This window comes from Staurois parvus, unplaced genomic scaffold, assembly GCF_062004578.1.
Source record: "Staurois parvus isolate SC_StPar_1 unplaced genomic scaffold, SC_StPar_1.0 ptg000066l, whole genome shotgun sequence".
Lineage (NCBI taxonomy): Eukaryota > Metazoa > Chordata > Amphibia > Anura > Ranidae > Staurois > Staurois parvus.
In genome coordinates this window covers 3,145,199-3,359,424 of record NW_028317862.1, presented here as the reverse complement: position 1 = coordinate 3,359,424, position 214,226 = coordinate 3,145,199, and the positions used below count along the sequence as shown (strand labels likewise).

The window sequence follows — 214,226 nt, the reverse complement described above, 5'->3', positions numbered from 1 at the left end:
TTTTTTAGAAATATCTTAAAGATTGACAACTTTGTGTTAAAAACAAAAATTTTATTTTCTTTCCACATTTTCAGAACACTCGTGGAAAAAAATAAAATGTTCAAAAGACTCATTATGCCTGTCACGGATCGCAAGATTGCCGCCACCAACATGCAACAATCTCACAATCGCGACGTCCAATATGTCGCGATCGCGGCGTCAGACCCCAGACCTTCTCAGCAAACTCGTGACCGAAGGACTAGCCAATCTAACTCCGCGATGTGACGTGCGTAACAATGCCACACCCAGCTGCACCCTGCACCACGATTTTCCAGCTAATGGACAACCGATCGATGTGCCGTCAGCCTGAGCGATTGTTACTGGGTCGGGTTAATTACGCAACTAACCCATTTACACTGCCACCACCTCCTTTTTGCACAGAGAAAGAGGAAACTCACGTTATCAGTTATACCACTATAAGGATTGAAATAATCGTCTGTATAAAACGGTCATAACACAGGTATTTTATACAGAGGGTTAAACAAACAGTAGCGTCTCTTTAAAGGCAGGGATTCGTAAATTGCAATTAAAAGCTATAGAAACAGTTCAACACTTTTAGAAAGGAAGATTTATTACTAAAAGGTCAAACAAGGTGCAATAAAAATATTTACAGAAAGAAGATGTAACTAAGATATATATATATATATATATATATATATATATATATATATAGTGGCAGTGTGGCGATCTGTCACCCTGGATTCTCAACTAGGCAGGTTGAGGGGCTCCAGGGTAAGTGTTTGATATGGAGGAAAGTGGCTTTTCACCTTCCTCCTTTGTTTGTAAGGTCTGTTTTGGGATCTGGAGCCTGGAGATTTCAAAGAGATCTGGGAGGGATGAAATCTCCAATCCTGGGACCAGGTTTTGGGATAGGCCAGGAGACTGATTGCACAGGTGTGTGCAGGCCTTTAGAGAGAGTCAGGCCCAGGGTTCTGGGCTCCACCCCGGCAGATAGGAGTCAGGAGGGCTCCACCCTGGCAATTAGGAGTCAGGAGGGCTCCACCCCGGCAGATAGGAGTCAGGAGGGCTCCACCCCGGCAGATAGGAGTCAGGAGGGCTCCACCCCGGCAGATAGGAGTCAGGAGGGCTCCACCCCGGCAGATAGGAGTCAGGAGGGCTCCACCCCGGCAGATAGGAGTCAGGAGGGCTCCACCCCGGCAGATAGGAGTCAGGAGGGCTCCACCCTGGCAGATAGGAGTCAGGTGGGCTTCGCCTAGGAGAGGTGGAAGCCAAAAGCAGCAAGGAGCTGCTAGAGACTAGCTGTGTGCTAGTGGCCAGCTGTGAGCAAGAGCCATAATTCTTGAAGAAGTCTGCAGGAGGCAGACATCAAGCTGAGTGTAAGCCAGGAGGCTGAATCATTGTTTTGTTTGATGGTGGATACCCCTGTGCGGGAAACCTTTATGTTATGGGACATTCTTTAAATAAAAGTGGGCTAAAAAGGCCCTGAAAAAGAAAGCGAGTAGCTGCGTGCATTTAAAAGCTCTACCACGTTGAAGCGAGTTCCCACATATGGTGGCGGATGCAGTGGGCAGAATTGGAGATCCCAGCGATTGAAGTAAGTTCATCAGTTATATGAACTGTTTGGTGTATAAGTCTGCACTATCTGTGTGTGCAGGTGAGGAGAACCTGCTAGTGAGAAGGACTTTGCCTTAAAGAGACAGTGTTCCATGGTGTTGCTGAACTGTGTAACACACTGCTGTGTGCCTGACTGCAAAGATGGGGCGGTCAAAACAGAAAAAGGAGGCAATGTTTGCTGAGATGAGAGAGAGAGCCCTGTGGCTAGGGGGTTATATACCGCATGCCCCAGCCAAGCCGGGAAATGTAGATGTGGGTGAGTCTGCTGTGGACTGGTGCAAGCGGCACCTGGCAGCATTGAACCAACCTCCAGAGGAAAGCAAGCCAACCTTCAGTGCAAGGAGAGAGCTGCAGGATGTCCGTACCTGGGAGAGGGGTGTTGTTGCCCCTGGCAACGCTGCTGCAGTTAAACCAGTAGCTGTTGTAAAAAATGTGAATGTGTCACGGCTTGAGAGTTGGTCCAGCAGAGAGAAGCCTATGCTATGTGCAAGGAGAGGGGCTGACCAGAGGCCAGGACCAAGAGTGAAGGCCCATAGCAACACAGAGGAGGCCAGTTGGGCTGTCTGTGTACGGGGGGCCATGTCATACAAGGATCATGGCAAGTGGTATCAAGAGGAGCCAATACAGCGTGTTGGAAAGAGCCAGCAAAGTTCTGCTTGGAGAGTGCAATCTCCCATGGCGACCAGAGAAAAAGTAGTGCCTGGAAGGAGGAGCTGCATTGAAGATGTGGCACAGTGTCCCAACAAAGATAAGAGTGGAAATGTACCCTGCCTGGAATGTGGTCAGTGGGGGCATGGGATTTTTTACTGTCCCAGACTCTGGAATACCGCTGATACTACGCAAATGTCTACAACTGCAAGTTCAGAGTCTTGTTTTAAAATGTCAGCAACCACCTCTGGCAACAGGGAGGAAGTTCCTGTTGGGCCTGCAGGGGGTGCCAGAGAGTCCATGGAGCCTATGGGGGCATCTGTTACTTCACCTTGGGGCAAGGGAAAAGTTGCCAAGGAAAGTGCAGTTGAGGATGTGTTTATGAGACGACACACTCAAATGAAGATGGTGACACCTAGTACTGTGGTGGGTAAGACTGTGTGTGATAAAACCGTGGCTGGGACTGTCATGTTGAGAAGGACTGGTTATGAGACTGTCCATTCTGATGTAGGAGTGACCCCAGTTAGTTGGGCCACTGAATGTGCTTTTGAGAGTGACTTTTCCCTGTGCAGTGCCTTGTACAGTGGGGAGTTAGGGGTTAAAGTAAAACCTGTGCATGGTTCTCAAAAAGCAAGTGATGTCACTAATGTGTGCCAGTCACAGGTTGGTAGTGGGCTAGTACAGCCCACAAGAGCTACAAATGCTAATGTTGATGTGAAATGTTCTGCTGTTGGGAAAACCCTGCGCTCTTGCAGTGCAAAAGCGGTAATTAAAGATGGGTCGTTTCCCATAGCAACTGGTGGTAAGACAGCACAGGTGTCCTTAGACATTTCCAGGGGTCTCCGTGTATTGGAGCCAGAGGTTGCCCTGGACAACTGTGATGTCACTCTGGTGGAGCAGAGTGGAACTGCACCTTGTCATAGTGTGTTGGTGCAGCCTAATAATACGGAAAGTGTTCAGGTGAACAGCGGGTTAATGCAGCCTAGCAAAAATGCAAATGTGTGGGTAATTCAGGAAGCACCACCAGAGCAAAGTGGTGGATGTGAGGTATTGCAACCTGCAGTTGGAAAACAGGTGTTACCCAAGTCTGATGTGATCCAGAGTGATTTGTGCAATGGATCTGCACCTAAGCCCGTCTATTCTTATGTGTCTCCTTGGGCGGATGGATCGGTGCTGAGGAGCACTGGCGAATTGAGCACATATACAATGGACTGGGATAGTTGGGGTAAGAGGCTAATCTCGTTGATAGATGAGGTTTTTATGCAAAAAAATAAGGTGGACACTGTTTCTGCTGTGCCAGCAGGAGGATCTATAGAACGGCCTATAGATAAGGGTGTGTATACAGCAGAGACTTTGTCAGTGACCCACAAAAGTGATGTTGGCAGGGAGTGTCAAAATGATGTTGTCACTGGGAATGATCAGGGGCAGCTTGTGGATGCTGAGTCTGAGACTTTGAGAGTGAGCCCAGCACATGGCAGCACTCTGGTGGAGTACCAGGCTGTGGTTATCTCCAGCTTGGAGGAGGTCCCTTTAAAAATTTCAACTTCTCAAGTCTCAGCGGGTGAGTCTCTCAGCGTTCCCAGTGTCCTAAATATCGTCAGGAAGGTCTTAGGTTTAGAGTCAAGTGGTTGGGTTGTAACCAAAGTATTAAAGGAGATGCTTGAACTTTGGAATGTACAACCAATGTATACTGGGGTGTCTCCTCCACAGTCAGATGGTCTGGTACTGCGGAGTACCACTAGGTGGAGCACCGAATGGCTGGCTGTACATATCAAACGGGAACAAGAAAGTAGTTTATTTCTGAATTTGTTGATGGTGTTAAAAGTTGTATCAGGGTATGCCGCTGGATTACCTGTAAATGTGATATATGAGAAATGTTTTGGAGAAATGGAAAATGAGTCAAAAAAGGTTTCACCTCCTAACAGCCAGGTGGGAAGCATTTCTGCTGCTATGGTCCAGGATGGTGCTGGTCAGTTGTCAGTGAAGGGTGTGTTGACTGCACCATTGGACAAACCACATGAGATGGAAGGGCTGAGCATGTACCAGAGAACAGCAGAGATCCTGACCAGGGCTCAAATGGATGTGCATCAAGAAATCAGGGTCATTGGGCCAAAAAGAGATTTATGTAGCAGGTCTGATAAGACACCTGAAATACAGGGACAAATGGTATGTGAAAACTGGCAAAATAGGTCAGAAGAGAGCTCATCTGTTCAGGATTTGGATACAGATCCAAGTGGTGTAGAAAAAGTTAAAATGGTGGGACAGCCACCTGCAGAGTGCATGACACCAGGTGAAGTGGCATTTTGTGAGGTTCCCGTGGGTGATGGCTGCCCTATGGTGTGTGTGCCCTCTGCAGACACTGTCCTAACTAATGCTGTAAAATGTATTGAAAGGTGTAATATTGACTGGAATATAACTGTTCATGGTAAACTGAATGCTGTGGTAATGAGTCATGCAGGTTTGATGGCTAGAGGTACAAGAAATCAGGGGGGTGGTCCAGGTACAAATACAGTAGAAATAGTTCCCCTACAGCCTTGGGACATTAATACTGAGAGCGGTATTAGGAAACCTTGGAACCTGAAGCAAAGGGGCAGAAAGGTCAATAGAAAGGTAAGGGGGACCCTGTTAAGATCTCAGGAGAGAAAGTGGTTATGGAAATGCACTCGGAAAAAGAATAGGGAAGGTCTGAGTAGAGCCCATAGCAGAGTGACAATGGGGCTTGGGGAGAGACACCAAAGGAGTCATTGGGTAGAGTTCCCCTTTAGGAAAGGTATGGTCAGACCAGATTGGACCCCTGTAAGTGAGAGCTGGCACAGAGGTGCCAGAAGATATAAGTTGTGTGTTCTGCCCCCTACGGGATCAAAACAAAGGGGGGGGATATGTGACAGTGTGGCGATCTGTCACCCTGGATTCTCAACTAGGCAGGTTGAGGGGCTCCAGGGTAAATGTTTGATATGGAGGAAAGTGGCTTTTCACCTTCCTCCTTTGTTTGTAAGGTCTGTTTTGGGATCTGGAGCCTGGAGATTTCAAAGAGATCTGGGAGGGATGAAATCTCCAATCCTGGGACCAGGTTTTGGGATAGGCCAGGAGACTGATTGCACAGGTGTGTGCAGGCCTTTAGAGAGAGTCAGGACCAGGGTTCTGGGCTCCACCCCGGCAATTAGGAGTCAGGAGGGCTCCACCCCGGCAGATAGGAGTCAGGTGGGCTTCGCCTAGGAGAGGTGGAAGCCAAAAGCAGCAAGGGGCTGCTAGAGACTAGCTGTGTGCTAGTGGCCAGCTGTGAGCAAGAGCCATAATTCTTGAAGAAGTCTGCAGGAGGCAGACATCAAGCTGAGTGTAAGCCAGGAGGCTGAATCATTGTTTTGTTTGATGGTGGATACCCCTGTGCGGGAAACCTTTATGTTATGGGACATTCTTTAAATAAAAGTGGGCTAAAAAGGCCCTGAAAAAGAAAGCGAGTAGCTGCGTGCATTTAAAAGCTCTACCACGTTGAAGCGAGTTCCCACAATATACACACACAAAGAACCATAGCACAGCAAAGAGATAACAGGGAGAAGTTAAAGGGTTAAGTTACTTGCCATTTAAGCCTTTGATGTAAGCAGATCCAAGTTTTTTAGAGCAGAATGGTGCTTTGATCTCCCGCTGTTACGATGGAAAGATAGGAGATGTCTCCAACTTACTCTTTAGGCCTGCTAGCCTGTGTTTTAAAGTCCCCCAGCAGGGGGGTGGCTCTGAGTAACTGACCAATACTCTGTTTAGGGAGGGATTGGCAGGCGGAACCCAAAATTAGAACCAGCATCTTTCATAATTCATATTCTGGCCTATAACTTCCCAGCTGCACGAGCGATAGTCTACTCGTATATTATTATTACACAGACAAGTCTGAGGATTAATTAGATATGAATTATGAAATTATGTGTTGCACAGTTCACGTGTTCTATGTTTCGGCTTCCCTGATCGCCTGAGATAAATGAGTGACCCATCAAACTGTCTGTCTGCTCACTGGCCATCTGGTTTTTGTGTAAGTCTTCCATATTCCAAGATATGAGACATAGGGGAAAAATTGATTTAAGAAGTGTTCATCTAATTCTGTCACCTATGCTGCCCTAGGTTAATCAGGTCAGCATTTCTTTCAACTTCTGGAAAGGCTCCTTATCTGTTTTATGATGTGTGAAACTACACAGGTTCTTGGGCAGAGAGGCTCTGTCACTCTTGGGGGCTTTGTAGCTCTGGGCCCCCTGCTGCTCTAGCCTGCCAGTGACCCACAACCAGATGTCGCTGTGGTTGAACAGAGAGGAAAGGGGGGAGGACACAGGAAAATATATTTCAGGATGGTTAGTCCCTTCACCAAGATGGAGGTTGAAACCAAAATGGTTGAACCGTGTCCATCTCTGATGCGCGCTTTTGCGACAATGCCTCTTAGAAAATAAGTTGTGGTGTTTTCTTTCCCAAATGGGGTCATTTTGTGGGTGTTTCCACTGTCTTTTTGCTCCAGGGGCTTACAAAATGTCAGGAAATAAGATGTATAATTTTTTGCCCCTAGAATGCCTAAAGGTACTTCTTGGATGTTGGGCCTCTCTGTGTGGCCAGGCTGTGGAAAAGTCTCAAACGTGGTATCGCCATAATCAGGAGAGGTAGCAGAATGCATTTTGGGGTGTCATTTTTGGTATGTACATGCTATGTGTGATAAATATTTTATAAATGGACAACTTTGTGCTAAATAATACATTTTCATTTTCTTTCCACAATTTCTTAAAACTTGTGGGGAAAAAAAACATGTTCAGAAGACTCATAAGCCTCACAAAAAATATGTTTGAGTGTTTGCTTTCCAAAATGGGGTCATTTTGTGGGCGTTTTCACTTTTCTGGTGCTCCAGGGCATTCAAAAACATGACAGGTTGTCAAGAAATTAGATGTGTAATTTTTGCCCTAGAAGGCCTAAAAGTGCTACTTGGATGTTAGGGATCTCTATGTGGCCAGGCTGTGGAAAAGTCTCACACATGTGGTATCCCCATACTCGGGAGGAGTAGCAGAATGTATTTTGGGGTGTCATTTTTGGCATGTACATGCTATGTGTTGGAAATATCTTATAAACGGACAAGATTGTGTTAAAAAAAAATGTTTTCCTTTTCTTTCCACATTCTCCGAAAATGTGGAAAAAAACAGCACGTTGAAAAGACTCATTGGCCCTGATTCACTATTGGGCGTGGGCGCATATTTATGGGCTTAAGCCCAATTTTCATGGGCGTCCGTCATTTTTTACCCTGCAACCTAATTCACTATTGAGCAGAGCCCATAAGCAGATGCCCAATCTAATTCACAAAAAGACACACGCCCGAAATCAGACTCACAAAACAGACTTGCTAAGAAGCACGTCTAAAACCATGAAAAATCACTGCAGAGACATGTTCACTTAGAAATTTGCTTTGCCAAATATCAGGACTTCACTTTAAACAATATCTGCTATTTCCAAAAAAATTAAGAATGTGTTAAAAATCGTTTTTTTCAAGGAAATCGACACAGTAAAAATCTAGAAGCCCGTGCAGTGTCTTTGGCAGATAGAACTGAGCATGTGCAGAACACATTTTAGACCTCTGCCATGGGCGTTTGCTTTTTAGCCACTGACTAATAGTGAATCTTACTGTGGATTCCTCTGACAGCCGGCACTCGCTCGCGTCTATTGTGTTTAATAAACAGCACTCGGCATATCTTCATGTAATCTAACTAGATTTCCTTAGTTCTAGTGATTCTATTTTTGTTTCTTATCCTTTATAATTATTTCTGTAATGATTTTACTTATTTCAAAGGTCTAGATAATATTTATTTTGACAGCTGAATGTAATAAAGGTCCGCAATAAAAAAAAAAAAAAAAAAAAAAAAAAAAACAGCGTGGGTCCCCCCTCTCATCCTTACCAAGCCCTTCAGGTCTGGTATGGATATTAAGGGGGAACTCCACACTGAAATTAAAAAAAAAAAAACAGCGTGGGTCCCCCTCAATATCCATACCAGACCCTTATCCGAGCATGCAGCCCGGCAGGTCAGGAAAGGGGAAAGAAAAAAAAAAAAAAAGGTTCCGCTCCAGTCCCAGGCTTCCAGCCTTGTGAAGAAGAGGCTAGCTGACAGTTCTTATATAGGTATGGGGCGGGGCCAGCCGGGGACATCATCCGAGTGACCCGCCCCATGTCACATGCTTGCTGTTCCCGGCTGGCCCCGCCCCATAGCTATATAAGAAATGTCAGACTGTCTCCTGCATTCAGCTAGTTAGCCTCAGTGGAGAGACAGGGTGACATTTCTCAAATAGGTAAGGGGCGGGGATGATGTGCCGGGCTGGCCCCGCCCCTAACCTATTTAAGAAATGTCAGCTAGCCTCTTCTTCACAAGGCTGGAAGCCTCCGACGGGAGCGGAACTTTTTTTTTTTTTTTTTTTTTTTTTTTTCGGGTCCCTGCTGCCGCCGCTGCAGTGATTGACGTTGGATCTACTTCGGGGGACATTGTTTTAATAAAGGACTTGTCAAAGACCCTGTATGTTTTTTTTTTTTTTTTTCACACCACACTTAGTTTTTTTGTGAATAAGTCTGCAGGACCATGTACCGCAGACTCGTTCACGTAGGGGGGGGCCGGGATCTGGGGGCTTCCAGATTCTGATAAGCCCCCCGCCTGCAGACCCCCACAACCACCGGCCAGGGTTGTGGGGAAGAGGCCCTTGTCCTCATCAACATGGGGACAAGGTGCTTTGGGGGGGGAGCCCCCCCTGCCCCAAAGCACCCCCCCCATGTTGAGGGCATGTGGCCTGGTATGGTTCAGGAGGGGGGGGGGCGCTCGCTCGTCCCCCCCCCCCTTTCCTGACCTGCCGGGCTGCATGCTCAGATAAGGGTCTGGTATGGATATTGAGGGGGACCCACGCTGTTTTTTTTTTTTTTTTTAAATTTCAGTGTGGAGTTCCCCCTTAATATCCATACCAGACCTGAAGGGCTTGGTAAGGATGAGAGGGGGGGACCCACGCTGTTTTTTTTTATTATTTATTTAATTCACGGAAATAATTTGAAATTCAGCTGTCAGTGGGAAACCCCGATGACAGCTGAAACATTCCTTCTGTCCCTGCAGAGAGCTCCGCTATTATATTTGACATTAAAAAGTATAGAGACTGCAACATTGTATCTATTTGTATCCATTCCGGATATAGATGTTTTTATTCGGATACAAATAGATACAATGTTGCAACCTTTATACTTTTTAATGTCAAATATAATAGCGCAGCTCTCTGCAGGGACAGAAGTAATTACTTTGCTATTATATTTGCAGGCCGTAGATGGGGCGAAAATCGAACAATTTTTTTACCATTGGTGGTAACGTCGGCCCATTGAACAACCGATTTTTATTTTTTTTTTTTTTAAAACGGTCAGTTTTCGCCCCATCTATGGCCTGCATTTTTCTTTTTCTTATTCTTTTTTTTTTTTATTCTTCTTTTTCTTGCAGGTCATGGCTCATGTGCAGATTTTTTATCTGTTAAAAGATCAGCCAATTTGCCGATCATTGCAGCTAAAATCGGCCGATCTGCAAAATCGGCCAATTTTTATCCAAATTTACCAATTAAAAAAGTTGCAAAATCCCCAAAAATGGCTGACCAATTAACCCATTAACGGGCCGAAAATCAGCCGATTTTTTTTTTTTTTTTGCGGACGATTTTAGACCCATGTAAAGCAGGCCATAGATGGGTCTAAAATCGGCCGATTTTTCTGCCGAAAAAAAAATCGAACGATTTTCGGGCCGTTAGTGGGTTAATTGGTCAGCTGTTTTTCGGGATTTTGGCACATTTTTTTTTATCAGTAAATTTGGAACAAAAAATTTTCAACTTTACTGGTAAACAAAATATGCTAAAATCCCAAAAAATGGCTGACCAATTATCCCAATAACGGAAGAGGCCCTTGTCCCCATTAACATGGGGACAAGGTGCTTTGGGGGGGAGCCCCCCTTCCCCAAAGCACCCCCCCATGTTGAGGGCATGTGGCCTGGTATAGTTCAGGAGGGGGGGCGCTCGCTCGTCCCCCCTCCCCTTTCCTGACCTGCCGGGCTGCATGCTCGGATAAGGGTCTGGTATGGATTTTGGGGGGATCCCCAAGCTGTTTTTTTTTTTATTTCAGCGTGGAGTTCCCCCTTAATATCCATACCAGATCCGAAGGGCTTGGTACGGATGTGAGGGGGGACCCCACGCTTTTTTTTGTACATTCAGCTGTCAGTGGGGAACCCCGCTGACAGTTGAAACATTAACACATGGCTGTCGCTCCTACAATCCCGCATGAGTTATGTTATCAACTCATGCAGCATTTTAGTAGCGAAAACCAATGCAGCGCTCATGTTTCAGCTGTCGGCGGAGTTCCCCACTGACAGTTGATGTAAAAGTATTGCAGGGAATTATAAACAATTTGTAAAAAACCCGGCGTGGGGTCCCCCCTCTCATCCATAATAAGCCCTTCGGGTCTCGTATGGATGTTAAGGGGTAACTCCACGCTGAAATTAAATAAAAAACAGCATGGGATACCCCCCAAAATCCATAACAGATACTTATCTGAGCATGCAGCCCAGCAGGTCAGGAAAGGGGGGGGGACAAGCGAGCGCCTCCCCCCCTCCTGAACCATACCAGGCCACATGCCCATACCAAATTATTCAAACATTTGTAAACAGACCAATTAACTGAAATGGTTTGGCATTTGTACCCCAAATATGACGTTCCCTGAGGCATTGGTAAACCGAGGTACGCCTGTATTAGTATTGCAATCCTTTGTATTGGGATACATAGAACCAACATACATCTGAATTGGCAACATAGCACAACATTTGTGTCACATTGGAGATATCTGGTAGTTACACTAACCTTGCCCAGGGACCTAAGATTGATTCACAGCACAGAAATACAGGCTGGATTAGCAATGTAGCTCCGTGGATTAGTGGTTAGCACTACTGCCTCACAACTCTAGGGTTGTCGGTTTGAATCCCAACCCCGGTGAGGAAGTAGCATGATCTCCGTGTGTGGCTGTCTTCAAATAGATGTTCTGGCAACATCTTTGCTTTCTGTCTAAATGATCCCTAAAATGTGAATTAGAATGAGGCCTTGTCTGTTGAAACACCTTCAAAGCTGCACCTTATGTGAATGTCATACAATGGGATAAGAGCCTGGAGCACTAATAGATTTGATAATGATGGTTTACACTCCATCCACTTTTGTGAAGGATTTGGCAAGCAAAGAGCTGACAGAGAGAGAGAGTCTGCAAAGTCGCACCCTATTGTATGCTATTAGAGCGACCACATGGGTGTGTTTCAAACATTGATTTCTATAGTACATATAGTATATGTATATAGTAGTACATGTACTACTTTAGTGGCAATTTGCATAGAGATCTGTGTCAGATGTCTTGAAAATTGCATTGAAATGGTCAATTTTACTGTAAGTCGCAGGATTTGTAAATCAGCTTTGCCCAGAGTGTAATGTTTGGTGAAGTTTGATTTCTGGAGTGTTTTGCCAATTGATGGGAAATTCACCATACTAGTCAAATCGATTTGTCATTTTCAGTATTGCATACAAGATGTGGTCATGTGACTGTCTTAACTCATGTGAGAATCTGGAGGGAATTGTGACCATAGTAGCAATAAAGGTTCCAATTGGGGTTCCCTTTCACATCCCTGCTCAATGTTCTGTTGTATGCTGCACACGTACATTTCACTGTATATATCTTTCTGATTTGTGGGGCCTGTATACCAAGGGTTAATGCAGGTAGGAAGCGGATTCATCAGGTGAAAACACTTTCACTGACCAAATTAAGGTCAGTGGTGGGTGTGGCTTCATTGGGGGTGGGGCCTTGTTTGGCGCGCTCCAAATACAACCTAGCTTATATAAAGATGTGCAGTAGGGAGTGATTTGGCCTGTTACTAGGCCGTGTGGTTTGTGACTAAGTCCTTGCATGGTGTGGTTTGGGGGAAGAAGAGATTTTGTGCTGAATTGCCCCAGACACCACTCAGGCTGTGTTTGGAAGTGGGCTGGAAATGTTTGCATATTTTTGGCCTTGTAAAGTGTTTGTGTGTTATTGCACAATGATTGTGTTTTTTCTCTTTGCATTGAAAGCTTCACACATGTCAATCGTTTTGTTTAAAATCTGCTCTTGTTTTAATTTTGTTTGCTTATTTAGACTCCAATGCATTTTTCTGACAAACCTGCTGACAAATGTGTGTAGGGAGTTTGTAGAGGTGGGAGGGGATTTGTAGAGGTGGGAGGGGTTTTTTCCACATGCTTTGTTTTCTTGATATTTTGATCTGTAGACTTTTTTTTTGTGAATGGATCTTCATACTAAGTGATTGTGTAAGTAAATCCTATGTGCACGAAAATGTTACTTGATTCATCTTCCCCTTTGTTTCCTGCTATAACCTGAGCACACACAGTTCACTAGAAGTATCTTTAGATTGTAAGCTCTTATGAGCAGGAGTGTTTTATTTTTGCCACGTGAATCCTATTTTTGTGACTCGCCAAGATATTGACTGTACCTACTTGTTCCTGCTGACCAAATGAAGATATATTTGATCAATAAATGTTTGACCGATGTTTTTGTGTTTATTTTATGTTCAATATATGAACAACCTTAATAGTTACTTTTGTATACTTATATAATCTGCTCAAATGTAGCTTGTAAGAGCGTGAATATGCAAGTGTGTGCAAACTGGCTTTTTCAAAACCAAAAAAAAAAAAAAAACCCACTTGCACCACAATATTGTTATGTACTAATGAATGTCACATTCACTGTGCAGCCAGCTACAGGTTTTCTACAATTCGATTTACAGTAATAAAATAGTCCACACTTTGTTGATTTTTGGCCTTTGGCAACAAATATTAGCCAAGGTTAAAAAAAACAAATCAATAAGAAACACACATTTGCGAAAGCTATCATAGCCGTGCATAGAAATGCGCGATTGCAAACAAATAAGCACCAAACAGTTGTCCGCATGGCGCATGAACGGCTATCCTGGAAGTCCGTCATCACGTGTGCGCGCACCCGGAAGTGGTTGTGGGGAGTGTAAGTGGATGACAAGTGGTTGGAGGTTTTGTGTTGGTTGAAAATTTTGATAACTTTATTGGCATTTGGACATGGCGAGAGCACAGTTCTCAAGTGAGGAGATGATCCTTATATGTAAAGTAACTGTGGCCATTGCAAATATGTTTATAACATGTGAGGGACAGGTAATTGCAATTTTGTGGGTGGGGCCTAGCAGAATCTCACTTGGTGCACATGCTACTTATCTGTACATTAGCTCCTGGGTATTGATGGGTCAATGATATTAACCACTTGCCTACTGGGTACTCATACCCCCTTCCTGTCCTGGCCAATTTTCATCTTTCTGCACTGTTACCCTTTGAATGACAATTGTGCGGTCATGCCACATTGTACCCATCTTAAATTTGTATCAGTTTTTTCAGACAAATAGAGCTTTCTTTGGGTGGTATTGACTTGCTGCTGTGAGTTTTACTTTTTGCTCGATAAACCACAAAATAGCTCATAATGAATAAAAGTCTGTTTATATTATAACATTTGGTAAACTGGTAATTTAGCAACACTGATGTGCGTTGATGAGGCAGCACTGGTGGGTGGCACTGCTGGCCACAGGTGGGCGGAACTGTTGGGTGGCACTGGTGGGCACTGATCATCGGGGCCGACCCCTGCTTTGATAACTGCTGGTTCTCGGCAGTACTTTCCACACATTCTGACAGCGTGATGAAAGTGCAGCCAAGACCTGGCAAATGCATTTCCCGGTGATCAGCGTGTCATTGGACATGGCTGATCACATGGTAAAAAGCCGCTGTGATTGGCCTTTACCACATCACGTGATCAGCTGTGTCCTTAGGACACAGCAATCACGGAGAGCGCGTTCTGCCAGGATGTCATATGACACCCTCCCAGAGCTGCCTGGATGCAGTGTAGCGTTATTCGGCTATCTGCGGTCGCCAAATAGGTAACCAGCTAGGCCTTCATGGCTAATCTTTGAATATCTGGACATGTATACTGCGTATAATGCATTACATTCTACAATGTGTTGGTGTACATGGTATTACAGTGTGCAATGCGTTGCTGGATTCTGCATGACAGTGGACAGCGTATCACAGTGTGCAATGCGTAGCTCCAGCCTGCATGACAGTGTACAGTGCATTACAGTCAACAATGTGTGGGTGTACACGGTATCACAGTGTGCAATGCGTTGCTCCATCCTGCATGACAGTGTACAGTGCATTACAGTCTACAATGTGTGGGTGTACACGGTATTACATTGTACAGTGTATTACAGTGTGCAATGCGTTGTACACTGCAGTGTGCACTAAAGCATTTTACACTCATGCACTGTACACTCTAACGCATTTGACATTTCTAGTGTGCAATGCGTTAGTGTGCAATGCCTTGGACAGTACAATGCATTTGCAGTATTGGTGTATGTTTATTAAGCACAGATAATTAATCTGATTTTAGTTATCAAGGAGAAGTCTTCTCTGTCCCCCTGTTTATGAGGTGGAGGACAATTGTTTTCCGAAGAAGAGAGGAGACATTTTTTCAAGGAGATCTGTATAGATTTCCAGAGATATGTGTAGATGGTTGAGGGGCTGCATGTGATCTCCGGAGATAATTGTGATTAACGATCACCTGAGTTAAACCAGTGAATGAAAAGTGTAAAAAAACATGGATTGAAAATAATCTGCACTGACCACTGTGCTTTGTCAAGCCACATATTGGCACATTCTGGTTTCACACAGATGCGATGTGAAATTTGCAGTGTTTTCTGTGCAAGCGCTGCACCGCATCACAACCGCAACCCCTTCATGCCACCTGCTGCGGCTTTCTAGGTGAAGTTACCAACACACCAATATTGGTACACAAAGTGTATTGCGATTTGCCAAATTGGATGGCATGCCTATTCACACCCATGTGCATACCCTGAAAAAGGGTCCTGCACATTTTTGGCCCGGATGCGGTGCAATTTAAGGTGTGCAAAATGTTTGTCTCTAATTGCAACGCACACAAATTGCATGTGATTTGCCCAGGAGTGCGGTGTTAGACCACAATGCATGTATGTGAAGCCAGAATAAAAGGATGTGGATTATGTCTATTTTTACTTGCGCATGTTAACATTATGGAAGTGCATTTTTCTTCTGTTTAACATGCTATAGAAATGCAACATGCATTTGGATGTAGTGTTTTTGTATGTGCATTTTGGAAGTATTCTAAACACACATTGACCCTAGGGCCACACCATATCTTATGCAGGCCATAGATGGGGTGAAAATCGGCCGATTTTTCGGCCGAAAATAAAATCGTCCGATTTTCGGATCGTTAGTGGGCTATTTGTTCGGCCGTTTTTCGGTATTTTGGCAGATTTTTTTTTCGGTAAAGTTGGAAAAAAAACGTCCGAATTTGCCGATCGGCCGATTTTTGCGGCAATGATGGGCAAATCGGCCGATTTTTTACTGATAAAAAATCTGCACATGAGCAGTGACCTGCAAGAGGAAGACAAAAAGAAGCAGAGGATGATGAAGAAGAGGATGATGATGATGAAGAAGAGGAGGATGAAGAAGAGGAGGATGATGAAGAAGAAGAAGAGGAGGATGATGAAGAAGAAGAAGAGGAGGATGATGATGAAGAAGGATGAAAAATGAGAGGAATTCCAGTATGGCAAAAAGTGTCCCTGCAGAGAGCTCCGCTATTTCTTTGACAGTTCCTTGACATTTACAGCGGTTGCAACATTGTATCTATTTGTTTCCGAATAAAAACATCTGTATCCGAAATGGATACAAATACATTGTTGCAACCGCTATAAATGTCAAAGAACTGTCAAAGAAATAGCGGAGCTCTCTGCAGGGACACTTTTTGCCGGCTGTAGACTGGATGAAAATCAGCCGTGTTTTTGTTTTTTTTTTTTTCTTGTTTTTTTTAACCATTGCTAGTAACATCGGCTGCTTGAACAACCGATTTTTCATTTTTTTTAAAAGAAAAATCGGCTGTTTTTCTCCCCGTCTATGGCCTGCATAAGCATTAGTGTGCCTGGGGGAGGGGGGGGCCTTTGGCCTTTCCAAACACAGTAGATGCTCCAAGAATGTTTCCTTGAAATGGTTAAAAAGGAAAGACACTCTAGATAGCCTGCACTGAGAATTGACTGTCATGATGACGTGTCAATGATTATTTGCTCTCATTTTTCAGGAGTGGTACTGCTTGCGGTTGAAGCTGGTAGAAATCCACCTTCACGTCCTCCACTCACCTTCACTTGTGGCCAGTGGATATTTTGTGGCCGCAGGCAAGAACTGGCATCGAGGACCTGCATAATGACCCTGGCATGCCTGAGGTGGTTTGGAAGCAGCACAGCAATTTGACCATCCCTTTCCTCTATGTTGGTTTTAGGGGTGCAGAATTGCTTCTCGTTCGTGAACGGACTGTCGCCGGATATCAGAGTCCCCATATTTTCAAGATATGTTTTAGCCATGTTGGCTTATTTTTATGTTATTTTCCAAGTGTGTCGCACCTAACCGCACAGTAGTGTGGTGCCATGCGTATTTGTGGCTGTGAATGGGGCTGTTTTTAATAGACGTGTGTAGGTGCAACAACGTTTTCATCATGGTACCTGCGCACATCTACATAGGGCATTGCATTTCTTTGCTGTGCTGGAAAATGTGTGTTCTTGCATGCGTTTCTGCACCACCAATGGTGTGAACAAGTCCTAAGGGCTGGTTCACACTATAGAAACAGTCTAGATGTGTTCCTGATGGGTTTTTTTCATGCCCTTTTGGCATGCATGTTTAGTGTGTTCCAGTACATTTTGGATGCGTTTTGGACATGTTTACATTGCATTTTTGTATCCCTTCCACTTATTTTTTTCTATTTTCTTTGTATTCAATGTAGTTAGGGACATGTGCGTTTTAGTACATTCAAGGACGTTTCAATGTGTTCCAGTACAGTTCTGTGCAGAAACAATGCAGCGTGGTCAACTTTGTTTACAGCACCTGCAATGCATTGAAAATGCAAGCGCTGATGTGAACTATGACATTGACAACCATATAACCTTCTTTCTGTGCGTTTGTGATGCTGAAAAAGCAACTGAAACACATGTAGTGTGAACTGGCCCTAAAGGTTATTAGAGGTCAGGGAACAGGACTGACCAGGAATTGTGAATTCAATCAGACTAGTGGTGAGATACAATCAGCAATTGTATAATAATGTGAGATCTGAGCTGTAGCTGATAGAAAATGAGACACATTCACTTGATCAGTAAATAGATAGTTAAAGAGTGGGGCGGTGATCCATAGATTTGCATATGGGACAGGTGATGATGGGGTGGGGGAGGGGGTCAAGTTGTATAAGGAGACAGATTTAAAAGAGAAAAAAGTTACAATGAAATATACACGGCATGAAACTTGCACATTTCCTAATTGGCAGAAGAACAGTACGCAAGTAACATTCATCCACTTTCTAGTCATTAGGCAAAATCATAATTGATTGATCAATATTCCTGCCACAACCCAGAAAATTGATCTCCATTTTTTTGGGATGTTGCCAAGACTGGGATTAGAACCCATGACCCAAGTGCTGTACGTTCTGAGCTCTAACCACTAAACCACTGTGGGAGACACAGTTTGAGCTATAATGTAGAATAGTTACATTGTTTAAAAATGATAAAGCGAGCGCTGGTCAAATGATATAGACTAGTAAAATGGTATTACACAAGATAAATATAACCACGAACAGTAGTGCATGAACTCATGAAAGGTCATCCACCCCTGTGACAGTGTACTACACTATTGAGCACCTTTCTGGCTCCTGTGGCTGAGCTAATTCCTCCCCAGGACCATTTGGGCACCCACCCTGATGGATGGATGGAGCTGGATGACTAACCCATAACTGCCAGCATACCGCTGCACCCCCAGATGTGTGATGTGTATAACCCATACACATTAATACTTTTGTTCTGGTGAGTGTAGACCAGTCCCAAGGGTGGTTTACCTTTCACAAGTTCATGCACTACTGTCCGTCACGGAGAGACCACACGTGCCATTCATAGGCACTCTCTGAGTTGGTACTCTTACACGAAGGACATTCCATTATTCAGGAATGATTCTATGAACTTATTTTAGCACCATTTACAATATTACATCATTGTTGCAATTCTTTGCACTTTTTGGTTTTTACATGCATTCATTATTGATCACATGCATTTATAGCGCTGCACTTGTCTTTACCATAGAATAGTTACGTGATTAAAGAGAATGAAGATATATAATTATATTGAGAAATTAGAAGTATATAAATTATTTGAGATATAAGTGTGAAAATGTTTAACATTTGAGTACAGAATGTATGACATTCATTAGTAAATGCATTAGTTTCCTGATCATTTTGGAGACACAGCAAGAAAAGAAATAGAAGAAAATAGAAAATTCTAATTATTACATTCTAAGAATTCTCTTTTGCCATCATAAGAACGCCAATGTTAATAAAGCCCGCGCTTGTGCGCCATCTAGCGAACATATCCGGTATTGCACCTAAAAATGTGCCAGACGGGATACCACATTTAGTGATAGCAAATTAGTCAGTAGACGCTCGTCAATGAGCTTGCTAGACGCTGGTCAGACGACTGATTGATTGACCGGAGTCTGCCTGAATGGTCAGTCTCTGCTAGTACACTCACATCTTAGTAAATCAAGGCCATTATGCCTCACCAAAAATACGTTGGAGTGTTTGCTTTCCAAAATGGGGTCATTGTGGGTAAATTCCATTGTCCTGGTGCTCCAGGGCCTTCAAACGTGTAATAGGTGGTCAGGAAATGAAATGTGTAATTTGTACCCCTAGGTCACCTGATGGTGCTCCTTGCATGTTGGGCCTCTCTATGTGGCTAGGCTGTGAAAAAGTCTCACACATGTGGTATCCCCATACTCAGGAGGAGTAGCAGAATGTGTTTTTGGGGTGTAGTTGCAAGTATGCATATGCCGGGAGAAATAACCTTTTAATATGACAATTTTGTAGAACAAAAAAAAAATTAATTTTCAATAGAATTGTGGGAAAAAAATTAAAAGTCATTATGCCTCCGACTAAATACCTTGGACTATCTACTTTCCAAAAAGGGGTCATTTGGGGGGTATTTGTACTGTCCTGGCTTGTTAGTGTCTCAAGAAATAAGATAGAATATTGGTACATCTGGTGTGATCAATTTTCAATGATTGGTACCATAGCTTGTAGACTCTATAACTTTCACAAAGACCAAATAATATAGACAGATTTGAGTTATTTTTACCAAATAAATGTAGCAGTATACATTTTGGCCAAAATCTATGAAGACAAATTACTTATTTGCAAAATTTTACAACAGAAAAAAGAAGAATCTGGGGGTTTTTTTTCCAAATTTTTGGTAGTTTTTTTCATTTATAGCGCAAAAAATAAAAAACCCAGTGCTGATTAAATACCACCAAAAGAAAGCTCTATTTGTGTGAAAAAAAGGACACAAATTTCATATTAGTGCAATGTTGCATGACTGAGTAATTGTCATTCAAAGTGCGACAGCGCTGAAAGCTGAAAATTGGCCTGGGCAGGAAGGGGGTATAAGTGCCCTGTAGGCAAGGGGTTAAGATCATGGCAGCATTATACACTATTGGCGATAAATGTTGCCATTTATGGCTGCAGAGATAAGCTACCAGAGTCATGTGTAGCAATCAGCTTATCTGTTTTCTTTAGCAGGCCATACATGGGTCGAATTCTGAACATTGTTCATTCTGTAATACGATGGTGCCACCAATGATTTTGAAAATCTGTTGTTTTTTATGAATTTTCCAGCATTCTCGATAAACGAAATGGGGAGGAACCACGAAAATTGACCAATGCCATTGCCCTACTAACAGAGCAAAAATCTGCCGATTATTCTTAGGTCCGAATTTCGAACGAAAAATTGTTCGAAAATGGACCCATGTATGGCCAACTTTAGTTTAGGTTAGAAAAGTGAAGACCAGCATATGATTACTATATAATTAGCAGGTAGTGGAGCAGGTCTGAATCCCCACCTTGGATAAACATCATCAGTTTTTATGGTACTGGAAGGCCGTAGGAACCCTAGCAACAAATAGTGTCGTGAGTCCTGTTCCACCCCCTGCACCATGAAAATGGTTGATATGGTGTGGCGGAGCGAGACTTTGCACTGACCTTTGTCCCCTACACTTCCTGATATAAACATTACTGGTCCTGAGAGGGCACAACTAATATCTAGGGAGGGGGGCACAGCCCACCATCACAGCACCCCCCCCCCCCCCAGATCTGGCCTTGATGGCAGTCCACAATAGAATATAGGTGCTGGGTATATTGCTGGCAGATTATTAGGCATTTAATTTACTTTCATGGTCTTTAAAAGGGCAAAACGGGTGGGGGGAGTGCACATATATTGCAGAGGCGCACTGAATATGTTGTGTTTTTTTTTTTTTTTTTTTTTATTGACATACACTTCACCGTTACAGAAATGATTCTCCTGCCCCTCACATGATGGTGATTATTTTTACTGTCAAATTCCTCTCCACAGTACGTTGACTGTGTTTAGGGTTGCCAACCGTCCGTAAATGTCTGTTAGGGGCAGCGGCTGCCCAAAAAAAATATGGCTGCTGGCTATATATCATGCGGACCACATTGCATGTGCAGTTCCAAAGCCAACCAGGCTCTGTCAAATAGTACATGCGCAGCCATTTTCGGAGGGGTGGGTGCATACGCAATGAGTCATTGACATAATTTTTGAATGTACAGCAGTTGGCAGCACGCCTCCCAGATACCATCTCCTCTATCCTATCCACAGCCTCTAACCATCTCCTGTATCATGTTCACAGTCTCTGACCATCTTCTGTATCATGTTCCCAGTCTCTGAACATGTCTTGTATCATGTCCGCAACCTCTAACTATCTCCTGTATCATGTCTGAAGCCTCTAACTATCTCCTGTATTCTGTCTGCAGCCTCTAACCATCTCCTGTACCAGGTCTGCATTCTCTAACCATCTCCTGTATCATGTCTGCAGCCTCTAACCATCTCCTGTATCCTGTCTGCAGCCTTTAACCATCTCTTGTATCATGTCTGCAATCTTTGACTATCTCCTTGTATCATGTCCGCAGCCTATAACCATCTTCTGTATCATGTCCACAATCTCTGACCATCTCTTGTCTTGTATCATGTCTGCAATCTCTGAGGGGGAGCCTGGAGAAGAGTCAAGACCGGGAGCGCCACCAGGACAGGGGTCACGGGAGAAGTCAGACGTGTGTGAACTGTAGAGAGGAGGATATAGGATGAAACCAGAGCCTCCACTATCAAGCCTCTAACGATCTCCTGTATTCTGTCCACAGCCTCTAATCATCTCCTGTACCATGTCTGCAGCCTCTAACCATCTCCTGTATCACATCCACAGCCTTTAACTACCGTATTTTTCGCCGTATAAGATGCACTTTTTCTTCCCCAAAACTGGGGGGGAAATGTCAGTGCGTCTTATAAGGCGAATATGGAGCGGCCGGTCCGGTATTTCCACCGCGGCCGTGTCAGAATACCGGGCCGGCCGCTCAGCTCTGCAGCGGGACCTTACCTGTTCCTCTATCCAGCGGCGTGCTGTCTTCCCGGCTTCTGTAGTGTGGGCACTGGGCATGACAGCCGGGTGCCCAGTGCGCATGCGCGAGAAGCGGTGCGCTTTGTGAATGGTAAGGCAGTACCTGGGGCACATGACAGATCCCAGAAGCCGCCGGACCAATCACAAAGCGCAAGTGCTTCTCGCTCATGCGCACTGGGCACCCGGCTGTCATTACAGAAGCCGGGAAGACAGCGCGCGGCTGGATCGAGGAACAGGTAAGATCAAACAAAAACTCTGCGGAAGTAAGAGCTGGTACCTGTCAAATTCAGGTACCCGCTCCCCACCTCCCCACCTCCCCAAAGGTCAGCAGTCATCTGTGCTGTCCGCAGTCTCTGGTCATCTCCTGTGCTGTCCGCAGTCTCTGGTCATCTCCTGTGCTGTCCGCAGTCTCTGGTCATCTCCTGTGCTGTCCGCAGTCTCTGGTCATCTCCTGTGCTGTCCGCAGTCTCTGGTCATCTCCTGTGCTGTCCGCAGTCTCTGGTCATCCCTGTGCTGTGTCTGCAGTCCATTAGTTCAGAATTTTTTTTTCCTGTTTTCTGCCTTTAAAACCTAGGTGCGTCTTATGGTCAGGTGCGTCTTATACGGCGAAAAATACGGTATCTCTTGTATCCTGACATCTCTTAACATCTTAACATCACGGGAGACGGTGGTCTGTGGTCACCAGAGTCCCCTCCACATCAGAGTTCCCAGCATTCCCCTTTATATCACAGTCTGTAGGATTCCCGCCTCCAGTACAAGGGGGAACTCTGTGGACCCTGATGTAAGTGGGAACTCTGATGTAAAGGGGAATGCAATAGACTCTGATATAAGGTGGTCTCTGGTCACCAGAGCCCCCCTTAGATCAGAGTTCCACTTTACACCAAAGTCTGCAGCATTCCCCCTTACAACATAATCTGCAGCTTTCACGTTTACATCAGAGTTCCCCTTGCACTGTAAGCGCAGTAGACTCTGATGTAAGGGGGACCTCTGTGCTGGCTGGGTTATATTAATATGACCTTCATGTAAATGGAGAAATATGGTTTTTGACTTTTGTTATAACTTAAACACTTTGCTAATAACACTTACTGCACATTTCTAGTGTAAATATTGATATTTGCACTGTTTTGCATTTAAAACGGACATTTCATATACTTTTTTTTTTGAAGTGTTAGTAAAAAATGTGACTGTCAGTAAATGTCATGATTTTCGTCAGTAAAAAACTGGTGCTGTCAATAAATTTCACTTTGGGGGGGTTGGCAACAATATGCACCTTGCAGAGTCACTTATACCTCCTGTATGAGTATTATTTTCAATATCAAGGCAGATAAACACTGTAACGGTCGCATCATTAGAGGGTCCATAAATTAGCACATACTTTCAGCTTAAACATACAGCACCTCATGGGGTGGTCAATATTTAATTGAGGGTGCTTTCATTTTGTGTTTTGCCAGTGCTGCAACAACAACTGGTCATTATAAGAACGTTCCTGTTGCGCACCAGTTTGAATATTAGATATTTACATGAGGTACCCTGACAGCATTGCACACAATAATCAATGGTACAAAATATCATTATTTTATTACTTTAAAAATCTAAATTTTGATCCTTACTCCTTATTTTGCAATATATTTAGTTTACTGAAAATACATAATACATTACTTTTGGCAGTTCCTTCTTAAAAAAAAAATCAATCCATGCTGTTTAATGTTTATAATACATTTGTGATAAAGAGTACTCCTAGTAGAATCAGTAACACTGTGGCACCTGTGTGTGATATATCATTAGCTGAACTGGATCTTGGATCTGGAGGTATGAACAACAATGCCTTCGCCAAGTTAGAAGGTTCTGACATTTGATTGACTTTGTCTATAGCAACCAAGACAAAATAAAGTGTAGTTCCATTTTCAATAGTAATATTCTGTGGAGTAAAACTGAATTGCTCCATAGTGCCTGCTGATAGTGGTATGAGATCTGTGGTATCGACGACTGTGCTATTTTCAAAGTTGTACAATAATTTCTCTCTGTTGTGACTCATTCGCAAGTCATATCTGGAAGCTGAAAATAAAATCACACTGTAATTACAAGTCTACTATCATAAGTTAAAAATGTTAAAAGAGAAGTGCAGGATTTGAAAAAAATAAACAAACATACTTATCTATGTAGATGCAGCATTGATCCAATGCTGCATCTGTCCCCTTCTGCTTCTACACCAAGAAATGAGCGATTAAACTCCGCTGAATGCTCAGCTCTCGGTCTTCAGTGAGCAAAGAGCAGGTGACTGTCTGCAGCTCTCTGCTCTACCCCTCCAGAGCTCGCTGGAGTGCCGAAGCGTGTAGGGAATGGGAGCAGCTGGCTCAGGCTCTCAGCTCTAATGCCAGGCAGGCATCTGAGAAGATTTTGACATTATTGTTGGGATCCCTGCAGAGCTTGGTCCAGCTCTGTGAAGTGAATTTTGGTTGCAGGAGTTCATAACTACGCGCACTCCTGTTACTTACAGGAGACGTATGGCCACAAGAGCTTTAGTCATACTTCTCCTTTAATTAATTAGGAAAGATCATGCAGAATTCTAATTGGGAGGCAAAGTGTACCATTCCTCCTAACAATGTGTATCTGAGACATTAAAAAATGCACTCCTCGACTAGCTGATTGCCTCAGTTTTGAAGAAGGTAGACAGAGTGATTGCACATTAGGGCCCTTTTACACTGTTGTTTTAATGCAAGCATTGCAATGCACTGAAATGCATGTGTCCAACTTTCTCATAATAAAAATTGTGTCTGTTTCCATCTTAGTGCTGCAGTGTAATGTGTTTCAATAAATATTTTTTTTGCATTGGGAATCCCGTTAACGTCAATGGCAGAGCATCAAAATACATATAAAAAATAGCAACAGCTATTAACAAGCCTTGGTCAATTTCAAAAAGATATATAGCGAGCGCTCATATAATAAGCCGCTAGAACACTCCAAGGAATCATTAAACCTGGTACCATAAATAACAAAATAGTGCAGCGCTAAGACATGAAAATGTGAAAATAGGAATAGGTGAGTATAAAGTTCATAAAATCCATAAATTCATCATGAATATTCCGCAAAAAACTTGAAAATAGGAATCCACTCTATATTAGGTAGGTGACTGGAATCGTATAGATAAATTGCGCACTCACCGACCGCACATTAAATATGCGCATATATATGACCATCTATCCAGGTAATCAGCCAGACATACGGACCATCTATCCAGATATTCAGCCAGACACACGGACCATCCCTCCCAGGTGGATCATCAGCCTTGGGTGTAGTGGTATACAGAGAAGCCAAAGGAGCACTCAGAGCCAGTGTATGAAGGTGGATGAGCTCCCTCTTCTGGGTACAGGGTACACTAGGGACCAACTGCTGTAGATCTGGAACCCTCAGAGAGAGGGTCAAAACAGAGAGGGAGTACCAATAGTGTAGTAGGTTCAGGCTGATTTATTGGTCATACGTAAAAGAACATCCAGGGGTACATGTAAATATACACACTGCCAGCATGAAGTGGACAGAGAGATAGAAGACATATGTACTGACCCGGCACATAAAAACCGCCGGACCTCCTCGTAGTCACGGCGGTGCAGAGAGTCACACGTGCTGCTGGCTCCTCCTCTCTGTCCACTTCATGCTGGCAGTGTGTATATTTACATGTACCCCTGGATGTTCTTTTACGTATGACCAATAAATCAGCCTGAACCTACTACACTATTGGTACTCCCTCTCTGTTTTGACCCTCTCTCTGAGGGTTCCAGATCTACAGCAGTTGGTCCCTAGTGTACCCTGTACCCAGAAGAGGGAGCTCATCCACCTTCATACACTGGCTCTGAGTGCTCCTTTGGCTTCTCTGTATACCACTACACCCAAGGCTGATGATCCACCTGGGAGGGATGGTCCGTGTGTCTGGCTGAATATCCGGATAGATGGTCCGTATGTCTGGCTGATTACCTGGATAGATGGTCATATATATGCGCATATTTAATGTGCGGTCGGTGAGTGCGCAATTTATCTATACGATTCCAGTCACCTACCTAATATAGAGTGGATTCCTATTTTCAAGTTTTTTGCGGAATATTCATGATGAATTTATGGATTTTATGAACTTTATACTCACCTATTCCTATTTTCACATTTTCATGTCTAAGCCTTGGTCAATGGCTGTTAACCTTATCCACTCCAAATATAAATTCAAAAGCACATTGAAAACACACATCAACGCACATCAAAATGCATTTCAATGCACAAAGGAAACATATTCTGATGCTACTATATGATAATACTATAAAAAAAACACACCTCTATGTACACATAGATATAAATGGTCCCTTAGTGTTTGACCTGTCTGGAGGCTAATCTATAAATTGTGAAATGTGAACCTACATAAAGAAAGCGCAATAATAATAAAAATGTAAAATACATACAGTCATGGCCGAAATTGTTGGCACCCTTGATATTTTTCCTGAAAATCAAGTATTTCACACAAAAAAGGTATTGCATTAACACATGTTTTGCTATACACATGTTTATTCCCTTTGTATGTATTGGAACAAATATAAAACAGAGGCAGAAAAGCAAATATGACATAATGTCACACAAAACCCCAAAAATGGGCTGGACAAAAGTATTGGCACCCTTAACTTAATATTTGGTTGCACACCCTTTGGAAAACATAACTGAAATCAGTCGCTTCCTATAACCATCAATAAGCTTCTGACACCTCTCACCCGGAATTTTGGACCACTCTTCCTTTGCAAACAGCTCCAGGTCTCTCTTATTGGAAGGACACCTTTTCCCAACAGCAATTTTAAGATCTCTCCACAGGTGTTCAATGGGATTTAGATCTGGGCTCATTGCTGGCCACTTCAGAACTCTCCAGCGCTTCTTTGCCATCCATTTCTGAGTGCTTTTTGACGTATGTTTGGGGTCATTGTCCTGCTGGAAGACCCAGGATCTTGGACGCAAACCCAGCTTTCTGACACTGGGCCCTACAGTGCGACCCAAAATCCTTTGGTAATCCTCAGATTTCATGATGCCTTGCACACAGTCAAGGCACCCAGTGCCAGAGGCAGCAAAACAACCCCAAAACATCATTGAACCTCCACCATATTTTACCGTAGGTACTGTGTTTTGTTCTTTGTAGGCCTCATTCCGTTTTCGGTAAACAGTAGAATGATGTGCTTTACCGAAAAGCTCTATCTTGGTCTCATCTGTCCACAAGACGTTTTCCCAGAAGGCTTTTGGCTTACTCAAGTACATTTTGGCAAACTGTAGTCTTGCTTTTTTATGTCTCTGTGTCAGCAGTGGGGTCCTCCTGGGTCTCCTGCCATAGCGTTTCATTTCATTTAAATGTCGACGGATAGTTCGCGCTGACACTGATGCTCCCTGAGCCTGCAGGACAGCTTGAATGTCTTTGGAACATGTTTGGGGCTGCTTATCCACCATCCGGACTATTCTGCGTTGCAATCTTTCATCAATTTTCCTCATCCGTCCACGACCAGGGAGATTAGCTACAGTGCCATGGGTTGCAAACTTCTTGATAATGTTGCGCACTGTGGACAAAGGCAAATCTAGTTCTCTGGAGATGGACTTGTAACCTTGAGATTGTTGATATTTTGCCACAATTTTGGTTCTCAGGTCCTCAGACAGTTCTCGTCTCCTCTTTCTGTTGTCCATGCTTAGTGTGGCACAGACAGACACACAATGCAAAGGTTAAGTGAACGTCTCTCCTTTTTATCTGCTTTCAGGTGTGATTTCTATATTGCCCACACCTGTTACTTGCCCCAGGTGAGTTTACAGGAGCATCACATGCTTGTAACATTCTTATTTATCCGCAGTTGTGAAAGGGTGCCAATACTTTTGTCCAGCCCATTTTTGGAGGTTTGTGTGACATTATGTCGAATTTGCTTTCTTTCCTCCCTTTTTTTGTTTTGTCCCAATACACACAAAGGGAATAAACATGTGTATAGCAAAACATGTGTTAATGCAATACGTTTCGTGAGAAATACATGATTTCCTGGAGAAATATCAAGGGTGCCAACAATTTCGGCCATGACTGTATGTGCTCACAATATATATATATATATATATATATATATATATATTTTATATGCTGTATTTGGCACAACTGCAAGCAAGGACATCTATACAGTGAGGACACAGGATTACAAAAAACTGGCAGAGGTTCAGCAGTGCAAACATCAGGAAATGCTTGGACCAAACTTGGTGGGATCAGGAGATGCAGATATATGACAGATTGTTTCTTGAGAAGCTAAGAAAGAGAAAGCCTGATGATACATTTCCAAGATGTATCTGCAAGGCAGGATGGGACCAATAATTTTTTTTAAATACTTATTTTTACTATGTACATTTTTTTTTCTGCATTATCTATTGCATATGACAATCTATTATTGTATATGTAGCACCCTCCTAGTTATGTGCTAGGATGTGTATAGTTAGGTTTAGCATAGCTGTGTTTCTCTGCTAACCAGAGAGACTGTCAGGTAAATTCAGTATGGTATTCTGCTTAACAGAGTGCTGTGATTGATGGGTTAGGTCTTCTCATTCTGCTCTGGTGCTGTTGGAGTCTGTCTGAGTTCTGTCGGCCTTCAGGGAGCAATGAGAGCCTTACAGAATATGGGTAGGGGCTAGGCAAAAGCACAGCATGAATATGGATACAGCCCTGGCCAATTGTAGGGGAGGATTTCTTTATTGAATGCTAGGAGTAGTATTTATATTTGGAGAGCACATGGGTTCAGTGTCCTTCCCGGGAGTGGATTGCACCAGCCTGGCTGAAGGCTTACTGCCTCGCCTGGCACTCTCTGCCATGTGCCATCAGGTGGGTTAACCTGAGTGCTTGAAGTTAGAGAGAATGACCCTCGTTGTTTAGGAAGCTGACTGAAGGGAGTTGTCCTCCAAAGCTCTGTCTAGTGTCACTGGAGGGTCTCGCTTGGACAATTGGAATGAGGCAACCATTCTGTCCGTGTGCCTTGTGAGTACTGACATTTGAGGAATTTGGGGACTACCCTGGTGTTCGATAGTCAGCGTGGGTCTGGAAAAGGGGAACACTGGCTAGTGTTCTGAAGCTCTTGTCCAAGTGTTGCTACTGCAAAGGACTTTGTTCAGCTACGTTACCTTTGAGCTCTCGCAGTCTGCCGAACTGGCTTATACCTGAGGAGCTCAGCCCTGTAACTAATACTACTGCAAAAAGGGACTTTGCTCACTCCTAAACTACTTGTTGCTACAAAGTAAAAGGGAAGTTTGCTATCTGCTTTAGCTAAGACTTCAAAAGTGCTCAACTAAGAGATCAGCTAGATGTCCTCAGTGTGAATACAGTAGTTCTAATTTTGGAGTATCCTACTACAATTCCCCATCCCTATCCCCAGTTTCTCTACAATATAATTTTAAAAACAAACATCCCCTAGACTGATTATTGGAGACAATGAGCGGAAGTGTGTGTGTGTGTATTTAGCTGAAGGAATACACTGTGCCTGGCTGCGAGGCAAAGTAAGGGGAAACCAGGACATCATACAAGTGGCCTTTGCGAGAGTAGCGCTACATATATGTGACCTTTGTGTAAGTATTATGCTTTTTCATGTCCTGCCATTGTCTTCAATAGGCCCTATAATGCACGTCAATCCATCAACAAATGGACACATGCAACACACTACACAAAAATGAACTAGTATCATTCAAAACAATGACTAATCTGTGTACATGCATTGACATGCCTGAAAATGCATGCGTTAAAGCTCTTAGATGTGAACAAGTCTTTAGACTTCAGGTGCTTTAAACTGATCATTTACATGGTGAAACATATTGTGCAGTTTCCAGGAGTCGTCTTCAATGATACTCTTTAATCTTCCGCTCTTTTTTTTTTTTTTTAATTTATTTGTTTTTTATCAGTCTATAACTTTAACGCTCAAGTGTATTTTATAATACTAGTTATAATTGGCTTTGTGTATTTTGCCTCTTTATATGTAAGGCCTCATGCACACTACTGCTCTGAAACTGAAGCCTTTGAGGCTTTTTGTCTGAGCCCCTGAATGCACCTCAGTAATGCCTATAGGGGGGATTTATTAAAACTAGTGCAGCTGTGCATAGTAATCAAGCAGCTTCCAATTTCAGCTTGTTCAATTAAGCTTTGATAATAAAACCTGGAAGCTGATTTCTATGCACAGCTGCACCAGATTCTGTGTGCACCAGTTTTAGTAAATACCCCTCTGTGTCCATGCACACATAGGAAAGAAAAGGCACCGCTCACCAACCCAGCAGATTAGTATTTACATGAATGTGGTCTCAGAGAGTGCTGCTCAAGCCACATCATCATAAGTGGTGCTTTTTCTTCTCTTTGATAATGCTCTTAGGCAACGTTCACACTAGCGTTGTGTACAGGTGGCAGAGAGGCGTTTGGGAAGCGTTTTTACCGCTTCCCAAATGCCTCGGACAATTCTGCACATTGCAGCACATGGTGCTGTTCTAACGGGAGCATTAGTGTCACGTCACGGCAAAACGGACGCCTGTGGTTGAGTCAGGAGGTGTTGAAGCCTCCTATTCTAGTCTATGGTGCCGCTCCGCAAACGCCCAGCTCGCTGCTATCAATCTGCTCATTGAGGAGGGAAACAGCGGCTAGAGCCACTGCTCTCATGCACATTGCTGGATCACATTGGGCTCAGGTAAGAATAAGCAGGGGGCTGGGGGGATCCTGCAGCACAAAAGGCTTTTACCTTAATGCATAGAATGCATGCATTAAGGTAAAAGAACCTTAAAGTGTTACTAAACCCACAAAACCACAAAACATGGAAGTGCAAATATTTTAGTAAATATAAACTGCTAAATATCTTTTCTCATCAGCAGTTACAGCAGTCTTGTGACTTCTATCAATGTCCAGCCCAGCACTAGCTAAAGCTTGTAGGAGGAGGTTTTTTTCTGCTCTAGGAGGATGGAAATCCCCTGAGCTCTGTCTGGACAGTGCTGACTGGCCCTGTGCTGATCACATGCACTCTGCCAAGAAAAAAAACCTCTCTAGCAATATACACCAAACTGAGCATGTGCATGCCTACGGATCAGTCTGGAGATTAGTGGTGGTCACTTGAAAGAGGGTAGGAAAAGAGAAGAAAGTATAAAACAGCCTTTTTACACAATGCAGAGGATTAACTCCTTAGGTTCCACAGTGAGTATAACAAGCATGCTTTACTGTATATACAGACTGATTTTACTGTTGTGGGTTTAGTAACACTTTAATACTTTAGGCTTTAGAACCACTTTAAGAGGAGTGACTGTTCACTGCTGCAGAATCGCCTCCATGGGTTAATGGTTCTCTCCTCCTTTCTCCTCCAAATATCCACAGGACATGTTAGAAAATAAAAAGTCCCAGTAGTGTGATACCATCAAGATACATTTTTGTTTTAAAGAAAATCACTCGCATATAAAAATGTTTCCAAAAGCTTCTCGTTAACTCTAGATGAGCCATTATACGGGATTGCATCCAGCCGCTTGTAGAGTATAGAGCCGGCTGATCTGCAAGCACTCATCTCTCACCACACACACTGGAATGCCAACATCACTAACCCTGCCTTGCCTAGTATTGTATTCTGATAGCGGTTGGTTCCGCTGTCAGAATCCAATGTCTTGGTGGAGGAAATCCCTCCATCCACCTTGTTGGTATGGATGGTGGAAGCTGTTAATTCTTTTTTTTTCAGCTTTCTGTCTCTACGAAAAATAAAACAAAAAAAAAACATGTATGGCCAGCTTAACTTCTAGGCCGGAGCTTTAAAGACTTTCCTGCCTTCATTGGGATTCTCAATTGTATCGTGGGAAGAAAGGAGAACAAGCACATGCTTCCACATACCTTTAAGGTACCATGTATAGCATCTCTATAGGTATTCTCAATCCATAATTTACATAATAGATAATCCAGTTATAATCCTTATGAACACCAAAGTTCAAGACTTGAAAGACAAGCAGAAAAAATGTTAAAACATAATATTTAATACATACCATTTCCCTGATCAAGATCATCTCCAGTAGCAGTCCAGGATAATAAAACTTGCTGGCCTCGAAAGATTGCATGCAAGTCTATAATCTTTCCAGGTTTAAACACATCAGGAAGTGGGCCTGATGGTACTTCAGTTACTCTGAAGGCACCTCCTGATGCTGTTCGGGTAAAATCCCCTATAGTTAGTTTAGCAGTCGGAACGTTTGGCTTTGGGGGATTACTGACTATAGTACCTATGCCACAAAAGAAATAAGCATATGAAAGGTATTAGTAGAAAACAAGGCTGAAATATGTAACAGTATATGTAACAGATGTAAATAAATTTGTATTGTTTGCTACAAGAATATGCAGTGTGTCTAGGGACTTCATGTCAAGGTCCTACCTTTTCCCAGAGATTGTGCTGCTTCATGTGCTGGCATCCATCTTGGGTTTCTGCAGAGCATGGTGGGAGTCTTTTATGCCTTCAGGCCTCTGAGGTCCATCCCCCAGAAGGGTGTGGCTAATTACATATAAGCTTGTGATCCGCACATGCCCTTTGCACTTGTTCTTGTGTCTTTGTGTTGCTACAGCTCTATTCATACTCTTGTGACTCTCCTGGAATCTGACTTGGCTTGTGACTAGACCATTTTCTGTGTTTTCCTTTGATCTGACCTTCCGTTGCTGAACCCGGCCCGTGACCTGTGATTCTTGTCCACTGTTCTGTACCGTTTTGTCCCGTTGTTGTCGACCCGGCCTGCCTGACTACGCTATTGTCATTCCTACCAGCTACACACCATTGGCGGCAGCCATTGCCGCAGCCGGGGTGTCTCGGGGGCCGCGACCTGGTTCCTGGCTGCGTCAAGTCCATCCCCACCATCAGGGGCTCTGGTGAAGGGCAGCCTAGGACTTAGACTCCGCGCCCTGAGGGACTTCGGTCTGTGGGTGGTGGTTGTCGTCAGCCAGTGCGTTACCCTGCCACTAGGCCTGCCTGTCCGTTCCACAGCCCCTGCCCTGACACTTCACCAGTTCTTGATAAAGATGAATAATAGGAGGCATTAGTTTCTTCTTCATGTGCAGTTACCATAAAGCTAGAGGCCTACTAACTTCAGGATGAAGCCTACAGCTGCCCCTTGGAACCCAGCTTTTAGCACTCATTCAGTGCATGGCTACAACTACTGAAATCAGTGAAAGCTGGTGACATTGGCCACATCAAGAAAGTTTAGGCCTGATGTTAGAGAGGATGGAGAATATTTGCCACGCACCTGAACCATCATAAAATACTTGCTAACTATAATAAGCAGATGATACTGCATGCCAATTCTGGGATCATCTGACCAAAACCTTGCATAATAGGTCATGTGGTCTACAATAGCTCTGCACTAAGCAAGATGACACCAGCAAAGTCTTCAATACCGTTGACTGACGATGCTGCTGATATCATTTAACTTAAATAAAGGAATGCGCTAAAACCACAAACTATTCCTAATTTAGTGTAGAAACATTAGTGCAAAAGATATATATATATCTATTCTCAATTAATATAAAAAAATATCAAAATTATGTGCAAAACAATTTTTTAGTGCATAAGTAATTTAAATAATTAAATCAGTGAATATAAAAATTGTCCAAATTTGAATTTCTTCAAATGTCCAAACAAATCCTTGCCAAAATCCACCAGTAAAAAGTAAAGTTAGGTAACTCACCAGAGCTCCATGCTGATCAATCTCTAGATCAGCAAAAAACGCTTTTTGCTGTGGGAGCAGGTGCAATAAATCAACTTCTCAGGTGTGATGATCGATAGCTACACAATCATCCATGAGGTAGGACCGCCCCTTGAAGATGTCATTCATGACGAAACTAGTAGGGCTTGGCTTGCTGGATACCGACGTCTGTGGAGAGGATTGAGTCACGAGCGTTGTAGTGAGTGTGCGGGGAACAGGAAACTGTTATACCATTTGCTGTTTTATGCTGTTATACTGGTGTCGGTGAAGACACCTTTTTGTGAGTGTAAATCTTTATTAAATTGTTGGATACTTTTATAAAAAAACTGGCTGCAGCATGATTTTTTCTTTCATTTCCAAACATGACCTCGGGGGAGAGATATAAAAAGAGAGAGTGATATAATGCTCCTGGAACCGTTATATTGAGTGGTGGATACCTACCTTATGGATGATTGTGTAGCTATTGATCATCACACCTGAGAAGTTGATTTATTGCATCTGCTCCCAGAGCAAAAAGCGTTTTTTGCTGATCTAGAGATTGATCAGCATGGAGCTCTGGTGAGTTACCCAACTTTACTTTGGTGGTAGATTTTGGCACAATTTCTTTGAGAGCACTTGAATTTGAAAAGGATTTGTTTGGACATTTGAAGAAATTCAAATTTGGACAATTTTTATATTCACTGATTTAATTATTTAAATTACTTATGCACTAAAAAATAGTTTTGCACATAATTTTGATATTTTTTTATATTAATTGAGAATAGATATATATATCTTTTGCACTAATGTTTCTACACTAAATTAGGAATAGTTTGTGGTTTTAGCGCATTCCTTTATTTAAGTTATAGCACTAAGAAATTTATTTGGTTTCTTTGAGGTGGAATTGCTGCTTTAAAGTATTAAGGGTGTGGCGTTTTATTGCACTTGTGATGTTACTGCTATCATGGCTGGACGTCATCTGACTCAGAAACCCCTACTTACTTTCCCTAAGGTTATAGATATTTCTAAGTAATTAAACCAGAAATTTTGAATTTATTTTGACTTTTATGAGATTCTGTCAAGCAAAACACTGCAGGTAAAAGCATACAAAAACAAGTATTTGAACTACTTATTTGTAGCCTTTTTTTAATTGATTGCAATGTACCTCTGCATAGTCCCTTCCCTCCTTTCACATCATCATCCACACCTCTTCTGAGAATGTCTAATTAATGTCTAATTACTGTCTGCACTGGTCCAGCTCCTCTACCTCTCACCTCTCTGCACAACACTTAATGTAGCAGCTGAGGAAGGAACAAAGGGGAATGCTACAGAGCGTCATTTGAGTGACAGTTCTGAGCCTACTTGAGCTGCCGATATGACATCCAAGATGGCAGCAGTCAGCAGCAGTTTCTGGGCTTTTGGGTATCTAAATAAGAGAGGCTTTTGAGGGTAAAAAATATTCCTAGGATATGTTAAACACATTTTATATATATATATATATATATATATATATGTATAATCTTATGGGAAAATTGTTGTTGAAATGAATAATCTGGCAACTGGATCTCCTAAAGTTAATGAATGTTTATATAGTTTTTTTTTCAATATCTGCTAGTGCCCTGTGCCATTCTTACCATTTTCAACATAACCAGGTAGGTATAATGCCTGATTTTTTGGCAGTCCCAGGTCCGGAGATTTGTTTTTACTTTCAACTCGCACTTTCAAACCATATCTGCCATTTCCACTAAAGTCTGTAAAGTATTTGGAATAGATTCCATCATTCTTGATAATATCCGCTCCTTAGAAAGAAAATGAAAAACAGATTTGGATTAATTGTAAAGAAACAACATTTAGTGGATTGGCATAGAATTCAAAGGTGCAAAGCAAATATGTCAATTCGACTTAGAAACTCATTTGAGCTCATTACAAGCAACCATCAGATTTGTGTAAAACATGTCAAGTTTTATAAAAAAGACTTTAACGTACCAAAAATGCATGTGATTCTCTTTGATTGCCCTAGGTAGATTTTGACACGTGGGTTGATTTACTGAAATTGGAGAGTGTAAAATCTGGTGCAGCTGCATAGTAGCCAAACAGATTCCAGGTTTTATTGCCAAAGCTTAATTGAACAAGCTGAAGTTAGAAACTGATTGGCTAGCAAGCAGAGCTGCACCAGATTTTACACTCTCCATTTTTAGTAAATCAACCCATATGCTATTGGTGCAAGTGCACAAACTTGTCCACAGTACATGTAAAGATATTTACAATAGTACAATTATACACGATACATGATCAGAGGTTCCAAACGCCTCACTGCCTGTTTTAATCCTTAAAAGGCTGACCCAATGTGGTGAAACCATGCATTACATGCAGTGCGGTTGCGGCATGGCCCCATACACTTACAAGAGATATGGTCAGCGGTGTCATGCGGTTTTATCTTTTCAGCGGCTACAGGATGTGTACAGCTCTGGGCGGCAGCATTCCCTTCCTTAGGTGGGCGGCTGGGGGTCAATGAAACCAAGGTTCAACCACCTGCTTTTACCACCCCCAGCCAACCTTGTGATCGAGCACTAAGAAACGTAAATGCAGATATTATAACCAGGGGCGGACTGACAACTCATGGTGCCCCCGGGCAATAGGGGATCATAGGGCTCGTGTCCTTGCCCAAACTAAAAAAACCTATGAAAAAGGTACCAGGGCCATCTCATGGGGCCCCCTACTGAACCCGGGACCTCAGGCAGTGCCCGAGTTTCCAAATGGTCAGTCCGCCCCTGATTATAACATACAGCGAGATTATACCTAGCATACAAAGAAAAAGAAATATCATTGTTCAGCATCTATATATACAAAATTAGAATGGATACTTAACAGTAGGTCTGGCATACAGAAGTGGTGAAGTGATACTACAGTATGTCATGCTGACATAAAAATAACAAAATCAGAGAATTATATTCAGTGTATATAAAAAAATAAACATGCAGTGATCATATGTAAATGGTGTCAACCTATTAGAAACAGTAACCAAGGATGCAAGGGGCAGGGCAGCTATCAGAAATTATGGGGCCCCTTACACAGCTTGTGGCCTGACCATCAACATTCCCCAGGGTCCACTCACTGGCGGTTACACCGAATCTGCCCACTGGCCATTACACTGAGTCCTTCAGTGCACCCACTCTTATACCACACTCTTATAACTTATGAAAATTAAAAGTGTATTCCAAATCATCAGCGCTTTCAAGATTTAACAGTAAGGAATTATATTTTGGCCAAAAACTATGAAACCTGCCACCATGACAAGGTAGGCTCTTTTGAACAACACCTTATCAAAGATACATTCCCATCCAGCAAAGAGACATCACTATATATTCAGCAAAGAGATGTCCCCATATATTCAGCAGAAAGACAGCCCTGTATGTTGAGCAAAGAGATGGCCCAATCCTGCAAAGAGACATCCCCATATATTCAGCAAAGAGACATCCCCCATTTATTCAGCAAAGAGATGGGCCAATCTAGCAAAAGACACTCCCATATATTCAGCAAAGAGACATCCCCATATATTCAGCAAAGAGACATCCCTATCCCCCCAGCAGATATCCCCATATATTCAGCAAAAAAACTGCCCAATCTAGTAAAGAGACATCCCCATATATACAGCAAAGAGACATCCCAATCCAGCAAAGAGACAGCCCCATATATTCAGCAAAAAGACAGCCCAATCCAACAAGGCGCCATCCCCAGGTATTCAGCAAAGCTACATCCTCATATATTCAGCAGACATCTCAATACAGCTAAGAGACATCCCTATATATTCAGCAAAGAGACATCCCAATCCAGTAAAGAGACACCCCCATATTTTCAGCAAAGACTGCCTAATCTAGCAGAGACATCCCCATATAATCAGCAAAGAGACATCCCAATCCAACAAAGAGACATGCCCATATAGCAAAGAGACAGCCCAATCCAGCAAAGAGACATCCCCATATATTCAGCAAAGAGACATCCCTATATATTCAGCAAAGAGATAGGACAATCTAGCAAAGAGACATCCCCATATATTCAGCAAAGAGATACCCCCATATATTAGGCAAAGATATAGCCCAATCCAGCAAAGAGTCATCCCAATCCCGTAAACAGACATCTCCATATATTCAGTGAAGAGAGGGCCCAATCCAGCAAAGAGACATCCCCATATATCCAGCACAGAGACATCCCCATATATTCAGCAGAGGCAGCCTAATCCAGCATAGATATCCCCATATAATCAACAAAGAGACAGCCAAATCTAGCAAAGAGACATCCCCATATATTTAGCAAAGAGACAGCCCAAGCCAACAAAGAGATATCACCATATAGACAGCCCAATCCAACAAAGAGACAGCCCAATCCAGCAAAGAGACATCACTATATATTCAGCAAAGAGATGTCCCCATATATTCAGCAGAAAGACAGCCCTGTATATTGAGCAAAGAGATGGCCCAATCCTGCAAAGAGACATCCCCATATATTCAGCAAAGAGACATCCCCCATTTATTCAGCAAAGAGATGGGCCAATCTAGCAAAAGACACTCCCATATATTCAGCAAAGAGACATCCCCATATATTCAGCAAAGAGACATCCCTATCCCCCCAGCAGATATCCCTATATATTCAGCAAAAAAACTGCCCAATCTAGTAAAGAGACATCCCCATATATACAGCAAAGAGACATCCCAATCCAGCAAAGAGACAGCCCCATATATTCAGCAAAAAGACAGCCCAATCCAACAAGGCGCCATCCCCAGGTATTCAGCAAAGCTACATCCTCATATATTCAGCAGACATCTCAATACAGCTAAGAGACATCCCTATATATTCAGCAAAGAGACATCCCAATCCAGTAAAGAGACACCCCCATATTTTCAGCAAAGACTGCCTAATCTAGCAGAGACATCCCCATATAATCAGCAAAGAGACATCCCAATCCAACAAAGAGACATGCCCATATAGCAAAGAGACAGCCCAATCCAGCAAAGAGACATCCCCATATATTCAGCAAAGAGACATCCCTATATATTCAGCAAAGAGATAGGACAATCTAGCAAAGAGACATCCCCATATATTCAGCAAAGAGATACCCCCATATATTAGGCAAAGATATAGCCCAATCCAGCAAAGAGTCATCCCAATCCCGTAAACAGACATCTCCATATATTCAGTGAAGAGAGGGCCCAATCCAGCAAAGAGACATCCCCATATATCCAGCACAGAGACATCCCCATATATTCAGCAGAGGCAGCCTAATCCAGCATAGATATCCCCATATAATCAACAAAGAGACAGCCAAATCTAGCAAAGAGACATCCCCATATATTTAGCAAAGAGACAGCCCAAGCCAACAAAGAGATATCACCATATAGACAGCCCAATCCAACAAAGAGACAGCCCAATCCAACAAAGAGACAGTCAGAGCCCAACCCAGCAACGAGACAGTCAGAGCACATATGTAAGCCCCACTCTGCCCTCACAGCTGTTCCCACTTCAGCAGTGCATGCCTCTCCTCTTCTCCGGGCATTGGTCTTCCAAGGCCCCCGATCTCCTGCACTAGGTCAGGGCTCCCAGGGTCCGCCTCACCAGAGATCCATTTCCATTCTCAGAATGGCGTTATGTACAGAGTGGGATGCCTCCAGGTGGAAGCCGGGAGGAGCAGAACTAGCATGCGGTGAAGCAAAGAGGAGGAAATTACATCCTACTATGCCAGGGCCTGTGAATTAATGTGATTGGTTGCTAGAACGCCAGCTGGTCCTAGCAACTAATAATTTTGTCAGCGGCACGCTGGGACTCAGGAGCCAGTGGAGCGCGTGACACCAGTGGGACTCGGGACTAGTTGTTTATCAATGTAACACAAAAGGGAGATGTCAACTCGGGGCCTGGGCCCCTCAGGAAACCTACATTTGGATGGGCTGTACCCCCTCATCGCAGCCCTGGCAAGGGATAAAACTCAGGGGGACTCCCTTGATTTTAGGGCGATTTGACATAGCTGCATTATTATTTAAATGAAGTGTAGCTGAGCAGCCAGTAGTAGAATGAAGATAAGGGGCGGACTGACCATTCGTACACTCGGGCACTGCCCGAGGGCCCAGGGTCAGTAGGGGGCCCCATGAGATGCCCCTAGTACCTTTTATAGGCTTTTTTGGGTGTGGTTTGAGTGTGGGTGAGGACACAGGGGCCCCATGATCCCCTATTGCCCGGGGACCCCATGAGTTGTCAGTCCTTCCCTGATAAAGATGCAAACTAAGGGAAGAGATTGAATGTATGAAGAGTCAGACTAGGTTCACACTATAGCTGTGTGGGAAATCATATGGGATTCGGACAGGAATCGCATCGCATTCCTGTTCAGAGCACATGTGATGCTTTGCAGTGTGATTTGAACCAATTAATTTTGTATGGGCTTAATTTGAACAGCACCCACACGGAAAGGTGGAGACATCTTTTTTTTTTTTTGCAGCACCTGAATCGGATTGCATGGGTGTTCACACCCATTACAATCTGATTCTTGTAATCACAATGAGTTTTGCAACCTGTTTGGAGTGTCATTCATTTATAATTGACACTGGTAACAGATTGCATGAACGCAGTGTGGTGCGGAAAATGCTCAGGATTGCAGCAGTTTCCCACACCGCATATATGTAAACTGGAGGTAAAGAGAAAGAAGTGCAGACAGTACATAACACATCATTTGGCATTGTATGTGCACAGAGGTGGAAACACATGGCTCTGCCAGCAAAAAGTACAGTGTTATAAAACAGAAACTCTCCATTTCCATGTGCAGCAGAGGAAAATGATCTGCGGTCATGTGGAGGCCAAACAGAGAGGCAGTAATAATGAATGTGAGTCTGTAATGTGTAGTTTCCAGAATTATTCAATTCATAAAACTGTCAGCATTGAGAAATAAAGCAGTTGTTGCTTTCAATGAAAACAAATCAGATTTCTTGTTGGTCTTACAGCCCATTCACACTTGTGTGTTAAGCAGGAAAAGGTAACTATGAAGTAGAAGGGGCTACTTAAAGTGATTGTAAACTCTCACCTTGTAAAACAACCCATTCAGTTTAAAATAGAAATGAAAGTCAAAACATTTGTGTATAGATATAAAAAACATATACCCCCCCCTTTTTTTTTTATAAGTGATCACATATTCTCTGTTCTCAGCTGCATAAAGAGCTGGGGGAGGAGAAACAGCATCACAATAATCTTCACAGTGAAAGACTGTACAGAGGGTGTGTGTCAGAAGAAGTCTGATCATTGGAGGAGGGCAGGCTGAGTTCCAGCACAGCTAGAGAACTGATCACGATGTGTTATCCTGCTTAGTGTGGTCAGTTTTTAATAGGAAAGCATAGGGACTGGCAGAAACACCAGGGATTTCACATAAAGCAAGCAATACAAAGAGAAAGGATACTTTTTCATACAAGTACATGGCACAGAAGGCACATAACAGGAATAGGAAATGTTGGGTTTCTATACTCTTTAAAGTGATTCTACAGGTTTATTTTTTTTAAGAAAAAATAACAAACACGTCTATACTTACCTGCTGTGTATAGTGGTTTTTCACAGAGTAGCCTGGATCCTCCTCTTCTCTGGTCCCCCACAGGCTCTCCTGGCAAGCAGTTTGCTATGGGGGCACCCGCTGCTCCATGTGCCCATTCACGGCTATGACTAGGCCCTGCCCCCTCTCTCTTCTCATTGGCTCACTAGCTGTGCTTGACAGCAGTGGGAGCCAGTGGCTCCCGCTTCTCTTTCAGCCAATGAGAAGAGGTAGTCCCGGGATCGCCGAGATTCCATTGCACATCACTGGATCTAGAGGGGGCTTAGGTGAGTATTAGGGGGGCTGCGGCACTGCTGCACACAGAAGGTTTTGTACCTTCATGCATAGAATTCCTGAAGGTAAAAAATCTTGAGCATTTAGAACCACTTTAAGTGTTAGAGACTACTTTAGGGGTTATCCTTTGGGAGTGTTGGGAGAACGTTCACGTGGAACTAAAAGCTAACAATATGGGGTTGATTTACTAAAACTGGAGAGTGCAAAATCAGGTTCAGCTCTGCATAGGAACCCATCAGCTTCCAGGTTTTATTGTCAAAGCCTAATTGAACAAGCTGAAGTTAGATGCTGATTTGTTCCCATGCAGAGCTGCACCTGATTTTGCACTCTCCAGTTTTAGTAAATCAACCCCAATGTCATTAAAATATACACCTTTCCACAATATGAACACAATCTTCTATAGGCCGGGTGGGACACTCGCTGTTGTGACTGGTTGTTATATGACGTCCTGTCAAAACGAGCCACTCACGGGGCCGTGCAGCGGTGCGATCTGTCACCAGCTGTGTCCATGGGACACAGCCGATGACATATCACTACACCGGCCCCTGGCAAGTGTCATGTGACCACTGTGACCAATCACAGCAGATCACATGTCAATTGTATACAATGGATGGCTTCATGTCATGCCATCCATTGTATACAATTGCGTTGTTAGCTGTGACTGGTCAAGGCAGTCACATGATACAGACAGGGCCAATCATAACCCAACTGTATCATGTGATCTGCTTTGCCCAATCACAGCTAATCACAACAAAAGGCTGAATGAATCAGTTTCATTCAGTAACAATGATTGCAAATATCAATGAAATACATTTTTTATTAGCAATCATAATGTGTTAAAAAAATCCTGATCACTTGCCCAGAGTAGTTTAATGTTACAATGGTAACATTGTATTGCTTTGGTCACAGTGTGCTGAAAAATAAAATAGTAAAAAAAATAAAAAATTTAATAAAAAATAAAAATTTAATAGAAACATTTGAAAAAAAAAATACAAATTCAAATATTATTATTATTTTCACCAAAGAAATGTAGCAAAATACATTTTGACCTAAATTTATGAAGAAATGTTATTTATTTGCAAAATTGTATAACAGAAACGAAGAAAAGTGCATTTTTTTTTAAAGTTTCAGGTGTTATTTAGCAAAAAATTAAAAACTCAGTGGTGATTAAATACCACCAAAAGATATCTCTATTTGTGTAAAAAACATGATAAAAATTTCATATAGGTCCAGTGTTGCATGACCGCACAATTGTCATTCAAAGTGCGACAGCGCTGTAAACTGGCCTGGGCAGGAAGGGGGTATAAGTGCCCGGTATTGAAGTGGTTAATAAAATGAATGTTCGGGTAACCTGTTCCCTCCAACCATATGCATATATTCAGCCTCTCAGCGGGTGGGCTTTAACATCACGAGGCTGCAGATATATGTCTCAAATGTAAACGTTTCTGTGCTGTTAGCGTGTGCCCTACGTGCTCCCAGAACAGTTACCGGAAAGCTCCTGATGCCTACTTGTGATCAGGAGGTTTCCAGTCATTTGACCGCTGTGACTGCCAATCACAGCAATCACATGATCAGAATGCCCTCCTCTGCCTATTGCCATTTAGAACCTCTTAATAGGCTGGGAGGCGGTGATCAGTCTTTCCTGCTTTCCTCTGCCTGTTCTTTCAATGCCTCCTGAATTGTAGCTGCCATCCTTATTTTTCTATTGTCTTATCAGCCAGCATCTATTTCCTGTACTAGTTGCTTGCCCATGTGTAATATAGGCGGCCATATTCTGTGCGTCTACAGAGCTGCTGCTGGTTGGTTGGTTTAGTGAGGTTGGATCCCTGTTGTTGTGAGAACCTGATGTATAGATCAAAAAACCTAATATGTCACCCAGTGTCAAGACCCTGTTTCGGCATTTGAGATGCTGACACTGGAGAAAAGACTGCATATATGTTAATACAACTATGAATGGAAACAAAGCTAAATAATAAAGACTGGTTGAGAAATGAACTGTTTAATGCATCTTCTATATATGATTTTATATTTTGTGAACTTTTACATGTTTGTTCAAATTTATACTGTAGCCTCCCTAGCGGTCTGATTATGTCAGTATTTCTGTGCTCAAAGCGGTAAGTTTTTTTGCATGGAAATGTGTATTTTTTTTATTGTAGGCCTGTAATTTTTAGGAATAACTCACTGAAATCTGTCTGAACAAGAGTCTAGTAAACATCCCGGGTATGTTAAAATTTTAAACACAAAATCATAAATTATAATTTAATAAATAATCATAAAAAATAATAATAAATTTAATTCAATAATGTAATCAAACCAAAAACACTGAAATTTGAAATATAGCGCCAAGTTTGCACATCACTGAGCAGTCGCAAAATCGTTTTCAGTGTGATGACGAATTTCCCCACGAATCATTATCATTCAATTCTGCAAGTAGTTCTAATTTACTATCGCTGTTCTCTAGCTGGTCTAAAACCGCTTTTGACCTAAAGGGACGCTTTTTGGACGCCATGGACATTTCCCAGTTTCCAGGCAGAAAGAACAGTAAAAATGCAGGCAGGGCACAGGACAAAGCACTAGGGACAAAATGTATGTGAAATGGTTTGATACAGTAATGTTTTACTATGTGATTTTAGTGTATTTAGTGAATGTCACTTTTTCACATTTTTAAATTTCCCGCCGTTCCATCCCCGTACGTCCTGACGTCGCAGGGAACGGAACCCAGAAGACAGATGCCGGCATCGGAGGACACTGCAGGGGGGACATCGCGGGAGCGAAGGACAAAGTAAGTGAAGAAGAGATCCCAGAGCAACGCTGCAAGGTATTCCCGAGTGTAGCTCGGGGTTACCGCTTGTGGTGCTGAACCTTTACCCCGAGCTACACTCGGGAATACCTCCAGGGAGGTTAAAACGTATCTAAACCTAAAAACAAAAATAAAATATACAGTATTGCAGCTTGCGAGTCCTAAGTGGAGGCTTCTTTTCCTGTATTTTCTCCTGCCAGTAAATCATTACCTGTTTTAGAGTGGCTACAATCACTCCTCTGCTGTATCTATGGAGGAGCAGTGTAGACACCCTTCAACAGCAGCATTTTTAACTTTTAGACAGGGTATTGTTAGCGCCCCTATCAGTGCTAAATGGTTTGCCCCAACTTCTAACTGACACTTTTACTGCACTGCTTGGTCTGTTAATGAGAGTTGAAAAATAAAAGATTTACTGGCGAGATCAGCAAGTACAAATAAGAGGAAAAAGCCTAAAGCGGAACTCAGGGATAAGCAAATATTTTCTAAATGAAAGCTGTGTATTTCCAGTTGAATCTTGGTGTACTTTGTGTATTTCTTCTGGTGAAAAACTTTGCCTCTGTGCAGGAGCTTCCTGTAACTAAGACCAGTCATTGTTGCTCTCTCCTTGTGCAGAGTGACTGGTCTTGCATCTGCCCCCTCCTGTATTTTTCTGCAGGCAGCCTATAGTAGGTGGGCAATTTAGGACCCTCACACAGCCCTGCTTTCTGTACATTTGCTAGTTAAAAACTGGGTTTGTAAAGGCATTTGGTGCACACAAAGTGGATTTATATCCTTTGTGGCTCTTAGTTTTTGTTCCCAGGGTTCGGCTAAGGGTGTTGTTTCAGGTGTTAAAAAGTTAAGATTTTAGGCCAGGGGAAATGTAAAAGGTGCCTTAGAGTTGGGAAACTATGGAACTGTAAAATATTAACTTCTGCTCAGTTCTCAAATCACTGTACTAAAAATTACCAGTCCCAGGTACAGATGTGCACAGAATGGAAAAATTTGTTTCATTGGAATAATTTAGTTTCATCATATTCATTATGTTAGAATAATTCATTTTTGGAATTCATTTTCTATATTCGTTATTTTCAAATTGATTCGGAATTCAAATTTGGGAAGACAGCTATATTTGTTCTGTTTAATTCATTTCTCTAATCAATTCTATTCTTTTATTCTCCATTCTATTCTGTTTTATCCCATTCTATTAATTTATTTTCTATTCTATTTTATTACATTCTTTTCTATTCTGTTTTATTCTATTCTTTTCTGTTCTGTTTTATTTTATTCTATTACTTTATTTTCTATTCTACTCTCTTTTATTCTATTCTATTTTATTCTAGTCTGTTCTATCCTTTTATTTTATTTTCTGTTCTTTTCTTTTCTATTCTACTGTGTAAAGTAGCCTAAGTAGGAATCAGTATCTTATTTCCCTTTTATACATTATTGTATTTATTGCAATATATTTCCATTTCAAATTTGAATTCATTTTCAAATTCAGATAATTCATTTTGCTATCATTTATTCTGGATGCCTTCAAATTCGCTACTATTGTTATTCAGAAATTTGGATATATTCTAATATCTGAATAACGAAAATTTTATCTGAATTTCTATTCATAACAAAACGAATTGCACATATCTACTCCCAGGCTCTGGCACCTAAATTAACGTGCCATATTCATCAACATGTGGGTTGAAACAACAATGCCTTAAATTTCTGTAGCTCCTTTACATAAAAAGTAGAAATATAATTGTAGAAAAAGACAGTTACCTGCACCATTATCTAAAAGTTGCAAGGTTATTATTTTTCCATTCTCTGGTTCTATTATAGCAGTAACTTTAAGCCCCAAAACTGGGGAAAACCCTTGAGTTACTGCTGCATACACAATCACTGGATTGGGGAAACTGCTTGTATCTGCGCTCATATATGGCTCAACAACAATTGGTGGAACGTTTGGATCAGAAGCTTGAGAATTCACTGTTAAACCCAAGACCTGAGAAGCTACTTCACTGTTGCAGATGTTGTATTCCCACTGTCCTTTCTAAAAGAAAACAAATGCACAATGGATTATATCTGTAGAGTTAACAGGAAGCACAAAATTACTTTGGAAAGCAGAATTTACAAGATGAGTAAAGTGGAGAGGGTTTGAAAATATGGATACCAGACATCGTAATCAATGTACCGCATCCCTAATATTTGATCACCAAAACAAGAAAGTAAAGCTGGACATAGATGGATTGAAATTTGGCAAGGGAAGCAGGGGCCATGCTGCTTCCACTCCACTGAAGTTAATTGCTAAAATGACTTCTGTCAAATGGGAATGTTGGAAACCTTTCATTCGAGCTGCAGCTGCAGCACTGATCACTGTATTCTGATGGTAGGGAAGTCTCACTGCTGTCAGAATGCAATAGCACAATGGGTGCATCCATCTCACTTGTGGGAATGGGGGAAGTTGTTTATTTATTTTCAATAGGCCAACTGGCTGATTGGAAAAAAAAAAGGACCGTCTACGGGCAGCCTTAATAAGAGACTTTTAAGGTGCATACCATGTAAGCCAAATATCTTATTATTAAAAGTGCAAACACTTTCACCAGTAAGGTATTTGGTTTATATGGTCTGTACCTTAAAAGTATTATATTTACTTTCTTGTTTTGGTTAAGGTAGACAGAGGCCCCTAGGTACGGTACTTTAACTCTGGGGAACAACTGAGCTATACAAAAGACAGGGTGGCAAAAGGCATTTATCATCACATCACCACAACCTTTACAATGGCATAAAGCATGCTGCTTGACAGATCTATAAGTGGAACTTGGCCTATGAAAAATACAAATGTATGGGATATTTAGATGGATACTTTGCATCCTAGCCTATATGTTGGTGGTGTGCTGGTTCAGGATCCTAGTCGACATTTAGATCTTTTGATATTTTAGTTAAGAGGTTGATCTCTAAGATCTGATGGGTCCCAAGAATAGGTCCCAGATATGACAATAGAAAGTTTAGTAGAATGAATAGAGCGTTGGACACATGGTTGATAGTCCAGTTCCAATTGTATTCATTTTGAGAATAAAAACAATATCCAATGCATTGTGGAGGCTTTACCAATATCTTCCTTATCAGGGCTTGTGTAGCTGAGGGTTGGGAATAAGCTGGACTGAGAAGAGGAATCCTGGAGTAGATATCTTTAGAATTAATTATAGGTCTGCTCTGGTCGCTGGTCTAGCAGTGGCTAGATGCTTGAAATCCTAGCATTTCTGTAACATTTAGGGCTAGTTCACACTAGATGCAGTTCAGTGTGCTTTTTTTGTGCATCAAAAATGCATGCAGAGTGTATTCCATGTATTCCAATGGCCCTGGTTCACACTAGTGCAGTCCGTTCCAGTCAGCTTCTGGTGCAGAAAAAAAAGTAGAACATGCTGCATTTTGTCTGCACAGAACCTTACCATGGCAAACTGCATCATAACTGCACCAGAACTGCGTGTGGTGCACCAGAACTGCGTGTGGTGTGAACTGTAAGCAAAAACATATTCGGAATGCATCCGGAGTGCATTTTTGTAGTGTGAACTTGCCCGTAAAGCTAACCATTGTTGGAAAATTTGTAAACATAAATTTGCTTAATTTCCCTGGCGGTAGGATTATTTCAGATTTTTGGTGCTGAAAGCGGTACCATTAGTTTGTATGGAAATTTGGCGTTTTATATTGTAGGCCTGTAATTGTTAGGAATAACTCACTGAAATCTGCCCGAACAAAAGTCTAGTAAACATTCCGGGTAGGATAAAACTTGAAACACGAAATCATAAATTATAATTTAATACATAATCATAAAAAATAATAATATAATAATAAATTTAATTCAATAATATAATCAAACCAAAAACACTGAAATTTGAAACATAGCGCCAAGTTTGCACATCGCTAACCAAAGTCGCAGAATCGTTTTCAGTGTCTGATGACGAATTTCCCCACGAATCATTATCACTCAATTCTGCAAGTGGTTCTGATTTACTATCGCTGTTCTCTAGCTGGTCTAAAACCGCTTTTGACCTAAAGCAACGCTTTTTGGACGCCACGGACTTTTCTAAGTTTCCAGGCAGAAAGAACAGTCAAAATGTAGGCAGGGTACAGGACAAAGCAGTAGGGACAAAATGTATGTGAAATGCTTTGAAACAGTATTTTTTATCATATTCGTTTATTAGAAAATTACAGTTTCTAAAATTTTTAAATTTTCCGCCGGTTCCGGCCCCCGTACGTCCCGGTGCTCACAGGGACCGGAGCATGGAAGCCGGATGCCGGCATCGGTCAGAAGAGATCGCCGGGGACGCATTGTGGGAGCGAAGGACAAGGTAAGCGCTGCAGGGAATCCCTGAGCAACGCCGCATGGTAAGCCCGAGTGCAGCTCAGGGATACCGCTTTTGGTACTGAAATTTTACTCCGAGCTACACTCGGGAATACCGCCAGGGAGGTTAAGTCTACTTGAGGTCTCACACGTTTTTATATCTAAATGGACCTGTTCCTTACATGTTATGATTTGTTATTTATTTCAGGTACGTCTAATATAGCGCCGTCAATTTAAACAGCACTTTACATATATATATATATATAGTACATTCACATCAGTCCCTAAAGGGGTGTACAATCTAAGGCCCCTAGCTCACATTCATATACTAGGGCCAATTTAGACAGGATCCAATTAACCTACCAGCATTTCTTTGGAATGTGGGAGGATAACGGAGTACCCAAAGGAAACCCATGCAGGCACAAGGAGAACATGCAAATTCCAGGCAGGTGGTACCGTGGTTGGGATTCAAACCACCACCCTAGTACTGCCAGGGGGAAGTGCTAACCATTTAGCCACTGTGCTGCCTGTTATTTATTTTTACTCTGAAATGCCCCAAAATACTTTTTTTCCCTTCTTGCACACTCCAGTGCACTATTAGCACAGCTAACCATCAGACCACTCAGCACAAGCTTCTTCACACAAACTTTTATTGCGAAGGTGGGGAAGTGTCAAACCAGTTCTATTACTGTGTGCTGATTTCTGAGAGCTCAGGATCAAACTCTGGTGCCCATCGTCTTGCACAGTCCTATTCAAGTCTTTGTCAGTAGGCTTTTGTTTGCATCATAACTTCTTCTCTCCCCGTACAAGTCATGGGGAATGCAAAAGCAACTTAAAGCGGGTTAATACAGTTTAGAAGCAGGCTAAATGCATCTGTCAATGAACTAAGAACAATTTTAAATACAAGTAGAATGTGCCTGAAATCTGCCTATTGACACAAGCCCAAAGCCTGTCACCATGACTGCTTAAGCACAACTGCTATTGGAGGTAAGACTATGAAAATAGAGGCTGTTGGTATGTCTATATTATTGCATATTTATTTCTGTGACTTAAATTGGGTTTTTATCTTAAACTCAAACTTTCCACACGCCCAATTCTAATTTAAATTTCCCCTATAATTTAGATTAATTAAACCAGGTAGCGTGTACTGGAAGAAATATGAAGGCTACAATTGTTAACCACTTTTATAAAATCATGGTTGCCTGGCTATCTTGGGCCTCAATGCATTGTAAGTCAATCAGCCATAAAAAGCATTAAGCTAGTGAAGTAGGAGAAAAGTTAGAATCCCTCCCCTGCAAACTTGTCCTATGTTATTGACTACTTTCCAAAGGAGAGCCTGACAATGGCAGCCTATGTATTTGCTCAGGAAGGGTTCACTTTAAAGGATAACAATCTTCTTTTTAAATGTTCTTTTGATATACATGTAAACATGTACAAAAAGTTATCAATCTGTATTTAGTGTTTAAAAACCTTTTTTAGATACAACGTTGTGCATAGCATATAAATATCTGTATACATGGGGAAGATATACACCTGTCAGCCATAACATTATGACCACCAACCATGACCCATGGACTCATAGTAGACCTCAGAAGGTATGCTGTAGTACTTGGTACCAAGCCACCAATAGCAGATCCTTTAGGTCCTGTAGGTTGCGAGGTGGGGCCTCCACGGATCAGACTTATTTTTCCAGCACATCCCAAAGATGCTTGATTGGATTGAAATCTGGAGAATTTGGAAGCCAAGTTAACACCTAAAGTCAAAATGATGCCACTCCAGGTGAGTGACTGACTCTCACATGTTGTGAACTGGAACCCAGGGTGCTGTACAGCTCGTCCAGGATATTCAGTAATATGCACAAATCTGGAATATTGCTGCACTCTCTGGTCTCTTTATTGATGTATTAAAATCACATAACAGGTATGACAGCAACAGTAAAAAGGTGATGCATTTTGAGCTAAATTCAGCACCTACTCATGTATATATGAGGTTTGAGCTTTGAATTCAACGCAGACTGCGTCACCTTTTTAATGCTCCTGTCATACCTTTGATGTCATTTTAATGCGTCAATAAAGATACCAAGAAGTGCAGGGATATTCTGGATTTGTGCACATTAGCACTTAAAACTTGTGTTCCTCTAACCATTTTTTAATTCATCATACCAAGTCCCTTGCTTCCATTGCTCCATGGTCCAGTTCTGATGCTCACATGCCCATTGTAGGCACTTTTGGCTGTGGAAATGGGTTAGCATTGGCACCCTGACTGGTCTGCAGCTATGCATCCCCTTATGCAACAAACTGTAATGCACTGTGTGTTCTGACACTTTTATATCGGAATCAACATTACATTTTTCAGAAATCTGAGCTACAATAGTTCTTCTATTGAATCAGACTACACGGGTCAGTCTTTGCTCCCCAGGTGCATCAATGAGCCTTGGTTACCCATGGCCCTGTCACCGGTTTTCCTTCCTTGGACCATTTTTTGGTAGGTGCTGACCACTGCAGACCTGGAATGTCCCTGTCAGGGAACAAGAAGATAGCCGCAGCACATGAATCTGTGCATGTTCAGGATCCCGACAAGGCATACAGGCAGGCGGGCACTAGGACCTAGGCGCGCCTGTCACCAATGACGGCACTGTCAGGCACTAGGACCCAGGTGAGCCTGCCGGCACTGGGCGGGCTATTTAACCATTAGCCGCCCGGCCAATGGCCGTTTGGCGGCTTCAGATGTGTATCGGCATTCCGGGTGCACGCCATTTGGCGTGCTCCCGCACATGCGCCGTTTGCGCTAGTGCAGAGCGGCGCAGCAGTGCGATCTGTCATCGGCCGTGCACCTCGGACACGGCCGATGACAGATCCGAGTACCGGCTCCCGTTGCTGGTACCATGTGACCTGCTGTGACCAATCACAGCAGGTCACATGACAGTTGTATACAATGGATGGCTTCATTCATGATGCCATCCATTGTATACTAGTGCCTAGCTGTGAATGGTCACAGCTAATCACGTGCACATGTCATGTGATTAGCTGTGACCAAATCACAGCTAAGCACAAAAAAAAAAAAAGCTGAATGAATCGATTTCATTCAGGTAAATGCTTGCTTATAGCAAAGTAATTCTTTGCTATAAGCAAATTGTGTAAAAAAAAAAAAAAAAGAAAATACTGATCACTTCCCCAAAGTAGTACAATGTTACTATGGTAACATTGCACTATTTTGGTCATAGTAAAATATGAAAAAAAATCTTAAAAAAAATAAAAAAAAAATGTAATAAAAAATTAAATATAATAAAAAATAAAAAAAAAATAATAAAAAAAAAATATATTTTTTTTTTTCATACTGTCACCAGTCAGTGTCCCTGTTCACCACGATGCCAGTTATATGATGACGCTGTACTGCACTGGTGACAGTATGTGAAAAAAAAAATAGTGAAAATAATTTTTTTCATTTTTTCATTTTCCGAAAAATTATGACAAAAAAATACAACTTCAATAAACTCGCCATGCCTCTTATGAAGTACGTCGGACTGTCTACTCTGCAAAAAGGGGTCATTTGGGGATATCTGTACTATTCTGACATTCTTGGACCTCAAGAAATTAGATTGGCCGTCAGTACTTCAGGATTGATCAATTTTCAGATCTATACCATAGTTTGTGAACTCTATAACTTTCCTAAAAACTAAAAAATACATCCTAATTTGGGTTATTTTCACCAAAGACATGTAGCAGAATACATCTCGGCCTAAATTTATGAAGAACAATTATTTATTTGTAAACTTTTATAACAGAAACAAAGAAAAATGTGTTTTTTTTTCAAAATTTTTGGTCTTTATTTGTTAATTTAGCAAAAAATAAAAACCCCAGCGGTGATTAAATACCACCAAAAGAAAACTCTAGTTGTGTGAAGAAAATGATAAAATTTTAGTTTGGGTACAGTGTTGTATGACCGCGCAATTGTCATTCAAAGTGTGAGAGCGCTGAAACCTGAAAAATGGCCTGGGCAGGAAGGTGTAAAATTGCACGGTATTGAAACGGTTAAAGAGCACCTTGGTGCTCATTCAGTGCTGACTGGTCTTCAGCTCCCCCCGAGTCCTGCTTGTTTCCTGTGTGATTTCCTTTGGTTCTGACCCGACTCTGAGTACTCTCCTGCCCCCCCCCGGTTCCTGACTTCGGCTCTTTTCCTGACTCTGGCATTTCCTCCTGATCCTGTACCGCACTGCCCGACTGTTATGACCCTGGCTATCCTACGACTCCGTTCCAGTCCTGTGTCTTGGCTACATACCTGTCTCTGCTGTGCATCTGGCAATCCACTGTATCTGCCTGGTCTATCTCTACAGTACCCAGATCAGAGGATATCCTGCTTATCAAGGTCATCATCTGCAAGAGCCGCAAGCAAAACCCTGGTGCTCTTGTCCCCCTGGTCCTTATACGCCCTCTGTTCCAAATTCAGCGGGCTCAGGATTAGTGACACAAGTGAGGCCGACCTCGTCAATTCAGTCTCCCATCAGGTACGTGACAGTCCCACAAGAGATGCAGTTTTGGAGTTGCTCTGATCCAGTTGTCTAACTATTACAATTTGGCCCTTGTCAAAGTTACTCAAATTCTTACACTTGCCTATTTTGTCTCCTTTCAACACATTAACTTCAGGGACAAAATGTTCATTTGCTACCTAATATATCCCACCCACTTTCAGATGCCATTGCATCCACATGATCAATGTTATTCACTCTACCTGTCATTGGTCATAATGTTATAATAATTGAGCTGGTAATGTTGACTTAGGGTTAACGGTTCACCTTCAATCAGCCTGTCCATGAAAATGTAAGGTCCTATTTCTCACAGCACACCATTAAAAGCCATTAAAAAAGAAGCTTGTACAATAAAAAACTCCTCTCAGCTTCCACCATTTCCAGGATGAGTGGGTGATGTCAATTAATTCAATTTTACTTTATTTTATTTTATGCATTGTGATTGTATTTTCCCATGATGTATCTCTAAAAGTTAAGTAGGAAACTTACCTCTGCTGTACCTGGAACTGTGAGACGAGTAGACTTGGAGACACTGTCACTTACAAATTGTTCATTATCATAAACTTTTCCATTGGGATCTGTTAATGTGATTGTGGGAATCCCACTTTCCCAAGTCACTAAGAAGAAAGTTTCATTCCCCACAGTGTTGTCAATGGTCACTTTGCCTGTCAGACATTTGAATGCATCGATTGCCGTAGCTGTACTTTCAATCTATTAACAAAAAAAAAAGTGCATTTCACAAATTCCAGTGATATGTCCACCATTCATTTGTGTGAGTTATAATTGGCCACTGTATGGTTCCTGTTTGTACACTTCTTTTTGAATTTAGAGGGAAGGGTAAGAACCTCTGTCATATTTTCAGTGTTTTCTGAGTCTCCATGGTGGACAAGGGTGTAACTACAGCCATAGCAACTTGGGCATACTAGATAAACGGTATATTATTAAATTATACCTGAATGGATTTCTCCGTGAAATCACCACTGCTGGTTGTGATCTTGCTGAAGGCATCTATGAAACCATTTGCATCAATGTAATCCGACACAAAATAGTTTAAACCACCTGAAAGTAATTAGATGTTGGTCACAAAGATGTTGATGTTATATATAATACATTTTATATTACTGTACTGTACATGGATGAACTGTTACATTTTGATATACTGTATATCACAGTTACCATTTGCAGTGGCAAAGCTGGACCCAGAGCAAAGACTCAATTTGGTGCCCACCCAGCAACCCCCTTCCTGAGTATGACAGTGTCAGTAGGGTAGATGCTGCTGTCAGTAGGGCAGTGGATGGTGTCAGTAATATTTTAATGGTATTATTTCTTATAATTTTTTACAATATTATTTTTGGTTAATTTTAGGAGGCAAATTGGGGGAGCTTTGGTGATATGTCAGGGGTCTAAACAGACCCCTGATGTCTCACTTTTGAGACAGAGAAAGGGACTGAGGACAGATTCCCCAGTCCCTTTCTCTGCAGCCTCAGGGGCATTAGTTGGTTATAGTATAGTATATACATAGTTACTTTGGTTTGAGCTGGAACAATGTAAATTTGTATAATATAGACATGCCTGGAATTATGATTTAAATTGCCTGGATTCATCTGCACTACACTGTGCTCCTGACAGCAGCCACCTTAGCTCTTACTTCTATGCAGGCAGCTTGTTCCCCTCTGTCTCTGGCAGGGAAAGATGGCTCAGCCCTCTCCCCAGCAGCTATGCCCTCCATGCAGAGCTCTCATTGCAGGCACGGAGATGAAGAGGGATGAAGGGGGAAGAGGCTGGTAGCTGTAAAAGCCTGTGCATTAAGTAAGCGAGGCTCACTACTTTAATACATCCAGGGACGAGCAACTAACAAGCGGGACTATTGGCAACAATTCCACGTCCAGGCCCTCCTCTTCCCTCCTAGTGCTGAGCTGACAGGAGTAATGCTGCTGTCACTACTCCTGTCAGCTCTGGCACCCATCTCAATGCGGCACCCAGGGCCACATTAGCCCCCCGCCTTCCCCTAGTTTTGGCCCTGACCATTTGACACATCTAATCTAAAACTATTACAGTCTGTATTAGAACAGAAAATGTATTTTCTTTTATGTTGCTGGGGGAACTTAAAAAAATAGTCTAAAGATAGGCATGAAGGGCTTGGACTGGGACTAGGTTATGTTCTAGTCTGAGGCCCCATTCACACCTGTGTGTTTTGTAGCTTGAAGCTCCAAAATGCTTTAGGAGCAAAAATCAATTATGGGCCAATGATGGGTCACATCTCCACTCCAAGTCACCTGAAGCCAAATGCCTGAAACTCAAACGGGTTCTGGAGCTTTTTGAGCAGATTTGCGCGTTTTTGGCCTGTTAATATTCCCATAGAAATGAATGGAAATGCGCAACTTTTTTGCACATTTTCTGCTCAAATAATAAAATGTAAAAAAAACCCAAACAATTGTAATAATATATGAAAAAATAAATGTAAAATAAGTACACAAATAAATAAAATAATCATAAATACATAATAAACAAATAAAATAAATGAATAATATGTAGTAATAATTATAAATAAAAACCCAAACAAAAAATACATGAATAATAATAATAATAATAATAATGTATTATTATTAGTAATAATAATCATCATCATTATTTATTTTGTGTTAGAGTGTTTATTTATTATTATTATTAACACCCTAACCCTAACAAAAGTAAATAAATAAATATTAACCCCTACTCCAAACCATAACCCATAATCCTAACCTTAAAACTTGCCGACCAGCCACTGTAGAAAAACGGTGACAGGTCGGCACCGCTGCGCAAAATCACGTTTTAAAAAGTAATTTTGCAAAACAGGTAGGGGGAGCACTTGAGGCGTGTGCCCGCCCTACCCGTCCCACCGATCGTGGGTCAGTCAGTCACAGGGTCCCAGCCAGTCATTACCCACCAGGTCCCGGCGATTGCTGGCAAACAGTGACACAGAGCACAGCTGCATTGTTTACACCGTAGCTCTGCTCCCTGTCAGCTCCTAACACACTGATCCTGAGAGCAGAGGTTATCTCTCAGGATCAGCGTGTTCCTGTGAAGTACACCCCCCCTGCCCCCTAGTAAAACACTGACCTCACACAGTTAACCCTTTCATTGCCTAAAAAACCCCTTCCTCCCCAGTGCCATTAGTACAGTGCCAGTGTTTTTTTTTTGCACTGATCACTGTATTGGTGTCACTGGGGATGTCAGTGACCCCAAGTCAGTTCCCCCCTAGTGTCAAAATGTCTGCCGCAGTCCCGCCATAAGTCGTTGATCACTGTCATAAATCGCTAATCACCGCCATAAGTCGCTGATCGCCGCCATTATTAGTATAAATGAAAAAAAATCCCAGTATCTTTCCCGCCATTTGTAAACGCTATAACTTTCACGTAAACCAATTCATTTACACGTATTGGGATTTTTTTTTAGCAAAGACGTATCGCAGAATACATTTTGGCCTAAATTTATGATGAAATTTGATTTTTAAATTTTTTTACTGGACATGTTTTATAGCAAAAAGTCCAAAATATTGGTTTTTTTTTCAAAATTGTCAGCCTTTTTTTTTATAGCGCAAAAAATAAAAAACACACAGGCGATCAAATACCACCAAAAGAAGCTCAATTCGTGGGAAAAAAAGGACGTAAATTTAATTTGGGTGCAGTGTTGCATGACCGCGCATTTGTCAGGTAAAGTAACGCAGCAGCGTATCACAAACCGCTTCTGTAACCGCTTTCTGACTGCCCTATAGCAGAAATACTGCTACAGGGCAGCATGGGTGCGCAAAATCACATATATATATATATGTGTGATTTGCGCTCCCGTGGTTTTCACACCCCTACCAGATAGCATCAGATTGCCCGTCAGTACACCAGTCATCATTTTTAACCCCTTGATTGCCAGGAACACGCTCATACACAATAAACCTCCATTGCTAGTATAATCAAACTTAAATAATGAAGTGCAGCGCTAAGAAGGATGAAAAGTCAATAAAGTGATAATCTGGTATCACAATGGTGAACTGTAGAGATACGGATTCCCGCGGCTTCCACTTTGTCAGAGTAACAGAAATGCGCACTCACCGGAAACGCATGGGTTATGCGCATGTGTGATTATGCATCACACATGCGCATAACCCATGCGTTTCCGGTGAGTGCGCATTTCTGTTACTCTGACAAAGTGGAAGCCGTATCTCTACAGTTCACCATTGTGATACCAGATTATCACTTTATTGACTTTTCATCCTTCTTAGCGCTGCACTTCATTATTTAAGTTTGATTGTTTATATTTAAGGCATTATGGTTGCCTAATGTGTTCTAGCTGCTGACATCTATTAGAGCGCTCACTACCTATTTCATATGTATTGCTAGTATAATGTCTGAACGGATCAATATCTTTGATCAGATCAGCACTATACCAGCGTTCACATTAGTATAGCATCCCCAAAAATGCAGCGTTAGCGGGATCAGCCACGGCACCTGCCAGCACCTGCGCTTAGCCCCTATGCCTACCCACCCTTCTCCCCCAGCAAGTGCAGTGTCAGTAGGTCACTGTCACTTGATACATTACACACAAAACCGCAGTGTTGTCAGAATCAGGCCTGATCTCTGTTAGCACTTGCCGGTAAATTTTGATGACTCTCATATGCAGCAGAGTGCCAGTACTAGTGCCGCTCTACCTTTTGGTGAACTGGCGAGTACCAGCGGTCTAGTACATCTTGGTCTTTCACATACCTCCTTGATTTTTGGAGCTGTTTTTCAGAGAATATCTGTATGCGTTGATTGTGGATCAAAGCAATTTATATGCACAACAATTGATTGCCGCTAACCCAAATTCAAACCTTGCCAGACCAGTCGCATGGAAACTCATTATGGTTTCCGAATTTACATTTTTTTGGGGCCTAACCCTCAACATGGGCATTACTAAAAGAAATGAATTGCGGTTGTATTGGTCCGCAGACCCGATTCATCATATGCCCGTGTTCTCTGCTGCCATGGCCAGGCATAGATATCAGAGTATAATGTGTTTTATGCATTTCAACGACAATACACTCTGCAGCCGGTGTTTCTGCCAGCTGACCATAGAGCTGATTGGAGACCAGAGTGGTGCCAATCATCTCTATAGTCTAAGAATTTGGAAGCTACAAGCATTTCATCACTTCAGTTTCGCAGGATATAAACCGCGCCATTTGTAAATTGGGAAAGCATCTGATCACACCGATTTTGGTTTGATTAGATAATGTAAGGGCAGAGGAGATATCTAGAGTCTGATAGACCCCAGATTTCTCAAAAAAGAATATATGACAATGCCCATTGAAGTTATAGGGGTTATTTGCATTCCCTGTTATAGCATTAAGAGTGATAAAAAAAAAAAAAATGAAAGGTACAATGTAAAAATAATTAAAAAAAAATAAAAATAACTAAAAAAAAATAAAAAAATTGCCCCTCCCATGCGCGCACACCCGTGTGCACAAGCCTTGACCCTGTGCCGTTATGTAAACAGCGGTTGCACCATGCATGTGAGGTATTGCCATGAACGTCAGATCAAGGGCAGTAATTCTAACACTAGACCTCCTCTGTAAATCTAAAATGGTGGCTTTTAAAGGCTTTTAAAGCGCTGCCTATGGATATTAAAAATGTTTGCAGTTTGTCGCCATTGCACGGGGCATGCGCAGTTTTAAAGCATGTTATGTTTGGTATCTATTTACTCGGCATACCATCATCTTTTATACCTTACCAATAATTGGCCAATATATTGTGTTTTTGTGCATTAAAAGTAAAAAAAAGAAGAAGTAGAAAAGGCTCGATCTTCAGGTGGTTAGAGTGATGTGTGGCATAAACCTCTAATGCTGGGCATAAAACGCCCCCACCCCCCAAAACGACCCCTTTTTGGAAAGTAGACACCCCAAACTATTTGCTGAGAGGCATGTTGAATCAATAGAAGAATTTATTTTTTTATGCACAAGTTTTTGGAAAATGACAAAAATTTGTTTTTTTTTTTACACAAAATTGTCACTTAAATGATTTACTGCTCACACATACCATGGGTTTATGTTGAATTACTCCCCAAAATACATTCTGCTATTTCTCCCAAGTATGGGGGTACCACATGTGAGAGATGTTTTGGCAGTCTAGCCAAGTACAGGACCCCAAAATCCAATAAGCACCTTCAGGCTTTTAAAAGGACTCTATTTTCTCATTACACTCCCAGACTACCTATCGCAGTTTCAGAGGCCCTGAAAATCCAGGATAGCACCTAACCCCCCCCCCAAATGACCCCTTTTTGGAAAGTAGACACCCCAAGGAATTTGATAAGAAGCATGGTAAGTATTTTGCAGATCTCAATTTGTTGCCACAAGTTTTTGGAAAATATTTTTTATATTTCAAAACCTTGTGAGAAAAAATGAGATCTGCAAAATACTCACCATGCCCCTTTTTAAATTTCTTGGGGTGTCTACTTTCCAGGGGTCATTTGGGGGGGGGGGGGTTGGTGCTATCCTGGCATGCCAGGGCCTTCGAAACTGTGATAGGTATTGAGGAAGTGAAATGAGGAAGTTACGCACCTTCAGGCTTTCAAAGTGGTCATTGGATTTCAGGCTCCTGTATGTGGCTAGGCTCCCAAAAAGTCTCACATATGTGGTATCCCCATACTCGATAGAAGTAGCAGAATGTATTTTGGGGTGTAATTCCACATATACCCATGGCTTGTGCGAGAAATAAATCATTTAAATGACAACTTTGTGTAAAAAAAAAAAAATGTTTTTGTCATTTTCCAGAAACTTTTGGAAAAAAAATAAATCTTACATGGACTCAATATGCCTCTCAGCAGATAGCTTAGGGTGTCTGCTTTCATAAAAGGGGTCATTTGAGGGTGTTTGTACTATCCTGGTATTTTAGCACCTCAAGAAATGTGATGAGCAGTCAGAAAGTAAAAGCTCTGTAAATTCCATTATCTATACCAAAGTTTGTAGACGCTATAACTTTCACACAAAGCAATCAATATACACTTCCTGGGATTTTTTTAACCAAAAACATGTAGCAGAATACATTTTGGCCTAAATTTATGACAAAATTTTAGGTTTTTTTGGATATTTTTTATAACCGAAATAAGAGAAAATATTGGGGTTTTTTTTATTTTTTCTTCAAAAATTTTTTGTTTATAGCACCAAAAATAAAAAGTTCACAGGTGATCAAATACCACCAAAAGAAAGCTCTATTTGTGTGAAAAAAAGGACATAAATGTTAATTTTAAACTAGCGCAGCGCTGTATAGCAAAAAAATGGCGTAAATTGCAGTATCTATACCATAGTTTGTAGACACTATAACTTTCACACAAAGCAATCAATATACACTTACTGGGATTTTGTTTTACCAAAAACATGTAGCAGAATACATTTTGGCCAAATTTTATAACTAACTTTGAGCTTATAATATAGCTGAAAGTAAAAAATATTGTTTTTCTTCAAAATTTTCGGTCTTTTTTTGTTTACATCGTGAAAAATAAAAAGCGCACAGGTGATCAAATACCACCAAAAGAAAGCTCTATTTGTGTGAAAAAAAGGACGTAAATTTCGTTTGGGTGCAGCATTACATGACTGCGCAATTATCAGTTGTATTAGTACAGCGCCGAGTAGCAAAAAGAGGCCTGGTCATTAAGGGGGGTAAAACCTCAGGAGTGCAAGTGGTTAACCCAAACCACTAATTCTAACCTTAACCTAACCTTAACTTACTCTAACTAAATAAATAATAATAAAAAAGAAATAAAAGATGATGAAAACGCCAAAAAAGCTGAAAAACCTAGCAACAAATCATTCAACAGATGATATTTTTCTCTATTGGCTAATACAAAAACGCCAAAGCTCAAAAACGCCTAAAAAACACTGTATGAAAACGTGCCAAATCACAGAAAAACTAAGCAAAAAAGTATGCGAAAACGTGCAAAAACCATTTAAATTCGCTACGCTCAAATGTGAATGCAACCTTAAGTATCAAGAGCCAAGCATGAAATGTTGGGGGATGAGGGGGTGTCATCTAAGAGCCCTGGATCATTGTGAGTTGCTTGTAAAATGACAATCTTTATTGGTATTTTAAAAAGTCCAGAAAAAAAACACAGCTTACTTTAGCAGAAGACGAACACAAAATAGACCACAGCTCTGGTTCAAAGGCAAAACAAGGTAATGGTTCACTGCCAATCTCTCGGTCCCACACTGGGGTTCTAGGGTATCCTTTTGGAGTCAAGGGGCCCAAAGGGGAGGCTCTCACAGTTCAGTAACCATAATTCCAAGCTAGTTGTGTCCAGCTCTTGTTTTCACCGCCAGTTGCAGACTGCATCCTGTTTCTTTGAACCTCCAAAATTTTCCAAACCAAACCTCCAAAATAGCAACTTAGCAATCTGGAGAGTACTGAAAGTCAGTCCAGGGGTGAGATCCCCTGAGTACTCAATATTACCTTCAAACCACCCCCTTAAGGGCCGGTTCACACCACATGCAGTCCAATGCATTTTTTTTTCTGCATAAAATATGCATGTTACATAGTTAGTCTGGCTGAAAAAAGACAAAAGTCCATCCAGTTCAACCGTAAAAAATAAAAAAAAAAGTTATAGTCCTATACCCACAGTTGATCCAGAGGAAGGCAAAAAAAACCCCAGCAAAGCATGATCCAATTTGTTCCTGCCAGGGAAAAAATTCCTTCCTGATCCCCCATGAGGCAATCGGATATTCCCTGGATCAACTTTGCCTATAAATGTTAGTAACCAGTTATATTCTGTGTATCAAAAAAGAATCCAGGCCTTTTTTAAAGCAATCCACTGAGCTGGCAACTCTTGAGGGAGTCTATTCCACATTTTCATAGCTCTCACTGTGAAGAAACCTTTCTGTGTTTGGAGATTAAATTTCTTTTCCACCAGACGTAAAGAGTGCCCCCTTGTCCTCTGTGATGACCTCAGAGTAAATAGCTCTACACTGAGTTCACTATATGAACCACTGATGTATTTATACATGTTGATAATATCCCCCCTTAATCTCCTTTTCTCAAGAGAGAATAAATTCAGTTCCTCTAATCTTTCCTCATAGCTGAGCTCCTCCATGCCTCGTATCAGTTTGGTTGTATAGTAGGTTATATCGTTCCCAATGGCATAGTTCACACCAGTACGGTCAGTTCCAGTGTGTTCCAAGTAAAACATGTTGCATTTTTTTTCTACACTGAACTGTACTGAAATGTGGTAAAATGTATTAAACAAAACGCACCAAAAACACAAAACACATCCTTATTTAAAGAGAAGAAAAAAGAGGAGAAAAAATGCACCACAACTCATCAAAAACGCACATGCAGAAATGCATCCAGAGCGCATCTGTGTTTCTATGGTGTGAACTGGCCTTAAAGGGACCACACACCATATGGTGAACTCCAGGTTTGTAGCTATAGTCCAGCCCATGGGTTATGTACTTCTGCCTTACATAGATCTACTGTATAATACCCACCTGTCATGCTGGATAATTGTTCCAGTCCTTTGTCTGCACTGACTCCTAGAGCAACAGTATGAATGATTGCTCCACTGGCTCCCACTTCATTGAAACATCTATGGATATCTGTATCCTCACCATCTGTTAATAGGACAATTTCAGTTCCATGTGTGCTTCCATCATTCTTCTTGTTAACCTACATCGGACAAGTGGTTTGAAAATTTTAAAATTTAAGATAAGAATTTAATCTGAGTGTATTTAAAAGAAAAACTCTTTTAATCTTTGAAAAGTGCAATTTTATGTCTAGACATATTTTGGTCCCTGTGGGTTAGACTGCCACTGCTTCCGGGGCAGATGTCCTCTAGGATCTTCAACCTTTAGTACCGCTAGATTTTACCTGGAGCTGATTTGTAAGTAATTAGGGCTATCTACCATATTTGGGGAGCTATGTATTGAATTATTCAATATTATTATATTTATTTATTTATATAGATATGTATCATGCACCTACTCCTGAGGACTAAGTGGACTAAGAGTCACGAAATGCATCGAGTCTTTGCATGCAATGAGTCTTTTGGATATTATGTGTTATACTATCGTGTATCAGATGCTTGAAATACATATGTAAAACTAAAGTATGATTTTTAACAAATTTATATTGTTATTATATTTATCTTACATAAATCAGCTCATGAACATTTTTAATCAGCTTTTTATAGTGGTTATTTACATCGATTACTATGAGTAAAAAAGTGTATTGCTTCATTTAAAGTCCCAGGACCCATTGGAAATTTTGTGTATATTTAATTGTACTTTATGTAAGTCGATACTCTGAGTTTAAAACCTGTGTGAAAAAGAATTTAGAAATCAACTTGATTCCCTAAAAGCAATAAGTAAAACATGCAACACACACGTTTATTTTTTGCACAGGATTCCTCTTTAAAGTGGCAATAAACCCAAAAGCAAATATTTGTTATATCACAGCATACTATTTCTTGCATGTGATAGCTGCATTCATTTTCTATTTTCATTTAGTAATCCAGCTAGTAAAGCAGCTGGCAGTGAACCAATGAAGAATGTCAGTGAACCACTTTATATGTCAGTTTTAGCATGTGGTATACACAGTAATGTAATATGATTACATCTTTCATACATGTACTGTAATTGCATTTGGAATAACATCATGTGATCCAGATAATCCTGGTTCTGTGTAGCTTACATAACTCTTATACAGTTATCTCTGGACAGCCATATGAGAGATGAATACACAAAACCCAAGGCGTAGTTCTTGATCATGAACTGGGATAAATTTTAGAAATGTGGAAGATGATCCAAATACCATGTAGTGATGACATAAGATTACCTTTTGAACAATCAGTACATCAAAGATCAAATGTATTGCCCACAGATATTTTAGGGGCGTGGGATACAAATCTCACCCTTTGTATTTGTCACCTAAACTGGATCTTGCATAAGCTTGAAAAATTGTGGACAGTAATTGCCATAAAAATTGTTCCAGCAGTTCTCCTGGAGAGTGCCCATTCAGCTAATGCAGTGGTGGGCAACCTTTTTTTTCAACTGAGCCAAATCTCGCCAAAACCACGATTGAAATTTATTTTGAGAGCCACATTTTTAAAACTGAAAATACATCCCCCATATAGTAATTCATCCCCAATAGTAATTCATCCCCCATATAGTAATTCATCCCCCATAGTAATTCATCCCCCATATAGTAATTCATCCCCCATAGTAATTCATCCCCCATATAGTAATTCATCCCCCATAGTAATTCATCCCCCATAGTAATTCATCCCCCATATAGTAATTCATCCCCCATATAGTAATTCATCCCCCATATAGTAATTCATCCCCCATAGTAATTAATCCCCCATATAGTAATTCATCCCCCATATAGTAATTCATCCCCCATAGTAATTAATCCCCCATATAGTAATTCATCCCCCATATAGTAATTCATCCCCCCTATAGTAATTCATTCCCCATATTGTGTCAATTCACTTACCTTTGCTCCGCGCGTTCCTCTCGCCGTGTTCCCGCGCCGTTCCGGTCTTCAGGGCGGACTGTGAGAGGAGAGGAGTTCGTCACGCTGCCCCGCCTACATCCTGACAGCCAATGTTTGCCACGCTCCGCGGGCCGGATTAAAAGGTCCGCCGGGCCGTAGTTTGCCCATTGCTGGGCTAGCTGCAGAGTCCTGACTTTTGGGGAGGCCGCCCGAGAGGAGGGAGGGGAGCGGGCGCCCGGCACACAGAAGAGCCGCATTAGAGTGTGTAAAGAGCCGCATGTGACTCGCGAGCCACGGCTTGCCGACCACTGAGCTAATGGAATGCTCATTTGTAGCTAATCTGTTTTTTAGTGCAGCCCTTCTCAACCAGGGTGCCCAGGCACCCTGGGGTGCCTTGAAGTTTCTTCAGGGGTGCCTTCGTAAAATATCTAAAAGTTGGCCAAAACTTGTATACAAGCTACCGGGTGGAACAAGTCTGCCTTTTAGTTACACAAAGCCACAAGTTTTCATTGTGCACCATTATGACCTTCTAGCCGCAGGCATCCTGACAACCAATGACATCATCAGCTGATGAGGATTTCAGCTGCCTGCACAGGATCCTAGTTTGCCCTTCCCATCCCTCTGCATCAGTGTTGGGGTCACGTTAGCTCAGTGATGGAGAAAAACTGAGGGAGAAGAGAAACAATGGAATACTAGCCAGTACCAGTGTGCAAAAGTGTATTTGCTTTGGAAGAATAAACCACCTCTAACCAACAGGGTGTCCTACATGTGTGGATGTTGCTACATTATATGAAACTATTAGAATAGTTTTTCACATTTTAGAATGGGGTGCTCTTTTAAAATTATGGACAGTCTTGAGGCACCCCATTTTAGAATGGGGTGCCTCAAGACTGTCCATAATGTTAAAGGGTGCCTCAGGACTGTCCATAATTTTAAAGGGTGCCTTGACTGAAAAACAGTTGAGAAACATTGCTTTAGTGTTTTACTTACTGGTACTTAATCATTCATCATGTAATCACACATGCAAAAAGGTGAAGGATTGTCCACAACAAATATCCTTGGGGGTTGTGCAAATAGTGCAAAATCTGGGGCAGCTCTGCTTGGAAACCAATCAGCTTCCAGATTTTATTGTCAAAGCTTATTTGAACAAGCTGAAGTTAAAAGCTGATTGGCTCCCATGCACAGCTGCACCAAATTTTGCAATCTGCAGTTTTAGTACATAAAACTGTTAGAGTCCTCAATATTCACTTTTTTCTTCTTATAACATCCAACTAGTGAATTTTCCAAATCACCGTGTCAACCTGTGACAGAGTCGGAAGGATGAAATGTGTAGAGGCATGGCTACATGGCAATCAGAAGTGACATCAGGCACTGATCTGGAAGTGACCCGATAGAGGACTGGGTGAGACGCCATCTACTTGGCCTGTACGCTGTACTAGGCAGCTGCGGTGGCAAAGTATTTATTTTAACTGGGAGTATTTTATGAGCTGGATATTTTATGTTACTTGTGAGTATTTTTAGCCTATTTTAATAAAGTACCTGTACAGTTCTCTATATTAAATGGCTTTGGATCTGTGTAAGAGGGAGAAGAACTGGAAGCTTGGTGTTTAAGAAGAGTGGTGTATGATTTTACGACTAAAAAAAGCACTATACCGTATGTTGATCAATGATCTGAGAGGCATATGGATCCAGTGAGCTTTGATGAAATTCATGCAAGGATTTGGAAGATTTGCTAGTTGGATATAGTGTTATAAAAAGAAAAAAGTCAATACTGAGGTACATGAGATGTATAATTAGTTTATTGCATGCTGGAAAATGTATATGTATGTTTGATGGTGTATGATCACAGCGCCTCCCCAAGTTGGGAATTTTTATTCTGATTTAGTCTTTGCAGTATTTTAAGTTTAAGTAAGTTAGGTTAAGTAACCTAATTTTAAGTGGTTTGCATTAGCCTCTCTCCTTAATGCTTTTCAGTGCAGTTTGTGGAAGACATACAATACAGTACCTACTGTATTCTACAATCAGTGGTTTCACGTTTGTGTACTGTGGCAGTACGGTATCCTGCCACGGTGGAAATCACGATGGAGACCCAGGATTCTCAACCATACAGGTTGAGGGGCTCCAGGCAGAACTCATAATGCAGAGGAAACTGGTTTATCAGTTTCCTCTTTGGTTTGTAAAGCCTGTTTTGGGACCTGTAGCCTGGAGATTTCTAAGAGATTTGGGAGGGATGAAATCTCCAATCCTGGGCCCATATTTTGGGAGCAGCCAGCACGCTGATTGCACAGGTGTGTGCAGGCCTTTTTGTGGAGGCCAGGCCATGATTCTGGGCTCCACCCCGGCAGACAGGAGTCAGGAGGGCTCCACCCCAGCAGACAGGAGGTCTCTGCTGTGGAGTCAGGTGGGCTTCACCAAGGAGAGGTGGAAGCCAGACTAGCTGTGTGCTAGAAGTTTGCTGTGTGCAAAAACAACCTTGTGGAAGCAATTTGTAGGAGACAGATATAAAGCTGTGTAGCTGAAAGAGCCAGAAGGCTGAATTGGTTTGATGGTGGATACCGCTATGTGGGAAGCAATTTTGTGTTTCTGGAACTTTTTCCTTTAAATAAAATTGGGCCAAAAGGCCCTTAAAAAGAAGCGAGTTGCTGTGTGCTTTGAAGAAGCGCTACCATTTAGAAGCGAGTTCCCACAGTACCTATGGAGGAGCAACATGCCTGAAGGAGAAGACACAGGGCACTTGGCTTCCAAGCAGCCAATGCTTGGAAGCCAAGTGCAAGATGGGCATAGAAGGTCTGATAACAGTACACATATTTAAAATTATTATGAATGATTTTGCATGTAACCAGCTCACCTCAAATCCCTTACGTACTCCAGCACAAATGTTTGTGCCACCAATAGCCTTCTGTGGTAGAAAATGTTTCAGTTTTTCCCGTTGAAATGTGTCAACTATCTTTACCAGTTCAGATTTCACAGCTGCATCACTGGAGAATATAACAATGCCAACATAGGATCCAGACTCAACAATCTGCATTATGTATACTTCTGAAGCTTGGTACATGCGAGTGATGCGGTTATGCTGTGGAGAACATGAGGAAAAACACATTCAGACCAAAAGCACAATTGCTGAGAATAATAGAATACATTCAAGCTGGTCATACACAAGAACTACAGTACTTGTATATGACTGCCCTTGGAATTTTGTGTTTTTAGCTAGCTCTACCAAAGTATTTATAGTGAGGAATCAGAAGAAAATATCTGCATTAAACAGATAATTTTTAATAGTAAATGAGCAAGACAAAAAAGTAATTATTCAGTAACAAAGAATATTCTCCTTATGCATAAGATATACTACAGTTGCAAGAAAAAGTATGTGAACCCCTTGGGATTACGTGGAGTTTTGCATGAATTGGGCATAAAATGTGCTTGAACGTCATCTAAGTCACAACAATAGAAGAACACAGTCTGCTGAACATAATACTACACAAACATTAGATGTTGCCATGGTTTAATTGCACATAACATGTAAACATTCACAGTGCAGGGAGGAAAAAGTATGTGAACCTTTGGACTTAATAACTGGTTGACCCTCCTTTGGCAGCAATAACCTCAATCAAACGTTTCCTGTAGTTGCAGATCAGACCTGCACAATGATCTGGAGTAATTTTGGACCACTCCTCTTCACAAAACTGTTTCAGTGTAGCAATATTCTTGGGATGTCTGGTGTGAATCGCTCTCTTAAGGTCATGCCACAGCATTTCAATCGGATTGAGGTCAGGACTCTGACTGGGCCACTCCAGAAGGCGTATTCTGTGCTGTTGCAGCCATTGTTTTGTTGAATTACTTGTATGCTTTGGGTCATTGTCCTGTTGCATCACCCATCCTCTGCGGAGCTTCAGTTGGCGGACAGATGGTCGTACGTTTTCCTGCAAAATGTCTTGATAAACTCTGGAATTCATTTTCCCATCAATGACAACAATCCGTCCAGGCCCTGAGGCAGCAAAGCAGCCCCAAACCATGATGCTCCCTCCGCCATGTTTTACAGTGGGGGTGAGGTTTTTATGTTGGTGTGCTGTGCCTTTTTTTCTCCACACATAGTGTTGTGTGTTCTTCCCAAACATCTCAATCTTGGTTTCATCTGTCCACAGTATATTTTGCCAGTAGTGCTGTGGAACATCCAGGTGCTCTTTTGCAAACTTCAAACGTGCTGCAATATTCTTTTTGGACAGCAATGGCTTCCTCCGTGGTGTCCTCTCATGTACTCCATTCTTGTTTAATGTTTTCCTTATTTTAGATGTGTCAACAAAAATGTTAGCATGTGCCAGAGATTTCTGTAAGTCTTTAGCTGACACTCTGGGATTCTTCTTTACCTCATGCAGCATTCTGCGCTGTGCTCTTGCAGTCATTTTTACAGGACGACCACGCCTAGGGAGAGTAGCAACAGTGCTAAACTTTCTCCATTTGTAGACAGTCTGTCTTACCGTGGACACATGAACATCAAGGCTTTTGGAGATACTTTTGTAACCCTTTCCAGCTTCATGCAAGTCAACAATTCTTGATCGTAGGTCTTCTGAGAGCTCTTTTCTGCGAGGCATGGTTCACATCAGACAGTGCTTCTTGAAACCAGTAAACTCAAAACAGGTGTGTGTTTTTTAAGGACAGGACAACTGTCAGCAACACATCCAATATCATCACACTGATTGGAGTCAAGGTTGGCTCACTCCTGGCTCCAGCTAGCTCTGGGAGAAGTCATTAATCTAGGGCCTCACATACTTTTTCCTCCCTGCACTGTGAATGTTTACATGTTATGTGCAATTAAACCATGGCAACATCTAATGTTTGTGTAGTATTATGTTCAGCAGACTGTTCTTCTATTGTTGTGACTTAGATGACGTTCAGAGCACATTTTATGCCCAATTCATGCAAAACTCCACGTAATCCCAAGGGGTTCACATACTTTTTCTTGCAACTGTATATTACCAAACGTATTGGGACACCCCCCCAAATCATTGGATTCAGGTGTTCCAATCACCTCCATGGCCACTGGTGTATAAAATCAAGCACATAGGCATGCAGACTGCTTCTACCAACATTTGTGAAATAATGGGTCGCTCTCAGGAGCTCAGTGAATTCAAGCGTGGTACCGTGATAGGTTGCAATAAGTCTATCCATGATATTTCCTTGCTACTAAATATTCCACAGTCAAATATTTGGTTACAGTTTTTAAATCACAGTTAATCAATGAAATTGGGTGGTAATTGAGAACATCAGTGGAATCTGTGTTGTTTGGGGATAACGCTGATGAACACTCTGTTTTCATCGAGAGGAATGATATCGCCATCTCGTAACGCATTAAAGTATAGAGTCATATGCGAAGCAAGTTGTTCAGAAAACTTTATAAAATAGTTATTAGGGTTTGGGGAGTCCTACTTACAGCAACATGAAGGCCAAGGAACACACCAGACAGGTCAGAGATAAAGTTGGGTAGATATTTAAAGCAGGGTTAGGTTATAAAAAAATATCCCAAGCTTTGAACATCTCATGGAGCACTGTTCAATTCATTGTCCAAAAATGGAAAGAGTATGGCACAACTGCAAATCTACCAAGACATGGCAGTCCGCCTAAACTGACAGGCTGGTCAAGGAGAGCATTAATCAGAGAAGCTCTGGAGGAGCTGCAGAGATCCACAGCTTAGGTAGGAGAATCTGTCCACAGGACAACTATTAGTCATGCACTCCACAAATCTGGCCTTTATAAAAGAGTGGCAAGAAGAAAGCCATTGTTGAAAAAAAGCCATAGCAAGTCCCATTTGCAGTTTTCAAGAAGCCATGTGGGGGCACAACATGGAAGAAGGTGCTCTGGTCAGATGAGACCAAAATTGAACTTTTTGGCCTAAAATCAAAACGCTATGTGTAGCAGAAAACTAACACTGCACATCACCCTGAACACACCATCCCCATCATCAAACATGGTGGTGGCAGCATCATGTTGTGGGAATGCTATTCTTCGCAGGGACAGGAAATCTGGTCAGAGTTGATGGGAAGATGGAGCCAAATACAGGGCATCCTTAGAAGAAAACCTGTTAGAGTCTGCAAAAGACTTGAGACTAGGGCGGAGGTTCATCTTCCAGCAGGACAACGACCCTAAATATACAGCCAGAGCTACAATGGAATGGTTTACATAAAAGCATATTCATGTGTTAGAATTGCCCAGTCAAAGCCCAGACCTAAATCCAATTGAGAATATGTGGCAAGACTTGAACTTTGCTGTCCACAGACGCTCTCCATGCAATCTGACATAGCTTGAGCTATTTTGCAAAGAAGAATGGGCAAAAAAACTCACTCTCTACATGTGCAAAGCTGGTAGAGACATCCCCAAAAAGAGAGAGAGAGAGAGAGAGAGACTGCCAACTACATTCTAATCCGACTCTTGTACACTGTATAGTGCAGGCTATGTGGACTGCTCACACTCCATCTCCTCCATTTATAAAACATCTTGTAATCTTTTCATAGGTTCTGTGATTGGAGGGGGAGATTCTGAGAATTATCCGCACCTCATCCAGTCACAGAACACCATGTAATCTGTGACAAGAAGCTTTTACTGTGTGATTTTCAGAACTGGACATTTAGCACTTAATTTCAGCGAAAGGTGGTTCTACAAAAGTATTGACTCAGGGGGGCTGAATACAAAAACACATCACACTTTTCACATATTTATTTGTAAAACATTTTGAAAACCATTTATCATTTTTTTTCTACTTCACAATTATGTGCCACTTTGTGTTGGTCTATCACATAAAATCCCAATAAAATATATTTAAATTTTTTGGTTGTAACATGACAAAATGTGGAAAATTTCAAGGGGTATGAAAACTTTTTTAAGTCACTGTATATACTCTTACTTTAATCTTGGAAATCTTTGTGTATGTGGACAGGAGCATCCTGTAACAAAGATTTCAGCAGCCAGCCTATAGTGGTTGGAGCCTTCTGGGTCCCTCCCACATTTCTGCTCTCTGCATAGGCTATGTGCAGCATAGTGATGATGTCACTGCTACTTTTACAAGGTTAAATCTGGATTGCAATGAAATTTGGTACACACAAAAAAAAGATATATATCATTTATGTATATTTAGGAATATGTCTAAATGAAAGCCATGTTCAACATTAAACATTTTTTCCCTTTATCAACCTGTAAAAAACAGACATAAGCAGGGAATTTCTTAAAGCGGTATGTTAAGTAAAATATTTAACAGGCTTTCATATAACCTTAATTAGGTTGCAAAATTCATCATATATTCAACTTAAAGTATAATCAGAAGCAAAACTTTTATTTAGTTTTGGATAGAGTGGAGAGGGGTTAGAACACCTATTAAGCTTCTATTGCTATCTGTGCCCACATTAGGGAGATTCACCTATTTGTCCTGTTTACCATATTCATTGCAAATTAAAGTAAAAGAAAATCCAAAATTTTGGATTGTCCCCAGAAAAGTAATAGAGGGTACATCTTCCAATGGGGATTCTAGTTCTGGTGACCTGGGGGGCCCCAATGGATTCCCTTAATTTGCAGGGATTTCCTCCCACTTATTTTGCTATGGGATAAGAACTATTGATAAATCTCCCTAGTGGGACACAGATGGCAAAAAAAAAAAAAAAAATCTTGACGGGTTACAACTCTCACTTACTCTATTCAAAATGAAAAAACGTTTTGCCTATAGTTCTACTTTAACTGATGCATACTGATGCTGGTAAAATCATCCTGGACATGTAGAGTTTCATGACTTCTGGTTATTAAGGGGGTTAAGGCAGTGTTAAGGGTGTAATTAGTTTTAAATCATTAGAGAAGCTCCTCTCCATTTTTCGTTTTACATTTTTTAACTATTTCTTTACACTATATCCTTTAAAGCGGAGCTCCACCCAAAAGGGGAAGTTCTGCTTTAAGTCTCTGTCCCCGCTCCCCATTAAGGATTGGCACCTTTGGGGAGCGGGTACCCGAATTTAACAGATACTCACTCCCACTTCCACTGCGATCGCCTAAGGTGACTGGAAGCGGAAGTTGTCCTCCCCCCTCCCTCCCCGTAGTCCTCTGGGCCACGTGACAGGTCCCAGAAGACTACGGGGCCATTCACAAAGCGCAATGCTTCTCGCACATGCACAGTGGGAAGCCGGCTGTGAAGCCGCAAGCTGTCACAGTCGGGTGCCCACACTGAAGATGCACCAGGGAGAGAAGACGGCCGGTGAAACCAGCCCTGGTGAGGACACTGCTGGACCGAGGGACAGGTAAGTGGCTGTGTTTTAAAAGTCAGCAGCTACAGTTTTTTTTTCAGCTGGAACTCCGTTTTAAAGGAAAATATCTATTTCTATTAGGTGCGCTGACATGGCTTTGTTCTTCAATAAGCATAGCAGAGTTCTTACAAATGCATGATCCATACCTCATTCATACTTCCTGAAATGTCAAGGACTAAGGTGACAACTCTGTCTTTATACTGAAGTAGTGAGACTGAAGGAGGCACAATAATGGGATTATTTAGTGGAGCAGAAGACGTCATGTCAGGAGATTTCATAATCACTTCCCATGTGCTCTGGTAGTTACATAGTCTGTTTTGTTGATTTGGTGCTTCTTTGTTGTGGCTTTTTTCATCACAGAATGCATTTACCTAACAAGACAGAGACACATTAACAAAGCACTGGCCAGCAAACTGCACATTTTAAAATGTAGGTATGAACTAAAAATGCCAAAAGAAAGCACATCTACTACACAGAACATGAATGAAGCTGTAATATAGGTGATTACATAACATGTACATAGAAATGATTTATAATAAGTAAGGGGACTTTAAGGGTGTCAGCCAATCAAACCACATATATTGCTTAAAAGATATTTATAATTTGTATCATTCAATTAACACCTTATGACATTAAAAGATTTTTTGGGGATAAACGGATGCTTTTTTCACACACGTCTATCTTTATGTAATATTTCTTTGTCAAGTTATTTCTGTTCCTGAAGAAGCTCATTGTGAAATGCGTCAAATAAACGGCTTACTATAGGCTTGTAATCATCTACATTCAGTAGTTTGTCACTTGATACAGGTTGTGCCATTGTAGTACTACCCCCTTAGGAGTCGCTGAATTATTTTCGGGCTCCCTGTCGTTCTTGACCCCACTCTGGCCCAGCCCCTGCTGACACCACTGTATGCTTCTGGCCAGGGAAAACCCTCTGATTGCTACCAGAAAATACTCACACACAATTTAGAGTGAACTGATATTTTGCTTATATTGTAGTTAAATGAAGGTACAGTAAAGCAACATAAAGTAATAGGTGTGCTAATAATAACAGTTTTCACGCTACTTTAAGCAAAGGTCAGTACAGCAGAAATCTCAATCAGTTCTAGATGTCCTACAATTCAGCATTTAACCAATAGCCTCAGCCCTGAGATGTTCCTTTCCCTACTGAGCAGAGGAACTACCAGAAAAGTAAAGCTAACTCACTTTGGGCTCTTAGAGGCTGGTGACAGTGTTCAATTCTAAGGCAAAGAAAGAGCTCTTTAATTAGAAAGGTTAATGTCCCTTTGACTGCAGTGAAATATCTTCTGCTTGCTCAGTGGGGCCCAAGTTGGTGCACTACAATAATTCAGATCTCCTTGGATGCAAAAGCTGGAAGTTCCTTAAAGGAGTGATGCAAAGAATGGGCACTACCCCTTTAAGTGGTATTGAGCTTGGGCAGTACCCATTTAGCACATAAGATGAAATGCAGATTTTAAACAGGGAGTTTAAGGGGTGGGCGGAAGCACTTGGTGGTAAGAGTTCATTTCTCCTTAGGCCACAGTAGTAAATGGCAACAATGAAAGGTGTCCTTTGATGAATATGGGCCAAGAGAAGCAGTGATATTACTTGGCCTGCAGAGGGCGGACACTACAGTAGGCTCTACTAATTGGATTATGCTGAAGGTTTGTTTGCTAACAGGCCGGGTGAACCAGGCCTCAACATGTGCAACTTGTGAACAATGTCAGTAACTAGGTAGAGAATGGCCGACTTGATAAATGTCAGTGACAACTTTAATGGCTTGAGGATGGGACTCTCTCACCCAAACTGTGGCATCATTCAAGTAACAGGCAGTGTTTCTGTAGATGGGGGCCCCCAGTGGTCCTGTGGTTCCTCCTTCAGAGATTGATCCTGACAGCAGCACTCCAGATTGCTGGCCAACAGGGTGTTCCTAGCTCACTTTCTGTCCCCGGGGTTCCTGGGCTTCGATATATATCTGCCTCCGCCCACATGCCCACTCCTCTGGTAAATGTAGTCTTTTCTTCGCTATCTCACAGCAAAGTCCTGCGGTCAGCCTACAAAGTCCATAAAGCTTGTCACCAGAGTGTGTGTGCTACTGAGTTGCTTTTAACATCCTGCAGTCTGAATAATAGCAGGGTGGTACACTATGCTCACTGTATAAGGGATGTACTGTAAGCATGCTCAAAAAATATTATAATGTCATAATATTTTAATCGAATGATACATATTTTATTAAAGTATCTTTTAAAGGAGAACTTTGGGCTATATAAAAAAAACAAACGTACATGCTCACCTCTATGCTGCAGCATTGGTCTAATGTTGCAGCTGTCCCCCACCAGCTTTAAGCCAGAGAACTGAGCGGTCATGTGACTGCTTATTGGTGAGATCTTGGTTCCTTAGAATGAAAAGCAGTGACTGTCAGTCTCCGCTCTGCCCCTCCAGTTCTCACCGGAGCATCGGGCTTGTGAAGGGGCAGGTGCAGGCGTCTTCGGCTCTCAGCCATGCACATCATGACAATATGGTCGGGCACCTTCTAATTTCAACTAATTATAAGGTTTATTTGGCTAGCATCAATAAAGTCATGTTATTTATTAGAAATTGTTTCTATATTCACTCTATCAGGGATGTGGTGCCTGAGTGATTTTCTTTCAATCCTCATATATACAAAATACATAAAATGTAATTGTCACAATTAGACATTTGTACTGTTTATCCTTCTTCTCTACTTTCTACTTACTTATCTGCTTTCTCGTAAAGCTACGGTGGATTTTAAACAGTTCATCAACTGCAGGACAACAAAAGTAGATATATACCTTTCATTTTGATGATGATGGAGCACCAGACACCTTAGATTCAACCTAGTGTTTGTCCTCTTATTTTGTCACATCCATGTCAGAGGAGCATAGTCAGAGACAAGCCTGCACTTCCTTTTTAAGTGGTATAACCATAATGAGGGTACACTTTCATGGCTGCAGTTAGTTTCTGACCGAGAAAGACAAACGGATGCTCCTCTTTATGTAGGACTTGTAACAGAACAGATCACGATAAATTTGTACATTGTGGGACTTATGTCCCCACAGGTTCTCCAGTGTAAGAGGTAGTAAAGGACTCTACATATGGTCATCTCCTTTCTCTTCCCAAAAAAATGGTCCCCAAACATAATTGGGGAAGAGAGAGCCGCTGACTACATGTGAGATTGCTTGCCGTTTACCATTTCTAAGGCACATTTTTCAGGGTCCATGTAAATCCTGCCTGGAAAATATATTTACAGTGAGGAACAGAAGTATTTGAACACCCTGCGATTTTGCAAGTTCTCCCACTTAAAAATCATGGAGGGGTCTGAAATTCACATTGTAGGTGCAATCCCACTCGAAGAGACAGAATTAAAGAAAAAATTCAGGAAATCACATTGTATGATTTTTAAAGAATTTATTTGTCTTGCACTGCTGAACATAAGTATTTGAACACCTGAGAAAATCAGTGTTAATATTTGGTACAGAAGCCTTTGTTTGCAATTACAGAGGTCAAACGTTTCCTGTAGTTCTTGACCAGGTTTGCACACACTGCAACAGGGATTTTGGCCCACTCCTCCACACAGATCTCCTCTAGATCTGTCAGGTTTCAGGGCTGTCACTGAGTAACACAGAGTTTCAGCTCCCTCCAAAGATGTTCTATTGGATTTAGGTCTGGAGACTGGCTAGGCCACTCCAGAACCTTGATATGCTTCTTACGGAGCCACTCCTTAGTTGTCCTGGCTGTGTGCTTCGGGTCGTTGTCATGTTGGAAGACCCAGCCACGACCCATCTTCAATGCTCTGACTGAGGGAAGGAGGTTGTTGCTCAAAATCTCACAATAAATGGCCCCATTCATCCTCTCCTTACTACAGTGCAGTCATCCTGCTGCAGAAAAGCACCCCCAAAGCATGATGTTACCACCCCCATGCTTCACAGTAGGGATGGTGTTCTTGGGATGCAACTCATCCTTCTTTTTCCTCCAAACATGACGAGTGAAGTTTAGATCAAAAAGTTCTACTTTGGTCTCATCTGACCACATGACTTTCTCCCATGCCTCCTCTGGATCATCCAGATGGTCATTGGCAAACTTCAGGTGGGCCTGGACATGTGATGACTTGAGCAGGGGAACCTTCCGTGCAATGCATGATTTGAAACCATGATGGCCCGGCGTAGTGTTCTACCGACAGTGACCTTTGAAACTGTGGTCCCAGCTCTCTTCATGTCATTGACCAGCTCCTCCCTTGTAGTTCTGGGCTGATTCCTCACCTTTCTTATCATCAGTGATACCCCACAAGGTGAGATCTTGCATGGAGCCCCAGTCCGAGGGAGACTGACAGTCGTCTTTAGCCTCTTCCATTTTCTAACAATTGCTCCAACAGTTGATCTATTTTCACCAAGCTGCTTGGCAATTGCCCCGTAGCCCTTTCCAGCCTTGTGGAGGTCCACAATTTTGTCTCTGGTGTCTTTTGACAGCTCTTTGGTCTTGCCCATGGTAGTAGTTGGCGTCTGACTGACTGTGGGGTGGACAGGTGTCTTTAAAGAGCTCAGACAGGTGCTACTAAGTTAGATTAATGAGTGGAGTAGAGGTGGACTTTTTAAAGGCACAGTAACAGGTCTTTGAGAGCCAGAATTCTTGCAGTTTCTTAGGTGTTCAAATACTTATGTTCAGCAGTGCAAGACAAATAAATTCTTTAAAAATCATACAATGTGATTTCCTGAATTTTTTTTTTTAATTCTGTCTCTCAGAGTGGGAATGCACCTACAATGTGAATTTCAGACCCCTCCATGATTTTTAGGTGGGAGAACTTGCAAAATCACAGGGTGTTCAAATACTTCTGTTCCTCACTGTATATTGTGTTTGAGTGCACTATATTTTATTTAATTGTATTTTTTTTTTACTGAAAATTTTAATTTGATATATAGCTGCACAAATATTGTGCAAAATATTGCAACAACCACCATTTTATTCTCCAGGGCCTCTGCTTTTATGATTGGGTATTCTATTTTCTATCAAAAAATGCAGATTTTAAAATGTATGTGAAATATTTAAAATTGCCCTGGGCAGCAAGTGGTTAGGTAAACATTCAAATGTGCATAAAACAATAAAAAAAACCTATACATCAATACTTTTACAATTATTAGTTTATGTGTTTATGCTGATGTAGTTTGATAACATTATTAACATTTTAATAATGAAATGTCTACAGCCCACAATAAATATGATAATATATGGTTCCTGTAATATTGTAGGGTTAACTTGTGACATTTACCGGATCCAGTGTCTGACTATACATAATGGACTCATGAATGTCTTTGTCTTTGTTGGGATAAAATTCACAGCCCTCTTCATAGACTCCAGTATTAGGATCAATTTCACAATTTTCTTCAACACATTTACCATTACGGCAAACATCAATTTTACTTAATCCACCCATGGCCAAAGGGCATCTAAAAAAAAAAAAGCAATTAATGTTTATTAAAATTAGCAACATACATCTTGGTTGACAGGAGTAGAGGCTGGGATAAAAAAAATGTGTTAACTTGTATTATTAAAGTTTTTGTAATACAACATACAGGTCATTGATGGTTATTATTAGGATGCATAGCTGATTCTAGGCTTAGTATATGTTACATTTTAGGGGTCTACTTCTTAAAAATAAAAATTGCAGTGTGAAGGTCTTAGTACTTATGCAAAATCCACAAATAATGCCCATAATGTTTTTATTACGGGGTCTGTCCAGAAAAAGGCCATTGCTAATATAATAGGAACATTTTGCAAACCATTAATGTGAAAGAGCGTGGACTGGAATGTGTGAACAAAGACAATTTCACTGTACTAGTCAGTGGGGGGCACTAGATGCCATTGAGTGAGTTTGTGTACTGTGTGGCCATTGCATTCAAAATGACTGAGCAAGTAGAGCAACGAATCTGGATCAAATTTTGTGTTATCCTTTAACACTCCTCCATGCAAACTATTCAGATGATTCAGAAGGCTTTTGGGGACAACACAATGAGTGCAATACAAATGAAAGTGTGGCACAAATGCTTCAAAAATGGTTGAGAATCTGTTGAAAGTTATCCACATTCTGGAAGGCCTGCAACAAGCAGAACAGCTGAGAATGTTGCACATGTACAGGCTGCAATCAACAAAGATTAGCGATTCATAGTGCAAGAACTAGAAGCTGATCTAGGGATTCCAAAAAAGGCCGAGTCTGAGATTTTGGCTAAGGATTTTGGCTTGAAACGTGCCATGGCAAAACTCGTTACACAGCTTCTGCTACCAGAGCAGAAAGAATATTGTGCTGCAGTTGCTTGCACATGACTTGCTTCAAACCTATACCAGAGTGAACCAGATTGTGGATCTATGGCTATGATCTGGAAAAAAAGTCTTAGAGGTCCCAGAAGAAGGCACGGCAAAGTACCAGATCCTCATCAAGGATAAGAAGCGTGTATGTGCAACATATATTTAGAGGGAACCCCACACTGTTTCCTTTTTTGTGTGGCATCCCCCTTTAACAATTTTACCCCTAACATCTATACCAGACCCCTCATCTAGAATAAGGGTCTAGTATAGATGAAGGGAATCCCCAACCTCTTTGTTTACAAACAGAATCAAGCGACCAGTAAATGTCATTTACTGGCAATTAAAATAGGATTTTAGTTTTATTTTAGGCTATCATAGGATTAGAACATGTGATTGTTTGAGCATTGCTGTGTTTTGTCAACTAGATCCTCACCTAACTTTCAGCCATTGAAGGAAACAATCTTTGCTTTACCTGGTTGCCTCCACTTTGCCTTGTTTACCAATATAGAAAGGAATGTCGTTGTTGTATTCATCAAAAACTCCCCATCTCAGGTGAGCCCATTCATGGACAAACACTCTTCCTGTAAATGAGAATCAGTTGTCTGTCACTAATCTGTTTTCACGGAATTATTTTTATCAGAATTATGCATGCTTTGGATACTATATGGCTGTGTTCAGTGAGTGCATTGTAAATGGTAGTCACATAGATATTCTAGCCATGTGCTGAGAACCTTTAAGTTTTAAATGCATTTCTGTTAACTTTATATATGAACAAATTTCCCTAATTATATCTGAGATTGAATATTTTGTATATATTGCATGTTTTATAACAGAATATGCAAAATAGACACAAATCAGACTAAAAGAGCCAATATTCCACATATACATTTAGATCAGCCTTTCTCAACTTTTTATTTCAGAGGAATCACTAAAATTATTTTTAGGTCTTGAGGAACCCTTTCTAAAACCAATTTATTGGGAGTCAGTAGGGAAAATGCTTATGTTATGATGTTATGTTATGATGACATCCGGCACTATGGTAGACACTCAAGGATGATATGACATACACTCAGGGGTCACCTCAGGCTCACCGGTACGTCCAGTGCAGTCCAGATTCCTAATTGCACTCTCCAGAAGGCTCCACCTTGAGAGGCTCGCAAAGAATGAGCCAGGGAGCAAAATAATGCTGATAGTGTAGTATGTTTTATTAATAAAAAGAAGTAATGGAACTCACATGACGTATCACATGGCCACCAGGCCTTCCTCACGGGCTCAATGGTGGCTTAAGGCATCAGTCTGATGGATTCCCCTACCAGGTGGCCATGTGATACTTCATATTCCATTGCTGTGTATCTGGATCTTCTTTTTATTAATCTTTGCAAGCCTCACAAGGTGGAGCCTTCTGGAGAGTGCAATTAGGTATCTGGACTGCGTTGGGCGTACTGGTGAGCCTGAGGTGACCCCCTAGTGTGCATCATATCATCCTTGAGGGTCTACCATAGTGCCGGATATCATCATAACTGCTGACCAGACCTAGTTGCCGCTACGGATATGCTATACATATAATGCCCTGATTATATGTACTTCTGGTAAGTGCATTATTGTACCAGATTTTACACCAGCGAGTTGAAGTCACGGAACACCGAGCACTATTTTGTTCTATCCAGTTATATTGACTTATCACCATTGTCACTTTTGGAACAACATCTGTATTAGCAGCAGTTGCTATAACATGGACATTATCACGCCACTTTGGCACCTTCTATGGTGATCACATTTGTTCACATACATCAGAGTTTTAGAAGCCATACTGGTTTATCATTTTCCTAGCGCTGCATATTTGATTTATGATTTGTTACTGAGGTGTTGAGGATTGCCTTTTTATGCTAGCTGCTCCCTATTACACTTACAGGTTGCGCTCACTTATCTGTTTGACATACAGCTTCTTGTTTCAGCTTATTCATTTAAGCTTCAAAAATTAAAGCTAGAAGCGTATTGGTTACCAAGCACAGCTACTCCCTATTCTGTCTGCTCCAGTCTTAGTAGATTCCACCCAGTGTGTAATAAATTTGTTAGTCTTGAAAATGCCAAATTGAATCAATGCATGCTTTCTCTGGCTGACTACTGATAATGGGGCATGTACCCAAACAGCTGCATTGATTGTAACTTGGGGAAGTTACTTTTATTGTTTTGGCCTACAAAAGTGCTACACTCTTTGTGCCACTATAGCAGCTAAATCTCTGTTAAGGGTTGAAATATGTACAGTACCTTTTACCAAGAAAATGCTTCCGCTGTAAGATCCCTTTAAGGCTTCTTGCACATGGGCACCTGAGCCTGTGTCACATAAATTCCAGCAAAATTTCCACTCCTGGAAAGCCCAGGCGCTGCATACAACCACCCATACACATAAATAGCTGTTTGGAGCTGTACTCATGTATAAGCAGATGCTTGGGTAAACATTTGTATAGCATTCATGTCTATTCATGTCTATGGGCTTTCCAGGTGGGGGATCTATTTCCATTAGAAAGGGGAACATAGTAAGGTGTGTTTCTAATGTCTATAACATACTTGAGAATGGATATGCTGAAATACAGTATTTTGAGTGTACATCACAGAAAATAAATTGTTTTTGTACAGCAGCATAAGCAACTGTTATTTAAGACAAAGGCTTACACATCATTACTATGTTATAGCAGCATGCTGACTACATTCCTTTAAAGTAAAAGCCTATTAGAGAATTAAAACATTTTAGAGTATAAGTTCACCTTTTTACAAAAAATGAAAAAGTGCACCATACACCCTCCTCACCCCCCTGGTCCCCCTGCACTTACTTCTATGGACAATTAGTTTTCACTGCCCATACATCCAGTAGAGGCTTCTGGGGGTTTTAAAGTAGTGATCTTCTTCCTCTTCTTTCAATAAGAATGTTGGGACGGTTCAGAGCAATTCTGATTGGCCAGTATGTCACCAATCAGAATCGCTCTGATACGTCCCAAAAAAAAATCACGGCTATCAAATCCCCAGACTCCTGCACTGGCTGCGTGAGCAGTGAAAGCTAATCATCTGCAGAGGTAAGAGCAGCAGGGAGCAAATGGATGGGTAAGGTGTATGGTGTTAGTTCCCCTTTTAATTTTTTGTGAAAATGTGAACTTATACTTAAAAGATTTGAAAAGTATAGCTGCAGCCTAAACTTGTGTTTTTAGTTTTGGATAAAGTTGCATCAGTTTTTATTACTGTCTGTATCTCCTCTACTAGAAATATTTCCTTTTACTTTCTCTCTTTGTGACCACTGTCAACCTATAAGAATACAAAGAGCAGTAAAAACCAGTCAGACATTCTAACCCTTCCCCATTCTGCTTTACTGCTGTCTGTGTCACAATTGCAGAGATTTCTCTTCTCTTCCTCGCTTGGTGAGACAAACTTAAACCCCATACACATGGACCGAATATCGGTCGAAATGAGCCAGTACACTAGATACTATCTGACATTCAGCCCTTCAGTACAGGTCCTTGTTTGACAGATTCCGATCTCATGGCCAGCTTCTTCGAACGAGCTTGCTGGAAAACCAGCAGCTGATCAGTGTCTGATCAGCGCTCTCAGTCAATGACTGTGAGCGCTGTCCAGTGTTCTGGCGGGGGTGGGGGGGCTGTCTTCCTGACAGAACACAATAGCTCAGCAGGGAGATCACTGTACTAAAGTTGCATAGTTAATACAGAGACCTCCTCGCGAGCTCCTCAGATTTTTTTTATTCAGCCTGCTGGGCTGAACAAAAAATACTTACCATTTGTACCAGGCTTAAGAGTGCCTTCAAAAAGGACACAGGCACAGGATAAGAAAAATTGAGAGATCTTTAACCATTCTCATATTCTAAATAAAATGAAAATGTTCAGAATCTCAATATATTGTAATTAGACCAATGTTATTCATACTTACAAAGCTAACATTTGAAAACATTTCATAGACAAATGTAAAAAAAATATTATGAAAGTAAGAATTAAAGGAGTATACACATGTAAATGACAATACCTCTGGGTCCATATATATCAAGTACTTTATCATTGAGCATGAAATTGGGCGTCAGATGTATATACTTTCCCTTCACGCCACATCCTCCATATTGCAAAGTATATGGAAAATCTCCATAAATAAAAGGATCAGCTATGATAATATCAGCCTATGAAAAAGAAGAGCACAGTCAGCAGAAGAGGATAGTTATTTGAATGTTGTAGCCTTCTTTTTTTCATTTTCCCATAAAAGCCCCAAGAACATCATTGACGTCAGACATCAGAATTGGTGGACACTGGAAGCGCAGCAATGGCTATTTTGCAAGTGCTTACAGACGTTTTTTACACTGAATGTTTCTAAGTGCATATATTTTAATAAATATATGGTTTTATAAGATTTTACTGCACTATAGCCTCTGCATGATATCTCTTGCATGGGAACCCTGGAGAAACGTTGGAGTTAAGAAGGGGACTGTTAAAATTGGAGGAGTTTGGTGGAAAGTGATTTGAAAGGCACTCATCTGGTAAGGTGCATGGAGTGACGCTGTTAAACACTTGCATGCGGTGGATCATTTAAAGGGATATGCACTATTTTGGTGGTATAGAAATGAGAGTGGTTTTACTTTTTATTTTGAAGTGTTGTTTATAAGCAATATTACACTATATTAGTCTTTATTGTTTTGGGGATCATTCGCACAAGTCACACTGATAAAGAGCAGGAAGAAGGTGGAATAGTTTATTAAAAGCACAGTTTATTGGAAGTTCGGTAAGGAGCTTGGAGTGTTTTAGGCGAGGTGATACATTTGGTGGATCCTTCTATGAGTATGAATGGGAACGCACAATAATTATATTATAATGTGAGTGGCTTTCTATCTGAGAGAGATTTTTAGAAAACAGTATTGCACTATATTGGTATTTTGTATTTTGGGTGAAATCGTGTGGATCTTCATGTGAGACGATCATTAAAGTACCAGACACAAGGCAACACGGAGTTGAAGGGAATCTGAAAATAATTGATTGGACATATATACACCAAGTATTTGAAGGGTAAGGGTAGATAAGGAAGAACACTGATGAACAAATACACATATGGTTATCCATTATAAATGTGCGCACATTGGACAGGATTTGAGACATGGTGTATTGAGCATACTACACTATATTATATTTTTTGGAGATCAATGCATAGGAAGATTGGATTCACAGGAAGAAGTTGATGGATATATGACATCTGATCTTTGGTTATACAGAGGCAATATTGAACTTATCATTTTGAGAGTGCTGGTCACTTCTATCATTACCAACTCTTTCTGTGAGGGGAACAGATTGACTCCAGCTGCTAAAGCCTAGTACGATAAGCAAATTCTACAAAAAAACACCCTTTTGAATCGATTGTACGATAATATGATCGTTAGTACACTACTTTCATCCGAAATTATTTGAAGGGACAAGCACGAGGATTTTACGTACAATATCAGATCGTACAATTTTTGTTTAATCAGTACAATTCTTGTCCGAAAATACAATTTAAATGCATTGCAGCATTTAACTTTAGTAACTTTAGTAACCTTTTTACTTTCAGTATGAGACTAGAACAGGGGCGGACTGACCATTTGGAAACTCGGGCACTGCCCGAGGGCCCGGGGTCAGTAGGGGGCCCCATGAGATGCCCCTGATTCCTTTTTCATGGGCTTTTTTGAGTTTGGGCAAGGACACAGGGGCCCCATGATGCCCTATTGCCCGGGGGCCCCATGAGTTGTCAGTCCGCCCCTGGACTAGAATGCACAATTATTCATCCAATATTCTCATTATGCGTATGGGGCTTAAGAGAAGGATCATTGTTTACTACATTTTGTTTGAGTTACAAAAAAGGGGGGTTCCAGTGCGCAGTTTAAAAATATTTATTTTTACACTAACATTGCTCAAAAAAAAAAGAAAAAGTTAGTTTTGTTTAGTTTCATTATGTTTAATTGTATGAAGATTGCAAAAAAAAATCATTGTTGCGAGACAATAGTCATGAAAAGAAAGCCTTATTTGTAGTTAAGATAACAACGTAATACATATATTGTTTTTTTAAGTATTGACAAAGTTATCTATGAATAAACAGCTTCATATCAGAAATGTAAAATGTTCTCTAGTCCGTGAATAGGTGTGAGAGGCGAAGTGGTTTAATAATACACAGTTTTTGGCATGATCAGTCATATTTTCAATATCAATGTCAAAATTTCTGCCAGGTTATGCACATTGTTTAGCACAACTGTATATACAGGGATTCTGTATGCTAACTATTCATTTCAATGGAGCTTCATGTCTGTATATGCACATAAGTGCAGCAAGTCTTATATTTTTTGCTGGGTTCAAACTTAAGTGTGTGTGTTGTGCTTGCCTTTTTATGGCAACTTATTTATTTCTTTTGGGCCCCCCAGTGCATCTGACCCTTAAATGCACTACAATACATACACATGTGCTGTAATAGTGTAATAGCTTCAGCCAGGTACACTGGAACTAATTTAAAGGGCTCATAGAAAGTGAATGGGTGCATCAGTGTAAATGGATCAAGTGGGTAGATGTGAATTGGCTACATAGTAATGAATAAGGGTTATGTTAGAAACACTTTTTCCTGTAGTGTAAAGGGCAATATTTTTATTGCAGGCAAATAGACATGTTTAATTTGTAAGTCTACAAATGAATACCTTATCATACGACTCTGTTTTTGGTCTTTCATAGGAACTGTTTGTTGGCCAACTGTTGGGGATTAACACTTTGACACTTCTAATGAAAAGTCTTTGTTTTGTAGCTTGTAACATATAAATAGAGGCATCTTTCACCATTTCCTAATAAAGAAAATATGAAGAGAGGTTAATCCACCATTATTTTAGTAACTAAGTGCATTAGATAGATATAATACAAACTCTAAATATCACTACGAAAAGTATCACTCTCACCCTTGAAAGTGTAAACAAAATACAAATACTATCTTTTCGATGCTCCCTCTACCACCCCCAACAGTGCAACAACATATATCAGCAAATGTCCACATATGAGTCCATATATAGTGCTTTTCAATATATAGTGCTTTTTCAAACGTTGAGGACTATTCCACTTTGCTGATTATTCAATCCAGGAACCTCAAATCAGGATACCTCAAAAGAAATAAACTCAATATAGTGCATTATCATTACAACAGAGAAAAACACTCGTGAAAACTAAAAGTGATTCCTCCTAAACTCCCACCCGTGACAAATCAGCACTCCAAAAAAGTGATTTAGTGCAACACTCCACAACCAGTGTCACCATCCAAATAGACTAAATACCATTACCCTCTCATGGAAAATCACATGCATCCAAATGAAATAGTGCCCTCTTTCTTGTGATATAGAATACCATTACCCTCTTCCAATGCAGACCAAGCAAAAACTCTTGTGAAAAAGTCGGAAGTGACGAAACGCGTCAGAACGTACGGACGTAACAATATATTTTTTCAAACCGGAAGGAGCGGCACGGCCATCTTGAATTCTGGAGTTCAGCTATATGGACTGTGGGAGAGGATGGACGCTGGCGGTCTCTATGTAAGCTGTGAATAAATTTGTGAAATCCTTTTTATATACTCCACTGAGTCTTGTATTGTCTGCCCCCTTTGAGGAACGGGGAAGGTGAATTGGAAGCAGTAGGAAGCTTCCGGAGAGGGGGAATCTTTGGACTGCCTTGAAGGAGTTTTTGCTTGGTCTGCATTGGAAGAGGGTAATGGTATTCTATATCACAAGAAAGAGGGCACTATTTCATTTGGATGCATGTGATTTTCCATGAGAGGGTAATGGTATTTAGTCTATTTGGATGGTGACACTGGTTGTGGAGTGTTGCACTAAATCACTTTTTTGGAGTGCTGATTTGTCACGGGTGGGAGTTTAGGAGGAATCACTTTTAGTTTTCACGAGTGTTTTTCTCTGTTGTAATGATAATGCACTATATTGAGTTTATTTCTTTTGAGGTATCCTGATTTGAGGTTCCTGGATTGAATAATTAGCAAAGTGGAATAGTCCTCAACGTTTGAAAAAGCACTATATATTGAAAAGCACTATATATGGACTCATATGTGGACATTTGCTGATATATGTTGTTGCACTGTTGGGGGTGGTAGAGGGAGCATCGAAAAGATAGTATTTGTATTAAGTGCATTAGATACATTGGTTTATGGTGTATTAAGGCTTCATGCACACTAGAAAAGCTAAAAACAGCTTTGGAAACCCTGGCTAAAAAACGCTAATGTGGCGTTAAGCAGTGTTTTGCCTAGTGTATAAGCTACGTTTAGTAGCTTCAGTGTTAAGGAGCAGAGCCGCCATTGTTAAGGAGTAGGCCGGGAAGCCGACCGCCACGTCCTTAACAAAGGGTGAGTCATCAGTTGTCAGCAGGGTTTCCTGCTGACAGCTGAATGTAAGAAAAAACATTGCTGGCAATAATAAAAATATGAAAAAATAGTGTGGGGGTTCCCCCCAATCCTTACCAGGCCCTTTGGGTCTGATATGGATTTTAAGGGGAACCCCTAGCCAAAATTGAAAAAAAAAACAGCTGGGGTCCCCCCCCCAAAATCCATACCAAGCATGCAGCCTGGCAGGTCCCCCCCACGAACCATACCAGCCACATGCCCTCAACATGGGGGGGTGTTTTGGGGCAGGGGGGGACCCCCCCAAAGCACCTTGTCCCCATGTTGATGAGGACAAGGATTTCTCTTCCCCACAACTCTGGCCGGTGGTTGTGGGGGTCTTCGGGCAGGGGGCATTTTGGATTCTGGAAGCCCCCTTTAACAAGGTCCCGATAAAGGTTCCCACCATCTGACAGCTCTTAAATAACTAAGGGATGGGGCCAGCCGGTGATGTCACCAGGAGACTCCGCCCCCTTGTGACTTCACAGATCCCGGGCATGCTGGTGCAGTAACGTCTTTGGGTGGCTTCTTCGGGACTGGAGGGTTTTTTTTTCTTCTTTCGGGTTAGTGGGGGTGTCGGACATCGTGATTGACAATGGATCTACACCAGGGGAATTTGTTTTTTTCTTTTAAATAAAGGACCTGTCAAAAACTCATGTTGTGTTTTTATATATTTTTTTACAGTTTTTTGGTGAATGAGTAGGGGTACTCCTATACTCATTCACATGGGGTGGCGGGATCCGGGGGCCCCCTTGTTAAAATGGGCTTCCAGATTCCAATAATCCCCCCGACCACAGACCCCCAGTACACCGGCCAGCGTTGTGGGGAAAAGGCCCTTGCCCTCGTCAACATGGGGACAAGGTGCTTAGAGGGGGTTCCTACCCCAAAGCAACCCCCTTGTTAAGGGCATGTGTCCTGGTATGGTTCAGCAGGGGGTGCGTATGCTCATTCCCCCCCCTTCCTGACCTGCCAGGCTGCATGCTCAGATAAGGGTCTGTTGGTCTTTGGGGGAGACCCCACTCATTTTTTTTTATAATTGTAGCATGGGGTTCCCCTTAAAATCAACACCAGAACCAAAGGGCCTGGTATAGAGTGGGGGGGGAGGGCACGCCATTTTTTCTCACCATTTTTCTTTACATTCAGCTCTCAGTGGGGAAACCCCCTGATAACTGATGACTCATCCATTGTTAAGAACGAGGCAGCCGGCTTCCTGGTCCTCTCCTTAACAAACAGTGAAAACATAAACTCTGCTAAATGCTGATAAGAGTGTCAGAAAACGCTGCTAAAAGCCTAAGTGTACAGCATATCAAATGCCGCTGCTAAAAGCCTAAGTGTGCATGAGCACATAGTATATCATGCAGTGGAGTTTAGAGGGAGTTTAAAAAAATGCCTGACGCCCAAAACAGCAGCTGTAAAAATGCCCAGTGTGCATGAGGCCTAATTGTTTCAGTGAAAAACAAAATTAATTATTTGTAAACCTACCAACGTTTGTTTTTACAATAGTACAGCATATCAAATGCCACTTCTAATACAATAAACTTCTTGGAATTGAGATGTGCCTCCCCACAATAAATATCGGTGCTGGTAACAGATTAATGTACCTGTTGTAGACAGGTACATGAATCTTGGGCATGCACCGAGTCTGGAGGAGCACCGAGACTGGGGTATTCATACAGACACTCTAGTCTCCTCCTCACTGCTGTCTGATAAGTGCAGTGTCAGGGAGTTTGTATTTTGGGGATGGGGGTGGAGCCCAAAGAGGATTCACAGACACTAGTTCCCCATCAGGTCTGCTCCCCTTGTAATTGATTGCAGACAGATCCTGCTATTGGCTAGCAAATCCACCTGGCACAGGACATTTAAAAGTGCCAAAGCACCAGAAAAGCTGTCCATGGTACTTTATTGAATTTCCCCAACTGATCATTGTGATGGGGAAGCACAAGTGCCTTAAGTCTCAGACAAGCAGGAAACACAGTCCTGACAATTCAAGGTATAGCAACACATAACTAAGTAAAGTTACAAAGTAGATTTCTTGCCTTAGTACACAAACTGCTAGTGGCTCTGAGGAAGAGGCAAGTCCACGAAACGTGTTAGCCAGTTGGAAATCCATAGTTCCCAATGCTGAAAGACATGTAGTGCGGATCGGACGGAGATGTTCTGTTAAGATGTGCCTTTGACTGCATTATCATTTTGTGAGTACAATATCTTCTTTTATATTTTATTAAATTTTTTAAGGTAATGCACTAGGCCTGTGCGCCCTCTGTTTGTTTCTTTATTCAGTACATTTGGACTCCCCCAGTCTCTTGAGGGCAGCAAGGCATGCATATTCCAGGACATTCGTGATGTGGTCCTAATTTGTACTGAGTCCAGCCCTAAGCGCAGGAGCATCTGGGATTGCTCTTCCTTAACGAACTGCTAGGTGTCTGCCTTTACCTTATTGAAAGATAAGTCCATCTTTCTGACAATGTTTCATTTACACCCATATTTAGGGTGTAACATGGCCACAGCCCAGAGCCTCCCACCCACAAACTGTCCCTTCACCTTACAAAATCCAAGGGTTTAATCTCCCCACAGTTTCCATTCATTATTTGAATTTGGCGTGGCTGTGGATGGCTGCTCCCCACACAGAACGCCATTGATTCACAGGATCTTTGAATGAAAAACTACAAGTCTCAAAGGAATTCAAAGTTCTCAATGTAGGACAACTGATGTTACTTCCTCCAGCCCCGTAGCGGAAGACCCATACCACGTTGGAGGAATAGTCTGCAGGAGCCAGAGCAGTGCACTGCAGATCGACTGATCGCAGTTGCAATGCTTTAGAGGATCCTATGCAAAAAAATTATAAATGCACTTTTTAATAATCAATATGAGTGATTTTTTTTTTTTGCAAAACAGGGAATTGTGCCCCAATTATGGACATGAAAGTTGTGTATTCTTAAGCAAGCAAACTGCATGTACTGTGAGGTATTTCATCCTCAAAAGATCACAACAGAGACTATGAAGTCAGTTTTCATCTATTTCTTACAGTTTACAGATCTTGTTGTTTGTTTACAGTGAGGAACAGAAGTATTTGAACACCCTGAGATTTTGCATGTTCTCCCACTTAGAAATCATGGAGGGGTTTGAAATTCACATTGTAGGTGCATTCCCACTCTGAGAGACAGAATTAAAAAAAATTCAGGAAATCACATTGTATGATTTTTAAAGAATATATTTGTCTTGCACTGCTGAACATAAGTATTTGAACACCTGAGAAAATCAGTGTTAATATTTGGTACAGAAGCCTTTGTTTGCAATTACAGAGGTCAAACATTTCCTGTAGTTCTTGACCAGGTTTGCACACACTGCAACAGGGATTTTGGCCCACTCCTCCACACAGATCTCCTCTAGATCTGTCAGGTTTCGGGGCTGTCGCTGAGCAACACGAAGTTTCAGCTCCCTCCAAAGATGTTCTATTGGATTTAGGTCTGGAGACTGGCTAGTCCACTCCTGAACCTTGATATGCTTCTTACGGAGCCACTCCTTGGTTATCCTGGCTGTGTGCTTCAGGTCGTTGTCATGTTGGAAGACCCAGCCACGACCCATCTTTAATGCTCTGACTGAGGGAAGGAGGTTGTTGCTCAAAATCTCACAATAAATGGCCCCATTCATCCTCTCCTTAATACAGTGCAGTCGTCCTGTCCCCTTCGCAGAAAAGCACCCTTAAAGCATGATGTTACCACTCCCATGCTTCACAGTAGGGATGGTGTTCTTGGGATGCAACTCATCCTTCTTTTTCCTCCAAACACGATGAGTGAAGTTTAGACCAAAATGTTCTACTTTGGTCTCATCTGACCACATGACTTTCTCCCATGCCTCTTCTGGATCATCCAGATGGTCATTGGCAAACTTCAGACGGGCCTGGACATGTGATGACTTGAGCAGGGGAACCTTCCGTGCAATGCATGATTTCAAACCATGACAGCGTAGTGTTCTACCGACAGTGACCTTTGAAACTGTGGTCCCAGCTCACTTCATGTCATTGACCAGCTCCTCCCTTGTAGTTCTGGGCTGATTCCTCACTTTTCTTATCATCAGTGATACCCCACGAGGTGAGATCTTGCATGGAGCCCCAGTCCGAGGGAGACTGACAGTCGTCTTTAGCCTCTTCCATTTTCTAACAATTGCTCCAACAGTTGATCTATTTTCACCAAGCTGCTTGGCAATTGCCCCGTAGCCCTTTCCAGCCTTTTGGAGGTCCACAATTTTGTCTCTGGTGTCTTTTGACAGCTCTTTGGTCTTGCCCATGGTAGTAGTTGGCGTCTGACTGACTGTGGGGTGGACAGGTGTCTTTAAAGAGCTCAGACAGGTGCTACTAAGTTAGATTAATGAGTGGAGTAGAGGTGGACTTTTTAAAGGCACAGTAACAGGTCTTTGAGAGGCAGAATTCTTGCTGTTTCTTAGGTGTTCAAATACTTATGTTCAGCAGTGCAAGACAAATAAATTCTTTAAAAATCATACAATGTGATTTCCTGAATTTTTTTTAAATTCTGTCTCTCAGAGTGGAAATGCACCTACAATGTGAATTTCAAACCCCTCCATGATTTCTAAGTGGGAGAACTTGCAAAATCTCAGGGTGTTCAAATACTTCTGTTCCACACTGTATATCAAAAGGTTGACACACAAGTTGGTTTCTGCTACCATACACAAGAGATGAGCTATTATTTGAATTTTTCTGTTGTGACCTGAGAAAATACATTTCTCCACAATGCTTATAGTTACAGAGATAAATGAGGGTGTGTTTTAGAGCCTGTTCATATATATGTGGATCAGATGCGTTTTGAACAGCATCCGATTCGCATTACATGTGAAAGAACATTGATTTCTATTGTGTTGGTTCACATATATGCGGTGCAGCCTGAGTGTAGATTCATTGCAAATTTAACAAGGGTCCGGTACGTTAAGCAGTGCGGCCTGCTGCAGGTGTGAATTCAGGCTCATTGACTTCTATGGGAACCTTCTCTTAACCGTACATGTCTTTAGTTTGTGAACATGATTTCAATGCGGTTTTCCCTCTTCAAATTCTGTCCTGAACTGCATCTGAACTGGCCCTGAAATGCTGAGAAATTACTTTAAATTTGCACTGAAACCAGAGCTCAAAACCACACCTCTTTTTCAAAATTGTTTTGGCAGTTTTGCTACCGCACTTATTCCCTTGGTTCTATCTAAGATTATAAATGTAATAAGTGATTACAACCTTTTGTCTACACATGAATTTAGCCAATCCTCATGTGGCTATTACCAATAATGTTAATAACAAAGGATGACAACTGTGCAAAAAATAAAGATCTAATTTATTTACACAGAAACAGAAGCTTGCTATTAATAGCATATAACAAAATATAATGTAGCTGGTATAACTTTAAAAGTAGTAATATTACAATTCAAATACAGAATGTTACCAATACAAAGAAAGATGACTATAGGAAAGAATGTTACAGAAAAGAAACAGAATAATACATTACACAGACATCCTGATGACTGGTCTTCCAAAGAGGCAAGGGGACCAAGAGGCAGAAATGTCAGCAATGGTATACTTTATACCCCCTCCATTCCAGGTAGTCACACCCGTCAATAGGTTTCAGTATTTTGCCATTTCTGTTCAAAGAGGGGCTCTGTGATTTGTGAAAGATATTGGCCAACTGTAGTTCATCAGATGGAATTTAGGATAGGCCAATGTCCAGTGAAGCATACCTCCTTTGAAAACCCAGTTTCCACAGGAAAATCTATGACAATACTCCCTAGGAGGTGTTAGAAATGATGACTCCAGGGCTTGTTCAACCAGATGGCCATACTACCATAAACCTCTACAGGAAACCTTCTAAGGGGGGTGTTGAGGTGATGCAACAGATGGTAAATAAGTTGCAGGAATTGAGACCCCTATCAGAAGTTCACAATAATGTTAATTATTGTAGGCCCAAAATATCTATCACAAATACATGTAAATATTTTAATGTGCATACTATATGTGCATAATATGGGCAAACGTTCACTTAAGACTAGAAAAATATTTCCTATATCCCCCTCCCAGCCCTGAGGATAAACCACCCACTATAGTGTGTCCCAGAGCAGAGAGAGGAGGGATTACTGGGTAATAATTGTGCATGTAGGAACTGTGTGGTATATGGGCTTAGGTGAGACTAACAGGATCACTTTAAATGACCATAAAGGACTCTGTCACTGAGAAGGGATGGGGGGGAGGGGCAAAGTGTGTCTGCCTTATAGAACAGTAGATATACATAGTTACATAGTTAGTCTGGATGAAAAAAGACAAAAGTCCATGCAGTTCAACCATAGAAAAAAAAAGTTATAATCCTATACCCACAGTTGATCCAGAGGAAGGCAGAAAAAAAGGGAGGTAGGAAGTGTCCACTCCTTCCTTGTGCCTTGCTTAGGCACAATATTCATATTCAAAGCTTTGCCTGTTAGAACAGCCTCAAATTTGCCAATGCCATTGGACTTTAGCTGAAAGTGAACATAAGCACTACAAACAACAATTAGTAATAAAATCATACCTTTATTTTCTCAATTATCCTAACATCTTCAGGAACCCTCGGGTTAATGGCAATCACAATGTCTTCATAACCATTGTCTTTCAATTTTACAATTGAGTCTCCAGCTGCGAATGATGTTTGAAGTGTAGAAAAGAAAGCTAGAACTGCAATAACCCTCATAGTGCAGTTACCTTCCTTGGAGTTCAGTCTGTGTGAGTCTGGCTTTATACTTTGTTCTCAAATCGTATCTACATTTGTCCTTCACTGACTTTGTTGTTTGTGTGTCTAGAATAAGGAACAAAATCATTGTTGATTTAACATAATTTTCCTTTAATCCACTTGTAAATGAAAAAGGTCTTGTTAAATCTTAAAGTAAAACAACAGATAAAATGCTATACATATTCATTATAAATATGAAAAGTGAATCATTTTGTGATGTGCTGTTTGAAATGAAAGAGTCGGTTTTATTAGGGCCTGGTAAAGACTCAACTGCAACTCCCAATTTTGTCCCATGAGGGTCCTATGGATCCCATCAGTTCCCTACAGCTAATTTGGCCGCTGATGATTCTATAGGGTTCCCATCTATCAGGTATTTTACCAGCTGTTCAGATAAAAAGGAAAAAAAGTAGGTGTTAAAAAAAAATAAATGCATGTCAAGCAATTTGCTGGAAATCCTCGCATGTGCCAACGCAACTCTATACAAGGTTACCCTCCCTACAGATCATGGGGGGAGTACAGTAATATATATTTGTGGGCTGGGTTGGGGCTATGCCTGTCTCTCCTACTCAATGCCAGTATGTCACCAACATGTAGGATAACCACAGTCAGCTATTGCTATGAAGTTTGGATCCAGTAAACATAGTCATCTTGCCCAGAATTTTTTCTAAATATACAGATTCTGTCTTTCTTTCATATATATTTTCTTACTTTATTATGTTCAGGATTAAAAATAAAAAATATATTTTCAACTTTTTTGTCACAGAAATATACAATATGACATAATAGTATTTCATATTTACTTTTTAGATGGCTGGTAGAAACACAGGCTGATTTTTTCCCAGGTTTATTAATCTGTTCTAAACTGCTCTGTTGAAAAATTGGTATTTACATAGCTCAGTAGCTTAAGGTGAAAATGGAAATCTGAGAAAAATATGAAGGCTGTCACTGCTGGAACCCTACTCAAAATTCTACTTTCCTGTCTTTCTTTGGGTTCAATATTTTGAGTGACTTACTTGAAATGAGAATGTAGCCCACAAAATCAGAGCAAAACCAGAACTCCTGATCTACCTATTCACTCATTGAATACTGAAGACATTGGCTTAGCATGACAGCTAGAAAATTGTATTTTCAGATAAAGAGATTATGGATTGCAGCCTTCATATTTCCTCAGACACATTTCCTTTAAATTTACACCCTCAGCTGAATGACTCATGTCTCCTCCTTGCCTCCTCTGGTCATATGGGGCATGATGGAATTTCAAGCATACAGTAATCTGAAAGTAAGCACTGTGCTTTCTCTTTCTCTCTGTAACATCTACATCATGGATTGTAAACAACCACAGCATTAAATATAAATTTAAAAAGGTATCAATTAAAAAAAATTATTGCCCCAAACCATAATACTTTCCCTTTTGATGTGTGTTTGTTTATTTCTGATCAGAAATATTTTTTTAGCCAGGTTAATAAAAGCTATTGAATAATTATTGGTGGAGCCCTTGGCTTCTATTCATGTTTGTCTCTATTTACAGACTGTTAAAAAAGATTGTTGTTTACAGACTCTAATGCTCAAGCTGCAATATTTATTAATACAAGTGAATTAAAACATTGACTCGTGATCGTGACTTGCCTCTTTGGAAAGCTTAGTCTAAAGTGTCAGTCAGACAAATGGAACCTTGTGTCTTCTGGATATGTCTGCTGTGTTATCGGCTTAACTAACCCGTAGCGTTTTGGAAATCCTCAGTTATATATTAAATGTTTGTGAGGAGGGGCAGCTTGGAGCAGTGGAAGTTAAGACACAAAGTTCAGTTACAGGGAACAAAACATATATTAAAGCCAAGGTTCAAAGTTCACAAACAGCCTGGCAAGAAGGCACCCAACCGGGAAAACTCACATCCTTTCCCTATTCATCTGGAAACTTTCCCTACCACTATTCACTGTTCCTGACAGACCTGTTCCTACACTACCCACACTCAGAATGCACATCAAACCCAGGAGCCAGGGTCTTAAATAGACTCTGTAAAACAAAGATCTTATGTAATATAAAAAAAAGTCTAAAAGCTTATAAAGCAAATAGAATACATTTGACCAAAAATTATTATAACTTCCGAGCTTACACTGCCTCTGATTGTCTCCTGTGTGCTGTTACCTATTGCTCTCACTGCCTATAACTACATTAAAAATGTTTGTAATGAAATCTTGCTCTTTTCAAATATTTTTTTAATTAGTACAATATTCATCCAAAAATAGAATACAAATATATTACATCACTTCCGAATTTTCTTTCTGTCATACAAGAATTTTGATAACTTTAGTAACCTCTTCACTTTTGATATGGAACTAATATGCAAAAAAAAACTGTACGATCATTTGCCTACTATTTTCATTGTGTTCGAGGCTTTAGATCTGGGTGTATGGTGGAAATGAGGATTGAGTGAGATATACTAAAGTTAGGGATCTAAGGTAAAGGGGTGGAGCTTAGGAATCTTGTGGGCATGACAGAGCTAAGGTTCTGAGGGAGCATGGTAAAGCTGAGGACCTGATGGGCATGATAGAGCTAAGCATCAGGGGTAGCATCATGGAGCATTAAATCCTGGGGCTAAGGCCAGTGCTAGACTATTTTGCACCCTAGGCAAGAGCAGCTACTTTAAGTAAAAAAAAAATAAAAAACAATAGAAAATATTAAATTAGCAAAACATGAAACTGTTAAATTTCTTTTAATTTGCAAAAATAAGTGCCATAAGATGCCACCAGCACCAATAGTAAAGACAAAATCAGTGTCACTGATGCACTGTATCTGTGGCTGGCAGTGGCAGGGCGACAGTGGCAGTGAGTGGAGGATGATGGATCCACACTCTTACAGATCCCAGGCTGGAATTCCCCAGGCAATGGAGGGAGATAAAATGCTATGACTGCATGCAGCCCAGCCAACACACACAGAGGGAACACCTGAACTGAAAGATCCCACTGACACAGATCAGCAGGCTCAGCAGGCACTAGAAGAGCAGGTTGTGGGATTGTGATGATGTGATCACTCACTGACACATTGAAAATGTGATGGACGGCCGGCCAGGTCACACTCACACAGACATGAGACTTCAGAGTCAGGCAATACCTAGCCCCCGCAAAGTACCACTGTTGAAAAAAAGACGTGCTGAAGAGGTTACAATTTGCCAAAGAGCACATTGACTGGCCTAAAGAGAAATGGCGCAACATTTTGTGGACTGATGAAAGTAAGATTGTTCTTTTTGGGTCTAGTGGCCGGAGACAATTTGTCAGACAACCCCCAAACACTGAATTCAAGCCACAGTACACTGTGAAGACAGTGAAGCATGGTTGCGCAAGCATCATTATATGGGGATGTTTCTCATACTATGGTGTTGGGCCTATTTATCGCATACCAGGGATCATGGATCAGTTTGAATACATCAGAATACTTGAAGAGGTCATGCTGCCTTATGCTGAAGATCTGGGAGGTCTGGCACTGATGTCGGATCAGAAGGCCTGGCTTGCAGTCTAAAACAGGGGTGTCAAACTGGCGCGGCCCTCCCATCATGCCTCTGCCTTTGGGAGTCATGCTTGTAGCTGTCAATCTTGCAATGCCTCATGGGACTTGTAGTTTGGCAACAGCTGGAGGGCCTCCAGTTTGACATCCGTGATCTAAAAGGTGTTCTATTGGGTTAAGGTTAGGACTCTATGCAGGCTAGTCAAGTTCCTCCACTCCAAACTTGCTCATCCATGTCTTTATGGACCTTGCTTTGAGCACTGGTGCACAATCATGTTGGAACAGGAAGAGACCATCCTCAAGCTGTTCCCACAAAAGTTGGGCATATGAAATTGTGATTACTATCTATCAATAACACTATGTGCGCTAATTGTGGATATTTAGGGGTTGATTTACTTAAACTGGAGAGTGCAAAATCCTGTACAGCTCTACATAGAAACCAATCAGCTTCCAGGTGTTTTTGTCAAAGCTTAATTGAACAAGCTGAACTTAGAAGCTGATTGGTTTCTATACAGAGCTGCACCCGATTTTGCACTCTCCAGTTTTAGTAAATCAGCCCCTTAGTGTCTAGAGCAGTGGAATTGTTTCCAGAACCCTTATCCAGATTGAATAAATGGTGTATGATGAGGATGAGGGCTATTTAGGGATTGTTGAAGAGTCATTCTGAGTATAAGGCTGTAAGATGGAAACAAGAAAAAGCAGCCTTTATAGTGGAGAGATAAGGAGACAATACTGTAGAAAAACACAGAGGAAAATAAAACAGCAATTAGAAAAAGTTGCTAAATAGAGAAAAGAAAGCAACTTTATACAGAAGGGATGGCTGATATAAGATTGATGGATAAACAGATTGTGAATACAGATCAGTGAAGCAGCAGAGCAGGTCCATAAATCAATCAGTCATTCCCTACGTTGACCAATTCTTTTGGACCAAGGATCCCTGAGTGAAAAAGTTGGTGAATATGTAGATAAGATCTTGCAAGTATTTGTAATTGCCCTCTCCTCCTACACACCTTTTAAGGTTATTGGATTACATTGTCATTCCACGACAGGTGTTACACTTGATGTAGAGAAACTTCAATCCTCATTAGAAGGATTTGAAGATTATAGAAAAGGTGTTGAACATGAGGTCTAAAGCTAAATAAACACATGCAAGATTTGTGCTGACATTTTTGTGGTTCCTTTTGGAACATAACAAGTTTAAGTTTAATGACAAATGCCACTGCCAGGACCAGAGAACAGCCATAGGCACTAATTATGCTAATTTATACTTGGGCGAATGGGAAAATCAGTGTACTGATCCAAAATATTAGATTGGTATAGGTACGTTGGTGAAATGCTCATCATTGGGCAAGGAACAAGAGACAAAGTGGAGAAAACTGTGGGGAAACTGTGTTTTTAAAATCTAAAATGTACAGTATGTTTGACACAAGTAAGATCACGTTTTTGGAATTATCTATAAAGATGGATATGGATGGGACTCCAGGAATCTTTGAAGAAAAGTATACTAGTGGCGCAATACTTGAAAGCCCATAGAAATTCTACAAGTCTAGTAGACTTTGAGAATGAAGCAGAAGAGTTGAAAAAGAGATTCTTTAAATTTGAGTATAAGAAACAGTGGATCAATCGAGCATATCAGAGGGCAAGAGTGAGCAGAAGGACCTACTTTATGGTATAAAATAAAAAATATGATGACAAAGTACAGAAGTATTGCCATATTTTAAGCAATGTTGAATCTGTCAAAAAACCATATTGTGGATAGCCCCACCATTGTCTACATGGGGGCTAGATCTATTCATGATGTGTTAGTGCACAGCTCTCACAGAGGACATGATGGGAGACACAGTAGTAGATCAAATGTCATAGAATGTGGCACATATGATAATTGTAGATTCTTGGTTGAAGATGATACAGCAACTTTATCTACAAGTCAACTGTTGAAATGTTACCACAGGAATGGTAAGAAAATGACTTTGCAATAATCCGTTTGATATACAAACATACAACTTAAGATCTCCTGTAGCATGTCATTTTCTGTTTGAGCAGGAAGGAAGCTTTGGGACTTTGAAACTTTGAGTAATTGAAAGGGTAAATATAGACCCCCACAAGGGTGAATATGATAGCAGGATTTTACAAAAAGAATCCCAATAGATTTATTCTTTTTTTTGCAGTAAAAAAATAAGACAAATACTTACGTTCACAGTGAATTTTAGCCATGTTCCCTAGGGGACTGTTTATCCCATGAGTGCAGAAAAGGTTTGTGAATTGATAAAACAAAAAGCAACAGAACACTTCTTTGGACTTAATAAGCAAAAAGGTACTTCACTACTTAATATCCACCATGAATGTGTGTATAATGGAACTTATTGAAATATGCTGATTTGGTGACCAGGTGGAGACTTTTTATGTATGTGACAGATAAGCCCCTTTATGGTCCTAGCTGAAATAGAAGGAGGTTGGATTTTTCCTGTGAATACACTGTATTGAAATGAAGAGGGTACGTTTTGTTCAAAATAAATGATATGTTAATAATGGTGAGCTATAGGTAGATTAGATAGGATCGGTTGTACTAATGGTTTCTCCAGTGTTGGGAAAAACGTTTGTTTGTTCTTCTCTATTTCTTGGTTTTGCCTTAGAAACTGCATTTTTGATGTCACCCCACAAGTTTTCTATTGGATTAAGATCCGGGGATTGGGCTGGCCACTCCGTAACATCAATCTTGTTGGTCTGGAACCAAGATGTTGCACGTTTACTGGTGTGTTTGGGGTCGTTGTCTTGTTGGAACACCCATTTCAAGGGCATTTCCTCTTCAGCATAAGGCAGCATGACCTTTTCAAGTATTCTGATGTATTCACACTGATCCATGATCCCTGGTATAAATAGGCCCAACACTGTAGTATGAGAAACATTCCCATATCATGATGCTTGCGAAACCATGCTTCACTGTCTTCACAGTGTACTGTGGCTTGAATTCAGTGTTTGGGGGTCGTCTGACAAACTGTCTCCGGCCACTAGACCCAAAAAGGACAATCTTACTTTCATCAGTCCACAAAATGTTGCGCCATTTCTCTTTAGGCCAGTCAATGTGCTCTTTGGCAAATTGTAACCTCTTCAGCACATGTCTTTTTTTCAACAGTGGGACTTTGCAGGGGCTTCTTGCAGATAGCGTGGCTTCACATAGGCGTCTTCTAATTGTAACAGTACTCACAGGTAACTTTAGACCTTCTTTGATCTTCCTGGAGCTGATTGTTGGCTGAGTCCTTGCCATTTTGGCTATTCTTCTATCCATTCGAATGATAGTTTTTTTCGCTTTCTTCCACGTCTTTCAGATTTTGGTTGCAATTTTAAACCATTTGAGATCATTTTAGCTGAGCAGCCCATAATTTTCTGCACTTCTTTATATGTTTTCCCCTCTCCAATCAACTTTTTAATCAAGGTACGCTGTTCTTTTGAACACTGTCTGGAACGACCCATTTTCCTCAGAATTTCAGAGAGAAATGCACTGTAACCAGCATGGACAACATTTGCTGCCTTTCTTCCTTAAATAAGGGCAATAATTGCCACCTGTTTTTCAAAGAATGAATTACCTCACTAATAGAACTCCAAATAGAATAATAGAATAGAACTTCTACCAAAAACAGTGATTGATCAGGTTAGTGATGTCTGACTGCTATTATTTTGAACACAACTGTGTGTATATATATATATATATATATATATACTGTATATATATATATTCATACAATAGAAAAATTCACTGTTTGGTGCTACCATTGAGCTATTAAACACTCAAATCATCAAGGTGTATATATATATATATATATATATATATATATAAATATATATATATACTGTATATATACACATACACGTTAGATATCTATACTGATATGGACTGGGTAATGTGTTAGGAACGTCAGAATGCCCCATCATTTGATGGAAATGAAAATGATCAACCTACAGAGGACTGAAGTCAAAGACACCCCAACAATCAAAGTGAAAAAAATTATGCAGCAGTCTAGTCCATTTTGCTGAACATGGTACTCAGTAGATTGTATGGCCCCCACGTGCTTGCATGCATGCCGGACAATGTCGGGCATGCTCCCAATGAAACAACGGATGGTGTCCTGGGGTATTTCCTCCCAGATCTGGACTAGGGCATCACTAAGCTCCTGGACAGTCTGAGGTGCAACCTGGCAGCGTTGGCTGGACCGAAACATACATGCAACCAGAGGTGTTCTATTTGATTTAGCTCAGGCGAGCAATGGGGCCATTCAATGGTATCAATTCCTTCATCTAATAGGGATTGCCTGCATACTCTCGCCACATGAGGCTGGGCATTGTTGTGCACCAGGAGGAAACCAGGTCCCACTGCACCAGCGTAGGGTCTGACAATAGGTCCAATGATTTCATCCCGATACCTTATGGCAATCAGGGTGCCATTGTCTAGCCTGTAAATGTCTGTGTGTCCCTCCAGGGATATGCCTCCCCAGACCATCACTGACCCACCACCAAAACGGTCATGCTGAACAATATTATAGGCAGCATAACGTTCTTCATGGCTTCTCCAGTTCTCCAGACCCTTTCAAGTCACATGTGCTCAGGGTGAACCTGCTCTTATCTGTGAAAAGCACAGGGCGCCAGTGGCGGACCTGCCAATTCTGGTGTTCAATGGCAAATGCCAATCGAGCACAGTGAGAACAGGGCCCACTAAAGGACGTCAGGCCCTCAGGCCACCCTCATGAAGTCTGTTTCTGATTGTTTGGTCAGAGACATTCACACCAGTGGCCTGCTGGAGGTCATTTTGTAGGGCTGTGGCAGTGCTAACCCTTTTCCTCTTTGCACAAAGGAGCAGATACAAGTCCTGCTGCTGGGTTAAGGACCTTCTATGGCCCTGTCCAGCTCTCCCAGAGTACCTGCCTGTCTCCTGGAATCTCCTCCATGCTCTTGAGACTGCTGGGAGACACAGCAAACCTTCTGGCAATGGCATGTATTGATGTACCATCATGGAGGAGTTGGACTGCCTGTGCAACCTCTGTAGGGACCAGGTATGGCCTCATGCTACCAGTAGTGACATTGACCCTAGCCAAATGCAAAATGAGTGAAAAACAGTCAGAAAAGATGAGTAGGGAAAAAAATGTCAGTGGCTTCCACCTGTAAAACCATTCCTGTTTTGGGGGTTGTCTCATTGTTGCCCATCTAGTGCACATGTTGTTAATTTCATTAATACCAAAGCAGCTGAAATTGATTAACAACCCCCTTTGCTACTTAACTGAGCAGATGAATATCTCAGCAGTTTAATTGACTTGATGCTATACTCTGAATAAAAAGTGTTCTTTAATTTTTTTTAGCAGTGTACATATACACACACACACACACACACACATACATACAATATACATATCCTCCACTCACAACGAACAGGAAGTAGGGGAAAAAGTGCATAGGGAGCAGAGGAAGACAGTGTGTTGGTGTATGAGGGGCAGTGTGGATACCATCTTGCCAGAGGATTCCATATTAGGAAACCAACTCTCCAATCATTTGGGGTGATCTCCGATGAAGCCAGGTTTAACTGACAAAACTGGTTGGGCACCCATTTAGCACTCACTTTGATCCCCAAGAAGGATCTTGGATATGTGGAGAGGTTCTATAAGACATTGCCCAGTTGGACAATACAGTAGATTGTGCTGCTACAGATGCTGGGTGTGAGTATACACATGGAAATGGAGAGCTGGGAGCATTAGATGAATGCAGATGTAGGCACTTTAAATGATTATTTTAATCCCCTGTATACATGTGAGGACACCTTTCCTAGTTGGATGGTGATGTCTAGTCTATCCTATAATGCCTGACATTTAATGAGTGGTTAGTTATTATGACATACAGTTATTGGACCCCAAGTGGCAGCTGTTGAGTCTAAGCCAAGAGATGGAAGTGCTTGTTTAGTGGAGATTTAAAGGTACTACAGGTCGATACAGAAGTAAAGGTGATATGAGGATCTATATATGCAGATACTTCCTGTACTACTATGTACAAAGGACTAGGTGGCTGATATAATGCACTTAAAGCTTTTCACACAGTGGATATGGACATTCGTTTAAATGGCTGCATCCAGCAATGTGGATAGTTTGAAAATTACCCTGAGATGATTAACTGTTTGTGAACAAGAACAACTGTCTGTGGACTTTACACATACAGTGAAGAAGATCTGGGGGACTTTCTGTCTGAGCATGAAGCCACCTGTTATATAAACTGTTTGCAAACATCTAGTCATATTTTTCCTTGTGCCCCTTGTTCAGTTAGGGCTGTTACTTTGACCACCATCTTTATTTAACCGCTTCCATACCGGGCACTTTTACCCCCTTCAAACCCAGGCCATTTTTCAGGTTTCAGCGCTCTCACACTTTGAATGAATATTGCGCGGTCATACAATACTGTACCCAAACTAAAATTTTATAATTTTCTTCACACAATTAGAGCTTTCTTTTGGTGGTATTTAATCACCACTGGGGTTTTCATTTTTTGCTAAATTAACAAAAAAAGACCGAAAATTTTGAAAAAAAACAGGTTTTTCTTTGTTTCTGTTATAAAAGTTTGCAAATAAATAATTGTTCTTCATAAATTTAGGCCAAGATGTATTCTGCTACATGTCTTCGGTGAAAATAACCCAAATTAGTATGTATTATTTAGTTTGTAGGAAAGTTATAGAGTTCACAACTATGGTATATATCTGAATATTGATCAATCCTGAAGTACTGACAGCCAATCTAATTTCTTGAGGTCCAAGAATGTCAGAACAGTAATGTTAACAGAAAAATGTGGAGAGTAAAAGCAAGCGCTAAAACTAGAAGCAGCTGAACACACTAAAAAGGTAAACCATATGCCTTCAATGCAATCTGAAAAAATAATAGTGCAGCGCTAAAACAATAGTAAGAATAAAAATAAGTGCACAAAAATTATAGATAAAATAAAATACACGAATGACATAAACGCACATTAGATAATAAATGCGTCTTGCTCATATAAAATACTCGCACAGTGGTTATAAGTGCGTTATGGTCTGACAAATGTATAAATAAATAAAGGTGCAAATGTCCGTAATAAATTCATAACCATAAAATGTGTTAGGATCATAAAAGTCATTAAAATCTTAGAAACAGATCTCCAGGTGACTTCAGTAAAATCCCAGTGTGCTTATACTCCTTAGGTGGGTGTGCCAATAAATATATAAAATGGGCACTCACCAGATGCGTTAATAGAAAGCACGTTGTATCATATAATAACGATCAGTCACGGGTCCCTTAGGGGTAGTCCAGGATGTAGCCTGGGGGTTGATGGCCTTCCTTAGGTACCAGGATATAATAGCCAATATAGATAGTTCAGCCTCTTCCAGGCACTGGGACGCTCACTGGGGATCGCTAGGAGATTAAGGTGCTCAATACAGAGCAAGAATTAGGGATAATCCCATAGTGTAGTAATTCAATGCTACTTTATTAGTAGTAATAATAAATAAGGAATGAATCCAAAAACGTACAAAAAACTGCAGTGTATAGCAGAAGCAATACAATGACAATCGCATACAAAGCAAACTGACCAGCTGATATCATTGGGTGGCCGCCGGACCTCCGTGATCCGATGGCTTGACATCAATGGCTTGCAGGGGCTCCTCCTTGACGCGTTTCGAACTAAGCATTCATAGGTATGCCTATGTTTTTTTTTTGTGCTTAGCTGTGATTTGGCAACGGCTAATCACATGACACAGCTGGGCTGTGATTGGCCCAGCTTGTGCATGTGATCGTTGTGACCATTCACAGCTAGACACACTAGTATACAACGGATGGCATGAAAGGAAGCCATTCATTGTATACAACTGTCATGTGACCTGCTGTGATTGTTCACAGCAGGTCACATGGTACCGGCAATGGGGCCGGAACTCAGATCTGTCATTGGCCGTGTCCGAGGTACACAGCTAGTGACAGATTGCGCCGCTGCGCAACTCTGCAGGCATGCAAACTGCGCATGCCTGAATGGACGCCATATGGTGCCCACCCGGAGAGACGAGGGGTTTTGCAGGCCGCCATCTGGCTATAGGTTGGACGGGAACCTGATAATTGCTATTATGACTCATTACTTGGATTATTTTTGCAGTGATTTCCATTATTGCTGTAAAGTAAATCTTGGAGTCTTATGGGATAGATATACAATCAACAATTTTGCTCCAGAGATTGCCAGTCTCATTTCGCCCAAAAATTCACAACAAAAAACATCAGATGAAAATCTCATGTCTCTGCTAGGCAGCTATAAAAGGTGACACATTTGACAAAAAAAAAACAATCCAAACTAAGAGAAATGCAGAAATAACCCAAACCTTGCTTATACAAGGTAAGTATACTGTTGCCTATTTCTGCTTTGTGATATCTTTATAAATATTTCTTGCTCTGTCTTTCTTTACTTTTTAAATTATATTAAATATGGTTAAGTTCTATCTCTGAATGCTGTACCTAGAGAACTTTGCCTCTCTGTAAATTCTGTAATGTGTAATGGTGTGTAGAGCTACCGCTATAGGGGTCTCTGGTAATTGCTGATTCTTCCCCTATAATGCAGATGCTGTTCACCAAAACCAGCACCAATCCATTCTAATGGTTCCAATAATTCAGTCTGGGGGTTGTATTTTTTAAGATTTATTGCTGAAGAAACATTAACAAGAGATGGATTAGGGCATGGAATATTATTATCATTATTATACAGTATTTATAAAGCGCCAATAGTTCGCTCAGCGCTGTACATTACAAAGGGGGACAGAACATGTGACAGAACAATAACAATACAATGCAAAACATGAGGGGATCGAGCGCCCTGCTCTTTCGAGCTTACAATCTAGGAGGGAGGGGATGGTGGCACAGGAGGAGATAGCTGTGGGGGATGGAGTGGTAGGAAGAGTGGAGGAGGTCAGCAAGTTAGCAGGGGGTGGGGTAGACTTCCCTGAAGAGATGGGTTTTCAGGGTGTGCCTAAAGGAGAGGAGAGTAGGTGATAATCTGATGGGTTGGGGCAGGGAGTTCCAGAGGATGGGTGACACCCTGGAGAAGTCCTGGAGGCGGGCATGGGAGAAGGAGACCAGGGAACTAGAGAGAAGGAGGACTTGTGAGGAGCAGAGTGTGAGTGCTGGGTGGTACTTGGATATTAGGTCAGTGATGTAGTTCGGGGCAGTATGGTGGACGGCTTTGTACGTCAGTGTTAGGATTTTGAATTTGATCCGTTGCGCAATCGGAAGCCAGTGGAGGGATTGGCAGAGGGGGGTGGCGGAGATGGAGCAGTTGGAAAGGTGAATGAGTCTGGCAGCCGTATTCAGGATCGACTGAGATAGCCAGCAGCGAGGCAGGCCAGTGAGGAGGGAGTTGCAATGGTCGAGTCGTGATATGAGGGAGTGAATGAGCTGTTTAGTGGTTTCTGGGGTTAGGAATGTGCGTATTTTGGCGATGTTGCGGAGGTGGAGTCTGCACGAGTTTGTTAAAGATTGGACTTGAGGCTGGAAGGATAGGTTGGAGTCCAGAATGACACCAAGTACTCTGGCCTGCGGGGTGGGTTTGATGGTGGCGTTGTTGGACATGATGGAGAAGTCAATGTGGGGTGGGGTCTGGGCTGGGGGAAGACAAGAAACTCTGTTTTGGAGAGGTTCAGTTTAAGGAAGTGGAGCGACATCCAGTCTGATATGTCGCTCAGTAGGTGTGTGATTCAGGCGGAGACTGAGGTGGTGAGGTGGGGGGTTGAGAGATAGATTTGTGTGTTGTCGGAATATAGGTGGTAGTTGAAGCCGTGAGAGTGTATGCCTTGAGGGACCCCAACAGAGAGGGGGAGTGAGGGGGAGGTGGTAGCATTATAGGTAACACTGAAGGAGCATTGTGACAGGTAGGATGAGAGCCAGGAGAGAGCAGAATCTCTGAGGCGGAGGGAGTGTAGTTTTTTGAGGAGGAGGGGGTGGTCAACTGTGTCGAAGGCTGCGGAGAGGTCAAGGAGTAGGAGCAGTGAATAGTGGCCATTAGCTTTGGTGGTTAGCAGATCGTTGGAGAGTTTGAGTAAGGCAGTTTCGGTGGAGTGTAGGGGATGGAAGCCGGATTGTAGGGGATCGAGGAGGTTGTTATCGTTGAGGTGAGAGCTTAGGCGGGTGTAGACTAGGCGCTCGAGGAGTTTGGATGTAAATGGGAGCAGGGAGATGGGTCTGAGGTTGTTCGGGTCATTGGGGTCCAGGGAGGGCTTTTTAAGTATGGGGGTGATGTGTGCATGTTTCAGAGGGGAGGGGAAAGTGCCGGAGGAGAGGGAGAGATTAAAGATGTGGGTGAGGGAGCGTAGGATGGAGGGGGAGGGAGGTCGCAGGAGTTGTGAGGGGATAGGGTCGAGGGGGCAGGTGGTGAGGCGGGCATCAGAGAGGATCTTGGAGACTTCCTCGATGGTAGTAAGGTCAAAGGTGTGAAGTGTTGGGGGGGCTTCAGTATGAGGAATGTAGGGTGGGGTGGAAGTGGAGGTCAGAGCAGTGGTGGGGCTGTGGGAGAGGGGTGATGAGGGGGTAGCTGAGTGAGGGGGATTGGAGGGAGTTTGAGCAGCGACGAAGTCCCTGCGGGTTATGCCGAATACACTAAAATGGTTAGTGTAAATGGTACCCAGTACAGGAAGTCACTCTTCTCTAATCTCTAGCCCAGGACACTGCTGAGTGTAGGAAATGGCCAGCACCTGAGATCCTATGAGAGTGGTCCCATGTCAAGCAACCTCAGACACTTACCGTACTGTATATCCCAAAAGCACATAGCTGCCAAGAATCAATTCATGGTCATTAATAATAAGGGATCCTCCTGCGCTCATGGGAATAATTGACAAAATACAGCTGCTGTCACTTAGCTGATACCAATAAGTGCAAAATAAAATTAAAAATTAGTGAAGCGCTTGTATCACATGAATACAATCATGTATCTCCATATAGTGTAATTATAAATCAAAGTGACCACTATATATAATAAATGTGTGTTGACTCCCTCTAGTGGAAAGAAAAAATAGTGTCAACCAAAATAGCTAAATAACACACATTATGAAACTAAATATATAGTGCATAAATCATGGTTGACCCTGATGAAGTCACGACGCACGTGACGCAACGCGTCGGTTTGTCTACTTCCTGGTGACGTATGTCCGGACACAGTGGCCATATTGGATTCCCCCAGGTGCATGCATATCTACCCACAGGCTGGGAAAAACGCTTTTTTATGGAAAGGAGCATGTGAGTGGAAAACTTTGTAATTTTTAACTTTGCCTATTAAATTTACTACACTATGGAAGGCTTTCTTGTCTTTTTATGAGTTGCATAAGAGAGGAGGAGGAATAAGGAGTCCGCCAGAGGAATACACCACTGAGGTGGTAACTGCTTTGAGGCCCTGTGTGGGTCGAGGAAGGGAGGTGAGCAGGCATTGCTGCCATTTGAAGGAGAGTACTTGCACATAGAAGTGGAGATCACGTGTGTGTTCCAGCTTAAAGCACAGTCACATGCATGGAATATTTTTTTCACCTTTGATATTGTCTTTTTCACTTATGGCATATATCATTTATGTATGATTTTGACACCATTGTATGTGGCCAATATTCTGTTTTCACGTATATATATTCTGTTTTATTATATTTGATTTATGCACTATATATTTAGTTTCATAATGTGTGTTATTTAGCTATTTTGGTTGACACTATTTTTTCTTTCCACTAGAGGGAGTCAACACACATTTATTATATATAGTGGTCACTTTGATTTATAATTACACTATATGGAGATACATGATTGTATTCATGTGATACAAGCGCTTCACTAATTTTTAATTTTAATTCATGGTCATTACTCACAAGTCCCCAAGACAGCTGCCACCTTTCATCCTCCTGCGAACATGGTCCAGAGAGAGAGGGACAGTTCTTCGCTAGACCAGATCCCTTTGGTTGAAGTCCTGCAGATCACTTCCAGGTGACATCACAGAACAGCAATGCAGTCCATAGGCTGCCTCAGGAGCAATACCCTCTGAGACTTGGAACTTTTCTTGCTGGAGAAAAACACTCTCTCCTTGGTTCCAGACTATTTATTAGCCACCATATGGGTACACCTCCCTAGGGATTGGCTAGGCCCTGTTTAATATTCAAGCTATTTATTTGAATTCTCCCTCTTTAATTTTTAGAAACGTCTTCTAGAGGCAGGGGGAAGCAATCAAACTCCCAGATTATGAAACCCTGAATAGAACAAACCAAATATTTCTGCTCCCTTGATTACAGAAGGAGCCAAAGGAGCTAGGAGGGTGCTACAGGTGGCTGCGTGTGTCTCTGTGTGTGTATAAAGAGTTACCTTCTTAGTTAACCTGTCTCATATAATCGCTCTTATTCCATTGGTGCTTAGATTGTTGCCCCGTGAGCAAACAAATCTCTGCAATGGGTGAGACTGAGAATGTAAACATCACATACAGGGGTTTATTTACTAAAGCTGGACAGTGCAAAATTAGGTTAGAAATCAACTCAGCTTGTTCAATTAAGCTTTGGAAATACTGTAAAGCCTGAAAAATGATTGGTTTCTATGCAAACGTAAGCCTGATTATGCACTCTCCAGCTGTAGTAAATTAACCACACAGAACTTAATACAGAGTGAAAATACAGTGAGGCATAAAAAAAAGCAGCAACAGCGAGTAAATTTAGGCAGAGGTTTGTGAAAAGGAATATGCAAAGGAGAGCCTAATTTGTCTCACAAGGTAGAATGGACTGAGGAGTAGGTGGCTCAACATACTGTATGGGTAAAGTCATTTCGTTGACTTTGGACAACTGGTGTAGAGGATCACATGGACAGACAGGTCAATGCTGGTTACTACTGCACAGTTGTATATTGGGTAACTGTATTTTCTGAAAGATACGAACGTCAAGTGCAAGGCTATTTAAGCTCCAGTCAGATATCTTGAATATATGGGTTGGGTGGGAGGACAGAATAATTTGTTTGTGGCATTCAAGAAAGTTATAGGTGTTTCTAAGTATCAGAAAAGTCCAATATTGCATTGCACATAACGTTTCAATGTGCAAACATCTGTTCACCACCCAAGGAAAATATTGCAGCAAGGCCAATTGTCCACTTAGGCAAGCCATAGATAAATTGCTTTTCTTTCCTTCCACCAGAGGTGGAAGGAAAGCAAATCACTCGACTAACAGTGTTGATAGGGCAATGCCACCTGTGCAGCATTTGTTCTGCCAAGCCTTCCCAGCTGTCAGAACACAATGATTACTGTAAGATGCTATAGTCACAGGCAGTATTCGCATGCTAAAAATAAGACAGGCTGGTTCTTCCCAAGTTGATCAATGGATTGACTTGATTACAATTCGAAATGTGAACCATCTATGGCAGGCTTTAGGTCTAGAATATCTTACATTGCCTGTTATTCTCAATGAGAAATCTGACTGTAGCTAGCCTTCATGTAAGCAACATAGATTGGGAAATGAATGGCATTAAGCCATGTAGACAAGTACAAATCTGCACAGCACAGTTCTCATTTTAACATGTACAGACTAAAATGTTTAAAATTCCTCACAATTCAATGAGGCTGTGGTCATGTTTCATAACTAATTCCAGTTCTAGTGTGGCCTGTACTTTTTATTCATAAGAAGGAACCAAGTGCTTTACAGTGCATAATTTATACAGTATATATACTGTATAATTATCAAACCTCCGTAATTATTATAGTCCTCTAAAGCTGGCCATACACTAGGAGATTTTCATACAAACATTCGTACAAAAAATCTCAGTATGTTCAATTATTTGACAAATGTCATTCAAAAGTACTTCAAAATTTAATTTTCTTTTACTATTCGATTTTGGAGTGAAGGAACGTTCCTGAACCAAAACAACACACTGTTAGGAATTTCTGTTCAAGCAAAATTTCCCATCCTGCTTCTTAGAATTTTCTCATCACTGTGGTGAAAAATCAACATTGATCTGATCCTGATAATTAAAATATTATTGAGCGAATGTTCTTAAAGCTCTAATGAAATTCCACCAGTATATGGCGAGTTTAAAACTGGGCATCCTCATATGTAGCTAATTCGCTACAGGTATTCAGACTTCACTTGACTTTCTCATGTCCATCCTTCCTCCAGGTTAGAGTCACCAAGTACAGGCGTACCTCGGTTTACGAACACTTCGGTTAACGTAATTTTCGGTTTATGAATGAAAATCCATTGAAAATAATGCCTCGGTTTATGAATTTTTTGTGCACTACGAATGGATTAATTGGTTTTCAATGCATTTACAAATGTTTTTTTAATCATGTCCCTGTCCAGTGCTATGCCTTAAAAAGTACACTTTATAAAGAGTTTTGAACAGATAAAAGACTTTCTTTTTACTTTTTTCTGACCTCCAGAACGGATTAATTGGTTCTCAATGCATTCCTATGGGAAACCACATTTCGGTTTACGAATTTTTCGCAATACGAAATGTCCCGCAGAACGCATTAAATTCATAAAATGAGGTACAGCTGTAGAGAAATGAGAGATAGCCAAGAGGTGAGAGACTCATTAGCCACATAGCTAGCATTTTTAGAGGAAAGTCAGTGCCCAGCAGTGCCGCCAGTCAGTGCTGTCAGTCAATGCAAGCAATTAATGCCCAGCAGTGCTTCCAGTCAGTGCTGTCAGTCAATGCCACCAATTAGTGCCCAGCAGTGCCTCCAGTCAGTGCTGTCAGTCAATGCCACCAATTAGTGCCCAGCAGTGCCGCCAGTCAGTGCCATTATCAGTGCCAGCTCATCAGTGCCACCTATCAGTGCCACCTCATCAGTGCTGCCTATCAGTGCCCATCAGTGCGGCCTATCAGTGCCTATCAGTGCTGCCTATTAGTGCAGCCTCATCAACGCACATCAGTGAAGGAGAAAAATTAACTGTTTGCAAAATTTTATGATAGAAACAAAGAAATTTTTTTTTTCAAATGTTTTGCTCTTTTTTTGTTTATAGCGCACAAAATAAAACACCCAGCAGTGAGTAAGTACCACCAAGAAGAAAGCTATATTTGTGTGAGTACAATGTTGCATGACCGCGCAATTGTCATTCAAAGTGCAACAGCGCTGAAAGCTGAAAATTGGCCTGGGCAGGAAGGTGGTATAAGTGCCCGGTCGGCAAGTGGTTAAATAGCAGAGCCATGCAAAGCAGTGTGCTTACTGTGAATCACGCGCACAGCACACAGTAAAACAGCACACAATTAACCCTTTGATCTCCCTACATGTTTTCTTGCCTAGTGTCTAGTGCTTTTTATCAGCACTGATCGCTGTATTGGTGTCACTGGGGATGTCAGTGACACCAAGTCAGGTCCCCCGTGTCTGAATTCCCACCGCAGTCCCAGTATAAGTCACTGATCGCCGCCATTATTAGTAATTGTAAAAAAAATCCGCAATTTGTAAACGCTATAACTTTCACGTAAACCAATTAATTTACAAGTATTGGGATTTTTTTTTTAGCAAGTACATGTAGAAGAATACATTTTGGCCTAAATGTATGACGAAATTCGATTTTTTAAATTTTTTTACTGGACATGTTTAATAGCAAAAAGTCAAAAATATTGTTTTGTTCTCAAAATTGTCGGACTTTTTTTTCTATAGCGCAAAAAATAAAAACCGCACAGGCAATCAAATACCACCAAAAGAAAGCTCAATTTGTGGGAAAAAAGGACATAAATTTAATTTGGGTGCAGCATGACCGCACAATTGTCAGTTAAAGTAACGCAATGCCGTAATGCAAAAAATGGCCTGGTCAGGAAGGGGGGTAAATCCTCTGGGCAAGTGGTTAAATCCGTTACTACTGTATTTCGGAGATTCGGATGTATCTGAATTTCTGAATTACAATAGTACCGAATTGAAACAAATCAAAAGTAACAACTAAATTTTGTCTGAACTATTTAGCTGTAGAGCTTTCTGTGATCCCTCCAGGGGCGGACTGACAACTCATGGGGCCCCCGGGCAATAGGGGATCATGGGGCCCCTGTGTCCTTGCCCAAACTCAAAAAAGCCTAGGAAAAAGGTACCAGGGGCATCTCATGGGGCCCCCTACTGACCCCGGGCCCTCGGGCACTGCCTGAGTTTCCAAATGGTCAGTCCGCCCCTGGATCTCACTACATACCATACAAAGAAGATCTACTTCACAGATGCAGCACAGCAGACAATCATTCATTTGTATAAACTTGATAAATCATAAAGGAATATAAGACTTTGTGTCTGCTATTTATTCATATAGATATTTACCATACGTAGTTGCTACAATTTGTCAAAGAAGCAGCTTTCAGCAACCATTCTTACTAGGAATGATGCATATTGCTAGCTACGCAGATGTTTGTAGTTCTATGAAGTATATGGACACATGCTTTATACTTGCAGTACAGCAAAAATCACTGATGTCAAAATGATTAACATTAAAAAGAATAAAAGACTTACCTATGTATTTTCACTGGTATCCAGATTCCGTGATCACGAGAAGACGACTTACTGACCTTGACTGAAAGAAAAGACTGCGGGATATAACCATTCAGAGGAAAGTGAAAGTGAAAGCAGAAGGCCATGTGGTTCAGGTAGGGGAAATTCCAGCAGGTGCTGGAGAAGTTAACTAGTAATGTTGCAAAACTTCCCAACATCTGTTAGTTGAGCAGCGCTCTGTGTGTGTTATGGACAATAGACTGTGCAGAATGAAAAAAACTGTTTAATTTCCTTTCGTTATTTAAATAATTTTGTTTAGTTTAATTAATTTAATTTGTTTTTGGAATTTGTTACATTTCGTTTATTCAAACTCAAATGTTCCTAATTTGGTCGAATTTAATTCAATTTGACCGAATTTGGAAAATTTGAATCGACATTCAAATGTATTCTTTTTGAAATGTGAATTTTGAAAGACAGTTATATTCTTTCTTTTCTATTCTATTGTTCATTCTATTCTAATCTATTTTGTTCGAAATTATTCTATTTGAAATGCAAATTTCGGAAGACAGTTATATTCTTTCTATTTTTATTTGATTCTATTGTTATTTCCATTCTCTTTTATTCTTTTATTTTCTATACTATGCTAATCTGTTCTATGCAAATTTGAATTTATTCTATTCCAAATTTCGATTTCGGAAGTTATCTCCTTGCTATTCTATTCTATTTTTTTTTTTGCTGTTCTATTCTATTCTTATATTTTCTATTCTATTCTTTTATTTTTTATTCTATTATTTTCTATTCTATTCCAATCTATTTAATTAAAATACGAATTTATTCTATTTGAAATTCAAATTTCAGAAGATGGATATATTCTTTCTTTTTTGTTCTATTCTATTGTTTTTGCTGTTCTATTCTTTTCTTTTCTAATATATTCTTTCCTATTATATTATTTTTTTCTTTTTCCAATCTATTCTATTCGAGTTCAAATTTATTCTATTTGAAATTTGAATTTTGCAAGATGATTATATTCTTTCTATTCTATTCTTTTCTATTCTATTGCTATGCTATTCTTTTCTATTCCATCCATTCTATTCTTTTCTAGTATATTCTAATTTATTCTATCCTTTTCTATTCTATTTTGTTTTGCTCTATTCTAGTTCTCTATCTTCTAGTCTATTCTATTTTTTATTCTATTCTGTTCTGTTTTACTCTCTTCTATTCTATTTTCTAGTCTAGGTTTTTTTCTATCCTATTCCCTTATTTTCTAGTCTATTCTATTATTTTATTTGCTATTCTATTTTATTATATTCTTTTCTATTCTGCTCCTTTATTTTCTATTTTATTCTATTCTTTTATTTTCTATTCTGTTCTGTTTTACTCTATTATTTTCTTTTCCTTTCTATTCTATTATTTTCTATTCTAATCCTTTTTTAATTTGACTTGAATTTCAAGTGTACTTTTGTTTCGTTATATCGGATTCGTTTAAATTTGATACAATTGTAATCCGGAAATTCTGATAAATTGGAATAATGAAAAATGTGTCCGAATTTCGATTCGGAACAAAATGAGCACATTTCTAATGGACACATGGAGTCGGCTTTGGAGCGAGTACGCATGAGTGAGGAGGCATGGTGAGCATTTTGCAGGTCTATTTTTTCTTGTACGGTTTTGAAAAATAAAAAAAGAAAACAAAAAATGTTTTTGTTTTCTCTCTTCATTTTCCAAACATTTGTGGCAACAATCGAGATCTGCAATATACTCACCATGCTTCTCATCAAATTCTTTGGGGTGTGTACTTTCCAAAAAGGGGTCATTTGGGGGGGGGGGGGTTTGTATTGTTCTGACATTTCAGTGCCTCTGAAACTGTGATAGGTAGTCATGAAGTGTAATGAGGAAATAAAGCCCTTTAAAAGCCTGAAGGTACTTATTTTGGGGTCCTGTACTTGGCTAGACTGCCAAAAAGTCTTTCACATATTGTATTCCCATACTCAGGAGAAGTAGCAGAATGTATTTTGGGGAGTAATTCCACATATACCCATGGCATGTGTGAACAATATATCATTTAGGTGACAACTTTGTGTAAAAAAAAGATTTTTTATGGCATTTTCCAAAACCTTTTGGTAAAAAATAAATTCTTCTATTGACTCAACATGCCTCTCAGCAAACAGTTTGGGGTGTCTATTTTTGAAAAAGGGGTCATTTAAGGGGGGGGGGTTGTTATCTTGGCATTTTCTGCCCAGCATTAGAAGTTTATGCCACACATCACTCACTCTTCTAACCACCTGAAGACCAAGCCTTTTGTGACACTTTTTGTTCACATGCAAAAATCAGAATTTTTTTGCTAGAAAATTACTTTGAACCCCAAATATTATATATTATTTTAAAGCAGACACTATAGAAAATAAAATGGTGGGTGTTGCAATTTATTATGTCACATACTACTTGCGCAGCGATTTTTCAACGCAAATTGTTTGAAAAAAATGCACTTTTTTAAAATTTTAATGTGCAAAAACACAATATATTGGCCAATTGTTTGGTAGAATAAAAGATGATGGTATGCTGAGTAAATAGATACAAAACATGACATGCTTTAAAACTGTGCACGCCCCATGCAACGGTGACTTACATTTTTTATATACATAGCTGACTCTTTAAAAGCCTTTAAAAGCCTTTACAGGCTACCATTTTAGATTTGCACAGGAGGTCTAGAGCTAGAATTATTGCCCTCGATCTGACGTTTGCAGAGATACCTCTTGCATGCTGCAACCGCTGTTTACATACTGAAACAGGGCCAACGCTTGCGTATGCCTTAGCACACACACTTTATTTAATTTAAGGTATTCTTTTTTGAGAAATATGGGGTCTCTTAGACTCTAGATATCTCCTCTACTCATGAATCATCTGATCTCACCTAGATCAGTATGATCAGATGCTTTCCCAATTTAAAATGGCTCTGTTTATATCCGGCGAAACCAAAGTGATGAAATGCTTGTAGCTTCTGGTTTCTTAGACTATAGAGATGATTGGCCCCATTCTGATCTCCAATCAGCTCTATGGTCAGCTCTATGGTCAGCTGGCAGTAATGCCGGCTGCATTCTCAGGTTGGCACGGGACGGCCCGAGAAATTCGTTGAAGGCAGTGGGAGGGGGAGCATCTCCTCCCACTGTTTGTAAAAGCAATCCTGCAGCTAATTAACTGCTATGATTGCTTTTACATAAAAGCCAATGAAAAAAACTATACTAGAATGATGCCTGAAGCTGCAGGCATCATCCTGGTATAACAGCTCAAAGTCCAGTGATATACCAGTACAGCGCTGGCCCTTGTTGGGCATATACACTGCTTATAAAATGAAAGGAACACTTTGAAAACATGTCAGATCTCAATGGGGAAAAATATCATGCTGGATATCTATACTGATATGGACTGGGTAATGTGTTAGGAACGTACGGATGCCCCATAGTTTGATGTAAATGAAAATTATCAACCTACAGAGGATTGAATTCAAAGACACCCCAAAAATCAAAATGAAAAAATTATGACTCAAAAGGGTACTCAGTAGTTTGTAAGGCCCCCCCCCGTGTGCTTGTATGCATGCATGACAATGTCAGGGACAAGGGCAGACTGACCATTCGGAAACTCGGGCACTGCCCGAAGGCCCGGGGTCAGTAAGGGGCCCCATGACATGCCCCTGGTACCTTTCATAGGCTTTTTTGGGTGTGGTTTGAGTGTGGGTAAGGACACAGGGGCCCCATGATCCCCTATTGCCCGGGGGCCCCGTGAGTTGTCAGTCCACCCCTGGTCAGGGAATGCTCCTAATAAGATGATGGATAGTGTCCTGGGGTATTTCTTCCTAGATCTGGACCAGGACATCACTGAGCTCCTGGACAGTCTGGGGTGAAACCTGGCTTTGTCGGATGGACCAAAGCATGATATCCCCGAGGTGTTCTATTGGATTTAGGTCAGGCAAGCATGGGGAGCCATTCAATGGTATCAGTTCCTTCATCTTCCAGGAACTGCCAGTATACTCTCGCCACATGAAGCCGGGCATTACTCAGGTAGCAATTGGATACATGCTCTCCACAGTTGCTGGATGTTCTACAGAAGCTGCATGCTAATGGGCTCCTGCCCACTGAGACTGTGACTGAGACTAAAAAATATACACCTGGCTGCAGATCTCATGCCCCGTCACCTCTGCCTTATTAGGTGTGGTCTCTCTTAGCTGCTGAGGGTGAAACTTATATTCCCTGTGTGTTCAGGAGCCCATGGGGTTGTGGAGACCCAAGGGATTGTGGGAAATGGAGTTAAAGTAACCTGCATTTCCATGTAGGAAAAAGGGGCACTCTGCAGCAGAAGCATGTCTTGCCCTATTGGACAAACAAGAACTGCAGTATATTGGACAAACAAGAACTGCAGTTGAATGCTGAAATGTTACTTCTTGTTATCAGAAAACAAAGCAGCTGCTAATGTTCAGGGCTGTCTAAATGGATGGGCACCTCTGGGCACTGCCAAGGGGCCCCAGGCACATGAGGGCCCCATGATAATCTTGCATTACAGCATACTTGCAAACTGAGCCCTTTGTGTTGATTAGACTTTGATTTATGGCACGTTGGTAGGGGACATCAGTGCATTACTATGCCCAGGTGCCCATGATGCTATTAAGATGGCCTTGATGATGTTGACTTGCAACAATATTAACTCTTCCAAATACTGTATATTATATGCACTATAGAAATTAAACAGTCATACACATTTTTATTAAAAATTGTATTTTATTTTAAACATTTCGATCAGAGATTTTGGGGAAAAATAAAGAAAAGTGAAAAAAACTATACAAACATCTGTTATAAAAATATACATATTTTTAACCTTTGATATCACAAATCATATTTTCTCCTACGCCTCGTTCACACATTTGCATTTTAGGTGTGCTTTTGGTGTGGTGCAATAAAAACGTCCTGCTTGCTGTATCTTTGATGCACTTTCAACAAAACGCACATTATATAGAGATCAATGTAAAGCACCTAGTGCACATGTAACAGATGTGAACCGATTCTTAGACTAGGTTCACATTTCTGCTGATGCAGAACTACATGTAAATCACAAGCTTTCCTGCACCTGCAGCAAAGATGCACTGCTGTTAGTAGAGGCGTGGGGGTGCCATTAATACTTAATGGCAGCCCTATGCCCAGGAAACCACAGAGTGGCTTTCATATGCTGGGAAACGCATAGCACTATGTGGTTCCCCTGCAGTTGTGATTTTGAAAAAGGTGCAGGGACCTTTGCGCTGCATTTTCTGTAGGTACAACAGCCCATTCAATTGAATAGGGTGATGTGCTAACACAAATACGGCCGCCAGGAAACCTAGACTTCCTGTTACAGCTTTTAGGTGCAATATCAATTATACTGAGGCTTTGTGGTAGTCAACACTGTACATCTGTATCACACTTTACAAAGTTAAATTAGAAGAAATACTAAAGATATGCAACCAAAAGTTGCCCATATCTGGAAAAGGACATTTTGCTCCTAATAAATCTGACCTTTTGAGGTTTGAAAATCACTTAAGCTCCAGTAAAACAATGATATTGGCAGGTATGCTTGTTGTGGACTGGTGTACGACATTGAATTGTTAGTTGTGAAAAGCTAATTATTTTAAACTTTATTTTAAATCAGGTATAAAACACTCCACTTGCCCTAACATGAAACAGGCTGCAGGGCCTTACAGTTCATATTCTTTGGAAAGTAGCCACAGCCTGAGTAGAAAAGCTTGTCCTCTGACAGTGTGGTGCAGAGAAGGACTCTTGCTTTTTGTGTGGAAGCAGTGGTCTCTCTACAGAGGTCCAACATATCCCCTGCCTAATCAGAGCTAGATCTCTCCAAACAGCAGGAGCAAGAGCTTTGCTGATTGCAGAGCTAGGTCTGACTCAGCAGAGAACATGTTGAACTTCTGCAGAGGAACAACTGTTTCTAAACAGAAAGCAAAGGTCCCACTCTACAGTATGCTGAAAGGGGACAGACAATCCACTCTAGCTATGGCTGCTTTTTAAAGAAAATGATCTGTAAGATGCACCTGGAATGTGGTTTAGCTTATTTAAACTGAAGGTTTAGTTGGGCTTTAATCAGTGACTGTTCCCCTCCTTGTTCCTCAAATATTTCTACCAACTAATATAATACATTAGTGCCATTTTTATATTTTCTGAGCATGGCACTAACAATGTTACCAACCAGAATCAAAATGACATGATAGCCTAAACTAGTGTTAATGAATTGTGAGGCTGCTAAAATAAATGTAGTATCAGTAAATTTATAACAGTTGGCTGCTAGCACACAAGACAGACAAGCTAATTTCCTCTGAGCATAAGACATTTTGATACTGTTACATTCATACATAAATGTATATTAAAATTGTAACCCTCAGTTAATAGCTTTTTCAGCATACCATGCATGGGGCAGATAAAAGGTAAAGTACACATTCAAAGCAAAAGTACCCATAGACATGAGATCACCATCCAGGCCAAGTTTGGATGGATTGGGCAGTGGCCTTATTTTTGTTGATATCCACATATACTTCCAGTTGAATGTTCTTGAGGGCAATTATGATCACTAAACATTAATCATAAAGCTACTTTTTCTAGGAGAAAAGCTGGATGTGTCTTCTTGTGCCTTCCATGCCCATCCCTATCTGCACAAAAAAATGCTTCCGTCTGTACAGGAAACTGGTTCACCATCCATCTTCTGATGTCTATGACCAGCTTTACAATGACTATATCCATTTTAGGCAGATTAAGTCCTTTAGATTGTAAGCTCCACGAGCAGGGCCCTCCTATTCCTTTTGTACTGAAATATATTGTAGTCATACTATCTCCCTTTATATTGTACAGCGCTGCACAAACTGTTGGCGCTATATAAATCCTGTATAATAATATGTAGTAGTCATTACCAAAATAATCCAGTTAAATATCTTTTTATCCAGATTTCAACAGTAATTTCCAGTGTTTAGAGTATAGCAAGACATAATATTCTAAACAAAATTTTAAGAAAGGCTTCAACAGATAATTCCACTGACCAATGCTTTATAATGGAACATGGAACATAATGGAATGTCCAAAAGAGAAGTGTTGACAACTTTTATAATTTGCATATCCACACTTCCCCAAAAAACTCTTATGAACAGCTTTAAAAACTGCAAACCAGCGTTTTCCATAAAATTGCAGATCAAAGGTGATGTACTATTTTCTCTCTCAGGTCAGATAGCATTAAAAAGTACATCGTAGAAGATAAACTTTAGAACTGTCCAGGAATGTTGTCATAGAATGTCTTACATGGTTACTAGCCGTCAAGGCCTATACTATTTTAGATCACTTAATCAAGGAGATAAAGAGCTCCTGTATGAACAATGCTGAATTATAAATGGGTGGCTTGCAAGTTTTAGGCTTTTTTTTTCATTCAGCTGCTATAGCAAGTAATCTTTATAGTCAGATTAAACTGATAGCAATGGAAGCTTCAAAAATTCAAAGAGACGATCTACTTTGTTCACTACTTTAATTTTCTTGAACCAATGTTTGTCCATATTTGTTTTAAAGTTGGTTTTCCATGACCAATGGTTTATATTTGTTTTTAAACACATACGGTGCTATTTGTACACCTGAGATGAGCTGTCACCAGTTGCATGACATTGATTTGTTTAACCTTGATGTGCTTTTTAGCTTTTCTCTTAACTTAGCGTGTCTAGGTCTCCACACCTCAACCACAATTTGGGCTGGCTGACACCCATGAAATTTAATATGCACTGAAGTGTAAAAATGTCATTTTTGTTCTGTAATTGTTCTTAAGAACAATATTGTGCCAAAAAAATCACTAGATCTGGTTAAAACATGTTTGGAAAAAAAGTATTTTGCTATTTGGACCCACATTTTTATTCTGATCATTCGAATGGGACCTTCAAATCTCATTAAAAGCTTGTCATAAATGCACAAGCTACAACACATTAATGCTCTCGCTTCTCACTGCTCTTAGCATGAACAAGTATTTGATGAATAGTAATGAATTGGAGGGAATTTTCAGCCTAATGTTTCAGCAATTCTCAAGCTGTTAACATCTCACATGTCTTTTGTAAATTTATTGACACAGCTTTTCTAGTTTCCTCTGCTAGCTAAGCTGACGAGGTCACTCATCATCAGTTTTGAAACAGAATGCAATACTTGTTCATCAGTTTTCCAGACAAATAAAATAACACAAAGTCTTCTTTTCTTGAGTGACTATGTCTCAGATATGAAAACCAGTGATTACAGTCACAAGAGTGAGGATGACAATGCTTAATGTTCCAGTTACTCCCATGGCTGAATTACCTGGTTTTTGTGTTGGACTAGGCTTTGGTTGTGGTGGAGATGGTATGAACATGATTGCCCTTGCCAAGTTAGATGGCTCTGACGCTTGATTTGCTTTGTCTATGGCAACCAAGCTGAAATATAGTACAGTTCCATTTTTTAAAGTTCCATTTATGGGGGTAAAATTGAAATATTCTATGAATCCAGCTGGCTGTGGTGTTAGACTGGTAATGTTTACAGTTGTGCCATTTTGAAAGTTAATCAACAATTCCTCGCTGTCAAGACTCATCCGTAAATCATACCTGGAAGCTGAAATGGAAATGATGAAGAAAATTAACATTCATAGAAATTAATATTTTTCTATGATTTCAAATGTATTGCCTTTCCGTCTCTATTTTACTTTTATACTCTTAATAATATAACTGATAAGTAACAGTTAGATTTTCACAGTACACTTTCACTTTCTCATTTTGCATTACTCAGAGTTTTGTTTTGCCACTGAGGGATTCTACCTCTAGTAAAACTGTCCCCTCCTCCCTCCTCTTCCAACTCTTCCAACTCCAAGCCTCTTCAGCTTTATTGTCCAATTAGAATGTAACAAAAAATAATTGTGCAACCCCCTGCTCAATCACCCCCTCTGAACCTCTATGGTCCTAAATAGAGATGAGCGAAGTATTCAAAAATTCGATTCGGCTGATTCGGCGAATTCGCGGAATAAATTCGATTCGAGTCGAATATATTCGCTGCGAATTTAACTTATAAAAAGGGTGTTTCTAGGCTTCAGAGAGCCTTTATATTAGTGCAGAACACTGTACCTTTAATTTAAATACCCTTGGAGTTGTGCTGGGGAAGAGAAATAATACTGTCAGTCAGTATGACATGCAGATGAGTGCCGTCGATCTTAGAATCACCGCACACTTCACTCATTTGGGCAGTCACGGGGCCAAAACCAGAGTGTGGAGCCACAGTGTGGCGGTGGAGGCAGCAGCAATGGGAGGCCATACAGCACCCTATGACAAAATGGAACCCACCAGCAGTGTGAGGAGACCTGAAAGTGGCACATGGCAGAGTGTGGCGATGGAGACAGCAGCAATGGGAGGCCGTACAGGGACCCATGAGACACTCTGGACCTGGCAGCAGCATGAGGAGGCGGTACGGGGGCCCATGGCAGATTACGGGCCTGGCAGCAGCAATGGGAGGCCCGTAATCTGCCAGCACCCTATGACAAAATGGAACCCACCAGCAGTGTGAGGAGACCTGAAAGTGGCACATGGCACAGTGTGGCGATGGAGACAGCAGCAATGGGAGGCCGTACAGGGACCCATGAGACACTCTGGACCTGGCAGCAGCATGAGGAGGCGGTACGGGGGCCCATGGCAGATTACGGGCCTGGCAGCAGCAATGGGAGGCCCGTAATCTGCCAGCACCCTATGACAAAATGGAACCCACCAGCAGTGTGAGGAGACCTGAAAGTGGCACATGGCAGAGTGTGGCGATGGAGACAGCAGCAATGGGAGGCCGTACAGGGACCCATGACAGATTACGGGCCTGGCAGCAGCATGAGGAGGCGGTACAGGGGCCCATGGCAGATTACGGGCCTGGCAGCAGCAATGGGAGACCCGTAATCTGCCAGCACTCTATTGCAAAATGGAACCCACCAGCAGTGTGAGGAGACCTGAAAGTGGCACATGGCAGAGTGTGGCGGTGGAGACAGCAGCAATGGGAGGCCGTACAGGGACCCATGAGACACTCTGGACCTGGCAGCAGCATGAGGAGGCGGTACGGGGGCCCATGGCAGATTACGGGCCTGGCAGCAGCAATGGGAGGCCCATAATCTGCCAGCACCCTATGACAAAATGGAACCCACCAGCAGTGTGAGGAGACCTGAAAGTGGCACATGGCTCAGTGTGGCGATGGAGACAGCAGCAATGGAAGGCCGTACAGGGACCCATGAGACACTCTGGACCTGGCAGCAGCATGAGGAGGCGGTACGGGGGCCCATGGCAGATTACGGGCCTGGCAGCAGCAATGGGAGGCCCGTAATCTGCCAGCACCCTATGACAAAATGGAACCCACCAGCAGTGTGAGGAGACCTGAAAGTGGCACATGGCACAGTGTGGCGATGGAGACAGCAGCAATGGGAGGCCGTACAGGGACCCATGACAGATTACGGGCCTGGCAGCAGCATGAGGAGGCGGTACAGGGGCCCATGGCAGATTACGGGCCTGGTAGCAGCAATGGGAGGCCCGTAATCTGCCAGCACCCTATGACAAAATGGAACCCACCAGCAGTGTGAGGAGACCTGAAAGTGGCACATGGCAGAGTGTGGCGATGGAGGCAGCAGCAATGGGAGGCCGTACAGGGACCCATGACAGATTACGGGCCTGGCAGCAGCATGAGGAGGCGGTACAGGGGCCCATGGCAGATTACGGGCCTGGCAGCAGCAATGGGAGGCCCGTAATCTGCCAGCACCCTATGACAAAATGGAACCCACCAGCAGTGTGAGGAGACCTGAAAGTGGCACATGGCAGAGTGTGGCGATGGAGACAGCAGCAATGGGAGGCCGTACAGGGACCCATGAGACACTCTGGACCTGGCAGCAGCATGAGGAGGCGGTACGGGGGCCCATGGCAGATTACGGGCCTGGCAGCAGCAATGGGAGGCCCGTAATCTGCCAGCACCCTATGACAAAATGGAACCCACCAGCAGTGTGAGGAGACCTGAAAGTGGCACATGGCACAGTGTGGCGATGGAGACAGCAGCAATGGGAGGCCGTACAGGGACCCATGAGACACTCTGGACCTGGCAGCAGCATGAGGAGGCGGTACGGGGGCCCATGGCAGATTACGGGCCTGGCAGCAGCAATGGGAGGCCCGTAATCTGCCAGCACCCTATGACAAAATGGAACCCACCAGCAGTGTGAGGAGACCTGAAAGTGGCACATGGCACAGTGTGGCGATGGAGACAGCAGCAATGGGAGGCCGTACAGGGACCCATGACAGATTACGGGCCTGGCAGCAGCATGAGGAGGCGGTACAGGGGCCCATGGCAGATTACGGGCCTGGCAGCAGCAATGGGAGGCCCGTAATCTGCCAGCACCCTATGACAAAATGGAACCCACCAGCAGTGTGAGGAGACCTGAAAGTGGCACATGGCAGAGTGTGGCGATGGAGACAGCAGCAATGGGAGGCCGTACAGGGACCCATGAGACACTCTGGACCTGGCAGCAGCATGAGGAGGCGGTACGGGGGCCCATGGCAGATTACGGGCCTGGCAGCAGCAATGGGAGGCCCGTAATCTGCCAGCACCCTATGACAAAATGGAACCCACCAGCAGTGTGAGGAGACCTGAAAGTGGCACATGGCAGAGTGTGGCGATGGAGACAGCAGCAATGGGAGGCCGTACAGGGACCCATGAGACACTCTGGACCTGGCAGCAGCATGAGGAGGCGGTACGGGGGCCCATGGCAGATTACGGGCCTGGCAGCAGCAATAGGAGGCCCGTAATCTGCCAGCACCCTATGACAAAATGGAACCCACCAGCAGTGTGAGGAGACCTGAAAGTGGCACATGGCACAGTGTGGCGATGGAGACAGCAGCAATGGGAGGCCGTACAGGGACCCATGACAGATTACGGGCCTGGCAGCAGCATGAGGAGGCGGTACAGGGGCCCATGGCAGATTACGGGCCTGGCAGCAGCAATGGGAGGCCCATAATCTGCCAGCACCCTATGACAAAATGGAACCCACCAGCAGTGTGAGGAGACCTGAAAGTGGCACATGGCAGAGTGTGGCGATGGAGACAGCAGCAATGGGAGGCCGTACAGGGACCCATGAGACACTCTGGACCTGGCAGCAGCATGAGGAGGCGGTACGGGGGCCCATGGCAGATTACGGGCCTGGCAGCAGCAATGGGAGGCCCGTAATCTGCCAGCACCCTATGACAAAATGGAACCCACCAGCAGTGTGAGGAGACCTGAAAGTGGCACATGGCACAGTGTGGCGATGGAGACAGCAGCAATGGGAGGCCGTACAGGGACCCATGAGACACTCTGGACCTGGCAGCAGCATGAGGAGGCGGTACGGGGGCCCATGGCAGATTACGGGCCTGGCAGCAGCAATGGGAGGCCCGTAATCTGCCAGCACCCTATGACAAAATGGAACCCACCAGCAGTGTGAGGAGACCTCAAAGTGGCACATGGCAGAGTGTGGCGATGGAGACAGCAGCAATGGGAGGCCGTACAGGGACCCATGACAGATTACGGGCCTGGCAGCAGCATGAGGAGGCGGTACAGGGGCCCATGGCAGATTACGGGCCTGGCAGCAGCAATGGGAGGCCCGTATTCTGCCAGCACCCTATGACAAAATGGAACCCACCAGCAGTGTGAGGAGACCTGAAAGTGGCACATGGCAGAGTGTGGCGATGGAGACAGCAGCAATGGGAGGCCGTACAGGGACCCATGACAGATTACGGGCCTGGCAGCAGCATGAGGAGGCGGTACAGGGGCCCATGGCAGATTACGGGCCTGGCAGCAGCAATGGGAGGCCCGTAATCTGCCAGCACCCTATGACAAAATGGAACCCACCAGCAGTGTGAGGAGACCTGAAAGTGGCACATGGCAGAGTGTGGCGATGGAGACAGCAGCAATGGGAGGCCGTACAGGGACCCATGAGACACTCTGGACCTGGCAGCAGCATGAGGAGGCGGTACGGGGGCCCATGGCAGATTACGGGCCTGGCAGCAGCAATGGGAGGCCCGTAATCTGCCAGCACCCTATGACAAAATGGAACCCACCAGCAGTGTGAGGAGACCTGAAAGTGGCACATGGCAGAGTGTGGCGATGGAGACAGCAGCAATGGGAGGCCGTACAGGGACCCATGAGACACTCTGGACCTGGCAGCAGCATGAGGAGGCGGTACGGGGGCCCATGGCAGATTACGGGCCTGGCAGCAGCAATGGGAGGCCCGTAATCTGCCAGCACCCTATGACAAAATGGAACCCACCAGCAGTGTGAGGAGACCTGAAAGTGGCACATGGCAGAGTGTGGCGATGGAGACAGCAGCAATGGGAGGCCGTACAGGGACCCATGAGACACTCTGAACCTGGCAGCAGCATGAGGAGGTGGTACGGGGGCCCATGGCAGATTACGGGCCTGGCAGCAGCAATGGGAGGCCCGTAATCTGCCAGCACCCTATGACAAAATGGAACCCACCAGCAGTGTGAGGAGACCTGAAAGTGGCACATGGCAGAGTGTGGCGATGGAGACAGCAGCAATGGGAGGCCGTACAGGGACCCATGAGACACTCTGAACCTGGCAGCAGCATGAGGAGGCGGTACGGGGGCCCATGGCAGATTACGGGCCTGGCAGCAGCAATGGGAGGCCCGTAATCTGCCAGCACCCTATGACAAAATGGAACCCACCAGCAGTGTGAGGAGACCTGAAAGTGGCACATGGCAGAGTGTGGCGATGGAGACAGCAGCAATGGGAGGCCGTACAGGGACCCATGACAGATTACGGGCCTGGCAGCAGCATGAGGAGGCGGTACAGGGGCCCATGGCAGATTACGGGCCTGGCAGCAGCAATGGGAGGCCCGTAATCTGCCAGCACCCTATGACAAAATGGAACCCACCAGCAGTGTGAGGAGACCTGAAAGTGGCACATGGCAGAGTGTGGCGATGGAGACAGCAGCAATGGGAGGCCGTACAGGGACCCATGAGACACTCTGGACCTGGCAGCAGCATGAGGAGGCGGTACGGGGGCCCATGGCAGATTACGGGCCTGGCAGCAGCAATGGGAGGCCCGTAATCTGCCAGCACCCTATGACAAAATGGAACCCACCAGCAGTGTGAGGAGACCTGAAAGTGGCACATGGCACAGTGTGGCGATGGAGACACCAGCAATGGGAGGCCGTACAGGGACCCATGAGACACTCTGGACCTGGCAGCAGCATGAGGAGGCGGTACAGGGGCCCATGGCAGATTACGGGCCTGGCAGCAGCAATGGGAGGCCCGTAATCTGCCAGCACCCTATGACAAAATGGAACCCACCAGCAGTGTGAGGAGACCTGAAAGTGGCACATGGCACAGTGTGGCGATGGAGACACCAGCAATGGGAGGCCGTACAGGGACCCATGAGACACTCTGGACCTGGCAGCAGCATGAGGAGGCGGTACAGGGGCCCATGGCAGATTACGGGCCTGGCAGCAGCAATGGGAGGCCCGTAATCTGCCAGCACCCTATGACAAAATGGAACCCACCAGCAGTGTGAGGAGACCTGAAAGTGGCACATGGCAGAGTGTGGCGATGGAGACAGCAGCAATGGGAGGCTGTACAGGGACCCATGAGACACTCTGGACCTGGCAGCAGCAAGAGGAGGCGGTACAGGGGCCCATGGCAGAGTGGCGAAGCGTAAGCAGCTTAAATCGAAGGCCATACAGAGGCCTATGTTAAAAATAATAAAATGTTTGGGGCATGATTCATGGCGGATTTAGTCAGTTGTGTCAGGAACTGGTGGTTTGAAATCCAGACTAATCCACGCCTGATTCATTTTCACAAACGTGAGTCTCTCCACACTTTGGGTGGACAGTCGTGTCCTCCGCGGAGTTACAATACCTCCTGCCGCACTAAACACGCGCTCCGATGCCACGCTACTGGCCAGGCATGACAGCCTTTCAAGGGCAAATTCAGCTAGTTGGGGCCAAAGGTCAAGTTTCGTTGCCCAGTAGTCAAGGGGATTGTCTATCTCGGTTGGCATGGTGCTGTCCAAGTAGGCCCAAGCCTGTTGTTTGAGGTCCTGCTCCAGGTCCACCTGATGCTGCTGCTGCTGCGGCTGGTTAGTAGTTTCCTCACTGCGCTGGTGAAGAAAGCTACTCATCATCGACTGCAGACTGAGGCAGCCACTGCTGGTGGAGCTGCCACTGCTCCTACCACCCCACCCCTCCCCTGCTGCCATGGCAGCGGAACGCGAGCGCACAGGGCCCACAGTGTCTGAGGATGGACGTTGGCGCAGAAAGGCAGAGACCACCTGACTACATAGGTGGTTTTTATAGTACGTTATTTTGGCCTCCCTCTCAGCAGGTGTGAAAAAGGCCACCATTTTTGAACGGTAGCGAGGGTCCAACAAGGTGGACAGCCAAAAGTCATCCCTCTGTCTGATGGTTATTATTCGGCTGTCGCTACGCAAGCAACCGAGCATGCTATGGGCCATTTGTGCCAAGGAATGCGAGGGACTCCCTGCCTCCATCTCCACAGCATACTGCCACGGTGCGTCAGGGTCCTCTGTCTCCTCCTCCTCCTCTACCAGATGCTCCTGCTCCTCCACTCCTGTCCGCTGAGTGGAAAAACCACCCATTTCACTCAATAATTCCTGAGCACCAATGTCCTCCTCTACCTCCTCCTCTTCTTCCTGTCCTGCCCCCACAGGGGTCATGTGGCGTTGAGATCTGTGCGCCACGTCTACCGCACCCTGACCAGCCATTGTTAACAGCATTTGTTCCAGGACGTGCAACAGAGGAATGACGTCGTTCATCCCATAGTCCTGCCGACTCACGAATAGCGTGGCCTCCTCAAAGGGCCTGAGCAAGCGGCAGGTGTCACGCATGAGCTGCCAATGGCTGACATCTAAGTTACACAGGGGAGTACCTTTATCCGCTTGTAACATCAGGAAATCGGTGATGGCCTTTCGCTGTTCGTAAAGGCGGTCTAACATATGTAGGGTTGAATTCCACCTTGTTGCAACGTCGCAGATCAGGCGATGCTGTGGAATTCCGTTCTGCCGCTGCAGCTCAAGGAGGGTGTGCTTTGCGGTGTAGGAATGGCTGAAATGCATGCAAAGTTTACGTGACATTTTAAGGATGTCTTGCAGTGGGATGGTGGATTTTAGGAACCGCTTGACAACCAGATTGAACACGTGAGCCATGCATGGCGCATGGCACAACCTTCCTTGACGCAGAGCAGACACCATGTTCTTTCCGTTGTCGGTCAACATGGTTCCGATTTTCAGTTTGCGCGGAGACAGCCATCTGTCGATTTCTCTGTTCATTACACTCAGAAGTTCCTCCCCTGTGTGACTACGTTCGCCAAGGCATACCAGGTGCAGCACAGCGTGACACCGTTGCGCCCTGCACATGTGATATGCCGGTCGGGTAATGGGACTTGGCACGGGGGTGGCGGCTGAGGACACGGCGGAAGAAGAGGTGGTAGAGGCGGACATCTTTTGTGGACCAAGGACGTGCAAACGTGGAGGCAAAAGCGGCGTGACCTGTCCAAGTTGCTGGTGCGGCTGTGCCGGCACCACGTTCACCCAGTGGGCCGTAAATGACATGTACTGTCCCTGACCGTAGTTACAGCTCCACACATCGGCGCTGCCGTGCACTTTGGCAGAGACCGACATGCTCAAAGACTGGCCCACCATCTCTTCTACATGTGAATGCAGGGCTGGCACTGCCTTTTTGGCGAAGAAATGCCGGCTTGGCACTCTCCACCGCGGCGCGGCACAAGCCATCATTTCTCGGAAAGGTGCTGAGTCCACCACTTGGAAAGGGAGGGACTGCAGCACCAGCAACTTGGACAGGAGGACGTTCAGCTTTTGCACCGTCGGGTGCGTGCTCGCAAACTGTTGTCTATTGGAAACGGATTCCAAGAAAGACTGCTGACGGAATCCGTGAAGAGGAGTAGCAGGAGAAGGAGCATCTGAATGAGCGGAAGATGCCAACGAGCGACAACTCCCCTCAGCAGAGGTGTTGGAGCCTTGACTGGCTGATAGAGGGCGATTGACGTCGGGTGACGGAGCAAGTAACGGAGCGGGTGATGGAGCGGGGGCTGGCAGAACCGCCGTATCTTTATCACGGTTTTCCCAGGCCACCGAATGGCGACGCTGCATATGCTGACGCAACGCTGTAGTCCCAACATGGGCCCCCTGGCCACGCTTGACTTTCTGGCCACCTAGTCGACATACGGCTACGTTTACTTCCTCGGGCCGTTTGACGAAAAATTGCCACACCGCCGAGTAGGAAACTTTGCCCCCGCTACTCCTCACTGGCTGACTGCTACTTCCTCCGTGCACACCGGCACCACTACTGGCCGTGGTGGTAGGCTGCAGTGGAGCTGGTGCTCTACTCCGTGGCCGTTTGCCTCCACTGACACTGCTGTGACCCTGCTGCCTCCTGGGCAACCCACCGACTGTTTTGCTCGCTGGCAAGCTGGCACCCTCTTCTCCTGATGATGCGGAAGCAATAGCCTGATGACGACGAGGCTGCCAAGTGCAATCAGCCTCATCATCATCAATTAGGGTCTCCGCCTCACTACTAGCCCCCTCGGCTGCGTGTGGGTCAGGAGACAGACCTGTCTCTAGACCGGCTATCGAGCCACTCTCCTCGCCAGTACTTCTTCGCCTGGCTGCTGAAGAGGCGGATGTCTCCCCCCGTTCCTGACCGCCCTCTGTTAGCTCTTTCTCACTGTACAGTGGGGCTGAGCCCACAGCATGCGATACTTCGCTTGGTGAGGGAACACCAAAGGACAGGGGCAGGTAGAGGACACGTGATTTCAGTGGGCTTGCTCCCGGGCCATGCCAACTAACGGTTGTGTCTGACGTACCCACCGACCGTTGGCTGTAGGTGTCAGAGGTGACCTGGGAAGAGGAAGACGACCGAGCCAACCAATCGATGACGGCAGGGTTGTCGGTGGAGACACGACCGCTGGATGACACCGGGAGCACTGGCCTCTGGCTGCGACTAGTGCTGCCTCGACCCCTTCCTCTGCTGCCACGTCTGCTCGCTCCTGAAACATTGCCTCCTCTGCCACTCCTCTGCGTGTTGTCTGACATACTCTTTAATTCAACGATTCTGTGTCCCTGAGTAACGATTCTGTGTCCCTGAGTAACAATTCTGTGTCTGTCCCTGAGTAACAATTCTGTGTCCCTCAGTAACAATTCTGTGTCCCTCAGTAACAATTCTGTGTCTGTCCCTCAGTAACAATTCTGTGTCCCTCAGTAACAATTCTGTGTCCCTCAGTAACAATTCTGTGTCTGTCCCTGAGTAACAATTCTGTGTCCCTGAGTAACAGTTCTGTGTCCCTGAGTAACAAATCTGTGTCCCTAAGTAACGATTCTGTGGCCCTAAAGTCTCTTTGGCCCTAACTCTGTCCCTAATACAGAGAGGTCTGTCTCTCTTGAATGACTGGAGGCTAATGGAGAATTCTAAGATGGCCGCAATTTATAGCTCGACCATTACACAGTGCTGGCTGGCTGGCTGCTGATTGGCTAATGCGATCACATGTCATGAATGAATGCATTATGGGTCAGCGCGCCTTGTCTGCGCGCCTTCCCAGAGATCCCCGCTCCGTCGCCACACATGTCGCCGCCATTTTTGGAAAATTTCAATTCGCGCATCCGAAGTCTGCTAATTTTCGGAATCGAATTTTTCCTAATCTTCGAAACGAATTCCACTTCGCCAAGTTCGATTCGCTCATCTCTAGTCCTAAACACTTGATCTTCTTCCCTTGTCCCTGGGCATGGCTGGGTCTCCCCATTTACCACCGAGTCAGTATCCCCTCTCTCACAAAACCTGTGCATGCTTTCCTCCCCACTATCAATATATGCATCCCCTTCTTTCACCCACTCTTGCCCCCCACCTTTTGGAAACACTCAACCTCATCTTCCTCTGCTTCATTCCCACCCGCCACCTTAAGTTCTCACCACCCTAATCTTGCCCATTCTGGAATAGATGCACTTGAATTTGAAAGTTCATATTAGAAAAGCAAAATATCTCGTGTGCTATTGAGAACTTTAGGGTACAACAGCAAGAAAGCCCATAGAAGCTGTATAGTTAAAAAAACATTCATACCATTTCCTTTATCCAGGTCATCGCCAGTTGCTGTCCATGACAATTTGACTATCTGACCTTCAATTATTGCTTGCAAATCAGAGATTTTACTTGGGCTATAGGTATCTGGAATAGGACCTGATGGCACTGCTGTGATCACAAATGCACCTCCTGAAGATGTTCGTGAAAAATTTCCCACATTCAGATTCTCAAAGGTATTTTTAGGTTTTGGAGGGTTAGAAACCAGGGTGCCTGGAAGAGGGAAAACCAATAGCTTAATGAGTTTTTGTAAAATACAATAAACTACTAATAGACCTGAGTGGTATTTGACTTCTACCAGTAATGATACAAGGAGATTTTAATGATAATGTACAAATCCACACATATAATCTTATTGGCAGTGCTATTGATATCTGCTTATTTTCTTACCATTTTCAACAAAGCCAGGTAGATATAATGCCCGACTTTTTGCTAAGGCTGCTTTTGAATCTTGCGCATAATTTTCAACCCGCACTTTCAAATTGTGTCTGCCATTTTGTTTGTAGCCTGTGAAGTATCTGGAATATATTCCATCATTCTTGATAATATCAGCACCTTAAAGAAAATAAATTAAGAGATAAAAATTTATTATTTTAACAGCATGCTTATTCACTTCAAGTTCTTGTATTATATAAAGTATGTCTAAAGCCAAAACTCTGGTGTTACAAGATTTGTATTTCCTCTGGGGAGATTCACCATATGTGTCCTGGTGACTATTGTCATTGGGACAGAAACTGATGAGTAATTAAAAATCTTAAAGATGTCACCATGTTTACCTTTACAACCCCTGTAATAGCACTTTAAAGTACTTGTAAACATTTGAAATAAATACCCCTAGTCCCCTCCTTACATTTATCTGGGTTCCCCCCCTCAGCATGTCTGTACTTATATCTTTTGATGGCTGCAGACTCTGATAGAGCATTTTCTATTAAACATGTACATGTACTTTAGTTTTTGTCTAGATATAGATCTTTATTACATGCATAACATTTCTGTACTTCTGTGTTGTCTCTCAAGTCTATGGGTAACCTTAGTAAAAACCTGCTCATAGCAGTGGGAATGACAAAAAAGTAAATCAATACATAAAAGGAAATAAACATTGCATATAAACCCTTACCTGCACCATTGTCCAGAAGAGGTAGCGGTGTAAATGTTCCATCTTGTGCTTCAATGTAGGCAATCACTTTCACTCCTAGAACTGGAGCAGCCCCTTGTGATACTGTAGCATACACAATCATTGGGGTGGGGAAGCTGTTAGTGTCTGCATTAAGAAATGGTTCAACAGTAATTGGGGGGACATTGGGATTTGCTGCTCGGGAATTCACTGTAATACCAAGAACTTGATCTGCATTATGTGTGTTGCATAAATTGTATGGCCAGTCACCAGGCTAAAAAGAAATAAAGATATTGTTGGAGATTTCATAGCTGAGAACTTATGACGTATGCTGCACATTTTATGTTATAAAAAACACATTTCTACACACATGAGAAATCCTGTGTTTATATGACTTTATCAAGCTTCCAGCAAATCCACAATGTCTATATGCTGAAGCCTGTCAACAGCTTGTTTAAAGTGGTAGCCCATGCTATGGTCTGTGTTCAACATTCCCAGACTGGAGCTGAAGGGTGCTTTAAAGTGTGCTTTTTTTAAGCACCCCCTGCTCCAGCATGTTTGTAAAGTACTCTACTTTCATAAAATGCAGCTTCCCGGGTCTATGCTTCACAGCCATTCTTCAGGATATTTCCAGTCCCATATTGCAGGTTGACACCCAACCAGGGGCGGACTGACCATTTGGAAACTTGGGCACTGCCCGAGGGCCCAGGGTCAGTAGGGGGCCCCATGAGATGCCCTGGTACCTTTTTCATAGGCTTTTTTGAGTTTGGGCAAGTACATGGGCCCAATAATCCCCTATTGCCCGGGGGCCCCATGAGTTGTCAGTCCGCCCCTGCACCCAACTCCACAGATTTCAATTGAAAGCCTATTTGAAAGCCTATTTGCAGCTCATCAATTTATTGCTGTGTTTTCCATTAAAGATAATGAAGTTTTGGTCACACGAGCATAAAGTGCAAAGGACAGGATCTGCAAAATTGGAGAAGCTATGAGATGCGGGGCAGAATGAGCAGTGAAGTGTAAAATATTATAAAAAGTTATCTAAACAGGATAAGTGCACTTCATATATTTCAGTCTAAGAACACAGATGTTAAAGGTAGTCCTAGTTTTGAAGAGACACAGCCCTCCACCAACCCACTCATACTGGGCAACACAGTAGCTAAGTGGTTAGCACTTCTACCTAGCAGCACTAGGATCATCGGTTTTAATCTGAACCACTGCACTACCTGCCTAGAGTTTGCATGTTCTCCCTGTGCCTGTGTGGGTTTCCTCCCACACTCCAAATTCCACTCCCAGAATATATAGCCGAGTTTTTTTTAAGTCTAGGAGTTAAGTGTCACTTTAGTCCATCAGTTTACAGACCTTGTCATTTTTTAATTTCGGTGGTGCAATTTTCCCTTTTCCTTGGCTTTCAGCTTCTGTTGAAGCCAAAGAAGGAAAGAGCAATTGGATTGGTCCCAAACTACCAGTCCCTTATCACTGGAATAATCCTGTAAAATACTGACAGCATATAGGATATTGTTGTGCAAAAATAATACATAGCACAAAGAAAACACCCCAAAAATAATACTAAAAAAAATATTAGCAATAAAAAATATTAGTTGCTATACCTCAGCAGTGCCTGGAATTGCGAGACGGGCAGACTTTGAAGAGGCATCAATTACAAACTGGGCGTTCTCATATATTTTGCCTTTTGGATCTATTAATTGAATAGTTGGGACGAGTATGTTCCAAGTCACTAAAAAGAAAGTGTCGTTGCCCACACTGCTGTCGATGGTCACTCTGCCAGTCAGACACTGGGTTGATTTTATAGTTGTTGCAGTACTTTCAAGCTGTAATAGCAGAAATGTATCAACATGCAAACATAGAAGGTACAGAAGTGGTTTTATTATCAGTTCTACAAATTTGTTAATTTCTTTAAACATCTAATTGAGCATATTAGAGTGCCTCTAAATCCAAGCACAAACATGTAATATAGTTCAGTTTACCAGCTCTTAGACGTGGTGCCTCATTTGTTTTTGTTTGTTTTTTTCAGGTTAAGCACATTTTCCTTGCCTTACCCCTTGACCTACCAGGAATCAAATGTGCTTGTAATTTCCTGTGCATTGAGTTAAAAATCTCAAACATTATTATCAGTTTTTACCAGTTTTCTTCTGTGAACTACAAAACTACCCCTCCCATGTTATAGAGGTGAGTAGAGGGGAAGGTGATTGTAGTCCAAATCAGGAGAGCAGTCTAGGGTGACAACCCATCATAGATACAGTGAAGGTGTGTTGTCACCCAAGGACAGGAAGTATGTTACTCACAGGTCCACCAGGTTAAAATACAGGAAAGAAAGCCTAAAAAAGGAAACTACCAAAACTAAGGGCTAATAAACTGAATTATATTCCATTTTTGTTCTTGGATTAGATACATTTGAGGTTGAACCAACTGAACTTTTAGTTTAAATCAGTTTAAAGTATATTAACACATTTTTAAAATTTTTACTGCTATTTAGGAGATTTTCTGTTACTTTCTGTTCTGGGAACAATAAAAGTGATATAAAATCTGTACCAGGGAAAAAAAGTGACAATAAAAAGCTGACAGGGGTTCTAGCATTTTCAGACTTAAAGAGGAGCAAATGAAAAGTCAGCAGGTCCAAAAACTGTACTGACTTTTAATAAACAGACGCTCACCAGCTCAAGGATCGCTAGAGACCCTCATCTGGGTCAATTCCTGTCTTGTCTTTGGGTTCCCAGTGCTGACATGTTAACTGTGGGAAGCCGCCTGTGACTTTTTGCGGCCTTATAGCTGGTTTCACATTGCGCATGCGTGGGTCACGCTGTACCCTGTGAATGGTCCCAACTGCCTCCTAGGACCTGTTACGTGACCCAGAAAGTTGTGGGCGGTGTGGGGCAGGTGGGTAATGTGGGGCCGAACGTCCACTCGGATCACCTAGGGAGAGATTGAGGGGGCGGAGGAGCGTAACTTCCCCTTTTGGGGGAAAAAAAAATTATTCCTGTCCATGTTGGTGCGATCTCCCTCCACTTCTCCTGGTGACAACATTTTTGCCAGGAAAGAAATGATGAAATCTCTCCAACAGAGCCTCTGATCGGTGTAAAACCTGACAAAAGCTCAAATCCTTCCCCACCCTATCCAAAACTAAAAATAAAAGCCAATAGATAAACGATATTGTTTTTTTTTTTCCAAAATTGTCAGTTTATTGTTTAAAAAATAAAAACCGCAGAGGTGAGAAAATACCACCAAAAGAAAGCTCTATTTGTGTAAAAAAAAATGCCATACATTTTGTTTATGTACAGCGTTGCATGACCGTGCAATTGTCAGTTAAAGTAAAGCTGCGCAGTGTTGCAAAAAATGGCCTGGTCGGGAAGGGGGGTAAATCTTTCAGAGAGAAAGTGGTTAACATAATCAAGATGCTGCAAAACAAACGGTGTTCAATGTTTTACAGTTCACTTTCTCTGTAAAGCAGCCACATCCTGAGGAAATATCCTTTTCCCTGCCAGCAGCTGCACAGTGGAACCCTTGGTCTTTGTAGGAAAACAGTGGTTGAAATGCAGAGGTAATATGGAGACGCAATCAGCAAATTGGAGAACTGTAGCTCTCACTGAGCAGGCGTGTGTGTAGGACTTCTGCAGAGAGACCACTGCTTCCACACAGAGAACATGGGTCCCACTCTGCAGGACACAGGCTTTTCTACTCAAACTGTGGTTTATTTGAAAGAAAACAAACTGCAAGACTTTTCATGCCTTTTGTTTGGATGCACCTGGAAAGTCATTTAGCTGATTTTAACTGAAAGTTCAATTAATAAAACAAAAACACTCATTTTAATTATATATATAATAGACATATGATCTCATTACATATACTATTTGTTTTAATATAGAGGGAGTAGCTTTGCAATACATGATCATGCCTTATTCAGTACAAGTCTATAGATGGGGCTGTTTCATGTGAAATTATGGTCAGGTACACTACAAAAATAACTACCGTATTTTTCGCTCCATAAGACGCACTTTTTTCCCCCAAAAAAAGGGGGGAAAATGTCAGTACGTCTCATGGAGCGAATGTAAAGCGGCCGGTCCTGTATTTCTGCCGCCACCATGTCAGAATACCGGGCCGGCTTCTTAGCTGTTCTCTCCTGCAGGACCTTACCTGTTCCTCGCTCCAGTGCTGCAGTCTTCCCACGGCGGCTTCTGTGACAGCCGGGCGCCCACTGCGCATGCGCGAGAAGTGCCGCACTTTGTGAATGGTCCGGTGTCTTCTGGGACACATGACAGGTCCCAGAAGGCTCCGGACCATTCACAAAGCGCAGCGATTCTTGTGCATGCGCAGTGGGCACCCGGCTGTCACAGAAGCCGCCACAGGAAAAAGAAGGAAGGACAACTCCGCGGAAGTGGGAGCGGGTACCTGTCAAATTCAGGTACCTGTTCCCCCTCCCTCCCCAAAGGTCCGCAGTCTCTGGTAATCTCCTTTACTGTCTGCAGTCTCTGGTCATCCCCTGCACTCTCTGCAGTCTCTAGTCTTCTGTACTATGTCCACAGTCTCTGGTCATTCCCTGTACTATGTCTGCAGGTTCTGGTCATCCCGTGTACTGTGTCTGCAGTCTCTGGTCATTCCCTGTACTGTGTCCGCAGTCTCTGGTCATTCCCTGTACTGTGTCTGCAGGCTCTGGTCATCTCCTGTACTGTGTCCGCAGTCTCTGGTCATCTCCTGTACTATGTCCGCAGTCTCTGGTCATCCCCTGTACTGTGTCCGCAGTCTCTGGTCATCTCCTGTACTCTGTCCGCAGTCTCTCGTCATCCCCTGTACTGTGTCCGCAGTCTCTGGTCATCCCCTGTACTATGTCTGCAGTCTCTAGTCATCCCCTATACTGTGTGTGCAGTCCATTGGTTCAGAATATTTTTTTTCTTGTTTTTCTCCTCTAAAACCTAGGCGCATCTTATGATCAGGTGCGTCTTATGGAGCGAAAAATACGGTAAGTATGCATATTCACTGACATGTTTTGATAGCTTTGCTACAAAGAATATACAAACCTGAATGGACTGAGCTTGGACATCCCCACTGCTAGCTTTGATGCCGCTGAAGGAGTCAATCAAGCCATTGGCATCAAGTTTATCTGACGCGTACAGTTGTAAACCACCTGCAGAGAATGAATAAAAATTAATTTTACATGCTATGCCTAATCAAAGCCATGCAATGGTACAATGTTTGCAGCATTATCTAGTTTGGAAACCCATTGCAGCTCTAAGATTCATAACTAGCGATAAGCCAAAGTGCCCTGGATTCGGTTCGAACAGTGTTTGTCGAACTTCATGCTGAACCCGATACCCATTGAAATCAATCTGTTAAATAACTTTTGTTAAATAATGTCCATATTTGAGCTAATAGGACTCCTTGCAGACCCCTCCAAAAGGTCCTCCTTAATATTTGGGGGACCTTCTATGTGTTTTTTTTTTTTTTTTTAAAGAAGCTGGAAATAACATATAATTTGAAGGTTATTTAATCTGTATCACTTTTTCTCTATAAATGTCACTGTTGCCATAATACATCCAACAGCAAGATTGAAAAAAATAGGCATAGTGCCTCCTTCAAAATACACACCAGACCCCTCTGGCAAAGCACTTTGTACCCAAACAGCCAAAATTCAGTCTGAACCTAGGATCTGCTATTTTTGAGAATAGTATGTTATGGTTTGCATTTTGCTACTTGTCAGGAAAGCTATTTTTTTTGGGGGGGGTTAATTTTTAACTATGCTATGCTATGCTTCAAATGGCTTGTTTTACTGCAAGCATCAAAACAGAAGTGGAAGTCATATATTGAACATCTTATATACAGTATATACAAGACCCAAATCCAAGTTCCCATCCCAAAATGCAAGTCCCTGCTTATGACAAATAAAATGAAAAGCAACTTAATACCTCTAAATTGCCTTTTGGTTTTTAATAACTAAAAACATACATACATACACACAGCATGAGGTGTATTTAAAAAAAATGTGCATAGCAATTCATCCATCAAAACTTCAAGTAAGTTCATTTTGTACAAATAGAGCAAAATCAAATGTTCTCGGGCAATATTCTCTGCAGATCAAGAATGTGTGAATGGGAACAACCATTATGGTCAATTGATGGCGTTGACTGTCATAGGAAATAAGTATGCTCCTCAGCTCCATTTAATGACCATAATGCACTATTTTCTGCTTTCAAACATTTAAACTGCAGAGAATATAGCCAAATAACATTCAATTTTGCCACATTGATACAGAACAAATTTTAAGGATGGGGAAAATCAGCTATGCAGTTTTTATAAACACAACCCTAGGTGTTCCATTGTTGTGGGTTTCAAAATATAAATCCCAAAAAGTACTATGGCATTTTCTTGCCCTGTGTCACTAGTATTAAGCTACTTGCTTTATTATCTTTTTAAGCCACATTTTTTGACGGTCTTACTGGTTTTTTCTTTTTTTTCTTATTTACTTTTTTGCAGCAGAACCCCGCAGTTTCAAAAGTGAATTATAAAATATGTGTATCAAATATTCAAGCACATTACACAAAAAGGCAAGGGTGTTTTTTCTGACTTTGGGGCCAGAAATTGTATATAAACGACCAGAAGGGAGCAGTGCAGGGGCGGGTGGCCATTTATAAATGTCCTCACTGCTTCCCTGCTTGTGCGTGCTCCCTGAGAGCGAGCAGCACCGCGATCTGGTTCCCGCTGTGTCCAGAGGACACACCGATCGCTGTATGGAACCTCTGTGTGAGGTCCCGATCATGTGATCACTGTTTGGCCAATCAGTGATCACATGAATAGTAGTAAGAAAGATGTCACTTCTGACATCATTGCTTACTACGTGTGAAATCTGTGAATGATCATAGAGATCACATGGTACAAGGCTATTCACAACAGCCTTGTACCAGACCAATCACAGCTCGCACAGTATTTCTCAATGGCAGCCAGAGAGAAGGAGAAATGATTGCTTTTACAGCCTTTATGGGTGTAAAAGCAATCAATGTAAAAAAAAATCTTTTTCACCCCCCACAAGTAGAGTGACAGTATGTTAAAAAAAAACCCATAATAATATAAAAAAAATAAAACTGTAAAAAAATTTTGGCTATAAACTAATTGGGGTTATTTTTTTTTTTTTACTAAAAACATAACTGAATACATTTTGGCTACGATTTATGAAGAAAGATTATTTGTTTTCTAAATTTTACAAGAAAAGCACTTTTTTCAAAATTTTTGGACATTTTCATTTATATAGCAAAAAAAATAAAAATCCCATTGGTGAATAAATACCACCAAAATAAAGTTTTATCGGAAAAATGCTAAAAAATTCATATGGGTACAGTGTTGCATGACAGGGCAATTGTCATTCAAAGTGTGATAGCACTGAAAGCTGAAAATTGGCCTGGACAGGAAGGGGGTAAAAGTGTCCAGACATGAAGTGGTTAAGAAGGCCCATGCTTGTGCTTTCCAATATCACCCCAGAGGACATTGGGGCTGCTGTCAGATTATGTTTAAAAAATAAATCACCATTGTCTTCTGAACTAGTGTTCAATCTATTGTCAGAGTATTTCAGGCTTTTATGCATCATCTTCATTTAGTTGTGTTCACTCTACTCAACCCATATTTTTAATTCCCAGAAAAAAACATAACTTACCTGTCATGTTGGATAATTGTTCTAGGGCTTTGTCTGCTTGATTTCCTAAAGCGAGAGTGTGAATGACTGCTCCACTGTTTTGGACGTCACTAAAACAGCTGCTAATACCTGCATCCTCTCCATCTGTTAACAACACAATCTCTGTGCCATAGGTGCTTCCATCAAACCCTTTATTTACCTGTGTATGTTACAAAAGCATACTCTCAGTGTCTGATGTTTTAAAAAAAATAGCCAAATTGAAAATCATGTGATAGAAACTCAGAAAATAAAGCACAATGACACATAGGTGAAGAGGTACACTTGTTGCTGAACCAAACATTACAGAGAAGAATGGTCTAAATTACTTGGCAGCAGAATCTAACTTCTCAAAAACTGCTGACCTCCAATTCACAAGCTATAGCAAGCGTCCCAAATTATGACCCATTGGCCACACGTCACCCAATACAAGATTTTACCCGTCCAACAGCTGATGTGCACAATCTCCACTTCTCGCTTGTCCTTCAACAGCATTGGGGCACTGATGTAAGGCTAGACTTTGATGGGGACACTGATGTAAGGAGGGACTCTGATGGGGACACTGATGTAGGGCTGGACTCTGATAAGAAAATGATTGTAAGGGGGGAACTCTGAAAGGGATTCTGACTTAAAGGGGGGGGGACTCTGATGGGGACACTGATGTAAGGCTAGACTCTGATGGGGACACTGATGTAAGGAGGGACTCTGATGGGGACACTGATGTAGGGCTGGACTCTGATGGGAAAATGATTGTAAGGGGGAAACTCTTAAAGGGATTCTGATGTAAAGGGGGGGGGACTCTGATGGGGACACTGATGTAAGGCTGGACTCTGATGGGAACACTGATGTAGGGCTGGACTCTGATGGGGAAATGATTGTAAGGGGGGAACTCTGAAAGGGATTCTGATGTAATGGGGAACTCTGATGGGGGCACTGATGTAAGGCATGGGGACATGTAATGGGGGACTTTGCTTTGTTTCACTTAAGTTTAATAATTTTTAGTACAATTACATAGCGCCATCAATTTCCACAGCATTTTACTTATGTATTCTATATTCACATCAGTCCCTGCCCTCAAAGAGCTTACACAAAAGGTCACTAACTCACATTAATACATACTGTAGTAGGGACAATTTAGACAGGATCCAATTAACCTACCAGCATGTCCTTGGAGCATGAGAGAAAACCAGATTACCCAGAGGTTTTGTGGTGACTCTACATCCACTTCTGTTACAATGGGATTGGGCAGTGATCATATGTCAGTAAATACTATTCAGACATCCCATGGCTAAACCTTTTTGGGGTAAGAATTAATTGGCCAGGCTGGATTTTGCACGACTCATCACTATTGTTTTCTAATGAGATAATTTCAGTTCTACATCTCACCACCATTTGGTATCTGCAGTCAGCTAAAGTGAAACTGTAGTCACATTTTAAAATAAAATGAATTCAATATGTTTAAATATAAATAAAATGTACCTTCTATCCTTCTTACTTCTTTTCATCCCTCAAATGAAAGATTTTTTATTGCTATTCTCAGACTTTCTGTTCTAGGATGGCTACGTTTGTTCTCCATGTCCCCCCTTGTGTATGTAAATATGGCCACCCTTTCCTGCTTGCCCCTGAGATGGACTACATATCTACTTGCCGACGCATTCAGGGCTATGAGAACTGTAGCTCCCCTACAGTAGAGCATGTAACCAGAAATAACAGCACTGCTTGCTCTACACTAGTAGCAGTGGGGTGCATCAGCAAAGGATCTGGAGAGTGCACAGGAAAAAAAAGAAGCCTGAAAAAACTGGAGAGAGTTGTAATAAAAAAACAGAGCTGTGGTAAACCTGATATTTTATAACAATTGATGTAAAAAAATTACTTTGTCATTTTATATGGTTAATCAAGCTGGCCGCAAACCAGAACAATTTATTTTTAATCTTCATATGGAAATTCTGAAAATCAATCATCAAAGATTTCAATAGATTCATTATGGGCTTGAGAAATTTTGTGTAAAAACTATCAAATTTATTTTGATCGCCATCCCAAGATTATGAATTCCATGTTCAATTTTGGGAAGCACATGTGCATTACAGTAAATGTGATTTTTTTTTTACATCACCATCTCTAAAGCGAGATACCAGGGACTGCCAAGTAACCAAAATCTTGCAAGAAAATGCTACTTCATTTTTTTGCAGTAGATTAAGATGGGGTAGGGGACCATTAGTGAATAAGCAGGCATTGCATGCAGGTCCTTGTATGGCGTACATGGGAGGCTTTAAAGATTGGTTTGAATCACACAAACAGGAAACCTAACTTCCCTTGGTTCTATACAACACTTTTGCTAATTGTCCCTTAGATGGTGCTGTGCACATAGTATATGATCTGTAGCCTCAGTAGTTGGAAAACTTGTAACAGACATGAAGATGCCAGTTTACGTAACTCCCTTCCTTCCTTTCCCTCAGAAACCAGCCAAGACTCGTACACATATAACATTTTTGTGGTTCTTGGATTATGCAAAACTTGAACAGATCAGGTACAAATATTTTAAGCAAAATATATTGTTTTCCTCATAGTCACTCAGACGTTTATAGACTTTTAGCTGAATCTCTTATTTATTCTGTAAAACTATGTTCACAAATGTGTTTCCATTAATAATAAATAGAATGTAAACCTCTAAAAGAGATGACATCCTAGTAGGGGCATTGACCTTTGTAACAAATCTGCCAAGGAAGAAAACATTTATGATCAAATTACCTCAAATCCTTTAAGAACTCCAGAACATATGTTTGTACCTCCAGTTGCGATTCTTGGAAGAAGTGCCTTGAGTCTTTCACGGTCAAAGGTGTTTGATATTTTCACCAAACTAGATAGAATTGCTGCATCACTAGAGAAACTGACAATTCCAACACGGGAACCTGTTTCGACAATCTGCATGATATAAACTTCGGAAGCTTGGTACAGACGGTTAATGCGATCATTCTGCAAGGAACAAAATGTTTATGGAAAACTGTAATTTAAAGTTAACTTTAAGTTGAAACTTTATAGGACAAAAAAACAAATGCACTAATTTTAAAAAAAGAAAACACACAAAATAAAATTCTGCAGATTTTACAACATACCTCAATTTACAGCTAGCACTATGTTTAGCGACGTAGTGCAACACAGCGCTCAATCATCTGTATGTTGTGGTGAGTTTGTTATTACTGCTTCAAGGGGGGTCTGCTTAATGAAGTGACTGCTGACGTACCGCGTAGGGTGGAGCACCATGAGGCATCTAGCTACAGAGGTCTAGATTGGAACCGGAGCCCAATCCTTTACCTTGCCGGAGCTGTCAGCAGGATCTAGCAGCAGGTGGTGAGCAGCAGGATGTATCCCGCTTTTGGATGAGCAATTGCAGCCTTTTGTTAAATGTGCAATATATGAGCTGAGGAGAGTCAAGAGCTTGTGAACCAGATTTGTGACTGATTCTGGTTGACAAAAGGGAACCATGATTTATGTATCTATGTGATAGCTAGGTCCATATAGAAAGGTGAGCATCTGTCCATAAATTTCCAGCTGGTAGTGGTTCCCACTCTTTTGGGAGATATGATCCATTCTAGGAAGAAGACCTGCATTATTGACCATGGACCGATTTATTTTGTGATTTACACTCACTATTGAATATGGACTGATTTAGGTTGTTGTTCATGTTTTGTGTACATATGAGACTCATGTTTGTAACACAGAGTTAGATGTTAATGTATTGTATGATATTAGGGTATTTCACATATGATCACATATATAGTTTGGTTATGTGATATTATTACTGTGGGTAGAGAGGCACAATATACATATATTACACTACATATATATATATATGTATATATATCAGGAATGTTGAATTTCTATAGTCTGACGCCCAGGACATGTAGTTCCAGGCACTGGGCAGGTAGTTTTTTTATCCTTTAGCCCTGCTGCGGGCAAGCAGCAAAGAGAACCTGTCACCAAAAATCATCACATAGGGGACTTTGTCCCCTATGTGATGAAAAAACAAGTAAAAAATAAAAAAGTTTTTTTTTTAATTGTAAAACATCAAAGTTACACCCAAGCACATAACACCCCCCCCCCCTCAAAAAATATACGCACGTACAAATGTAAAAGCACACGCTGGGGCACCTACGCATGAAAACGTCGATTGCAAACATGTTACACATCACCATAAAATGGGAAATAAATAAGTGAGTGCTAAAACAATCACAAGCAGCCAAAGCACCAAAAAGGCAAACCAAAAAACCTCCAGAATAATCAAGAAAAACAAAAAAAAAACAAAAACAAAGTGGTGCACCGTGCATGCCAGAACTAGAGCAGTAATTCTAGTACCAGACCTCCGTACACTATACTGATGACCTATAAGGGGCTTTAAAAGTATCACCTATAGAAAATACGAGGTACTGAGGTTCGTCGTCATTTCACGGGTGCATGCAAATTTAAGGTTTGACATGTTGAATATCTAGTTACTCGGTGCAACCTCTTTTCTTATGTTTTACAAAAAAATAGGGTAATTTATTACTTTTTTGTGCCCTAAAATTAACTTACTTATATTTTTTACTAAAATTTAGTGGTGATATCATGTTACAAAAAAAAAATTGGAACAACTATTTTATTCCCTAGTGTCTCTGCTTTCACAAAATATATAATGTTTGGGTGTTTTGTGCAATCTTCAGGCCTGAAATTATTTTTTAAAGGTGTGTAAAAAATGCAAAAATGGCTCTGGAAGCAAAAGGGATAAAGGATAAGCCGGACTCTCCCCTTTCCTGAGGAGCAGCCAATCGGCGCTCATTACACTGTAAGTCCTTTCCCCTCCCTGCTAGTCCCAGAGTGTGGTACTTGAGACAGGCAGGGAGGAGAGGAAGGGATAAATGGTGCAATGTTAAAATTATTACACGTTTAAGTTGCCATAAAGCCCCTTTTGTTTTTAAAAGCCCAGACATTCCTAAAAGAATCTCAGATTTAAATACAGTTTTGGTTCAAAGTTTATTTTTTAAGTTGCAGTCATTTATTTTTTAAATTTTTTTTTTTTTTGTTTATTTGTTATATTGGGTGAGTGCAAGTGTTACTATATATTAGTTTGAAAAATGACACAGCAATGCGGTTGTGATATAGTGTTCCATGGTAACACGTTATCAGATGATATGTATGTTAGTGCATTGTGGTACCCCCACGCACTCAAGCATTGCAGCACACCACAACACATGGTTACACCTTACAGTGTATTGTAGTGCGCTGTGCCAAAAAAAATGCTGTATGTCCATTTTTTATTCCATTCTTGTGCATTGGCACACTGTTCAAAGTGAATGGGTTGTCTTTAAGTAATGCATGTTAATGTGTAATAGACCATATGTTTATGCAACACAAAAGAATAGCAAGGTGTGAATGAACTCTAAAAGATGACTTATTTGCTGGAATCTTTATGTCCATTTACATTTCTTTAAAACTGTACTTACACCACTCATGCTTCCAGAAACATCCAATACTAAGGTGACCACTCTGTCTTTATACTGCAGCAGAGAAAAGGTAGGGGTAGGGATATTGGTATCTGCCAGTGGTTGTGTAGATTTCAGGTCAGGGGATTTCATGATGACTTCCCATGTGCTTTGGTGGTTGCATAATCTGTTTTGTTCATTTGGTGCTTCTTTGTTGTGGGAGTTTTCTTTGCAGAATGCATTCACCTTAAAAAGAAAAGATATTTAGTTGATGAGCAACACTGGCTAGTCACCTTCTATAAGTAAAACAAACTAGGAGATATGGTTGGTACTGCATGAGATCTAGATTAATGGTTCCTATCTGAAGGGTACCCATAGCCCTTGGGATAAGGGAACTATTTAATGAGGGTATGGGACCGAATTCACAAATTCTTAAAAATAAATTGTTGTTAGATTAGAACCAAAATAAGAATCTACTAATTATATTATGAACTATCGCTGTTATCAAAGTAACATGATAGCAAGACATGCTGGTAGGTTCATTTGCTCCTGTCCAAATTGGCTTTAGTATATGTATGTATGAATGTAAGTTAGGGACATTAGATTGTACACCTATACAGCACAGTGGCTGAATGGTTAGTACTTCCGCCTGGCAGTACTCAGGTCGTTGGTTCAAATCCCAACCACAGCACCACCTGCCTGGAGTGTGCATGTTCTCCTTGCGCCTGTGTTACTCACAGGTAACTTTAGACCTTCTTTGGTCTTCCTGGAGCTGATTGTTGGCTGAGTCCTTGCCATTTTGGCTATTCTTCTATCCATTCGAATGGTAGTTTTTCGCTTTCTTCCACGTCTTTCAGGTTTTGGTTGCCATTTTAAAGCATTTGCGATAATTTTAGCTGAGCAGCCTATCATTTTCTGCACTTCTTTATATGTTTTCCCCTCTCCAATCAATCTTTTTATTCAAGATTTGCTGTTCTTCTGAACAATGTCTGGAACGACCCATTTTCCTCAGAATTTCAGAGAGAAATGCACTGTAACCAGCATGTACAATATTTGCTGCCTTCCTTCCTTAAATAAGGGCAATAATTGCCACCTGCTTTTCAAAGAATGAATGACCTCACTAATAGAACTCCACACTGCTATTATTTTGAACATGTCCCTTTCAATTAGCGATTCAATTACACAGAATCAGCAGCATGCATGTCATGACTGTTGGGTCTGTTGGATTTCTATTACTCTACTACACCTGCTAGTAAATTATTTGCTATGTAGAAATATCATTTCTACCAAAAACAGTGATTGATCAGGTTAGTGATGTCTGACTGCTATTATTTTGAACACAACTGTATATGTAAAGAGCTGCGTAAATTGATGGCGCTATATAAGTACCTGTAATAAATAAATAAATAAATACTCCACATATAGAGCAGTCCTTAGGTGCAATTTGGAGTAACATGCATTACTGCAATGCATAGATGTGAATGGACCCTAAAAGAATTACATAGGCTGTCATTGCTGACATCTCCATCTAAAAGTGCAAGTTCTGTAGTTGTCACAGTGATCCAATCTTTAAAGTGGTTGTAAAGGCTCAAGGTTTATTATTACTTTCGTGCATTCCATGCATGAAGGTAAAAATCGTCTGTGTGCAGCAGACCCCCCAATATTTACCTGAGCCCCATCTAGATTCAGCGATGTGCTCTCTGGGGACTTTTTCCCCTCATTGGCTGAGACAGTAGTAGGAGGCTCTGGCTTCTGCTGCTGTCAGTCACAGCTAGTGAGCCAATGAGGAGAGAGCGGGGGGCAGGACTGAGCACACACAGAGAGCAGCAGCTCGGAAGCAAGCCTGCTCGGGTGCCCCATAGCAAGCTGCTTGCTATGGGGGCACTTGACAGGAGGGAGGGATCAGGAGTGCCAGCGGGGGACCCGAGAAGAGGAGGATCAGGGCTACTCCGTGCAAAACCATTGCACAGAGCAGGTAAAGTATAACATGTTTGTTATTTTGAAAAAATTGGCTTTAATATCACTTTAAGTACTTATATGTATGCAAATCTGATTCTCTGACTTTATTTTGATTTTCCTGATTTGCATGTCTGTTCCAGGTCAGAATTTCAAAGTACTAAAAGCACAGATCGCCAATATTCTTAAAAAGGTAATTATTGGCATTCCTGTAATTTAAAGCAGTATTAAACCCAAAAGAAAACATTTATTATATTGCAGCTTGCCAATTCAGACATGTGATGGCTGAATTAGTTTCCTTTTAAGGCTTTCTTTATTTTATTTTCACCTGGTGATGTAGCCTGTCCAGTTGATGTAGAAATTGAGGGTTCAGACAAACCATTTAACACAATGGTCAGTTTTTTATTTATTTATATAAAACACCTTTATCCCCCCCCCTTCCAAAAAAAAAAGGTTTGCTGTAACTGCTTAAAAAGTGTGAGCTAGAGTGTGCTTTCAATTTGTTAGTGTATCTAAATCTGCTACTGTGTCTAACACTACCCTCCCCTCAGACTGACAATGCTGATGTTGCAGGGTGTCTCTGTAGTTTCTTCATCCAGAGTGTAGGCCGCATAATACATTATATACATGAATATTACATTTGATTGGCTTTGATGCCGCTTTAAGTAATGAACAGAACCATTTTATATATACGTGACCTAATTGGTGGATGTCTAAGTAACACAGAAACAAGAAGATTTCAACATGGAATATTTCTAGAGACAGATCTTGCTCTTAGGCTTACAGGATCCAGAGCTTGTCCATACATAATAGATTCTTGGACATTGCGGTCCACATTAGGGTAGAACTCGCAACCATCTTCAAAGAGCCCAGTGGTTGAGTCAATTTCACAGTCTACTTTTGTTTGCTTTAGTCCATCATCAATATCAATTTTAGCTAAACCACCCAGACTCAAAGGACATCTGAAACAAAACAGAGCAGATATTTTGCATATTATACAGTATATGATCAAATATATTTTTTAATGTATTCATATTAATTTTTATTGTTTGTCACCTTATGCAAACATTTGTAAAGCTGCCCATAGATGGAGCGATTTTCTTTTCCACAAACCCGTGGAAAATCGCTCAGTAGCCCCATCAACATTGATTCATTGCCCCATCAACACTGAAATCCCTCCTGTGGAGCCATTGGAGTTGATTTACTAAAACTGGAGAGTGCAAAATCTGGTGCAGCTCTGCACAGAAACCAAACAGCTTTCAGGTTTTTTTGTCAAAGCTTAATTGAACAAGCTGAAGTTAGAAGCTGATTGGCTACCATGCAGAGCTGTACCAGATTGTGTACTCTCCAGTTTTAGCAAAATGAGCCCCAATGTGTTTCTGGGAACATAGTTCTTACTGTTAGCGACTATAGTAGCCACTAGAAATAATCACATGTAAAATCCGACAGGCTGATTGTACCCAAGTTGATCAATTGATCAAGTTCATTCAAACCATCTATGGCCAGCTTAAGGCTACAGAATTTTATCTAATGGCGACTGGATATGTATTATGGTACAGCAGGGGCGGACTGACAACTCATGGGGCCCCCGGGCAATAGGGGATCATGGGGCCCCTGTGTCCTTGCCCAAACTCAAAAAAGCCTATGAAAAAGGTACCAGGGGCATCTCATGGGGCCCCCTACTGACCCCGGGCCCTCGGGCAGTGCCCGAGTTTCCAAATGGTCAGCCCGCCCCTGTGGTACAGGATATATAGTATCTCACACAAGTGAGTACACCCTTCACATTTTGGTAAATATTTTATTATATCTTTTCATGTGACAACACTGAAGAAATTACACTTTGCTACAATGTGACGTAGTGAGTGTACAGCTTGTATAACAGTGTAAATTTACTGTCCCCTCAAAATAACTCAACACACAGCCATTAATGTCTAAACCGCTGGCAACAAAAGTTTTTACACAATGCAGAGGATTAACCCCTTAGGTTCCACAGTGAGTATAACAAGCATTCTTTACTGCATATACAGACTGATTTTACTGTTGTGGGTTTAGTAACGCTTTAAGTATAACAAAGGGGGATTTACCTGGTTGCCTCCACTTTGCCTTTTTTACTGAGATACCAGGGGATATCATTGTTGTATTCATCAAAAACACCCCATCTCAGGTGAGCCCATTCATGGACTAACACTCTTCCTGCAGAAAAAGATGACACAATTACATTTTTATGGCGCCCTCCATTTAAACAAACCAGCATTGCATCCAGTTATTAATCAGTTGTTGTACTGCTCTGTCTATAATGCTGCTGCCTAATGCACTTTCCATTGCTGCTACCAATACACCTTTAGAGGCTATGAATTAAAAGCTGCGTATGCACCATCCCATGCTGTCCAAAGATTCAGTAGAGGATAGAAACACCGCCAGTCCTGGAATAGACTGTGACTCCTGGTCAAGTGCCGGTGAATATGTTTGCCATTGAGGGATCGAAATGAGACTGGTTCAGCAGGGACTGGTCAATTTCAGATCTTGTGTGTCCTTCCCTGTTTGCCAGAAAGCAATATTTTTATTGACTTCTGTCAAACAGGAATGTTGAAAAGCTTTGCCAATCAGCGGTTGCAACCAATCGGAGAGTCCCAATGTCAGAATAGTTTCCAACTGACTTCTGGGACTTTGCAGCCAAAGGATCCCAGCCGGGAGGCGGCCAACATAGAGTAACAAACTTTATCAGTAACTGGCTGAAATTTTAACAATATATGGCCAGCATAAGTATGTAATACAAAATATAGTCCCCCCTCCCACACACACACACACACACACACACACACACACACACACACACACACATATATATACAGTATCTCACAGAAGAGAGTCCACCCCTCACATTTTTGTAAATATTTTATTATATCTTTTCATGGGACAACACTGAAGAAATGACACTTTGCTACAGTGTAAAGTAGTGAGTGTACAGCTTGTATAACAGTGTAAATTTGCTGTCCCCTCAAAATAACTCAACACACAGACATTAATATCTAAACCGCTGGCAACAAAAGTGAGTACACCCCTAAGTGAAAATGTCCAAAAGTATCAATATTTTGTGTGGCCACCATTATTTTCCAGCACTGCCTTAACCCTCTTGGGTTAAGAGCTTCACAGGTTGCCACTGGAGTCCTCTTTCACTCCTCCATGATGACATCACAGAGCTGGTGGATGTTAGAGACCCTGTGCTCCTCCACCTTCCATTTGAGGATGCCCCACAGATACTCAATAGCAGGCCCAGACTGGGACAAAAAATAGGCCCAGGCATTTTAGACTGAGCAGCCAATTTCTGGGGGGGGGGGGGGTGCAAGGGCATTCGTGGGGACAGTTGGTGATGGAATATTCATGGAGTCAGTCCTCCGCACTGTAAGATAAAGGGGCACTGTGATATACAGGGGACTGCAATGTACAGGGGCACTGTATATGGCTGTCTATTTGCTATATATATATATATATATATATTTACAAATATATAACATAATCATAGATAATTACAAATGAAAAACTAAAACAAGGCTTTTTAAAACATTCATACATATCTATAGAGCTTATGCCTGCGCCTAGAGCTTGCCTTACCTCTGGGACCATATAGTCGCAGCACTCTGTCATTTAGAATGAAATTGGGGGTGAGGTGTATGTATTTTCCAGGCTCCCCACAACCACCATATTGCAAGGTATATGGAAAATCTCCTTGAGTAAAAGGATCAGCTATGATAATATCAGCCTAAAGAAAAAAGAGGGTAAAAATCAGAACCACAACCAAAATATTGCAAGGTATATGGAAAATCTCCTTGAATAAAAGGATCAGCTATGATAATAGCCTAAAGAAAAAAGAGGGTAAAAATCAGAATAGCTGAAGCTCCTTGTTAAGTATAAAGGAATTTTCAGTAGAAAATACTATCTTTGTATATGTGGATCACATAGTTTTCACATAAAATTGAGTCAGTCATTTACTTCTGTTTTACCTTCTTCAACCTGTCCTCTGCTGGCCTCTTAATTGTCTTTATAACAAGAGTGTTGAGTAAGTGAATAAAATTGACCATTATACAGCAAGCATGCTCTGGTGCTTATACTGACCACTCTTGTCTGCTATCTTCTGCTCTAAATACTTCCTATGCACTGCTGGAAATGCTCCTCTGCCCTCCTGCTTGTTGCCTGGAAGGCCAATTGCCAGACCTAGGTCCTTCACATGGAGGGATGGGGGGTTCGTAGCAGAGTACAGTAGTCGATTTGGTGGAAAATTTGATTTTTGCATAAATCCCAGCAAGGGATTGAAATAGGAGCCGTAAGGTATGGGTACTGGAGAGTGCTTGCTGTACAGTGTAGAGGTAAGTATGGTGGTTTAATAAAGGTCAATTTAAAGGAAATACCGTATTTTTCGCTCCATAAGACGCACCTGACCATAAGACGCACCTAGGTTTTAGAGGGGAAAAACAAGAAAAAAAAATATTCTGAACCAATGGACTGCAGACACAGTACAGGGGATGACCAGAGACTGTGGACACAGTACAGGAGATGACCAGAGACTGCGGACACAGTACAGGAGATGACCAGAGACTGCGGACAGTACAGGAGATGACCAGAGACTGCAGACACAGTACAGGAGATGACCATAGACTGCGGACAGGGAATGACCAGAGACTGCAGACAGTGCAGGGAATGACCAGAGACTGCAGACAGTGCAGGGAATGACCAGAGACTGCAGACAGTGCAGGGAATGACCAGAGACTGCAGACAGTGCAGGGAATGACCAGAGACTGCAGACAGTGCAGGGAATGACCAGAGACTGCAGACAGTGCAGGGGATGACCAGAGACAGCAGACAGTGCAGGAAATGACCAGAGACTGCTGACCTTTAGGGAGGGAGGGGGAGCGGGTACCTGAATTTGACAGGTACCCGCTCCCACTTCCGCGGAGTTGTTCTTCCTTCCTTCTTCCCGGGCCGGCTTCTGTGACAGCCGGGTGCCCACTGCGCATGCGCGAGAAGCGCTGCGCTTTGTGAATGGCCGGGCGTCTTCTGGGACCTGTCATGTGTCCCAGAAGACACCGGATCATTCACAAAGCGCAGCACATGCGCAGTGGGCACCCGGCTGTCACAGAAGCCAGCGCGGGAAGACTGTGCAGCGCTGGAGCGAGGAACAGGTAAGGCCCTGCAGGAGAGAACAGCTGAGCGGCCGGCCCGGTATTCTGACATGGTGGCGGCAGAAATACCGGACCGGCCACTTTATATTCACTCCATAAGACGCACTGACATTTTCCCCCCTTTTTGGGGGGGAAAAAAGTGCGTCTTATGGAGCGAAAAATACGGTACCTGTGCCAAGAAATATGTCAGTCTGGATAATCTTTTTATAATAGATATGGAAACATACAAATTGCTCTCATCTTCTGCAATTTTGAAGAGGAATCTTGTCTAGTCAGAGTGTTGGAGTAGAGTACCACAATGGTGGTTTGACTCTGGGGGTTACCCCTTCTTCTCCCAATCAAATTCTGCATTGGACCTTTTTGTTTAATGTTTAACCAGTTGACTAGGTCATTGCACTTACTTAGCTGTTGGTAGATCTAAAGGAGACTGTACAGTCAGATTGTAACGTGAGTGACCAACTTCTGGCCAGTCATGTTCTCATGCCTTTTTAGAAGGCCAAAGCAGTTGAAAAAACTTTCTAAACAATGCCATGATCTATACCATTATGTCTACAAACTTACCTTGTCATATGACTCTCTTTTAGGCCTGCTATAAGTGCTGTTGGCTGTCCAAGTATTTGGAATTAAAATCTTAACACTTTTATAATACAGCCTATTTCCTGTTGCTTGAAATAGGTAGTTAGATCCTTCAGCCACCATTTTCTGTGAACAAACCAAACACAAAGCAATATCATAAGTACAAAGAGTTTGTTAACATAAATACATAAAGCATTAATCCTATGTTATCTTTTCTCAGTCATAATTCCATGTAATTGCTCCTGAGATGACCAAAAGCTCATTTGCAATAATAAAATGGGTCAATGATCTTGATAAGAAAAGAAAAGAAAAGAATGGGATTCAGTTATCCATGGGCCCTGTATACATAGGGGGCAAATAAAACTTAAGCAAAGCAATGGGATTCTGCCGCTAGCATCCAGTCAGATCACTGTTAATTTCCACAAAGAATAAAAAAGAACTTAACTGGTCTCAATTATAACATTCACACTTAGCTCCAATTTTCATTAACCACCTGCCTACCGGGCACTTTTACTCCCTTCGTGCCCAGGCCAATTTTCAGCTTTCAGCGCTGTCGCATTTGAATAACAATTGCGTACTCATGCAGCATTGTACCGATATTAAATTTTTATAATTTTTTTCACACAAATAGAGCTTTCTTTTGGTAGTATTTAATCGCCACTGGGTGTTTTATTTTTTGCACTATAAATGAAAAAAGAGCCACTGATGGGTGACATTGTCGGGCGGTGCTGACTGGTGGCAATGACTGGCAACACTGCTGGGCACTGGCTGGCAGCACTGATGGGCGGCACTGCTGGGCAATGATGGGCACAACTGCTGGGCAGCACTGATGAGTGGCACTGCTGGGGGGTACTGCTGGGCAGTGGTAGGAGACACTGCTGGGTGGCACTGCTGGGCAGCGTTGCTGGGCACCGATCATCAGGGCACCGATCATCAGTGCCCTGATGATCAGTGCCGATCTGTTCTATGACAATTGCCGGTTATGGAAAGTGCTGCCGATAACCAGCAATTGTATTTACTCCATGATCTGATGTGTCATTGGACACAGCTGATCACGTGGTAAAAGGCCACAGCGATCACGGAGATCACTAGGTGCGCACCGCCGGCGGGGGGGTGCATGGGAGGGCATGTTCTGGAAGGATGTCATATGATGCCCTCCCAGAACTGGGCAAGTGTGCTGTAGCCATCATTCGGCTATAGCGCGGTTGGCAGGAGGTTAATTAGTCAATTTTCCTTCAGGATTGCTATAAGGAAATCTTAACAGAGCAATGTGTAATATATGGCTGCAGCATTTTGCAAGTATAAGAATAAAAGTGTACAATTTATTAGTACAGGTTAAAGTGCTTCTAAAGGCGAAGGTTTTTTACCTTAATGCATTCTTTGCATTACGGTAAGTAAAACCTTCCGTATGCAGCTATCCCTGCAGCCCCTGCTTATAGCTGCCTAAGCCCGATTATGACCCAGCGAGTAGAGTAGAGGCTCTCTTGTCTCTCTCTCTCCTCGTTGGCTCAGACACAGCAGTGGGAGCTATTGGCTCCCACTGCTGTCAATCACAGCCAGTGAGAAGGGAGTGGGAGCATGGTGAGTAAGTGGCTTGCTATGGTGGGCACTCAGTGGGGGAAAGGAGTCAGGAGTGCCGACAGGGCACCCAAGAAGAGGAGGTTTGGGGCTGCTCTGTGCAAAACTATTGCACAGAGAAGGTAAGTATAACATGTTATACTTAATGTTATTTAAACCAAAGAAAATCAACTTAAAGCGGAGTTCCAGCCATTTTTGTGTTTATTAAAAGTCAGTAGCTACAAAAACTGTAGCTGCTGGCTTTTAATAAACACACACTTACCTGTCCCGGAGTCCAGAGGTGTCCTTATTTGTCCCTTTTCCCCTTCTCTCCTCCACGGTGCCAGCATCTCTACTGTGGGCACCAAGCTGTGACAGCTTGCGGCTTCACTGCGCATGCGCGAGTTGCGCTGTGCCTCCTAATTGGTCCGGCAGTCAAAAACAGGTATCTGCTCCCCCAAAAAGGTGCCAAATATGGCAGTGGAGAAGGGGGAGAGGCAAATAAGCGGAGCTTCCACTTTTGAGTGGAACTCCATTTTAAGAACAAACTAACAATGCTGGATCTAGAGATGAGCTGTAATAAGCCTAGATAGATGGCAGTCGTTTTAAAAATTAGGGGTTAGACAGAAGAAGTGGAAGCCTCAGTCATTAGATTAGGAAGCAGATTTCAAGTGGAGGGTAAGACTTCAACTGGAGGGTCATGTTGTATAGTCATTACTACATTCAGAATAGCAATGGCTCATATGCCAGCGCTGACATTTATTCCATTTCCAGCTATATTGATAATTACTGTGCAATAAAAAGAAAGTAAAGTACATACCTTTATATTTTCAATAAGTTTTTGATTTTCAGGAGTCTTGGGGCTTATTGCAAAAATGACCTCTTCATATCCATTATTAACCAGCTTTACTAATGAGTCCCTAGCTGGCTGTGACAGCTGAATTATGGAAGCTAAAAAAAGAATCCCAGCAATCTTCATTGTTGCCTCGTCGCTGTTCCAGTGTCTTATGGCAGTTGTCTTGAGTAGAAGATTCTGTAAAGTCTGTCCCAACTGAAGTCTGTGTCAAGCTCACCAACTCCTGTTATTGGATAAGAGTTACACAATATTGTATTGGCTAATTCAGTTTTCATAGTGTATTTTTTGTATAACTGAAAAAAACTTGTTTTTGCTAAATAAAAGTTTTGTTGAGTGACAAAGGGTTCAGTTAAATGGTTTATAAAAGGAAACAGAGATAGGAAAAATTTAACAGTGGCACATAAAATAAACTTCTTATCTTTCTAGACATTCAGTAGAGTGGTATTGTCACCCATAACAATCTTACATTTAATGTACCATGGGTAACTAAATGTTATCCTATAGTAAATTTCAAGAACAGATAAGCCACTATTGTTGGTGGGAAAACAATTGCAGTGTCTGTTCAGCACATAAAGATATCACCTTGGTTAAAAAAAATTTGCATTTCTCAAGCAACTAAAAATAAGGATCAGGGCAGAGGTCAGTGCTGCTGTTCCTTTACTGATACTGGTGGGTTTTTTTTTTCAGCTGATCTTGAAGGTTGGAACTTCAGTCCCTGTAAGCTTCAAGAAGGTGGACACATGTATGGGCACCATACTTAAAATTCAGAGAAACCAGGTTTTAGGGCTCATGTACACTGCAGCTGATAAACTCACGTTTAGGAGCTGTTCAGCATTTTTTTCAGCAGCCCCTGAACTCACCCTAATGTTTTCCTATGTGTCCATGTACACATAGTCGTTTACAATTGTTTACAGTCGTTTTTTTGAACGCAGAAAACTTGCGTTCAGGAGTAGATTTTATCAGCGTTTCAAACGCCAAATGCTTGTAAAAGCGGCTAAATGCGGCTAACAGCGTTTATTAAGCATTTGAGTTTGAATTTTTTTTTTAACTCTTCCATTTCCAGATGCTGTCCAGAGCCTTTTTTCATCATGAAAAATGCATGCAAAGCGTTTTCCCGGTACTCAAATGGATCTGGTGCACCATACTTTGAGGCTTTGCATGAAAGAAAATATGTTAGACACTGCTGCAATAATTTCTGCACAGAAATGAGCTGGAACACATCCAAACACCATGAAAAAAAAAAAAAAAAGACAGCTAATCTCAACAAATACTGCTCTCTCTGCTTCTGCTCTCTCTATTTCTCTCAAAATGTCTGAAATGTTTAATTTTTTACTGTTTTTCAGTGCATTCTGGGCATTTTGGAAGGTCTCCTGAGGTTATCTTTAAAAAACGCTTCTAAACGCAAATGCTCATAAACGTGCATAAACACGGTATGCAAACATGGCTAAACAGATGTTTTTTAAGCTACATTTTCCAGCAGTCAGTTTCCATTGTTCAGAAGTGTCCTGTGTACATGGGGCCTTAGTGTTATAGGGGGCATACATGCTTCAATAAATGATCAATATTTATATTCTGATTGATTTCTTGCAATAGAAATAATCGATTTATAGACAACCCAACCAACTGATATGCCACACACATGGAAGTGGATTTAAATCTATAAGCTATTGATTGCATCTTTGTTTTCACCATGTAAACTCATAATCTGATGAAATATGAGTGTGTTCATGAACAAAGTATCTCAGTGTTTCCGATCGATACAAATGATCAATAACTTTCTGCAGATTGACTCAGTTTGATTGGAGCGGATCCAATGGTGGCCACACGCGTTTTGATAAATGATCGGTTTCTTCTCCAATCTATCTCTTCTGATAAGAATAATTAATTCATAGTTGACAGCTCGGTTGATCGATTTGTCACGCATGGGAAATGGATTTTGATTGATAGCTAAGATACAATTGTAACTTGCGTGATCAATTGCATTACTGTTGTCACCATGTAATTTCATAATCTGACCAGTCAATATATCATCGTAATTATGATCAAAGTATCTCAGTGCTATTGATTGATGCAAAATGATAGATAATTTCCAGGCCCTGGCCATTCAAAAGTTTAATTGAATCTGATCGAAATCGAATTTAAGTCAATTGTAAGGCAAGTTATGGCTATTCAATTGTTTGATTCCATCATTCTGATTGCATCGCACAACAATCGGATGAAAAAATGTACGTGTGTGGTGACCATAATTTAAGTCTAAATTGATTGATAAGCAAGTTATGGCTATTTGATTGTTTGTGGATTGGATTATTTGATTGAGTCACAAAATGAATTGATAATAAAATCAAAGTCCACCATTAGAGAGATCAAACCCAGGAGGTGGCTGCCCCCAAGATTTGCGTAATCATGTTTAAGACCTGTGGATTGAAGACCACTTTCTTCTCATTATGTAACGCTGCCTGGAGGCCTTTTTTGCATTTAGTGGACTCAAGCTGAGTACAAAGGCTCCAATGCCAAACACGTGCTGTGCTTCTAATTTTACTGTTCTGCTACCTGTCAGTTTGAAGCTATTGTCAATCTTTTTCTGTAAGTAAAAATCCGAGTTTTGCTTTTTAACAGTTCAGAAGTGTTGGGGAACATGCAACCCAATCCAATGGTGCATCTTTGAGACATACAAACTAAATGAGCAGTGTACAATGGTGGATAAATGTACACATAGTTCCATAAGCCGATTACTGTAAATGTTGATAACCATTTGTGAAATAGTATTGCACAATAATGAAGGATATCATCAGTACATGTTTGGATTTTCTGTATTTGTAAGTGCATTTTGCAAGAGCTGATAAGCATCATGTTCTTGCAGACTATGAGCTGTCTTTATGTACTACACATTAAAATATTTCTCCATATCCCTCAAGGACATTATTTTTTTCATAGATATCTTGTTTTACCAGCATTTGCTATTTAGAAGTGCTGAGGTTATGCTTAATTAACATGGGCACAAGCATGTATATTCACGTTAGGCCTCCAAAAACACGTTGATAGATTCACTGGGATCTGAGTATAGGTTATTTTAGTGTGAATATGCTGTGAAAATCCAGGAGGTTGTTCATAGAGCAGATACAGATATCTGCTCTCTTCTGGACACAACAGTGATACTCCATACCATCATGTGCCTTTTAGGTGCCATTTACAAAATGAAGGCCACAGTGTGGAGCTTGTAGTGCCCCATGAAGTTCTCCCTTCTTAAAGTGGTACTTAAGGCTAACTTTTGAAACCTTTCTTCCAAGGCATCCAGATGTGTACATGGCTTGCTGCCTTGAATGCTCCTATTGGTCCCACAGCCACCGCCTCCTACTCTTGTTTGCAGATGTCTCCTTTAGGTAGCTGCTCCAAAGAAGACACCCATGGGTGCATTTTCTATTAACACATACAGCACCCAAAAAGATTTGCCCCTGTTCCCTCCTCCCAACTCTGGACAGACAGCTGAAGGAGCCAATCACTTGCCTACCCTCATCTTTCCCCTCTTCAACCAGGAGGTTCAGGAAGTGGTGCAGCTAATAGAAGACACAACAACTGTGAGAGAGACACCAGGTAAGAGTCAGGGAATGTCGGAAAGCACATGTACTGGGGCATTTTTTTACCTTAGTGAATGCATTAATGTAAAAAAAAAAATTAGTCTTTAGTACTTCTTTAATGCTGGTTAACAGGTTACATGACCAGACACTCCTCCCAATATCTTTTTATTCCATTAATTTGTTCAGTGGCTCTGCTTGCTGCAGTGTCCCAAAACAAGTGGAGCACAATGTGCAAGAAACAACAGCAACATGCACATTTCTAAAGCACAGTAAATTGGCTCTTCCAGGCTTGATAATTGTGGCCATAAGAGTATACGAACATCTTGCTATGTTGGTTAGTTTTCAGCTTTGTATAGTCCAGCGTAAATATGACTGATATTGAGCAACCTGAAGACATCTGATGCTGGTTGACTCAGGACTGCAAGTAATTTGACCATCTAGAGACCCTTTTTTCTGAAAGATCTCTAAATACACGGGTCTTTAATGTCTTTTAGAAGAAAGAGGAAGAGCACAGATAAGCACCCCTGGTGAAGCCTTATCCAAGGAAAACAATAGCAATGGGGGATTGCTAGACAGGTCATTGTGCATGTATGAACATATCATCATTGTGTAAATCTGTGACAGCAATGGTTTTACCATTGTAAATAGCAACATTGCTATTTACACAGACCAGAAAAAATTAATACATAAAAAATAATTGCAAAGTATATGGCAAGCACTGATATCTAGAAGCTGCTAGCACAAAGGGTAAAGGTAACAAATCTCATAAAAATTGTATAATAAAGTGCAGCACTGCACTTTATTATACAATAAAATATAATTGTTTAAACCCATATGTGCTTTTTACATCACTACTTTATCTTCTTGCTGGCTTTTAAAAACAACAAATGCAACCATTTGAGTTGAATGAAATGTTTAGTGTACTAATATACATTTGGTCCTTAAATAATATAATGTACTGTAAATGATAAAGGTCTACACATAAGATAAAAATATGGGACAACTGAGATGGAAAGAGAGACAGAAGGATTTTTTTTCCTAAAAGGGACAGGCTTCCAAATAAGGGGCAGCTTGGAGTTATATCTCTTAGATTGTAAGCTCCAAGGAGCAGGGCCCTCCTAACCCTCTTGTATTGAACTGTATTGTCTCCCTTTATATTGTAAAGCGCTGAGCAAACTGTTGGTGCTTTATAAATTTTGTATAATAATATCTAACATAAATCTCAGATGTATTTGGTAGTTTAGTAACTAGGCACATATAAATGTTATACCATGTGCTAAGGATTACAACTTTTGCATTTCTGGGGAAAGCTTTCTGACATGCATGAAGTGTATAGCATTTTTTTGTACTTGTTTTAGTACTTGCTCCCTAGTGAAAGTGCAGGTTTTAAGATCTACGTAACACTCTCATAAATTTTTCATACTACTTGAAGACTACTGAAACAGGGGCATGGAACCGAATATTATTCATCCATTTAATTCTTCATCCTCTAAAAAAATGGTATTATTATTAATATACAGGATTTATATAGTACCAACAATTTGCTCAGCGCTTTACACTATAAAGGGAGACAATACAGCAACAATACAGTTCAATACAAAAGGATTAGGAGGGCCCTGCTCCTTGGAGCTTACAATCTAAGACGTATTAATGCATTGGTGGAATTACCCTTTAAATTAGCTACTGAGAGGGATAGAGAGTGTATTAAACGCAAATTCCATCTAAAATTGATTTTTTTAGGAGAACAAGGAAAGCTCAAAACCTCTGTGACCTCAGTGTCTTCATGTCACAGTGAAAAAAAAGTGAGGGGAAATCTTCCCAACTGAGTCAAAGATAACGATAAGGTCCCAGACACATTTAGTCTTTCCCCATTCTATTCAAAACTAAAACTGATCATACTTTAGTAGAATTTTGTTTGAAATTTGTTATTCTAAGAATGTTGGTTTGATTTTCTAATCATTAGCGGGTCAAATCAACAGTTATTTTCGACCGCACTCGGTGATCGTTGGTGGAGCTGACAGGGGAGAGGTCTGTATGTAAATAATACAGATCTCTCCCCTGTCAGCACAAACAGGCTGCACAGCAGAGCAATACAAAGCAGCTTGTCTACACAGTAAAACACACACAGCCCGCTATGTAAAACACACACAGGACACAAGTTAACCCTTTGATTGCCCCATATGTTAACCCCAGTGCCATTAGTACAGTGTCAGTGCTTTTTATTAGCAGTGATCACTGTATTAGTGTCACTGAGGATCTCATTGGCAGTTAGTCAGTTCCCCCCAGTATCAGAATGGCCAGCGCAGTCCCGCAATAAGTCGCTGATCGCCGCCATTACTAGTAAAAAAAAAATTTAATTAAAATTCCAGTATATATACAGCCACTTGCAGACACTATAACTTTCACGTAAACCAATTATTTTACATGAATCGGGATTTTTTTTTTAGCAAAGAAATGTAGCAGAATACATTTTGGCTTAAATTTATGACGAAATTAGATTTTTAAAAATTTTTTATTGGACATGTTTAATAGCAAAAAGTCTAAAATATAATTTTTTTTCAAAATTGTCGGTCTTTTTTTTTGTTTATAAAAAATTAAAAATGCACCGGTGATCAAATTTCACCGAAAGAAAGCTCTATTTGTGGAAAAAATAAATTTAATTTACATACAACGTTGCATGACCATGCAATTGTCAGTTAAAATAGCACAGCGCCGTTTTGCAAAAAATGGCCTGGTCAGGAAGGGGAGGGGGATTCTCTGAAGGGTAAGTGGTTAAAATGGTTCTGTTAAGCAGAAAATGTCAGTTCTAGAATTAAATAGTAGTAAGCACTAATTGTTCAAAACTTCCTGATATATTCTGTCATTCTGAGAATATTATTACATTCATACTCTTAAATGATTGCAAAATAAGGGATTTAAACAAAATGTAATATATTATAAATGTATGCCTAATGTAGATATACGTTACTGATGATGATGATTTTTCAGGTCACATTGGTCAACCATCTTCAAGTGTCTGCAGTACTGGATGTTCCTGTCTTGAATGGTCCTACACAAATCAAATTTTGGCAGATTCCTCTATGACTCAGTCAAAATTTCTTCTGTGTATGGCTGAACAGCGCCTGCATCCAATGAGATACATACATTGTTTTGGTTTTCTGACATACACTGCAGATTCCTCCATCTACTCTGTTTAGCATGGATGGGGGAATCAAATGGTTCCTTTTTAAGCCCACAGGGCTAAATAAGAGGAGACTTAAAGTGGAGCTCCACCCAAAAGGGGAAGTTCCGCTTTAAGCCTTTGTCCCCCGCTCCCCATTAAGGATTGGCACCTTTGGGAAGCAGGGGGGGAGGGGGTACCCTAATTTGACAGGTACCTGCTCCCACTTCCGCTGCGATCGCCTAGGCAATCGGAAGCAGAGGTTGTCCTCCCTCCTTCCCTCCCCGTAGTTTTCTGGGACACGTGACAGGTCCCAGAAGACTACGGGGCCATTCACAAAGCACAGCGCTTCTCGCGCATGCGCAGTGGGCACCCAGCTGTGAAGCCGCAAGCTGTCACAGCTGGGTGCCCACACTGAAGATGCCAGGGAGAGAAGATGGCCAGTGAAACCAGCAGTGGTGAGGACACTGCTGGATTGAGGGACAGGTAAGTGGCTGTATTTTAAAACTCAGCAGCTACAGTTTTTGTAGATGCTGACTTCTTTTTTTTTTTTTTCAGGTGGAACTCCGCTTTAACATGTATGACCAGCTTTACAAATATTGGAGAAAGTAGAGATTGTCAATATTGGATATATTTGTCATCACATTCCCACAGGACAGACTTACATTAGAGGTGTATGGCCATGTTCACTACCTCCCACTTCCTCAGAAATAAACATACCTATTGAGGCAATCAAAAGTGTTAACGAAATCTATCATCTGCAGCCAACTTAATGCCATCACCTATACACAATTCAGACCAAGATTAGGCCTCGATCAACAAATATTCATGAAATAACACATGATGCATACAAGATAAGCAAATAACTGAACACATCATATATCAATTCTATGAATCTAGATGAAGAATTGAGAATAAATACCTTTCTGAGCGTTTCTTAAACTCCAGTTAACCTTGAAGCTGCAATGAATTATCTACTATGAAATCTAGAATGTGAAAGTATCTTTCTGAGAAGAGGGACAGCCAAGCTGTTTAAATACACGCATACAGTCCTAGTTCAGCTGAGAAACCACAGAGAGCCACATGACCCAGTAGTAGGAAATTCCATAGTTAGCAAAGCATGAGTACAAAGGAATTTTGTTTGGCTGTCCAGTGGTGTACTGTTAATGGAAGATAATCCCAGCTCATACAAAACTCTCTGTCATTCCCTGGCATTAAGAAGTTCATTTCAACATATTTATGAGATCTTTTCCTTAGTATTTCAAATAGCCATGAAAGTATTCTAAATCAATTATGACAAATAATGACAGTGTATGCTTTTTATATGCACAGATACAAGTACAAATATATGTTTAAATACAAAGCAAGAACATGCAATACATGTATCTATCCCCTCTCTCTCCTTACTGGCTCACTGGCTGTGATTGACAGCAGTGGGAGCCAATGGCTCACACTGCTGTCTCAGCCAATGAGCAGGGAAAGTCTTGGGGGAGTCATGCTCTTGTGCACATAGCTGGAGAGGTAAGTATCAGGGAGGGCTGGGGGGTGCTGCTGCACACAGAAGGTTTTTTACCTTCATTTATAGAATTCATTGCTTCAGCCTTTACAACCACATTAACATAGATTATTATTATTATACAGGCTTTACATAGCGCCAAGGTTGCACAGCACTTTACAATATAAGGGAGACAGTACAATTACAATACATTTCAGTACAGAAGGAATAGGAGGGCCCTGCTCGTGGAGCTTACAATCTAAAGGAAGGGGGAGGTGATACAAAAGGTGATAGCTGCGGGGGATGATCTGGCGGAGGTGATTCAAGTACAGTTCTTAGGTGGAGGTGGGGTAGGCTTCCCTGAAGAAGTGAGTTTTCAAAGATCGCCTAAAGGCAGACAGGGTGGGGGCTGACCGGACATGCTGTGGTAGGGAGTTCCAGAGGATGGGAGAGGCTCTGGAGAAGTCCTGAAGGCGAGCATGGGAGGAGGTGATGAGGGAGCTAGAGAGGAGGATATCATGGGAGGAGCAGAGTGGGCGATTTGGGTGGTATCTGTGGATGAGGTTGGTGATGTAGCTAGGGGCAGTGTTGTGGATGGCTTTGTAAGCTGTAGTTAGTATTTTGAATTTTATACGTTGGGTTAGTGGAAGCCAGTGGAGGGATTGGCAGAGAGGGGCAGCAGTCGCTGATCGGTTGGTAAGGTGTATGAGTCTAGCAGCAGCATTCATAATAGACTGAAGGGGGGATAGCCTGTGTAACGCTAGACCAGTGAGGAGGGAGTTGCAGTAATCGAGGCGGGATATAACCAAGGCGTGAATAAGTTGTTTTGTGGTGTCATTGGTCAGGAAGGGGTGGATTATGGAAATGTTCCGGAGGTTGAGGCGGCAGGATTTAGCCAGTGAGTGGATGTGGGGCCCAAAGGAGAGGACAGAGTCTAGGATTACGCCTAGCACCCTGGCATGAGGGGAAGGACCAATGGTAGTGCTGTTGATCTTAATGGTAAAGTCGTGATTGGGGGATCGGGAAGGAGGAAATATTACAAGCTCAGTTTTTGGAAAGATTGAGTTTAAGGTAGTGATGTGACATCCATGCTGATATGTCGCTTAGTAGATTTGTGATACGTGAAGAGATTGAGGGGGTGAGCTTGGGAGTGGAGAGATAGATCTGGGTGTCATCAGCATAGAGGTGGTATTGGAAGCCATGGGAGGTTATCAGTTGGGGCAGGGAGGAGGTATAGAGAGAGAGAAAAGGAGGGGCCGAAGAACAGAACTTTGGGGTACCCCAACAGAAAGAGAAAGCGGAGCGGAGGAGGAGGAGTTGTATGTGACACTGAAAGTGCGCTGAGAAAGGTAAGAGGAGAAGCAGGAGAGAGCAGAGTCACGGAGGCCGATGGAGTGGAGTTTACTGAGGAGGAGTGGGTGGACAACTGTGTCAAAGGCAGCGGAAAGGTCAAGGAGTATGAGTATGGAGTAATGACCATTGGTTTTAGCAGTATATAGGTCATTAGTGAGTTTTAGTAGGGCAGTTTCTGTGGAATGTTGTGGGCAGAAGCCAGACTGTTGGGGATCAAGAAGGTTGTATTCGGTGAGGTAGCAGTTTATACGGTTGTGAACAAGGCGCTCGAGAAGCTTGGAGGCAAACGGGAGCAGGGAGATGGGTGCAACAGGAGGCAGTTGTCAGTTGCAGTTAGAGCAGGAAGTTTCAGAGGGCGATGGAAGCAGTGGTTACCGGGTGCAACAGGAGGCAGTTGTCAGTTGCAGGTAGAGCAGGAAGTTTCAGAGGGCGATGGATGCAGTGGTTACCGGGGGCAACAGGAGGCAGTTGTCAGTTGCAGTTAGAGCAGGAAGTATCAGAGGGCGATGGAAGCAGTGGTTACCTGGGGATCAGAGGAGAGATGATGAGAGGATGTTGGGATGTTTCCTTGTTGCCGTGTTGAAAGTGCGTTGTACTTAGCGCCGTAATGCGTACTTTGCGTAAGGAATGCCAGCCTGTCCCCCTCGCCAGGCCGTCCCCAGGATATATTTGTATCCTATATACTGTATTTATGTATAGCTCACCAATATGTTTTTCAGCAATTTACACGTTTTACAGACACATTCAAATCAGTAAAAGGAAAAAAACAGAAAAAAGTCCCCTGCGCTCAAGAGTTGTGGAATGATTTGAACAGTACAGGTTTTTAAGTGTCCTCCCGTACAGGCCTTGCTGCCCTCTAAGGGTCGGCGGAGGCCTAAATGTAAACTGCAAAAACAATGGAAGAAAGGCACACTAGCCTAGTGCATTACCTGAGAATATAATTTTTATTAAAACATCAAAATATATACTCACAAACAATTATATGTCAAAAGCATCATGATCACAAAGCGACCAGATCACCAGCTCAACTCCCAAGCCTCGAGAAGACCCTCAGATGGCTGATGCGTTTTGAGGGACAGTTCCCTTTTCCTCAGAGCCAATCATTCAAAACTAGTCCCTGAATAAAACTGAAGCGAAACACAAAGGGCTCGTTCACAACTGAGTGAAAATGCCACATCACATGATTTTTCATGTTTTTTGTGGCACGTTTTATTCATTTTGAATGAGCCTCTCTCCACTTCAATAAGAAGCATATGTGCCAAAATATGGCACTGAGCCAGGCACATATGACATTGCGTGTTTTGCCGTGATTTTTACTCATTTTGTCGCATGACAATTGCGGCAAAATCACACCGCAATTGGGGTGCCATTAAGAAATAATAGCACAGCAAGCGCATCCCACGTGTTGTTGTGACTCTGGAATTACAGGTGAATTCAGGTGTGAAAGGGGAAGGCTACATTCACACAGGCGACCAGAGGCTGCTTGCACACATTCAGGGGAATTCAAAATAGCTCTGAGGCCTAATTCATACAGGCTGCAGCTTTTATACGAGAAGTGTGAGCAGCCAGATCATATTGGGAATGCTGATTATCACTTTAAACAAGCTGCTAGCAGGCTTCAGCACTTCTGGAAGCTTGTTGAAAGCCTGCTGAAGCCTGCTAGCAGCTTGCTTAAAGTGGCAATCAACACTCCCATTAAGATCTGTGTTCAACATTTACAAACTGGAGTTGAATGGTACTTTAAAAGCTTTAACAAAAGCTTGCTGAAAGCTCTGCAAATGCTTTGGCAAAGCTTGCTGTTCACACTGCTCTTATACAAGCTGAAGCCTGTGTGAAACAGACCTAACAACAGATTTTTGGTGGTTCCTTTAAGAACTACCTGCACCTAATTCAGGCAAGTATTTGCACCAGTTTTGATAAATCTGGGTACACACGGTTCAGAATTCAGCTGGTTCAGCAGAGATCAGCCGAAATTCAATCTGTGTTTACCGGTGCCACCATTCACGGCTGCGGCTGTCAATCACCGGGTTCTGGCCAGTGAAAACTCATCGGTGCCTGATGATTGCTGAGGATCTTCAATGGGGGGGGGGGGGGGGGGACTGTTAGTAAACAAAACAGTTCTCTCCCCTGTCAGCTCCTGCACACTGCTTTGCAGGGCCACCTCATCAGTGGCTTTTATCACATGATCAGCTGTGTCCAATGACACAGCAGATTATATTGTAAATACAGGTGCCAGTTATCGGCAGCACTTTCCTCACACTGTCATAGCGTGAGGAAAGTACTGCCTGTAACTGGCAGCTGTCAGAGAAGGGATCGGCACTGATGATCAGTGCCCTGCATTGTTGCCCAGCAGTGCCACCCACCAGTGCCCATCAGTGCCTCCCAGCAGTGCCACCCATCAGTGCCCCCCAGCAGTGCCACCCCCCTAGTGCTGCCCAGCAGTTGCACTCATCATTGCCCAGCAATGCCGCCCATAAGTGCCATCAGTCAGTGCTGCCAGACAGGGCTGTAAGTCAGTACCGTCAGTCAGCACCGCCTATCAGTGCCGCCTATCAGTGACCATCATTGCTGCATATCAGTGCAGCATCATCAGTGCCTCCTCATCAATGCCCACCAGTGCCACCTCATCAGTGCAGCCTATCAGTGTCCATCAGTGCTGCCTATTCGCGCCACCTCATCAGTGCCCATCAGTGCTGCCTATCAGTGCAGCCTCATCAATGCACATCAGTGAAGGAGAAAAATTACCTGTTTGCAAAGTTTTATAATAGAAACAAAGAAAACATTTTTTTTATTTTTTGCTCTTTTTTGTTTATAGTGCAAAAAAAAAAAAGTGGCAATTAAATACCACCAAAAGAAATCCCTATTTGTGTGAAAAGAATTATAAACATTTCATATGGGTACAATGTTGCATGACTACGCAATTGTCATTCAAAGTGTGACAGCGCTGAATGCTGAAAATTGGCCTGGACACAAAGAGGGTACAAGTGCCCTGTAGGCAAGTGGTTGAAGCCTATGTGTGCATGGACACATAGGATAACATGCTGGGGAGTTTTCTGGCTGTAGAAAAAAACGCCAAAAGACAAAAACAGCCGCTGTAAAAACATCCAATGCGCATGAGGACTTAGAGTCTTCCTCTACTCATCTCTATTCAATGGGGAGGGGATTCCTAGTTTACAGAAACAGCTGGGAAGGCAGATAAGAATATTTGTGCTTTCAGTTCAGCTCACAGTATGTGACAAGGACATTGCATTTCTGGCAAGATCAAGAGGTATTTTCTATACATGCTGAGAATGCTCTAAGAACATTAACTAATGCAATTACCATATCTAAGGCTAGGTTCAGATTATGGTGAGTCTAAGGCTCTTGTACACTGCAGCTGATAAACTGAAGTTTAGGAGCAGTTGAACGTTTTGTTCAGCAGCCCCTGAACTCTCCTTTATGTTTTTCTGTGTCCATGTACACATAGATGTTTGAGTTTACAGGCATTTTCTTGAAAGCACAAAATTTGCATTCAGGAGGAGAGTTTACCAGCGTTTCAAACGGTTATAAACGTGTGTAAATGCGTTTATGTGCATTTGCGTTTAGACTTTTTTTTGGCTGGTCCAGGGGCGGACTGACCATTCGAGCACTCGGGCACTGCCCGAGGGCCCGGGGTCAGTAGGGGGCCCCATGACATGCCCCGGTACCTTTTACAGGCATTTTTGGGTGTGCTTTGAGTGTGGGCAAGGACACAGGGGCCCCATGATCCCCTATTGCCCGGGGGCCCCATGAGTTGTCAGTCCGCCCCTGGGCTGGTCCATATCCAGATGCTGTCCAGAGCCGTTTTTCTTCATCAAAAATGCATGCACAGCATTTTCCATGTATTCAAATGGACCTAGTACACCAGTACAGTCAGTTCCAGGGAGGGAAAAAATGGTAAAACGTGCTGCATTATGTTCATGATGGGATCTATAGTGAATACAACCAGAAAAGACAGGTAATCTACCCTCTCTATTTCTCTCCAAATGTTTGAAATAGTTAATTATTTACTATTTTTCAGTGAATTCTGGGCATTTGGGAGGGTCATCTGAGGTTATCTTTTAAAAACGCCCATAAACACAAACGCACATAAACGCAGCTAAATGCGCATAAATGTGGTAGGTAAACACGACTAAACTGACGTTTTTAACCTATGTTTTCTAGCAGTCAGTTTATGTGAGCTAAAACGCATGGTGCCGTGGTTCCATGAGGTACGATTTTACAAAAAGGGTATAGGACGTCTTTCCCCACATTTCTGCAGGTAGGGCAGTCTATTGAAATGAATTGGCAATCCTACACTCAGAACACAGCCTGCACAAGTGTGAACCAAGCCTAATGCAGGCCATACATGGGTCGAATTTCAAATTAATTTTCTTTAGAAAATCATAACTAAAAATTTTTGTTTGAATTTCGCACCATTAGTGGGCCGCAACAATGGTCAATTTACATGTGGCTGTCGAATATGATTAGGCATGTTGGAAATTTTTTGAAAAATTAACAACTTTCTAATCAGTCATGGGAGAATTGTTCTAGAATTATAATAAAAAAGAAATGCGCATAAGCTGTAAACTGGAATGAAAATAATATTTTCGGCCACAAAATCTGTTTTCTGTAGCAACATTATTATTATTATTATTATACAGGATTTATATAGCGCAAACAGTTTGCACAACACTTATTTATTTATTTATTTCAGGTACTTATATAGCTCCGTCAATTTACGCAGCGCTTTACATTTATATATATATTGCACATTCACATCAGTCCGTAACCCTCAAGGGGCGTACAATCTAAGGTCCCTAACTTACATTCATACATACACATACTATGGACAATTTAGACCGGATCCAATTAACACTTACAAAATGAGGTGAAATTGAAGGCTTGGTTGGTCGAATTTCAATAGTGGCACCATCAGATTACAAAATGTACAAAATTTCTGATTTTTTGAAGAAAATTAGTTCAGAATTCGACCCATGTATGGCCTGCAAAAGATTAAGTTCAAGTGAATTTAAAGGTCCTTATTTTAAAAAATAACAAGCATGTCATACTTACCTGTTCTGTGCAATGGTTTTGCATAGAGCAGGCTCGATCCTCTTATTCTCGGGTCCCTGGCCGGCGCTCCTGGATCCTCCCTTTTGACCAATGCCCCCATTAGCAAGTCACTTGGTGCATGCTTGCTCTCGAGCCCGGCTTTATACGTTCATAATATACCCCCGCTCTCTCCTCATAGGCTCACTGGCTGAGACTGACAGCAGTGGGAGCCAATGGCACTGTTGTCTCAGCTGATGAGGATCGAGATCGATCGAGAAGGGGCTCAGGTGAGTATTAGGGGGGCTGTGGGCGGAGCAGCACACAGAAGGTTTTTTACCTAAATGCACGAAAGTAAAAAACCTCCAGCCTTTAGAGCCACTTTAATCTACAACAGCCTTTCTCACCTTTTCAACACAGAGGAACCCTTGACATAACTTACCAATCTCAGGGAACCCCTGTTAAAAATGGCTTTATCTACAATTGATTATACATTAGTGTGATAGTTGGTGTGGTAATGGAGAAGAATTACCCCCTTACAGATTGCTAAAAAGATAATTGGTGTCAGTGGGAACTTATCTGAGAGGCAGAAATTGCTCATTGCTCAAGGAACCCCTGGCAACCTCTGGAGGAACCCTGGTTGAGAAATCCTGATCTACAATATAATACTTTTTTGCATTGGATATCTTTTAATGCTACCCAGGTGAGTATATCTCTGCAAGAGAGATCTTGATTTCAGGTGTTGATTTCCATTTGCAGTATATCAGGTGACTGCCAAGTAGTTAAAACTCGCAAGACCAAATCATTTTAAATGCCCATGTAGCCCTAGGCTTAAGCCGGCCATAGATGGATCGAATCTCAGCCGGTTCAGCAGGAACCAGCCGAGAATCGATCCTTCTATGGGCAGCCTGATTATACCCAAGTTGATTGCCTTTTATACAACCAGACTGTCAGATTTTTAGCATTCGATTACTGCCTGCTGATTAGCTGCCAGAGGTAATCGTATTCTGCCATCTGGGAAAGCTCACCATGTCCCAACCCCCCGCCCCCTGGCTGGCAGAACACAATAGCACTGCGGGAGACATTCCCTCACCCTAGGGTCAAATCTGTGTGGGTGGTGCCGCTGCGGATCCACACAAAAATCCGTGCAGCCACACCACCCACACAGAGAAATGCGGACCTGTGGGTGAGTGCCATTAGTGCTAAGGGTACGGCGCCCGCACTGTAAAATACAACCGTACTGGCTGCGTTTTCCAAAGAAGTGCAGGGACTTCTTCCCTTTGTATCACAGGCATGGGAGTCCATTGAAATGAATGGGCTCTCGTGCCTGTGCAAAACGTGGCCCACCAGGCCGCATATATGTAAACTGGGGGTCATCAACACTGACTATGTTGATGGAAGTATCAAGCAATTTTCTTTCCTTCATCCCTTGGTGAAAGGACAGAAATTTGACTAATCTATGGCTTGCATTAGGGTGTCTACAGAGGTGGCAGAATGTTCATTCTATTCAAAGAACATTACTGTCTAATAAGGTAGTCACCTTGAAAAATTCAACAAAGCCTGATTTACAGGTTTGTAGGATGTTTATTTTGGCACCTTTAGGCTGTGCTTTTAGCCCAATACCTGTAGACACCTTTAAGCTATGTTTCCTTGACTCACAACCCATTCATTTAAAATCGCAGGTGAGTTATAGTTATCAATAGTGTATGCAAATTGTGGGCAAAATTTCAATACCTGCTTGATTAAGATAGTATATGTGTCATTTTGATTACAAATAATAACATGCAACAAAATATTTCCAATTAAAATAGATTTTGATAATATTGTATCCTGTCATGTTTAAAGCCGATCTTTGGGAGGAGCTGATTTGCTTAAAACTAAGGGTTAGGTATGATTTTTTCTTGCACAGTTACATAAATCCAGCTTAGGCCAATGTAACTCTGCATATCTCCATAGCAGTAGCAACTACTAAAGTGATTTGCCGCTTCCACAGGCGTTGGTCAGTTATAACATAAATAAGGATGAAAAATCATACCTAAACATCAACTTTAACAATGGATAAAGGAAATGGTGCAGTTTGGCAAAGGAAAGCACCAACTGCCTATGGTTCCTCCTGCATTTGAGCTGTGCTCGACATTTAGCCTCTTGGTTCACAATGGATCTGACTTTGCAATTGTGCGACTTCACTTTAAGCCCTGGTTCACACCGCTGTGGGTGTGTATGTTAAGTTAACAACACCACGAAAGCGTTCCGCATAACGCAGTGCGATGTGAAGAATCAGATTGTATAGATGTGAATACCCATACGATCCGATTGTAGTGCGGACCAACAAAAGGGTCCTGCACTTTTTGATGCGGGTGTGGTGCGAACAGAGCCATACATAATGTATGGCTCCAATCGCACCGCACACAAATCGCATGTGATTTGCACAGGAATGCGGTGAGCTGCATGTATGTGAACACAGACTAAGTGTCATGATTTCAAAGTTGGATGGCAGTGCGAATTCAGGTGTGACTTGATAGACATCTGTGCGACTTCATGCACAGATGTCTATGCAAGTCACACCCAAAATCAGCAAAAGTAGTGCAGGAACTACTATTTACATCAGTGTGTCACTGACGCACCGATTAGAATAGTTCCATTGCCAATCGTTGGATGCGATTTGAACAATAAAATTGCATGACAATTTGCATCAGTGTGAACCAGGGCTTAAGGAGGCATAGGCTGCATAGCATACCTACCTTTCAATTTTTTTCATTGATATACTGTATATGTCCAAAGATCAGAGTCCTTGTAGCCTGGAGTTAGGGGCCATACAGAGGTACCTTGGCAAGGCAGTGTGGCTTTGACATATAAGTGCAAATGTATGCAACAAAAAAACTCTGGCTTTAATGCAAATTGTTAAAGCTGTTTAGACTCTTAGGATTTTGCTGACTGGCATTTGTTATAGGGATCTTTTTGTATTGCACTGTTTTGTGAATAGCTCTGTCCGGGTGCAGCCTTAATAACTTGATCTACCTAGATTGTAAGCTCGAAAGAGCAGGGCCCTCGATCCCCTCATGTTTTGCATTGTATTGGTATTGTTCTGTCACATGTTCTGTCCCCCTTTGTAATGTACAGCGCTGAGCGAACTATTGACGCTTTATAAACACTGTATAATAATAATAATAATCTACCGGTAAGTGCTTGCCATATTTATTTTCCATCCTGTTCTTTGCCTAGTACAGTGTCACTTTAATGAGAAGCCAAAAAACCTATCGTAGTAGGAAACTAGATTGCATTGACGAAAACCTATATAAATGTGGGAAAAACACAAACTCCATGCAGCTAGTGTCCCAAGCATCCTCTCTCCTCCAAATGTTTTATTAGTGGTTATGGTTTTTGCTTTTGACTTAAAGAACCAGTTTTTAACCTGACTATTGGTTTTCCAATGTTTGGTGAAATTACAGAAAATTTCCAGCCTACTGGAAGATTTTAATAATTGGTCTAACATTTTCTATAACTTAGTCACAGCTTAAGTCTCGGTTCACACTACTGCGACCTGAGAGTCGCACTTAGCTCTGGTTCACACTGATGCAGTGCAGAATTTGCAGCATTTTCTGTGCGAATTCCGCAACGCATAAGAATTGCACCCCATTCATGCGAACTGCTGCAGGTGTGTATGTTAAGTTAACAACACCCCAAAAGCGGTCCGCAAAATGCGGTGCAATGTGTAGACTCGTATCGCATAGGTGTAAATACCCATGCAATCCGATTCTAGTGCAGACCAAAAAAGGGTCCAGCACTTTTTTGGTGCGGGTGCAGGTGTGGTGTGATTAGAGCCATACAAAATGTATGGCTCCAATTGCACCGCACACAAATCGCATGTGATTTGCACAGGATTGCAGTGCGGTTCCTCCGCGAATCACATGCTATATACCGCACCGCATATATGTGAACCCTGGCTTACAGTGCAATTTTGCCAGGTGACTTGAGTACTACTTTGAAATGACTTTGAAGGAACTCTGAAGCGACTCTAAAGCAACATTCAGGGAATGCCTGGGTGATCTTCGTGTAATGTTGGATCCAAATCACATCAATATAGATGAGTATCCGACTTAGAGGGGTCTTCCATTAAAGTCTATGGGCACAAGTCGGATAGAAGTCGCCTTGAAGTAGTATAGGAACCTTTTCTAAAGTTGGATCGACTTCAGTATCGCTAATTAAGACTGCTCTTATTGACTAACATAGGATTTCACATGCCATGCGACATGGGGTTTCACAAGTCGGATCTCAAGTCACAGCAGTGTGAACCGAGCCTAACTTATTTGATTTTTTTGAGCAATATAGGTACATACGTTATAGATCCACATCCTTAAAACCTTAAATGCTTAGTTGATCTTGAAAAAAGGGAAAAACTCGAGCCCCAATTTGATCCAACAGGATGCAGTCCCTTTCCTGTTCCCATAAGGCAATTGGATGCACCCAGGATTAAGAATCCTAAAGTTACAGTTATTTCTAATAAATTCCTTATATGGTTTGATATATTATAATATAAAGACTTATATTTGAAGTATTATTACAACAATTTCAATTAATGTTACAATTAGTTGAATAACAGCAGCAACTCGGATGGATTTAATGATGTGTGAGGCTTACCTGGGGACGTCTCCTGGAGCTGCTATGAGTTGTCCAGTTTCCAATCCTCGACTATCAGTGCAGTGTACGAAGCTAGATATATAGCCCTAGCAGGCAGAGAGCATTCCTTAACGTTCACTCCCCTTTCTGTATCTCCATCCTGTCTGTGGGGTGAGGGAAACTCCTTCTGGATGTCTGAACAACATCAATGTAAAAGTTTCTCAAGTCAAAAGAAACTTTTGTTCATTCCTATTACAGCCTCCTCTCATAGGAGAAAAGAAAGAATTAAAGGAACTGATCACTTGCTGATTTTATTACAATAAAAAAGAGTGTGTGAAAATGTCTAGTTATAAAAAATACTTTTCTATTTTAATTAAACTTTTTTTTTAATAGAATTGATCATATGGATCCACACATGGATGGTGTTTCTTGACAATAGATTTCCATAATTTAAAATGTATGTCACGTTAAAACGTTTTTTTCTTAGTTTTCGATGGAGTGGTTAGGGTTAGAACCTCTCTTAGGTTTAAACTGCTATTTGGGGCACTGTTAGGCAAGCCATACATGATAGGTTTTCTTTCGCTCAACCCGGGGGTTGAATGAAAGAAAAGTAATTGATTCCCCCATCTACACATTCGAGGAAGATGGAGGGAATCCATCCTACAGAGCTGCTGTATTCTGATGGCTGGAAGGCTTCCCCTCCCCCCCGTCAGAAGACACACATCAGCACTGTCAGCTATAGCCAGTAGCACTGATTGAGCAACTGATTGATTGATCTGACAGGCTGGTTGTACAGAAGTCGATCGAGAGATTACCCATAAATGGATTGAAATTCGGTCAGTCCCTGCTGAACCATCATAAATTTGATCCATCTATGGCAGGCTTTAGAGAGGTTTCTAAAGGCAAGATACAAAGACAGAGAGTGCACCAAGGTAGTACGGCACTACTTGCCTGGAGTTTGCATGTTCTCCCTGCATAGTAGGTAAATTGGCCTTAGTACATGTATGAATATATGCTAGGGACTGAGAATTGTAAGTTCTTTGAGGGAAGGGACTGATGTGAATGTACAATATATGTAAAGGACAGTATACATTGTTGGTGTTGGACAAGGTTATCCAGTGCCCAGGGTGAACCTGCCAAGCTGTGCCCCCCGTGTTGTGCATGACCTGTCATTACCCACATCTGATCATTATACCTACATATAGAGTGCAGAGGTGAGGACTGGATAAAGTGCAGGGTTCGGCAACATAACTTCCTTTTTTCAAAACGCAATAAAACCCATTTTATGAATCAGAATTGTTTTTATTGTCTTTAATAATGTAGGTACATATCTAAAGTTCTGTTTTACACAGTTTTTAAAATCATATCAGGTAGGTGATGCCCCCATTGTCCATACACTGAATAAGCCGATTTCTGGCGTTTTTCATGACCTTTACCAGCATAGCAGCGGGTATGTTGGCAATTTCTGCGCGGATGTTGGCCTTCAGGTCTTGTAGGGTCCTTGGACGTTTTACATAAACGCGGGATTTCAAAAAACCCCACAAAAAAAAGTCGCAAGGGGCCAAATCGGGGGAGCAGGCTGGCCACTCCAAATCGCCCTTATTGAGATGAGGCGCTCCGGGAAGTGTTCCCTTAAAACAGCCATTGATGCTCTTGAAGTGTGAGCCGTTGCTCCGTCCTGTTGGAACCAAATGTCCCCTAAGTCCAATTCATCAAGTCGTGGAAAAACAAATTCCTCCAACATGTTCACATACCGGTCTGAATTCACTGTCACTGTGACCTCATTTTATTCAAAGAACCAGGGACCAAAAATCGCAGCTGAGGCAATTGCACACCACAATGTGACTTTAGATGAATGCAAAGGCCTTTGATGCAATTCTCGAGGATTGGTGTCGGCCCAGTAGCGCATGTTCTGTTTGTTGACGCATCCAGTCAAGTGAAAATGGGCTTCATCACTGTAAAAAACAATTGCGTCCTCAGGGACATTTTCGCGTACTGCCTCACATGCGTTCCTCCGAGAATTGAAGTCGCGTTCGGAGAGTTCCTGCACAATCGCCAACTTGTACGGATGGTAATGAAGGTCATCGTGAAGAATTCGCCTCACTGAACGATCCAAAAGTCCAAGGGCAGACGCATGTTTGCGCGCAGAACGCTGCGGGGATCGCAAGATTGAAGCTCTCACTGCTTCGATGTTCTCAGGTGATCTGATGGGTCGAGGGACTCCAGCTCTTCGTCTTGTCGTACTCACGGTTTGTCTGAACGTAGTGACCCACGTAACAATTGATTTCCGGTCCGGGACACGGCCCAACGGGGCTACATTGAAGCGATGTCGGAAGGCGCATTGGGTTGCGATCACAGAAAATCCGTTTGAAAAGTAGGCCTCTACGGCAAACACATGCTACTCACTGTTCCAACGCATGATGATGACTGACCTGGAAGAGAACAAAAACGTTAGAACTACGCCTGTCGCCTGAGACCACTCCCGCCCTGCTATGGCCGCTACAGCCTGAATGGCACGCATTTCAAAAAAGGAAGTTATGTTGCTGCACCCTGTACAAGAGGCAGGAGCAAAAATAATGTACAGAGTGAAGAGATAAGGAGTATGTAATATACAATGTATGTATAGTATGCAAGTATGCAGTAAGATACCGCACAGCGTTTAAAAAAAAATGTTGACAATCACTAAAAAAAGCTACTAAAATACAGCATAAGTTAGTCAAGCGGTATTGTAGTAGTGAAGAAATGAGGCAATGTAACAATTCATCAGCTGTCAGCATGACTGCATGGGGGTCCTCCCAAAATTCATACCAGACCCTTATCTGAGCATGGAGTCCGGCAGGTCAGAAAATGGGGGGAACGAGCAAACTCCCCCTTCCTGATCCATACCAGGCCACATGCCCTCAACATGGGGGTTGCTTTGAGGTAGGGGGGCTCCCCACAAAAGGACCTTGTCCCCATGTTGCTGGGGGCAAGGGCCTCCTCCCCACAACCCCGGCTGGTGGTTGTGGGGGTCTGTGGTTGGGGGCTTATCAGAATCTTAAAGCCCTTTTCACACGGGGGCCCCAGATTCCAGCCCCCCATATGAATGAGCACAGGGTACATTGTATTCTTACTCATTCACCAAAAAAAAAGTGTAGTGTAAAGAAAAACAATAATGAAAAAAAAGTCCCCTGGTGTAGATTCAGCATCTATCATGAAGAACGCCTGCCTCCAACCCAAAAAAGAAAAAGTGGTCTGCACCCGACAAAGGCTCCACTCCATGGGGGCCACCCAGTGACATCATTGAGTGGCCCTTACCCCTTAGTTATTTAAGAACTGTTTAATTATATCTATAGCCAAGAAAAAAAAGTAATATATTACCTTTCATTCAGTCATTTTATGTGAATTGATATAAAATTGAATATCTTGTCAGACCTTTACTTTTGTTCAGTATAGTGGCAAGGAAGTCTTCCAGTACAAATGTGACAGTCTAAGCTTCGTTCCTCATATAGTGCTGCTATGTAAAATCCACAAGAAGTCACAAAATAAATCTCTTTTTGTCGGTTCTCCAATGGATTCTCTAACAGAATACATGGAAAAAATATACAGAATAGTGAAAATGGCACCTGGACTGAAGAATCAGGTTCAATCTGCCATCACAGTACTGGTGTTAGGTGCAAAGACCTTAGCTAGGGTTCTAGACAATAGTGATGGAATTGGGGGATGAATCCTGCCCAATCTACCCAAAACCAAAGATCAAATTTGAGATGAGTCACTCTGTTTAAAGTCCAAAACCGGGCTCCGGTCTTCTATTCCCTTGGAGCAGCCTCAGCAACTGTAAAAAACTGTAGACCTAGATTTTTTCTCTAGGTGTCTTTAGCCTGGTAGTGATGTCAGAGGTCTTCTTTACCACCTTTCTTCTTCCAGTGGTGGACAATTCCTTGATACTTAAGAATGTAGAGCCACAAAATGATGTAGTATTGCTATCTGCAGCATTGGCCATGTGAGTTCAGGGAGGGGTTAACCCTTGATGAATAGAGAGAAATAGAGGGCTCTGAGGAAGAGGCTAGTCCTAGAAATGCGTCAGCCTTTTGGATGTCCAGAATTCTCATTACAGACAGACACGCAGTGCAAATTGGACAGAGCTGTTCCTTCATGATGTGCCTTTTATTAATTGACTATTTGTGAGTACAATAATTATTGTTAACATTCAATAAACATACTTTTAAAGTAATGCACTAGGCCGGTGCGCCCTCTGTTTGTTTCTCTCTATTCAGTATATTTGGACTCCCCCCGGTCCTTTGAGGGCAGCAAGGCATTCATATCCCAAGAATTTCGTTATGTGGTCCTAATGACATTGTGTCCATGCCTAAGCGCAGGAGTATCTGGGTTTTCCAGTTCTACACTACTGTTTAGCCTTGATGGTCTGGGCTTATAGGAAGTGGGTTGAATGACATAAAGAACAGCACTGATGCATTGCTGGACCAGTGAGTCTGATGGGGGCAATGCTGTAGAATTGGTGAGTATAGTACCTGGGCCACTATTCGATATCCAAGAGCTGTGGGAGATCAATTCAATAATTTTTTTCCCCAAGGTATAATTGGCCTTTACATAAATATCATCATAAATATCAGCAAAGTAGTGTATTCATTCTGGATATAACTATGGTATGTGACATTGTTTTCAAATGCCTGTTGTGAGATGAGAACCAAAATATGACAGCACGGTACTCACCCTTAAAAACATGGTAATTTTCCTCTCACGTTTCACTTGCCAATTTAATTCAAGCTGTGGAGGAAGTTAATGGTCTATTGTTATTCAAAGCGTGACAGTGATCAGGAATGTTTCAGTTCTCTTGAATACTTCCACCTTTGAAGGATTTAAGAGAAATGTAAAAAGCTCCACTTCAGAAGACAATTGTCCCATGAAGGAGCAGATGTTTACAGAAATGTGATCTGTGCCTGATCCAGGCAGTTATGGTCACATCCTTCTTGAGAGTATGGTTGATTGACTGTATTGTCATTTCCTGGACAATTGTTTTATGTATATATAAACCCTAACAATGAACCAACACTCTCCCTTGTAGTGTTAAATATACCATTGAAAGAGTATTGTTATATATCTGTTCAGTAAGTGAAAAGATTATTGATCCTGCCACAAATCAATTCCTTTTTTGTGTAATATGCAGTCTTAATGCAAACAATATTGTTAAGAAATATATTAGGGCTCCACAACACCTACACTCTATGTTATGGTGAGAAGGAGTGTTCTGCAATTCTAATATGCTTTCTATCCAAGAATGACAAAGTGATTTAAGTGTTGTCACCCTAGTGTGAGATGGGGAAAACAGCTCTCATTGTTTGAACACTGTTTGTGTGCAGTAAATTATGGTGTGGAGTAAATTGATGTTTTGACTGACATTCTGCGTTTTAACCACAAGATGTCACTGTTTTTCTAACACAGACTCAGACTGCATAGATATTTGTATATTCATGAAGCGGTGGGGTTTTCACACAGAGTTGGGGTTTTTAGTGAACAGGAAGAGGAGACTGCAGCCATGTTTTGGACGATGCTGAATGTAGGAGCCATGTTTTGGATGATGCTGAATGCAGGGGCTGTGTGATCTGAGAATCTCATAACATCCAGGTGTGAAAGCGTCCCTCACTAACCAGAGATTGCTGCCAGGAAGGCTGATGAGAAGCAACATTTGCTCTGTTCAGAGTCACCAGCGGATACAAAGCAGACCTGGGTCGGTAAGATCGTGCACGCACCTCATTTCAGTGTTGGCGCCCAGAGACTGAGTCCAGGCCGATAGTTAGGGTCTCTGTTTGTGTCAGGCGGCAAGTGTTGTTACTGATTATTGGAAGGACTCCACCACTTAAAGTGACATTTCACATTGGAGAACTGATAAAATCCTACAAACTCAAGCCAGACTGGCGTTTTGCTCAGAAGGAATAATCAGGCACGTGCTACAGGACCAGTTATGGGAGGGGGAATACTGTAGATTTGTGTAAGATTGTAAGCTGTTGTGCTGCACCGCAGGCTAGCCCATACCATACACCCATACACTGATTCCTGCTCTTTTAGGGTAATAACAGGTAAGGTGTGGCAGCTTAGTTGTGCCCGCCAGTAGGTAAATTACTTCACTTTCTACCTTCATCCATCAGAAGGCGCCGTGCCGTGCAGCACAAGGGTCTCAGCCTTTGGACTGGGTGTATGTAAATTTATTGTATGTTCTCAGCATTTGTGGTTGTGTTTACTTGCCACATCTAAGTAAAATTCTGTTGTGGCAAAAGCTGGTGTTGGGGTTGCTTTCCTCGTTCGTTACTTCACTGTATCCTGGGAAGCCCACCCCGGTACACGGCTTACACTGGTACTACAGATTCTATGTGTATAAATAAATAAAATAAATCTGCTCTAGGTGATAATAAAAAATTGTACAGAAGCAGCACTTAGCAATTGTGTGAATACAAGGCATCAAGAAATTGTATATACATAAAAAAATCTGTTGCTGTTCCGCCTTTGAACACTGTACAGCAGAGAAATACAAAGCAGCATATCTCCATTGTAAAACAGCACACAGTTAACCCTTGGATTGCCCAAGGTGTTAACCCCTTCCTGTCCAATGTCATTAGTACAGTGTCAGTGATTTTATTAGTACTGATCACTGTATTAGTGTCACTGGGGATGTCAGTGGCAGTAGTTCCCACCCAGTGTCAGAGTCCCGCTATAAGTTGTTGATCGCCGCCATTACTATAACAAAAAAAAATCCAGTATACAGTCAGGTCCATAAATATTAGGACATAAACACAATTCTAACATTTTTGGCTCTATACACCACCACAATGAATTTGAAATGAAATGAACAAGATGTGCTTTAACTGCAGACTGTCAGCTTTAATTTGAGGGTATTTACATCCAAATCAGGTGAACGGTGTAGGAATTACAACAGTTTGCATATGTGCCTCCCACTTGTTAAGGGACCAAAAGTAATGGGACAATTGGCTTCTCAGCTGTTCCATGGCCAGGTGTGTGTTATTCACTCATTATCCCAATTACAATGAGCAGATAAAAGGTCCAGAGTTCATTTCAAGTGTGCTATTTGCATTTGGAATCTGTTGCTGTCAACTCTCAAGATGAGATCCAAAGAGCTGTCACTATCAGTGAAGCAAGCCATAATTAGGCTGAAAAAACAAAACAAACCCATCAGAGAGATAGCACAAACATTAGGCATGGCCAAAACAACTGTTTGGAACATTCTTAAAAAAAAGGAACACATCGATGAGCTCAGCAACACCAAAAGACCTGTAAGACCACGGAAAACAACTGTGGTGGATGACCGAAGAATTCTTTCCCTGGTGAAGAAAACACCCTTCACAACAGTTGGCCAGATCAAGAACACTCTCCAGGAGGTAGGTGTATGTGTGTCAAAGTCAACAATCAAGAGAAGACTTCACCAGAGTGAATACAGAGGGTTCACCACAAGATGTAAACCATTGGTGAGCCTCAAAAACAGGAAGGACAGATTAGAGTTTGCCAAACGACATCTAAAAAAGCCTTCACAGTTCTGGAACAACATCCTATGGACAGATGAGACCAAGATCAACTTGTACCAGAGTGATGGGAAGAGAAGAGTATGGAGAAGGAAAGGAACTGCTCATGATCCTAAGCATACCACCTCATCAGTGAAGCATGGTGGTGGTAGTGTCATGGCGTGGGCATGTATGGCTGCTAATGGAACTGGTTCTCTTGTATATATTGATGATGTGACTGCTGACAAAAGCAGCAGGATGAATTCTGAAGTGTTTCAGGCTATATTATCTGCTGATATTCAGCCAAATGCTTCAGAACTCATTGGACGCCGCTTCACAGTGCAGATGGACAATGACCCAAAGCATACTGCAAAAGCAACCAAAGAGTTTTTTAAGGGAAAGAAGTGGAATGTTATGCAATGGCCAAGTCAATCACCTGACCTGAATCCGATTGAGCATGCATTTCACTTGCTGAAGACAAAACTGAAGGGAAAATGCCCCAAGAACAAGCAGGAACTGAAGACAGTTGCAGTAGAGGCCTGGCAGAGCATCACCACGGATAAAACCCAGCGTCTGGTGATGTCTATGCGTTCCAGACTTCAGGCTGCAATTGACTGCAAAGGATTTGCAACCAAGTATTAAAAAGTGAAAGTTTGATTTATGATTATTATTCTGTCCCATTACTTTTGGTCCCTTAACAAGTGGGAGGCACATATGCAAACTGTTGTAATTCCTACACCGTTCACCTGATTTGGATGTAAATACCGTCAAATTAAAGCTGACAGTCTGCAGTTAAAGCACATCTTGTTCATTTCATTTCAAATCAATTGTGGTGGTGTATAGAGCCAAAAATGTTAGAATTGTGTCAATATCCCAATATTTATGGACCTGGCTGTATATACTGACATTTGCAGACGCTATAACTTTCATGTAAACCACTTAATTTATGTATTAAGATTTTTGTTAGCAAAGACATGTAGCAGAATACATTTTGGTCTAACTTTATGATGAGATTTTTTTTTTTCATTTTTATTGGATTTGTTTCATAGCAAAAAGTCAAATATATATATATATATATATATATATATATATATATATATATATATTAAAAATTGTTGGTCTTTTTTTGTTTATAGCAAAAAAAATGCAGAGGTGTTCAAATACCAGAGAATGCTCTATTTGTGGGAGAAAAAAAGGACGTAAATTTAGTTGGGGTGCAGCATTGCATGACCGTGAAATTGACAGTTAAAGTAACAGCACCATATCTCAAAAAATGGTCTGGTCAGGAAGGAGGGTAAATCCTCTGGAGGGCAAGTGGTTATTGTCTCAAATCTATACTGGTGAAAAAAATCAGAGAATAAAATGTAGTCATAAAAAAAATAACAGGTGAAAAAGCACTGATTGGCTATCACATGTGACCACTCCTGTACTCCAACACCAAATGAAGCCTCTTACCAGAGATATCAAACCTCTAACATAAACGAAATAAACATGTAAAGGGCTTGTGATTGTCTGTGTGACAGTTTCCCCCGCACCACTACTTGTGGGATAGGACAATGAATGACCCACTGCTGGCAGATAGAACTCTTTGCCATATTGTGCCCATCTCCTTGCCATAGGCCTGCGCACGACATCCCTGGCCATACGCCTATAGTCAAGAAGAAAGGAACATCCACACAAGAAATATATTTTCCACACCTTGCTGATACTCTGCAGAGATTGCAGTGACATGTAACATCATGTCGGCATACTGAAAGAACTCTTTAGCACACATTGCCATACACAAGAGCAAACCTTCTGTAGCAGTCACTCAGGCACAGAACACCAGCACATAATTATTAAGCCATCTTCCCCTTACTTCTCCTTCGGAGCACTACAGTGTTGGGACCAACCTCACTGTATACTAGTGTAGTACTGCCCCCCCTAGGAGTTGCAATGGAAATTTCAGGTCCCACTATAGTCCTGCACAGCCAGGCAACAGGCATCTTCACACAGGCTTGCATCCAGAGTCAGAGATCAGTCTTTGAGCTTTGGTTTTGTTATTTTAATTAGGGGACTTAAACTGGGTTAAGGTTAGGGGTGTACAGGATGCCCAAGGGAACTGATGAACTGAGGACAACTTCCTGGAACTATTTACAAGCCTTCCCATGTAGCACAGTATCTGTTGGAGAGCTAGCCACTGTCTCCTAATGTACCACCCCAGACCCTAAATGACCTCCTCTTCCTTCACCCAACAATCTGGAAGTACTGTATCTGTGAGCAGGGGATCCAGTGTCTGTTGCTTTAGGAAATGGACAGTCCCCGGTAGGCGACAAATCTGGTTTCCCACCAGAGTGCTCCTTCCCCTATCTGCCCAGGGGGTGCAGGGGTACTTTCCCAGATCCTCTTCTGCACTGCTAATGGATTGGTGGCTGCTACCAGGTCTTATAGCTGGGCCTCACCTTCCCTGCTGTACAGGTGGTACTTGCTCTGGGGGGCCAGTGAAGCTTGGAGCTTTCCTTCTCTCCATCTGAGCCCCCTCCCAGGCTCCTGCCTTCAGCCTCACATCTTCCTCTCTGTCTTCCACCCGCAGTCTCCTGCAGTTGAGCAGGCTCAAACACTTTTAAGGGTTGTCGTGGCCCCTTGCCAAGCTTCCTGTTGGGGATTGGCTAAGATACCTTAAGAGTACAAGCCAGCCACTCCTCAGATCCACCCACTGCATATAGAGCTTTCTCCAAAACTCTAGAGCAGGGGGAAATTTCAGAGGGGCTGGCCTGCAGAACCTCTAAGCCCTGACCACAATTTGAACTCCTGACTATTGCACCCAGGCTACTACTCAGCCCTCCTCTCTAACAATCAGGACTCTAGCTCCCTCTAGCTAGCTAGGAGGGTGATACACTAGAACCACAGCATTTCGCAGCAGTCTCTTTCTTTGTTCAACTCTGTAGCGCTACCCAGCTGGGCACACTCCAAGATGTTACTCTCTCGCTCCCAGGTGTACTAGTACTCACCTCAGAGAACACTTAGCCTGACCTTAAAGGCCTTTTGCATCCCTCTCACAGTCCACATGAGATCATAACAAGAGTCAGCGCAACTACAACTAGTTCTTCTGGGTGTTCAGCTATCTTACCTGGTGCTTCAGCCTGGTGAAGGGCCCTCGCAGTAGCAGACTACCTTCACATGACTGTGGGGTGTTTGTCTCCCATGCCCTATCTCCCCAGACTCCTCCTATTCTGGCATTTTTAGGGGCACTAGCTTTACCTGTCGCATCATTACAGGAAGGCTTTGGGTCCTAACACCCAATTACATAATTTCCTATCACCACACCCTCTTAGACAGAGCCCCCTAATGGTGAACTAGCTAACTGCAACTGCCTACAAACACATGAGGACTATCCAGGGTCAGATAAACCCCCCAGGCAAGCATCACAACTCCTCAAAACATCATAAATGGACCACAGCGAGAGGAAAAAGACACATTTATACCACAATACTGTCATACAGTTTTATTATAAAAGGCACCAATGATTACTCACATAAGGAGAAATTAAATATATAATGTACCAACCAAGCACTGTCTGCTGCCAGTAGACAGCGTTTGGTTGGTACATACTGAAATCTGTCTCTGAGAGAAAAAAAAATAAAAATGCACATGTGAACAGTAGTAGGACAGAACAGTTTCATAGCCCACTCCTTTCCTTTTCTTACCAACAATCCCTGTTTAACTAGTTGCCGACCGCAGATAGCCGAATGACGGCTGCACTGCGGCCGGCCAGTTCTGAGTGGACGTCATATGACGGCCTCCCAGAACGCGCTCTCCTGCGCTCCCCAGGGGGCGCGCACTCGGCGATCTCCGTGATCGCTGTGTCCTACAGACACAGCTGATCACGTGATGTGGTAAAAGGCCAATCACAGCGGCCTTTTACCACGTGATCAGCGGTGTCCAATGACACGCTGATCAGAGGGAAATGCAAGTGCCGGTTCTCGGCTGCACTTTCCTCACGCTGTCAGATCGTGAGGAAAGTACTGCCGAGAGCCGGCAGTTGTCAGAGCGGGGATCGGCACCGATCATCAGGGCACTGATGATCAGTGCCCTGATGATCAGTGCCCAGCAGTACCACCCGCAAGTTCCGCCCACCTGTGCCCAGCAGTGCGCCCACTAGCTCCGCCCACCTGTGCCCAGCAGATCACCCACCTGTGCCCAGCAGTGCACCCACCTGTGCCACTCTGCAGTGTCACACACCTGTGCCCAGAAGTGCCACCTACCTGTGCCCAGCAGTGCCACCCACCTGTGCCCACCCACCTGTGCCCACCAGTGCCACCCACCTGTGCCCACCCACCAGTGCTGCCCACCAGTGCTGCCAGTCAGTGCCACCAGTCAGTGCCCAGGGATTGTGCCAGTCAGTGCCGCCAGTCAGTGCCCAGCAGTGATGCCAGTCAGTGCCGTCTATCAGTACCCATCATCAGTGTCACCTATCAGTGCCGCCTATCAGTGCTGCATATTAGTGCCGCCTATCCGTGACACCTCATTAGTGCTGTCTATCAGTGCCGCCTATCCGTGCCACCTCATTAGTACTGCCTATCAGTGCCCTTTAGTGCTGCCTATCAGTGCCCATCAGTGCCGCCTATCAGTGCCCATCAGTGCTGCCTCATCAACGCACATCAGTGAAGGAGAAAAACTATCTGTTTGAAAAATGTTATAATAGAAACAAAGAAACTTTTTTTTTTTTTAAATTTTTTGCAGTTTTTTTATTTATAGTGCAAAAAGTAAAGCGCCCAGTGGCAATTAAATACCACCAAAAGAAAGCTCTATTTGTGAGAAAAAAATGATCAAAATTTCATATGGGTACAATGTTGCATGACCGCGCAATTGTCAATCAAAGTGCGGCAGCGCTGAAAGCTGAAAATTGGCCTGGTAAATAAGGGGGTATAAGTGCCTGGTAGGCAAGTGGTTAATGGTTGAGTGGAATGCAGATGCCTTCTTGGAGCTCAAGATAACACTGTGCCAACATCCTATCCTGGTAAGGTATGGCTTTTCAAAAGAATTCATCATTCATATGAATGTCTCTGAAGTGAGACTGGGAGCTGTTTTGTTGCAGGTTGTCTATCGAGAGGAGCACCCCTGGTTTTTCTTAGTTGAAGCTTAACTTCATCTGAGAAAATCTACACTCTAGTAGAATGAGGATTTGTCGCCATTAAATGGGCCCTGAAATCCCTTTGGTATCACCTCTTAGGAGTGAAATTCTTGTTTCTGACCATGTTCCTCTAATGTGGCTGTGACAAGGAGACAAATGCCAGGATAACATGGTGGTTCCGGACACTCCAGGAAGGAGTGGTGGAGCATAGGCTTGACAGACTTCATTAGAATGCTGATGCTCTTTCCTGGGTTCATTGTTTTTGGCTTCACTGGTGCTTCTACCTCCTCCAAATTAAGGCTGAGAGAGGGATATGTACTGGGCAAAAGGAATGCATCTGGATGGTAGGTACAAATCCCCTTTTTTTTTGACAGGCGCAGTGCCCTTTCAAGGGTGCAGCAGTGGTTAATGAAGCAATAGGAGTGGAAGTGAGAGAGTTCTGGAGGGACTGCTGCTGGGTACACCTGGCTGATTTTGAGAAACAGGCAATTTTTGTGGCTGTCTGGGCTGTCTGGTGTCTTTCTGAAATGGACTCTGTTGTCCTAGAATTTACCTGGCTGTGTAGGTACATTTCTGTTGTTATCAAGACTATGTTAACCTGGCAAGAAACGTTTTGAATTTTCTTTTGCTGTTATGGACTTTGCTGCACGTAAGCCTTTTGAGTTGAATAAAGCAATAACCCATTTCAAGAAGCCTATGCTCTGACATCTCACTGGCCCCCAAACATTACAATACAGTAATTATCCATGCCCGTTCTCTGCATAGGATGAAATATCACATTCGTAAATAAAATCTTAGATGTTTGAATATACAATACAGTTTACAAATGTCAGCAGCCTGAAAAATATAATGTGCAGCACAATATACATAATGCAGCAGTTAGTAGTGTATTGACCCCTAGTAATCATTTAAAGTTGCAAGAAAAAGTATGTGAACCCCTTGGGATTACGTGGAGTTTTGCATGAATTGGGGATAAAATGTGCTCTGAACGTCATCTAAGTCACAACAATAGAAGAACACAGTCTGCTGAACATAATACTACACAAACATTAGATGTTGCCATGGTTTAATTGCACATAACATTCACAGTGCAGGGAGGAAAAAGTATGTGAGGCCCTAGCTTAATGACTTCTCCCAGAGCTAATTGGAGCCAGGAGTGAGCCAACCTTGACTCCAATCAGTGTGATGATATTGGATGTGTTGCTGACAGTTGTCCTGCCCTTAAAAAACACACACCTGTTTTGGGTTTACTGGTTTCAAGAAGCACTGTCTGATGTGAACCATGCTTTGCAGAAAAGAGCTCTCAGAAGACCTACGATCAAGAATTGTTGACTTGCATGAAGCTGGAAAGGGTTACAAAAGTATCTCCAAAAGCCTTGATGTTCATGTGTCCACGGTAAGACAGACTGTCTACAAATGGGGAAAGTTTAGCACTGTTGCTACTCTCCCTAGGCGTGGTCGTCCTGTAAAAATGACTGCAAGAGCACAGCGCAGAATTCTGCATGAGGTAAAGAAGAATCCCAGAGTGTCAGCTAAACACCTACAGAAATCTCTGGCACATGCTAACATTTTTGTTGACACATCTACAATAAGGAAAACATTAAACAAGAATGGAGTACATGCGAGGACACCATGGAGGAAGCCATTGCTGTCCAAAAAGAATATTGCAGCACGTTTGAAGTTTTCAAAAGAGCACCTGGATGTTCCACAGCGCTACTGGCAAAATATACTGTGGACAGATGAAACCAAGATTGAGTTGTTTGGGAAGAACACACAACACTATGTGTGAAGAAAAAAAGGCACAGCACACCAACATCAAAACCTCATCCCCACTGTAAAACATGGCGGAGGGAGCATCATGGTTTGGGGCTGCTTTGCTGCCTCAGGGCCTGGACGGATTGTTGTCATTGATGGGAAAATGAATTCCAGAGTTTATCAAGACATTTTGCAGGAAAATGTACGACCATCTGTCCGCCAACTGAAGCTCCGCAGAGGATGGGTGATGCAACAGGACAATGACACAAAGCATACAAGTAATTCAACAAAACAATAGCTGCAACAGCACAGAATATGCCTTCTGGAGTGGCCCAGTCAGAGACCTGACCTCAACCCGATTGAAATGTTGTGGCATGACCTTAAGAGAGCAATTAACACCAGACATCCCAAGAATATTGCTACACTGAAACAGTTTTGTGAAGAGGAGTGGTCCAAAATTACTCCAGATCGTTGTGCAGGTCTGATCTGCAACTACAGGAAACGTTTGGTTGAGGTTATTGCTGCCAAAGGAGGGTCAACCAGTTATTAAGTCCAAAGGTTCACATACTTTTTCCCCCCTGCACTGTGAATGTTTACATGTTATGTGCAATTAAACCATGGCAACATCTAATGTTTGTGTAGTGTTATGTTCAGCAGACTGTGTTCTTCTCTTGTTGTGACTTAGATGACATTCAGAGCACATTTTATGCCCAATTCATGCAAAACTCCACGTAATCCCAAGGGGTTCACATACTTTTTCTTGCAACTGTACATAATCTATGTAATGCTGTTTTTAAGACTTACATTTCTTAGACTGCTGAGTTAGCATACATTTATATCTGTTTGCAGAGTAGCAGTGGATGTTATCAGTCATTGACAGACAGCATGTGCTAGGTCAACTTAGCTCCAGGAAATGAGGATGTATAGCTGAAATTTAAATGGCAATTGTTGACATGAAAATTAGCATATTTCACCCTTCTGTTTTGCATGCCTCTATAGATTGGATTATTTTAAGTGATGATGGTGATCATCCCGGAAGAGTGACCTCATAAGATAACAGAAGGGCCCCAGCAGATGATATGGTTATAATGGGAATAGTCTCAGACTCTCATGAGACAAAATGGGGAAGCACAGATACAGACGAAGAGGAAGTGAAAATGGCAAAACTCTGTCATTTGATTGATTGAAGGAAACATAAAAAGTACCAGTGTCAGTCAACCTGTAGAGAGCCACTATATACATATGTATGGCATCCAACAAGCTCTAGATGATGTGTAAAGAGTTAGCTCTTTGAAGACTATAGCCTACCTGAAGCCTTTTCTGCACAAATTCTGTTACTGAGTTGTTTGTGCCTAACACATTTGTTGCATGGATAGTTAAACTGCAACCACCTTGTCCTTAGAGACACAGGGGTAACAGATTTGAATATGAGGTTCCTTGATTTAAAGTGGAACTTAACCCAAAAGGGGAAGTTCCCTTTGTTTGCATCCTTCCCTCCCTCCACTGCCACATTTGGCACTTTTTTTTTGGAGGGGGTACCTGGTTTTAACAAGTACCCACTCCAATTTCCGGTAATATCGCTGAGGCAATCTGTGCGGAAGTTTGACCCCCTTCCCCTGCAGCCTTCTGGGACACATCACAGGTCCCAGAAGACTACAGCACCATTCACAAAGCACAACGTGACCCACACATGTGCAGCGGTAACCAGAGCTGCAAGACTTCACTGCTGGTTTCCCTTACCTAAGATGCTGGCGCCTGCACCCGAAGCTGATTGAAGAATTAGGTCAGGTGAGGAAATTGCTGGATCCCTGGACATGTAAGTGTCATTATATTAAAAGTCAGCTACCATAATATTTGTAACTGATGACTTTTAATTTTTTAGGGGGAGATTGGAGCTCCTCTTTAAGGATCACTTCCACACAGAGCTCTCTACCAGGAGACAGCAGTGAGCCTAATGTGCCCAGTCAGTGGGTACCATACATGCGGTGGATTCAGTACATGCATATTTACCTGAATATTCCCGTTCCTGTTTTGAGGGATATTGGTACACTTTGAGTACCAGCCTGCTATACCTCTTCATTAACAGGCCATTTTCAGTTTTCAGTGTCAGTGAAAAATTATATACACAAAGTCCAAATAATTATTCCTCCATATTCAGCTTTATCATCCCCGTGTGTATCCAAAAGAGCGTATACCTCAAAAGAAAAGAGAACTAAAATAGTGTATTACCCTCAATTAACTATATGCTTCACAAAAAATAATATTATTAAAATGTGCAAATATAAAAGGATTCAAATCGTGAACAACACGTGAATCGTGAAATCACTCTGTGTACACTCTATATACATATGTGAACACTCTGTGTACACTCCTATATAAAAAATTGTGAACACTCTGTGAACACTTCTAGGTAACTGGATTGCATACAATTACTCTAAATCAAGTAACAGCAAGCCTTTAGAGTACACCCTGGACTCTCACTCCAGTATCGATGTTACTTCCTCCTGGACTCTCACTCCAGTGTATGTCAGTGTATGTCAGACTCCCAGAATTGGATTCCAATGCTTCAATCAGGTATTAGTTCTCCTCATTCATCTACCATCCAGCGAGGCAGCTAGAAAGAGAGTGAGTGCGCGCCTTGTCTCAGGGGTTCCCAATGGAAAGAATGCTGAGGGTCCGCCGGCTGACTCCTGACCTCTCCGTATAGAGTCAGCATTCCTTCCATTGGGAACCCCTGTTCACGATTTGAATCCTTTTATATTTGCACGTTTTGATAATATTATTTTTTGGGAAGCATATAGTTAATTGAGGGTAATACACTATTTTAGTTCTCTTTTCTTTTGAGGTATACGCTCTTTTGGATACACACTGGGATGATAAAGCTGAACATGGAGGAATAATTATTTGGACATTGTGTTTATAATTTTTCACTGACACTAAAAGGTTTATATATTTATTTTTGGACTTTCAAGGGTGAAAGTGGGACTTTGGAGTGTCATATAGGGTTGTATTATTATTTATTTTATTTTGGATACCGAATTTATATCACAATCAGTGCTGTGATAGTTTGACTGCCAAATTACTCCATTATACAACACTGTACCCAAATTAATTTTGTATCAGTTCTTTGAGACAGACAGAGCTTTCTTTTGGCGATTCTGATCCTCTGTGCTATGCCATTCAAGAGATGGAGGGACCAGTGGCAGAAGGAGCATATTTAGTTAAGTATTCTTATTATATTTTCTAATATTACTTTCTTTATCTGTATCAGTCATTACTTACATAAATGTTATACCTACAAGTGTTTGTGTGATCTCTCTTTGCACATCTCAAATACAACCTCCAAAAACGTAAACTATCATGTGATCGTGAACAAATATAGGTATTTAATATCTGTTGATTTTTTTTATTATTATACAAAGGAAAAAGGCCAAACACTTTGTGGAAAAAAACTATTTCATTTACAGTACTTTCTGTGAAAATAAAAGGACAGGACAGTACAATAGCCACCAACTGGCCCCTTTTTGAAAAGCAGACACCGCAGAGAGATCTTTTTTTTTTTATAATCTTTTGGAAATTAAGAAACATGCTGGTATTGAGGGGGTTTAACACAAAGCTTGGGAATGGTGCATAGATATATTAAATGTAAAGGTCATATACAGAGAAAGGAAGAAAAGGTAAAATACAGAGGAAGTAAAGGAGTTAATGTTCTAATGTACACGATAAGCAGGAACAAGGGGGAACGCAGTTCTGGCACCTCCAGTGCTGAATTTATATAATGGCAATGGATGCTGGGGTGCGCTGAATTGTCTATTGATGCTGGCCATATTCAATATATTTAAAAAAAAAAAAAAAAAAATATATATATATATATATATATATATATATATCGCATGTTGAAATGCATTTTTATTACAAAATATATGAAAAATATATTTAAAAATGCATTTCAAATATACTGTATGTCTTGACTACTGCACCATAGATAGGCTTGTCCACTCCTACTTCCACCATTGCCTATCCATACCACCCCAAACCCCCCCCCCCCCTTAACCAAATAAACGTTACAAAAACATGACACCATTTTTGGAGTAAATGGCCAACATGGCCTTTTATTAACAACTTCACAATTTACATACATCAACCGTTCCTTAACGAAACCAAAGAATTGTTGTTGGTCTTCAAAGGCACCCACAAACGATCCAAAATGCACCTGCGGACAACCCTATACACTAGGCCTCCAGCCGCAACCAACCAGCTCGGAGACAACCATACCGTCCGCAGTGCAGCACCACCACCTTCCAGCTAAACCTTGGTTAACTGGGAATATCCACCGGGCCCCCCATACCACGGATGGGGTCCCACACCATTGTTTTCCTTCCAAGATGAGAACCGCCTCCAAAGACCAACAACCGCCCACGAACCAACATAAAACCCACCCCACCAACCAGGGTTTTTTTTTTTTTTTTTTTTATTTTTGTTATTTTGCATTCGTGCTCGAGTTACCCGCGCACCTGCCCCCGGACAAGACCCGATACCTAACCTAACAGGGAGGGCGGGAGGGAAGCTCAGGTCCTTGCACTCATCCAGCTGCAATGACGCCCCTTCCGCAGCAACCCCCACCCTACGGTGCCACAGACACCTCCTACACTCCACGTCTGCCAATCCAATTATTCCCAATCCCATTCCCCACCCCTTGGAGCTAAATTTTTTAACCCTTTCCGTTCCCAACCACTCTGGGCCTAGTCATGTATGCCCTGCGCTATTTCCATTCTTCCCTATTCGCTACGGGCATTTCTTTAAAAATACAAATCTACATTTTTGGAATGCATTTACAAATAAATGTTAAAATGACTTTTTTATATGTAAACAAAAATCTGAAGAATATATTTAAAAAAATGTTTTTTTAAATGTATTCTTCAGATTTTTAAAATATTTTTCATATATTTTGTAATAAAACATATTTCAACATGCAGTATATATATATATATATATATATATATATATATATCAAAATATATTTTGAAATATATTAAATATGGCCAAAATTGCAGCATTTCAAACATATGCCAATATATTTCGGAAGAATATTTTAAAAATATATTTCAAATATATTCTTCTTCCATGTGGGAATGGAGAACTGACGATATTCCTTTAAGAATTTGTTGCTGCTATAGCGATAGATATTAAAGTGGGGGTAGTAAGAACTACCCGAATTTGCCGCAGGCAGTTCTTAGGGGAACTACCGCCAGAAGAATGGTGTTACAGGCCATTTAGAATTCCCCTGATAGCCTTATGGGAAAAGTTTTGTTGAAATGAATAATCTGGGGAATGGGTACGTAAGGGGAAGTATAACATTTGTCAATATGTTTGGAACATCTAGATCATTGTGTATCTGCGTGTGTGTGTCAGGGGCTAAAACCTATCAGCTTCCTGAAAGGGGGATTCTTGACCCTGAGCTTCTGACTTTTATTCCAAATACTTGGTGGCCTCCCAGTGCTTTGTGTCTGTGAAAAGCTATTTGTGTGGACAGACTGCTATCGTAAAAGGTATTATATTCTTCTAGGTGTCAGTTGCTACATTTATTTGTTAAAGTGGTTCTAAGGTCAAAAGGTTTTTTACCTTAATGCAGTCTCTGTATTAAGGTAAAAGAAAAACCTTTCAAAAGCAGCTCCCCCCAGTTCTGCCTTAAACACCTACCTGAGCCATTGGATCCTGCAGCTGTCAGTCAAATCCAGTGAAGTTAGAGTGTGGGGCCGTTGTCTATGGATACACACAGCTCAGGAACGAGCCCACACATGTGCCCCTGTAGCACACAGCTTGCTATGGTGGCACACTCAGAAGAGGAGGAGCTGACAGTGCTGGTGGGGAACCCCAAAAGAGTAGGTAAAGGACCACTCTGTGCAATGTCCTTGCACAGAGCAGGTAAGAATAACAGCTTTTATATTTGAGAAAAAAATTGCCTCAGATATCACTTTGACAAAAAGATTGTCAAGCTGCTTGTAATAAAGATTTAAAAAAACATTGTATTGTGTCTGTGATCATTTCTGGTGTGTGTAGCTAAGTATTGGGATGTATGTGTCATAATTAAAAGGGATAACAACAAATTTCCGTTACACTTTTTCACAAACCATAACAATCCCCCACTTCCTGTTCTGATTACCACTGTCCCTGAGGCAGGAAGTGATGGTAAATTCAAAATCTGACTGTTCTTACCAGAACAGGAGGTGAGGGAAATCTTCCAATGGAGACACCTGATGACTATCTATGACCATCTACAATTGGATTCCCCCACACTATGCAAATATTTCCTTTCACTTTTTCTCCTGCTTGTGGTACAGGAAGTAAAGGGAAATCTGCCCAATGGGACACAGCCAGCCATAAAAACCGAATGGTTCTATCCATCCAATTCCCTACTTTATCTAAAACTAAAAAGAAGATACACTTTTACAGCAGACTTCATGAGGCATCCAGACACTATTTGGTAAGCTTTAGGCTAGTTCCATTGTTTGGCTTTCTACATATAGGGCTGTAAGCATTCCATACAAATAAAACCCAGATTAAAACCCAAAATAAAACCCAAACTCAAAATAAAACCCAGACTAAAACCCAGACTAATCAGATCTGAACATGGTCATGGTGTTCAAATCTGATTAGGCAGGTTAAGTGGATTTAGGGCCGGTTCACAATTCTACAGTTTAAGTGTGGTGCATTTTAATTGCAGTACCACTGAACACTATATAACGTGCGTTTTGATGAAAGCATATCAAAGATGCAGCAAGCAACAAAATCTGGCATTTACAAATGATGTGGCCTGGCAGTACTAGGGTCATTGGTTCGAATCCCAACCACGGCACCACCTGCCTGGAGTTTGCATGTTCTTCCTGTGCCTGCGTGGGTTTCCTCTGGGTACTCCAGATTCCTCCTGCACCCCAAAGACATGCTCGTAGGCTAATTGGCTCCTGTCTAAATTGGCCCTAGTATGTGTATGTATGAATTTAAGTTAGGGATCTTAGATTGTATGCCCCTTGAGGGTTATCGGCTGATGTAACTGTACAATATATATGTAAAGCACTGCGTAAATTGATGGTGCTATCTAAGTACCTGTAATAAATAAATAATAATAATGCCACCAGTATGAACATTTCTCACAATAGTTGGGCCATTTATAGGTTAAAACTAAACCCCTGGCTGACAATTATCCACTTAAATATATAACTAAATGCCACAAATTACATAAAACCATTTTGTGTGCACTAAATATCCTCATAAGCTTAGATATTACCTTGTAAAAGTAGCGGTGACATCATCACTGTGTTGCACCTAGTTAGTGTGGAGAGTTGAACTGTGGGGGTGACCTAGGTCTTCCCACTACAGGCTACAAAGGGGGCGGATACAAGACCAGTCATCCAGCACAAGGAGAGAGAGCAGAAGTGACTAGTCTTTATTACATGCAACTCCTGCACAAAGGCAAAGTGCAGATGTTTCATGCCTGTTTACTATGCAGATCTGGAAGAAAAACACAAAGTATTCTTATATTCAATTAAGAACAAATATGCCTCTTGCATTTAGACAAAATTTGCTTAGCCCAGAGCTGAGCTTTAACTTCAAAACAAGTGTTGGAAGTGTTCATTATGGTATGCAGAGCTTGCCCAGCACATTGAAGAGTGACAGATCATTAATTATTTTATTTCCTTTACAGCAAAATATCTAGCCTTTCATGTGTAAGCACTGCATCTAAAGCACATACGGTGACAAGCGTCCAGGTATACCCCAAGATCTAGTGATCCAAATGCCTACAAGTAGATATTTATATTTGTAGGTTTTCTGGGGAAAGATTTGCCCTTTTGTGGTAGAAAAAGAAAAAAACATTTCTCCCAACCATTGGCGTAAGATGTGGTGGTACTTTCTATCTTCTCCTCTTATTTTGTGAACGAAGCATTTCTTGTTCTTTTGTACGCCTGTATCTGTTGTTGTCATACCTGCCTAATGCCATTGGTTGTATTTTTTATAATATGCTTTTATGACTACTGTTGGCATTTGTTATTTGCTGTTGAACTCAATAAAAACTTTATGCAAAACAAAACATATGTATCCCAGATATTTCAACATTAGAGAACCTTTTAAACTATTTAAAGTGCCCACACATTAATCCAGACTTAACAGAACCTCCTACTTTGTCTTGATTGTTGATTTCTGAATGCACACCTTCTCTTAGTGAACATTTCATTTTTGTAACATTGAAACAGTTACTGTTGAACTTCTGACGTATGTTTATGTAACATATTGTGTAAAAACAGGCATATTAATGCGAACTTCCTGGAATCATGGAGTTAAAGTTGGTTCACTCTTGAATGTTGCCTTGGATATAGGATGTTGAGAAATTCCTTTATAACTGACTTTAGCAACTAAGACTGTATTGTTGACCTTTGAATTATGAACCCCAGGCAGATATAAAAAATAAAAATAAAAATGATGGCTCTCTATTTATTAATGCATTGTAAGGCTCCATGTACACGGGACATGTGGAAAACTCTTCTGAACGATGGAAACTGACTGCTGGAAAACATAGGTTAAAAAACGTCTTTTTATTCACGTTCGCATACCGTGTTTATAAGCTTTTATGAGCATTTACGGTTAGAAGCTTTTTTAAGATAATCTCAGGAGACCTTCCAAAATGCCCAGAAAAATGCACTGAAAAACAGTAAATAATTAATTATTTCAGACATATTAAGAGAAACAGAGAGAGCAGAAGTGGAAAGAGCAGTGTGCGCTGAGATGACCTGTCTTTTCTGGTTGTATTTACTATGGATCCCATCATGAGCATAATGCGGCACGTTCTACCATTTTTTCCTTCACGCAAAACCTAGAACTGACTGCGCTGGTGTACCGGGTCCATTTGAATACATGGAAAACATTTTGCATGCATTTTTGATGATGAAAAAAGGCTCTGGACAGCATCTGGATATGGAACAGTTAAAAAACACTTCTAAGCGCAAACGCTTATAAAACACAGTTAGGCACGTTTACACGCACGTTTACACGCATTTACAAGCATTTGGCATTTGAAACACTGAAAAAAATCTACTCCTGAACGCAAGTTTGGTGCATTAAAAAAAATGACTGTAAACTCAATTTCCTGTAAACGACTGTAAACGACTATGTGTACATGGACACATAGGAAAACATTAGGGAGAGTTCAGGAGCTGCTAAAAAAAAATGCAGAAACGATTCTAAATGGCAGTTTATCAGCTACAGTGTACATGAACCCTTACATGTATCCTTTTTAAAATGCAATCAGAAATTGGTCCTGATATCAGCCTCTTGCAGTTCCTGTACAGCAGAGCTCAAACAGTGCATGTACAGGTCCAAGCCATAGAGATGAGTGGGCTATGTCTCTATTTGCTCAGGATGAGATGATCCCTTCTTTGCATCTCTGTTGCCTAACAGGACTCTTTAGAGATGTCAAAGACACTGATTAAATATGGGTGTGTGGCCATGCAAGGGCACTGATGTCACCAGATCTAGCTCTGTTGATTATATATGCTGCGGGGCGGTGATTGAACAAGCCCATGGCTGATTGGAATAAGAGAGAGCATGACTTTGATGTTCAGATAGAAATGAGTTCATGGGAAACACCATTCATATTTGAAACACTGCACCTTTATGTTTTTTATTATTATATGTATTGTTGCCTGCAATATTGTGGTGGCTGCTCATATTTAATTAATTTATCAATTTATTTATGTTAAGCAGACGCATATATACCATATCGCAGAATTGGTAAAATATTTCTGTTCATTAGAATTACCTGAACACAATAAAACGCAGAAGTGTCTATGCACTTTTGCCCGTAATGTTGGTGTATTGGTCAGATGTCCACAAACTTTTAGCCATTTGGTGTATTTACGTCAGTAAGTCAAGTGGCTACATTTTTCCGGAAGTGGTTAGCAATAGAAGCTTACATATTTCCTCCACAGAACACTTTTTTTTTATTTTGCCTAAAACACATTTGGATGAAAACTGACTGCCCGTGGAAAAACACAAACCCAGACAAATTACATTGTAATCCTTTTATTAACTTTTTTGAAATTATAGGTTTACTGATCATTGTTCTCTCTTTTCTTTTACTCTTTCTCTTAAGTCTTTTATATACAGTATATGTGCACATTTATAGGATATTGATGTGTATGTGTATGTGAACGTTGGGGACAAGACAATATTTTGTCTGTTATATAAGTACAATAGATGGTGAGAGCATTGAAAATTACATCCTACAGCAAAAAACACACCTCATTTTGGTAAACACATAAAAATACTTTATATGCCTGCATACTTCCAACACTTCCTGTCCTCAGTCACAGCAAATCTCAAGGGATACAGCAAACATAATACAAAGCAATAAAAAAACTCTAACGTCAGCATTGTACAATCTTATGCAAAATTTGGCATGACATAATAAATGCCAGAAAAACTTCCAGGAATCACAAGTAGTGAGATTTTGTTTGTATACTGTTTTCCTGTAAATGATCACCCTGTAGATGTACAATACATTTATTCTTTACTTTTTTTGCAACATTTTTTAAGGGTTCAGTTTTAGGAGAACATATTTTTTGCAGTCTAGTCTATATACGCTGTGTTATTATGCTTATTATTTAGGATTTATATAGGACCATCAATTTGCACAGTTCTTTACACTATGAAGTGAGACAGTACAGTAACAATACAATACAAGAGGGTTAGGAGGATCCTGCTCCTGACAGCTTACAATCTAATTTATAATTACTGCATAGTTGATCTTTTGCAAAGCTGGCCATAGATGGATAGTCTTTTTTTGGTCAGTAAGATGCCTCCAGCCACACAATCAAGGTGGAGACATTGTATTCTGACTCTGAAGATTCTCTGATGTCAGAAAGCACTGATCATTGGCTACAGTTGGCTGATCGAGAAAAAAATTCCAACAAGTTTGTATGTCAAAAGTTGATTGTTCATGCCAGAGCGGCCACATGTGGATGATATTTCAGTCGGTCCCTGCTGAACCAGTTGAATTTCGATCCATCTATGGCCAGCTTAAAGTGTTATCCTCCTATTAATAATACATTTCAGTACACTAATTTAGTTTTTAGGCATGCCTATTCATCATCCCATTGATTTTAATGTATGTCTCTTAGCAAGAGTGATGTGCTTGTCATTAGAAACTTATTAATAGGAGTGGTGTGCATGTCACTCTGCTGTCTTCACATTGCTTCTTACATTGCTTCTCATAAGAGATTTTACAGGCAAACAGCATCTGCTGTGCTTTTTTTTTAAAAAAAACCCATAGCTATTTGTGTATGTGGTCTTATAGGTGCACACAGTGTTTAGGCCCTGTTTACAACTGTGTGCTTTTGCTGCACTAAATCATACCTTCCCAGTGTGTCAAAAGCAAAAATATTCCCATCTGTATGCTGTGTTGTGCCTCTGATGTCACTGGTCTGTGGATCCTTGCAGCTGGCTGTCCCCGTGGATGGAACCAGGAAATGTGCTTTCCTGTGCCCCTGCTCACCTTTGGATCTCTGTGTGCTTTCCCACTCCCCTATCTTTTCTGGGTCTGACCACCACTGGAGAGTAATGGGCAATGCTGGTTTTAAACTTGGTATAGGCTGATAACACATGTGTCTCATCAATAGTGTCCAATTTAGCCCCAGTAGAAGAAGAAATTCCAAACACATTGGACATACAGTTAGGTCCATATATATTTGGACACAGGCACAATTATAGTTTTTTTCAGGTATTTACCAAAACATATTCAAGCTATAGTTACATAATGGATATGGGCTGAAAGTGCACACTCTCAGGTTTAATTTGAGGGTATGTACAGTACATCTAAATTGGAGGAAGGGTTTAGGAACTACAGCTCTTAAAAGTAGTCATCCCAACCTTTTTAAAAAGACCAAAAGTAATTGGACAAATGAATATAATAATAAATAAAATATTCATTTTTAATATTTTGTTGAGAATCCTTTACTGGCAATGACTGCCTGAAGTCTGGAACCCATGGACATTACCAAAGACTGGGTTTCCTCCTTTCTAATGCTTTGCCAGGCTCTAACTGCAGCTGTCTTCAGTTGCTCTGTTTGTGGGTCTTTCCACCTTTAGTTTTGCCTTCAACAAGTGAAATGCATACTCAATTGGGTTGAATTCAGGTGATTGACTCGGCCATTGCAGAATATTCCACTTTTTGCAGTCTGTTTTGAATCATTGTCGATCTGTACTGTGAGGCGCAGTCCAATCAACTTTGCTGCATTTGGCTGAATCTGGGCTGACAGCATATCTCTAAACACTGCAGAATTCATCTGGCTGATTCTGTCATCTGTCACATCATCAATAAACACCAATGACCCATGTCACGATCGCGGCGTCAGACCCCAGACCTTTGCACCAAATTCATGACCGAAGGACTAGCCAATCTAAAACCGCGCTGTGACGTGCGTAACAATGCCATACCCAGCTGCACCCTGCACAACGATTTTCCAGCTAATGGACCACAGATCGATGTACCGGCTGCCTGAGCGATTGTTACTGGGTCAGGTTAATTATGCAATTAACCCTTCACACTGCCACCACCTCCTTTTTGTACAGAGAAAGAGGAAACTCGGAGATATCTGCAATAACACTATAATGGTTGAGATAAACATCTGTATAAAACGGTCACCGCACAGGCCTGTTATACAGAGGGTTAAACAAACAGTAGCGTCTCTTTAGAGGCAGGAATTTGTAAATTGCAATAAAGCGCTATAGAAAAAGTTCAACACTTTCAGAAGGAAAGATCTATTACTAAAAGGTCAAACGGGTGCAATAAAAATATTTACAGAAAAAGATGTAACTAAGATATATATATAAACATACAGAGACCAACAGCACCGCAAAGAAATATCAGAGAGAAGTGAAAGGGTTAACATACTTGCCAAAGTCCTAGGTTAGCTGATCCAAGTTTCAGAGCAAAAGGCAGGGGTCTTCCCAGGTGGTATTGATGTTAAAATGGGGGACGTCTTCAACTTACACTCTTAGGCCTGACAGCCTATTTTGTAGGGGTGTTTCTGAAATCAAGGACCAATCCCCGCTTAGGGCGTGGAGATATGGGTGGATACCTCAACTAGAGCAAAAAACGACCACTGTTGTCTTCCGTGGACGTCCATGCCTTTTTATGTTGCTGAGCTCACCAGTGCGTTTTACTTTCCTCAAAATGTACCAAACTGTTGATTTGGCCGCTCCTAATGTTGCTGCTATCTCTCTGATGGATTTGTTTCATTTTGGAAGCCTCCTGGACAGCTCCTTTGAATGCATGATGTTGGTTCACAGCAATAGATTCCAAATGCAAATACCACACTTAGAATCAACTCTGGACCTTTTACCTGCTTAATTGAAGAAATAATGAAGAAGTAGCCCAAACCTGGCCATGAAACAGCTTTTGATTCAATTGTCAAATTACTTTTGGTCCCTTGAAAAAGGAGGGATGACTACTCTTATGAGCTGCAATTCCTAAACCCTTCTTCCAATTTGGATGTACAGCTCATATCCATTATATAACTATTTCTTGAATATGTTTTGCTAAATACCTAAAAAAAACTAAAATTGTGCCTGTGTCCAAATATATATGGACCTACAGTAACTTTATACACTAAAAAAATAAATGAGTGTACTTGTGAGCTACTATGGTGTTTGTCTAAACTATTACCATTAATTAATTTGACAAACAAAACACAATATATGATACACCTGTGGTTCGCTGGCACTCACACCTACTCATTAGACAGTGTTCTGTGAGAAAATTAAATATATAAATTGTGCCGCGCTCCTGTGTATAAATAATTACAATATTCACTATTTCAAATGACAATCCAAAGGAAAAAAAAAAATATGAAAAAATAATAAAATAATATATATACTTATATCTAGTGTATAAAATACAAATATCTTCTGCTTATAACATCATAAATAAATACCGCATACTGTGCTGGTGACAATAGTAAATAGTGATAGTGATAAAAACAATATATATGAAAAAGTGCTCATAGACAGTCCTCTTTCAATTTAAATTATGATGGTGCAATCCCATAATCCACGTGCAGTGTGATTTTATTATGCGCTCATCTCAGGTTTTGCCTTATAAAAAGGCAAAACAAGCTTTTTGTCCTTATAGGCAGCAGCAGGTATAATCACTCCAGAGATCCCAGGTGGATTAAGATCGAGCATAATCATCCCATTTGCCATCAGGAATATCCTAAGCAGGAGGATCATCCCAGCAGTCATATATATTGTTTTTATCACTATCACTATTTACTATTGTCACCAGCACAGTATGCGGTATTTATTTATGATGTTATAAGCAGAAGATATTTGTATTTTATACACTAGATATAAGTATATATATTATTTTATTATTTTTTCATATTTTTTTTTTTTTCTTTGGATTGTCATTTAAAATAGTGAATATTGTAATTATTTATACACAGGAGCGCGGCACAATTTATATATTTAACTTTATACACTAACCCCTTGGTGCTGGTGCCTCCCGGCCCTTTAAGGGGTTTCTGATCATGTAATCGCTGTGACTGGCTGTTACAGCGGTCACATTATTCCTGATCGCAGAGATTTCTGTTAGCCGCTGGTAAATGTGCTGGGAGCACACAGGGCATGCTCTCTCGGCACAGCTCTGGTTGTTTTTAGATATGTACAGTATATATGCAGCCTCTCTGTGTTAAGGCCCACCTGCCGAGAGGTCGCATATATGCCTACGGCCAGCACAAAGAAGTTAGGATATGAATGCACTGTTGTTGAGTTCTAACTATCAACCAGTGAACTATGATATGATATTGACACCAACATACTGTATGTATAGCTATGAGAGGAAATATGTAACATATATACACTATTCAGTCTAATGTTTTCATGTTGTAATAATAAAACACTTTTTATTTTATTATACATATGTGTTTGTGTTGGTTCCTTTAAAGTCTCATACAGCCCCTATAGACTTTTTCTTTGGCTATACCACTGGAGAGATTTGTTCTCACTTTCTATACTCTGTTTTTTGGAAAAATGCTGAAATGTGCACTGATTAAATGGGTGTAAATGGGGGAAACATTTGTATGTCAAGCTTGAATTGAATAATTCTGAAAAAAAAAGAAAATACATTTTACACATTCATGTACACATACAGTGGGGATCGAACGTTTGGGCACCCCAGCTAAAAATTTGTATTAATGTGCATAAAGAAGCCAAGGAAAGATGGAAAAATCTCCAAAAGGCATCAAATTACAGATTAGACATTCTTATAATATGTCAACAAAAGTTAGATTTTATTTCAATCATTTACACTTTCAAAATAACAGAAAACAAAAAAATGGCGTCTGCAAAAGTTTGGGCACCCTGCAGAGTTAATATCTTGTACTGCCCCCTTTGGCAAGTATCACAGCTTGTAAACGCTTTTTGTAGCCAGCCAAGAGTCTTTCAATTCTTGTTTGAGGTATCTTTGCCCATTCTTCCTTACAAAAGTCTTCCAGTTCTTTGATATTTCTGGGCTGTCTGTCACGCACTGCTCTTTTAAGGTCTATCCATAGATTTTCAATTATGTTGAGGTCAGGAGATTGTGAAGGCCATGGCAAAACCTTCAGTTTACGCCTCTTGTTGTAATCCCCCGTGGATTTCGAGGTGTGTTTAGGATCATTATCCATTTGTACAAGCCATCCTCTCTTTAACTTCAGCTTCAGCTGATTGTTGGGGCAAGGTCAGATGAGTCTGGGCATTTAAAACCTTTGAGATTGACATCACCTGGTCTTCCCAGACGATGATTGAGAACAATCCATGACACTGGCAGGTCTCAGCTTTGCAAAGGGGGCAGCGCATGCTATAAATTCTGCAGGGTGCCCAAACTTTTGCAGACGCCATTTTTTTGTTTTCTGTTATTTTGAAAGTGTAAATGATGGAAATAAAATCTAACTTTTGTTGACATATTATAAGAATGTCTAATCTGTAATTTGATGCCTTTTGGAGATTTTTCCATCTTTCCTTGGCTTCTTTATGCACATTAATACAAATTTTTAGCTGGGGTGCCCAAACTTTCGATCCCCACTGTACATTTAAGCCCTGTACACATGACGAGAACATCAGATGAATGATCATCCCTTTTGCATGCTAGTCTCATATCGAAAATTAGGAAGTTACTAAAGTTACAAAAATTCTTGTATGACAGAATACAAATTTGTAAGTGATGTAATATATTGCATTGTACTGTATTTACATTGTATTTTTGGACAAAAACTGTACTGATTAAAAGAAAATTGTATGATCTGCTATGGTACAAGGAAAATTTTTGTGCTTGTCCTTTCGAAAAAATTTGGACGAAAACTGTGAACTAACAATAGATTAGACGATTGCTTTGAATTAGGTATTTTTCATAGGATTATCTGATCATGTGTACTAGGTTTTAGACCAGGGGCGGACTGACCATTTGGAAATTCAGGCACTGCTCGAGGGCCCGGGATCAGTAGGGGGCCCCATGAGATGCCTTTTTCATAGGCTTTTTGAGTTTGGGCAAGGACACAGGGGCCCCATGATCCCCTATTGCCCGGGGGCCCCATGAGTTGTCAGTCCGCCCCTGTTTTAGACTATAAGACCAATTGCACAAGGTCGTAATGTTTTACTGATGTTTATACTCAGTATCTTTTTGTCAAAAAGATCCTGAGTAAAATGTATCATAAAGACCTTGTGTGTATATGTGTATGTACAGTATATGTATACGTAATTCTTCTTCATGGGGCACATGCGCGGCCGGCTCCGGGATGACAGCTCTGTGAAGGGAGCTCCGTATCCCTGCCAGCCATAACCTGGCACACACCGGACCCAGCGACAGCACGGACCGCTCCCCACACTGATAAGGGGATGCAGGTCTCCACTAGTTCCCCAGGGATATGCCTCGTCGCCGCAGATAACCAGGGAAGCCAGGAAAGCTGCCAAGCATTTTCCCAGCTCTCAGCCCCTGCAGCCAAGATGGCGCCGGCTCCTCACAACACGATGCCTCACAGCAAGAAGGGAGCACAGAGCACATCACAGACCCCAGTCTCAAAGCATCATTATACCTTGGAGACCCTGGTGAGTCCCCTCCGCCCCTGTCTCCCACCACAAGCAGCCCTGCTAAGTCCAGACCTAGACTGGACATAGAAAATCCTCCTATCACTCAGCCTTCCTTTTCTGCACTCAATACTGCTATCTCTACTCCATCCTTAATAGAACATTTTCCTGCTTCAGACCAACCTATTACTGAACTGTCTATGAAAAGTATGCTTCTTTCACTGTGACAAACATTACATGATGACCTGACGACGACACTATCTCAAATTTCAACCGCTGTACAACAAAAAGACCACCGTATCCGCCATATTGAAAACAAAATGAGGGAAATGTTCGCAGCTCACAACAACCTAATAGATGCACACACAGACCAGGGCACCGACATAGAACAGATTAAGCTCAAACTAGCGGATCTAGAAGACCGCTCTAGGCGGAACAACATCAAATTCCGTGGAATCCCAGAAAACATAAATTTGGACACCATAGTACTATATTTACAACAATACATGAAAAACCTCATTCCTTCCCTATCAGATGTAGAGCTCGCTATAGATCGTGTGCACAGATTACCGAAACAATCTTTCCTACTGGCCGCAAAAGCTAGGGACATCCTGGCATGCATCCAATTTTACCATGTGAAAGAAAAAATTATGATAGCCGTGAGAAAGACTGCATCACTACCACCAGATCAAGCGAATATAAAATTATTTGCAGACCTGTCCAAAACCACACTTCTCAATCGCAAGAAACTTGTCACCATAACAAAAGCGTTGTGGAACCACGGAATTGGCTACCAATGGGGTTTCCCCACAAAGCTCATTGTTAAACAACAAGGAAGGCTCTTTATGATTAAATCCCTTGAAGCAGGCATCGATCTCTTGAAAACCTGGAACATCATACCAGCGGACTCCCACCAACCCACCTCCAACCATACACAACACATGGAAGCAGAATGGTCCGGATCCTAAGATCACCACCATCAACAACCACCCAACAAGCTGGGACTCTATTTACCAACCACTAATGGCTGGCAGACGGCCCCATTACGATCATCCTTGAACCCCAAGTTTTTCGTCAACATGACTTACCACGTAAGTCATGTATGTTCAAATCCCCCCGTTACACAGTAGCAATAAGTGCTACACATACCAATTGAGTTTTCAACAAGTTTTTTTTACCCCCTTACCCTCCTACCTCTACCAGTCGATCGACTCAACCCCTCCTCCCTCGAAATAACGACCTACAAGATGAAACATCCTCATCAAACCAGCGAACGCATCCAGCACGTTACCTCTTCTTTGTGGAAACTTCTCCAAAACAACAAAAAGATGTACCATTACTCTACATAACCTATGAAATACCTCTGCTACTCCGGACAACTCACCTACCCACACATCCACTCTTCCAACCCACGCATGGACTACCACATATAACCACCTACAAATCCTCTCACTGCAGCTCACATTGGGAATCCTACTTGAAAATCCTTCATCAGTGGTACCTAACCCCTACCAAACTAGCCATTTTCTACCCAAAACATTCCCCTTCTTGCTGGTGACAATGCGGGGACATAGGCTCCACTCTGCACATACTATGGTCCTGCAAATCTATTAAATCCTTTTGGAATAGTGTATTTCAACTAATAGTCAAAGTTTCCAAAATAATGATAACCCCAAATCCGGCACTTGCATGCTTACACATCGGGATTAACAAATTCCCATATACCTCCCGTACCATCATTGTCCACATACTTTTTGCAGCTAAACTAAATATAACCTGGATTATGGAATACCACCACAGCTTCTTCCCTTCAATCGCTAATTTCAGATCTTAACTTCCAATGCGAAATGGAAAAAAGACTGGCCACCAATAACTCCACCCAACATAAGTTTAATTCCTTGTGGTCTAACTGGCTACAAAACCCTAACTGCGCCCTAAAACCCTGATACCTTACAAACAATTGTTCTACCTATCCACGTCAGACTGGTACTCCCTCCCCATTCCACCACAATTTCTCCTCCCCTCCCCACTACCCCCCCCCTAATATTCTCCCCCTGTTTAATACCCCTTTACTACTTACTTCTCCTCCTCACGGTTCAGTCCAACTCCAAGCATACCTCTGATGTTTATGCCGCAACTCTATTTCCAACCCCAGCCAAAAGGTGGGGGGACATCCTAATAAAGTTATATTGTATGCTTACAATTTATACTGAACCAAATGTCTTCTTCCTGTTAAACTTTTTTGAAAATTTTCAATAAACATTATTGAAATAAAAAAAATTCTTCTTCATCCTATTTTGGTTGCAATATATGCTAAATCAATTATTGTACTCAAGCATAAAATTTTCAGTTTTTTTATGGCTATGTACTCATAACTGTATTTCTGATCTTTTTTTTTTACTTCTGTGTGCAAAAGGTCTAAGAATAAACAAAAATCAAAGGAATATGTCCTGCAAAACTTTCTGGATTGCATCACTCAGAAAAGCTAACTTGGCTGAGAGCTGTTATGTGACTCCGTGGAAGGAAATTCCATAGTTAGGCAACGCAAGAGTACAACATTTTGTTTAGCTGCTAAAAGTACATCAGTGCATCTGTATCTGTACATCTGTACTAATGATGGAAAAACATGAAAAACAATGTAATTTGGCCTGCATAATGAACCGTTATTGTACTGGATAAAGTACATTTCTTTATTAAAATAGGAGATGCACACTAAGGTTATTTTAAAATAGAAACTATAATCTTTTTTTATTGTTAAAGTATAACTAAAGGCAAAACTTTTTTTTTATTCTGGACAGAGTGTATTAGAACACCTATTAGGTTTTTATTACTATCTCTGCCCCTGCTTGGGATATTCACCCTCTCTATTAGTTCTGTTTACCATTATCATATCAGGTGAAACTAAAAGAAATCCCAAAATTTTGGGTTGTCCCCAGAAAAGTAATAGAGGGGGACACTAGTTTTGGTGACCTGGTGGTCCCCAAGGAATTCCCTTTATTTTCAGGTATTTCCTCTCACTTCCTGATTTGACTATGAGACAGGAAATTAAAGTAAATTTCCACAATGGGACACAGATGGCAGAAAATAAACTGACAGGGTTCATAACCCTCCATTACTCTATCCAAAAAGAAAAAAATTGCCTATAGCTCTACTTTAAGTGCAAGTGATCCACTTAATCATATCATCGTGATATGTTTACAGAAGCTCTGCCACATGTGTTCTGTGCTTTCTTGTGAATTATTTTTTATAGTAATTGGCCGATTCACAAAAGTGATTATTTCACATACTATACAAATTGTAATATTTTAGCAAATTCTGAGGTATTTCACATTCAGTTCCATTAACTTGCACGTTGGAGTCAAATCACAAAAATTAAAACATGGGTTAATCCTAATTTTCCCAGGATAGAATTATCATCAACCGGTAATTGCTTAAGATTATGTTGACTGTTAACAGGTAAAATTCTCCTTTATCAGTTGCTGACATCCCAAAAAACTTCATGGCAAGTTCACGAGGTAGCATTATAAAGAAAGCTTAATATCTGAAAAAAACCTTTGGCACTACACTAAAGTGTTACAGTTTATTGAGGTTAGTAATGGTGGTTTACATATACAATACAGTATTCATGGTTAATCCACTAATTGCTTATGTTGTAAAATCTTTTTGAGTTAACTTTTCAAAATCATGTCATATGGCCAGCTTAAAATATAACTAAAAGCAAAACTTTTTAAATTAGATTTGAATAGAGTTGTGAGGGGCTAGAACCACTGTCAGGTTTTTATTGCTGTTTGTATACAGTTGTGTTCAAAATACTAGCAGTGTGTTGAAAAAAGTGAATAAAGCTCAAAATCCATCTAATAGCTTTTATTTCCATATACACAAATGCATTGGGAACACTACACATTCTATTCTATTCCAAATCAAAGCATGAAGAAAAATATATCAAGTTTGTGTTGTTCCTCTAACAAAATTGAAGAAAAGTGAATATTAGGCTGTTCAAAAAAATAGCAGTGTTTGTATTCTTCTTTACAAACTCAAACATTCACTATATAAACTGAAAAATGTTTGAAGATTTTGCTTTCCTTTGAATCACTTAATTAATATTTAGTTGTATAAGCACTGTTTCTGAGAACTGCTGTACATCTGTGTTGCATGGAGTCAACCAACTTCTGGCACCTGTGAACAGGTATTCCAGCCCAGGATGATTGGACTACATTCCACAGTTCTTCTCTATTTCTTGGTTTTGCCTTAGAAACTGCATTTTTGATGTCCCCCCACAAGTTTTCTATTGGATTAAGATCCGGGGATTGGGCTGGCCACTCCATAACGTCAATCTTGTTGGTCTGGAACCAAGATGTTGCACGTTTACTGGTGTGTTTGGGGTCATTGTCTTGTTGGAACACCCATTTCAAGGGCATTTCCTCTTCAGCATAAGGCAGCATGACCTCCTCAAGTATTCTGATGTATTCAAACTGATCCATGATCCCTGGTATGTGATAAATAGGCCCAACACCGTAGTATGAGAAACATACCCATATCATGATGCTTGCGCAACCATGCTTCACTGTCTTCACAGTGTACTGTGGCTTGAAATCAGTGTTTGAGGGTCGTCTGACAAACTGTCTCCGGCCACTAGACCCAAAAAGAACAATCTTACTTTCATCAGTCCACAAAATGTTGCGCCATTTCTCTTTAGGCCAGTCAATGTGCTCTTTGGCAAATTGTAACCTCTTCAACGCATGTCTTTTTTTCAACAGTGGGACTTTGCGGGGGCTTCTTGCAGATAGCTTGGCTTTACATAGGCGTCTTCTAATTGTAACAGTACTCACAGGTAATTTTAGACCTTCTTTGATCTTCCTGGAGCTGATTGTTGGCTGAGTCCTTGCCATTTTGGCTATTCTTCTATCCATTCGAATGGTAGTTTTTCGCTTTCTTCCACGTCTTTCAGGTTTTGGTTGCCATTTTAAAGCATTTGCGATCATTTTAGCTGAGCAGCATATCATTTTCTGCACTTCTCTATATGTTTTCCCCTCTCCAATCAACTTTTTAATCAAGGTACGCTGTTCTTCTGAACAATGTCTGGAACGACCCATTTTCCTCAGAATTTCAGAGGGAAATGCACTGTAACCAGCATGTACAACATTTGCTGCCTTCCTTCCTTAAATAAGGGCAATAATTGCCACCTGTTTTTCAAAGAATGAATGACCTCACTAATAGAGCTCCACACTGCTATTATTTTGAACATGTCCCTTTCAATTAGTGATTCAATTACACAGAATCAGCAGCATGCATGTCATGACTGTTGGGTCTGTTGGATTTCTAATACTCTACTACACCTGCTAGTAAATTATTGGCCATGTAGAAATATCATTTCTACCAAAAACAGTGATTGATCAGGTTAGTGATGTCTGACTGATATTATTTTGAACACAACTTTACCCGTTAGGGAGATTTACTCTCTCTAAAGCTGACCATAGATGGGTTAGCGGATTGAAGGATAAAAACTGACCCAATTCTCCCATCTACACACTGAATGTGGATGAGGGAATCACTCCCCCTGGGCTATTGAGGCTTCCCTGTCATCAGAATACACAGATCATTGCTTTCTATAGCTAACTATAGCATTTATCTGACAGTCTGGTTGTACAGAAGTCAATCGT

General features: G+C 41.8%; 2 protein-coding genes and 1 long non-coding RNA gene across 5 annotated transcripts; 1 reads left to right on the top strand and 2 right to left on the bottom strand.

Annotated features, from left to right (window-relative positions):
- Window positions 1–23,451: 23,451 nt before the first annotated feature.
- On the bottom strand, window positions 23,452–114,393 carry LOC149469608 (calcium-activated chloride channel regulator 1-like). Its single transcript, XM_089668896.1, has 15 exons — window positions 114,305–114,393; window positions 94,139–94,402; window positions 85,858–85,998; window positions 83,187–83,334; window positions 79,633–79,741; window positions 78,127–78,304; window positions 72,989–73,213; window positions 67,415–67,639; window positions 62,562–62,739; window positions 54,033–54,139; window positions 53,570–53,791; window positions 45,993–46,263; window positions 35,226–35,390; window positions 31,915–32,145; window positions 23,452–23,952 (listed from the first exon to the last, which is right to left on the bottom strand). Exons 2-15 carry the CDS (start codon window positions 94,295–94,297, stop codon window positions 23,606–23,608), a joined length of 2,706 nt encoding a protein of 901 aa, XP_089525022.1. The 5' UTR covers window positions 94,298–94,402; window positions 114,305–114,393; the 3' UTR covers window positions 23,452–23,605.
- A 4,639-nt stretch (window positions 114,394–119,032) lies between these two features.
- Window positions 119,033–177,183, bottom strand: LOC149469606 (calcium-activated chloride channel regulator 1-like). 3 transcript variants are annotated; one of them, XM_089668894.1, is made up of 16 exons: window positions 177,097–177,120; window positions 172,290–172,412; window positions 157,791–158,049; window positions 155,399–155,539; window positions 153,273–153,420; window positions 151,745–151,853; window positions 150,445–150,622; window positions 147,726–147,950; window positions 144,997–145,221; window positions 142,234–142,411; window positions 139,610–139,716; window positions 136,187–136,408; window positions 134,583–134,853; window positions 133,856–134,020; window positions 133,448–133,678; window positions 119,033–122,916 (listed from the first exon to the last, which is right to left on the bottom strand). In XM_089668894.1, exons 3-16 carry the CDS (start codon window positions 157,947–157,949, stop codon window positions 122,546–122,548), a joined length of 2,730 nt encoding a protein of 909 aa, XP_089525020.1. In that variant the 5' UTR covers window positions 157,950–158,049; window positions 172,290–172,412; window positions 177,097–177,120; the 3' UTR covers window positions 119,033–122,545. The 3 variants fall into 3 exon arrangements, with proteins under 3 accessions (XP_089525020.1, XP_089525019.1, XP_089525021.1); XM_089668893.1 differs by lacking the exon at window positions 172,290–172,412 and having other exon boundaries at window positions 177,097–177,183; XM_089668895.1 differs by lacking the exons at window positions 172,290–172,412; window positions 177,097–177,120 and adding an exon at window positions 164,370–164,500.
- On the top strand, window positions 144,708–165,299 carry LOC149469607 (uncharacterized). Its single transcript, XR_016311541.1, has 5 exons — window positions 144,708–144,775; window positions 149,804–149,853; window positions 159,170–159,256; window positions 161,114–161,417; window positions 165,120–165,299. It is a non-coding gene; the product is annotated as an uncharacterized LOC149469607 (long non-coding RNA).
- Window positions 177,184–214,226: the final 37,043 nt, after the last annotated feature.

Coding starts and splice junctions, on each gene's coding strand:
- LOC149469608 (XM_089668896.1), bottom strand. CDS start 94,297: ATGAGGGTTATTGCAGTTCTAGCTTTCTTTTCTACACTTCAAACATCA. Junction 62,740..67,414: donor GAGTACGTAAGGGATTTGAG/GTGAGCTGGTTA, acceptor TGTCCGATGTAG/GTTAACAAGAAGAATGATGG. Junction 54,140..62,561: donor ACAATTATCCAGCATGACAG/GTGGGTATTATA, acceptor AATTACTTTCAG/GTGGTTTAAACTATTTTGTG.
- LOC149469606 (XM_089668893.1), bottom strand. CDS start 157,949: ATGAAGATTGCTGGGATTCTTTTTTTAGCTTCCATAATTCAGCTGTCA. Junction 142,412..144,996: donor GAGTTCTTAAAGGATTTGAG/GTAATTTGATCA, acceptor TAACATACACAG/GTAAATAAAGGGTTTGATGG. Junction 134,021..134,582: donor TCTTCTGGACAATGGTGCAG/GTAAGGGTTTAT, acceptor ATTTTCTTTAAG/GTGCTGATATTATCAAGAAT.